This window comes from Pangasianodon hypophthalmus, chromosome 8 (genome assembly GCF_027358585.1).
Source record: "Pangasianodon hypophthalmus isolate fPanHyp1 chromosome 8, fPanHyp1.pri, whole genome shotgun sequence".
NCBI lineage: Eukaryota > Metazoa > Chordata > Actinopteri > Siluriformes > Pangasiidae > Pangasianodon > Pangasianodon hypophthalmus.
In genome coordinates this window covers 7,173,826-7,462,183 of record NC_069717.1, presented here as the reverse complement: position 1 = coordinate 7,462,183, position 288,358 = coordinate 7,173,826, and the positions used below count along the sequence as shown (strand labels likewise).

At 38.5% G+C, this 288,358-nt stretch overlaps 13 protein-coding genes across 37 annotated transcripts in view; 10 read left to right on the top strand and 3 right to left on the bottom strand.

Annotated features, from left to right (window-relative positions):
* cbwd (COBW domain containing) overlaps positions 1-7,436 on the top strand; it is a 16,673-nt gene extending 9,237 nt beyond the window's left edge. For both annotated transcript variants that reach the window (XM_053236154.1, XM_053236153.1), the window contains exons 10-16: positions 110-154; positions 483-539; positions 2,766-2,817; positions 4,680-4,748; positions 4,831-4,896; positions 5,890-6,019; positions 6,263-7,436. In XM_053236154.1, the coding sequence (XP_053092129.1) occupies positions 110-154; positions 483-539; positions 2,766-2,817; positions 4,680-4,748; positions 4,831-4,896; positions 5,890-6,019; positions 6,263-6,330 (487 nt within the window). In that variant the 3' untranslated portion in view covers positions 6,331-7,436. The remainder of the gene's footprint in view (positions 1-109; positions 155-482; positions 540-2,765; positions 2,818-4,679; positions 4,749-4,830; positions 4,897-5,889; positions 6,020-6,262) is intronic.
* A 1,439-nt stretch (positions 7,437-8,875) lies between these two features.
* Positions 8,876-10,280, top strand: foxd5 (forkhead box D5). The gene has a single exon (XM_026928447.3). It carries the CDS (start codon positions 9,075-9,077, stop codon positions 10,032-10,034), a length of 960 nt encoding a protein of 319 aa, XP_026784248.1. The 5' UTR covers positions 8,876-9,074; the 3' UTR covers positions 10,035-10,280.
* Positions 10,281-11,535: 1,255 nt separating this feature from the next.
* On the top strand, positions 11,536-35,910 carry pgm5 (phosphoglucomutase 5). Its single transcript, XM_026928170.3, has 11 exons — positions 11,536-12,392; positions 14,600-14,762; positions 15,417-15,563; positions 15,682-15,807; positions 16,081-16,271; positions 17,349-17,503; positions 24,772-24,887; positions 26,981-27,116; positions 27,801-27,984; positions 31,764-31,901; positions 34,537-35,910. The coding sequence occupies exons 1-11, from the start codon at positions 12,135-12,137 to the stop codon at positions 34,624-34,626; spliced, it is 1,704 nt and encodes a 567-aa protein (XP_026783971.3). The 5' UTR covers positions 11,536-12,134; the 3' UTR covers positions 34,627-35,910.
* Positions 35,911-38,150: 2,240 nt separating this feature from the next.
* Positions 38,151-40,683, bottom strand: LOC113535261 (transmembrane protein 252). Its single transcript, XM_026928502.3, has 2 exons — positions 40,373-40,683; positions 38,151-39,462 (listed from the first exon to the last, which is right to left on the bottom strand). The coding sequence occupies exons 1-2, from the start codon at positions 40,645-40,647 to the stop codon at positions 39,201-39,203; spliced, it is 537 nt and encodes a 178-aa protein (XP_026784303.1). The 5' UTR covers positions 40,648-40,683; the 3' UTR covers positions 38,151-39,200.
* Positions 40,684-44,043: 3,360 nt separating this feature from the next.
* Positions 44,044-46,574, top strand: smim15 (small integral membrane protein 15). 3 transcript variants are annotated; one of them, XM_034306975.2, is made up of 2 exons: positions 44,044-44,168; positions 46,275-46,574. In XM_034306975.2, exon 2 carries the CDS (start codon positions 46,309-46,311, stop codon positions 46,531-46,533), a length of 225 nt encoding a protein of 74 aa, XP_034162866.1. In that variant the 5' UTR covers positions 44,044-44,168; positions 46,275-46,308; the 3' UTR covers positions 46,534-46,574. The 3 variants fall into 3 exon arrangements, with proteins under 3 accessions (XP_034162866.1, XP_053092444.1, XP_053092445.1); XM_053236469.1 differs by lacking the exon at positions 44,044-44,168 and adding an exon at positions 44,203-44,342; XM_053236470.1 differs by lacking the exon at positions 44,044-44,168 and adding an exon at positions 44,766-46,076.
* Positions 46,575-46,707: 133 nt separating this feature from the next.
* ndufaf2 (NADH:ubiquinone oxidoreductase complex assembly factor 2) lies at positions 46,708-50,506 on the bottom strand. The gene is made up of 4 exons (XM_026928361.3): positions 50,286-50,506; positions 49,268-49,357; positions 48,791-48,831; positions 46,708-48,640 (listed from the first exon to the last, which is right to left on the bottom strand). Exons 1-4 carry the CDS (start codon positions 50,398-50,400, stop codon positions 48,401-48,403), a joined length of 486 nt encoding a protein of 161 aa, XP_026784162.2. The 5' UTR covers positions 50,401-50,506; the 3' UTR covers positions 46,708-48,400.
* Positions 50,507-50,961: 455 nt separating this feature from the next.
* Positions 50,962-61,269, top strand: ercc8 (excision repair cross-complementation group 8). The gene is made up of 12 exons (XM_026927887.3): positions 50,962-51,331; positions 51,460-51,555; positions 52,254-52,355; positions 52,591-52,714; positions 54,094-54,175; positions 55,426-55,494; positions 56,412-56,478; positions 57,050-57,153; positions 57,584-57,708; positions 59,172-59,369; positions 59,685-59,771; positions 59,946-61,269. Exons 1-12 carry the CDS (start codon positions 51,255-51,257, stop codon positions 60,006-60,008), a joined length of 1,194 nt encoding a protein of 397 aa, XP_026783688.2. The 5' UTR covers positions 50,962-51,254; the 3' UTR covers positions 60,009-61,269.
* A 554-nt stretch (positions 61,270-61,823) lies between these two features.
* elovl7a (ELOVL fatty acid elongase 7a) lies at positions 61,824-72,697 on the top strand. Of its 4 annotated transcripts, none has more exons than XM_026928301.3 (8): positions 61,824-61,963; positions 65,488-65,553; positions 66,057-66,247; positions 68,200-68,280; positions 68,566-68,622; positions 68,739-68,844; positions 70,972-71,108; positions 71,220-72,697. In XM_026928301.3, the coding sequence occupies exons 2-8, from the start codon at positions 65,490-65,492 to the stop codon at positions 71,451-71,453; spliced, it is 870 nt and encodes a 289-aa protein (XP_026784102.1). In that variant the 5' UTR covers positions 61,824-61,963; positions 65,488-65,489; the 3' UTR covers positions 71,454-72,697. The 4 variants fall into 4 exon arrangements, with proteins under 4 accessions (XP_026784102.1, XP_026784103.1, XP_053092253.1 ...); XM_026928302.3 differs by having other exon boundaries at positions 61,854-61,963; positions 65,484-65,553; XM_053236278.1 differs by lacking the exon at positions 61,824-61,963 and adding an exon at positions 61,970-62,520.
* Positions 72,698-78,969: 6,272 nt separating this feature from the next.
* LOC128318724 (cAMP-specific 3',5'-cyclic phosphodiesterase 4D) lies at positions 78,970-101,676 on the top strand. Its single transcript, XM_053236491.1, has 3 exons — positions 78,970-79,887; positions 88,256-88,349; positions 100,116-101,676. The coding sequence occupies exons 2-3, from the start codon at positions 88,308-88,310 to the stop codon at positions 100,389-100,391; spliced, it is 318 nt and encodes a 105-aa protein (XP_053092466.1). The 5' UTR covers positions 78,970-79,887; positions 88,256-88,307; the 3' UTR covers positions 100,392-101,676.
* Positions 101,677-103,963: 2,287 nt separating this feature from the next.
* On the top strand, positions 103,964-243,074 carry pde4d (phosphodiesterase 4D, cAMP-specific). 5 transcript variants are annotated; one of them, XM_053236478.1, is made up of 15 exons: positions 103,964-105,481; positions 215,342-215,533; positions 215,999-216,035; positions 216,327-216,403; positions 216,812-216,861; positions 222,209-222,321; positions 231,895-231,988; positions 232,520-232,695; positions 233,035-233,133; positions 233,275-233,439; positions 234,607-234,706; positions 235,682-235,836; positions 235,934-236,056; positions 236,953-237,135; positions 237,831-243,074. In XM_053236478.1, exons 1-15 carry the CDS (start codon positions 105,153-105,155, stop codon positions 238,323-238,325), a joined length of 2,388 nt encoding a protein of 795 aa, XP_053092453.1. In that variant the 5' UTR covers positions 103,964-105,152; the 3' UTR covers positions 238,326-243,074. The 5 variants fall into 5 exon arrangements, with proteins under 5 accessions (XP_053092453.1, XP_026784066.3, XP_026784068.3 ...); XM_026928265.3 differs by lacking the exon at positions 103,964-105,481 and adding an exon at positions 139,232-139,692; XM_026928267.3 differs by lacking the exon at positions 103,964-105,481 and adding an exon at positions 168,999-171,086 and having other exon boundaries at positions 237,831-243,073.
* Positions 243,075-243,090: 16 nt separating this feature from the next.
* rab3c (RAB3C, member RAS oncogene family) lies at positions 243,091-251,995 on the bottom strand. 4 transcript variants are annotated; one of them, XM_026928231.3, is made up of 5 exons: positions 251,881-251,995; positions 248,220-248,441; positions 246,860-246,978; positions 245,736-245,860; positions 243,091-243,899 (listed from the first exon to the last, which is right to left on the bottom strand). In XM_026928231.3, the coding sequence occupies exons 2-5, from the start codon at positions 248,439-248,441 to the stop codon at positions 243,709-243,711; spliced, it is 657 nt and encodes a 218-aa protein (XP_026784032.1). In that variant the 5' UTR covers positions 251,881-251,995; the 3' UTR covers positions 243,091-243,708. The 4 variants fall into 4 exon arrangements, with proteins under 4 accessions (XP_026784032.1, XP_026784031.1, XP_026784030.1 ...); XM_026928230.3 differs by lacking the exon at positions 251,881-251,995 and adding an exon at positions 251,216-251,425; XM_026928229.3 differs by lacking the exon at positions 251,881-251,995 and adding an exon at positions 249,617-249,865.
* On the top strand, positions 249,233-256,407 carry si:dkey-190g11.3 (uncharacterized protein LOC567059 homolog). Of its 12 annotated transcripts, none has more exons than XM_053236487.1 (10): positions 249,233-249,361; positions 252,284-252,381; positions 253,013-253,096; positions 253,179-253,247; positions 253,384-253,572; positions 254,144-254,248; positions 254,450-254,521; positions 254,893-255,033; positions 255,851-255,901; positions 256,106-256,407. In XM_053236487.1, exons 5-10 carry the CDS (start codon positions 253,405-253,407, stop codon positions 256,268-256,270), a joined length of 702 nt encoding a protein of 233 aa, XP_053092462.1. In that variant the 5' UTR covers positions 249,233-249,361; positions 252,284-252,381; positions 253,013-253,096; positions 253,179-253,247; positions 253,384-253,404; the 3' UTR covers positions 256,271-256,407. The 12 variants fall into 12 exon arrangements, with proteins under 12 accessions (XP_053092462.1, XP_053092458.1, XP_053092461.1 ...); XM_053236483.1 differs by having other exon boundaries at positions 253,169-253,247; XM_053236486.1 differs by lacking the exon at positions 253,013-253,096 and having other exon boundaries at positions 253,169-253,247.
* A 6,276-nt stretch (positions 256,408-262,683) lies between these two features.
* plk2b (polo-like kinase 2b (Drosophila)) lies at positions 262,684-268,810 on the top strand. The gene is made up of 14 exons (XM_026927848.3): positions 262,684-262,919; positions 263,023-263,130; positions 263,224-263,340; positions 263,596-263,725; positions 263,836-264,019; positions 264,256-264,454; positions 264,541-264,688; positions 264,776-264,870; positions 264,987-265,116; positions 265,248-265,328; positions 265,432-265,591; positions 266,976-267,105; positions 267,543-267,653; positions 268,091-268,810. The coding sequence occupies exons 1-14, from the start codon at positions 262,734-262,736 to the stop codon at positions 268,289-268,291; spliced, it is 1,980 nt and encodes a 659-aa protein (XP_026783649.1). The 5' UTR covers positions 262,684-262,733; the 3' UTR covers positions 268,292-268,810.
* The last annotated feature ends 19,548 nt before the right edge of the window (positions 268,811-288,358 follow it).

Sequence of the window (288,358 nt, the reverse complement as noted above, 5' to 3'; positions counted from 1 at the left end):
GTGCATTGCACCATTTTTCTCTCTACTTACCATTCACTATCAATGTTATAATGTTGAAACTTCTTTATGAAGCCATTTTCACATTGCTCTGTTGCTCTCTGCATTGCAGGTCTATTAACGGCCTCGTCAGGATCCTGGAAACACAAAGGTCCAGGTGAGTTTGTGCAAAAAAGTGAACCACTGACATTTTTTTTTCTTTTCAGTTCAAAAAGTGTGCGAGTACTCTCACGCACATTTTGAAGGAGCAAGATTAGAACTTTCTCTGGTCATAAAATGACACACTCACAAAATCTGTCCAGTCCTGAAGTGGTAACAAAAATGAAGCATATCAAGCATGACAGTACACAAGCACCTTTAGCTATTAGTATTTGTTGCTTCTGTCTGCACAGGCAATTTCAGCACTATCTCAGCCTGGAATGGGGTTTACTGAAGTTGACCTTTTTAAATTGTTCTCACATTTATGATGACATTTCTCCTTGTAGGGTCGACTTGTCTCAGGTGTTAGATCTGCATTCTTTTGATACCAAAGATAGTGTAAGGTAAGATGGTTGTTCAATACAGCTAAGGTGACGTTTCATTGATGAAAACATGAATGAAATGTTACTCCAGTGCTTTTGTTCTTCCAAAGGAAATGTTCTGTACATGGTTCTATTGGCATAAAATTATATTCTGGACATATTTGACTTTTGTGACACTGTATGTCGCATGCAGCTGGTTTCATTAGATATAGGAGCATATAGCAAGTGCTACCAAGGCAGTGCAGAAGCAGTGCAGGATGGTTTAAATAATCTTGAATCATCGGAGTAGATATAAGCCCCCCAGCTGCTACCCTGTTTATATTAATTAGAAATTTGTTTTCACTTTTTATTTTTAAGCAGAGCGTTTCTTCTGAGGGCTTAAATAACTCTGAAATATTAATACAAACTATTAATAAACAATTTACTGAAATGAGACAAGAAAATAATGATAAATAATACTAATCCAGTCAAAATTAAATGCATAAATAAAATTGTGCAAATAGGAATTACCTATGGAATAAAAGCTACAGACAATCATAAAATGGCAATAATGAAATAAAATTATTAAAACAAGATTAAATTTAACCTACAAAATGAGATATGAGAGATCATGATTTAAAAAAAAAAAGTCAAGATGCCAAATACACAGAATTACAGTTCCTGTGAAATCAAATCAGTTAAAATGCTTAACTGGTTCCACGCTGTACAGTTTTTAAAATTTTTTAAAAATTTCATTTCAGTTTCAAATTTCAAACTTCTTTCAGTTCTGTTTACTGGCAACTGTAGTGATATCCAATTACTGGAACATTAGTAATAATAATTCATTGTGGATGTGTATATATAGACCTTTTACAATTAAATATTTTACACAAAAACAAGGGTCTGTGGATACTGAAGGCCAACCCATATTTTTTATTTTTTTTTTTGCAAAGATCATAGTAATGCATATTCTTTATGTTTGCTCTTAATAAAATAGAGTACTATGAAATACTTAGTCTAGCTAGGTTTTAGTGTGGTAGATTGGACCTATTCCTGTAATTTAAAATGGGTCAGTATGTTCCTTGAATAACAGGTTTCCTGTTACTAAAAGAAGAAAACAAAATTTGTTTCTATGTAAAAAAAAAAAATAATTTCATTAACTTGATCACATAAATCTTAAATGAAAGTTTCTTATCTAACCATAGGCCCAAAAAGTTATATGTGAAACCCCCTTAGAACATTTGATGAACATTTGATAACCATTACTTAATAGCATATTTTATAAATGAAAATTTATATTGACTTTTCTTTCTAGTGATCTTTCTGTCTTCTAAAAATCTTTTGTTTCCCCATAGTGAAAACAAAATGCATTAATAGTAAAAAATTCTTTCTTAATGAGATCAATTCATTTAACAAAAATGTTAAATGAGAACATTTAAGTCATAAGGATTTTCTTCCACTTTAATCTCTGCTTTAACCCAAGCATCATATTAAGACTGTAATACAAGGATTCAGCTGCTGAATAGACTTTAAAGTCTATGAAAATTACTGTTTACCAACGCTCTTAGTCATAGATCATAAATTGCATAGACTGTTACAAAAGCCACAGAGGGATTGATCAGACAGTAAAAGATGATCAGGCCAGCTCAAACATTGACATGCAGATAAAGTAGATTAGCTCAAATTATCGAAAACAGTGATGAACATTGGGAGCAAAAGACAGATTACTCATTTATCCCTACAAAGTGCGCCTTTAATTAGATGACCTGAGTTACAACACAAGACAGTTACTAAGCGGTGAGCAGAGTGAAACAGTGTTAATGTGAATGGGAGAGGCCAGCTGCAGAGGATTAAAGCCTCCACCACATAGAACCTCTACCGACGCGTGTCCATACAGCCACCCTTTCAGCCTTTTAGCGCGCCCCATTTGCCCCCTGTGCTGGGGCGACCCCCCTCTGTTCCGCCTGTGTGGTACTCCCAGCGGAGAGAGTAATCCAGAGGGTAACGTTTACCCTCCCTTAGGGGTCATGGACTCCTCTCCATCGTTCTTAGTCTCTCACATTCTGCCCACAAAAACTCCTTTTCTCTCACCAGCATGTAGATTCCATTTAAGACGGGCACCTAAATCCAGCTCTTTGTAGGGATTTTGCTGAGACTGTACATCTGTAAGAAGCACTTTGATGTTTAAGGCCTTAAAAAGAATCTGTGGAGTTGTTTTATATTCAAATGACACTGTCATCATTGATCATTGTATTGTATGTCTTTCAGGCTGGTGGAGAAACTACAGCTAATGAAAACAACGCACGCACATCTAGACAAGGTGATCATTAGTTGTACATAACGAAGTAATGACCTGTGAAAACTGTGATTTAGAATGCAGATGGTCTTCAGCACATAAGCATTTCAGCATTAAGATACAAGTACTCAAACCTGTACTATATTTGGGCATTTCAGTGCCAAAAAATGCTATATTTAGACCCATTCAGCACCAAAAATGTTATATTTGGGCCCATTCACTGCCAAAATTATTACATCTGGGCCCATTCAGTGCCAAAAAATGCTACATTTGCATTCATTCAGTGCAAAAAATACTACATATGGCCCCATTCTGTGCCATAAATACTACACGTAGACCAATTCAGTGCCATAATTACTTCGTATGGGCCCATTCTGCAATACTACATTTGGGTCAGTTTAGTACAAAAATGCTACATTTGGATCCATTCAGTGCTACAAATACGAGATATGGGCCCATTCAGTGGCAAATCAATGCCACAATATATCAGGTCAAGTGGGTTTTTATTGTCGTTCCTCTATATGGCTTGTGTACACTGGAACGAAATGTTTTTCTCCAGGACCGTGATGCAACACTTATACCAATTACACACAAAATACACAGAGCACTGCACATTAACTAGACAGGACAAGAGAACAATATTATGCTCTGTATTGTGTGTACGCTATTGTGTAGTGTAGTGGAGCAATGTTGGGTGAAAAGTAGCAGCAAAAAAGACTCATAACAGTAAAAGTGTCCAATAGCAGCATTATAATGTGGGCCTGTTTAGTGCCAAAAATATTACATTTGGGCCCATTCTGTGTTTTCTCTAACCTTAAAGTTTCTTACATATTTTTGATGAAATTCCCAGCTCACACCCACAAAAAATGACTGTTTCAGCAGTTTGTCACGTGATTACACCAGTGCGTAATCTCTCCACACCTTAATGTATTTCAGTGAATATATTAACCTTTTGGGAAGTGTTTTTTTTTTTTTTTTTTTTTTCAGTTATTGATCTTAATGTATATTTTTAGTAACTACAGTGAATTATTTAATAAATTTTAATAGTAAAGGTGTGTAGTTAGAAGAAAGTAAATCTTTTAAGCACATACCTTTGAATCTTGAATTCTGAACCACCAACTGGTTCTGGGAATTAAAGTGGTTAATATAACATTCATCACATTACTACAAATTACAAATTACTGCAAGAATACCCAACCCCCTTTACTTCAAAGCCACTGACATAAAATATCTGAACCTTCGAGACTTCTGCTCTTTATATCTCCAATTAGGTCTTAACTCTGGATCCTTTTGCTCAAAGGATTTTCTCAAGGTTTAAAGGCCTCAATTTGCTTATATTTCCTTCCCATATTCATTGTTTAGGAGTGTAAGAGCTGGTGTATGTGGTTTGGGGGGAGATTGGTTTAGTTTTAGTATTGGCCTTCGATCTTTTCCCGCATGTGTCCCCCCACCCCCCACCCCTCCTCTCACCGAGACGAGCCCCATTGCTCTTTTCATGCAAACGAGAGCCCTGTTTTCTGTTGTTATTCCAGAGGAAAAAAGGAAGTGTGTTACCTCGACACTGTCAAACAATGGTTTAAATATCTGCGAAGTGGTCTTGTAATGCCCCAGGGAAGTTCACGAGTTTGGGGGGTGAAGAAAGACGAGTTGACCAAGACTGTGTGCAAAAACTGATACTGGCCTCTTGAGGAAATTAACCTCTTTAACACATTTGGTGATAAGACATTAACTGTGTTTGTGGTGCCATACAGAAATCCTATTAATACTACTTCTGCCAATGCTTTGTTATTGTTCTTCACACATTTGGTATTTTTTTTTAACAGTTGAAATATTTAGCTACAGATTTGTTGTAAACTTATTATTTTATTTGTTCCTGTAATTTACAGGATATATTAACAGTTACATTTGAAGTACCTGGAAGCGTCTCCGAGGACCATTTAAATGTGTTTATTCAGGTACGAATAACCGCTAATAAAATACATCCGTTAGTGACATGTAACAGCAACTTATATAGTGTTTGTATTTTTTGTGTTGTAGGACCTTTTATGGGAAAAAACGTTTAAGAACAAAGCAGGACTGCCTATGAATGTCATTCGCTTAAAGGTGAGATTAAAATATTCTCATAGATCATCTATCCTGTAGAAGAAGATTTCTAGGGATGCGAAGAGCAGCAGTTTGAAGTTACTTCAGTAAAAGTGAAGTAAAAGCTCCTACTCTTCTACAAAGTACAGTGCTGCTAACTAAAAGCTGAATGAACTTAAAATCCTCAAGTATGGGTATTGTATGTTGAGCTTTTCCTTTCTGCTTTGCTTCTTCTTCTTTTTTTTTTTTTTTTTAAAGACAATTCTGTCTGTGTTATGTTTACCTTCTGGACTTGTAGCTATGGGAAAGTGTGAAATATGCAATAAAATGAGCAGCTGTAAACCCACTGGGCTTAAACAAACTCTTCAAGAATTACTATTTATTTAACTGCACAACTGGTTATGTGAGCTGTACTTGTAGAAAGTAATATTTCACCGGAGTATAACATTTAGCTTCACTGACTGACGAATTCTACGGTACATTTTAAGAAAGGGGAATTAAAATGATGGGGTTTCAGACAGACTCAAGTGAAAGTAAAATTCTTGTTCTTTGAACACAAAAATAAACCTGAAAAAAAAAATCCCGTGTAATGACTATTGTACTACTGTAAATTGACTTATTACATTATCTTCAAATCATGTTCTTTGTCATCCTAAAGGTACACTAATACAATGTTATTACACTAATAGGTTTATTAGAATAAATTCATACTTAAAATGTATATTACAATTACAATGTGTAATTAGTATCGTAATTATCAACGATGGCAATGATGTTTAACATGGATGGGGGAAAAAAACTTCAGTTAAAATGCTATGCGGAACTATTGATAGACATATAATCAATAGTCAGTATGCTTTATTATTTACCTGTGAAAGTAAAAAAAAAATTAATAAAGTCATGTTGACGCCATGTTGTTGTTTTTTTTTTTTTTTTTTCCCCACACTGAAATTATATGAACACAAGACCTGCTTAAACCAGATTAATCACTGATGTGTGTGTTGTGTTGCACAGGGCATCTTGTCTTTGCATGGTAAAGAGAAGAAGGCAATGCTGCAGGGCGTTCATGAGCTTTACGAGCTGGAAGAAACACCCGAGGCCTGGACAGATGGAGAGCCCAGGATCAATCGACTGGTCTTCATCGGTGAGAAGTCCACCTTTTCCTGCATGTTTGTTCATGCTGTTCATTAGTCTAAGCTGTGTTATCTAGAAATACTTCCTGCTTTTTGGGCTAGGTATTTCTGGATTAAGCTTAGTCCTGGCCCACATTTTTAATCTTAACCAATATAGAAAATATAGACTCACAATGTCACTTTTCAAGTTGTAGTATAATGTATAATTGGTGTTGATTTAAGCAGTCATAACACACATATTCTATTGATTTCAGGTCGCCATCTGGATGGAGACCTTTTAAAGAAAGAGTTCCTCTCTTTAGTCTCTACTGGAGAGGACTGATAGAATAGAGGCATCATAAAGGAGGAGTGTGGATCGAGGACTGGTTTTTGCCATATTACATATGATTATAGACAAAGTAAAGCTGACCGCTGACCAGTGGTACTATTCTGAGATGCTTTTATACAAGCAGACTGTAATTTCAAATATGTTTACAGTCATAGTTTATGGTGCCATACACAGAAGTTTGCACTCCATTTGTGGTGCTCATGACTATGACTGTGATATTTAGGTACTCATGTCAGAAAGGACCTTGTATTAGTGAGCTCTTGTGTGGTTACAAGAGTGTCTGTAGTCTGTAAAGTTTTATTTTTTTAAGATACTTGGTTTTTGATGTCAAAGAAAAGCTACACTCAACACTACATGACACGTCCTTTTAGAAAAATGGTCTTTCAAGGATACTTAGGGTAGTTAAAGGTTCTTAGCTTGCTAAAAATCTTCCAAGAACCCTCTCTTATGGAGAACCTTTAAGAGTTCTATATTCAGCCTTTTCTCTGAGAGAGTACTTGAATAACTGCTGTCAAACATGCAGCCATCAACTTTCACCAAGTTGCAGCAGTGGACTGATACCTGTACACACATCTGCTGTTTTTTGTTTTTTTTTTTTTTTTTTAAATTGTTAGGTTGTTTGACACTTGTGTTAATGAGCAAATTTAATTATTGCAAACGATTATAAACAGTGATTAAATAAATAATGTTTTATATTAAACTGATTCTATTCATCAGAGTAATTCAAGCCCCCTATCATGCATAAATTTTAATAACAATATTATTATTATTGTTATTATTATTATTATTATTATTATTATTGCTATTTTGTGCTTAAAAACAAGTAAGTTTAAGTCCTTTTTTGGTGAAATTAATTAGCCAAACTGCAATGTAGAAAAAAGAAATCAATCACAGGAGAAACTTAAAGTTGATAGTTTTGTGATTTGTTAATGAGACAGATTTTGTTTTGTATGCTGCTACGTGTGAGATTCTCGATTACTTGAAGCACCCGTTTAACACCCAGGATTTTAATGCTGTAAAGTGACAAAGTCTCACTATTCCACGAAAATCTTGTAAGTGTGAATAAATGAATATGAATATAAAAATGCATTTGAATATAAGGAACTGGCTCCGCCCACATGGTCTTTCTCTGCACATTGTTACAGTGTGACGTGCTGGATTTGAATCTGTTTAGTAGGTAACACCATATCCCATTTTGATTAAGATGTGATGTTATATATTTGGCATTTCATGTTTCGTGATGGGAGTAGATGATGATGTGTTTTGTTTACCTATTTAATTTGACTAGGATGGTAAATGTGGGCAGGTCTCAGAGGACTAACACCCCCCCCCCCCCCCCTTCCCCACTGTGAGGAAGTGGATGGGCTGTGGTCCATCCCTCTTTCAGCTGCACGTGAGATCAGTGCTAACTGCTTTAAGCCAACACGTTTGCTTTGAGGATGGTTCAGGTCATTCATGTGGCCGTAATAAAACACCGCCGTGTTCCCCTGCAGGCTGTAACACAGCTGCGCCGTTTCCTACTGCATTCTCATGCTAAAGAGCCGTTTAGCGGCGTCTAAGCGCCCATCCTCACGCAGGCCAGGGAGGCGCTCCACGGTCATTCTCATGGTCGCACCGCCCGCCGCGAGCTTCAGGTGGCAAACTAAACCAAACCCAGGGGGTCCTGCGGGAAAAGCATCCGCGGTTTAATCCTCACTTTACAGGCGTGGGGTGAAAAAAACACTCCCAAGTCTCACCTCAGCTCCCACTGAGCTCCTGCTTCAGAAGAGGCAGGCAAATCTGCAAGTATCATACACGACCTTATAGATATACACCTCCAGATGAAAGGGTACAGAGCATGAGCTTTTAGAGTACATAAATCTAAAGGTATATAAATCTAAAAGTATATAAATCAGAGGTACAGTTTAGTACCCTTTCTTTGAGTGTGCTGTTTATTTCTGCACAAATTCTGCACCAATTTCCAAGAATAACGTTTCACCCATTTTCACATATTTCATATTATTTATTATTTGTTTATTAATGAGAATTTATAGGCTACAAAACGTGAATAATGTGAATTATGTGCAAACCCTCACACATCTATGCAAATCCAAAAACCACGTGTGTAATTCAGCAAGTAGCAAATATTAATACAAAAGTCTTTTAAAATATCTGCTCATAATATCTTTCCAATGAATTACAGTTTCTTTTTAATATTCTGTGTTGGGGTGATCAGTTTTAACTGAATGAAACACAGGATATTAGATTCAGTGAAGTCATTCAAGTACAAATAAACAGAATTTAACAAATATGCTTCATTAATAAATAATTTGATTAAATAAATAACAGGTTTATAAAAATCAGGAACAATTTATAGATGTATTAAAAGTGAGCTTGTTTTAACTTAAAAAAAAAGTAAAAATGTAAAAGTTGCAATTCCAAAAGACAGTCAAATGTATGCTATTTAAATTGGGTTTATTGGAATGGCATTGAGATGGAAATCACTTGTCAGGAGGCTGCAGCAGGTCAGAGGTGCCCCGCACCTGCGCAGGTCCTGCGGCGCATCTGCGCTCCTATTGGTCTGACCATCAGTGGCCTGAAACAGACTGCGAGGGTCCTCATAAATAGGCCATCAGTCCAGCTGGACCAGCAAACAAGAAGCTCACTGCAGACCACACACACACACACACACGCACACACGCATAAGAGACTTTGCTTGCGCATTTTCTTAAAGCTGCGTCCCTTGTTGTGGACTCATCATGATCCTCTCCATGGATGAAGCGCCTCAGCACGCAGCCACCTCCTCTGAAGAAGAAATAGACATTGTCGGGGGTGATGGAGGAGAGTTTTTCCTGCCTTGTCGGGACACAGATGACTCCCCGGCGGAGTCCAGCGCGGAGGCGGACACTTCAGGAGCTGACTCTTCCGGGGAAAGCGAGGTCACGACCCCGAGCCGCCCGGCGAGCGGCTCTGTTAAACCTCCATACTCCTACATCGCCCTCATCACCATGGCCATCCTGCAGAGCCCCATGAAGAAACTCACTCTCAGCGGCATCTGCGACTTCATCAGCAACAAGTTCCCCTACTACAAGGCAAAGTTTCCGGCGTGGCAGAACTCCATCCGGCACAACCTGTCGCTCAATGACTGCTTCGTCAAGATCCCCAGGGAGCCTGGGAACCCGGGCAAGGGCAACTACTGGTCTCTGGACCCTGCCTCGGAGGACATGTTTGACAACGGCAGCTTCCTGAGGAGGAGAAAGAGGTTCAAGAGGAGTCGTCCTGAATACTGTAAAGAAGGACTTGTGCTTTATCCCGGCGTTAGTGCTCGATCCTACGGGAGGCCTTACTGCGTGTCAGGACGTCCTCTAACGCAGCCTCTCGGATACACACCGTGTCCGTATTTCCCGTGTCAGAGTGTGGCTGATGTTAAGGGCCTCCAAGCTGGAGAGTTTGGGCCTCAGGCGCGCCTCACTTTCCCCGAGCAGGGGCCCGAGCGCCAGACGCAGAAGTGCTCGTTTACTATCGACAGCATCATGGCAAAATCAGACAGTCCCACACGCAAAACCCCTGTCCTCCAACTTCCAGTCGATTATGGACATGTCTTCTCGCGGTCAGCCTCGTGTGTGCTTCCCGGCTTTCTGCCAGTGACACGGACTCCTTTTGCTTTGGCCACAGTGCCCTTTACAGAAAACTTACCAATGCTCTATCCTAACTGCTGAACATGCTATAGACTGTCACAACTGAACCAGTTTATAGCAATCATGTTATTGTTAAAGCACACAAGTGTCTTTTATTTGCACATACAGTGAATCCCAGCTGCCTTATGCGTTCCAACAAGCCGTTTTTACACAGCTTTAATGTAAATATATAATGTTAATATATGTGTGTATTTTTGTGTGTAGCGCGGAAATACGGAAAACTGTGTCGTTTTGTGTTTAATCAAAAAATAAAATGTGATTATTATATTTAAAAAAATGACAAGCGTGTTTTGTATAAGAAACATTTATGGTTCATTATTATTTTTTATCCATTTAGTGTACGCTTTTATTTTAAAAGATGACACGCACAAACATGAAGGTGCCAGTCCTTTACACTGATGCAATAACAGAATTATTTGGCTTCCTTAAGAATCTAGTAGGCCTAGTACCTTAAATATTAATAAAAACATAGTAAACCTTCTACATAATGTTCACACTTATGTTGCAAAGCCATTCATCAGTTTTTCACTTTATGGATAAATGGATAATGTATAACATAAATCATTTTTTTGCCCCTTTATCTGTAAGAGTAATTTTGTAGACAGTGCAAGGCAGAGCACCTAAACATACACTGTGGCTTGGAGTGAGTGTATGACAGGTTTTTACGTTTCACTAAACCTATATATCTAAAGTCTGCTAATTGCATACACACAAACACACAAGTAAATAAATCAGTGCTTTTAGTGATTAGGAAACTGCTGAATTTCGTTGCATCGTGTGCTCTCATCTTCTGCAGACCTGCTGCTATTGAGAGTGTTATGTCCAGGCTGGCTGTTCAAATCCCAGTGCAATATATAAGCATTAATGTTATATGACATAAATTATATCTGTTCAGCTCCCAGATATACAGTGGATATTGAAATTTTCCACTTTTCCATTAGATTAATAATTTCCTGAAATGACATTTTGGTACTTGCATAGCCATCGTAGCTTGTACATTTCTTTATTTTCTGAAAGTTACAATGAAAATGTCCAGCTTTGGATTGGAGTCTGATCCAGGATGTGTTCCTGCCTCAGTATTCCTGGGATAGACTCCGGATTCACCGTGTCCCTGACCAGGATAAAGCACTTCCTGAAGAGGAATGAAAACAGTCTAAGTAAGAACAGAGGATTAGGACAGAAATATGAAAGCTGGTCTCTGCATGCGTGTTGTGTTTCCTCTGCAACTTATTTATTGGATTGTCCACAAGAGGGCGCGTGAGCACGTGGAATACAGTGAGCACGCGCGGAATGTGGGTTAAGGCAGTATAGGACATTGTGATTTATTGCTTTGGTGTAGAATAAAGGAATATCTGCCTTATGGTTTGAACCTGAAAGCCTAGTGATCGTTCCCTTTTTTCCACGCATGTCTAATGTCTGTTTACAGACAGATAACAGTAGGGATGTACAGACTATTAGACATGTTTATGAGATTTGATGGTACAGCATATAGATTTTTGGATCATGCTAAAAAATCAAATAAGGGATAGAAGAAGAAAAATGAATGATACCGTCTCCTAGTTCACCTGGGGTTCATTTTTTCCCCCAGTTGCTTCTTGAATCATGTCTTTCTGAGGGCACCAGGTGTCCGCGGATCTCCAGCCTGATGATCCCGCAGAGCGCAGCGGGCAGCAGCGGCGTCCGGTTTCAAACTTGCGCTCCTGCGTTATTTCTCGACGCGCGCGCGCGCCCGCACGCACGCACACACACATACAGAGTGCAAGAGATATTTCTATTTCTGTCTTGGGTCGACCCCGACTGAATGAGTTTTGTAGCTCTCTTTGATTTCTCTTTCGGCACACTATAGGGCTTCCAGATTAACTCCAGGTTTTGTTGGACTTTCCATAATATTCACTTAATCTGAGGTTTAAGATATTGTTATGTTGCTACTGTAGACTTTTATTGTAGTATTTTGGTGAAAGAAAAAAAAAAAGTAAGGAACGTTTCCCAGTCAGCTGTCACTGGAGGCAACTGAACTCTGAAAGCGCGCAGGAGTTTTAGAGGTGCTGAGGAGCTCCAGCCTTCATTTACGCACAGCTCTCATCAGGGACAGGAGCGGACTCCTGAAACCTTCTGAACATCATGGAAACCAACCCTATACCGGTCCTAACCATTCAAACAACTCCATTTGACGACCAGAGACCCGGGACTAATGGTTTGCGCAAGAAGACCACTGTGTTTGAGAGCAGAAAGAACTATCTGCAGAATTATATTCAGAGTGTCCTGTCCTCCATCGACCTGAGGGACCGTCAAGGATGTACCATGGTGGTGGGCAGCGATGGGAGATACTTCAGCCGAGCAGCAATCGAGGTTATTGTACAGATGTCTGCTGCCAATGGGGTAAGACAGGTTCCACAGAGGATTATAAACATAATGTGACTATGAACCCAGAGTAGTTAAAACCTTCCTGGTGGTCTTGAGGCTGTTCTTTGGGCAACTCTCATCTCTTAACCAGTCACAGTAATGCAATCCCTGTCTAATGTCTGTCTTAAAGTTTTGGCAACCCCTACAGAATTTTGGAGTATTTAGGCTAGGAACTATTCCCTTGTTACATTAACTGATCCAGTCTGAGCAATTTGTTGCTCTTATCTTATTACTACTCTTCAAAAACACTGATTTGCTTATCCACAGTGTAAATATGACAAGTCTCTTTGGGCTGTAAATCATTTGTTCTTTTTTTATTTACCAGTAGATGTTTACTCTGGATTCACATGGCATGTAAAAGCAATAACATTTCTCATTACATGTCATAAGAAACAACAGCTTCTTATTTAAGGGTTCCTTAAAGGTTCTTTGGCTGGTTAACCTTAATCTTAAGGCTTTTTTTTTCTTTGCGTGCAGATCTACTTAGCAACCATTAATATGCGATATTAATGTGTATCTGCTGAACTGATGCTAATGAAAGTACTGACAGCATGACTTCATACTTTCCTCATTCTTTTCTGTACCAGGATCTGTTTATTTTCAGCAGAATTTTTTTAGGTATCATATGATCACTGTACACTGGGACCTACACTGAGATGTGCATACATTTATTCATGGCCATGTAAAAGGAGTTTGATAAAGAGCAGCGAAGGGTTTTTTCGCTTGCCTATATTTGGTATTTTTAGGCCATTTGTGAAAATAACAGCTCACAAAATCTTAATCTTCCATCTGGCAGCAGACCTGCCATCATTAACAATAATCCCATCATAGGAAACAGTTTGGACAGAGTACATGTTTTTTTTCTGCTGGTCCAGCTAAGAGCATCATGATGTGCTTATCTGCTGTGCCGTCCCTCCTCCAGCCCCTTCCTGCCCACGCTCTGCTTCCCGCTGGAGAACTTCCAGCTCACAGCAGGGGCATGGGGGAAACCCAAAGTGAGATGGACCAGAGCCAGGCCACTTTTACCCTTTAACATGGCTGGCCATGATGATTTTGTCCTATTTAGCTTGATCATACCAGTGCAAGTACAGTATAATATCTCTTGTCAATCACAAATATCTATGCATAGTATGTTTAGCACTCGTGTGTGATACCCAACCACACTCACACTTTGGAATCTTTCTCTGTATCTCACTAACGGTCTCCCTCACACATGTATAAACTCAGTAAGTCTTTATGGAATGTTGCATTCAGGCTGTGATTTCCTCAGTAGTGTGTGTATACAAAACTACCACCTTATATGGATACACTTCTTAGAGGGTTTGGTGGAATACAGTTCACACTCCCAATGTCTCAATCTAGCCAGCCCAGGCAGTAAGTCGAAAACATCAAGCTAAGCATTTAGCCTAATGAATGACAGGTTAGCTTAGCATAACATCAATAGCAGACATGTTAGAGTGACAGTGTGCTTTGTCATCATTAAAAACGCCTGGGTATATTCTTCACTATAAATAGAAAGTGTCTGATCGTGTAAAGCTTAACAGGTCAGTGAATAGCCGTGACGTCCAGCTTGCTGCATATGGAAATGGGGTAATAAGCAGTCCTGTTGAATGATTCATACCTAGAAATGATCAATGAACAGACCTTTGACTAAAATAGGTTCTTGGAGAATGTGTCGAAGCAGCTGACCTGAGGTCAGATCTCTCTGGTTACAGCCACAAGCATCGTCACTCTGTTCTATGTAAAATGCTTTCCTCGTGTCAGTTTAATGCCAGACCCTGAGTGGCTGTGCGTTTTAGGAGGGATGTGGTGGTCACTCTGGAATGCAACAGTAGCTGTGCCTGGCGCCAATGAAGGTTACAGGTTTTAAAGCCTACCTCAGAGCCAGTTATGTCTGCTATGATAACCTCTGCATGCCAGGCCAAGAGCTTGTTCCTCACAGCTGTAGCCTCCTTAAAGCCAACCACTCCATTCCACGGTCTCTCAGCTATCTAGAGATATATTACAAACATGAGAATGACCAGACTAGAAAGGATCTTGAAGGACACACCCACCAAAATATGAAACCCAAATATATGCTAGATATATTGATACATTGCTTGGTCCAATCTTATTATAAATATAATAATTACGTTACTGGTTTCCAGCTACAGCCGTAACAACCCATGACGTTTGTTTCACAGATAGGGCGCTTGGTGATTGGGCACAATGGCATCCTGTCCACACCGGCTGTCTCCTGCATCATCAGGAAGATAAAAGCTATCGGTGGGATCATTCTCACTGCCAGTCATAACCCAGGAGGGCCGGCTGGAGACTTCGGCGTCAAATTCAATGTAGCTAACGGAGGTGAGAAGAAAGCATGTGTGAGGTCAATTATTCCTTGCCTAAAGTACTTCACATCCAAATATCAAACTTTAGGGGCTGATCTTAAAATAAAAGCAGTACCATCATCACCATGGGTTTCAGCTTATGTGATATCTGCCCTCAAAGTTGTGACAGTTCCCGGATCAAAGTGCCTGTCATATCAGCTTATGATGAATTCTCCATACCAAAAACAACACAGAGCATAATAATACTTTTGAACACGCAATCATGAAGAAATATTGCTGGAGGATGTGAGTACAATAAAGGCCAAGGTATGGGCATGCTATGCTTCCTGTTCAACACTTGACCATGAATCTCTTTAGGAAGTGGCAAAACATAAAGCTATTATTTATGGCGCACTTAATTAAAGTACATTCCATCAACTAGGGCTGACCATGACTAGGGATTTATATGGCCTGATTTTGGACCAAAAGTTAACCAATTCTCAACCACAACAGGCTAATAGATAGATAGATAGATAGATAGACTGACTTCAGGATGCAAGTTTCCTTGCATTTTAAATGAAAGATTTTATTGTGCTATTTATGGTAGTATAATTTTTTTTACAGTCAGCTGAAATATGTACATCTATATGTGACCTTTTTATGGCAACATTTTATTTTTTTTTTTTTGCAGGCCCTTCTCCAGACACAGTTATGGAGCGGATCTACCAGGTGAGCCGCACCCTAGAAGAGTTCGCCATCTGCCCCGACCTACGCATCGACCTGTCACGCCTGGGACGCCAGGACTTCGATCTAGAGAACAAGTTCAAGCCTTTTCGAGGTTTGCTTTCAGATTTACTCCACTTGTATTCAGACATACTTAAAGATATAAGAATATTTCATCTTTGTCATGTATTGAAAGTGAAGTGTAAAGCAAGTATAATCTTTTTTTTTTGCAGTTGAGATAGTGGATTCTGTTGAAATCTACTTGAATATGCTACGTGGGATCTTTGATTTCGGTGCTATTAAGAGTCTACTGACTGGTCCAGAGCAGCTGAAGATCCGAATAGATGCAATGAACGGAGGTAGAAACTTTCTGTCAACTTTTTTCCTAGAAGCATTTATGAATGTGAACCCCTTCTTCGGGTGTCTCTCTGGAGGAATCTTTAAAAATTTTATGTAGAACCCTAAAGCAGAGTGTTTATGTATTCAATGAACCTTTAAAGAGCCCTTGAACCCTAAGAGCATATTTATTTATGAGATTCTGTGAGACTATACCTGTAAGATTCATTGCAATATCCAAAGTGAACACCATAATGCTTGAAAACTGACATGAATCCCACTGGTGTGTGTTTCAGTGATGGGACCTTATGTCAGGAGAATCTTGTGTGATGAACTTGGTGCTCCTGCAAACTCTGCAGTTAACTGTGTTCCTCTGGAGGACTTTGGGGGTCAGCACCCCAATCCCAACCCTTCATTTGCTGTATCCTTGATGGAGTCCATGAAGGGCGGAGAGTTTGGTTTTGGTGCGGCATTTGATGCAGATGGGGTGAGAATTGTTCAGACCTTCATGATTTCAACAATTCGACTTCCATGGGACTCTGAGTGGCACAACAGAAAAGTGTTCATACTCTCTCTCCCCTATCAATCACAGCGAAAACTAGTGAATCATGGGCATCCATAAGCTCATGCATGCAGAAATGGATGGATAGCACTTTCCTCCCAGGGTGTTACGCCACCCTCTGACATTGCATGAGCAGTAGTTTGAAAACAAGTGGTCGGCTGGCCTCACATGCCTCTGAGGAAGCATTTGATAGCCTTCACCTTCCCGGGTTGGTAGCTGTAGTGTGATAGGGGAGAGCTGCCTGATGGATGGGAATTGGCCGTGACTAAATTAGGGAGAAAATCAGGGGAAAAAAAGATTTTCATACTTATTGAACAACATATTTATAAGGCACTTTTGCGTGTTTTTCTTTTATCACTATTCTTTTATCACTAACAGCACAAGCCAGGACCAATAAAACTAAATTAATGCTTGATCATTACCATCCTTTTTGCGATTTCCAGCCTTTTAAATGAAATGACTGCTTTTTTATGGTGGAAAGTCTTTTTATGGTGGAATTTTTTTTTGTTGAATTTTAAATATATGGCTAATGGAGATAAGAAAATCAGTAGACACAGTTTGATCATATGACCGTCTAAGTCACATGAATTATACTTTTCTTTCTTGTCTCCTAACAGTATTTTCTGTCATGACCTCTGAATACAGGAAAAGTTTGTATCCCCCAGAATTTTTAGGTAAAACAAGGATAACTTGAATGGCAACAAGACAGCTATCCAAAATATTTGGGCAAAATGAACATTATTGATTGTTAATATCTTAACATACATTATTAGACCATTTTTGGTGCTTGTGACATTCAAGGAACAACTGTGAACTCGAACGCACAAAGTGTCTTTTTGTTAAAATAACTTTTCTTACATTCTTCATTTTTTTTGTAAGGGTATGCAATTTTTTTCAGTGAACTGGAGAATGAGTGATCTTCTTAAAAAAAAATTAATTGATGTTTTCGTACTTCCAACAGCAGGATAAAAAATAATTAGTTGTTTCTTTATATGTGTGCAGGATCGCTGTATGATCATTGGTCAGAATGGTTTCTTTGTAAACCCTTCAGACTCAGTGGCAGTGATGGCTGCCAATTTGTCCTGCATTCCCTACTTCAGGCAGGTGGGCATCCGTGGCTTCGCTCGCAGCATGCCCACCAGCACAGCTCTGGACAGGTGAGAGAAACACTCACATCGTCATTAACACACATTACATAATTTACTAAGCACTAAACCGTCAACTTGAATCTCTTCTAACATGAATGAAAACAACCTGAACAACACTGAGGTTAACCACAACATCAGCCAAGAGCCTGTAATGTTACTGATGAGAGATGTGATAGATTGTTTCCTCGCAAGCCGTATGTCAAGAGTATGAACGTTTGCCAAGCACAACTGGCTATAATTCATGATTGCGAGTAAGTAGATGTACAAATGTGATTACTCTCACACCTCCCTAGAAAGAACAGCTGTTCAGTTACATTAAGTTTGAGCTCCTCTGAGCATCCTGTTTTCAACACACCCAGGTGAAAAAAGTGCTGGTTGAAAACTATTAACCCTGGTCACTGAGTGTTACAGCGCAAAGTTCCTAGTGGTTGGTAGAAAAAAACTGGAAAAGGAATCATAATAGTCACTCTATATTGTATATTTTCACTTATTGTATTGTCTATGAAATCTTTATGGGTATATAAATGTGTTTTTAAGTAGTACTTTGACAGTACAGTAGTACAAGTGCATGATCATGGAATCTGACACTGTTAATCAGAATTACATTTTACATTGTTTTTCATTTATCTGATTAAAGTTTTTAATCAGCCAAGTGAAGTAAAAGTGTAGATCTACCCACTGGGGTGGATCAAGGAGCTGGTTCACGTAGTGCCAGAGGCCAGTAATTAAAGAGGCACTCTGATCTGTCACACTTACAGAAATAGCTGATGTGTTGAGAGATTAGGGAGGAAACCATCCCTTAGGACTTTTTTCATAGTGGACGGTTTCTAAGAAACCACCCCTGACCTCAGTGAGCAGACTTATTCTGAGAATGATAGGATCGGTCCGAGGGCAAAAGAAGTAGTTGGAGTGATAGAAACTGAAATTATGGGTGAGGGGTTGGGAGTGAGGATTGAACAGAATTAGCTCATCCTTACACTTCTCCACACATCGCTCACCAGCCTAAAAATAACTCTGAGCTCCATCACTCTAAACTCTGGCTTATGTAATGTTACCGTAATGTTACCCAACCCTATTATAAAGGAAATGATGTGATTGTAAGCATATAATCATATTATTGACTGTAGTTTGTTAAAAACTGGATGTCAGGCCAGAAAACAAGCATTTGGCAAGTTCTTAGATCTGACAGGAAAGTGTCTATAATAGAGGAATGTGACAGCTTTATTTACAACAGGAAGATATCCTTTTCCAAGTTGCTCTTTCTTGTCATGTAGTGGAGAACTTCCTAGCATGGAACACATCTCACTTATTCCTAATGACTCATCATTTGGCTCATTGTGTTATTTCAGTGTTGCATACATGTGCCCAAACTTTTCAAAATTTTCTCAGCATCTTCTCACTCCATTTCTGGCAACCAGTCGATGAGAAAGTATGACGTATACTTTTTAAAGGTGCCTTTGGTGCATCAGGTACACCACAAAGCATTGGAGTGGTTTGTTTACTTCTTGCCCCAACCTCCTGTCCATGTCCATGTACACAAAAGCCCTGCCTCCTAGAATCTACGATGGCCAGCATGTTTGCTCAGAGTTTGCTAGCTAACTTTCCATCATCTTATTGTACTTGGCCAGTTATGACAAATTTAGCTATAAACTTGTGAAATACTGACACGCCAAATAACTTATTGATTTGTTGATTTAATAATGGTTTGGAATGAAAAGAGCAAGTTTAGAAATTTGGATTGTAGAGTGCCTGTCTCTTTCTAATTGAATAGTTATGGGAAAGCTGTGAACACACTGACAGACCAAAAACATACCGATTTGTTATGATTGTTTTGGCTGTGAAGGGTGGCACAGGGGTGCAGCGAGTAGCATTGCCACCTCACAGCTCCAGGGTCTCTGGTTGGGTCCTGAGCTCGGGTTACTGTCTGTTCGGAGTCCTGTGTCCACATGAGTTTTCTGGTTTCCTCCATCCTCCCAAAAGCAGTGGCAGGTGGATTGGTGACTCCAAATAGCCCCTAGGTGTGAGTGTGTGTGCACAGTGCCCTGCAACTGACTATCATCTGTCCAGGGTGCCCAATATTCCCGGGATAGGCTGAGAATCCCACTGCAACTCTGACCAGGATAAAGCAGTTCTGACTGTCCAGGAGAACTATAGCTCATTTGGCCAACAGGTCTTGGAAAATCAGCTCCCTTGTTTTATTTTTTTTGGCATCATCACACTTTTTGAAGCATATTTTTCCCCACAACAATAGTATCTGTTATCACTGCCCTTGCTAATTTTGTACATGTTTGCATTTCAGAGCAGTAAAAATGCAGGTGTTTGGGGGTGTTTTTATAAGATGACTGACAGGAGGAATTTAAACACAGCCGAGGTCCTGCACATGCATTAAGCTGCAACATAGCCTAAAGCACAACTAAAGATGCCACTCTGAAAATGATCTTGATTCTCTATTAATTTTGGGAATAACAGATGTAGAAAGCTATCAGGAATAGAAAGTGAAGCGATCCTCAAGCTGTGGTATCTTATGTATAATAATAGCTGCACAACCCCTTGTGCTTTTCTTTACTGAAGATGACAGAGGGCAAATGGCTGCTAGATTCATTAGGGGATATTTTTTCATTGTGCGCAAAAGGTATTTGGTTTCCAAGCTGACGTCAAATTTTCCATCAGGAGTCAGGCTTCTTCACATCAGCCTTAGCTCTCAGTGTGAAGTTAATCCAGCAGTTTATTCCAATCATTAATGGAGCCTCAGTGGGTCAGAGCTCCCCAACAGGAACTGGAGTGTGTGTGGTATGAGACAGTTCCTGTTTCTAATCCCAGGCTAAATGTACCACATTTCTGCTGTGCCCTTGAGGAAGGCACTTAAAACTGAGGTAACCTGCTGGGTGGTGGAAAAAACAGTGTCTGCTCAATGGTATTATTAATACTGGCACCACCAAAGCTTTGGGTCTTGCGATTATTTAGAAATCTTATTACATGTAAAAGCCAGAATTTTTCTACATTTCTTTGTACTTGTTTTCAAATTCACAAGCAAAACTGGAGTGATCTAGAGCCTATCCTGGGAACACTGCATGTGAGGCAGGAATACACTCACAACGTGCACGCAGAACCTGGAGGAAACTGTGTCGGACACAGGGAGAACACATGAAACTCCACACAGACAGTATCCCGAGCTCAAGATTGAAGTGGGGATGCTGAAGCTGTGAGGTGGCAACGCTACCTAGTGCACCATCCTGCTCCCCATTTTTAAGTATTTTATAAATGTTAAAATATTCATTTATGGCCATGTACCTTTCCTTTACTCATGTCTGAAACTTTACATGTAGAAAACAATACAATATAATAATTTTCTTTTAGAATATGCAAATGAGATTGTATATTAAAAATATACGTTTACTGCAAAAATATATAAAATATACAGTATTTACTACAAAAATATATCCGATGTCAAAGCCTGGCTTTAAAACCGATGAAGCAGTGTGTGAAATTATGTGGATGTCCATCCTTCAAAGGTTGAGAAATGACTTGGCTCATGGTGAAACAAGTCATTTCAAGAAAACTAAACATAACATCAGTAAATAACAAAATCCCAGGAGATAGTTAGGGTTTCAGCATGAATCAGTCTGTTATTTAAAGAAATGTTTACACAGAGACTACGTAATATTATGTTTTAGGAAATAGGCTTTATAGCATTATATAATTCAATAAAGAGAGATTAATATAAAAAACTTCTATCTAAAATACACACACACACACACAACGTTTGTTATGTGTAGTATTTCGATAACGATTACGGTACATCTGAAATGAAACATCTGAAAATCTGAAATTTGACTTGATTGAAAAGTCACCATTTTGCCTTAATGCTTGGCCTTACAAAATTTATATTCTCCCCTGGATTTTTTAAATGTAACATATGCTTTTTAGATTGAAATTCAAAACATTTACAATAAAATTACAATAAAATTACAGTAAAATTACAATAAAATAAATATTAAGAATTCAAATTCTTGTCTCTTTTTAATAATTCCTTATGACCACAATATATACCTTGATTCCACAGAGCTGTCAGTGATAATTGTGGATATCATACTAACTCTATGTTTTGCATAGCAGCACTTTGCAGTGAAGAAATCTTTGAGCATCAGTTTCATGATCATTAAAATATGTACAGTATATAGCACGGAGTCATGCGTATATATATATATATATACACACATATGTATATATATATATATATATACATATATATATATATATATATATGTATGTATGTAGACACAAACTAAGATTCATTTGAGATTAAAACAAATTTCCGGTGAAGGGTAATTTTTCCAAGATTTAATTTGTATTCACAAAGCCATCTCCAAGGATTAATTCTTGGTTTCTGAGCTGGAGCTGAGCTTGTATTGAGGAAACACTAGGTGAGTTTGTCTGTGGAGATTCATGTTGTGTTGGATTATGGGCTCTCTGCTGCTGGAAGCCTTTTTAGGCACTGAACAGTCGCAAGTGTATCTGGGTGTTTAAATGCTCACCCACTTAGCAGTTTTGTTTAAGCAGTGCTTCAGCACCAGTGATAAGTGTGTGTGTCTGTATAAGAAGATATGCATGTATGTGCTTGACTATGTGTCTAAGTGTGCTTGTGTCCACACATTATATGGGATTAAGGCCCAGCATTTGGTAAGTTATACTTGGCGTGTACACATATGTGTGTATGTGTGAGTGTGTGTGTGTTATGAAAGGTGACTATGGAGAGAGGAAACATCTGCCTGTTTGCTCTCCATTCCGGAGGGGCGAAAGGCTGAAACTGCGTCACCAGTCAGTGATAAGTTCACTTTTCTTTCAGTTGAGTTTTATTGGGCATCCTGTGTATGCACCATAATATGCATGTGCAACATATAGTTACAAACATGAAGCATAACAATGCAGATGCATCATATTCACAGAAAAAGTATAGAAATTATAGAGGCAATGTGCCACAATGTTAAAATGAACACATGGGCACTTTGCCAAGGTTGCAGTGAAGCAAAATTCAGTGACTAACAAGTTTCTGTTTTGCACAAAACTAAAGAAGTTGGAATGGTTTGATGTAAGATTCTGCTAGGATTTTTCGCCTCCAGGCAACCTTTTGCAGGGCCGTGGTTGCACTCTCCCGCATCTGTGTTTATTTGTGTGTTTACTCATTTATCCGTAGCAGCACATTCAGCAGGGATTAGTGGGGAAGGCCATGCTGGAAATCGCATCCTCATTTTTAAGATGTTTCATTGCACTTGGGAGCATTTTGATCTAACAAACCTTTCACAAACACAAATGACAGCCATCTTAGGGCACTGGAGAAGGAGGAGGACATTTCCTTCAGAATGATCGCACAGCACTGTTACAGAGCTTATCTGCCTGTCTGTCAGTTCAGCCGAAGCTGTTGTGGGCCGCGGATCAAACTCTGTTGCCAGAAGAAGGTCAGAGCCAACTGCTGTGAGCACTAAACTCCACAAAGTCATGTCTTATTCCAAATGGTGTGGTCTTAGAAACACACAACATTGTTTTTTAGGCAACAACAAAAAAAACTACTGAGAATATTCTTTCTTGCTGTCTTTCTCTATATGTCTTACAGGCTCACAGGCTCTTTTGCACATCTACTCACTCTCTTGCAATCTGAAAACACAAAATATGCTGGCATCCTAGTGAGCATGGTTGGACGTGCTGCTTGTGTTGGCCTGAGACGTGAGAATAAGTCATCAACAAGTCGAAGAGTCAGAAATCCAGTGTCCTCATGCCAGGATGTCTATTCCAGGCCCCCGTCCCCAAGCAAATAACTCTACTTTACTCTTATTTAGTAAGTCCACCCTAGAGTAAACAGCTGTGGCCCAGCTCTGTTCCGTTCCTGCCCCCCGTCTCACTCTTAACGCCAAATTACCGTGTCTGAAAATAGTTATCTATGTAGACGGGTATCCAAGAACAACAAACAGTAGAGGAGATGGGTAAGTAGAAATAGGTGGACCCAAATAAACTTAGATACAATTAACTACTTGTCTGTTTATTCATTTGTTTGACGCTTTTGTCCAAAGTAGTCTCAGCCTCAGACACTCTGTCCACAGGCTACAAAGCATGTGATGTCTTTTGTACACCTTTCTGGTCATATGATTCAGAATCAATCAACCTACCTATCTAATACGCAGAAGAGTAAGTGTGTTTATGACTTCAGAAGTGTGTTTGTGACTTCAGAAGATGCAATTCATGCTAGAATAATTTTCCAAGAATTCATTGGTATCACCATTGTGCTTGATTGTGCCCTTTTTGTGAAAAGCAATCAGTAGTAAAAATTGGACAGCGTTGTTTTCCTTTCTGCATAGTCTGCATTGCCTCCTAGTCTTTCATCTCTTTCACCATCTCCTTACTGTATTCCCTTCAGGCATGGATCTAACACTGGCCTCGGCTCAAACAAAACATTAGGTAAAAGGTTAGCCTGCTTTGTTCCAGTTCCATTTGCCTTATTAAACTAGCACATCTGTAACCGGTATTTTCATATTATCCCAACTCAAAAGGTCAAAATCTGCTACATGACCAAGAGGGTTATGTAAAACAGAGATGGTCTGTACTGGAAAAAGAGGGTGTATCTTTATCCTTCACTTACATGCATAATCACAAGGGCTGGCAATGTACATGTAGTTCAAAGTCTTTCTCCTATCGGATGGCCTCCTTCATATCTATTCTCATGATTATCCTCATGCTCCTCGTCATCAATGTCTTCTCCTTTTCTTTATGTTATAAATTTTGAATGTCTAACACAGGTTCTTTTCTTGTTCATTGTTCAATGCATTTTGTGGTTGTGAGCATAAATGTATAAATGTCTGTATAAGCACAGGACTTTTTCAAAAATACTGATGGCTTAGTCATAGATGGCTTCTCCATGGCTTCTTGCCATCTCTTGCCATCTCACATATCTCAGAATCAGTGGGTTAATATTGTAAGACAATTACACACTTCCTTATTGGCTCAAGCCATGAGTGAAGTTAGGTACCAATACAGTTATCATCTCATTCATTCATATTTAATATCCAGAGCCTATACCAGGAACACTGGGCGAAAGGGGGGATACCACCAGAACATGTGAAGTTCAGGTTAAACTGAGGTCCCTGGAGCTGTGATACTGAAACTCTACCGAATGCACCACCATGCCACCCTGTCATCACCTCAGACAATAGCAAATATTACAACACATTCCTAAAAGACAGGCTGGTTTGTGCTTGGTGATGTTCATGTTTGCTGTTTGTTTACAGGGTGGCCAAGGCAATGAAGGTGGCTATGTACGAAACCCCCGCAGGCTGGAGGTTTTTCGGGAACCTGATGGACTCGGGCAGGTGCTCTTTCTGTGGAGAGGAAAGCTTTGGAACAGGTGAATGCTTTTTCCTAGCTGACAGTTTTAAGTTAGCAGAACATTCTGAATATTACGGTTCTAGGAACTTTGTGTTCCAAGAACACTGAATCTGTCAAGTTTTCTGAGAACATAATCTTTACAAATATTCATAGTACAACACCATTTTAGTTACAGTAACACTAGCATTGCCATGACGATAGTGTTTATCTAACTGCGAACCCTGTGTGAGCAATGTTCTAATAACCTTGTGAAGCAAACCATTATTACAGCAGATTCTTTCAGATGTTAATTCTGGAACATTACAGTCTACATGTCGAATAGTCACTGAACATTATAATAACGTCCTCTGCTAGCTGGGTCCCTAGATACTGCTAAAGTTTCACTGTTCATTGAGTGGTACATCTCTGGAGACAGACATCGCACACCACATCGCCTGCTAAATGTCTGCTGAAGGCCTTCCATGGTGTCTACAAAGCCCACCAGTAGCTGTGACTTCGGTCTTGTCCAAACATTGACTGTTACAGCGTCATAGACCCGGTGATCATGAGCAGCAGCACCTCAGACAGGCCTCGCTGTTACATTTATAATATGTGTTAGACTTCAGCCACAGTGTGATCCTCCTCCATTCTTCTGCTATAAAAGGAAGACAGGGCAGTGAATCATTTAACCTCAGAGAGAAAGAGTGCTCTCTGCTGGCAAACACTTCTAGTCTCAGAAAAGGTCCTTTGCTGATGAGTCATGAGAAAGATAGAGAGAGTGAGGAGGTAGAGAGAAGGAAAGAGAGAGCACGGAAGAGAAGGAGATGGGAGTCATTGTTTAGAGACGGCTGGAGATTGTGCTCTCCTAGACCCATATATGGGCATTACACCAAGGGAAATAACACACGCTCAATCAGTTCTTGGGGCCTAACCATTATTTCTGTTTAGAAAGTTTGGAAGTTTAATGTCATCAGTCATAGCCCTGTTACTGATGTCTGGTGAATTATGTAAGCATTAAGAAAACACATTGGCCACTTTATTGTGTACACCTACCATATGTCACTTTGTACGTGTACAGTTATTAACTGTAGCTGTTGCTATGCACAATATATCAGCCCCCTTATACCTTTTATCTGTGGAAAAGCACCACTGTAGGAGCTGACAGCTATTATTTGGGTGGTGGACAATTCTCAGCACAGAGTTGAGAAACAGTCCACCAACCAAAACTATCCAGAGAGCAGCAGTGCTGTGGTCAGAAACTGACACTGATGAAGAGCTAGAGGAAAAGTAACACAAATGAGCTATAGTCTCTAACTGTACACTGGATTAAAAAGGTAGGTGTGGGTTTTAAAAGCAAGCAACCCTGCTCCACCTGACAAACTCGTAACAGCACAACACAAAGAATGCTCCATCATCTAAAACTGATCTGGTCAGCACTAGTGGTGCTCCTATTTAGGTCCCTTTTGATTAAACTACAAATTGTTCTGGCAACAGATGAGCTACAGTCAGTAACTGCATGTATACAGCTGTAGGTTTTACCTGGTAAAATCTCCAGTGAGTGTCGATAAGTGGTGGGGGTAACCAATAAACAATAAATGTGTCTGCCATCCTTCACATAGTGAAATGAAAGTAGTTCTGCTTTCATTCTGAGGCTAAAGGAGCTTCATGGACTTTTTAACAGCTGGGTATCTGATTAGAAATTGAATTGATTAGGCTTATGTCCATTTCTCTGGGGCACATAGCTATCCAAAGCCTGTTTTCACTGTGTGAGGAAATCACATTTAGCTAGCAAGGATTTAGACATCTTTAGGCAGACTGTTTTTTACTATTGCATTTGTTAAACTAGCTCCTTACCCAACATGATCTGTGTATGAATCACAGGCAAGATTTAAAAGTAAATAAAAACATTTCCATGTCATTTTGGTGTAATCTATTTATGGTTTTCAACAGAAAAAGCCTATTCTGGCCAAAAATTTTTTTTTTTTTTTTTTTTTTTTGTTGGCTGTTTGACAGAATTCAGTCACAGCAGTTGTCCAATGGGTTTTCCTAGGCTGCCACACATATTTTAAATTAGTGATACTGCAGGAAATAGCTGAATAGTAACTCTACCACTGTGCACCTTTATGGTCACAGGTTCGGACCACATCCGGGAGAAGGACGGTCTGTGGTCAGTGCTGGTGTGGTTGTCCATTATGGCCGTGCGGAAGCAGGGGGTGGAAGAAATAGTGAGGGACCACTGGGCTAAACTAGGCCGCAACTACTACTGCAGGTAAGGTTCGAGTCCCATCAGATAATTAAGATGTGACTATATTTGTGTACATGGTACACGTACTTTATGTATGTGGACTGTTTTTTCCTTTTCATATTTTCAGGTAACACAATCCATTTACAGTTTAAATGGTTCCCACCACATCCAGTCTGAAAGCAGCAGACTAGCATTGTATTTGGAAGTAAAAAGTACATTTAAAACAAGTCAGGCCAGATATCACTCATTCGAATAAATTCAGATTTTTTCTTTGACTCTGCCTTGGCTCCAGAACAACTCAAGGTTTCTACTTGGAACTTTAACAGAAACTTCCTTTCTCACTGCATGCTCTGTTCTGGCATTGACTGGTTATTATTTAACTTACTCTCCCCATGAGAGATAGGTCACAGAGCCAAGACTCTTCAGATAGCACTGCCTATTCCTTCTTCTCAATATTCCCATACAAATTTCCCACAAAACCATTGAGGCAACAGCTAGTGCCCAGTTTACATACCACAGCCAGTTTCTCTCTCTGCCTACTCTGATAAAATCAGATTTTCTAAATTAGGGTATATCATTGATGATTTGGGGTCTGCAGAGGTTTTTAAGGTATTTTAAGCATGTTTAAACAATCTGGTTTTACAAGATGACCTTTATATAGCATAAGTGGTAGTGCCATGTTTTGTGACACTGTTGTGTTCATGTTAGGTTTGATTACGAGGGTGTAGATCCCAGAGCTGCGTTTTACCTCATGAGAGATCTGGAGGCCATGATCACTGATAAAGCCTTCACCAGTCAGAAGTTTGCTGTGGGAAACAATGTCTACAGTGTGGAGAAAACCGACAACTTTGAGTACATTGACCCTGTGGATGGCAGTGTATCACGAAACCAGGTTAGCGTCAGCTCTTAGTTTTTACTAATTGAAATGTCCTTATTCAGGCAAATTTTTTATTTACTTGTATAAATGCCAAATCGGTTGGATAAAGAGCTGTCCGGTGTTTGCTGAACATTACTGATATTCACAATTTGTAAGTACAAGAGGTGTGCATGCAGGACTGGGATCTCACTGGACCCAACAAAAATGTCATGTTAACATGGGTATGTATTCTTATGCAGGCGGGAGTGGCCAATCAGATGTGAAGTTTGCGTGAAAAACATAGACCACATTCATTAACATGGGAGCATATTAGGTGTTAACTGTGTTTGGTGTAAATAGAGCTTTTCTCATTCATTTCCATTAGACTATTAATTTTCCTTAGGCTTTATCTTGGTCAGGAGTCTTGTGGTTTAAACTTATTTTTCAGAAATGGAGCAAGCTAAGGTCATTAGAAAATATTGCAGGTGGGTACAAACAAAAACTAACTGGAGCAGGCGGGTTTAGTCAAGAGTGTGATCAGTGGGAGCAGGTGTGAGTGGGGTGTAAACGTTTCAGACCACCCAGTAGAGAAAGGCTGTTGGATTGTATGTGGTTTTTGGCCTACCAGAGCTCAGTTTTAGTGAGTTGTAATAAATTATATTTGGATGATGAATCGCAGGTTCAGAGTTATCTTTATTATTTTAACCGAACTTAACTGAGTTGAAAATGATAAAAGAGGGTGCAGAGCATGAATCATATTTATTAATATTAATCAGTTTAAAAAACACAGGTTGAAATTAAGTTTTTTTTTCTATTTATTATAGAACATGCTTTAGAGTGTTTGTAAGTAAATCAAATTGGATACATCAACTTGGCATTTGATTAACAGTTATAAGGTTCTGTGGATTTTTTAGAGTTATTTGAAGGGAAAGAAGGCAGGGTTCCTAAAGCATCTTAGTTTTCAGATAGTTCTCCCACTTCTTGAGTGAGTCACTGTGTGAACTGTGCTGAGTGTCCTTTAAGTCAAAATAGCCAGATCAGTACATTTTATTCACCTTTATACAAACAAAACATGGGTTGAACTTTGGGACAGACAGCTCAACAACTCAAGCAACCTATCATGTGTAATTTAAGTAACTTAGATATACACAGCAATTCTATCTATCTTTAAAAAGTGGATAAATATTTTTGTTCTAAACGCATGCGTGCATGTGTGTGTGTGTGTGTGTGTGTGTGTGTTATTGTGGAGGCCTTGTCCTTGTCAAGGCCGAGAAAGGGGGGCGTGTATATATTTTTTTATCCACATTTATTCTTGTTTTGATCACAACCTTCAGTCACATCCTGTATTTGAACATCCTGCCTTCCTATATGTTTTGAACATGTTTTGGCAGCAACTAATTTCAGTTTGGATTAAGTAAATTAGATAATAAGGATATGAAACTGCTGTCTAAACAAATGTGAAAACCAGGCATAATGTATACATGAACATATAATGTAACCTCTATTTTCTATTTCATCATTTAACCCACATAATGAGAGTTGATTTTCCACAAATTTATAAACCTTCCATTTTAGAACAACTATAAGCTGATCTTTTTTTTAAAAAAAAAGTGCTTTAAAGTGAGGGGCACACACAAACAAACACAGTTTCACCCCGTTCCACCCCGTGTTTGAGCGCACCCAGCTGACTCCTTCCGTTCTATCCCGGAATGCATGGAAACCCCCAACCCCACCCTTATGTGTCACAACTGACAGCTCTCTCTCCCACACAGTCACACTAGTTCACTAGTTCACTCCCTCATTACCTCTCTGTGTCACCACATACAATTCAGTAACTGTGACACTTCAGCTGCACTTTAAATTTACCAGGTGCTCACCTTCTGACCCCTGACCCCTGACCCCACTACATCCCTTATAGTGCCTTTTGTAAGAGGGATATTTTTCTATAGTGATGCATTTCATTCTGGACGACATTGTGGAAACACACACACACACACACAGCCTGTGGAGTCGTCTAGCCCAAATATGCAGGCGGTGTCTCAGCACCCTGGCTCATATTATTCCAACAGACATTCCTCTCTCTTCCAGATTGTGTCAGCTGTCCCAGTCCTGCCGTGTTAGTGGGGGCCGGCATAGCGACACTCAGCTGTTAGAATGTGCCACACACGCACACACACGTACACACAGTGTCAGGAGACGGCTGATGAGACTGTGATGATTTGGAATGGAAAGAGTAGGCTTTGCTGATCCATTCTTCACTATGTTTCTGAACCCACATATGATACTCTGGCTTTTAATCTCTCTTCTGACTCAAAAAAAATTCAATAATTATTAACTTAAGTACTCACAAGAACATGCTTATTATTATTAAGTCTCCATATAACTTTCTTTCAGCTTTTAGTGACATCTAGTGGAGAATACCCAAGCAACCCAAGTGCACACTGTCTTTGGACAGGAGGATAGGAAGCATTTTTATTAATCACTTGTTCAAAGAACTACTTAGATTAAACTCAGGTGTACTGATTAATTTTGATGCCTATGACACCAAGATGTCATAAACCTAAATTGTATATTTATGTATATTTCAAATACAGACAATATGTTTATTCAGAAAAAAAACATTAAAACATTTTCAACATTAAAAACATGAAAATTAAAGCAGACATATTAAAAATGGTTAGAAAGCCGTGTGTAGCCTGCCATATTGTAGCATGATTAATATCAATGACAAGATTCATATCAATTAGTTTAACAAAACTATTATATAGAGCCCTACCTTAAATTTAAAGATTATTAAATATGCAAATATCACTCAAATCATTAAACAGCAATCATTTGGTCCTGAGCACTGAGATTCTTTACTTGAGGTAACATGACATTCTTAGCATTTTTAAAAAGAAATGGAAGAGTAAGATATTCATTCACTCTTTTATTCATCTTCAGTAACCGCTTTATCCTGGTCATGGTTGCTGTGGATCCAGAGCCAATCCCCTTAACACTGGGTGCACAACAGGAAACCTGGATATGGAACGCCAGCAGGGTGTAGCAGGGCACCATGCACACACATTCACACCTAAGGGCAAGCTAGCATAGCCAGTCTGCTTACCTGCATGTTTCTGGACAGTGGGAGGAAACCAGAGAAGGTGGATAAAACCCACATGGACATGGGGAGAACATGTTCAACTCTTCATAGACAGCAGACAGCACAGACTCTGACTCTCTCTCTCTCTCTGTCTCCTTGTTTTCCACTCTGTTATCCTTCCAGTTGTCAGCTTGTGTAAGAAGCATCATTGCTGGTGTATAGTGGGAAGTCTTGTGCAATGATCACAGGGTATATGAGGACAAAACACAGTGTACTTGCTTGGACTAGTGAAAAGTTGATTTAATTTCGTTTGTCTTTTTTTTTTTTTTTGCTGTTGTGTTTTTGTCTTTAGCTTTATTTAGCTTTCATTTCATATACTGTACATTGTTTAATGTGTTATGTTAAGTACATAGGCTACAAAAATGTAGTCATTTGAGAATAAATTTAGCAAGGTGCTCTAGATGTGGCTAAACATTCTAGATACGCATAAGGGATGAAGCGAATGTACACACAGATGACTAAATACAGCTACAAAAAATATCAGCATGTGTGAATATTAAAAATGGGGGAATTAAAAAGTATTATATAAATAAAATGTATTCTTATGTAACATTTCTTGATGCCCCATCCAGCGTTCAAACCAGTACCTTGTCTTTACTGATTACATATCAAGAATATATATTTCAAATATCATTGTTATTGATGGCTGATATGTTTGCTTTCCGACCTCCAGGGACTGAGGATCATTTTCACAGACTCGTCCCGCATTGTATTTCGGCTCAGCGGCTCCGGGGCAGGTGTGGGAGCCACCATACGCATCTATGCTGAGAGCTATGAGAGAGACCCAGAGAGACATAGCAGGGAGACGCAGGTAAATACCTCTCCTATAAACACACAAATACACACACAGACACACAAACACAAGCATATAAAAAATAAGGAATGTGAAATTATGCAAATATACAGACCTAAAAAGAAAAACTACTTAAGTATAAACATACAGATCTGGGACAAATTAAAGGAAAACCTGGTGGCTCTGTTATGCTTTGAGAGCCATGGGGTGGATTTCGTCCACTTGTCTCCTTAGATAAAATATACAACTGCACATTTTAGTACATTTGTACGTTTCTGGCATTTGCTGAATTTGATGGCAACAAATGGAACATCCTAACAGCTGAATAGTGTTCATTTTGCAGAAGTAAATGTAGATATTTACTGTGGTTGCCATGGTAGTGCACTGGTTCCAGAGACACCTTTTATCAGCAGCACTGATCGATCTTTATCAGATCTCTCTTTATCACTAACAGAGCATCATAAATCTCATGGTTTGATAGTGTGTGAAAGACATCTATCTGATATATTTCAAAGAGCTGATGAGCCATTAGTAAGCTTTATTACATGCCTATTAAAATATTTGCATACATGACGTTTGACTTATGATATTATTTGGAACATAGGAACTTATAGTATGTGTATCTACTATATACTATATCTTAGAAAATGTACTATATATCTACTATACTATACTAATTTCTAAATATACTGTATGTCTACTATATACTATCTTAGAAAGAAAAAAAATCCTATATTAGGATGCTCTTTTCCACACTACCTCTATGATCCAAGATTTCATCTTATCCGTGAATAAATAAAATCCATTTAGCATTTTCCCCTTGTTTGGTATGCTATACCGCAATCTGGCAATATTATTCCTACATGACTAAGCAATCAAAGGGCAGCCAAACACATGGAACCATATTATGTTATTGGCGCAGTCGGGTGCATGTTAACTACCTTTATCCCTGTTAAACTGATGATACCTGCGTGAGCGACAGTGATAAAAAGATAATACTGAATCTGGTTTTCCTGGCAGACTGCCAGCCGCTGTTTTGATGATCTACAGCAAGTCACTGGCCGCAGTCCATTCTGAACTGATCATGTCTTTGCCCAGATGTGGACAAAGTTCTGAGAAATTACACATAAGTGAAAGTATAGATGATGATTTACTCAATTAAAAGTGGAAATTTCTAGCCAAAAATGCACTCAGGTGAAAGTAAAAAAAAAAAAAAGTTGCAACATTTAAATGTCCCCAAGTATTAAAATGTAAATGTTTTTAACTTATGAAATTAAATTAATGTCATGTTTCATGTGTAAAGTAACATTTATGACTTATCTGTTTGAATAGCTACCTAGCCAATTATGTTCGCTACTGGAATCGATGCTAGTCTAACCTGGCATTAGCAGAGAAAATGGGCTAACTTAACATAAAAAAGTGTGTTTTTGTGTGCCAATTTGAAGTGTCAAATCTGATACTTTACAAATTATGTAATGGCAGGGGCATTAATGTAATGTAATGTCAGAGCATAATACTGTGAAATTATACTCAAGTGAAAGTAAAGATTATGTGTTATAATTGTACTTGTACTTCCAGCCAAAAAAACATATGCAAGTAAAAGTTTACAATTTGCTCATTTTAAATGTACTCAGGTAATAAAAAGTAAAAAGTAAATGTTTTTAAATGTAAATATTTATAAAAAAATTTTTTTGCAGTATTTACCTTCAGCTGAAATATGACTTGCTTCTTAGCCAATTACTTTAGCTACTGGAATTGACCTGGCATTAGCAGAGAAAAGGCTATCTTAAATAGCATTAGTGAGAGTTAGGGAAATGTACCTCAACATGTTCAACATCTAGAGAGGCAAAGAAGATACCTCATTTTATATGAGTCTTTTCTTACTCCAGGTAGGGCCAGGGACACTCCTCCTCAAGTTCCACACTCAGTCTTGTGGCTTATCCATATTCAGAAACCTACAGATAGCCATAGCCCTAATTACACTGTGTAGCATGAGAAGATCACAGCCCATGATCAGTCGTTGGCTGGATGAGAGAAAAAGAGACCATTGTAATTTGTAGTGAGTATTTTGAAGGTCTAAATAAAAATGTAAGGAGTAAAAAAGTATGTTTCTTTTTCTGAAATGTAATTAAGTAAGAATACAAGTATTCAGTTTCAATAATAGTAAAGGACTTGAAATTCTTAAAAAAATTAGAAACCACAAATGCATTCACCTATATGCCTTTAAGTGTGTGTGTGTGTGTGTGTGTGTGTGTGTGTGTGTGTGTGTGATTTGCTCCACATCATCTAATTAGACTTTGTGATATGATACATTGCTCAACCCTTTTAGATTTATTGTTGGGTTATTAAATATTAGAGTTTAACTGTCCCATCTAACATCATGAGCAGTCAGTCACTGACCAGAAGTAATGATAAAAAAAAACACCTATATCAGAGAGCTTACACGCCACAACACTATTTTGGTCTGCTTTATTAAATTTTGTTAGAATTTACTATTAGAAAATGAAACTTGCTAGTTTTGTGTCTTTTTAAAAGCAAAGGATCTTTGATTTAAATGATTTTCATCCCTTCAGTTTGTGCCCTATTCGCATCAGAATAGACCTCAGTGACAGTAAGTTCATGTTTATGTTCACTCGTGTTTTGTGTGTTTCAGGTTGTCCTGGGCCCTCTGATCGCCATTGCTCTGAAGATCTCAAGCATCCATGAGCGAACAGGACGCAGAGGCCCCACCGTGATCACCTGATTGGAACACCGAGATGCATGACAGGGGCCAAACCATGAGACGGCCTTCTTCTAGGATCCGCTCTCCATGTCTTCCTCACGGTCTTTCACAGCCTTGCTATCACTTTTCCCCTTCTGAAGCCATGACTGCCTGTTGTTAGTCTGCACAAAGTCTCACTATTTACACCATGTATGTTTTTTGCTGCTGTTTCACAGACTAAACAAAGTTTCTCTCTCTCTCTCTCTCTCTCTCTCTCTCTCTCTCTCTCTCGCTCTCTCTCTTTCTCTGTCCACCTGTCACTGTCTCAAATGCAAAGAGAAAGAGTAGCTATTCCTTATTATGATGCCCCTTTACACATGTGAATCATTAAAATGTCCCTTTCACACTGCATTTCTGCCACAGTTTTATTCTTCATGTATAAACCAGTGCAATGTTTTGGTTCTTCTGGTTTGTTCCAGAGTTCAACTGAGGAAACTGACCATTTTTATGGTCAGTCTTGTTATACATGAATTTAAACATGTAGCACTGTTCCATCCAGACATTTACTGCTGTGGTAGCTACAAAACATGCTTGTGGTGTCCTTAAAGCTGGAGGTCTGTCTATGAATTTAAACTCAACATGTAGCCAGAGCTTTATAGCAAATGAAAGAGGAATACCACTTTGTTGTTCCAAAAAAAGACAGAATGAAGCTTTAATTTCGAAGTGCCGGTTTGTATGAATATCACAGACATTATGGTGTGTAGTGTAGCGTGAACATTTTTTATGAGTGGTGTAATTTGTAGTGTGAATGAGGCATTAAATAATCATGAGTAGAACTGCAACCTAAAGAATGGATTGGTTTCTTTCCTTTATGGGTCAAAACTGTATTCAGTTCAATGAGTCATATGTATGAGGGAGCAATTACACTTAATCACTCCATCAATTTTAGGCGCATATTTTAGGAATGTAATATGAAACCTTGCAAAATCTAAAATGAAGGTCCAAAATGCAAAGCATTGCCTTGGGAAGCATGTTTTTGTGAATTTTTCATTATAGCTTGTGGCCTTCTATCACTGGGCTTGTGACCTGCTATCACTGGTTTTTGTTTTCTTTTGGAAGGCTGCCACTATACCACTTTGTGAATGTGAATTTTTGATCAGTGCTCCAAATGATGGAAAACTCCAAAGAACTGTAACTTTTGAACTAGTTCAACAGTTATAAGTTTAAAAATAATAGGAAAAAAACATAGCAAGGTAAAGCAATGCTAATGCTATTGTATTTAATTTTGTATTTACTGAAATAAACTGTCTTTTGTGTGTATTGGAATATCGTGCATATATTTTTTTTTATTTCATCTACCCCTCTCTGGACTGATTAGCGACCTGACAACATGGGTTTCTCAAAAAAAAAAAAAAAAAAAAGTCAACGACAAAAACAGAATGAATAGATGGGGAACTATGTGTTTATTGTCCTTTTTGAGTTCAAAAAGATGTTTCATCTGTTCAGGTTATGGACAGGTTAGGACACTCTGGTGGGAGGGAAGGGAAGGTGGTGAATACTTTTACTTTTATTGCTTTTTGCTCCTGGATCTTGAAATCATTTATAAATATTAGTGATGTTATCCTAGGTAGCTTCAAAGTATGTGTTGAGGTTATAGAGTACTTTCAAGTGAAGATCATGACTTGACAGTATATGTTTAGTGATTTAAAAGAAACTCAAATTAGATAGGTAAAGTTCACCTTGACTTTGATGTTGGGTTGACAAAGTCTGAAAGTTTTAATCTGTTTCATAAACTTGAAGATAGTATGAAGTTGAAAGAAAGAAAGAAAAAAAGAAAGAAAGAGTGACAGACAGACAGACAGTTACTGGTAGAAAGATAGATGACAAATAGAATGATACAAGTAGAAAGTCAGATGGAGAGAGAGTGTTATTGAACATTCTGTCAATGTAAGTCTATGGGAGTTTTGGGATTTTTGATTGTCCACTATGGGAAAACTGTAAGTCCAATTATTTAGAAAAAATACAGCATGATAATTCAGAAGAGCCTGAAGGGCTTTGCTGAGTTTGGTGGAAGTAGCCTGAAATGTTTAGGTGTTATAACAGTCCAGAATTTTCGATGGATGTCAATGGGAATTTTTGTCAATTTAAGCTTAGCAAATAAGTCATAGCACACTAAGTCAGAACAGGATGAAGGTCTGTGGTGAGTTTGGAGTCTCCAAATAATAATAATAATAATAATAATAATAATAATAATTATTATTATTATTATTATTATTATTATTATTATTATTATTATTATTATTATTATTATTATTATTATTATTAAAGCTGCTGGAAGCAGCATGTTCTGTGCATGTCCAACCACCCAGACCCAGTGAGCCACACATTCACAGACTCGCTACAATTGTTGCCTAAGCAATCACAGAAAAGCAGAGCCATAACTTTAGGCAAAGGGATTCAAGAGCGATTTGTAGTTTCACTCATGATGTATATGTTTTGACCACAGACAGTGGTGGAATTCTCTGACTGTAGAAGGAAAGGTCTAGATGAACAAATGGGCAGCAGGGTGGCCTTGCTGCAGCATTGTTTAGACAGGTGTCAAGACAATGTGAGCCGAAAGCGGTGAAGATTGGACAAAATTTGGAGGAGGAGTAGTAAAAATGGCAGTTAGATGTAAGCATTTTTGTCATGTTATTGTAATTTTTGACCAGTAGGTGGCGTTCTCATGAAATTTGTTGCATAGCCTCAGGTCATGGTCCTGAAGATGCCAACCACGTTTTGTGTCAATGTGCAAAGTTGTTGCTGAGATACAGCCTCAACTCCTGTTTGGCGGCTTCGCCATCAGATTTGTTGGCCCTTTAGGGGCAAACCATTTGGACTATTCAAAATTCTTTTGAGAACTTTTGTGAGGCTTACTCTGAAGATGATATATGCCAAATTTGGTGATGATTGGACAAAACTTTTGTAGGAGGAGAGGCAAAAAAGCTGTTTTTGACAAAATCCAAGAGAAAAATCTCATTATGACGTCATAGGGTGCATTGAACTCATCTCGACTCAAGGAATCCTTTAAACCCGAGGACTTTTAAATTTTGGACACATGGTTCAAACGTTATGACCATAAATTTACTTCCAAATTAGGCCCAAATTTGACCCAATGGTGGCACTAGAACGTTGGCAACACTTGGCCCAAATTTGGTCAGAATGTACCTTAGGCCCTCCCCAATCAGTGTGCCAAATTTCACGACTTTTTACCAGACAGTTACCAGACACCCTAGCCAGAAGAAGAAGAAGAAGAAGAATAAAACATAAAATAACAATAGGGTGCCTATGCACCTTTGGTGATTGGCCCCATAATCATAATCATAATAATAAACTTAAACAGCAGAACAGAATGTTGGCTTTGTCAAGACAACATAATTACAAACCAGGCAGTTCTGCAAGAGTGAGAAGCCACAACATTTTTCCAAATGCTGCTCCTGTCAGTTCCTACACCTGAATGCTTAGATTGACATCGGAGAGAAGAAAGCCACCTGAACACAGGCTAAACACCTTCCCATTCTGCAGCTCACGATTCAAGTTTTGAATATTATGTTATATTGAATATAATATTTTTTTGTTTATTGGTTAGTTTCATTAGTCAAGTCACCTTTATTTATATATTACAGTTTTTATTGACATAATACATCATAAAGCATATTGTATCCTGGATTAAAACCTGCTTACATAAAAAAAATAATAATAGTTACTTGGCACCTAGTATACCAGAAGTAAGCTAAATATACTCAACACTTAGTGTGCTTCTCTTCATGTATACATTAGTATGTTTGTAGTAAACTTACTAATGATGTATTTCTAGTATACTTGAATAAATGTTTTTTTTTTTCTCAATGGCATACAAAGACAGTCTACAGAGATAACAACCCTTTCATATTTTAGTGCACAATACATTGCACAACTGGGACGAGGAGCTCAACATTATTGTTTATTAATGCAAACATAAAAATACAATGGATTTGACAGGCATACTTGCTTCTTGACCTATCGACACTAAAGAGACCTTAACAATAATACAACTTTAAAAATGAGCCACTCAGAGCAGAACTTATCCAAAAGATTTTGTATGTAGCTTGAGTACACATTGCACACTTCTATGTGCACATTAGCCTTATCCTAACACAAAACCCTAATGTTTTTTTAAATAATTTTTGACCAGTTCTGTCTAGGAAACCTTTTTTTTTTTTTTTTTTTTTTTAACAAATTGCTCTGTGCTTTTGGATTACATAGACTAGACTTTTTGTCAGGTTTGTGTTTCCTTTTTACTAACAACATGTTATTTCTGAGTGATCATGATCATCACAACGTCTACTTCTTCTGTAGTATTTTCTCTTGGGTTCTTAAAGGATTCCATCGAAGCATTTCAAATTTATTCTTTGAGAAACTCTTCAGTCCTGATCCTAGTTTAGAGCAAGGCTCACAGTATAATTACTCCCAGTGATACTAAAGTCAGGGGCAATTAACAGCCTCAAAAACTCCAGATCTTTCCAGATCCTTGAAGAATACTGAACCTTCTAAATTTTTTTCACGTGAACATCTCTCTCGGATCCAAAAGAAGCTGTTCAGACCGGCTCTACAGAACTGTTTGTGGGTAGATAGGCAGCTTGTGAATCATCCTGGCTCTGAAGAACTGCCTGTTGATACGTAGGTGGTTCCTCATGGCTGAAGTCCTCAACTGAGATCTCATAGCAGGTCTGCGTGTAAAGTGGAGGAGCTCGGCCGGCCCATTGCATGCCTGTAGGAATGGGAATAATGGTGGGGGCAACCTCGAAGGCATTGTTTCTGACCTGAGATTCCTCATATGATGGTGGATAGAAGTTGGACCTGATGAGCATAAAGCAAAGTTTATACACTGTTAGCCAGTTTTTGATTTTTAATTTCCTAGATTTGACAAAAGTAAAACTGTCTGCTAATAGGCTGGAATAATTTCACTTTATACCACAGGGTTAATCATTACTATCAATCGTCGAAGGGAATATCATTATCATTACTAAACAGGGACTTGCATGAAAGAGGCTCCACATAAACGAATTACAAAACATGTAATTGTTGATATGGTGATGTATTCTGTGATGAGATATTTATTTATCATTTATGAAAGGAGTCTCCACTGCTAGTTGTCTGTGGTTTTCTGGCTTTGTGGTTTCTCAGTAACATCACAAGCTGCAATTTTTGTGTTTTTAAATTAATGAGAGAGGAAACAAGAGTTTGGTTAGGAAAAGAATGTAGCTGTTAAACTGATCAAAATTATGACATGTCATTAATTAATAATAAAAATTGTAATCATTGTTCTGGTATAAAATTAATGAAACACACTGTTTTGCATTGGACTGCATCACACCAGTGCTTCGTTATTTATTTTCCTATAACAGCACATCTTAGTCATGTTTCATTCCATACTTATTATAAGGCCATTAATATTTGTACACAAAAATGCAGATGCTCTGTGCTTAGGATCACTCCTGTCCCATTTTACAAAGTCCATTGAGACAAAACTAATACCAGATAGTGGTATCTGTGTTAACAGTAGTTACACTGATAATGTTGGATTTGTCTTTATGGTTTATTATTTCTCAGCGTATTGTGACATTGCTTCAGTAATGATAATTTCTTGCACAGGCATCATTTTTTTAATATGGTTACTGCAAAAGGTAGCCACTTCTTTCTAAAGATATTATCATGTCTCATCCAATGACTGCAAATCCAATCATTTATTATGGCAAAGCAAGCCTACCTGTCCACAATAAAAACCTGGATATTAGCGTCTCTAGACCTCCTTACTGAGCGTTTCAGCAGCACATTCTTCATTCCGTGACCGAGAGACCACAACACTCCAGCAAAAAGCAGGATGAAGCCCAGGATGATAAATAAGTAAGTGGAGATATCTCTAAGAATCTGCAGTTGTTCACTTTGGATAGATTTGATGTAAGCGCCTGCACAGATGAGGCTCAAGCCAATGGTGGGCAACAAAAGCCGTGCTGCAGACAGCAAGTGTTTCCTTGTATTCATGGTATCACTACAGCTGAGGCGAAGCTTCTAGTGGCACGGCTACTCCCATCTCAATTTGCAGTACTCTGCATTATGGTTTATTAGGAATGGTCTGAAGTTTGACCTGCCTGACGTGTTTGTATGGGAAAAAAGTGAATTAGTGAATTAAGCAACAAGAGGCCACAGCAGCACTGTTCTAGTAGTATTGTTGTGATAAGGCTTGTGTAATCGTCTGCGATAAGGCTTGTGTAAAAACAAGGCTGTGCCTACTTTCGGTAAACTCCAAATTATCTTTGACTCCATGTCAGCAGTGCCTTAATTAAATGGTGGCAAACTGAGTCTGCGAGGTTTGATCACTGATATTTTACTCATGGAAAAACACCACAGATTCAAATCAATTCTGATACAGAACATGTCTAATTTTATGTTGTTTGTATTAATTTTTAATTTTTTAATTTTTAAATGATTTTCTTCTTTTTATTTTTTCCTTTATTTCCTTTATTTTTTCTTGTTTATTTTCCTTTATTTATTCTTCTCTTTCTCTCTTAGGAGTAGCTTTAACAGGGCAAATAAAATGTAACTTTATGTATTGCTAACAACTTCCTTATTGTCCTCCAAAGAGAGGTTAAAAAAAGAAACAAATATTACATTTACAGGCTATTGCAATATTTAGCAGTGTAGTATTTTGTTGTTAATTTACTTGCTGCGTTAGTAAGGTGGGGGGACACCCTGGACGGGGTGCCAACCCATTGCAGGGCACAATCGCACACACACACACACACACACACACACACACACACACACACACCTATTCACTCACTACAGACAATTTAGAGATGCTAATGAGCCTACAACACATGTTTATGGAATGGGGGAGGAAACCGGAGTACCAGGAGAACATGCAAACTCCACGCACAGGGTGGAGGCGGGAAGCGAACCCCCCACCCTGGAGGTGCAAGGCAAACTTGTACTTGTGAAATTTCTAATTTTCTAATTCTAACATTTCTAATTTATGTCTTATACTTTTTCTCAAGTTTATCACGGGTATTTAGTAAATATATAAAGAGGATTTCAAAGAAATGCAGACACAAAACTACAAAACGTCATTATCCATGCTGGCTAAAATACATTTTGTGGATTATTCACTCCAGTATGATACATACAGAAACTTTAAGATGTTCCTGCAAAGTTTGTCTGTGTCCCAGCAGGAAGCAGGGAGCTTTCTCCAGACTAAACACATTGCAAAACATAAATTGGCCCTATATTTTTGAATGAGGTGGTAATCTTGTGAATGAACATGGCCATAAGTTTATGAATGATTTATGAATGATTACAGTTTCTACGTCATTCAGTTGACACTTTGCTTTGGAATGAAGGAGTTGGATGATTTGGAAATTTTATTGTATAAAAGCTGAGCTAGTGATAAGGTTTATAACTTGTATCAAGATGTTGTTATCGGCAAATGGCTGACCCTTTGTTTTATCTTCAGGAGTACAAAGTTGTTTAAGTTCAAAATAAAGACGTGCAAACTAAGTTTTATTAAAATATAACCAACATGAAAAATGACACTTTGTTTGTGGTATATTAGGAATACTGAAAATATGAAATATTGAAATCTAAATAATTGTGGTTTCTCCAAACCACCACAATCAAAGGGCACCATAAGGACAACAGATTCTGTTATGGAAATACTTATAAGATAAGATGTACAGTATATACTGTATGTCAGTAAATCAATACTGAAACTCTTGTTTATGTCAGTTACATTATTATTGGATTATTACAGTGTCTGCATCCACTATAAGTTCACTGTGGAAAAACAACATTGTGGATATGTGCTAAATGTGATACATTTGGACTCATGTCCATGCAACTCTTTAATTCACTATAAACAAATGTGTGATTTGTATTACAATGCTTCTTTGTGTCCAGTTGCCTGTAGATGAAGACTAACTTCAGCTGACAACTGTAGATTAACCTTCACTGAACTTGCATTCTTACAGTAAGGGGTCATGTGCGTACGTCATGTGCAGATTGCATTCAAAGTTAGATTCTTCTGCTCCTGGACCCTGGCACTCATCATCTCAGCAAGTATCAGCGATGAAGAGTGGGTCAAGGCCAAGACGGTAGTGGTGAGGAAACTCTACATTTGTATTATGATAATGTATACTCTTTATTGTTTTCTTTTCAGTTTTATTTGTAAAGCAGCAGCTGTAGAAAAATCTGGATGCAGATGTAGATGCATAATGAACATCCATAGGTAGAAAAACTGAAAAAAAAGGGTATCAAGTCAGTTAGATCTTTATTGTCAGCACAGCCATATACAGTGTGCAGTATAGATTGAGATGAAATAGCGTTTTTCCTGGACCCAAGGTGCAAGATACATGTAGGACATACACAGTGCTGACAGGACATAAATAAAGTGCAACAGGAATAAGAAGCATGTATGGGAAACAGTGGGGGTGAGTACACAGATGGGCAGTAAAGCATAATCACAAAAAAAAATCATTTAACACAACACTAAAACATTACAGTAAACACAGTTTACTGCAACTAGAATAACTTTAGTAAAAAGTGTCAGTGCAGTAATGCTTATAAAAGAAACCTGAGTTGAATGACATTTAAAGTGACAATGCAGTGCTGTAATGAGTCTGTACAATCAAAGTGTCTTAAAAACAGTACATTACAGTGCAGTAAATGGACAAAGTGCAGCGCATCATTATTGATTTAAAGTGTCTGTGCAGTAAGGTGGAGGGTGTTACATGGATCCCAGAGTGGTGTGTGTAGAGAGGGGCAGCACAGTATTCAGGAGTCTGACAGCCTGGAGGTAGCAGCTGTTACCCCGTCTGGCAGTCCACATGAGATTATCCACTGATACACGAGATCTTACTGATTATTCATTCACATTCATTCATCTTCAGATTTAGCCCAGTCAGGGTCATGGTGGATCTGGAGCCTTTCCTGGGAACACTGTGTGTCAATCTGAAATACAACATGGATGGGACACCAGTCAATTGCAGGGCATCATGCACATACACATTCACACACTCATTCACACCTGTGGGGCAATTTAGTTTAGCCAAACCACCTACAAATGTATTTTATGGGAGGGACAGTCACAGAAACATGCACATGCACAGAAACTCCACCCAAGCTCAGTATTATTGTATACTGCATAGTGTATATTATTATTATAGAATTTCAATAAAGTAATTGGAAAATGCCACCTGGAAACCTAGGGAAACCTCACAGGATGACTTCAGTGGACTTATTATGTCTTTCATACATGACTACAAAAGAGCAAAACTCCCAAAATAGTCTACTCCTTTGGGTTATGTATGATCATCACGGTGTTATCCTGCAGTTTAGTGGAAAGCCTGTAGGCGGCAGTAAAGACGTTGTCCTTAAAATAAAGACGAAGAAGAAGAAGAAGACATCAACGCGTATTCGCGCGACGCCGCCGGGTCACTTCCGCTTTCATTGAAACTGTAGCGACTAATCAGTTACAAGCTGTTATTTATTTATTTTTTTATTTTCATCAGGTGGGTTTGTATCTCTTCTCAAATCTGCGGTTTATTATCTTGTATATTAGTGTCAGTTTGTAAATATACAGCGAGTCAGGAAATCGTTATAACCTCCCCCACATTTCTCTCAGGATATGCTAACTGAATTAGCATCATAGCTAACGTTAGCTAGACTCAAGAAACTCAACAGAGGTAAAGTTATAGTTTTAAACAGAGCTGTAGAGGTTAAATAGTTCACCAAAGTTTTAATAAAATAGCGTTTTCATGACACAGTGAGTAATTAAACAGGTTTGTGGTCTAACTTCTGAGGAGACTGATTTTCCGGTAGCACTGCGGTCCAGCTGCCACATCGAGGCATGACACAGAGGCAGTTTTAACCCTTTCATGCTCAGAGTATAAAAAAAAAAAAAAAAAATGGTTGTTTTTATTACTTAAAATCGAATGACATGAATTTTGACTAAACATCACCAATATTAAAAAGCAAATGGATTAACATGAGTAAAAAAAAGGATAAAACATTATATTTTAAATATGATTATATTTCAGTGTTTATAACCTTTTTTTTTTCATAAAATATCATTTTTGAAATGTAGCAATATTCTTGACATGTACAAAATTTCAAAATTGGATGTTCTGTAAAGTGAACACTAAAGTGTTCAGTAGTGTCTGGAACATATCTTTCTATCTATCTATCTATTTAGAAACTTAATATTGAATTTTGTGTAAAAAGTTTGAAACAGTCTAGTGAGCAACCAAAATCACGATAATCTGATTTGCATGTTATGCAAAAAAATTCCAGTAAGTATGGCTGCACAATATATCGAAATTATCGAAATATCACAAATGTAAATATTGCGATTATGCATATCGTAAGGGCTTGCGATAACTAAAAGATTTTAATACTTCAGAAAGTTATGAAAAGTTGCAGATAGCAGAGAATGCTTTCTTTTCCTCAAAAGAACATGAAACCTGTATGTTGGTTATGTCATTTTCAGTTTTTAAATATGTCTGTAAATGTAATTTAAATTGATTTTACACACTTATAGCATTATTTAAAAAGTTATTGCACACTGCATTTTTCTTCAGTATTGTGCAGCTCTACCAGTAGTCAATTATTTGTGTGAATTAATCGACAAATAATTAACTAATTGACTGAGATGTAGCTTGTAAATGACAAAAGCTGTAACATATCATTGGGCTTTGGCTATGAGGAATGTAACATTTTAATATTTCTCCTCTAGGACTAATCTATTGATCATTTCCTGATACAGTAACTAACACTAAACTGTACTAGATCACATAGATTTCTTCATTAATCTTAATTAAACAAACCAAATTTAACAGGTCTAAACTTAACCGGCCTCACTGAGCAATGAATTTGTAGACTCCTACATTGAAAAATATCAAGCCCCTTCCATGAAATGCATTATCAGCCATTTAACATATTCCCCTTTGGCTGTTTTTGTTTTTAATATGTGCATCATCAGTGTGTAGCTAATCTGCACATACTGCTTTGTGCTATGCTTTTAGTTTCTTGAATGAAACTCTTTAGGTTTTGCTCTTTCGACTCCTTTGTTGCTGCTGCCATCGTTTAAAGTTCTGCGATACGTGACGTTTTTCTTCCAGGGTGTTGCAGATGTGTAAGGAAAAAAGAGAGTATGATATTCCCTTGTGTTTTCTATCACTCGCACCTTTAAGGGTCACAAATTTCACATGTACATGGCCTGAAATGACACCTTTTTCTGCATTCAGCTTCTTGGTATTTAAGCACGTTGCAAGTGAAATTAGTCAGTCTGTCTTGTTGTGTGTTCTTTAAACCTTTAAACAGTGTTTGGCCTGAAAACAGTTTTGCGCAAGGTGCCGTGTGGTGCTTTTGTAGCAGAGCTGCAGCTTCACTAGTGTATTACATTCTAGCCAGAAATAGAGGTCTGTTTGCTCTTATATTATTACACATTTCATTAAAAATCCATATTGATAATTTTTTTTAATAGTCGGCACAATCGATTATCTGGACTAATAGTCTACACTTTTAATTCATCTAACAAGTGATTTCCAGGAAAAAAAAGGTTTTTATGAACAGCTTTGTAACTGATGTATGTTTTTTTGGTTTGTTCTCTTCCTTAGTGCATTTTGATTGGAGGTGAACGCTCATCAGAAGATGATTGACGTTAAAGCTTGGGCGGAGTACGTGGTGGAGTGGGCTGCCAAAGACCCCTACGGCTTCCTCACAACCGTCATCCTGGCCTTGACCCCGCTTTTCATCGCCAGCGCTCTGCTTTCTTGGAAACTTGCAAAGATGATCGAGGCCAGGGATCGCGAGCAGAAGAGGAAGCAGAAGCGTCAGGAGAACATAGCGAAAGCCAAGAGAGCCAAAAAGGACTGAACTGAAACAGCTAAGGGATGCAGAGGGATCAATGCATATGTTCCTGTGTGTAAAAAAAACAAACAAACAAAAAAACAAGCCCCACGCTCAGCTGTGCAGAACCCAGAGCAGCTCCTGCAGGGGCTGTGGGTGAAACAGGGCTTCGAGACGGCCTTATCACTACGAGAGTGCACGTCAAGGGGCTGATTAATTGAAATCACTTTTGCAGAACTGCAGTGTTTTTTTTTTTTTTTCTCCTGGAAAATTCATTGCTGTAACATAATTGCACCACTCAGCATTCCAATACTTTTTAATGATGACCTTTTCCAACACAAATCCACTGAAGTTTTTATTATTATTATTGTTATTAAAAAAGCTCTTAACAGCCTGAACTGTCTTAACGTTTGTCCAATCAATGTGGCTCTGCTTTAAGAATTGTGATAGTAGTTTACTGATATTGTGTGAAAATTCACTATGACCATCTGGAATTTGGGCAAGTAACACAACTGCAAATTACACACCACCATTTATTTGTCTAAATTAGGTGCAAATACTTTAGACATATGGAAAAACGTTTAAGGGGACAGTGTTAAAGGAACCCTCCACTCTGAAACATATTAAATACGTTCATATTGAACTATTTGTGATGTGTTTCTTGGTGTTACTTTGTTGGTTGGTGCTGTGTTATTGTTCTTCCCATGAGAAGTTACAACTTTTGTGTTGTGCTGATGTCACAGGTTTCGCTTAGGTTTCACTATTTGCTCCTAAAAACAAAAGAGCTTCTTTTCTCACTCACCATTTTCTAGCAGTGTTCAATATTACATTAATGAGAAGTGTACGACGTAGTAGAGACAGGAAACACTGGACTTTCTGGAGTTCCAGAAAGCTTTGCAGCTATATGACACAGATGTGCCGAGTTACAGGAGAAACGAGATAGTGACCAACAAGGTGACGAGCATGACGGCATTGATGGTGGTATTAGCCTGAACGTTGAATCTGATCTGTTTGAGCAGAGTGTACAGATGAGGAGATGAGACAGCTGGACAGACTAAAGCGCTGCTGCATCACTCTCTTTAGGAAGAGACAAATTCCCTCTTGCACCACTAAGCAGTCAAACGGCATTGTGGGTAATGTAGCAAACTGACAGCCAAAGTGAAAATACACCAAAACATCAATAAAAAAAAAGTTTAAACCAAAAAAGCGAATTACAAAATAAACACTGGATGCACGTTATTATGTTACGTTTATAATTACATTAATTATAAAGATTAATAGAGGCTTTCAGGGTTTTTTTTCTCTCTGCGTTCAGTTAGGAAAGGGGTCAAATGCATCTTGGAGACAAATCTGATGACTTTCAGAGGTGGTCAGAGACACACCTGGCTATGTGACATGTAACATGAATGATATGAATGATAATGTGCCACCAAAACCAGGATAAATAAAGTGTTTAAATTGAATCGGGCCTCATTTGTACAGTGCTTTGTGTATAAACACCTGCCTAAAGAATAACTGTAAATCTAAAATGTTCCTTAACCCTGACATACTAAGATAGCCAAGACAAGGTTTACGATCTCTCTCTCTCAGAAAACACACAAAAGAAAATTACCTGAGCAAAATAATTCATAATTCTTATTGAAATAAATAAAACAGAGTCCAATGAATGTAACAAAATATTAGAGAAATTTGTGCACAGAGGATGTAACTTAAGTTACAGTTTCCAATCTACTAGTAAAGGAATACATTTTGCACTACATTTATTTAGATCTTCATAAAAGCTGGAAAGATCCACTGAAAACACAGCAACATTTTTACCCATTCAGTGAAGCTCTAAACTTGTCCATTGAAAGTCCGGGACTCGAATGACAATAACAAAAAATATGTGACAGTGTTATTTTTTTGGAGGAGCCCAGGATCCAGGCTGGAACGTGTTCGCACTGCTCACAGGATCCTCACTGATTTCTGACTGCCCAAACTGTGTGGCAGCAGCGTGACCTTTGACCTGAGTCTGCACCGGCCGTGCAACTAGTCCCTCTGCATACTCTCTGGCTTGCAGTTCTCTGTCCTTCTCTTCAGCCTCCTGAGCTTTGATTTTGATTTGTTCTCTGTAAACTTCATTCTTTAGCAACTCCTAGGTAGAAGAAATAAATTGAATCAAATATGATGGTTTAGTACAAGTTAGCAGTGTATACAGATTTATACCAGTTTTTAAAAAGGTGGGAAAGGGGTTTTGTAAAAGGGGAAAGCGAGGTTTTGAATGGATCAGATTTGAACTGAATACCTCGATAGTAGGAGGATCCTTGCGTCGTCCTCTAATCCAAGCTGCATGAAACAAACAAACAAAAAATCTCTATACATCTGATATAAAAAAAACATATTCAAAACCTGATATTTAATATTTTAATGCCTCATTTATTTCAGACTACTACACTGGTGAAAACAACGTGTCTCTCCACGGAAGAATTATAAATATGGTTACATTTTTTGTCAGAGCATTACCACTAAGCTAAGAGAATAATTTACCTTCATTCTGTCCTAGATGAGATATATAATTTTATATAAGGGTAAGTCAAATGAAAACTTTTATTTATTATTATTTTTTTTTATTTTGCATTGTTTACTGCAAATAGGTGTCTCAAAAGTGTATCATTTTTTGACATAATCTCCATTTCATTCAGTGCAAGTGTTCCAGCACTTAATGACTGTCCAGATTCCCCCGGAAAAAAAAATCAATTCTACAGTAATAAATTCACATTACCTTCCCATTCAGAGGGAATGCTTCCTTCGAGGTACTCAAACTCTGTGGGATTGGACGCCTCAACAAACCGCCGAGCCCGAACAACCCGGCCTTAAATTGACCAAGAGAAACAGAACACACATGATTAATTAGAGTACGGAAAAATAACTCAATGCCCTACACGACATTACTCCTGAATTGTGTTCTGGCACCTATATTCATTGGCTGTTTAATCAGGTACTACTATACCTAGTGTATAGCTCACATTCTCCTGTTGTTGTGGATGGTTCCACATGGACACTCTAAAGATATTCCCCAAAAACTAAACATTTATGCCCAAATTTCACCCTTTCTCCATTTCATTGCATTTCACCTGGATCCTGTAGATCTGTTCGCAAGAACTGCTGCTGTAATCATGAAGACAGTCCTGTGCTCATCACAGGACTCTAATCACAATATTCTCATACTGAACATCCTTTCAACAGACTTAGAAATGGAAGAGTAATGATTTATAAACCCAGAACCCAGGACGGGTTCTCTGAGTCCAGTTTCTCCCTCTTGTTGTCTCAGAGAGTTGCTCATTATTAATCTAAATCCACATCCGGATTTCTGTAAAGCTGCTTTGTGGCCAATGTTTGTAGGTGTACCTAATAAACTGACAACTGGGGTGTATGCAACCTTCATTATGCTATCATTCTCCATCAAAACCAGATGTTATACATGTATACTATATATATTATTGCAGTTATTGCAGTGATGCAGAATAATACACAGAACATATAGAGAAAATGAAGAGCATGTATTTCCCTGAAGTACACATGCTGACTAGTTCTACATCAAACCATGCTAATGATTCAGTCAAATGTCAAGGACAACAAACTATTCCAGTTAGACTATCACATGCAGTTTCTCACATGAAGCTTTAATAACAATACCTATAAACAGACTGTACATCTTTAATCCTGTTAGCACACATCTGGAGGATTGGAGAAGCTAGGTCAAAGTTTCCAGAAATGGAGCTGGAGTGACTTTAGCTTACCTGTCCATGTCTTCTGCTCGGGTATGTAGTAGTATTTATTTCCTAAATGATCTGTTCCGACATGTTCTTTCATTACACCAAAAGTCCTCCTTAGCAGAGACGCAAAACGACTCATTATAACAAATATTATAAGCGCTAATGTGGTAATACTGAACTCTCACACACAAGCACAGCCGCTATCATGGAGGCTCTGGAGTCGATTCCCAAAAGAGTCGATTCACCGATTGCAGAGTCGATTCCAAAGCTTTGTGATTTTTACTTTTCCACGCAAACTGGATAAAACCAATGTCGCAAAAAAAAAAAAAAAAAAAGAAAAGAAAAAAAAAAAGAAGAGTTTCATATACAGGTTTAAGCCGCGTTAGCCAGCCAGCTTAACTTCAAGGTAGCATTAGCTTTCTAATTTACATGTTTTAATGATAAATATTCAAATGGCAGGACATGAAGAATGTGTCAAGATCAACCATAATAATGCTTTATGTGCTTCATTAATATTGCACTGTATATTTTAATGATTTATTTTATATATTATTCATTTTATTTAACGTTTTACCTGTACCGTTTCACTTTGGAATCGAGAAAACTCTAGAATCGACTCAGAATCGACTCCATGAACACAAGATAAACCGTGGTCACGTGATTGGTGCGTTGACTCGCATTAACCAATCATCGTTCGTTTTCTCTCTCCGTTGTTGACTTGCGTAACAACATGGTGGCTTTTACTCACAAGCGTCAGGTTGCGACAATGGAAACACTTTATTATTCTTTAGATCGGTGATGTTTGAGTTATTACAATTTCAAGGAGTATGTCACAGATGTTTGACAGACTAGAAAAAGGCTTGAATAGCAATAACTTTGGTTAGCAATCAGGAATCTTTGAGAGGAAGATTAGTCAGTTAGCTAGTTCTTAATCATAACAGGGCTGTAGCTTGTAAACATAAATGCTGATCCCGCATGTAGAGATCTGTGAAAATGCTGAGCTTTCTTACAGCCAGACAAACAGGTGTGGACGATCCTGTGCGTTTGAGACGAGCAGAATCAACACGAAGGTATGAGGAATCTGATTAACCCAAACTGGTATTATTGTCAGCTTACATAACTAGTGCTGAGCAGTTCCACATTGTGCTGAGCTGACATTACTGTGATGATGCTAATCTAAGCCATGTTGTGTTTGCAGGGTGCTGAGTTTGGAGCTGAATCATGACAGAGATGTGGAAAGAATTCATGGGAATGGAGTGAACTGTATTGATATTGAAGTGATTGAAGGCAGATAGTAAGTCATGTTTTCTTATTTAAAAGAGACTTGTATGTTCATACAGATTGCAGGTTGATCCAAAAACCACTCATTTGAACAGTCAGGGCTGACAGCCGCCACCCTGTGCCATCACTGTGGCCACAAAATCCCTAGAAAGCACAGAAATTTGCAGTGCACAAGTGATACAAGGAGCAGAACTGGGAAATACAGAAATAATTTGATTGTAACCTATGACAATAACCAAGGCCTTGTTGTACATAGGTTGGATATTGTTCATACCTTCATGCTGGTGCTTAATGTATTGTGTAAATATCTTTTTCCCCTGAAAGAACCCTTAAAATAAGCATGTAAATGCTTTCAGTATGCCATTTGAATGATGAAAATGCCAATATGACATTTGCATCCTAGAACTAAGCAATCTGAACATATCTGTTGTCCCAAACAAAGCTCTTGATGATATTAAAGCCATATACATACACTGCAATAATGAATAAATATGGCATTATATCATGATACACAGTCCTATGGTGTATTAGTGTCCCATTCTCAGTGTATTCCTGCTTTGCACCCTGTGTCTGAGGGATAAACTCCTTATCCACTGTAACCCTGAACAGGATAAAGTGGTTCCTGAACATGAACCAGTGAATAATGATGTACAGATCTTCATGTATATTATTTGCTTGAGCTACATGTAATATATTTGTTTTGTTTTGCAGTATGTTATCAGGGGGTTCAGATGGCGTAATTGTGATCTACGACCTGGAAAACAGCAGCAAGAAGTCACATTACACTTGTAAAGCAATTTGCACTGTAGGCAGGTAAGTCTTATGACTGTCTTATGACTCACTGACCACTAGGTGGCAGTGTCCTTCTAAATCACACAGTTTCATGAAGGCTACAGTCAACCTGAATAAATTGAAGTTAACAAATAACAGGAAAAATCTGCAAAACATGTTCAGTCATGGGCTAAAGGCCAGCTCCTAGATTAGTGTGAAATATTTTAATAAGAAGATCTTTAATTGCATCATTAATGTTCTAAATGTTTCTATTCAGGTCGAATCGTCATGTGCACAAGTTCAGCGTGGAGACGGTTCAGTGGTATCCTTATGACACTGGCATATTTGTATCCAGCTCATTTGACAAAAGCATGAAAGTTTGGGACACAGAAACACTCAAGGTGTGTTTTCTCTTTTTATGTCTGACGGTCTGTCATCTGAAACAGCTTTTCAGGCGAAATATTCTGCCTTATTGATATGACGTACAGTACTGTGCAAAAGTGTTAGGCACATGCAAAGAAATGCTGTAGAGCAAGATGCCTTCAAAAATAATGAAATTAAATGTTTCTACATTTAAAAAAATACTATAAAGAGCAGTAAACAGTAATAAATAAATCAAAGTCAATATTTGGTGTGACAGTCCTTCGCTTTTTAAAAAAATAGTAGTCTCAGGTACAATGTGTGCAGTTTTATAAGGAAATGAGCTGTAAGTGTTACTGAGCATCTTGCAGAAGCAGCCACAGTTCTTCTGGAGACTTTGACTGTCACACTTGCTTCTTATTTTTGCAGCAAAACCCAGCAGCCTTCATTATGTTTTTTTTGTCTGAAAAGTGGTCTCATGTAATCTGCTGCTTTCTTTACTGACATACAAACATTTTTCTATAACATTTAATTTTGTGCTGGAAAACTAATGTTTGGAAATCTTAAATGTTTTTGTACTGAATCAATAATGTAGAAGTCATGAAATAAAAATCTATAACAAAGTTTGTACTAAAAAAATATGGTGCCTATGACTTTTGCACAGAACTGTATATCACTGCCATATAAACTATGTCACTTATCAAATGTTGCTTATCAAAAGCTTGTGCATAAAGAAGCTAGTAGGGTTTGGTTTGCATTAAAACTGACAAAAAAACAAAAAACAGAGACATATTCACGCCTTTGTTTTTTTTTTTTTCCCTGACGCTCTTGTTTCCAAAACTAGTATCATTTATCCTAATTTTTTTTTGAAAAGCCTATAGTAGGGATGCATTAATCAAATACAGATTATTACTATCGTACGGGTGTTTTCAAACTCGGTGTTTGCGTTGTGACTGATAAACAGTGAATGTAAATAATCTTATCCCAAAGTGCTGTTGAATTGTGAATACTGATGGGTCTAAAGGTGTTCGGTTTCAGCAGTGCCGGTTTCAATTCAAATCACAGGTTTATGTCATTGACCGTCATTCTGTGCTATATGAGATTTCGATTTTGATAGCTGCACATGCTGTTATTGGAAAGTAACCACACTTTTGGGCTGCATTGCACAACCATGTCATTACTATTATCGGCATGCCCTGTAATGTTTTATTCCTGGATAAAACATTTTATTCCTAGCTTGAAGTTAAATCACAGCATCATCGGAGTGGTGTGTCAGCTGTGTTACTGTGAGCTCAGATCAGTTTTGGGGATCAGATGATAATCAGAGCTCTGATAGAAGTATTGGAGTATCACTAATGTGGTTGTGTTTCCTAAAGCAAGATATTACAGCTTGTATTTTATGTTTTTTTTTTTTTTTTAGCCAGCTGATGTGTTCCAGTTTGATGGGAATGTCTACTGCCACCACATGTCTCCTATTGCCAGGAAACATAGTCTCATAGCAGGTGTGTTAATTCAGTAGTTTACTAGCCACCTTCTGTGTCTGAAAGATGAACAGCTAAATGTTGAGGAACTCACGATCAGGCGTCCCTCCTAAAGCTGATAAACAAGTCAGAAACTCCAGCATACCTGTCACTCATTCTATCACTGTTTGGATCTCAGTGTCTTTTTATCTCTACATCTCTCTACACTCTTCTCACAACTGCCACATTGTGCACTCACTCGCAACCACACATTTCTCACCTTTTCACCCTTCATACTTTCTGTAATGTAGAAATCGTGAGAACTATGAACACAAAGAAAATTCCCTGTGCTCAAACTTATATTTAACATTAATCATCTGCACATATTTCTGGTAGCTCCTCAGTAAACAGGTTTAGTCGAGGAATTAAATACATCTTCTTGTTCTTGTGGGTGGATTGTTGCAAGGTTAAAGTTGCAAATGCAGAATGTATAGTCTATTTCATAAATATTGGCACCCTTTTAAGAATGGATTGGATACAATAAACGTTGCACATGATGATGACTAGCATCTATCTTTTATATTTTTCATATTTATATTTTTCTTTTTCTATTTTTCTGTCAGTCTGTTCTGTCTCTGTCTCTTCACATCATACTGTGTAAGGTTGTGTGTGTGACCAGTAAAATTTGATTTGAACTGTTGACTGAAACAGTTGGAGGAACTATTTACTATTTTTATATTAATTTAACATTAATTTACTAATGGTTCTTTCAAATGTATGGCTAAATATTCTCTTACCTTGATATTTAAAATAAATGCAAATGAATTGTCATCTTTGAAACCTTTCTTATTAAGGTGAAGGTGCCAGTAATTTTGAAACCAATGTTTTACAGAAAAAAAACAGTGTCTTTATGCTCTTTATACTTTATATATTATATATACTACTTTATATATTCTTTATTGCTTACTTTCATGAAAAGGTTCCAGTAATTGTGGAATTAAATGTTTCTTTACTTATGCTTATCTGTTTTAAATATTTTAATATTTCAATATTTTAATTAAATGTCAGTTTAGTATGCTTATACTGTTATGATTTAACTCCGGAGTATAAGATCGAACAGAGTCACCATAATGAACTTTTTTTAAAAATTGTGCATGAGCACAGGGAGTCCATCAATATAGGATGTGACTATAACTTTACCAGTCCCTGATTTGGATTTTCAAGCATTTTTCAGCCTTCTTTCTATTAGTATTGCTTTGTTTAAAAAGTCTCCATTGTGCTTTGTGTCTCAGTTGGTACCAAAGACCCGAAAGTTCAGCTGTGTGATATGAAGTCTGGTTCTCGCATCCACTTCCTGCAGGGTGAGTACTGCACTCTGTGACCCTGACCAGCTTAGAGCAGTTACTGAAGATTAGTAAATACATGAAGACAATTTCTCAACGACAGGAATGTGTCATGAGGGCCAACAAAATATTTTTTAAAAGGCCACATTATCTAATCACATTATCACATTATCTAATTAATCTAATGTTTCAAATTATCTGTAATTATATAGCTACATATTAACAAGGAAAAACAAGAAATATTATATTATATTATATTTTATTATATTATATTATATTTCAGCATGTTCTCCACATGTCCATGTTCTTTTCTTCTGGGTTCTCTGGTTTCCTCCTACCTTCCAAAAACATGCTGGCTTGGTGGCTTGGCTACTCTAAATTGCCCCTAGGTGTGAATATGTGTGTGAAAGTGTGTGTGCATGGTGCACTGCGTTCAACATCCCATCCAGGATATATTCCCGGGATAGGCTCCGTATCCACTGCAACCTTGACCAGGATAAAACGCTTAATGAAGAGGAATGAAATGAATGAATATATTATATTATTATAATTCATATTATAATTGATATTAATTTAATATCCAACAATGTTATATTAATATACTGCTGATACAAGTGATCCAGAGTAGTAATATCCAGAGAGTAATACTGTTGTCATTTGCCAATTCCTAATGGAAGAGTTAATTGTCTCAAAGATTAAACAATCAGGGAACAGAGCTTACTTTCAACCATCTACAGTTTTCTCTTTCAGAAAAATATAATGATTATTCATTTTTGTCTAGCACACAAGGGATGAATTAATTGCTGGACTGAATTTTTCAAAAGAAGCAGTCACCAAGCACCATGTTGTAAAAGGATGAAGAAACACATACTGTAGATCTGTGCTTGAGTTGAAGATTTGAGTTGTGTTTGAGTTGAAGATTTATATGTGCTCAGGTCACAGAGGAGAGATTCTCTCTGTCCGATGGTCCCCGCGCTACGAGCACATACTGGCCACTGCTAGGTAAAGTCACTTACGCAAACTGTCACTCAAAACACACACGTCTGATTTCTGTAAGACCCTGTTGCTGGTCGTATGCATAGACAGAGCTCTTAGCATGAGAACCAACAGTCACTAGCACAAATAAAAAAATCTCAGTATCCATTCATATTATTAGTGATTAATGTCAAAATTTGTACTATTATGCCTTTCTATAGATATGAAATATCTTTACAAATTTGTGATTGTGGCTAAAAGGTCAATTGAAGCTTTATTGATGCTAAACTCTGACTTTAGGGCACCTCGAGAGTGTGTGGTGCTTAAGGAGCTCACCTGCTTTCTAGCTAATAAGAAAAGCTAATTAGTCCTTTGGGATCATGGCAACATCTCACTTGCTTGAAAAACAGTTTAGCAATTAATCTGTGTCACTGTGGGACTGAAGGAGCTTCTGGTTTAGCTTTTACATAATAAAAAAAGGGGGGGGGGGGGGGGGTGGCGCAAATTGTTATATCACATTCATATCATGTTCTGGATATTGATAATAAAATCATTTGAAATAATTGATTCGTGTTGAATATTGTTTGTGTGGTCTCAGCACTGATGGCAGGGTGTGTATGTGGGACGTGCGGCGAGCAGCTGGAAGCCTCTTTACTTTAGATCAGTTCAATGGGGACAAGTCTAAAGCGTCGACTGAAGCAGGTAGGTTCAGCCAGTACATCTTTAGTTCACTGTATATCCTGTGCTATGTGTTATGATTAGCATAGTTAAAGGTGCAAGAATTAAGATTTTTCGAGGCTATAATTTTTGCCGACATTAAGCGGTTACTGAAGATGAAGATGAGGAGTGATGGTATGGCTATAGGTTTGTCACAAGGACCGTGACATTAATCCTAGGATCATATGCATGTACTATGACGTCTATGCAGTAATGTGAATAAAAATTTCATTGTGGAGTTTTATTCCTTCTGATGATAACCCTAATGAAATAAAAGCAGATGATGAGTCCTTCTCTTAAGTATTCTCTTAAGTGTTATCTTGCTATGATAAAAGAAAGGCAATGTAATATGAATATGAATAAAACAGATCATATACTGTACAATGTCCTGGCCTTAAAACTGTTCTCTCCTCAGTGAACACAGCCCATAATGGACGCGTGAACGGCTTGTGCTTCACTGATGATGGCCTTTACCTTCTGACCACAGGCACGGACGACCGCATGCGCTTGTGGAACAGTGCCACAGGCCACAACACACTGGTAAGGAGCAAAACTGTAGGCAAAAGAATGCTTTCTTGAAAGAACCATTCTACTCAGAACCTCAGGCAGAATTTTTATTTCATTTAGACTGGCATATTTCAGAGTTCACACAAGGAAGTAAGGTGTCGCACCTTCATTCCTCACGCACAAGGCATCTAAGGCATCAAAGAGTTTGTCATTCTGACATAGCATATATTTTCTGTGACAGAAATAGATGAAGGATCACATTCAGCATTGTATCCTGACTATGAAACATTAAGTATATATACAGTAACATCAAGGTTTAGTCTAGTCAGGAATGGACAGTATTACTGATACATGTGCTTAAAATCTATATTTAAATCTTAGTGTTGTGTAGTTCATTGTGTAAATAGTAGGATATCATTTGTATACTGACACTCATGCAATTCTGGAAGATTTTAGAATAGACACTTGCACACCAGAGCTGATTTTTTTTTTTTTTTTACAGCACTGAAGGTTTATTAAGGGCTGCACCTTCACAGCCTGGTTTACAAATGATTTATTTATTTATTTTTTTCAATTTTAGATCAGATTAACCGATAAAAGGTGAATTGTGTTGCTCAAACTGTCATGTAGCAATGATCTTTGTGCTGTGATGCTTTTGGGAAACTCAACCTCATTCATGAACAGTTTGTAAACACCTTAAGACTAATTTAGCAAAGTGTGCGTAAAACCAGTTCTACGTGCACCAGCATGCGCTAGAAGATTGGTGTATGCACAGCTGTACAAAATGTGTGTACACACAGCTGGACACAATGGACTTTAATAAATCCCACACATTCTATATTGCTCTGCTCGTGCATGGCCACAAACGTTTACATAAAGAAACGCCCCTAAATTGCAATATGTGGCAAACGCCTTCTCTTGAAGAGGCTGATTTTACGACTGTATATGAGCAATCTATTGCCCCAATTACATTTAGAAAACCTGAGACGATGTGAAAATCCCTCATTACTGATTTGTATTTGGAAATGCAATACATTGCAGTGGGAGTGATATGAATTCACATAAGATGTGTCATTACTCGGGGCATAGTTGTTGAGAAATGCCAGACCTTGAAATGTGCCTGTGGCTAGAAGCATAGAAAGCAGTAGAAAGAACAAACAGGGTGAATTGCTCATAGAGATCAAATAAAATGGCATGGGGCAAACAAAATCGACTTATGAGGGAGAAAATGGAGACATAGATGTATGCTCACCGACTCTTTCTATCGACCGTGTTGAAAAAAATCATTACTTTTACTGGATACATGTGAAACTGATTTCACATAATCACCCATGTCCTTCATTACTGTCACACACTGAACCTAGTAAAATGGACACTAGTATTCATTGCTACAGCGTTTGCATGACTTTTGTTATTCCCATACAAGCAGCAAATCTTTTTTATCTGCAGCTGTAACTCGAGAAACCCCAAGCATTCTTCTATTTTTTTTTTCCCAGGTAAACTATGGGAAGGTGGTTAATGAGAGCCGGAAAGGTGTGAAGTTCACTGTGTCGAGAGGCTGCAGCCCGGAGTTTGTGTTCGTGCCATGTGGCAGCTCGGTTGCAGTGTACGGCCTTTACACAGGAGAGCTAGTGACGACATTAAGGGGGCATTACAATAACGTAGACTGCTGTGAGTTCCACCCAGACTATCAGGTAATGTGAGCTACTGTCAGGCATGAAGGACCTTTTGTGTGCTGATTAAGACACATGAGAAATGTGGTGTGCTGCAAGTAGTGGATTGATCTCACATTCACCGCCCTTGTTCGGTCTATTGAATGCCAAGCCATTGAGTTTAACTGCACCTCTTAGACCAGTGTCCCTCTTTTCCCATGGAATCCAGACTGATCTAGGAACAGTTACAGTCACAGGCTGTCTCCAGGCATTACAACTAAATTCAGACCAGGAAGAGAAGAGAATAAAATGTTTGTAAATTGTTTCATTAATCCTCCATGCCTGTTGTGTCCTCAGGAGCTCTACAGTGGTGGAAAGGACTGTAACATCTTGGCATGGGTTCCTGTGCTGCGTCAACCTGATGTTGAGGATGAGGGGAAAAAGGTAGGGTGGCTTACAGAGGAAAGGCCAAACCCATTTTTTCGGCAAGGGATTCCTTAGGGCTTCTCAAATGTTTTCACCCAGCTCTACCTGTTCTGCTTAAACTGGAATGGTTACATACTGTTTAACTTTTGTACATAACGAATGTAATGCTCAACTAATGCAAAACCTTCACAGGGTGGAGCCCAAGCTGCAGTTAATCCTGCTTTTGAAGACGCCTGGAGCAGTGATGAAGATTGATTGATCCAATAACAGTTTAATTACAGTAAAACTCATACAGCATTACAAGGTGAACGTGCCTCAGAGGTCTTCTTACATTATCAAGTCAACAGTTTTGAACTGCAGTGCCAACTTCCACATACCAGCTTAAAAGACAAATTCCAGACCTCTGCACTCTAACACACTATGGGTTTAACTTGAATATAACAAACCTGGATTTAGAGGTGTGCATGGGACTGTTTTTTAAATCCTGTTCCCACCCACTTCTGAAGGAACTCTGACTAATCCCGGCAGCTTCCACAGAAAGTTTGACGAATCCTGCCAGCTCTTGCAAAAATTTTCATCAATCTTGCCCACTTCCATAGAACATCTGACCAATCCTGCCCACTCCTACAGAAGGTTTGAAAACTCCCACCTATTCCCACATAAAGTTTGACTAAACCCACCCACTCCTGCAGACAACTTTTACTACTCTCTCCCGGCTCCTACAGAATGTTTGACTATTCCTGCCCATTCTCACAGAAACTTTTGATTAAACCCACTTGCTCCCACTAAACATTTGATTAATCCCACTTCAGACCGAGTTCCCACAGGATATCAGTCTCCATTCAGAAGTCTACCTGGATTTAATACTCGCTACTTAGGAAGCAAGTAGACAAGTCATAGATACGTAGGGATCAGATGTATTAACCTTGATCTGGAGCTAAACAACCTGCTTGGCAGTCAGTTTCTCAGAGCAAGTTTGGCCAGCTCTCCTTTACGTGAATATTCCAGCAGAGGTTTTCAGCAAGTGTGATCAAAAAGTTTATCTTCACCTACTGCCTTCATTTGCATGGTGTGGCCTGATACAACAAACTACTGGAACTGTTCTATGAGAAGCCTTTGACCTACATGTGGACTGCACGTTTCATCATTTAAATTCAACTTAAAGACTTAAAATGTTTTCTATTTATTTTATGTACATACATTTCTATTTTAATTGCCAGTAAATGGAATTATTTGTAACAGTAGTGAAGAAAAATGATTGATGCAGGTGTAATGTTCTTTTTTTAGTCTGTATGCCTTACTAGTGCTTACTGAATGCTAACAGTGATCAAACTGTCACTGTTCTAAGTGACAAGTTTATGATAAGTTTCTTGGTAAATGTCTTTTGTGTTTTAGCTATAGACAGTTCTATGCAAGTCTCAAGTTTGTCACGGGAAAAATAAAGTTGTGAGCACTGGAAAAATTTTTTTTATATTTTATATTGTTCAATTAAATCTTCTGTCTTTAATCCATCAAATAGGAGGAGTGCTTTCACACAAAACGGAACATTTCACCCAGTTATAGGGTACTGATTTAAGGGAGCGATACAAGAAAAAACGTCCATCCATGCGTGCTGTGTGTGTGTGTGTGTGTGTGCCCTGTGATGGGCACACTTCCAGCCCAGTGTTCATAAGATAGTCTCCAGATCCAAGTAGTTACTAAAGATGAAGTCATTAGACTGATCACTTTAACTGAATGGGTTTATTCCATATTTCAATAACTGAAAAACAAGCTGCCTATAAATATTTGGACCTAATGTGCTCTGATGGTGGAAAGATAAAGAATAGGAAGCTTCATGGCTTTAATAAATAGACCAAATTTTACATAATGTTTATGAAATTAGTCTATTTTACAGTTAAATTATTTTACAGGGTCCCTGGCTACAAAAAAGTTAGAGAACCCCTGGTCTACATGATAAACAGTTGGTTTAAAAAAAAAAAAAAAAAAAAAAAAAAAAAAAAAGATTTTGCAGCTTATTTGTGAAGTGCTGCTAGTTCCAAATTCTAGATGCTAAGCTATGATTGGTCAGTCTCTGTTTAAGGGCGGGGTTTGGCGACGGAAAGGCGAGTCACAGCGCTGATGTTGTGCTTTCGTCACTGAGTGAAGAGTGAGGAGAGAGAGAGAGAGAGAGAGGTATACAGGAGCCAGTCAACCTGAGAAGAGTGGAACAGGTGCGTGTCACAGCAAATACTGCTATTAAATTCTACTAATTCATTGCGTTAGCGTATGTAGTGTCTTGTATTGTATTTCCTACAGCAGAAAAGCGTTGTTCATGTCTTCCCTTGCTTGCCCTGTAATGGTGGTGCTGTTTATTTCAGAGTAGTTTGGAGGTTTAGTTTGTGCTGCTGTATCATTTCTGCTGCTGCGGCTTCTCATGATGCTGCTGTAGCTAGTCAGGTAGAGGCGCTTCTCTTGTCAAATTGCCTTTTAATTATTATTTTTTAAATAAAACTGAGTTTTTTTGATAATTCAATGACTTTGGTAACATTTCTGAAGTGGTCCCGGATGTAACAGGTTAGAAAGGTGGTGTTAAAACCTGTGTAACTGAAGGTGTGCCTACTGTAAGGCTACTTCCTTTACCTGTTTGGCTCATGGGACATTACACGACTTGTCTCAACTTGTAGCTGGGTATAGATTTCACTCTAATTATTACTACTACAGTATCCAGACAAGCATGTTCCAGTCTGAGCTTTATCTGAGCACTACATGGCCATGAAGAACATGTTGAGTGAGTATTAAGTGCACTCTGATTTCCTTTCTCCTGTAGGTATCAGGTGTGAAGCATAATAAAAGAAGTTGCTTTGAGTACACTTTGAGTTTAGTCAAGAATTCTTTGAACAATTAACAGTTCTAGCTTTTATTTATTAATTTACTTATTATTAAGGAACATCCTTTTTTTCTTATAGTATTCTAGAAATTTCCATCTCCCAGAGGTACAGATTTATTTTATCAGCACCCTCCATTTTGTGTAGACATTATGCTCATTATATAAATGTGTACAGTTTGTTTTTGGCTATTTTTTTTAGCCAAAGAGCTTGTTATTTTTGAACTTTGCCCCGACAGGACATATTAGGTCCAAATTAACACACATACCTTTAAAGAAAAAGATATAAAATACAATAATCTAAAATAAATGTAAATAACAATGATAATAATGTTATGTCTGTCGTTTTATGAATGTTGCAGTGTTGAATTTATTCTCTGTTCAGTCGTCCTGTCCCACTACCAGAAGTGTGCTGGGACGGTCCATTGCGCAAGAGGAAGATCGCAGCGCATCTCAGTTCTCGCAAAGATGTGTTCTGTGTTTTCCTGTTTTTCTGGGTTCATTCTTCCAAAGTAGTCCAGCAAGACCGGTCTTCACAAGAACGCACGTCCGTTCTTTGCGTTCTTAGAATTGAGAAACAGCTATTATTTATAAGCCTACTTGTTTTTGAGTTATTGAGGTTTGGATTATTCTATGGAAGATATTAGTTGAATCAGGTGTATTAGATCAAGGAAGACAACAAAATGTACAATTCTGGGTGAGACAGGATTAGGGTTGAAGGAGTCTATGGAGTGCCAATATTTAATAATTAATAGCTCACTGTACTTCAAGGGAAGTTGTTTTAATTGGTTGGAAGTTATGATTCATTTTTCTGGATTATTTTTCTGATATCACATATCTTGATCTGATACTGACATGCTGATGATAATGCAAACCTCTTTTGCAACATTATCCATCATGTTTAATCTGTCAGTCAATGTTCCTTGTCTACAATACATGACTGAATCATATCAAATCAAATCCAATTTGATTCGATGCATTTAAGGCTAGTATCTTCCCTAACATACAGAACCCCTGTACCAGATTGGTTTAGCCCTAGCTGAAAGGAATTTACATTGAGCCGATTCACGAAATACTATATTTTCTAGAGTAGAGATTAAGATCAGGGTACAGATTTGCTGCTACTGATATTTTTTAAATCTTTCAGTTTGCATTTGTAGGTGCCTAAACAAAATGCTATACTTTCAGCAGTTTTTCAGTACTGATTCAAAATTCTTATGTGATGGCTGCAGCAATCTGTTGACCTTTTCGTATTTCCGTTGGCATTTGTTCTGCATCCATAAATACTCCTCAAATATCCCCTGTAGTTTAGCTCTGCCAGCTACTGCAAGTGAGCTGGTACCAGACCTGAGTAGTCCAGTCCTCATTCCAAGAAGCCATGAATGGAGTAGGATAGCCCTGATGTCCAGAATCATGTGACTACTGCGGGGGACTTTGTGGATGTGTGAGCTTCTTTGACACACAAATGTACAAATCTTCTAAATAATCAGAGAGATTAAGTGATTAGGTGTGAATAGTGTCTCTTTTGTTTGTTCTTCACTTAACCTGGAAAAGCCAAGTAATCAAATATTTATGCATTTACATATTGGATCAGAGTAATAATATATGTAATATATGCGGTACATCCATTAAGGAAATATATGTAGGTTAACATTGGCTACTGAGGACCGTTTATGTGCTGTCCTGAGCAGTGCAAGCTTATCGCAAACTGACTGCTCATTGTGTCCCAACACTTGGCCCCTTGTTCAAGGAGTTCGCTAGGGAAAATGGACAATAGCAGGATCACATTGTTTAGTTGAAACAATGCAGCTTTTTACTCCCATCGCCCTTGCTGTGCGATATCACAACTGACCACCAGAACCTGCCGATTGTTATTATAAGATTAAAATTTGCCTATTGTTAAACATATTTACAGAACTCATATCACGCTGTTTGCATGATTTGTTTTTTTTATGGCTTTCATCTGAAACAGGAATTGTGATGAAGGAATCGTAACGCTGGATACATTACACAATGCATAACATTGGAAATATAACGCAGGAAATATAGTGCAGGAAATATAATGCTGGAATGGTGACGCAGGAAATGTAACGCAGGAATTGTAACGCAGGAAACATAAAACAGGAATTGTAATGCAGGAATCATGACCTCAGAATCGTACTGTAGGAATCGTAACTCATGAATTGTGATGCAGGAATCGTGACAGGAAATGTAATGCAAGAAATGTAATGCAGGCGACATAACTCAGGAATCTTAATGCAGAAATAGTAACGCAGCAATCACAATGCAGGAATCATAACACATGGATTGTAATGCAGGAATCATAGTGCTGGAATTGTCATGCAGGAATCGTAACACAAATTTAATGTAGAAACATGCAAAAATCAGAAGACATTTATCAGCACAAAAACGTCTTTGCATCTTGCACATGGACATTTTTGGAAAAACAGGAATTTTGAGATTAAAAAAAAACCTTTTTATCTCTAAATTGATACTGATAATGATACTGATAAATTGTACACATGATCAGGGACATGAGCTAACACAGTAAAAACGTTCAGTTTTCATCTTTGGCTGTCTTTGAGTCACAGTACTTTTCAAAAAAAGTATGAAATGTGTTCACGGGTTTTGCTTTCGTCTGTCAACACTAAAAATGAACAAAGTGCATTACCACAACAAACGACTATTTGTTGAATGAATGCAAAGTTTCCTAGTGAATGTAACATGCACTGCATAAACTGACTGATTTATTTAACGCTATCTCATACTCAGTGTGTGTGTGTGTGTGTGTGTGTGTGTGTGTGTGTGTGTGTGTGTGTGTGTGTGTGTGTGTGGACTCTTATTAACCATTTCTCATGCTCTCTAAGGCAGAGATGGCATTTAATCAGCTAACCTCCACCGCTGTGCAGCTATATGACGAGTGGATCAAGGATGCAGGTAAAATGACCAACAAAACTGTTTTAGCTGCAAACAAATAATAAGATAAAATATACTGTATATTTGCCATATAAATGATATTCTGCTATTTATGTAACAGTACAAATTATAGAAGCTTTGTCATATTAAACACTTATTGAGCCACACATTACAAAAACTGTTCACAATTAATTATTTCTTGTTATTTTGTCAGTTACATTTTTTGGAATTTTGTTATGAGTAAATTCTCTGGTTATGTGGAAATGTTCAGAGCACACTAACCAGCTGCGACTATGTACAAAAGTTTGAGTAATACAGATATAGGCAAATGCTAATATTAATAGCCCACTGGGCAAGTAAACACTCTACAGTGCTGCTCAGTCCCATGCTTTGGTAGCCCAGAAACCCAACTAAATGAAACGCTAATATCACAGACACAGAATCTGCTTGTCCCAATCGCTTGAGCTAATGATTTGTCCACCCTTGGTGCTGTATTGCGATCTAATTATATTTGTATGATGTAGACCCCAGGACTGAAGACTGGCTGCTCATGTCCTCTCCGCTGCCTCAGACCATCATCATTTGTGCCTATATCTATTTTGTGATGTCACTGGGGCCCAGGCTGATGGAAAACAGGAAACCATTCGATCTGAAGAAGGTCCTCGTGATCTACAACTTCAGCGTAGTGGCTCTGTCTCTCTATATGTGTTATGAGGTCAGTGGTCTGCAGGTCATATACAAATTTCAGCAAAAATGCTGATGGTTTTCCACTGAGCTAGGAGTTATGTCAAACATGACACTCTTGTTCCATTCTTGAGGCTTAGCTCGCAAATACAACTTTTTCCACTTACATGATAAAATAATTATCTGAATGGAGAACTATTAAAATAAAGAATTAAGAAGTTGATGGGGTTACCAATACCATTTCAGATTGCACAGTAAGACATGTAAAGGCTGACCTTAATAGCTGACAGACATCATTAGTAAACATGTTGCTCTAGATTCCATTCCATTTTAACATCACCCTTAGCAACAGTTTATGCAAATCAGGTTTGACTGATTTCACACCTAAAAATAACACATGTTAAAGGTGTTATTGCACACCACACCTAGTGTTGTACTTTTTTGTGGAAGCATTTGTGCGCTGAAGGTTAAGATTTTTATCACATGGTTTCTGTTTTTGTTGCATTTCGGTAAAACTACATGCTTCCGGGTGAAGTAAAAGAAAAGGGTGTTCCCAAAATATCTATTTTTCTCTCGCTTAATTCACTGAACTGCATTTAGACGATTCTCATAGGCATCAATACAAAATTATTTTCCATTACAATTTTCTTAATTTATGATCATTGGGTATATTATTAAAGGCATGCAATAGATCTTGAACTGTGCACTAATTTGCATACTACAAAAAAGAATTCATTTAATTCAGAATGATTTTTGTTTTATTCTGATGTCACCCAATGCATGGACTTTCTCATAATATCAAAATATTGTTATTTCATGGAATTATTCAAAAATCGAAACTACTCGATATTAAGAAAAAAATTTAATTTGGTCTTTCCTCCGTCAAATGCTGAACAAATGACTGAGAAAATGTTTTACCAACATAACATCAGTAACCAACAGAATCTCAGGTTCGGTTTTCAACATGAAACATCGTCATCTAAGGAGATTTGTGTATATATACGGGCTACATAACATTATGTTTGCTGAAATGAGCTTTACAAGGATGTGTAATTTAATACAGAAATTTAAAAATGCTTGCTGAACTTCTTAAAGAAAAATTGTGTAGTTATGTGTACACAAGTTGGAAAAAGTATAAGTATTAGAGTGCTTTAACATAGGCAGGGTTTCGTTTATTTGAATAAAATCCTGGTGTGTTTTCCCCCTAAGTGTGGTTCAGCAGGTGAGAGGTGAACTCTAGGTTTTATCGTAATGAGAAAGTGATGCCACCCTGAATTGACCCAGCTGGAGAAAGTGATCCAAACGTGCCATGTGTTTTGGCCTGCCAAATTTTTTTTTTTTTTTTTTGTAGCTGTGAGCTGATGAAATGGCCTGTGAGGTGCAAGGACTGAGCTGTAGCACCTCAGAGACGCCATGTGTTCTGGACTGATGACCAAAAATAGAAAATAACTGCTGGATGTTTTCAGGTCATTATCTGTATAATTATCTGATCATTGAGCGCCGGCTCTGTGTTTTATGTGCTGGGGTGATTTTTGTGATTCCTACGCACATTTGGCAAAGATTTGTTTGCATTTTTTTCATCGCTGTATTTAAAACCAATGAACGAAAGGGTTTTACGAGTACCTTTTCAGTCATACACGCCCCTCCACCACTTTTTTTTGCTTTGTGGTTTGTTTAATTGTGTGCAGTGCGAAACCAAACCAAATACAAACAAACCAAAAGTATCACTTTCACTGGACACAGCAAACAGAGTAATGGTGTGAAAGCTTATTTATTTATTTAACATATTATGGAAGTATGAAAGTTAAAGATGGGAGATATCAAAAATCTGAAAATTGACAGCTGAAAGCAAAATCACCTGTGGTGTTTTTTTTTTTCTAAACAGACAAACATAGGTAGATGGAAGAGTGGAAGCAGGAGAAATCTTTGTGCTGTATCTAATGTGTGTGTCTGGTGTGTGTGTGTGTGTGTGTGTGTGTGTAGTTTGTGATGTCTGGCTGGGGCACAGGCTACTCGTTTGGCTGTGATCTGGTGGATTACTCCCACTCGCCACAGGCTATGAGGGTACGTACACCTGCCACAGAGGAACTGAAAGACACTTTATTATTTATTAAAGTTATTATTTATTAACTTTATTATTATTATTACTTCCCATGGATCATTAGTGTGAACTGAAAGTGAAAACATTCAATTGGGTGTGTGCAGTTTGCTATGATGGTTATCTGTTCAATGGTTTCATCTAAAACTAGACTAACATCTCTTCTTAAGCATGTGTATCTTAAGCACTTGAATCTGCTGGATAAATTCATGTCATTACAAATACCTAACACTGCTGTCTTTGCTCACTAGATGGCACACACATGCTGGCTGTACTACTTTTCCAAATTTATTGAAATGCTGGACACAGTAAGTAAGCCACAAAATGTACACTGATATTCCAGAGTGGCACATTCAGTGGAGTAATGTTGCTGCAGCCCGTCTGCTTCCTTTAGTAATGGATTAATCATGTCCTTCTTGGCCAGGTGTTCTTTGTGCTGAGGAAAAAGAATAACCAGATCAGTTTCCTGCATGTCTTCCATCACTCCATAATGCCATTCACATGGTGGTTCGGTGTCAAGTTTGCTCCAGGTACACTCTCTTCTTCTGTATTACTGAACATGAACCTGAGGATTTACACTGCTGTGCTTTTGTCAGTCTATACAATCTGCAGCCCTATTTTCTCCTTAAAGAAGGGCAGTCACTATGCGTATTATGCCACCATTTTTGTGTTTTTGTAACGTAATGACGCCTCTTTCTCCTATTACAGAAATAGACTATTTCTGTACTAACTAATTCTGTAATAGGTGAAAGTGCTGTGTCACTGAGTTAAAAAACACCCTCAAAAGTCAGCATGACTTGCATTGTGTATTATCTACTTTAAATCATAGTTGTGCCACCCTTACGTCTTGTTTGACAGTGTTGCTGAGCAATGAGAGAACTTATCCTACCTTAGTAGCTTTTGCCCTTACATACAGTTAAATCTGTGAGCGTAGACAAATTCTCCGTCGGTTTCCTTGTTCCTCTTTGGTGTGTCTGTAAGATCAAGCTCACGTCTGCTTACAGTGAGTGTAAATATCAGCTTGATTTGCAGTTAAGCAATCAAAATACATGTCATTATCATCAGTAACTACGAGCTAACATTGATAATCACATTTGCGCACGCAGAAACCTTGAACTAATTTAGAGGTAATGGGATTTAGTGTCAATATGTAATAGGTAAACATGAATCGGAGGCACAGACGTGGATCTTTATCAGCTTGGAGGCGCATTTACATACAAGAGGCACTATAAAGCTCTGCTCTGGATGTGGAATTTAGGAAAGACGAAACTCAGGCCAGGGCTGCTCAAAGACACTTTAATGGCATTGCACATTTTTTAGGTTATAATTATAAGTTCAGTTCAACACTAAAACATTTCAAATGCAGTTTCATTCATTTTTGGTCATCTACTGTTTTGCATGCTTTTCAGATTTATTTCTTTCAGCATTTTGTTAAGAGGAAATAAGGATTTGTATATTTGTTCAAGATAAATCCGATCTATTCCAGGTTTAAAATGAATAAAAACCCAGCCATAAATATAGTTCACATAACTACCTGCTGTTGTGATTAGAAAACTTATTATTATGCCCTTAAACGGCTTTCTAGAAGATAGAGCACACTTCCATAACTGTCTTTATTGCAGCAACCTTCACTTGACTGAGATTTATTTCCCCGCTCTCCGTTTACTTTCTTTAGCTCTTCTACAGATCTTTATAGCCTTATGAATATTGGCTCACTGTCTCAACACCTCCATAAATTAGGGTGTGTTTCATGTAAATTAGATGTATATGAGAGTAAATTGTGGCATTTTGTATGCATATGACATGTAAATCAGGGAGTCAGCAGGAAGCTGATTCATCATACGCACTCCAATCACCACTCGTTTTGACGTCTAACAGCACTTTCATGAAACGGACACAGATTTGTTCATGCGTCATTCCGTATGCTCAAATCCACTCCGGTATCTACTTCACATTGATGAGTGTTTCTGTAAATAGTACTGACACAGAACTCCACAAAAAAAAAAGATTTCAAGGGCCATGTAATAGATTTGGCACCTGGAAGTTTAAACTAGAAATTATTCCCGGAAATTTTTGGTTTAAATTTGTTTTGAACACATGGAAATCTTGTTCAAGACATGTGGTGATCTGCTTCTTATGCTTTGTAAAGTCTTCAACACCACAAGTCACCATATTAACACAGAAAAAAGACTGGTCTTAGTTTCACAGAAACTTAATCAGAGAAAAGGTGTGAAATAATGTTACACTGGACTTCACTGGGTTGTGAAAAATGACATATATTATTGTGTGTATAAATATATTTTTCCAGCCATGTATGCATGGTTATATAGTAAAAAAAAAAAATCATAAAAAAATAGAGGTGGGCATAAATAAATAATAACATAAAAATAACCATATAAAAAACAAAAATATATAAAACAAAAATAAACATTTGTTTAGTGCTCTATACAGTTTTGCTCGGGAACCAAGAAAGCAAAATCGTCCATGTTCTCTGGGTGGGAGGGATTGCATAGTCCGTCTCACCTGTCAATCAGAGCAACAGCCAATCACGGGCAAAAATTTGTTCCATGTTATTTTTAAGGAATTGATTATTATGAACCATTGTATTTAAGAAGCCGTAATCCTGCCTTGCTCAGAAACCTAATCTTGTCGTCCAGGTGGCCTGGGAACGTTCCACGCCCTTCTGAACTGTATAGTCCATGTCATAATGTACACGTACTACGGATTGTCAGCACTGGGACCTGCTTACGAGAAGTTTCTCTGGTGGAAGAAGCACCTGACGTCTATACAGCTAGTAAGTGTTGCGTTTAAAACACTGGTTGATGGTTAATGTGTTGATGTATTAAAAACGAGGAAACACTTTCGCTCTTAAATTCTCTAAAACCTGATTTCACTGTGTGTACAGACGCAGTTTGTGATCGTCACCACTCACATTGGTCAGTACTTCTTCATGAAGGATTGCCCCTATCAGTACCCCATCTTCATTTACATCATCGGCCTCTACGGCTTGGTCTTTCTCCTCCTATTCCTCAACTTCTGGTATCATGCATATACCAAGGGCAAGAGGCTTCCCAAAGTTCTCCGGAGTGCAGACAAGGTCCAGAACAACAACAGCATCCCCCACAGCAAACAGGATTAACCACATTTAGGGACTAAATGTGAAAATGACAATCTGACTCGCGTGGACTACTTGAGCGCTGCTGTTTACTGGCCTACTGTACTTTTTATATTAGGAATATTTATATTTGTAAGAAATAATGTATGGCACACTACACGTCTAAAATTGGTTTTAAAAAAAAGTCAGAAGAATATAACTTCAGATTTACCTGAGAGGAATAATTAAGTTAAATCTCTACCCCATTATTGTATTGCTGTTTCCTGTCAAGTATCACTAATACTGAGCACTTTGTGAACTCTCGCGTCAGAGAGTTTCGCGTTAGAAAGTCTCGCGTCATCTGAACACACATCAGAAAACACATCGGTTGAATTTTCCTGCCAAAACTGTGGATTCCTGAAGCCTCAGCTTTTGACTGGCAAATCTCACCTTTCCTTATTTCCTTTTTAGAATAAACATTTTGATACTTTGTGTAGTTACTTATATATTGGATACAAAGCCAAATTATCCCAGCTCTAGAGTCCCAGCTTTGCATTTAGCTATTCATCTTAAAACATATTGTTCCATAACTGTTAGGAATGAGCAAATAGGAAAGGTCAGTAGTTACAAGAGTGAGAAATTTAAGTCTGGACCCGTCAGCAGGTCCTGGGAGTTAAAGGGGTTAAATTACTAATTCATAATACATTTCCCTAGCCAGGCATTAAAGAACCCCCCCAGTGCCTTAACTATTTTATCTCCTACATTCCCTGGCTTTTCTCTGAGCTCTGGAAAACATGCTGATATACACAGTCTGTTTTGCCTTTAAAAATCTACAATATTTTTGCACTTAACTTCAGTCTTAGAGAAGTACAGGACAATATGAATGTCCCTGAAGGAGCCAGTGCACTTATCTGGACCGCTGAGTGAGTACTGATCTTGGATCGGATCCTGTCTGACCACTTGATATGTGGATAGGAAGGCGGAAGACTTATCCAGGACCAGAACTCTTATTCTGAGAAGTGTAATACATGCAAATAGGCGTTCAGATAAAACTGCACCATTGGTGATTTGGGACAGGACCAACAAGACATCAGCCTGTCTCCTAATACAGATGATGAGGAAGGCAGCATTATGCAGATTAAATGCTCATTTTATTTTAGTACTGTCATGATTGTCCTTGTGTAGGACCTGAGTCCACATTCCGATTTTTATACATGTGAAATCGAATATGTGAACTGTATGTTTTAAAATGTATATTTATAAAGAAATAAATACTTTTCACTGGTAAATTGGTGATGTTTGAGTAGTTTTGTTTTTCAGTACTGAATTTTCATATAATCATAGAGCGCCCCCATGTGGAGTGCTGATTTGTTGCAAGTGTAAATAATTTACTGGCAATGAAAGGAGCTGGTTTGTGGTTTTACATGGAAATATGATGAACCAGGCAAGTGGTTTTTAGCTGTTTCAGTGACACGTATACCAGCAGACTGAGGCACTAGTTATTGGAAAAGATAATTAGCTTGATATTTCTGATACATAAAGGTCAACTGCATTTTTCTTGTCACTTTGCTATGACCCTTATTTCATTATTTCAAACCCATGCCAAAGTTGACACTCTGAATTATATAATAGTGATGTTAGTAGTGAGAAAATACTGTTATATGAGTCTCACAGCATGCTGAATGCAAAAACATTGACTGTGTTTTCATCCAAAAAATCCTTCAGGAAAGTGCACTCACTGGTCACTTTAACAGGAACACCTGTACACCTGCTCATTTATGCAGTTATCCAATCAGCCAATCATGTGGCAGCAGCACAGTATATAAAGTCATGCAGTTACAAGAGACTTGTGTGTGAAAATCCCAGGAAAACAGCAATTTCTGAAATACTCAATCCACTTCCAAGCCACGATCAAAGTCACAGCGATCACACGTTTTCTTCATTCTGATGTTTGATGTGAACATTAACAGAAGCTCGACCTGCATATGCATGAGTTTTGCATTGCACTGCTACCACATGATTGGCTGATTAGATAACTGCATGTATATACAACAATGATCAAATCAATAAAAAAAAAATCTAAATTCTACATATATATACATATATACATACACACTAGAAGTAAAAATGCAAATATACATGATGGTTTCATTTCAGAATACCACAGAAAATAAGGTTTATAGAGTTGAAGATATACTTATGTGCACTAAATTTTGTAAAAGAAATTGATCTAATTTGCAACGCTTAAAACCCACTAGGTTTTTTCCCCAGTTTAAGTGGCATTTTCCCCAGAATTCACCACAAAGCCATCATTTTAATGATTAGATGCATTAAAACTGTTTCAAATGGTACAAAAATATGCATCAGCATAATCATGTTCTAAAGGTTTCAGGAAACCACTATTTAATCTTGACAGAAAATGCAGACCTGCTCACAATTAAGGGGGAAAAGATCAGTAAATTATTTTAAATGAGTATCTATATTCAGAATCTGAAAAATGCTTTTGTGCTTTTGAAGAATTTTGAGATGAGATGCTGTGCTACTGTAGTGTACAGGAATAGTGTTAGTGTCCATCCTGTGTTTAAGATGGTTTCTGAATACTATCTTACATAGTCATTTTGAAGGCTTTCACTGTGTATACTTGAGCACCGCTAAAGCTGTTCAAACAGTCAGGTTACTCTGGCGGTCTCTAGAAATATTCAGAGGCATGGCTTGGTCTTTACGTGATGTGGTGTAACCTTATTCTCCTCACAGCACTTTTCTGTTGTTTTTATGAGCAAATGTGGTCTAACTGAAACTGGGTCATGGCACATGGTACATAATGTGTGAAGCAGCAGGTCACAACAAATCTGTATTAAAAAGAAATGCTTAAGGGTACTTTCTCAATTATGTTTTTTTTTTTCCAGAAAAAAAGCACTGAAAATAGTGCTTAATAGGCTAAATGGTTCACGCGAGACGCACGTTGTGACCATAACAACCCTTACCTGTCTAACTAGCTAGCCCATCTTGCAATCAAGATTAGAGTTAGTAGTAGTAGTAGTATCATTCATAACCGCTTTATCCTGGTCAGGGTTGTGGTAGATCTGGAGCCTATCATGGGAACACGAGGCATGAGCCACCACACCTATTAATTGTAGTATTAAAGATGAAATAAAGATTGGTTTAACTCTGTGATGAGGAGGTTGTTTTACCTTTGCTGTAACTTAGGAGGTGGAAAATCAAGATAAGAAGAGCTGCTTGTGCAACTTGACTGTATGCAGCTACAGTTAAACTGAAACGTCCCAACATTATTTTTAGTTGCATATTTTAGAACATGGGAATATTGGCAATGAAATATTTTCAATTCATAAATCTCCTTATATTCTCTCAATAACAAGACTTTTTCACCAGCAGTTTGTCCTCCATGTCTGTTTTTCTTACTTGCCCCTCAACTTCCCACCTGATTGGTAATGGGATGTAAAAAAAATAAAATAAAATAAAAAATCACAGTGCATCACTTGGAGCTTTCCTGAAAAACTTTGTTCAACTTTGTAGGTTCCACTTTGACCAAAAATTACTGGGCCACCTCCCATAGGATTACATGTAAAAATTTCAACGGTGAAAGTACATTTATCAGTCTGAGATGGGGCTTGGTAACCACATTAATATGTGTGCAAAGTGAAAACTCTCATAAATCAAACACTGGTTTGCCAAAAAAGGAAAAAAAAAACTTGGTTGCTGGAGGACAGATTAGACGCTCTAGTGCACATATTAAATGTGGTTGAGAGGAAACAGAAAAAGCTTGTGCTTGTGTTGCAATTGAAACCATTAGCCTGGTGTCATCGAGATTTTGTGACCAAAGGTTATTGCAAACAGATGGGCTGTAGCATTTGTGGACATTTTATGCCAGAACTTGGCCCTACAGCTTGGCAGGAGGTGAACCATAGCAACACATTTGGGTGCTGATGATGATAGACGATACAAGTACATTGTTAAAAAACAGAGTCATTGCTAGAGTTTAAATAAAGCTGTGGATTCAAAATGACTGTGAAAGTGTAAAAGGTAGAAAAGGGATTTGGACAAGCATCTGGACAGACACTATCTCTCTCTCTCTCTCTCTCTCTCTCTCTCTCTCTCTCTGAATATGTAAATGTACACATTATGCTAATATACTGCAAGCATAACATGACATAAGGTGCACATAATGGAAATAATCCTGATAGACCATTTTATATTTCTTCACTTTGTCTACTTTCATGAGCTACAATATTGCCGAATCCTTATCTTTTTATGTTTCTTTTACATTCCCAAAGCATATTATCAAAGCATATTATCCTGTAGCTACACAGAAAACCCACAGTAAATAATTAAGCTAATATTGCATTATAAAAGTGAGTGTGAGTGAGGAACCATCCCAAGGAGGCTTAACGAGGGTAAGCATCACTAAGTGGGATTATGTCTCTTCAGTTGTAAAACCAGCAAGTTAATGTGAAAGATTATGATGATTAAGATTAAGAAATCGGATTGGATTAATAGTAACACTACTAAAGAAACAGCTTTGTACTCGTGGTTTGTGATCAAATTAAAGCTCATCACAAAAATGCCGAATGTAAAAGAATGTAAAATGTAATGTGAAAGATGATCCTATATTCAGTGGTTGTTCCATGTTCGTGCCTTGGCATAATTATTAAAAAAAAAAAAAAAACAACAGCGTATTTTTAAAGTTGATGCTCACTGCACAAACTTGGAAATGATTTAGACACGTGCAGCGGAAAGTAAATAAATTTCATTACAACTCGAGACAGCCTAAGGACAGTGTGGTTTTGATTATAATAGTTGTAAACTCTCTTCAGCGTATGTGTCATCTATGAACCCGGTGACTTCTCTCTTAAAAAGCAAACTATAGACAGTACAGTTCAGCTTGTTGAAAGGGTTTAGCTTAGGTCAATATAGTGCTAAATGGTTTAAATGGACTCAAATGAGCACAGGTTGGAACATCAGTTTTTATTGTCTATACACATTTCTGAATGAATCATAACCTGCATAATGCTGTGGTTCAACAGAGGTTATTTTTATGCGCGTAGCACATTCATGAGTGCATTCGGTGGAAATCCTGTCCCAGATTGTGCATAGGTCTTAATTTGTTCTTAATCTGTCAGACCCACAACTGAGACTGGACACAGTCCATGCATACAGCTTAGGAGTTAAGGTTAAGGAGCTTAAGGAGACGGACGGCTGGTGTAAATGAGCTAACAGGGCTAAACCCCTACTGGCTTTTAAATATAAAAAGACCTCAATATAATGTTTTATTTTTGGCATCAGATTATTTGCTGTAAACAAGGTGGGTTATTTTGGACAGAATTACAAAAGGTTATAAGGAATATACACAGAATTGTATGAATAGGTAAGACTGGGGCTGATTTCTTTCTAGCCCAGACTGTAGATTCATGCAGCCTAAAGGCAGGTGATTACACAGAGTGAATGAAACACACCATAAAATTCATCTCCATTTGAGCTGAAAACACAGATAAAGTCACGGGTGTAAGGAACGTAAACAAGGGGTATTATTTACACTATCATCCTTTTCTCCCCCAAAAAAAGCCACATCACTTTTTACTGCATACCATGATTGGTATTCAGAGGAAATGCAACATTTATTTTTTTTAAAAATGACTAATTAAAATTAATCAATTAATTAAATCACAATATGTGTCATGATACACCATATGACCAAAAGTTTGTGGACACCTGACCATCATGCCCATATGTGGTTCTTGCCCAAAATGTTGCCACAAAGTTGAAAGCACGCAATTGTTTAGAATGTCTTTGTATGCTGTAGCATTAAGATTTCCCTTCAGTGGAATTAAGAGGCCCAAACATGTTCCAGCATGACAATGCCCCTGTGCATAAAGCAAGGACCATTAAGATTTGGTTTGCCAAGTTTTTGGAGTGGAAGAACTCGAGTGTCCTGCACAGAGCCCTGACCTCAACCCTGCTCAACACCTTTGGGATGAACTGAAACACTGACTGGACCCCAGACCTCCTCACCCAACATCAGTGCCTCACCTCACTAATGCTCTTGTGGCTGAATGAACACAAATCCCCACAACCACGCTCCAAAGTCTAGTGGAAAGCCTTCCCAGAAGTGTGGAGATTATTATAACAGCAAAGTGGGGACTAAATCTGGAATGGGATGCTCAAAAAGCACATATGAGTGTTATAGTAAGGTGTCCACATACTTTTGGCCATATAATGTAGTTATGTACCTATAATATAGGTTTGCTAACAAAACCAACAAAACCAGCAGAAGAGTTTTACAAACCTGTGAAATTCTGAGTTTAATGATACATATATCCAACGTGTACAAACACAGAGTGGAAAAAAAAAGGAAAAATAAAATTCTTTACAGAACTCTAACGTTTTCACAATTTTGCTGCTTCCTACCCGAGGCTGACAATACCTGCAATATGTCAGAAAATGATATCATGAGATCATGATATTTTGTCATATTTTGGAAGACTTTACCAAATATTACATATCCCGTTAGGTTCTTAGAGGCCTTAAAGGTTCTTTGGCTTGTCCATCTCGGGCAGGGATGTCAAACTCATTTTAGGCAACGAGCCACATTAAATTTAGTCCAGTGTCAAGTGGGCCAGACCAAACATATCAACAAAGTTATTTATAAATAAAAAAACTATTGTTGATTGCATGAGTATTCACCCATTTTTGTGGCCTAAGTTAGGTCTTTTGAAAAGAGACGTGTCAAAATTTTAGCTTAAGAATTACATATCATTAGCACATTTATTAGTTGCTGATTTTATGGCCCTGAAAAAAAGGAATAATAGTGACTAGCTGTTTTTTTTTTTCCCCAAAACTTCAAGACTGTTACAATTCAGAAGACAGATTCATCAATGCCCCTGGGCTACTGGAAACCTTATCAATTTTGTACTGAACCAACAGTTTGTTTGCACTAGTAATGTCGACTTAATAGCAAAGGACTGCAGGTTGTAAATTCTCTGCCCTTCTTTTGATCATTGCTGATCTGCCCTTGAGCAAGGCATAAATCCACAATCTGCTCCAGTGGTGCTACAACCTAGATAAAAAACCCCCAAAAGGTCGCATCAACACTGCTGCAACATCATAACTCTGTCTCTGCTATTTCTCATGTCAACATTATAGAACCAAATGGATTAAATGCTCTCAGAGACAATGCTATAAGGCTGCTATAGGGTACTTCCTGCTACACCTTTCTCCATCCTGCTGCTACTTGGACAGCTTTTATATTTAAATTGCATGATAGTGTAGAGTCTAGAGTTTAAAACATACTGTTCAGTTGTACTCTCCTGTGTTATATTTGCATCACATGCTGTCATGTAATTTTATGGTGCTACTGTATTGTATGTTGCACCATGGTACTGAAGAAATACATTTCGTTCCAATGTGTACATGATATACTGAGAAATGACAATAAAATCCACTTGACTAAAAGCTTTTGACCCTTCACATATGAGATTCCTGTTTCTTATTAAACTGAATAATGACTAAGATGAAAATGACTAACTTGACATGACATACAGTAAAACAGATTTTTTTTGTGTATGTATGTTTGTGTATGCTTCCATCTTATTTCTGATTAGGTTCATCTTATCTAATAACAGAACTCTTGGATGAGTTTAATGATTCCTTTCATTCCTTCAGGCAAGCAAAGCTAGATAAAATATTTAACTGAGACTGTAAAAAAACGAACTTTTCCTAAATGTATTATTTAGTAGTACAACAATCTCAAGTTCAACAAATTACCCAGAGCAAATATTTCAGCCCTGAGGCTCTCATTAGTGTTTGGGCTGTTTGACGCCACTGTCAGTGAGGCTTATGAGGCAGACTGTGGGAAAGAGAACACTGAGATATAATCAGTGATCTCTAAGGTTAACCGAGTGATGTAAAATAACCTGAAGCTTGCTGTCACAGGCATTGGATTTGAGGATTAAGTTACAAAAGCAAATATTCAGCTCTTTGAACAGAGCTGTTTAAACAGAGCCCTCACACTGCATGAGAGCACAGAGATAGACTCCTCGAATAGGACAATGACGTAAAATTTCCCCCTGTGCAGAAATGATGAATGATGTGTTCATCAACTACTCATCCCACTAATCATCAGCGGAGCTTGTGAGTCGTGGCTGGGGCTCGGTCTGTGCTGGTGTCCTGCTGTGATGCTGCGGTAGCCTTTGCTCTGGCTCCAGCCTCAGCCTGAGGAACTCTGGGGGAGGGGGAGGGGCTTGGAGAGCAGTGGAGCGGCGTGATTGGTCGAGACACTGGGAACTCTGTTGTTGTTCCATCCTTAAACCACAGAGCAGTGAATCTCCCTAGCACAGGAAGCATTGGGGGACACTTTCCCTGCCTCTTCAGGGTGGACTGTATCGCAGTGACAACACAGCTGAATCCCTAAGGGAGGGGGCTGAACTCTTCTGTCACATTCTGCCTTCCATTCTGAGGAAAAACGGTAAGTTCTTTAATCATCTTGTCTTCTTTTGTCCTGACATCAGTGCAGAGGATGGGACAGTGGACAGAAGTCGATATTTTTAGGATGACTTTATATGTGAAGTGTCCTGTTTCTGTATTTGTGTATGCAATACGGTGTATCAGTATGTGTGTAGAGGTGTGTGTGTGGGGGTGGATGTGTAAATCTGTCGGATGTTAATAGTCCTGAACAGCATGAGGCAGGTGCAAGGTGACTTTTAGGAGCCCAACCTCCTCGGAAAACTTGCGACTGCATTGCAAAAAAACAAAAAAACCAAAACAAGTGACACTTTCTTGTTTAGCACGTTCTTTTTCGTACTATAAATAGATAACTCCTGTACAGGCTGCAGCAGCACTGAGATGCGAAGCCCTACTCTATCACACAGTAGAAGAAAAGCATTGGGGTTTACTTGTGGCTGGTTTTTTTGGGAGGGTACATTCTATTCATAGTGATGGAGAATGGCTGTGGGAAATGCACATATCTTATTTGATAATGTTCTCTCATGTAAATGAAGCTACGTGTAAAACGTCCTGAAGCCTGACGTACTGGAAAGCACTCACACTAAATGTGGGACTGCATGTTTACTTTAATGCATACTTGTATTTATGATCAGATTAAGTTGACTGAAGTGCTATTGTTGCGCTTATGGTTTGTGGGCGGTGAACAGAATTTGTGTACAAACATGCCATTTTATGGTTTACAGTGCATGGCTTGGAAAATGTAATTTAAAATCACAGCTATTGCATTCAGCAGTTGCTATTTAACTCATGCACTCGTGAGGCAAAGGCTATAAATGTCTTTAAAAGCTCATAGATATAGTTAATGTTTGAGTAATTTAAATGCCCAAGAAAGACTTACTCTGTTTTCAGAAAAGTTTTGATTAGTCTGTACGTTCCTTTCTGATTTACAGTGATTCTGGAGAACTTGAATGTTTCAGAAGGACATGTGATCAGGCTGTATTTATAGTGTCATTTTAGCCATCTAAAGATGTCATTCATGACAGCAGAACTTCTGCATTTCAGTCCATAACATTTGTTTCATTGCTTGAGTGCAACATTCCTGATCTGGCACAGTGCTTAAACCTACTAACAACATGCTAAAGACTCAACAAATGTACACTCAAACCTAAAGGTAAGATCTGTTATTCTCAGTCACTATAACCTGCTTTCACGCAATGTGTAAATTAACCTTTGAAATTTTTGTTGGTAGTGAAGTGGGGGCTCTAGTTTGGGTTTAAGTGCCCACCTTTCACCATGCTTTCAGCCATCTATTGTTCTTCAGAACAGAGAAACTCTTGTGTCATGTTAACCTCTGAGATGCAAATGACGCTTTGTGGTTTGCTTAAATGACGGCTAACTATTGAGGAAGGGACACAGTCGCCTTTGTTTCCATTGCTTATAGCAACAGATCCATAAAGTCCTTGCTCCATCTGTTTCCCTTCATTTTCCTCAGTCTCAGCTGACACTGTGCACAGTTAATCAAACACAATCAAAATGGAGAAGTGAGCCAGAGAGCTGACAGATATGTCTAGCAGTCCCTGGGTAATGTGTTAATGTTCCTCAGGCAAGGGCAAAGATGAGGAATTGTTGAACTTTTGCAGTCACTGTGATGCAATCCACTTTGTCACACAGTGATGATAAGGTGTGAGGTTTTTAGGACCAATGCGAACATTAGTTAATCCTTTTTTGACTCCATATCTGCCGTTAAAGCACAGGTCCAATATGGAACTGCTGAAACAATACCACAAACATCCCACGGGTTTTGCTCAGACTCCATTTCATGTGTTATCCTGTTTGCACATTTGCCCTGTTGTTGGAGGATTACAAGTTCAAATCCCATCCATGACCAGAGGACCATAAGAGCATAACAGATCTTGCTCATTGGTTGGTCAGGATGGTCTTGTTACTCTCACTCTCTGTTGTTTACTGTGATGCTAGCAGTCTATAAGCATGCACTTGTTCCCAAAAATGCTCTACCAGATGCTCTACTTTACTGTACATTCAGCTGCTCTGTGGCATTACATGAACAGAAGGTTATGAAGAAATGATGGTGGACAGCTTCACATCACAGAAGATGCATATATTAGCTTTCTTTCGCCCCAGTAGGTGGAAATTGACTAAATTGGGCAATGACTAAAACTGGTTTAAAAAATAGTCCATTGTTTTTGGGGTTTTTAAGGTAACCAATAGTTAAAGTCATTGTAATTGATGTTGGCCATCTTTGGAATAGATTTGGCCACTGAAAGAGTCCACCCTTGACATTCACACCCTCCATCCAACATTCCCTCCCCAAAGATAAACACACTCTCGTTTCAGTAATGTCATGATCTAGCTTCAGAATCTAGAACGGAACAGTTGTAGTTACATATGTGTACTTGTACACACCAATTTAAAATAGCTATATTGATTTGAATTTGTAGAATTAGCTAGGTGTGAAGCTGCATGGCTGGACTCAAGGTCTGCACCACAATGGCTTTAAATGTTCATAAACAGTTGATTACAGCAGCTTTAAATCCAAAGTATTATCTTAGGTCAATCCTAAAGCTAGCATGTTAAAGAGAATTGAGGTTAGTGCATCTCTTCACTTGCTCTGAGATCACTATTATATATTTAACAGTAACTGCTGTAAATCCTGATTGGACATTGAAAAAGAAAGGAGAGTTATGCAGAATAAATTCCTTTGCAGAATAGGACACTTTTTTTAATAAACAGGGCATCGTAGACACTTACCATCATGATGACTTGCAGCATTTCCTGCCTTTGTGGTTGTTTAACGAACCATGGTCATAAAAGTTGCATCACTTATCTTTTGCTGAATTATGCTGAAAGACAGAAAGGCGGTTGTGCAACTGAAACTGAATGGGATCTAAAAATCATACACCACTAAACCCAGCTAAAGAACATGAAAGATGTTAGTTAGCGTACTGATCAGTATCACACATGTCTGTTATTACAGAAGGGTGGGAGCTCTTTTCTGGTCTCTTGGCCTGGGGCGGGGTGTGGGTCAACATCCACAGAGACAGCCAAAGTATTTACTGCAATCCTGAGCACAGCACCCACACTCCAGTCTGAAATTAAACTGACTTTAGCTCTATATTACCATGCAAACAATCTTAAAAGCAGTGGCAGTCAAATGTATAATCCTGAGGCCTGAGGCCTGGGTGTGGGCATCACTCTTCCTATCTGCTCTTTTGTTTGATGATTGTATATGGCCATTTTCTCTCTCTCTTTTGCATGCATTTGACTAAAGCACATGCATGTTCATTCCTGATCTAGCATTAATAGACATAAAAGGATTTGTAGCTCATTGTTAAAGTTGATCTTTGTCCTAATACTCATAAATGCAACATATTTTATGAGCAAAATACAAAAAGTGAAACACATTCTACTCACAGTATAAAGATCCAGGATTTTTTCCAGGACTGACTCCAAAACAGACAGACTGGAGGCCTTTTGCAAACTCTCTCATGACACATAATGACTTAGCCAGAGTGGACAAGCACACAGCACAGCTGGTAACATGTCAGGGGATACATATTACACCACACGAGAATCTGTAGGTTCTACTTTATCTAGTCAATTGTTTATCAGTGTGTTTGTTTGTAAAACTTGAGTTTTATGTGGAATATCAACAATGTTGAATGCTCGATTCTGATTGGTCAGAAGGTGTTGATTAATTTTCTATAACAGTAGCTCTGACAATATCTTGCCAGGTTTATATTAATGTGCTCATTCTACAACATTCTTTCTATGGTAACAGCTCATACTCGGACGCTGTATCATGGATGCTCTAAATAAACTGGTTAAAACCATTGTTTGATATTTCAAACATTTCTGTAAGGAGATATTTCTTCTTTTTTGAAAGGAGTTTCCACTGTCGGTGTTTTATAAAGCTGTAACTTTCAGTTTCCAGACATGGGAACGTATTCAGGACAGAGGTTTTTTCCACTTTTTGCAGTTTCTCTGTAACTTAAATGCAGCTTGTCTTACTAGCTTCAAGAGAGAGAAGCTGTGAGGAAACAACTGTTTATAGTTGTATTAGCGCAAGTGATAATAAGAACTTGTTTCATTAAACATTAGTCATGACTATAAAATGTACAATGTTCCATTCTTTAATTAATAAAGTTTGTAATCTTTGGCAAACTGCTGTGGTAGTATAAGAGGAAAAAAAACACTTGGGGGCATACTGTTATTGAAAAATAATCAACTTCTGGGTGGTAACAGTAACTCTGCTTCATATCAGGCCACATCACACCATGCTGTCATTGATTATTTTCAGATAAATGCACACCCTTTTTTATTCCTTACTTAATGAAGCAAACTATAAAAAATAATGGGTAGTGGTGGCTCAATGGTTTAGGCTCTGGATTACTGATCAGAAGGTCAGGGGATTCAAGCCTCTTCACCTTCAAGTTGCCACTTTTGGGACCTTGAGCAAGGCCCTTAACCCTATCTGCTCCAGGGGCACCGTATCATGGCTGGCTCTGTGACCCCAACTTTCTAACAAGCTGGGATATGGGAAGAAAAGAATTTCACTGTGCTCTAATGTATATGTGACAAATAAAGGCTTCTTCTAAATAAGCAAGTAAATAAACAAATGCCTGGTCTATACATTCCTGAAGTTATTTTGGTTTCATTTATAAACTACATGGTTCATAACATGGTGAGTTTCCCATGGAAAACTTTCCGTCAACAGTTATTAACTTTTTCTATGTTTAGCCTGTGATCCTTATGGTCAATTTTACAAGGAAATGGTTCATCTCTGGTTAAAAAAAAAAGAGCAGGAGTGTTGTTTCCTATGTAACATAATGAGTGAATGTTGAGTCATGGCTCAAGTCTGTTTGTTCCTTTTTTCACTGTCTTCACAAGACATGGTATGAGAAGTATCTCTGAAATACTTTCTGATTAGTGTGAAATGAGTCTTTACCCAAGTGACTAAGGCCTTCAAATTAAATCCTATACTAAGGCTTTCACAAGCTCAAACTAGGGAATAGTGGATTAACTACAGTATTACATAAAAATATGAATTGAATACAGTACACGTATTTAATATAAAAGTAAACTATAGATCTTATAATAAATATCCATACAGAAATGTAAACCGAACAATACACAAATAAATTAACTTTTCACTTCTACTTAGTTCCGTTATATATAGACATATTAATAACAGAGATCTCCGTCAGATGAAAATGTCCTGTTGGGTGGTCAAATGATTTTGTTTTGTCCTTTAAATCCAGCTAAAAGAGTAGATGGACATTCCCTGACTCACCACATGAAGGAGCCAGAAACCTTCTGAATTTACTAGTGCTGCTCATGAAAACCTGGAAAAACAGCCGGTCCATTTCAGCTCGTTCCCCATTTATACTGCGAGAAAAACACACTAAGGCAAGAGTGTGCCTGAAGCCAAAACAATGTCACACACAGCATGCAATAATAATGTGACAAATGCTAATCTAAAACATGGAGGAGAGTGCAAGTGTACCTGAAATAGGGTGATCTCAAAATTACTGAGGTACAAGGACAAAGGAGTATTTATTAAAAAGCAGAAAAATTACTAAATAAGAACAACAGGGTTTCAAAAGTCCAAAATGATACTATTAGGAAAAAAGAAACGATATTCAAGATTCAGGTGCAGAAGATTTTACACAAATGTGTAATTGCACACACACACACACTGTCATTCTTTGGCATTACTCTCTGGTAAACTCTCATATGGAAATCTGTAGTATTTAATAATTTAAATTATGTTACAGACCACAAGCAAAACATTAAGTCAAAGTGTGATGTGTGCCTTGAAAAAAAAGTGACAAAATTTCTAAAGGACAAATATCCTAGTTGAAAAATATTATTTCACTGTTTTGATCTGATACTAAAAGTAATTACTTCAAGATAACATTGATCCTCCCAACAATCACTAATAAGTTCCACTAACACAGGATGTGGTAGAGGTTTGTGTTTTTCCCCTTCGAACACACCACATTCAGCCCTGCTGAAGGCTGAAGGCACTGGTAATTGGCTGATTAGGTGCTTTTGGCAGTGTTATGGCCCTCCAGGAAGTAGAGTCTGACACCCTGCCCTAATCAAATTAAATATTTGCACTGTTGCCGCAGTGTTATATGTCATGGTGGTATTCTGGCTCAAAAGAGCAATTTATAGTTGAGAGTTTATAATGAATGCGTTTGAAGATAATAGCCATTGCTCTGTGTAGTTCTTACTTTCACTGTCAAAAGGCTGAAACGTTGTTCATGACATGTAATAGAAAATCCATGAAAAGCCATGATGTAAACAAATAACATTTCAAATTAGTAATACTATGTACTGTATATACCCAGTGACTGAGATGTTAAGAAGGCTTGTTTGTTAATTCTAGCTCACAAGTTGTTACCTTGTGTGTGATGTACTTGATGTCCCACTCTTCACCTTGGCTTCTGTGTAACTGAAGGTGTTAATCAAGTGTAGAGTACACAAGTACTCCAAGCCCAATCAGAAAAATTAAGATGTTTCTCTTTAAATAAATAAATAAATAAATAAAGGGGGGGGGTCAATACTAATTAGTTGTTTTCAAAATCATTTCTTTGTAGACTAGATATCAAATTGTTGAGTCCTAATCACAAACAATTTTAGTTTTGCTGCAACTAATCAAATCTCAAATGACATCTGTGGGTTTGATTCAGTGTAAGCAATGTAGTGTGTGTGTGTGTGTGTGTGTGTGTGTGCGTGTGTTATCTCAAGTGCAAGTGGAGTACAGAGATAACCATTAAAACAGTTGTGACGTATGTATGTATGTATGTATGTATGGCTCATAAGCAACTGGTCTATGATTGAAAATTCCACTTCTTTACTCTTTCGACATCTGTTTATGTATATTACAATGTTTAGCCCATCGTACGTTTTGTGCCTTTGGGCCTAGTGATTTGGGCCAAGTGATTTGGGCCAAGTTTCGTGTGGTTTATTTAAAAAGGCGCAAGAGCTAATCATAGATAATTACATTTGCGTTCATGAATATGGCAGATGAATACATCATGACATGCTGTACACATTTCATATTTCAGCAGGGTTGTTCATACCCCATTTGCCCATTGATTAGTTTCAACTGGAAGTGATCTGAAATAAATCACACCAACAAGAAACAGCGTATGGGGAACTGGATAGCTTGTAACTTTTTTGTCAGCCAAATAGAGTTTCTGTTTCATTTCCAAGATATGGAATATGCCAGGCTCTCTCATGAGATAATGTGCTCACAGCTTCTATCTTCAGTCAATACTCTTGTGTTTCCTTGACAGCTTGATATTTTTAGATTTTGTCACTAAGAAAGTAAGCAAAAAAGAACTTAAAAGAAGTTTTGAAAGACATTGTTGGTGGCTACAACCAAACAAGCTCAGGAAAGCTTTAATTCCCTTGATGGGCATGGTGCTGGACACTTCTAAAACAAAAATGGAGCACCCAACAGGGAAGAAGCCTTTGATATGATGTCTTCTACAACTAGGACACGATCAGGGCTTTCCACAGAAGCTCACGCAGGGAATCCAAATCTCTGGCCCTCAGCAGACTTGACATCAAGGTCTTTTATTGTTTTTCTCATTTTAACTTCAATCCATCCCTGTTTTAAAGTTTGTGGTATTCTATATGTCTTGTTTTCCTTTTTCCTGTATATTTACTTTGTGAAAACTTTTAGGCAAGGGAAGCAGAGAACAAAAATATAGATGACACACTGTCTCCAAGCCCAAATAATACCTTCAAAAGCCAAACATACAGAGTCTGGCCAATTCTATCTCAAGTGAGTTCAATCAAACATGTTCAGCCAGTAATCTGGTTTCCTACTGTAACAGGGAAAGCCACTTGTCATAGACAGGAAATAGCATTAAAACTCACTGATTAGAGTTTCCTGAATGGCATTCACCATTGACAGTGATTTGGGCAAGATTAGCACAGCTTTTAGTGAGATATTTGAGTATGTTCATACTTTGAAGCACTTATTACGAGTACTTGCTGAATTTGGCAGTAGAACACGTCCAATGTACATGGACCATGGTGTATGATAATGATATTATAAAGTTTTATATGGATGCCTTGGTATCACAGGGATCATCCTGAGGTATTCATTTCCATTGGCAGGGATTTTAGAGGATTTTCAGGACTAAATCAACACATTTTGCATGCTCAAATCCTTCATTTTTTTCTGTCCCATCTAATACTCACCTTTTTTTCCAAGAGCATAGCACAAACACTTGAGAACATCAAATTCAAGTCATGCTGCTGCCATTGTCTGCTTTGTACACAAACATTATTCACATTTTTTAAATATTTCAGTGGGGGTCTGATTCCTTCTTTTATCTGATCTCTTGCAGAAAGCTTTTCTCCCAGCGTCAGGGCCGCTCTATTTGAGCCGAGGGCCCCACGATGCAGGAAAATACCTGTAGCGGAGAAAGCCAGATGGAAAGCGTGAGTGCACTGATGCATTTTGCACTATTACAACCATACACATGCTATAATATAATGTATTATGCAGAGCAACTTGGGTTTATCTCATCTACCATGACTAATGAGTTAAATGACCAACAAATTAAGTGCCTTTCCCGTGAAGATAAGAGAGAAAATAGAACCCATTACAGCTGAAGAATGTATTTTTTTCCGGGATCTAAACTGTAGATCAAAGGACTGAGCTTGATTGTTCGGCAGACCAGTTAGATTTGACCTTGGGAAACTTTGCACAGATGGTCCAAGTTCATTACCATTCGCCTGTCCTTTGCAGCATTTCCTATTGTTTCTCTTTATAATAGGGCAACTCAAGAATGATCACAGGAGGTCAAAAGCTATTCAGGATAGTTAACAACATCCCATTTCCGGAGAGAAAAAGAGGATAAGTGAATAGGTCAGTTGAATTACGTATATCTCAGAAATAATAAAATTTTGCTTCTGTATTTGGCCAGATGTTCAGGACCATAGGAGTCTGATTTGAGGGTCTAGCTCAAGGGCATAAGATCATCACTTAGAGAGATGTTAGATGCTATGTTCCTGCACAAGTCCGGTACAAACTCCAGCATCTGTTTCCCATAGTCCCCGCCCCAGATCCATCTCATACTATTAACACATTCATCGGCCCTGTGAGCCACCTTCAGAGCATAACTCATAGTAACTTAAGTCATGTGCAAATTTATAATCTTGTCTAAGTTTCAATTTCTGTTCAAACTATTCCAGCGTGTTTTACAGTAAATTCCGACTCTGTTACAGCTCTTCTTGCCATACTCAAGGCAGCAAAGAAAACTATCCTTTTGGCTTGGCTTAACCATTCTTATTATCTATTTAAGACCTGGATTTCTGACGATCTGTACATAGCCATAAAAGAGAGCTCCTGTGTCAGATTATATTGAGTGACCCTTAATACTGTTTGGTCAATTATTGTGTACATCTTTTACTAATTGTAATGTAATATGACACTTATGACACTACCTACTTTTCAGTGGCGTGTCAATATGAATTGATTTCCGTACATTTTAATGTAGAAGTGTGACATAATGAAAATACAAACAAAATAACACCGCATGTAAAAAGGACCTTAATTTTGAAGTGATTAAATCAAAATGACAAACACAGATGCATAAGGTTGATTGTCATCCAGCAGCATGTATCAGCTAGCAATGGTGATTCTAAACCATTTGAACAGGGGGTGGGGGTGCTTCCAGCCTGGGATCAGTCATACTGTACACTATACACCATTTCTCAATTCATATTCTCCAAATATTAAGCCCACTGCACTGAACAATGTTACACAAATGCGATATTTTAAATAACATTACATGACTGTATAACTCTCCTGAAGAACTGAAGAATACCGCAGTGTTCTTTCCCTTGTCGGTTGCAAAGTCACCATAGAAGCTATAGCTATTAGCAAGAAGCCAATTATGGAAATAAGTTGACAGAGGCTGTATTGTAAGTGAAACAGGATCAAAAGTTATGGCAGCATGAATGTCAAGAGGAACAGTGGTAACAAGTCAGAACTCACTGACAGGGATAGATTTACGTATGAGCACCACTATGACGCAGTCTCAAAAAAAATGTATGTTGTCTATGCATAGCTCAGTGTAAGGTGCACATAACCTGGATCCCTAAGCAGTGGAACAAAGTAATGCAGTCTAATGAATCAACTTTCACCATATTTCCAACTATATTTGGAGAAAGCAAAATCACAAAGTTTGCCAGGGACCTATAATGGTTTAAGCATCTCATTACGTCCAATAATTGCTTCTCATGATCAACAAATATGAGGCAATTCTATGTGATTTTGTTGAGCGCAGAATGTGTATTAAATATCCACTCACTCATCTCTCAAACACGTGGAAGATTTTCTTCTTGAAGAATGGTCCAACTTCTGAATACATAATCCATTCAGGTCTTGCATGACAACATCTCAAGAAGGTTTAAAGCAGTTCTGAAGGTAACAGGTGGTCCTGCTTCTTATTCCCTCCTTGATATTAATATATTCTTCCAGTTTTTTTGTATTTTGTCTTGCTTTGTATATTCATGGAGTCAGACATAATGATAGATAAAAACTCTTATTTGATATTGATTTTCATTTCTATCTTAAGAAGAAGAAACAGCATCCCACTTTTAGTTTTTAATGCATAGATCATCAAAATTGAATAATTATGCAAAATGAGTTTAAATATACATTAATTTCTCATTATACTCCACCTTCGTTTCATATAGCAAATTAAATGTGTCAAGGTTGACAGTGCCAATATCAAGCATGTTCCACTTTATTTATATTTAATAGTCTGCAACAGCTGCAGCTGAATTAATTAAAATGTTTGCATCCTCAACACATCTGTGAAAACACTATTAATTATATCTAACGTTTGCTTATTTACTCGTATTGACTGATATGCTTGCACATTCCACACAGGTAGTAATTAGGCTGTTTGTGAAAAACAGAAAGCTTATGGGAGGTTAATATTTTTCCCATGAGCCGTTCCCAGATGTTGTTCTTGGCCCTGTGTAATCCTTCAGTTCAGACAGGTTATATGTTTGTTGCTCTTGAAGAGACATTGCCTCCTGTTTAGGTGTCAGATTTTGCAGGTTTGACTCATTTTGCAGTAGACTTTGTTGTTTGAATAAAAAAGAGAACTATGGAATAACAGCACTGGGTATTAGGTGACAATTTTCAGTAGTGCCTTTCAGAAACAAAGCACTGTCTCTATGGCATCAGTCTCCTGCTTTTATGAACAACAGTAATGCAGACCTGCGAACTCTGAAGAGGAATAACGCGTAGTCCCGCTAAAGGGGGAAGGGAGATGGGTAAAAACGTACCATTTCAATATAGTGCTTTCACAGATCACTTCTCTAAGGTAAAAACTGGAGTTTTACAGCAACCATCAGACACTAGTGGGGAAAAAAAGCTGCCGCTCATCTGGTTTAGTCAAAAAATGTCGACATTAGAAAGGTCTACATGCACACCTTCTTATTCGTAGTTGTATGTAACATTTTTTCCTAGATTAGGAAGACAGAAAGTGTGCATGTAAGCTTTTCAAAAACAGAAGAGTGGCAGCTTTCCCCTCTAGTGCCTGGTGGTTACCATAAAACCCTGTATATACACACACTCCAGTTTCTACTGCAACATGCTTGACGGCTTGCACTGACCAGTTGAGGAAAGCAAACAGCATTTTTAATCACTTTAATTACTAATTATCATTAGTGGTAGATTTGTCACTTCATTCCTATAGCCATATATATTCCTATAGCCATATATTTTTGGTCAAATTGTTCAGCCTGTTTTCTCTTTTGACCAAAAAAGCACAGTTTTTGACCATTTTCAGCAGAAGATTTTCTGTTACATCCAGTGGTGTAGCTAGGGGGATGGGATTTCAGATTTGGAAATATTCTCAGTCTCAGACCCCAGTTATTTTATATATATATTGTATAAAACTAGACTCTGTTCATAGCGATATCGAGATCACAGCCTGTGATGTTCATATTTCAATTGGCTCATGAGCTGTTTTTATTGGGAAGAAAAAAGAAGATTCCTTTGCAGTATTTTTGAATGACAACTCATAGCCATGTACTCCTACACTAAATGCATAAAGGATAGAAGTTTGGTAAAGTAGTAATGCAGTTGATTCAAATGCAAGAGATGAGTGCTTGTAACACTGCATATAGCAATGACTATCATTGTTGTACTTGGCAAATGCCTTGACTTGTTTGTTTTCATGGGAGGAACATGTTGCTGCTTAAGGTCAGGCCAGGTGACAGAATATATTTTCAACTTTTTTGCTCAGCGGTGGCATACTGTTTGGCTCCCATTATTACCTAATCAAAGTCAAACAGTCATTAATTATGAATGAGATGACAACTTTTATGTGATGAGTCGAAAAACACCTCAGGTGAATAAGCTCAAAAGAAACACATGCATTCACGACGGAAATATTTTGAAAGGCAGACTCATCTGAGAAAGCTCACTTGAGTGCTTTGAACAGAACCTTAGGTAATTCAGTTCTAAGGTAACATAAAATACCTTATCTAATACAAATCCAATGATTTAAGAAACAGCTAATGGCAACCCTAAATCATGTTTTCAGTGTCAGCATGATAAACTACCTCTTGGATGATTGGTTGAAGCATGTTGAGGAAGCTCAGTGAGCACTTCCACATGCCGTGGGCCTGTTCGGAGAAAATAGATCTTGGTGATCAATACAGGCATGTGTCCACAGGGCTGAAAGGCTTATAATCTGCGGAGCTCGGTGTCAACAGAAAGCAGAATTGACAATCATGACAGGAATGAAGAGGGATTTCAGAAAACCCACATATGTCATACTAGTGGTCCTGCCTCACACTTAAGAAGTAATATGTGTAACACAGAAGCTTCTGGCTGGTTGTGCCTGGTATCAGGAAGAGAGTGAGGGATAAAATGTGAGTGAGAGAAGAGGAAAAAGATGGGTGGGGGGGGGATAAATTAAGATGGAAATTCTGTATTAATACTATTCCCTCATGTGCTGCTGTTTGTGACTTAAAATATTTAGATGATTAGCCATGCACAGCTGTTACTGATCTGCCAAAGAATGATTGACACAACAAATTAAAAAAAGAAAAAACAAACAAATATAAAAACACTTATGTTTCTGCAATGATGCAACAAAATCTCTTCCCAGGATATGAGCTCCCCTGATCATCACTGTCTGATCTGTGGCTTATGCAGGTCTGCTAGCCACCTTCTTTTATTCAGCCATAAAGAGGAAATGTTTATGATTCTTGGAAGATATGAATATGGCTTGGAAGATGTGCACTATTAATGCATACCTACAGACGGGTTGCAAATTACAGCTGAATAAATGAGTGGAGAAACATAACAGGTGCAGATGTTTTCAGACAGGTGTACTGCATAATATATAATCAAGCAGTGAACATCCTACCATGGACTATGTATAAAAATGCAGAGCAGGTCCAGTTATCATCGATTTTGGATCAGGATGGCAAAAGGAAAAAATAGATCTGAGAGATAATCCCCTGTCCACAAGGCATAAGGGCTCACTGAATGGTTTCATCATATGCTAGGGCCTTGACACTCAGCAGATCTCCACCCTGTTGAATACCCATGGGAGAGTTTAGAGTGGTGTGTTAGACAGCACCATCACCAATACACCAGTTGAGAGGTAATCTTTTTGAAGAAGGGTCCCTCTAGGACAGTTCCTGAGACTTGTAGAATCTATGCCAATGTACATTGAAGCTGTACTGGTGACACATGATGGCTCAACATGTTTTTTTTTTCCATTTGTGTATATTGATTTCAGTCAGCAATCCGTGTAACTACCAAGTATTTTGAATGGGCAAATGCTTAAATGTATTGTTGGGCAGTACATAAAGGCACTACATAATCTTGGTTAAATAACTATTAAATATAAGCCTATAAAACACCTTTCATATTTTTCATTTCATTTGAGTGCTTGTTAATGAGGAACAAAGAGTGAGCCTCTGACCAAGCTAAATTAGCTATATATACTTCAACCACATGTGTGTGTCAAGTGGTTGCTTTCATTGGGTACTTTTCTTAATTTTCTAACCCTTTGGGTTGATTAATATTTTCTAACCCTTCTATAACCCCTTCAGATTAGTACTTGGTAGAACCACCTTTTGCTGTAATAACAGCTTTAAGTCTGTTGCGGTAAGTTCCCACCAGCTTTGCACTCCTTTTGTGAGTGATTTTGGACCATTTTTCCTGGCAGACTTGTTCCAGGTTCTTCTGGTTGGTTGGCTGTTGTTTATTGATTTATTGATTTATTGATCTTAACCACTCCTGCATTGCTTTAGCCTTGTGTTTGGGACCACTATCCTGCTGAAAGGTGACCTGTATTTTGCTCTATCCATTCTGTCTTCAATCTTGACAAGAAGACCAGGTTCTAAGGAGAAAAGCATCCCCAGAGCAAAATGCTGACACCACCAGATTTCACTGTAGGGATGGTGTTAATTGAGGTATGTCCTGCATTTTGTTTGTGCCACACATAGCACTCTGCAACTTGCCACTTGCCACTTTGCAACTTGCCCAAATACAGTGTCTTGAACTTGGTTTTATCACACCAAAAAAAACCCCACATCTTACAAAAGACATGGATACAACCATGAGAGTGATCTATGCTTTTGTATGGCTCTTCTTGAGTTCTTCTTGGTTGTCTGGTGCACCTTCACTCCACTCTCAGCCACTGTATTATGTAACTTCTTCAGAGTAACTGTTGGTCTCACTGTGGCTTCCCTCATCAGTCTCTGTCTTGTTTTTGAGGAAGGGCCTTTTCTCTGTAGTGCTTGGTTGGTGTGATGCAGCTTAAACTTCCTCACTGTTGATGCAACAGTGTTACAAAATTCTATTACCTCATGCTTAACTTCCTTAGAATACTCCTTATTCTTCATTTTCACTCCATTCCTTCAGTACAAGCGAGGTGGAAGTCAAAGCTGGACGCTGGGAGGGTTGAATACTTATGCAAGCAACATTTTTCAGTTTTTGATTTTCTTTGAAATACTTGCTGACTCATAATTGATTTTGACTTTGAAAATTCACTGTAAGAGAACATGAGTTCAATAAAAATACTGACAGGGAGAATATAGGGGGGTCAATACTTTTGTAAGCCACTTAATGTGGACTGGAGTTATTTTGCACCTGAAAGCTGAAATTCCCTCCTTAAAATTTGAAGAAGAAGAAAAAAGAATACATGAATCAGAGAGAACAGAGGAAATGGTTAATGCATAACTCCATTATTTAAAAAAAGGTGCTGTATAAAGAACTCAAACAGCCATATTTGACTTGAACACTCTCAACCCATGAGAAAACTACATTAGTAGATGTTTTAAAGATTTTAGTTGAAATTACCTGCTTTGTAATGATAAATCATGCCAGTCTTGTTGATAATTATAAAACATTCATCCAGACTGTTCGTAGCTCCACCTCTATAGCGTATCACTGATTCAACTCTGCGAAAGACATAGATGATGTGTCATGGCATTCATGGCATCTAGACCTCCTCATAACAGTTTCTTCCACAACTGTTAGAGTTTAGATTGCTACTGCTCCTAGAAAGGTAATAGATTATGAATGATTTATTACAATAAATGTGCCATACTTATGCAACAATAATTGTTTGAACAAATAGGATGGGAAGAGTGTCTGTCTATTTTCATACAGTGGAATCTTATATGACAGCTCTGGCTAGCCTGAGAGACTTGTCTGCAACAGATGTTTTCCCTTGGCCACAAGTTTGTACAACAACCAAAAGCACAAATATGGGGTAAGAGCAGAGTGAAATTTTTTGTGAGGTTGAATTCATGCTGCTGTGAATGTTGTTGTTCCTCTTTTGGCTGTTCCTGTTAGGAGTCACCACAGCGGATCGTTGGTCCGCGTATTTGATTTGGCAAAGTTTTTACACTGAATGCCTTTCCTGGCTGGGAATCGAACCTGGGCTGAGGTAGTGAGAGTGCCAAGGCCCAGCCACTAACCCTTCTGGGACTCCGTGCTGCTATGAATACTAATGAATTATAAATCAGTACAAGAATATTTTGATAGTGTTCATGGTAATGTTAATAGTGCTATAGCTATAGATACCGCTGTTAGACTGCTAATAAGTATAAAGATGTAGCTATGTATACTATTTCCCTATCAACATTTAGTCTGAAGGGAACTTATGACTGTAACTACATAGACTGTGTCAATATTATTATTATTACTATTATTATTATTATTATTATTATATAAATGAACTAACAATTATTCAAAACAAATTCCAAGCAACAAAAGAGGGAAAACACAGAACTAATTAAGGGGGACTAATCAAGGGAAACACAAGACAGGTGTGCACAGGAAATCAGTGAAACAACCAAGGAAGACATTCGAACTATGAGGGAGGTTGACTTGTGGTGAGCTGGAGAGGAATTGTCCATTGTGGACTTGACCGTATGACAATGAGGAAGCTACAAACCCAAACAACTGACTCAAATGATTCCTTGAACCAATCATGTAGTGCGTGTGATCCGAATATGTCTTCAGTTCCCCACTCACAACCGTAGTTCCAATTTAATGTAGAAGAAAAGCTTATAACCATATTTTATGCCGTCCTGTCAAATCCAACCTCTCATTACATGTGTACAGGGACATTGTGAAGAAAAATAAAGCTTGGAAGGAAGTAGCAGAGATCATTGTTGATACTAATGAGTGTAAGCAGTTAGTGCAGTTAACTTGGTTTCTGCCAACGAAGCCTAGCACGCAACATGTAAAAATTAATTACATTTAAACAAAAGTGATGTATATAAAATGTATAGTGACCTGTTTCACTGAACAGTACACACACAAGTGACAACAGTAGCATTCTCTACACACTACCAAGTGTCAAACTGATCATCGTTCCCTCTCGCCCACCTCATTAGCATGTCACACACTGTGCCCCGCCTTCACACACACTTACAGCCCTCCCCCTAAAGTGCATTTTTCAATTCTGCAGAGAGAGCACTGACTAACAAAAATCAATTGCTCTTTATGCCAGAGCACTCTTGAGCTGTCAATTCTGATTCGTGATTCTAATTCAAATGGTCGGATTATACTAATGCACTCATTCTAACAAGTTATCGTTTCTATAGTAACAACTCTTTCACAGAGACTTGTATGGTGGATCTGGATAATCTAAGGCTAACAATAAACGGATTAAAAATATGCTGTTATTTAACAATGTTAAATAGGTTTTCTGTAAAGAGATGTTGATTTAACATTTATGGAAGGAGTCTCCATTCAGCTTCGGGGTTGTAACAACCCTCCAGCTGTGGTGTGTTGTGGTGTGTGTGGTGTGATATATGTACTAAAGTCTCAGAAGTACTTGGCTATCAAATATATTATATATGCATTATATATGCAAGCTTTCTTGCAAACTGTGAATATAATTTCTTTGTGCCAAACTTGTCTAATACAACTAGTAATGGTAATAAAACTATTAACAATAAGGAACAAAAAAATATGATTTCTTTAATATACCTTTGAAACTGAAGTCCGTTTTTATTTATAGGCAACTCCATGTCAAATGTCAAATAATGTGTATATTTCACTGTATTTCACTTCTCTTGTCGAATTAAAGAGAAAATTGCATTGTTCATCAAAAAATATGAGGAGTGAACCACACAAAAACAACATTTTTCAGCCAGCCATATTACACTGTTTCAAAAAAGGGATCAACAGACCTCTGTTTTTTCACTTAATGTTATGACTAGCCATTTTCTAGAATGAAAAGGGAATGACAGAAATATGTGTACCCTTACTTTGTATGGAGCCTCACATTTGCAAGTCACGGCATTCCACAACTGAGATCACATCCATAAAGTTTTATAGGAAAGGTTGCATAATATCACAAATACAGGGTGAATGTCAGAAAATACACACTATATGGCCAAAAGTATGTGGACACCTGACTATCACACATGGGTCTTTGACACATACAGCTGTTGCCACAGACTGGAGAACACACAGTTGTCTTGTTTGCTGTAGCTTTAAGTTTTTCCTTCAGTGGAATTAAGGGGCCCAAACCTGTTCCAGGATGACAATGTGGATGTGCGCAAGATTTGCCAAGTTTGGAGTGGAGTAACTTAAGTGGCCTGCACAGACCCCTGACCTCAACCCCACTGAACACCTTTGGGATGAACTGGAACACTGACTGCACCCCAGGCCTCCTCACACGGCATCAGTGCCTGACCTCAGTGATGCTCTTGTGGCTGAATGGGCAACAGTTCCCATAACCATATACCAACATCTAGTGGAAAGCCTTCCCAGAAGAGTGGAAGCTGTTATAGCCGCAAAGAGGGGACCAACTTTGGAATGCGATTTTCAACAAGCACAAATGAGCATGATGGTCAGGTGTCCATAAACTTTTGGCCATATAGTGTATTTGAAACATGTAAATCAATACATGTGTTTTTTAAGATTTGTCTGCATTCTCCTCAAGAGTTTATGTGTGTCACTAGTGTAGACTGAAGTGGATGCAATTGCAGTTTAATGTTTTATTAAAGGAGCTGGCAGACCATTCCAAAGCGTGACTCTAAGTCATGAACAGTAAACAAGCAGAGGTCAGGTGATCAGCACACAACATTGTGATAATCCAAAATACACAAAACCAGGAGGTAGAGTGAGATCAAGCATCAGAAGATAGCAACACAGAACAAACAGCTCAGTAAAGTCAGGTAGATAAACAGTGAGTGTTACTTCGCCCGAACAAAGGAACACGAGGGTTTAAATACACAAACTAGTTAAAGGGCAAACTGACAACAGGTGAGAGTCATTAAGACCTTACCTCCCTTGACAAGAAAAGGGAGGAGACGAGACATGAGCCAAAACAAAACACACGTGGCAACGTAAACAAACACATGACAACACGGAAGTATGAGAGCATATGCAAACTGATTCACTGATCCTAAGCTTGTCTCCTCTGTGAGACATTTTGTTAACGAGTGCAAATGTCACATCCATAATGCTGGAATTGTCCATATCATTGTGCTGAATTATTTTCACCGCACCAACTTGATAAAAATTTCTTAGATTATATTTAAAGGCATAAAATGCATGCAGTTGATTTCCATACAGTAAATATATAAATAAATACTGAATTTCCTGCACTGGTGGATGTCTGTGTAAAGCTTCCAACACTGCAAGCTGTTTAGCTAGCTAGTTACCTTGGGCTTCAGGTAGAGTGTCTGTCAGCCAGCTTTGTGTTTGGATAACTGGCTTAAATTTATCTATAAAAATATAGATATATAGTCAAATAATTTCCTTGTTTATATAGAATAATTAATGTTACTATTATTTCAGAAAAGTTGACAGAGCTTTACAGACTAAAATGAATAACATAGTAACTAATTAATTTATTACCACAGTCGGCTTCAGTTTATTTCTGATGAGTAGGGTCGGAGTTTCATACCAAAAAAAGTCGATTCTCAGAATCAAGTGATTAGGAATCACGAGTTGAGAATAAACAGCTCTACTAACGTGGTGCATTGATGGACGAGTCTCTTACAGAAATTAAGAGCTGTTTTGGTGTTTGGTAATGTTTGAAATCTTTGGAAATGGGTCTGCAGGAAATGGTAACGACAGTTTCCGGGCCAAATTTGTCAGAGTGAAAATACTTTTGAAAATGTAAAGAAGTAAAAGTAAAAAAAATGTATATGCCAGAATAGTAGAAATCCCAAGACCTACTTAAGTAATGCAAAGAAGTATTTCTAATTCATTACTTGAGTTTTAAACAGTGGTAAAGACTGTAGTTTCTATACTTATTTAATCTAACACATTTTTGTTGAAAATTTATTGGTCATAAAGAAGGACTAGCAGTTTGTGAATTATTCCCACTGATAAAGACAGTATAATTAAATGAGAAAGATGTATTTGCTACATGTTAAAGAGTGAAAGCTCTTAATATGTTTTTTAGGATATAAAAAGATAGCATGGTTTTATTTTAAGATTTGTGAAAAAAGGATGTGTATTTAGAACCTAAAATAAACCACTAGTATCTTTTCATGGGCTCCTTTAAGTCAAACCAAAATCAACATTTCTGGTCTGTCAGTGCTTAGAATGAGAATGAAACCTGGTCATGACTTTCAAACAAATATCTACACAAACAAAAGTCTCTAGAAACCAAAAACAAAATCTCAACAGTAAAGAACCTTGAAGAACATCTCCCAGTCTGACTCTTACTCTTTCTTGCTTAGGTGTCGGACTCCTCCTTGTCTCCTGACGGATGTCCGCTCACCTGCTTAGAGCCCTTCACAGTGCGAAGGCTCTCGTGTCGCAGTGTGCAGCTGCCGCCGCTGGCCTTCCGCCAGGCTGAGCAGTACTACTGCGAGAGAAGGCCAGAGACAGAGACAGCACAGCCGCGACCCACCAGCCTCCCCCTGAGAGCTCCACCGCTCATCGCCATCACCTCTGCAGAGAACAGCAGGTATGCAGCCGAATCTTTATTTACCAACCCTTTGTTCAGGATATAGTTTCTGACAGGTATCTTTTACCTATTTGAGGAACTAAAGCAACATCTGAGATGTTTGTTTCAGTTTAAGGAACCATATTAATGCAGAAATGTACTCCACTGGTTAAAGCTGATAAATTTACTGTGTGCTTGCATTGGATTCTCCTACCTTGTAGGTTTCTTTGCCATCCTATACATTTCATTCCAAACAATGGTGTATATAAAATAATTGTCAGTGCCGATTTAGTTACGAAAAATGAGAAAACGTGTGCATTATAACAATGTTGGGTGAATAGTGTGGAGTTTTTTTTTTTTTTTTTTTTACAGTAACTAATTTGAGTTATGCAAATAATTTCATGCTAACCTGGCGTCTGTTACCATTCGTCTATTGTGGGCTACATTTGCATTTGTTTGAGCTAGCATGCTTTTATTTAACCTTCATCTACTTTGCTGTAGTGTAGTACCTTTGAGGATGTTCTCTAGGACACCTTAATCTGACATCTTACCATGGATGAACCGTTGCTTAGCTCTTCTAGAGATAATTGCAGAGTTTAGCTTGAATTTTTATTGTACTTTTAGTGGTGTTACACCTTGTAATTAAAAGTGATTAAAACTTTAAACTACAGTTAAAACATTAAGACCACCGTGATGGTCAAACAGCAGCAATGGTACTGTTGAGTTGATATAGATTGTTTCTATCTAATCTATCTAATATAGTGTCCATGTTACAATTTTAATATGTATGCTTTTTTATGTATTTTTTTATATTTATATATGAGTGTAATGGAGCAACAGGATTGATGTTAATATAAGTTTACTGTAAAACTAAAAACCAGGTTAAACAATGCCTTAAATTCAGTCCTGATTATTTTTAAACAAGTGAATATTTTCTGCAACTGTGGAATTAGAGATAAACTGTGGTTTAGTTCAGGTTAAGTCATATCCTTCGTTGGTGGAACCCAGTTTATGTAAAGTTAGTGTGTGACGTTATAGGTGAAAACAGCTTAAACTCTAAACTAAAAACAGATTCATGTTTGAAAGCTTCGAGAGGTAAGTTTATTATTCTAAATTAGTCACCAAGCACACACTTTGTCTCTTCATGAGAAAAATTGGAATGTTTGAACTGTTTCTTTTTCGAATGAATGTTTCTTTGTCTGGTTGCTGCAAACATCAGCTTTGAACTTGTGCTTGCATTTGGATTTGCCGTGTAAAATTAATCTCAGAAATGAGCAATGCTAAGCTCAGAACCATGATTACACCATTACACCATTAATAATGAGTTCTGTATTTGTAATTTGGGTCATGATGTGAATACCGTAGCAGCTCTGCAAAGCTGAGTTTCAGTAGTCCATGGCGTTAGCTCAATCGAAAGTGTCCGCTGTCAAATAAGATGTGAAGGTTAGAAGGAAGAGGCATTCCTGTCAAAACAACAATTTGTTATTGTTGGTGTCCGTGTCAGATAAATGAGATAAGTGACATGCGCTCCATCAAGAGACTGAGGGCTGTCAATCAGATGCTAAGCTATGTGCAACAGCAGTTTGCCTCTTTGGCATATGGTCTGAAATACACCAGAGAGATTTGCTTTTCCATCTGCTTACAACAGAGCACTTTAGCACATGCTATGCAGTGTTTTAACCTGGGAGAATTCAGTACAAACGTTTTATAGTAGGGGATATACTGAATGCTAAGCCTCCCAAAAACAGAACTACACACCTTTGGCAAAGGAGAAATATTCATTTATTAAAGAAAACCTAAACCCTGGAACACATTAAATATGTTTATATTTAAAGTATCTGTGATATGTTTAACAATTCTGGTGCTAATTTGTCAGTTAGTACTGCATTTCTGCCATTTCTGTGAGACATCATCTGCTGTGCTGGTGTCCTCTTGGCTAGTTAGCGATCTATGAGATGATGCGTGTTATGGCGTTGATGGTGGTATTAGCATGAAAGTTGAAACTATGGATGCTGACCTGTTTGAGCAAAGTGCACACACGAGGAGTGAGAGAGCTGGGCAGACTGGAGTACTAAAGCGCTGCTTCATCGCTCTCTTTATGTAAAGATGATGCAAAGGCTAAAACCCACTGGCACCACTATCAGCAGGCAGTCGAACAGCATTGTGGGTAATGTAGCAAACTTAACCAAAGTGAAAATAGACCAATATCAGTGAAAGTTTAAAAGAAAAATATTCTACTCATTACAAGTCAATTTCACTACAAAATAAATATCACAGGTATGATTATAAAGATTAATATGCAAGTCATTCATGGTTTCTTTTAAAATGTTGGCCGAAATAATGTATCTCTAATACATGTTATGTGCACTCTCATTAAATGCAAATTTATTACTTCATTAGGGGGAATAATGCACCTTTACCGAGGATTGGTCTTCTATATGTGAGCGTACCCATTTCCAACATACCCTCAAGGCAGGACTGCAATAAGCTTTTATTTGATCATTTAAATTGACCCTGAATAAATGATGGATTTTCTATATGTGGATAATTGCTGTGACTGACCTAAAACACCACACTAGGCAATCTGGTTACTTTGTCCTTTAAAGTTAATAATGGATAGTACATTAGTATGCAAATCATAAATGAGCTTATATTTAAATTTGCTTAAATTTAAATTTTTTTAAATATAAGATTCAAGATTTATTGACCGTTAATTGTCCATGAAAACTTGCCTTTGCACCCCACCAACCTACTTTGGTCATGACTTTAATCTCCAAATTTGATACATACTTCTTTTTTTTTATTCAATACATGAGAATATGATCTCTGTGAACTTTCATAAAGGTAAATAAAATCCATAAAAGAGGGTTAGGAGCAGGGGTTTTAATATAGAAATATAATATAAATGTTGAGCTTGCTCAACTTTATTGCAAGCATATATTGGATTGGTTTCAGATGTTGGAAAGTCAGTCTCACAGTTGTTAGGTTTCATGCTATGCTTGAACAGAGGAAGTAAAAGATAACGATGTCTGACTGAAAATCTGATATGGAGAAAGGAAGACCAATGAACAGATTTATCATCAAATGCAATTTCATGGTCAGGGTGACAAAATTTTGTGCTTCAGCACTTTCTGTCAGATTACGGTTTGGATTTTACACCTACAAGAAGGCATCAGCACCTGTCACCTGCATTGAAGGGGAACTCTAACTTGATGGATTGCACCAATAAATGAACTGACATGGCAACCTAGGTTAGTTACAAATAATTTGTACACTGACAATAATTTATGGCTGCACCCTAATGATCTTAAATTTAGCTTTACCCAGTAACCATAGCAGCAGTGACAATAGTTTATGGCTACACTTCATTTATTCATTTATCTTCTGTAGATGGGTAGTGCTGCAGGTAGCGGCGCTACCTCACTGCTTCAGGGTTCCCGGTTCAATCCTGAGCTTGCCTGTGTGGACTCATACCTCCCAACAACATCCTGGTAGGTGGATTGGCTATAATAAATTGCTCCCAAGTAGGTATTAACTTGTGAATGGTGCGTCCCATCCAGGGCTGTAATCCTGCCTCAGGCCCATTGTTCCCAGGATAAACTCTGGCTCCACCGTGACCCTGAACATGAATGAAGAAATTAATCTTATATAACTGCCTTATCCTGATCAGCGTCATGGTGGATCCAGTGGATCTCAGGAACACTGGTCACACACATTCACACCAAGTAGCTCATCCACTTGCATGTTTTTGGGGAGGTGTAAGGAAACCCATGCACACATGGGGAGAACATGCGATGTTCCACACAGACAGCTGAACTGAGGATTGTACCATGGATTCTGGAGCTGTGAGGCAGCGACGCTACCCCATCGTGCCATCCTGTCTGCACTTAAAATCATCCATGTACCTCTGTACCACTGCTTGCACTCTATCTATCATACTACATAATCAGCACTATTCCTAACAAGTGCACCAGTCTGAAACTTGTGCAGTACCTTCCCCACATACAGTATGTGCAACTGTCTTCTCATGTTGCTGTGTTGTATGTTATCTGTTAACTGGAGGAGCATGTTACTATAACACAGGAATTGAATTGTTTTTGTATACTCTGTATCCTGAAGACATTTAACAATAAAGCTGATCTTAAAATTACCTAATAACCAACTAAACCAGACTGAACTCTGTACCTCCCTCACTGGCATGTGGAAGGAATTTTTTTGCTTTGCTGAGTGTGCCACACCAGTCCCTTGAGACAATAGCATGAATGGTGTGTGGAATGGAAGCTCACCTAGTGGGCGGAACCTCGGCTTTTTTTTCCTGGGAATTGAGCTGCCAGCGGGCGGAGATTTATTAAGGTGGGCGTGGCCAGTGGTACGCCTGGGAAGGTTTATAGGCAAGCGCGCGCGCCTATTCACTAGTACAAGCTCTAAACGCTGGGTGATTATATGGACTTCAAAAACCTTAAAAAAAAAAAAAAAAAGGAGAGAGAGAGAGAGAGACAGTATTTCAGTAGGCAGTAGGATTAAAATATTAAAATATGAATTTGAAGCGAACGAATAGACATTTGTCTAGGCGCCTGAGGAGAAAATTAAACGCGGTGAAGAATAGCCTAGTGTTATTTTTAAGCAGCCATGTTTTACTGTAAAGTGGCTTAGTTTAGATTTTTGCCCATATATGGACATTCGGAGTCTAACTTTGTGGAACTGACAGCTGTAAGTTACTTTAGGAATACTCGGATAAGTTGTCTCTCTCTGTTTGTGCGTGTGTTGTTGTTTTTCCTTCTTTTTTTCTTCTTTTTTTGGATATATATCTATATATAAGAGCGTGAGTATGGATGCCGGTGGCGGGGTAACGGCTCCGTGCCTCGCTCCCAGCAGCGGGGAAAATATTCAAGCTCCCAAACATCTGTGGAGACAACAGGACCAAGTGGCTCTTCAGCCTCAATCTCAGGCTCAGGTTCACGTTCAGGTTCAGCTCCAGTCTCAGCAGTGCCACGGAGCGCGGAAGAGCCACCGGGTGAGACAGCGCGGCTTCTCGGATAACGAAAAATACCTCAGCCCGAGGACGATGGAGCGCACGTACGCTGTGGACACCGGCGGTCGCCCCGGTCTCAAGAAATCCAGGATGTCATGGCCATCGTCCTTTCAAGGACTCAGACGGTGAGACGCGGACTTCCGCTCCTTTTCTTCTTCTTCTTCTTCATCCTCATGTCGCTTCTTCTCTCTGACACGCGTTAAGACTGAGGAATAAAGAGCATTAAATTAGAACTGAACGAGACGCGAACTTTCTACAGCCACATTTGCAAAAAACAAACAAAAACAATCAAGAAAGCGCTCTTCGCGAGCCGCTTTTAGTCACGTGACCTTCCTTAATTGCTAGCCTACGGGTTTCATTTCTCATGTCGCCTACATTACACATCTTGCAGTTACCTTTGCTTTGCTGCTAGATATGTGCACTATTGCAAGATACTTATGGCTTTAGTTTAGTACCACAGTACCTCAATCCAGCATAGTTTACTCCCAAACCCTGGTCCAGCACTTGTGATTGTTTTTCCTGCTCCCAACACACCTGCTTCAGCTATTTAAAAGTGCTTCCTGAGTGAAAGTGGGTGTGTTAGAGCAGGAAAACACTATAATGTGCAGGACAGAGGGTACTCTGGGACCAGGGCTGGGAATCTGTGCATTATAATGTGCAGGACAGAGGGTACTCTGGGACCAGGGCTGGGAATCTGTGCATTATAATGTGCAGGACAGAGGGTACTCTAGGACCAGGGTTGGGAATCTGTGTATTTTAATGTGCAGGACAGAGGGTACTCTGGGACCAGGGATGGGAATCTGTGCATTATAATGTGCAGGACAGAGGGTACTCTGGGACCAGGGTTGGGAATCTGTGTATTATAATGTGCAGGACAGAGAGTACTTTAGGACCAGGGTTGGGAATCTGTGTATTATAATGTGCAGGACAGAGGGTACTCTAGGACCAGGGCTGGGATCCTGTGCATTATAATGTGCAGGACAGAGGGTACTCTAGGACCAGGGCTGGGAATCTGTGTATTATAATGTGCAGGACAGAGGGTACTCTAGGACCAGGGCTGGGAATCTGTGTATTATAATGTGCAGGACAGAGGGTACTCTAGGACCAGGGTTGGGAACCCGTGCATTAGAATGTAAGGGCATGTGGTTCTCTGTGACCAGGGCTGGGAGCCAGTGCACTAAAATGTGCAGGATAGGGGTTAATCCAGGACCATGTTTGGTAACCTGTAGTTTAGTAGTTTCCATGAATTATCTCGTGCTGATTTAACTTATCTGTTATATTATTAAGTCTGAATTTTGTTGAACTAGTTGTGTTACAGTAGGGACAATACTACAGGTTGCAGGGCAGTTTGATATATTTGATGTAGTATTGTGTGGCACACCAGCATGATCCTCGCCAGGACATTAAAACCATTAATACTAAAAATTTTAATTTTAATACAACTAAAAACCATTAATACTAAAATCCAAATACATCTGGCAGATGGTACTGCAGTATTGGGGCATGCACAAACAGATTTAGAGGTAGACTCTTCCCACAGCCTTAAGACATTTGCCAGACATTTGCTGCATGTTGCTCATTATCTTTGTACTATAGTGTACAAACATATGCTAATATTAACATATAACATTACTGTTATCTTCTGTGTCACAGCTCAACTGCTATTACCATACTGCACAATTCAGTGTATAGTTTGCTACTTGTTACTTTTTATTAGGCACACAATTTACTTTATACTTCTGTATTTTATTTAGAAATTTTTGTAATTTACCTTTGTGTTTAATTTTCCCCTTACCTCTACGTATTCTGTTCCTGAAGTCCACTTGAATTTGCATATTGGTGCTTTTCCTGTTCAGTGCTCTAAGATGTGTGACTTAGACTAAAATGGGTGTGGTAGAGCAAGAAAATGTACCAAAATGTACAGTAGGCCTCCAGGAGCATGACTGGGAAACACTGGTCTAAATTGTGCTTAAGAATATAAACATATACAGAACCCCCTCCTGAGAAGTTATTTCAGTCGTGACCTCCTTTATGCTGGAAATGGGAATGAAGGCAATCATAGACGAGCCTAGAGGCCAGTTCATGGGCAAATGAGTCCTCTACTTCTGTTTGCCTATTTTTTTGTATGCAGACAGCACTAACTCTGGCATGGAGGCTCGGTTTGATAGGTACTGTCAACTGAGGGAGGGTTTTATAGGCAAAAATACATCTTCAATATCACCTGTTGGCTCTGTTTCATACTGTGTCTAAGACCCTGCTCTGCTTTAATAAGCAAACACATTAAGGTTATATTGAGCACAAACTGAAAAGTTCTGTCACGCTGTCCGTCTTTATGCCAGTAATTGCTTTTTAAGTCAATTCACAATCCATTTACTCATTACAAGAGATGATTTTTAGAGAGAATGAACCTGACACTCATTTTAGACACATTAGATTCCCTGACTCATCCATGAGTAATATAGTACACTAAGATTTTCTAAGCTTTTAGGATTTTTTTTTAAAGCTGAATCCCTGAATATATGAATGTCCTACAGAACGATTAGAAGATTTTTTTTTGTTTGAGATTAGAGCATTATGGCTCAGCTTTCAAGACAAAAGATTTACACTATCAAATAAAGTTTCAACAGTAGAATAACCTTTGTCTAAATAAGACTGGGATTTGATTCAATCCATGCTTTTATGATAAAGATTATTTCTTAATAAGCAATTTTGTGAAAGAAGCCTCTTTGGAAAGCTAGAGAAAGACATTGTGTTCAAACACAGAAGAAGAAATGGAAACTATGTACTGAATTTACAGTAAAATTTATTGACTGGTTATACTCACAAAGATTAACCCCTTAAATCCCACGACCATTTGACGGGTCCAGACTTAGATTTCTAATTGTGCTATTAGTTACTTTTTTTTTTTTTTTTTTTACAGAATAATATGCAGTATTTTAAGATAAAACATATGAGATAAAACAAAATGGCACTATTAACTAACAAAATGAAAACAAATCACAATAATGCTTTCAGTAAAAGCCACATGGGTCAGAGGAGAACTCACTGTAGCTTTTGTCTTTTCCACTGCCAATTACAACTCCATTATACAAATACCTGAATAATTTACATCTCACTGTTGAATAAAATATTAATGAAAACTTTTAATTTCTTCAATTTAATTTCTTTAGTTTAATCAACATTAGAAAACAGCATGAATATAGTTTTATACACCAAGGAATTTTTTTTTTCGAGTGAGGAATATGAGGCTGTACCTCCTGGCGGTTTCTTAGAGTCGATTTCAACATTATATTTAATAATTTATAGAGGCAGTTTGTAGATCCAATATGTTTTACTTTATCAACCCTAGCAAATCATCATTGTGCAGTCTGTGCAGAAGAAAGAGTTGCTCAGCTTTTATCCAGCTTCATTAATATAAAGTGTGAACAGAATAATCTGTGATATGTACCCTGGAGCGACACACTGACTTATTTTGCAAAAGAAAAAACAATGAAAGACCTACATTGTTGACAACATTGCATGTTGATCTGTTGAGGCGATTATGTAATTGCTTACACTCGCCAGTGTTATTACCACACAATGTTTTATCATAGAAATGCCAGTTCAAGCTTTTGCTTTAATGATTTACATTTCACCACTACATCACTAATATCCACTCATCTCTAATCCTCATTAACTGCCATAGATCCTCACGTCATTGTGGAACGTTTGCTGAAAAGTAGAAAAGGGACTGGCAGCAGCGAACGCAGAAGTGTGGACGATGACGTGCATCGCCTTCTGCTATTCTTGTCAAAGCTAAAGCTTTTTGATGTGTTTGAGAAGCCTGAGGAGATGGTTATTACTGAGCCTTGTTTCTCACAGTGCCTGCTGTGTGTGTATGTGTGTAGTGACCGAGAGAGCTGATGCAAGCTTCAAAGTATGACTGACTCTCTCTAAATATCCGCCCTGCATCTCAAGTGCATGTTAACAGGCATGCTGGTTAGTGATCTTCAAAAATAAATGTTTATATTCGTATATTAGTTCAGAATATACAGATATCAATATTTTTTGTGCAATTCTTTATGGTTGCTTTTCCTCTGCAAGTAATTGATTTTTAATTGGGGATTGCAGATGGATGGTCGTGCCCCTGTATAATTAAAATCTACCTCTGTTTACATTGGGTCTCTCAGGCGATGACTGAGGTCTTGTGAAGGTGACTCTGACTTCAGTGGCAGGCTTTCATAGAAAGAGAGAGTGGTTTTTTTAGTCTCTCAATGCCATCTTTAAGGTGAACATTCCATATCTGTCAGAATTTATTGTCTGAATGGTCAGTGTTACTGTAGACCAGGACACATGTCTATATACACAGATCAGCCATAACATTAAAACCACCTGCCTAATATTGTGTAGGTCCCCCTTGTGCTGCCAGAACAGCTCTGACCTGTCGAGGCATGGAGTCCACAAGACCTCTGAAGTGCTGTGGTATCTGGCACCAAGACGTTAGCAGCAGATCCTTTAAGTCCTGTAAGTTGCAAGGTGGATCGGACTTGTTTGTCCAGCACGTCCCACAGATGCTCGATTGGATTGAGATTTGGGGAATTTGGAGGCCAAGAGAGCAAGTTGCTCAGATCCTTATGCTTGCCCATTTTTCCTGCTTTCAACACATCAACTTCAAGAACTGACTGTTCAGTTGCTGCCTAATATATCTCACCCCTTGACAGGTGCCATTGTAACAAGATAATCAATGTAATTCACTTCACCTGTCGGTGGTTTTAATGTTATTGCTGTTCTGTGTAAAAGTTTAGGCACATGCAAAGAAATGCTGTAGAGCAAAGATGCCTTAAAAAATAATGAAATTAAATGTTTCTACATTTAAAAAAATACTATAAAGAGCAGTAAACAGTAATAAATGAAACAAAGTCAATATTTGGTGTGACAATCCTTTGCTTTAAAAAAAAATAGTAGTCTCAGGTACAATGTGTGCAGTTTTATAAGGAAATGAGCTGTAAGTGTTACTGAGCATCTTGCAGAAGCAGCCACAGTTCTTCTGGAGACTTTGACTGTCACACTTGCTTCTTATTTTTGCAGCAAAACCCAGCAGCCTTCATTATGTTTTTTGTCTGAAAAGTGTCTCTTATGTAATCTGCTGCTTTCTTTGCTGACATACAAACATTTTTCTATAACATTTAATTTTGTGCTGGAAAACTAATGTTTGGAAATCTAAAATGTTTTTGCACTGAATCAATAATGTAGAAGTCATGAAATAAAAATCTATAACAAAGTTTATACTAAAATAATGGGGTGCCTAAGACTATGGCACAGTACTGTACATGTCAACATTATTTCCAGTGCTGTATCTCAGAAACGGCCAGAAAAAGGTCTAATGGAATGAATGCAGATGCTTCCCGAATGCAAGTAATGGAGCATAGATGGCAGGAGCTTCAGTTAGGAAGACTGCTCAACTAGCTGTGTTTCAATAGCGACAGTGACTAAAGGGAAAGCTATATTCAGATCTTTGGGAAAAACATCAGTAAAAATGGTTGGAAATTGTGGTTGAGCGTGCACATCCAGGCTGTATTCAGAGCTGACCACTTAAGTGAGTGACTTAAATCCAAAATGCATGTCAATATTTACATGGAGAAAGTTACTCATATTCAGTGTTTTTCTTATGCCAGCACTTAAGTTGATTGTCTTGCTGCACAATTCTGAAAATGCAGCCTAAGAAGGAAATAGACTTTGGACTTTGCTGCCAAATGTAATACAGTGTAACATAAAAGCAGAGAACAATTTTAAAAATAAAAACAATAATCTGATGACATATGAATGAGAAGATGGCAAGCATTGAAATAAACATCTAATAGGAGTCTAGTATATTGCAAGTGTATTGCTGCATGACTAGACCTAGTTGTAATTGTCACATTAATCACTGCAAATTTGTTAATAGAACAAAGTATGCCAGCCTCATTATTCATAAGCTTATAAAATGTTACTTGATCCAACACACATCCATGTGCATCAGCTATTTTATCACAATTTACTTTTGAATTGTTGCATATAATTATGCCAAAGTTTTTGTTAATTCAGTATGCTCTCCTGTATAGAAAATGTACCCTTGGTAAGAAGGATAAGCTGACCAAGCATTCATCCACTATGCTACATTTCACTTTGTGTACTTCAGAATTTTATCTATAAATTAGACAATATTAAAATATATATTTTAAAAAAATTATATTAAAATATTCAGTCCAAGTTACAATAAACTAGTTGCATAAGTGTTCTCACCCCTAAACTAATAATTTGTTGAAGCACCTTTTGATTTTATTACACCACTCAGTCTTTTTGGCTAAGAGTCTATCAGCATGGCACATCTTGTCTTGGCAATATTTTCCCACTCTTTCTTGCAAAAAAACATTGTAGATCCATCAAATTGTAAGGGCATCTCCTGTGCACAGCTCGCTTCAGGTTAGCCCACAGATTTTTAGTTGGATTCAGGTCTGGGCACTGGCTAGGTCATTCAAAAACGTTGATCTTCATTTGGTTAAGGCATTCCTTTGTTGAATTGTGTGTATGCTTTGGGTCACTGTCATGCTGAAAGGTGAAATTCCTTTTCATCTTCAGCTTACTAGCACACACCTGAAGGTTTTGCAATAAAATTGACTGGTATTTGTAGCTATTCATGATTCCCTCCACCTTGATAAAAGCCCCAGTTCTGGCTGAAGAAAAGCAGCCCTAAAGCATGATGCTGCCACCACCATGCTGCACCGTGGTTATGGTGTTCTTTTGGTGATGTGCTTTTTTTTGCACCAAACATACCTTTTGGGATTATGGAATTATTATACCTTTTGTAATTGTTTTCATCAGACAATAACACATTTTGCCACATGGTTTGGGGTGATTTAGTTGAGCTTGGATGTTTTTTGTGAGGAAGGGCTTCCGTCTAGCCTCCCCATCCCATAGCCCAGACGTGAAAAATATGAGAGATAGTTTTCACATGCAGAGAGTAATCAGTACTTGTCAGATATTACTGCGTCTCCTTTAATGTAGCCGTATGTCAGTTGGAAGCCTCACCTTAATTTTTTTCTGAAATATTTCTGGGGTTTTTTTTCACTTAATTTTTATAAGTTGTAATTTCACATTGAGGGTGGAAAATATAAGATATCATAGTAAGGAATTCCCAATGAAGGGAATATCTTTTGGAAAATTGGTGGCCCAACACATTATGTTGATTCTTTCTTTAAGTTGTTCCCTGACTGCTGTTTTCAAAAATAATTAAATAAATAACACAAACAGGGATACTGCTGTTGCAGTATTTCTCCTCAGAATCTATTGTGCAGTCTGTACAGACATCAACTTCTGGGATTTGATTCAGCAGAGAATACTGCTCTTTTGATTATCCATCTCTAAAACTGTTGCCTGCTGGGACTGTACATTTTTTTCTCTTGGCCGTCAGATTCTCAGCTTCCACCATGCCGTCATGTCTATTGATTCCATTGTAGTTTCTCTGCCCTGCTGAGTTTACCCCAGCCAAGCCCAGCTGAGGGACTGTCACACTGATTTGTTATTGTCTGAGCACAGTACAGAGCAGTCTGAACGGTGTTCTTACACACTGAAAAAAACCTTTATTTAAGCATACTATCTGAACGAATCAATTGGGCTGTGTTTGTGCGTCAATCCTGTCTTGCTCTGCATGTCTCTAAATACAGACCAAGTGCCATTCCTCACCACCTGCATAGCTGATATAGGGAGAGCTTACACAGATCCTGCTTATGATGGGTAGGTATCAATGTCAGTTAGTGTGACCCATCACAAAAGTACGTTGGCAAAAAAAAGGCAGCTGAACCACAGCCAGACGTAGCATGTGCAGAAATTTAAAAATGCTTTCAGTAATGAGTGGCTTTAGCATGTCTCAGTGGGCTTTCCTTTTATTCTGGTATTCTGATGCCATCTGGTAGAGATGACTCGCAGAATCCGCTCTTGATTTCATGCACTAACAGATGTGTTTAATTTGAGAGGAAGTTATTAATTAGACAGGCTGCCCCTGAACACGTGTCTTTATTTTCTATGCGAGCTGCTGGAGGAAAACTTAAAGGATGACTTTAGCTGAGCTTGAGGAAAATTCTCAGAGGGTCCTAGTTTGAACCTTGAGCTCTGTGTACTGTCTGTTAACCTCGTGTCAACATGGGTTTCCTTAGGGTTCCTGTTTCCTTCTACCTTCCAAAAATATTCCAGTTGGTGGATTGTGGATTGCTACTCTAAATTACCTCTAGGTGTGTATTCCAGCCTTATGCCCAGAGTTCCTGGGATTTGGCATGCATGAAGGAATGAAAAAGTCTTGGTAAAGTGCTTCTCATATTCTGGCAGATGTAAATAAAATATCTGCTCAGAGAACAAACGCCAGTCCCAGGTTCCATGAATGGGAAAAAAAACAGTGTGCACCACCAAGATCTAACCAATCAACAAGGAGGTGCCAGTAATACTTAACTCTCAGTGATGTTGCCTGCCAGTTCAGAAAGATCTCCCTCATGCGACAAGCATTCAGGTGTTTTGGAAGGAGCACTTATGTAGAAGTCTGTATTTATTTAGCTATGTCTGACTTATGCAAAAAAAAAAAAAAAAAGGAAAAAAAAAGCGACAATAAATTTAATAATGATGTTTTCATTTTTAACCAAAAAAATCACACACTGTTGCTTCAAAAACAAGAGGGCAGAGGTTCATTTCCTAAACCTGATCAATGCAGAAGGAATGAAAACCAGACGGATTCACTCTACTCTATTCAATTTTGGTTCGGTTTACTTTGTTTCCAGTTAGTCCTCTTGATGGCTGGGATAGAGAGAAGAAAATAGGTTACCGAGTTGTAAAGGACATTCTGCTCTACTATATAGTCCTTCAAGACAAGAATAATGAGGTTAGCCACAGAGAGGCAGAGTGAGGGAGCCTCAGTTACTGTGCCATGTGGAGCAGAATGTGCAATCAGAGAAGATGGGAGAGATGGAGCTCAGGGGATCGAGTACTGCTCCACTTCCTCAGACTCACCCCATCCCCACATCTTGCCCCGAACTCACCCAATCTATGTGGATCCCCACTATTTTCCTCAAAAAAGTGAAAAGTTAAACATTGCATATGGTTCTGTAATGCTATACTATGAATGGAAAATAAGGTTTAACTCCAGTTAGTAATTTAGTATTTTAGGTTGCTGTAGAGTTTGCATTAGTTGCTGAGCATGTCCATTTTACACATTTACCCTCCCTTTAGAGTGCATATGACTGTCCTCCAGCAACAACTCTATAATTAATATGATATATTTTCTTTCCAGTATATATTCTTCAAGCTCAGTGTCGGTGATCCTTAGTTGAAAATCCTTGATTTTGTGTAGCTGGTGCTACATGACACGGTGGGGGACTGCGCCAGCTCTACTGAACCCTGTGGACAGACTCCTGAGGTTCTGCTGCATTCTGCCTCTGTGTGTGTGTGTGTGTGTGTGTGCGTGTACATGATGCATCACCACATCCTGTGATGTTACAAAACACCAGTCAACGTGATGCTTGCCTCAATTTTTTTTCTTCGATGGATTACAGTGGCATAGCCCAAGTAGTCTGGTGATTCACTTTGGACTTAATGGTGGGAACAGCACAAACTGAAGAAACTGCATTTTCACTGATGTCATTTTAAAACTGAATTTACAGTCTCATTTTTTTTTTGCATCACTGTAAAGTAGCATAAATGTTGCCATAATGGAGGACAAAGTGAAAGAGGAACAATATTTTTCTTCTAAATTTTCTGTCAGTTTTTCCCATTTCACACGTTTTTAGTATTATACTGTACATGTGATGGCCTGGTACCAAAACCATCAACCAAAAATCATGTAAAAAACTAAACAATTTGGTGACACTGGTTTAATAAATAACGGTTCGCTCCTTTCTAGAATTGTGCACAGTTTCTGGCTTCACTTGGCTGGAAAGTCTGGAAAGCCTTCGTACTTATGCTAGAAAGTAATTAATGTAGTCTAGCTATGGCTGCATGACTGTGATTGGAATAATGATTTACTGTACAAAAAAAAAAAAGCTACAGTGCAGGTACATGTTTGTACGCCAGGAGACCAAAAATGTAAAGTGCCAGAGTGGCCTTTAGGGTCCAATTACTTGTCGTAAATGAGTTTTAAAGGTTCAATACATTAACTTTCCCAGGTTACTAAACTACAAAAACCCCAGTGTTTATACCCTGAAGGAAAGAACATGGTACATATTTGCCTGAGAGTGATGGAGCCCAGTGGCTTTTTTTTATATAGACATGATTTTTTAATTAACATTAGTTAGTTTTATTAGTCAACATTAAAGAAACCCTAAACTTTAATATTAATAAACCATAATGTTAGCAAAGCCAAAAACACGTGATTTAATTGTTGTTTGTTTAAATATTAATCAGATAACCTGCATGAACTGTTTATTCTGTCCATGAAAGGATTTGAATTTGAATTTGACTAAAATAACATCAATGAACATATAAATCTTTGTTAAATTACTAATTGAACTGTAAATGTTATAAATGTTTCTAGTCAACTTAGAAACATTGCCAGTAAAACACTGCAAACATAATTATTAAATCATTAGTTCATATTAGTCATTGTGAACCTTTTTAATTCATTGATGGAATAAAATGAGCGTGGGTAAAAACCAGGAAGTCAATGCATAAACATGAATGAGGAAAACAAAAAGGAAAACAGGGCATGAATTAAGGCTTAGAAACACATATTAACATGGACAAGACTTTGCACTGAAAAAATGAAACACAAGGGCTTAAATAGACAAACTAATCTAGAACAAATACAAAACATGTGAGAGCAACCATGACACACTAGGAAGCTAAACCGATGACGAGACGGCGCGGAGACAAGGCCGGAACCAGAAAAAAGTGTACATGTCTATATAAACAAAAACCACGAAAGCAGTGCTGTTTGTGCATCATGCGTTGAACACTGTCACTTATGCTGAGAGGGGGAGTTCATGACAGAAACTCCCTGTTAAGGTGCAGCTCCTGAAGCAGGGGACCTGGGGCCCCGCTGCGATGAGCGATGTCCTCAGCGGAGTAGGGAGGCGGAGTGACGTCCTCTGTGGAGCAGGGGGGTGGAGCAATGTCCTTAAGAGAGCGGGGAGGTGGAGCAATGTCCTTAAGAGAGCGGGGAGGTGGAGCAATGTCCTTAAGAGAGCGGGGAGGTGGAGCAATGTCCTTAGTGAAGTGGGGAAGCACAACATCCCTCTTTGCAAAAAAAGGGAGGTGGGCACATGACAGCCATGTCGAATGAATCTGGAAACCAGCCCACCAGCTGATTAGGACTGAAGTCCAGGTGCTCGAGGAATCAGCATGCCGGCTTGTCTAGACAGGGGTCAGTTGACTCAAGGATTATAGCCGACTGGTTAGTAGCAGAGTCAGGTGGCAGAACAACGACGTCATCAGCGAATTCATCAGGTGGCGGGACAATGACGTCTGCTGGTAGCGTAGCGATGACATCATCCATGAAGTCAGAAAGTGGAGTGCTGCTGTCATCTGCAAAGTCAGGAGGTGGTGCGATGACATCATCCATAAAGTCAGGAGGTGGCACAACGACGTCCTCACCAGAGTCAGGAAATGGACTGGACTGGATGTGAGAGGCCATCTCATCTGTCCTGTGCTAAGGCGTGGCTTGAAACTTTATTCTGTCTCCAGTCGTCTTCTCTGTGCAGTAGCTTGTGTTTGGCCGACTGTGTTTGGCGGACACGCAGATTATAGCCCTCTCCCAAAAAATTTCTAGGGGCTCGTACCTGGGCAGCGGAAACAACTTCTCAGAAGGCTGGGAAACTCTGCTATGTTGTCCAGGCTTGGGTGTCCTCGGGCAACCCGGGGTTCAGCCCATTGACGTGCTCTGCCGGTAAGCCGTGATAATATGAACCTCACTCTCTCTCTCTCATCAGGCTTAGGATCCGCCAAGTGCAACCAGTACAGTTCGCACTGTAAGATTAAGATGTACGGTGGAAACTTGATGCCATCATATTCGCTCAGAGCAACCCAGAGAACTGAGAGCAGGAAATGCACCAAGTCTTATGCTGGCATAGAAAGAGAAAGAGGGCAAGAGCTCTCTTGCTACACAAAACCCTAACACTAATTCACTATGTCCTTCTTGAGCAAAGTCTGCTGTAACATTTGCTGGTGAGGTGCAGAAGCAGCAGGACACAAGTGTGTAAGATGAATAGGTGGTTTATTTGGCCAAATCCAGCAATCATCATTAAAGTCCATAACACAGGCAGGCAGCATTAAACAAGTATAATCTGTAATCAGAAATGTGAGCACAGGCATGGGTCAAAACCAGGAAGTCAAGACATAAACACAAACGAAGCAAACAGCAAGGAAAACAGGGCAGGAAACATTCACGCTGGAAGCCATGATGTGCTGAAAGGGGAAATTCATGGCAGAAAACTTATTGGTAAGAAGGTGTTGATTAATTTTCTTTAACAGCAGCTGGGGGGAATTCATGGCAGAAAACTTATTGGTAAGAAGGTGTTGATTAATTTTCTTTAACAGCAGCTCTGACCATAGTCACAGGTTTATATTAATGCTCTCATTCTAATACATTATCATTTCTATATTAACATCTTACACAGGTATGAATAGTGGATGCTTAAAAATGAGTGTAATAACTGATGTGGTGAAATTTTCTGTGAAGAGACATTTATTTAGCATTTGTGGAAGGAGTCTCCAGTGTCAGTACTTTGTAACAGTCAGAGGTATATATGTATATATATGTAGAACATGATGAAGAATAATTGTTTAAGCCATGGCCTCAGCACAAGTTTATTAAGCGGCTGAGAAAACCCACTTGGAAAGCTAACTTCCGTCCGGATTGCTTGTTTGTGTTTGGATGGGCCTCCTATCAGTCATTTTCTAGATGCTCTAGATCCTGGGGGTGGAGCTCCCTGAACATGGGCAGTAATGGGAGGTGGACTCAAGTAGTTAAAAAAAAAAATCATTCAAATGTTGAACCCACCTACGTAACTGTTAGAGACACCTAATCTTGAAAAAAAAAAATCTTACCGAAAGTACCTTTAACTTATGCAGTAAAATAATGTTAGTTTTGGGAATTTTTTTAATGTAATGTGCTAGCTTAATAACTAACTACAATTTTATATTTGTCACCTGCTACCTAAAAACTCACATTGTTATGGTACCCTTACACTGAGAATAATCAAGGGCTGAAGGTTCTCCTCTTCTCCTCTCCTCTCGTGGTCTGTTGCATATAACACGTGCTGCTTTCATCACCACTTCATAGTATTGAAATGCTTATCTAAAAATAGGTCTCCGAGTTCTTTCTCACGTTTCAGATTGCTTCCCTTCCGTAACAAGATAATAATGTAAAATAATATCCAGCATATTCAGTATATTTGATTGTGTGTGTTTCAGACAGGGACAGTAATGTCATCCCTCCCTTTCCACCAAATGCCACTTTAAGGGGAGCATTATTACCCGTGGAGAAATAAAGGCATGTTTGCCAAACCAATGAAATGAGAAAATGAGTAAGTGCTGGAACCCCTTCCCCCTGCCAGCAAATGCAAATTTACAGTTCACTTTTAGACCTGTGATTATATGTATTCACTGTTCATACAGAAGGTTAGCTGGGATACGGTTCTGTGTCATTTTCCACTGACTTTTTTTTTTAATATATAATTATTCAAGCAAGTAAGGTTAAAGACAACATGAAAAAGAAATCATAATATTTGTTTTTTCATAATGTGACATATTTCTGAGTGAAACAGGATATTTGGTCATGAAGTAATGCGATGTCATTTATAACCCTTTGCTGCTTAATTCTCGAGTCTGACTGGTCAGAAGGTAGTGATTAATTTCTTTATACCATAGACAAATGGCAGGTTTTTGTTAATGTGCTTGTTATATAATGTTACTGTTTCTATAGTACCAGCTTACATGGGGACTTGTATGGTGGACCTCCACATAAAAGTTTTCTGAGGAGATGTTTATTTAGCGTATTTAGAAGGAGTCTCAAGTGTCAGTCCCTTTGTTAGTGTCGTAATTTTAAGTTTTCACACACAAGAAAGTATTCAGGACCGAGGGCTTTGCTCTTTCTTGGTAATCTGCTTTTTTTGTCTTCTTAACTTGAGGTGGAAGAAAAAAGAGAGGCTGTTGAGAGAATGACTGTTATGTAACTGTTAGTGATAACAGGAACCTGTTTAGTGGATGTTCCGTAATATTAAATGTAGCTTTAAATGGATAAAAATGTGTTCTTTAATAAATAAGAAATTGTAATTGTTGGCAGATTGCTGTGATATAAGAATTAAACAGTGGCGTTGTGATACTACACAGTATGACTAGGAACATGAACTACAATGTAAGAAAGGTCAAGTTACTGTCAGTCTAGGTACTGAATATAGTCTTGGTCTTAATATTCTGTGTTGATCTCCGTCTCTATCTCACTGTCTCCTCCTCGATGTCAGTAATGATTCTCCACAGTATCGAAAGCCTCAATTAGGGCAGCACCCAGCTAAAGTGATTTTATTTGTCTCACCCGGGAGGCGTTGTGCAGAATTCTATTCAATTATGCGCTATGTAGATTAGATGCAAAGTCACTGTATAGGCATCAGTGGTTTGAGACCATAAATATTTATGAGAGATCAATTTTTCCAAAGTGGAATTAATCTTCTGGGATGAGAATGATATTTAAAAAAAAAAAAAAACTTGTCCATCTTTATTATGCTTCTTTTTTTTTTTTTTTTTACTGTATTTATCACTGAACTTACCTCCTTAGTCAGCAACATTATGATGCAAATAAAAGCAAATCAAAGGCAGAAATGGTTTGCACCAGAACTTTTGACTTTGCTCTGAACTGAAGGATGAGGCATAGTGATGCATAGTAAATAATGTTTTAATATGCAGTGCTTTTATTTTTTGCTCTGATTTCGATACTGTGAGTGTTATTGTGCTGTAAGTCATGGGGATAGATATGTTTGAGTGACAGTCTCTTTCTGTCTGTCTTTCTCTCTCATCATGCCCTTTACTGTGGAATTTCTCCGGTCCGTCCCTGATACCCAATTACATCTCTAAGGTAAGAGTGCCTGGGCTTCTGCTATTGACTGAAAGCTACTGAAATAGCTTTGGTTGTCTTTCCTATTGTGTCCTGGTTTCCAATGTGAGTGCAGCTGTTTAAAAGCCCTAGAACAGATGTGTGTGCATTACAGTATAATATAATTCTCATTACAGAGGCTGTCAAGGTAGAAAAGGAAAAAAAAGAAAAGAGAGTTCTTTCCTATTCAAGAAAGGGCATGTTGTTTTGTGATGGTGCATCTGGCTGTCAGGAAGTTCTCTGCTTTAATGAAAGGCCGTTGTTTGGACATAGGAGACCCGGTGTATTTTAAATGCCGCTGACATCCGCATTTATCTGCAGCAGCAGAGCCTGGGCATGCAGCATACATTATTCAGAGGGGGAAATCATCATGTCGAAATGAAATGTGTTTTAGTCCAGTTTTCCTCAACTTTAATGAAATCATTAACACAAGCTTCATTTTTATCCGTGTTGCCGGCCTGGCTGATAGGCTCTGACTGTAGCTCCTGGCAATCGGCACGATGAAGTCTGTCTCATCGACACGTGGGTGTGGGAGAGATTAATAGCTGGGCATGGAATTCAATATTTGCAACTTGCCAGGGAGTATGAAAAAGAGACGCTGTTTAAAAAGAAAAAAGTTAAATATTTAGTTATGCACTGCCTCCATATTGATGCCGTAAATCAGGATTTGTTTTATTTTATATTGCTCCATCATTTCGAATTGTTGATGAACTCTGTGCGACCCATGGAGCATTTTTGCATTGGTTGTGGCTGAAATGCAGTGTCCAGCATGTTCAAGTGTGTGCAAGGCCACAGCTGGTGTGTGTTTACTGCTGTTTTCAAGGATCCAGGGTTGGGTCAGTCTTTCTGCCAGCATTCTCAGTTTTGCATCATCCTTGAAGTGTCAAAGGCTCTGTAGGGGAGCAGATCGGTTTAGTGAAGAGAGAGATGAAAAAAAAAAATGTAAGGACGTGAGTGCATCACACACACACACAAGTACACTAGCATTTGTAATAAAGGTTGAGGATTTGATATATATCTCCCTATCAGTTACCAGTATAGGAAATTGTAACAAGAGCCTTTCCTTTCAGGTGTGTGTGTTTTTTTTTGGACCAATCTAACTGAAACAGGCTCATACCATTAGTTACTGACAGAGTAGTGTTTGAATCATGATTTAACAAAACACTTGGACGACAACAGCAGACGGTCAAAAATCCGTAGGTGTAAGCAAGAGTATGTTTATTTTGCTTCAGCTTTACCAACTGCAGTTTGTACTCTTCAGATTTATTCAGTGGAGACTTTTTAAAACTTCTGGTTTGTTCTGTGGTTGAAAAAATATCTCTCAATTAATAAATCATAACCAGTATTTAATTCTTGGTGTGTCCTCAAGGCCAGAGCTGAAGCTGTGTGAGGACACTGTGTTGAATGTGAAGGCCCTTCTGTTTCTGATTTGTGAGTTACATCTGCCCTCATCAGATACTAGGGGTGGGTCATGTGAGATAAATAAAATACGTCTTTTGTTTTCATTGCATTCGAATCCCTCGTTGTCAGTGACTGATAGTGGCTACTTGTCAAGAAAACCATACTGGGCAAGAGCTGCTCTTTTCACTCACCTAGCTGTTATTCCTGGGAAGGCTTTCCACTAGATTTTGGCATGTGGCTGTGGGGATTTGCCCATTCAGCCACTAGCTCATTAGTGAGGTCTGGCACTGATATCAAGCAAGCAGGCCTGGGGTGCAGTTGGCATTCCAGTTCATCCCAATGGTATTCACTGGGGTTGAGGTCAGGGTTTTGTGCAGGTCACAGCCAACCAAGTCTTCATGGACCTTGCTTTGTGCACAGGGGCATTGTCATGCTGGAACAGTTTTGGGCTGCTTAGTTCCAGTGAAGGAAACTCTTAATGCTACAGCATACAAAGACATCCTTTCCAGTTGCGTGCTTCCAACCTTTTTGGAAACAGAAGAACCACATGGGTTTGATGGTCAGGCGGCCATAAACTTTTGACCTTATTGTGTATTTTTCAGAGCACAGTTTGCAGTCTGCTTCGCTTTGATTGCCATCATTAATCGTCAAACATGCCCAGACCGCAGTTTCCTTTTGACTGTTCATTAGCGTGGCAACATACACTAGGATTGTATTTCAGGGTGTCGGTTGGTATCGGGCCTCCTTTCAGAACCATTGGACACAATCTGTGACCAACATACTGTACCAATAACCCAACAGAGATAAATGCTTCGTTTTATTTTATTGACTATTTTTTATATATTTATTTATTTGAATAGAGGCGAGAAATTTGGCACAATGCAGAGATACCTTTAAGAGTAACAGCTTAAAAGCTGCGATAATAACTCACATTTCCACAAATCGATTATCCTCGATTATGATCTCTGATGGTATTTGCAGGTAATTGTATTTGGTCCTTTCCAGCTGTGATAAGAGGAAGAGCATATAACTGAGGGAAAGGCAAAAGCTCTGTGTAAATTACAATGAAAAAAATGTGAGTACTGTATTCGAAAGCCAGGGCTTCTCAGTCGTCCTGTTTGGACATGTTTGTGATTCATATACAGCAGCTCTGTATGAACCAGACTGTAGTCTATCTATTGTCTCGTGTCAAAAGCCTGATGTGGCTGGTTTAGTTGCGGTTGAAAGGTCAGAGCCGGATCTGCTGCCTGGGTGGAAAACCTTGGCACGATGCAGTGCTGCTGCATCTGCACTCCTGACATTTCTGGGCCATTCTATCAAGCGAGGCCATGAGGAGACCCGAAACCCAGATTAGTTTTGAAGCTGGGTTGAGTGATAGTACTATTAGATTTCTTATTTCTTCCAGCTCGATCTATTTCATATGGTTTTTGTGTGTGCCTCCGAGTGTGTGTGTGTATTGGAAGAAGCTGCGAGCCAATAAGTTTCCTCTGGCTCAGGTAACACGGAAAGCACGTAGCCACTCCAATCCCACGAAGAAGAATGTAAACATTTGTGTTTTTGAGGGTGGAAATTCTCACTGTGAAAGTGGATTTATGCTTATGTTTTGCTCAGTGGTGCAAGAGCAGATTTGGTTTTTGCATCAATGCTGCATGAGACAGTGATGTCGTTTCAGCTCATCTTTGTGACTGTTTTACATGACATCTCCAGCTGTGAACAATACATTCTTTCCTGTCAGACCTAAGCAGACCTAAGACCTGTCATTTCACAGCACCGAGTGATTACAAAAGTATTTTCGTATACGAGGAAACCAGTGGAGATTGGCTTTCAACTGCACTGTAATTTTGCTCTCGATGACTCACCCTCAAGTCAACAAGCACATAAATCTCATAAATATCAGAAGAAAATGCACAAACTTATTTTCTATATTTGTCAGGGTATAGTTTGCTGAAAAACATGAAGCCTAAAACATGAAGCGTTAAATACAGCACACTTTAAAGCTAGATGAACAGATGGCGTGGTCCCCGAATCCCACACTAACTGCAGCTTAGGTTTAGTGGTTTGGTTATAATTATCTACAAGGATAGCCAATCGAAGTAAAATGAATCTTGGGAGCACTGAGTTTCAGATCCTTATGTTAATAAATATCACAGTTTAAATCTCAATACACAGAGCACAAGCGTATGGATACAGTAGAGTGCTGCCATCTTGTGGTGAAAAACAATTAGTAAGACAGGATTTTTCATATTTAGATATGATAGGTTCTGTTGTAAGGTTCTACATAAAACCTTTAAGGGTTTTATAAACCAAAGCTAATTTAAATTAAAGGCCTGCCAGAAATAAAGGCCACATATAATAATAAACACTAATAAACAAAATGCATATTTAGATTAAAAGGTAAAAAGCAGGCTATATTGCTCAGTTGCTTTGATAAGCAAGTTCTTATATATTACCTTGTTGCTAGCGATGTACCTGTCTGGTGTCAAGGTTGATGCTGTTCGGTATTGTTCTAGTTCAGTATTGGTTTGAATTTGGTGTATTTACAGATTTGATCAACTGACATATATAATATCTTGAACATGTGTGATGATAAGTGACACAGCATAAATCACACCATCATCCTGATGTTTTGTGTAACCAACCAAAGCTTTCAGAGTTGGCCTGCTTACTAAGAGGAAGTCTATAAATGAGTAACATTAATGATGGGCCTGTGTCCATTCGGGTTTCCTCTGGGTTCTCCAGTTTCCTCCCACCTCCAAATAGTACTGGTAGGTGGATTGACTACACTAAATTGCTTTGAATGTGCCAGTGTGTGTGCATGGTGGCCTGAGATGGACTGGCATCCCTTCCAGGATGTTTTCCTGCCTCACATACAGTGTTCCCTGAATAGGCCCCGGATACACCCTGACTAGGATAAAGCAGTTACTCAAGATTGATGAATGAATGAATTAACTTCACTCCTGTTACGTTTGAGATCCATCTTACATAAATGTGAATTCTACCCAGTGCCTTAGAGACACTTGGTTGGTCAGCTGAGGAATGAATAATGGACAGGATTTCAGGGCTTTCAACTTTTAACAAGATCCTGTCTAGTGAAAACAGCAGAAAAAAAAAATTAAACATCTTCTACAAATTGTAAAACAGTACAAACTGCAGATTCAAATTCTCTTGGTACAAATGCTGAAAAGATGTCTGCATTGTATTAGTGAATAAATCACTTCCTGTCCATCACTAAGTGTTTACTGTAACTATTAATAATGTAATAAATGAGCGACCCAGCAGTGAATGCATTTCATGAAGCACTCATTAATTCAATGAGCTAATAAACTACTGCATGTGTATTGGGAGTAAAAATAAAAGTATCGGTTGCCCGGAAACCTAACTGGCTAGGCAAGATAGTGTTAGCTAACATGATGTAATAACGTATAGCTAGCTTGTTAAGTGTTTTAGTCCCGGCTAAGGGAAGTGCGAGGGAGTATATGATCTTATAGCACATCAGGGTTGTGCCCTCGACAAAAAGTCGACATGTCATTGGACAAAGCTTTGGTTGTGAGCTCTAGTGTTCTGTCCTTGTATTGCACAGAAAAAATATTATTCAAGTCTGGCCCAAATCTTTATTTACTTATAGCAGGAGAGTTATATGAGATTTTCCCCCCATTTTCTGCGAATTCCCTCCCACCAGCCAGCTCTCCCTTATCATACAACAGCTGCAAACCAGTGGGGTGAAGGCTAACATGTGCTTCCTCTGAGACCTGTGAAACCAGCCAGACACATTTTTTTTCCAACTGCTGCATCAGAAAGGAGCATATCGCACACATAGGAAAGCGGTATCTGCTCTCTTCTGTATACATGAACTCACAAGCGCCCACAATTGTCTGATATCACAGTGATTGACAGAGGAGAGAGAGTAATGCCAACCCTCCCACCCTGAGATCACGGCCAATTTTGCTTCACTGGCTCCTGGCCATGGAGGCAATCTGCTACTGATTTATCCACCCCTGATCAGTATCACTTTCATTCTCTAGTACATCTTATAAATAGGAAATGTTCTAGCTTGCTGTGATTGTATTCACCTCAGAGTGGCTCCATTTATTAATTAGTTGGGGTTAAAAAAATGTAAGGTTTTAAGCTTAATATAGCTTAATACCATGGCCCAACATAGTGTAACTTTATTCCAGAATTTTCTGTTTTGGCTTAATGTTATATCATGGACATATTATGGACTTAAATGTGGTCTTGTTGCAGAAAGCATTTCCGTGTAAGTGTATGTCTGGACATACAGTACAGCTTGCAGCAGAGCTTGCTCCGTCATCTTATCTAAGGTAAGAGTAGCATGCAGCCCACAGCCAATTATTCATGTGTTCATCTCAGCGTGACCTTTGGAGAAATTCAAGATTTGTGCCAGTGTGCTTTTTCTGCTGTCTCAGTCTCAGGAAAGACAGGTGCACATTTTTCTTGCACACTTTAGATGGCTCATTACTGTAAAGAAGAAGTCTGGAGCTGCTGAATCTGCAGCACAGGCAGCTTCTGATGAGCTTGAGCTTTAGCAACAGAGGACCTGTCAGTCTGGTGTAGCGTTAGAGGCTTGTACCAGCCTTCTGCAATGACTTCTAACCAAAACTATGACATCTGGGAATTTTGATTATCCACAACTAAGGCAGTGAAGGCTTAATGTAATAGTCAGTGATTTCAGTGGACATTAGCTGGAGCTAGCTGTTCTCAAACTCAAATTTCAAACTAATACAGACCCTTATTTCAGTGTTTATATTTAAAGCCATCAGAAATACTGCCTAGTCTAGAAGGCTTGAATGCATTATGGATTGACAGTTAAGTAGAGACTCTTCCTTGTCCTATCTGGTTGGATGCGAGTGGTCCATGTCATTTGTGTAGTCTGTTGTTTGCAGAACCTAGGACATGACGGAGATTGGAGTTTTTCAGAGAACAGATGTTTTACTGACAGCTGCCAGAATGTAAAAGTTGCTCAATAACGTAAAAGAATAAAAAAAATCACTGAGAATTTCTTTAAGGTGTCTAATGTATTTATTCACTTTTTCTTAAATAACATATAGTAATTGCATGTGCAGATTCATTTGTCAAGCTTATTCGCCTTTTTGTTGGTATATTTTTTAAAGGAACTAAAAAAAAAAATTAGGTGCAGTAGGTGATCATCATAACCATCCATCGTAACCCACATGATGCAAAACTGCCAGATGTCTAATGAAAATCCTCTTTTTCTGTTTGGATGGAATTCAGTTGTTTGTGGGATCAGAAGTACTTCTTTACTCCCAAAAAAGAACTGATATTGGTGCATCATCTCCTAGTCCATGAGAGGGCGCCTTGTGTACTGCAGTTCTTTTTTCCTGGTTATGTTTCAGAGCTCCTCAGGAGGGCGCCAGTGTTGTAGACAGGTATTCTGCATACACAGCACTCTGCTGAGGCACTGAGAGGCTCAGAGGAATGGATGCTCATACACTGAAACACTGCTGCCGCTGCACTTGGTCGTTTTGAGGTGTCTTAGGACATTGGGTTGTTGTGTTTCTATTATACATAACAGCCTAAAAAGCAGAATTCGTAGCTGGTTCACCACAAGGGGAATGTTTCCTATTGTTCTTGTGAAACACTGGATGGATTCACAGTTCATTACAGCCATACAGAGTCGACTATAAAAGTATAAAACTCTTATACCACAACAGGACTGCACTTTTATTTTTTTTTTATAGTGCAGCCTTGGCAGTTCTTAGGAAAAGTGTTGTGCTGATAAAACTAGGTGTAATACTGCATAAGCTTTTATCTTAAGTTTGATGTGTGATAATAGTTTTATTGTCTGTGGCTGGCAGCGAGAGAGGATTTTAAATTGTTTGTGTAAAGCTTTACAGTTATGACTTGAAGCAGCTATGCTGGCACTAGAACATTCAGAGTTCTCTGTGATCAAACGAGAAACGATAGCTGCGCAGTGGGGAAACTCCAGCAGAACAGCCAAGCACATACAGACATAGTAAATACGCAGCGTGTGTGTGGAGTGGAGGAGTATGTGCGAGTCTGTGGGAGTCGCCATACATGTTTTGTGTATGTGTGTGTAGGTTTGTGTTGGTGTTTGTGTGTGTACATTCTAGTAGCTTTGGTTGGAATGCATTCTGAAGATTTGCCTCCTCTCATTCCTCTGGAGTGTGTAGTTCTGTGGTTCTTGCCACACACACACACACACACACACACACTTGTCTCTCCCCCTTCATGTTGCCAAGGGTAACAGAAGCGAAACACAAGGAGACGTCACACAGGGAGACGAACGGGTTGTGGGGAAGGGGTGTGTGTGTGTTTGTGTGTGTGTGTGTGTGTGTGTGTGTGTGTGTGTACATGCATGATGCAGTGCTCTAATCATAAAGGTTTGCTGCAGATTTTTTGAAGCTGAAGAGGCTGTAACAAGCCAAGATTAAGATGTTTAAGGTGTGAGATGTTGAAGCATGTCTCATTACCCCTGGAGGAATTGAAATGGCCTTGGTGGCTCAGGTAATCTAGAGAAGCAGAGGTGGCAAGTGTGTGTGTGCGCATGTGTGTACATGTGTGTATGTGTGTGTGGCGATTTTGCTTGTAAGGCTCAGGCTCTTTCAGAGCTGTATTAGTAGGAGGATGATTGACAGCTATGGGCCAGTGATGGTGGGGCACTGTTCCCTCCGTCCTTCAACTAATGATTCACATAGGCAGAGACGGCCTTCTGACAGGGTACGCCGAGGCCACTTAGTCACTGGCATGGAACACACGCACACACACGCTCAAGAATCATTGCTATATTGTACCACTTTGAACCTTTTACTAAATTAGCAGATATTTTATTGCTATGTAAGCTTTTTGTTTCAAGAATTAGTTCGTTTGAAATATGTAAAAATGTTAAATATATGGTCTAAATATTATATATTTTTTCCTGATGTTATGTAGTGGTGGCAATATAATAAAAATATCATATTATGATACATGAACATCCTTTTATGACATATATGTATCACAATATTTCAGTTAACTAACAAATTGACAGCAGAACAGTAGTGCTGCAATTAAAATAAAAGGTGATATTCTGTATTTTGTCTACAAAAATGAAGAGAAGGCAAGCTCAAAAATCATTATTTTTTTTAAAAAAAAAATTGTAAACATGTATGGAAGAACATACTTCGGACCATACTGTTATATGAAAATTATTCACACTGAGGTATTCAAATAACAGCACTGTCTGGAGTGTGTATTCCCCATATACCTCAGCGACTGGCCAGTGATTACAGTGTTTAATTTATTCATGAAGACACATTGCATTTTTTAATGGTTTGTAGTTACATTTAATGTTGTGGAACATCTGCCAGACAAGTCAGTTCCTGTTATCGCTTATGTTATAGCAATGATAAACAGGTATACCCTCACCAGCATCTCGTTTTCTCTCTCTCTTTAAGAAATGCAGCTTGTCATTTTACTGAGAAACCAGAAAGCATAAAATTTGTCCTAAAGATTTTCCCATGTGAGACGTTACAAAGCACCATGACTGTTACAAAGCACTGACACTCGAGACTCCTCATAAATGTCTCCTAACAAAAAAGTTTGTTTCCCATCATTCACCACATGAATAATATTTTTCTTTGTGAAACAAAATGTTTTTTTAATCCATTTATTATCAGGCTTAGATTATGCAAAGCATCCACCGTACAAGTCCCCGTATATGAGCTGTTACTATAGAAACAATAAGATATTAGAACAAACAGGTTTAATATAAACCAGTTGTTCATGTTACAGCTGAAGCTACTGTCAGAGCCATACTGTTACATAAAATGAAGGCATACCTTCTCACCAATCAGAATCAAGAACATATATATATATACCATGGTCTGTCTGAACTCGAATCTGATTGGCTGGAAGGTGTGCAATCAAACCGTTGAAAGCACAGGTAATTCCAGTCAGTTTAATCACTGTTCTAAATTAAAGCACTGCCTTTAAACAACTGTAACCATAGTAACATACAGTCACAGTTGCATAGAGTAGTTAAACTCACATCTTCATTATTAGTAGCGACGCATCACAGATGCAGGTAATTCACACATGCACAATCTCTCTCTCTCTCTCTCTCTCTCTCTCTCTCTCTAATAACTATTTATTATAATTCATTCAAATAAATGTAATCTTATTGCACTACTTTATCTCTGTGTATTATTTAGAGTGGGCAGAATTCTAGATCTAATGACCCATATGTAAAATAACTAACGAAAATTAACCATTGTTTTTATCCTTTTTCGATGTTTACACTGCAAACATCAATAACAGTTTTAAGTTGTCAATGCTGGCATGTTTTAATGCACTCCGCTTCGCATCAGGTGGTTCTTGTATTGTGTAATGCACACCTAGCCATGGATTATCCCTTACATATGTGCATATATATGTGTGTGTATATATATATATATAGATATAGATAGATATAGATATACATAGGTAGATAGATAGATATAGATATATATAGATAGATAGATAGATATAGATATATATAGATATAGATATATAGAGAGAGAGAGAGGCTGATGCTGATACTGACATCCTCACAGTACAAATGTCACCCAGAACCTGATCACAAGTAGCAATTAGCTTGAATTTAATTATAGTTAAGGTCAAATGTTAAAGGTTCTGCATTATTTGGTATTTATAGATAGTGTTGAATATGTCTTGGGCTTGCTTTCTGGATTCAGGATTACACAAACACGCACACTCAGATAACTTCAGAGGTATTTGCTTACACATGCGGTATGGTACACGGAACAAAAGATGTTTGAGGCGAGGTGGATCAAGAGAAATCTTCAAATGGCATGTTTCCTCATTCTTTCACAGCTCCATCTACCTCATCCACTCATGTAAACTCATGTGCTACATATAAATAGTGCATACAGAGTAAACAGTGTATAGTGTATTATAAGCTAATAAAATGGATAAAAAGACATGAAAGCTAATTTTGGTAGTCTAATAGCGAATCTTTATAAATAGACTAATACAATTGCTCAGCTAAATAGTCTGGCAACTTTATTGTAGATCCTATTGTTGAATTTAATTTTGCAAAGAAAAAATAATTTAAAAATGCCAAGTAGTATGGATAATCTGTATAGATTGGATGTGTTTAGATTGGAAAGCGTGTCACAATGTTTTCCCATTGATCAATCCAACATTTCAGGTCAATATCGACCTCCATATATGGGTTATGGGTTATAACCCAATAGGACAGATTTTTATGAATTTTTTTCAAATATTCACTTACTTGGTGAGGGGAAACTAGAATATTTTTGAAACAGCTGTGTATAGTGGGTCGCGCTTAGCCTTCAGTAGTTCATCAAAATTCTGTTTTCTGAGATTTTCTCCTGGTATGTTTGCTCTTTAAAAAGGAAGCCCCAATCATAGTAGGGAGCAAGGAATTCTCTGATATAATGACATATTTGTAATATTATTATTCATACTGGTAAAGCAGTATGACTATTTCAGATTTCCTTGTCATGTTATACCATCACAGCACTATGCAAGAAAGCTTTCCATACAAAAAATATCATTATTCACTGACTTGCACATTGGACACATACTGTGGTCAAAATGGATTCCAGCTGGAGCCACTTCTACCTGCTATGAAATTGTCTTGAGGCAAAGAGCATGCTTTTTCAGTGATACAGAGCATTTTATTCCTTTGAATGAGCAAAAGTGGAATCTGACTCTGGTCGATTTAGGTGCATTTTGGTCAAGCTGAGTGCTTGTGCTTCAAACATTAATAAACAGCTGACAGCATCAGACACCTGCTTTAACCATGGTTGGAAATATTTATTATTGATGTGTTTGAAAGCTTCAATTCAAAGTACTAGGCTATTTCTGACCTGGGTGTTGACATTAAATCCACTTCCCAGATACACATACAGTGTTCACCCAGCCTCAGCTGGACTAGTAAACGTCATTCTCTAATGGTAGCTCTAGTTTGTGTTGTCTTTCCATGAAAATCTCAGCTTTTATGAAAACTGTTTTAAAACTTACTCCACCACCTCTTTAAGGAATAAGCCAATGTTAAAGCTATATATATATATATATATATATATATATATATATATATATATATATATAAGCATGTATAACACCACATCTCAAACTTATACCACAGCAATTTGCAGACGATTGCAATTGTTAATTATTTAATGAACAATTCACAATATGCTTTTTTAAATACATTTATAGTTATATTTATAGTTATACATTTATAGTTATATTTAATGTTCGACAAACCAGAAAGCGCAAAGTCCTCTATTCTGAAGACTCTCCCGTGGGGGGAAACCTACAGACTGTTACAAAGCATAGATGTTAAATAAATCTCTCCTTCACCATATCAATGATTATACCTTTTTTGGTTAACTAACAGCACGTTTATTATTAGTCTGAGAATACGAGCAGCATCCTGTATCTAATTCCCTTCGAATTAGCTGTTACTATGAAAACACTACTGTATTAGAATGAGAGCATTAATTTAAACCTTTTCATCTGAATTACAGCTGGAAAGATTGTCAGAGCCGCTGTTATAGAAAATGAATCAACACCTTCTGACCAACCACAACTCAACAGAGCTGGGGTATAAAAAGGATTTAATTCTACTTAATGATCTTACATAATTTCGGTTCAAGAAGTGGGTGTGTAAAACTGTAAACATGAACAAAAATTAAGCATATCATATCATCTCTGTAACCTCTGTAGTTACAGAACCAACCTTTGCATTTTCTTTTCGCTTTTACTTGCATCTTAACAAACTATGATGTACCTCAGAGGATGATATGAACTGACTCTAAAGCACTAGGCAATGCTTTTGACATAGGGCATCATTCCATGTTTTGAGCTGTTGGCATTGAGGGAGGGATGTCGGTAGCTGGTTTTTAATGACACCCCTGTCTTCAGAATCTGTTGCACTTTGTTTGTATAGTCCACTGTAGACAATGCAGGTGACTGTTATCAACCAGTCTATCAGACAATATGTCAATATAGACTATAAACTTATCCCTAGTCATATCACATTTTCTGATTCATTGTGAATTTTATTGCTACATTTTATGACATTGTTGATGGATAGATAAACATAATTGTTACATATTGTTGTGAAACAGTTAACAGGTGTTTTATAGCGTATTGCAGACTATCCAAACAAAGTCTTACCCATTTTTCAAATGAAATTCTCCCGACCATTCCGTTTGAAGCAAGTCCAATAAAATGCAGACGGTGGTAATGGTTACATCCAGTACTTCATTTTTTCCCGGATCCTGCTGAAACAGGATCCAGCACCTCTCAGAATTGAAGCGCCTGTATTCACGTACCTCTGCAACTTTTTTTTCTTTTAATAAAAAAAAAAAAATTTTAATGAATAATCATTTTTTATGTGTCACCTCCCTTCCAAAAAATGATTCATTTCCACTCACATACTCACGTTATCAGTCACATGTGCTCAGGCATGATGGACATGGTGAAAAAAGACAGCTGACTTACTGTCATTTCTTAAAGAAGTAAACAAAGGTGATGAAGAACAATATGCTAAAATACAAGGGAAGCGTTCTTTCTGTTACTTGTGGCCCATTGCATACAAAATTCAACCCTGTGCTGTATGTGCATTTTGGGATTTGTATACTGCCACAGTCGAGCAGAGCAAATCGCAACATTGTGAAGAGACTGTAAGCTATATGGCTGCGTTATGGAGTAAACTGGATGATTAGGCAAGCTTTTTTTAATTGATATTATTATTGGTGTTATATTCATGTTATGTTGTTTTGATCCAGTGCCCTGAGCAAAATATTTGTTATGAGGTCGAGCACATATTATGAAGCCTTTTGTTCACAGGGCAAAATTGGGTAATTTTTTTTTTAAACAGTTTTAATTTAAGTCTTATTGTCCCAAAATTTAGGCACTGCACACCAATGACTACTCGCTTACCTGAAAGGACAGACATGTACCGAAGTAGATCATGGTTTAAAATGTTTCATTTTACAAAATAAATGAAATAATTGTTGTTTCTAATTCTCAGCTGTATTTTATTTTTACCTTGTTGGAATAAGATTTTTTGATGGTAAAAGTGTTTGGTTTGTGACATCCCAAATACTTGGCCATGTTACGTCTGGAGTTCCGGCAGGCTGTAACAAGTCCGGAGATGACACATCTGTTCACTTATTGAGTGCTCCACACAGTGAGACAGAGAAAGCTCACATTTCGTATCTGGATAGATAACTTATTACTTTGAATGTTGACATGCAGCTTTTGTTGATATCTTTCCTATTTTCTTTATACAAAAGCTATTTTTGCACACAGGAAACATGTAGCTGACTCCTACAGTCCTCACGTGGCATCACTGAAATGTTATGTTTGAAATCCCTCCTTGTAGGGACATCATACCTATGCTATTAAGCCTATATGATGGCACTCAACACTGCTGTATTATGTGAGGCGTTTGGAGCACTGTTCTGTCCAGAGAGTTGTTCTGGTACCTCATGTTTTACAAAGGAAGCACTGCTTACCTCTCTGTAAATTGCTAAGCACAAAAAAGCCTCTTCAGATCATTGGGAGTCAGAAAAAAAGATTGCAGGACATCCCACTATCATTTCCATTTGGGAACACAATATTTTACCTTTACGGCTTTCTTGCTTTTTCACATACATTCAGTCAAGCACATTAGCAGTTTAAAGCTGTTCTGTTTTTTCATCAGGCCTCAAAATAATATGGGATTAATGGCCCTTGGTGAATATTACATTAGTTTAATATTACATTAGTTTCTAAAAAGGTTTTTGCAATCTTGAAATATCAGTGGAACTGAATAATATGCTGTAACTCTAAGGTTTTGATATTGTATTTCTTTAATAAAAGGCCCTTTATTGAAGGAAGAAAACTGGCAACCTGACCGGAGGTAGAGAACAAATGTTTTGCGTAATCGGTACTTCCCTCATCTCAGAAGGCTATGTTCCTCATGTGACCCCAGCGTCCCATTTATATTGCTCTATCAGCGACATTTGTGTTGTTTGATCTCTATACACTGTACAGATGAAGAAGTCAATATGGGTGAGGTGCTGTGAGGTCAGTAAGCCCTCGTGATGCTCCATCCTCCTGAGTTTAATGGGCTTTTTTCCCACGGTAAAAGTGCAGATAACAACTGCAGCCCACATAGTAGAACACAGGAACTCAGCTCTGACTCTGACCCCATTATTGACTAAAAGCAGTGTTGCTTTTGAGGCCCAATTACTTTTCTCCGTGCACTGCTCGAGAAAAGGTCTCCGCTCTTCAAAAAGCAACTGGGGGTGGAGCAAGAGGGAGAGAGCAAAGAGGGTGGATGATATTGCAAACACACCGGTGTCTGTAGATGCTGTCTTTTCATGTGCTCTTTGCAGTGTTTCAGAATATGTTGAGTTGAAAACGTTACGAAAAAATAGTGCTATGTGCATTATGTGATCAGTGTTTTATTGTCAGTAATGGAATAATGTGAAAAGTGTGTAGTTTTATTTGTAAAAGTGATAGTTTCTGTTCTAAAATCTGATTGGCTAAGCTATATTGGAAGCCATTGTAAAATCCTCTATACACACACACACACACGTGTGACTGCTTCTCAGTAAGTGACTTCTGAATTAATGTGCCAGGTTTTAAACTAGTAAAACTGTTATACTACAGCCATTCTCCTGTCCATAGAATACCCTAATCTTTGTCCTTAGCTACCAAGTTGTGTCTTGCAATATCTGAAAAGTAAGCATAGGTTTATGAATATATTAATATTATTGAATATATATTGAATATATATATTATTTCATAAGAAATACTATATAGTGTGAGTATTGTATCATGACGTTTTATAAAAACTGTTTGTATTATTGTATTATTACACGTCTTCAGTCTGTATTATTCAAAGTGAAAATTGCACAAATTTCTATGATGGAATGTAAAAAAAAAGATTAAACTGGATTATACAATGACCATATGTATTAATTCCACATTCACATATTGCAATGCATTGTTATTTTTTTATTTGTAGTCATCTCATCTGAAATTGTTTTACATAATGGTTTTTCTGTTTTCTACAAAACTCAGTGGAATGACACAAAATAAACGGTGTCAAGCAGCCGTTTTATTGAAATGGCTGGAAGTTACGTAATACCTCTATTGAGGACTTGCAGTGTAATTCAATATATGTGGGAGATGATCAGAGAAAAGAACAGCTCTCTGTTCACTGTATCTTTGTAAGAAGCTGCACTGTATATCACGGTAAAATCTGATTATGCTGCAAAATTCATATCATACTGTGGAAATTAAGATATAAAGTTAACAAATTTCTTTTTGTAATAATGCCATGTTGTTTTGGCACTGAGCCAAAAGTACACCAGTAGCCTGTGCTTTGTTAGCCTGTTGAGGGTCTGTAATTTGCCAAAGCACTTACAGAACACTCATCAGCAGCAGTTCTCTTCCGAAGTAATGAGGACTCGCTGTGCTGCATTGTGCTTTCTCTAACACCTGATGCAGCTCGTCAGGGGCTTGGTAATTAGCTGATAAATGTAATGAGGTGTTTAGAGCAGAAGAAAAATTGCCATAAAGTAGATCACCAGCAGTGGGGTTAAGAACAGCTCTTCTATGGGAACATTATTTGGCAGGTAAAATGGTGAGATGGTTATTGTCTAATAAAACCCATAATAAATGTTATTAATTTGTTGAATAATACTGTTAATGAGTTAAACTTCATCTTTACTCTTCATCAGACATGGAATTCCATCAGCTGTATTACACTAATTGTTTATTGCAAAATGAAATTAAATAGCCTTCATACTAAACAATGATACTTACCCTAGTGTTGTGGTACAGACACACTGAAGGCAAATTTGCCATCTGAAATTTTTCACCCATTCATTTCGATATTGTTCTTCTTTGGGCTGCTCCAGTTAAAGGTCGCCACAGCGACTCATTGGTCCACATGTTTGATTTAGCACAGTTTTTACGCCAGATGCCCTTCCTGACGCAGTCCTCTCCAATTTTATCCAGGCTTGGGAGTGGCACTGGGAGCACACTAGAGTTGGTTCCCTGGCCAGAAATTGAACCCAGGGCATGGCGGTGAGGGCACCGAGGTCTAACCACTAGTCCTCCAGGGACCCCATTCATTTCAATATGTAGCCATAAAAATATGAGTCAGGAACTGTGGGATTGTGAGAAGCATGATGAAGTTCATATGTTTTTAACTTTAATTAGAAGTGGCAGTCATGTACCACTGACCAGTCATGACTTGGGAGGAAAAATGCTGTTGCCATAGTTTCGTATGTCATGTGATCATGTATAAAAAGTTATTTATAGTAGCATCTGGCTTCTCTGTAATGTATAACAACAATATGAGCAATTATGAAGACAAAAAATAAAAGAAATGCCATCTGGCAGAAGATTTCCCACACTGTCAGGGTTCTTGGTGAGTTAAAAGCAAGTAAAAATCTGAACTGCATAATAAAAGATTAAAATAATATGTTGGCTGTTTAACTCTTCAACTGAACAGAAATAAAACCAATATATCATTGAAACAGTTACAACAGTTAGTTCCATTCCACTAATTTGATTGTTCGTGCGGCGTTCCAAGACTGCTTATATTCCCTATAACTGCAGTGGGACGTTTCACTGAGTCTATCACTCTGCTTTTGCCTGTGTTTGCCATGTAAAATTCGAAATTTAGTTCGAAATTGTTACTACAGTAGTGTTAGTGACATCATCATGTCAAACAAAACTTTTCAGGAATATAAATTATGACTTAAAATATGATGGTTGTCAGAAGATAAAAGGAAGATTTTACCAGAAGCACCTTTAACGGGAATGTACAAATCATTGTCTGCTAGCTAGCAAGCTAGCTGACGTGCTATAAAATGAGTGTGGCTTCTTCAGGCTCTATATCCGCTAGTGAAGAAAAAATAAACAGAACAGCTGAATCACTGCACTATATTATCCCATGTGCAGTGTGTATGTATCCCCTGGAGTTGGAAGTGTTGATTTATGCATAAATGTGAATTTATCAGTGGTATGGTGGTGAAGTGGGTTGCGTTGCTACCTCCAGGGTCCCTGATTCAATCCTGAGCTCGGGTTACTGTCTGTGCAGAGTTTCGCATTTTCTGCCTGTGTCTGTGTGGGTTTCCTCCAGGTTCTCCAGTTTTCTCCCACCTCCCAAAAACATGATAGGAGGTGGATACGGCTACACTAAAGCCCATTGCATGATTTTAGCCCCCATTATTTAGTCACGGACTAATTTTGGGTCACTTTAACGACCACACCCTACCGGTTCTGCAACTACTTTATGCACACTTCCGTGGTGACTGCTCTTGTAATATGAACGGTTCAGTGACACAATTTTCTCAGTCTGAGAGTGATCACGGAGGCTCTAATGTTTTCACGCATGTTTGATATCCTCTTGAATTGTGTAGTGTGAACCCCTCTGCAACTAGTTACAAGTACAGTGATGAGAAACAGCCACTGAGAATCTTAGAGGAAATCAAATTCTCTCATGCGCAGCAGATCCCTGAACCCAGTTTATCTATTTGTGTGGGACAACAAAATGTAAGCACAATAATATTGCTTCTATAAGAAATGATTTGAGAGAAATGATTACCCAAATGGTTGTTAGGAACAGCAAAAATAAAAACAATCATTCCTGTCAGAGCACATTATAAAAATAGCTATGTTTCTTTTCACTATACACTGTCTGCATCTCTCCAATCGATACTTCCTCCACATTTTCTCTGATTTCTCCTTTTTTCTGATTTCTGTACAAAATAGTTACAAAGGCGGCTCTTGCACTTATAGGCTCCTGATCCGTCAAAATCCTGATCATAATAAAGTGGCTACTGAAGAAGAATAAATGTGAAATTAATCCACCATGACCCTGAGCAGGATAAAGCGGTTAATGAAGATAAATAAACTAATAAACATGTGATTTTTATACCACAAGTATGAAGCATTACCACAAGTATGAAGCATCTTTGTATTATGTTCATTTCTTATAGCTCTTACATGCTTTAGAAATGCCTGGGTAGTAATACTTTAGTAGATATGAGTTGAGGTTGAGGTTTTTTTTTAAGATGTGTGGGTCTAGAGATATTTAATAAAACAGCTCTGTTTATTAGAAAAGCTGCCAAGTAATCTGAGATGAAGTTTTCTTATCTCTTCGGTCAGATACATAACAAGATGCACACATCCACACACTACACATACACACTGAAACATTCAATAGTCGTTCACACATCTTTATCGAAGCATCAGCTTGCAGTCAAGGCACAGCGTGAAGCTGCAGACAGCTCTCTCCCCTCCCTCTTTCTCACTCTCTCCCTCACTCACTCACTCACTCTCTCCCTCCCTCCCTCCCTCCCTGCGCGTCTTGCTCTCCCACTCTGAGCACTACACCACACCACTCTGCAGCCGTCCTGACAGGAGCTCACTATTCCAACACCGGCTCGCTCTGCTCTTCACCGAGCCCTTCCTCCTTTCTGAGGTGGCTGAGAAACGGAGTTGCCGAGTTGCCCTGCTCCCCCGTTGGCGCGGGCTGGGAGCTGGTGGACGGGATTAACAGCCGCAGGGAGTGAGCCGGAAGGATTGCAGGATGGCACAGCAGGACACTCTGGCTGTGCCGCCCATGCCCAAGCATGTGGGGTTGAACGAGGACCTGGTGAAGATCCTGAGGGAGAACCTTCTGCAGCAGGAGCGCCCTCGCGGGCACCGCCGCTCACCCGCAGCCATCTCGCCCCGTCTGTCACCCCGCAACTCACCACGCCTGCTGCGTCGCATGCTGCTCAACAACAACATCCACAAACAGAGGCGCTTCACCGTGGCACACACATGGTAGGAGCGCAAAACCTCTGTCGGCTGTGTGTATAGTAGAGGGGCCACACGTTTAGATGGGTTTCTTATTGTGACTTTTTAAAGGCAATAATAAAATAGGCCCTTATCATACAGGGGCATGTTTGTGTTTGCAGAGGTTGAATTATTCAGTTTCGAGTCTTGTGCTCCGAGGAAAGGTGTTTGTATTTCTCCGCATGCAAAGCAGAATGTTAATGTGAAAGCACATTTTAATGCACATTTCCGCCTTTTGATATCGCTGCCCTATTCAGAACACCTGGCGGCTTGTGCTGCTGAATAAATCACGCTCGTGCCAGGCCTGTACCTGTGGACCTTCCTGAAAGGAATTTCATTTACTTTTATCTCTCTCTTTTCTTCATCTTTCCATTGCATTGTCTTCTGCTCCACACTAATGGAAGTGATGGAACTAATTGTTTCCTTTCAGTGGATCGTGCCAAGATTCTTGGGTGTATTTCTCACCGTCCTTCACTATGTTGTCTGTTTTAGTTTCAAAGACTTGACCGGCACCACTGCCTTTTTCCTGGAAGCAGCTGGATTTGTGCCATAAGCCGCCTTTCAAACACCTGGTGTAAATTTCACTAGTGCCTTCCATCTTATTACCAATTTGATTGTCATGTTTGTGTTTTATTGACATGGCTTTCTTGTAAAGATTTTCCTTAGCTAGAGCACAAACCCAGCTCATGCTGCTCATCTTATTCATTATGGTGTGACTGCTGTGGAACCATCGCAGTGCTGTGCGGTATAAAATAAGAGCCGGAATGGCACACCACGTTTCCAAAAAATCCATTTAAGGCCATTCTGAAGCCAGTGCGTCAAATCTGAGCTTATTATCCAATGTACATTCTCATGCTGCGTGCAGGCATGTAATCAAGAAGCCACAGCTTGTGCTCATTATGGATATAGAGGTTAGCATTGCTGCTACTGTTCTTGTTGCTATGTACTTTCCAGCAGTGTGGAGATGTGTCCAAAGGAAATGTGCATTATCTATCCAAATGTGTGCAATTACTGACCTGCAGCACTCAGCGCCATTAACTGTGCATGTTATGAAATTGTCTTCCAAGGAGTGCCCCTCTCAGGTGAAGACTTTCAAGTAGTGACTGGCTTTAATATCATGTCTGCTTGAGTTTCTGCTCTTATGAAGCAAATGTGACAATCTACCTAAGTTACTCAGGGATTTTTCTGGGCACTATTGAAAGAAAATTGATCCTTGCCCCAAACCTCTTTAATTCCATATTACGGGTTGCATAAATTAAATATATTCAGAAGTCCTGTTCAAATTCTTGTTGGCGCTTCTCCTCTAGGACCTCTAGAATTTTCACCAGCCTTTACCCCACTAGAGACTGCCCTGCTGATAGTTTTCGCTTACCTGTGTAAGGATTGAGATGGACTGCCACATGCAGCCCATTTCGGCTCGACAGAATAGCACCATCAATCACGTAAGATTTGAACATGGGACAAGATCTCAAGGATGGTGCTTGACAGAAATGAAAATCTCAGTAGCCGGTGTCACATTATGTCTGATTGCCAGACATGTTAGCAGTATTCTGGCTCCATTCATTCCTTTTCTACATTTGGTCATTTGTGAATGAAAATAGAAGCCATTTTTTATGATGAGGTTTAGAAGTGTAATCGTGTGCGCAAATATTTGTTAGCATCATCACGCATTCATATTTACCCATATCTAGGCCTGTCACAATGATTACACAAACACTTGATCACAATTATTTAAGATCAGGATTATTGTAGGTAATTGCAATTGCAGTCAAACCAGCGAGGCAACTTGTTAAGGGCGAAGCAATGTGCATATTGTAATTGTATGTTTTCTTATTATTATACTTCTACATTGGGAGTCTGTGGCATGCTTCATACCTTTTTTTATGAAATTTTGACAGTCTCAGCTGCATACAGTACACATCAGTTTTGGTGTATGCCCCTCAAGCACTCTAGCACCATCAACTGGGCAAATCTGGATATACATTTGCAATAATAACTCTTCCATGCAACATCCCACTTTCCTCTGATTCTTTGGGTCATGCTGAATTCAAACAATTCCATGCTGGTAATTTTGTCCATATTGGATTTTCAAGGATATTGGATTGTGAAACCAACCCAAACAAAACTTGTTTCTTGGATTTTTGATATGCTGTGTGGTTCTTCCATAACATACAAAGAAAGTGACATATTCAGATCAAATTTTTTAAGTGAGTTAAGGACCAGAGCGTAGGGGACTCCAAGAAGCTTTGTCCAAATTCACCTCTAGAGGTTGCTATAAATCACAAATTATTTAAACTGCTCATAACTTTTGAACCACTTAACATCAAATCATGATTCTTCTTTCTGGTGATTCCCTGGTGAGGCAAAGCTTTTACACACCAAACCTGGCACATATGTCTAGCAACATGACATGATGGACAAATAAGCTTCGAGTTCATTTGCAGCTTGGGAGGGCTACTGAAAACAGGACGTTAGGCAATATCTCAGCAATGGCTGAAACACATCCAACACATCAAGCCGAGTGCCGATGGTCCCACTGGCTTATGGTTGTCCTCCGTTTCTAAGGGATGGGGCCAGAAAGTGCTTGGCTTTTTAATTGCTGCTTTTTTTTTTTTTTTTTAAATCATTATTCTTAGTCAAAGTATTTAGTTTCGGCACGGTCATTATTTTGTTGTATAATATGTAATATGTATAGTGACTTAACATGTGGAGACTTTGACATTTTCTACTATATATAGTTATTAAAACTACAGGCTTTTGTATGTATCTCAACTTTGCATATATCTCAACTCAAAAGTCATTTTAAAGCAATTTAAAAACTGGTTACATCTAAAAGGGGAAAATTGCATTTAAAGATTCCATTCCAGCTGTGGTGAAGGTACATTGTGGACAATTTGACATCTGGTATCTGATTACAGCCTGAATTTTAAGAAGAAAAAGCCTTTATTTGTCACATATACATTATATATATATATATATATATATATATATATATATATATATATATATATATACACACACACACAGTCAGGTCCAGAAGTATTTGGACAATGACAGAGTTTCTGTGATTTTGCCTTTATACACCTCCACAATGGATTTGAAATAAAACCATCAAGATGTGATTGAACTGTAGACTTTAAGATGTTTCACAAAAATATGGCATTTACCATTTAGGAATTAAAGCCATTTTAAGCAAAGTACTTCCATTTTCAGGGGCTCAAAGGTATTTGGACAATTGACTGACAAGAAGTTAACTGACCAGGTGCGGTCCATTCCCTCATTACTTCAAGACAAATGAAGCAGATAAAAGGTCTGGAGTTGATAACAGGTATTGAGTTGGCATTTGGCAGCTGTTCGGCTGGAGCTACCAATATGAAATCCAAGATGATCTTAGTGCAAGTGAAGGAGGCCATCATTAGACTGAAAGAACAACATAAATCTATAAGAGAGATAGCAAAAACCTTAGGTGTGACCAAATCAACAGTTGGGTACGTTCTTAAAAAGAAAGAAAGCATTGGTGAGCTCAACAACATCGAAAGGCCTGGAAGACCACGGAAGACAACTGAAGTGGATGATCGTAGAATCCTTTCCTTGGTGAAGAAAAATCCATTCACAGCATCAACAGAAGTCAAGAATTCTCTGGAGAAGGTAGGCGTATCATTGTCAAAATCTACAATCAAGAGACACCTTCATGAATGTAAATACAGAGGGTTTACAACAAGGTGCAAACCACTGGTAACATTCAAGAACAGGAAAGCCAGATTAGACTTTGCCAGAAAACATCTAAAAAAGCCTCCCATGTTCTGGAATAAGATTCTTTGGCCTGATGATTAACTTGTACCAGAATGATGGGAAGAGAAAAGTATGGCGAAAGAAAGGAACAGCTCATGATCCAAAGTATACCACATCATGTGTCAAACATGGTGGAGGCAGTGTTATGGCATGGGCATGTATGGCTGCCAATCGAACGGGCTCACTGATGTTTATTGATGATGTGACTGCTGACAGAAGTAGCAAGATGAATTCTGAGGTGTATAGGGCTATACTCTCTGCTCACATTCAGCCAAATGCTACAGAACTGATAGGACGCCGCTTCACAGTGCAGGTGGATAATGACCTAAACATACTGCAAAAGCAACTCAAGACTTTTTTTAGGCAAAGAAATGGAATATTTTTCAATGGCCAAGTCAGTCGCCTGATCTCAACCCAATAGAGCATGCTTTTCACTTACTGAAGACAAGACTGAAGGCAGAAAGACCCACAAACAAGCAGCAACTGAAGGTGGCTGCAGTGAAGGCCTGGCAAAGCATCTCCAGGGAGGAAACTCAGAATCTGAGTTTTGAGAGTCATTCAGGCAGTCATTGACTGCAAAGGATTTGCATCAAAGTATAAAAATTATGGTTATATTTACAATTATGTCACTTTGTCCAAATACCTTTGAGCCCCTGAAAATGGAGGTACTTTGTTGAAAATGGCTGTAATTCCTAAATGGTAAATGCCATATTTTTGTGGAACCTCTTAAAATAAAGCTGAAAGTCTACACTTCGATCACATGTTGATTGTTTTATTTCAAATCCATTGTGGTGGTTTATAAGGGCAAAATCACAAAAACTCTGTCACTGTCCAAATACTTCCGGACCTGGCTGCGTATGTGTATATATATATATATATATATATATATATATATATATATATATATATATATATATATATATATACCAGTTGTTAGGAAGATGGGGTCAAAGTGCCATGTTACAGTGCCAGTGGAGCAGATAGGGTTAATGAATAAATAATTTTATAAATAATAAATTTCTGTATATGTTACAGACAGAAAAACCCAATTTTGGCCAAATCTGATTTTTGCCTCTTTTATTTTTTGGCTGCTATTTTTTGACAAGATTTAGTACAAGTAAATAAGCAAATAAGAACATTATTTGTTTACATAATACATTGCTCGCTGTCCAGTAAACTATTTGGATATTTTTTAAATATGCTTTATTATTAATAATTATCTAATATCTTACATGATTTTGGATTTTTTACAGTGTAAAAAGCAAATGTACATTATATATGATCAACAGTGATAAATGGCTGTGTATAGGCATTATTATATTGTTGGTATGTCTTTATTATAAAAATAGCATAAGGCAACATAAGAGACAGATAAATTGTTAATTGCAATCATGTTTATGACAATGAATTATCAGACTGAATTTCAAAATCATGACAGGCCTAACCCCAAACACAAATATACTCTTAAAAAGAGGGTTTCTCAAGGGTTTCTCAAGGGTTCATTACTTTTGTAACTACAGAGTTTTCCTATTAGTTTTAATGTATTTACTAAATAATTCATAAGAATTACTGAATAACATTCTTTAGGGCTAAAAGGTTCTAGGGCAAACTAAAATCCCTTTAGCTTGATAGATTGTAGTGTACTGTTTTATGAGAATGCCATTATTTTCCAACCTGTTTATAACCAAAGTCTCACATCTGGTGTGATGTTTATCCTTGAAAAAAATGATAATGTGACCGTGAAATATTTTCACTATAGTAATAAATTGAATTAGAATGATTTTGCGCAGTATTGCATGCAAGCTGTTCTCTCCCTCTTCGTCTCTTTCACACTCTCCCACACACACGCTCAAACAGTCACGATTCCATTCTTTTAATTTTTCCAAGCGATATGAAGCTTCGGTATTAAGCTGCTGTACAAATGCCTGGGACAAATGTCCCACAGAGGTTCCTGATATTTACCAAGGACTTGAACTGAAGTGTGTGTGTGTGTGTGTGTGTGTGCGTGTGAGCCTGAGGCCTGAAGTGATGCATGCCTGGAGCGGGTGAGTGGGAGGCCAACCTTAACCTTCCCATCCCACCTCCGAGTGGTCAGAAATCAGCTTTAGCTATGAACATGAGTTATTAAAGTTCTTGATACAGGGCTGAGTGCAACTCTGGCAGCCTCTGTAGAAGCTGATTTTACTTTGTACATCATCAGCACGCTGTTCTGTGCCAAGCTCACTACAAACCAGCAGTGGATTTGCAGGGCTTTAGCCGTACTAACAGAAAGCAGTAACCTTGATCAAAGATTATTTTCTCAGGCAGAGGATTTGGAACAGCTGCCACTTGGAGACAGCAGAAGGTCATCTTTATGAAAGGTCTCCTATGTCTCCATAGACTACAATTGACGTCAGCAGAATAAGTGGGAATTTTTGTTAGGCTGTTCTTGTACCACAGGCAAAACAAGATAGAAGGCAGAGAAGACAGAATAATGTTCATTAAAAAAGCCCTGAGTATGTGTACAGTTCTGGACAAAGGGAATGTAAATGATTTAGACCAGTGTTGAAAACTTTAGCAGTGGCTACGAACTGAAATGTTTCTGTTAGGGATGCACTGATTCTATATTTTTTGGCTTTTTGCTATACTGATACTGACATTAATAACCTATTTAATATTAAGCAACCAGGGGCATAATGGAACATTTTATTTAGCTCTGTTTATGGTGGTTGCTCCCATGTTCTGCTACAACTGAACTCTTTGTGCGGATTTTTATGTTATGGTATAACCAGTATCTTTAATAGAGGGTGCAAGGACGGCTGACCTGAGCACAGAACAGTATCAGTGTATGTGGTCATTAAAAATGCACAGGAAGTGTGCATGTCTCAGTGCTCAGTGCTCACAGAACTGAAGTGCTCTCACAAGCAGCAGTTTTTTGCATGCTTGTTTCACTGCTCCACACTTGTGAACAGCTTTGTTTGCATGCAATTGACATCACTGTCCGCTTGCTCTCTATATTAAAGATACTGTTTAAATGGCATAAGATGTTTTATCAGGTTACTGATGCTATCACATAGTATAACAATGTATCCGAGCATTTTTGTGAGTACAAGTAAATGATCACAGTATCAGACTTGTACCAGTATCAGTATCGATGCATGCCTAGTTTCTGTGTGCTCTTAAGTAGAATATCACACATACCATGTGGTTAACATTACAACGTCCTCATTTGCACATGAAAGGAAATGTTGCTATGTGCTTTATGAATGTCTACGCATTGAATGGGGTGAAACGTTTCCTGGGACACCTGATATGGCTGAAACATTTCCTTTGCGTGTTAAATCATTTTTTTAATTGCAGTGATTGCTTAATTCACTGAAATTATTGGGCGCGCTAATGGTAAGTGTGCTACTCACATCCAGTGTCTGTTCCATATTTATTCAGGGCAGGTATGGAAATGACTTGTGTATATCGCTCTCCCAACACACTTTCTCCTCTATGTAATGTTTCCAGTAATGAACAGTAAATGAGAAAAGGATTTGTACAGTTAAAACTAAATTAATTGTTGCCAATTCTGAACTGTTAGGCCAATCAACTGAGAGAGAATGGTGATTTGAGCCTAAAATGTCAGTAAAAGCATTCTGACATTAAGTGCCACTCATATTTTGCAGCATCCTATTGTGATTCAGATGTTCTGGGATATCATTTCCACCTTATTTTTAAATGGAAAAGTGAGTTAGTAGGTTGTATTTCCTGTTGTTGTGAATGAATGGTAAAGACAGTGTGGGGTACTATAGAATGAATGAGACTAGTCAGGTTAAATCAGGTTAACTAGTAGCCAGAGTTAGCAATGATGATTGAACATTCATGAATAAAAACAAAAAATTCATCTTCTGTCAGGTTAGCTCTAGCTATTAGCTAGTTTTAGCAGTGAAGATTTTGAACGTCCATGAGTAAAAATTAAAGATTGTCTCAGAAATTCTGTCAGTTTAGCTCTAGCACGACATAAAAATCCCATCATAACTCCTGTCAGGTTAGCTCTAGCTTGCAGCAAGCATTAGAAGTAAAGATAATGAACATTCATGACTAAAAATTTTTTTAAATAATCTCCAAGATGATTAGTTAGTGGTAACGGTGAAGATAGTAAACATTCAAGAATGAAAATTAAATGTTGTCTCAGAAATCCTGTCATGTTAGCTCTATATTTTTGAATATGTTGAAAATGATGAAGTCATGAATATGACAAAAATTCTGAAGTCCTGAAGTCAGAAGTCCATCGGCTAATAAAATCTGTGAAAATAAACATGTATCTACAAATACTAATGAAAAAACTAATTTGAACATGTCGATAGGTACAGTGCTCTTTTGCACTGTTTTTGTTCAAAATTTTTTTGTGTACTAGTTATAGCAACTGCAAATTCCTAAATTACCAGTATACCGTGTCACTTGCTACTGATTAAAAAAAACTGCTAAAATAAACAAAAGTGGCTGTAGACAGATAGATAGATAGCAATTTGTTTAATCTCTTACAGCTTCGTGGAATGTTAGTAGCTCTACAACTTAACAGATGGCATGGCATAAAAACAAAATGACAAAAATTGGCACAAATGTGTCATTCAGTCTGCTCCTTATGTCCTAATTGGCAGTTTACTAATTATACATGTTCCATATGTGCTCACGGTGAAACGATCAGCAATAAAACACACCATTGTGAACTTACCACCAATTATCAGCCTATTAACATCAAAGGTTCTGGTTGTGGTGTGTCTTAGCCTCCTGTATAATACTGAACAGAGATAGTGATCTTTTATCAGGCTTCTAACTTGATGAGCATCTTGATGAATGTGAGCCCAAAGCTGCCACATGAAAAGAGTTGTGTAATGAAAGTTAGAAGTGCGAGGGGAAGGGTACCTTTTGCCCAGATGCTCTGCACCTCTTTCAACATGCTTTCAGAAGAGTGATTAAGCAGAAGCCTAATGAGGCAAGATGTCCCTCTGCTGCCATCGCTTTTGTTCCCACTATTCATCGCAGGAACTGAAAAGCTCAGGCTTTGATAGAGACCAATCCATGTTCTGTACCCGTACCAAGGGAGCCTCTCCTGATTTATTCACATGTGCAGAGAGCTGCTGAAAATCAAAGAACAATTTTGTTTGAGATGGAAATTAACTTCAAAAATCCTGGAGTTTTTGGTCGCAGTCCTGATTTGTCCCCTAACACAGCGAGGTCTATTGGGCGATGGAGCCTAGCATTTGGCTCGCTACAATTAGTTATAATCAAGGTCTCTAACTGCTAGTAATTACTATGGAGAAAACACGAGATGTCTCGGCCTGGTTGCCAGGAGTGACTGTAGTGCTCATCAGTACTCCTTCAGGTTTTGGCAGTCAGCAGGACTCAACAGGAGAAATATGTCAAGTTTGATTTCCTTAGTGATCCTGATTATTTTGGACACTATTAAATACTTGACTGTCCCAATTATCTAGCCAATTTAGGCACAAAACTGGTTTATCATTTTAAATCAACAACAAAAAACAGCCATTTTATGTTCCTTTAAATGTATAATTATAAATGTGATTAGACACAAATAGATTAGACACAAACAGACATTCCACCACAGTGTGCAGTAGTAGCTGTGTATGCACACTGTTTGCATTATGATTGATCATTCAATAAATATATATACACTCTAAGGAAAAATGAGTTCCTAATGGGTTCTTTGAACGCTTAACCCATTAAAGACCTAGGACTCACCAGCAGGTCCACATTCATCACTCTTGTAACTGCAGAGCGTCCCTATAAGGCTTTTATTAATTTTAGTGTTTTTTCTGGATTTTCTTTTCCCACATTTATTCTCAATTTGGTCATTTGCCAGTTCCCAGCCAATGGCTCATGCTACACACGCTACACCTCACAGGGCAGCTGAACACACTCATGTGCTAACTACCCTCTTCCGCATACATGAGCTCACAGATGCCCATGATTGGTTAGTGTCACTCTGATTGACAAGAGAGAGAGTATCACCATCCCTCCCACCTGGAGAGCTTCGAACCTGCGATGCTTTTCTGATGTCTCCTTTTTAAAGAAGTTCTACTTGAAATGTTTTATTAAAGGGTTCTGCAAAGAAGGGTAAACTTTTTTGTTTTCTAAGAGTGTATGAATGGGGAACTTAACGTTAACTAACATCAGCTTGGTGCTCTGGTATTGTAGGCAATTATGTTTAATTGGTTACAATGTGATCATGACTAAAGTAAGATTTTTTTAAGCAATCTATGATTATTACTATCCTGTTTTAAACTTCCCACCTACAGTCTCAGCCTACAGAGTTGAAGATCCTTTTGGCCATGGGTCAAAACAAAATAGAGAGTCATCACTTCTGGGCTATTTGTAGCTCAGTGTTCTAGGCTGTGTTGGCATATGTGACTCACTGTACCTGTGAGATCCTCATACTATACATACTCTAATTTAGGGATGGACAAATCCAGTTCTGGGCCACACACAGTTGCAATTTATATTGCTATGCCCTTCTTACTGTGTAACAGCGTTACTAATAAGTATTGAGTCATAATTATAGTGCAGTGAACATTATAAATAGACCTATCAGAGGTAGAAGTATATGAATTTCTGCTCTGATGCATTCAGAGCACCATTCATTACACCACAAAAAACACTTAGTCATCAATTAGGTTAATACAAATTATGGTACATTAACTATGAGTGAGCTGTAATCAATTATTATTAAAGGAAAACTCAAGCCTTTTTCAAGCTAGTCTTTATCCATCGCATAGTATAGTATATGTACAATGACCGCATTTTTACATTTGCTTGCCCTGTGAAAAGAGCAGAAAACATGTTTGATTGACACTGCCTTATAACTGAAGTCTGTGAGGTAGTTTTGAAGGTCAAAAAATGTTAATGGGAAACATGCATTATTCATGAATTCTTCAATCAAAGGGATTTGTAAACTCATTTTATAACCCCTGTCAATATATTTTCATAATTATCTTCTTACTATTAGCTATAGCTTCTGTGCTGAATTTACCAAAAAAAAGCACAATGGGCCAGATTTACAAGTTTCACACTGATTTTCTTCATATTCACACACTGACTAACTACCAAGCATGTTCATGGCACAGCTGTTTTGCGTTTAGTGATGAAAAACTTTGTATAATAAAATCTCAAAACAAACTTAATCTGATCTTGCTAAGCTTCGCCAGCAAAACTCATGACCATAAATGGTTAATAAGCTGTTCGCAACTACCTCATAATAGGCAGTTAAATGATAAGCCATTAAAGCTAATTGTAATTCATTTTATTAAATCAGATATAATATAGCATGCTGCTTCTGCACATTGCAGTGCCATGCTCTGCTGTGTAGCTTTTCACACTAACTGACACAATCTTACTTTATTTTACTGTTTCCTGCAAGCATCCTGGCGCTAAACATATGAAAAATACACCAACACCTACACATTTTTCTAGCATCATCACTGTTTCTGAGTTGTTTAGGAGACACTGGTTTCAATCAGGATTAAATCTGAAATGCCTACACAGTTGGAAAAAATAGAATTGCTGTTTACCTTATTGTGTTTGTTGGATAAATTTACATAAGAACAGCTTTGGTATGACATTCTCTCCTGTCTTTGTAATCCTAACACATTTACTGTTAGAGATAAATGGTTGTAGTTTTGAATTTTTGCTAGATAGAGTAATATTTATTATCAAAATTCAATAACTGCTCTTAGACTTATTATATAAGTGAGTTTCAGGCAAAAAGATTGTCCATTCTTTTCTCAGTACACAGAAATGTGTTGAAATTTGAAATGCTGAAATGTGTTGAAATTTGAAATGCTGAAATGTGTTGAAATTCTTGTTTATAATAATTGTACATAGACTACAGATGCTGTGGATGGAGATTAGGCTCAAAATGCTAATGTTCCTTTAAAGCAGAGTTTCATTCTCGGTATATTCCTTTCCCTTGCCAGGGTGGCCAAAGCACTAGCAGGGCTTCTGGGACAAGCAGATTTCTTGTATTTTTATTCATTGCTCTCTGGGTGGACAAGTAGTTAAAACAACCAGAAAATGAAAATAAAAACCCTACTCCTTTGTTGACCTTTGCTAACCGAGTAATACAGCAGTGGCGCATTAAAAAAATACCCCGCTCCATACTTTATTTCATATAAAATAATAATAATAATAATAAAATAATAAATACATTTATTATTATTATTATTATTTTATTTATAAAAGTAACTAAAATATTTAACACAGAAAGAAGAAAAGTTCTGTAAAAAAATCTGTAAAAGAATTACAAAAATTTAACATTTTACAATTTTAAAGATTACATAAAATTTTTTATCAAATCAGCTGATTCCAGTCAGTTCGTAATTATAAAAAAATTTTTTTAAAGGGAATTAATAAAAATTTGACATAAGTAATTTATCACAGTATTGTTTTTAAGATCGTCCTATTGCCCAGTACTACTTTTCAGAATCAGAAACAAGCATATACATGGAAACACTGATGAAACTAATAATAAAATAATAATATACTTTTTGTCCGATGTGAGGAGAGAACATCGCACCAAAACGTTGGCCAGTGACTTGCTGATTCCTTAATGGCACAAACATCACGTGGTTCTTTGTCAGAAGATGATAATAATCTTAAACCCATTTGTTTCCCTTCTGTATAAATTAGCTAACTGGCTGGCCATATTTTATTACATTACATTAGCTACCACCTTTTATCCTAGTCAGTTAGGTTTCCAGGCAACTAAAGCACGAGGGCAGCACACTGGAGCTTTAACTTGGCAGGTCGGCTAGCTAATAAATTTATGATTTGTCCACCCTACTTATCGTGTGTAAGTCAGAAATGCAACATGCTGGGTTAAGTAAAGCTGGACCAGGGTTAAGTAGTGCTGGTGGGATTAAAGCAGATGGACTGTGTCTAGCACCAGAAGTGATCAGGATGGGGGAGAAAACCCTCGCAGTTCAGTAATGAGACCTCAGCCGTCTGCTTTTCTTCATGCTATGTCATAAATTATACCCCATCTCTATCTCTCACCACCTTACAGTGCAGTGGATGACATTTCTGCGATGATCAGATCCTCCACCAGTCAGGATGATGGTATTACGGGCACGTTCGTTTAAAACAACACTTTCTCCTTTGGTTATAACAATCTCCTTCACGCTTAAACGATGTAGCCAGGGCCAGAATGGAAACTTGTAGAGAGATGATGTGTTTAATGTTGCTGAACAGCAGTTTAAGAAAAGAGATGGGCTTTTTCAGTGCTACCGAAAGGAAAAGTGTCACTGAATAGCATTTCCATGATTGTCCACATTCTGTATAGTGATTGCATTTTCACAATAGTTATTAATATTAGGCAGAGGGACTGCTAGAAGAACCCTTTTGGCCACAGGTCAATGCACATCAGAGAACAATGAGACAGATTTGATTGTATGGGCTTTAGAGGGTCACTCTTTATTTAATCATCTGTTCATTTGAAGGAAGAGATGACAGCACACCATGTCTTATTACACGAGCTCTCTAAATACGCAGGAGTGCTCAAACTTTGCCAAGGTTTGCTCTGTCAACATCTCCATTCAATCTCCTTCCACTGATGCATCCAATATTCCTACGTCCATGTGTGTATGTGTGTGCGTGCTTCAGGTTTCTGAATGTGTGTTTCATGCTTATGTAATTCTGATGAGCTGATTTATGTGTGTGTGAATCACTTACAGGGGTGCTAATTAATGTCTAGCTGTGGTAGAGCGTGGAGAAGGTTAGATGTCTGTCTAATTGCCTGTTTAAAATATGAGGCAGCTGCTGTTCTGTTCTGTACTGATTGACAGCCCAGTGACCTGAGAAGGTTGTTTGTCACTTGCTGTACACAATTCGTACATCACATCTTTGTAGACAGACACCAAAGCTTCACCCCCTGTGGTTATTTTCAGCTTGAGATGACCTGTAATGAAGATATCTTCATACTGGGGAAGTTGTGTTGCATAATCATGTATCAGGTGTTTGTAGTCCTTGAAAGACACATGTAATGCATATTAGAGGCCATTTGGCCACTTTTTGATATATATATATCAAAAAAAAAAAAAAAAAAAAAAAAAAAAAAAATTTATATATATATATATATATATATGGTTGTCTTGTTGCTTTCTTGTAACCTTTTGTTTTGTCTTTAATGGCCAGTAAAATGTCTTTTGTATCTGCCTCTGTTCCTGTAAAAGATTGAGAATGTCATCTGATCTGGCTGTTCTGTTCCGCAGATAAACAATCTTACTTTAGGTTTAGATCATTATTTTGACTAAAAAAGCATTTTAAGCATTCTACACAATGTTATGTAGTGGCACCAGTGACACACTGGTGACCTGTTTTTGTAATCATATAATCAACGCAAGTACAAAAATAAAATTTGTAATGGCCAAGCTACATAGAATTCCTTGCTCACATAGATCCAGATAAGCACCTAACATGACTGAATGGCAACAACACGTACAGAACATTGTAATGCTTAACCGTTAAGGATTAATTTATGGCTGTAAATAAGGCCATTTGCCGTGGTTATGTTTTGCTTCACACTGCGCTTCATGTTACCACTTTTGACTAGCGCCATGGACAAATGAACACACCTCTGTTCATACATATTTAAACATTCTGTTTTAATTGCTGACGTTTTTAACAAACCATGTAGTCAGTTTGCTAAATAAAATGAAAAATTTGAAAACTTTCTGAGCTAATGACTAGCCCTGTAGCTAGTCTCTGCTACAGTCAGCTGCATTCAGCTAAATACTTTACATAAACAGATGTTATTGGAGTGCAACAAAGGTGCTACAATAGCTGAGCTGGTTTGCTGGGAGTCGCTGAAGTACGGACAGATTTTTTTCATACGTTGATCGACTCTGACACAGTATTTTTTGAAGTACTTGGTTCAGTCCACTGAAATACTTGATGGGTATACATACAGACTGTCTCCCATCATGGTATTGGCAAATATATGTATTTCAAAAATAATTTAGGTTTTCTTATAACCGTTGGTGCAGGTTGTAACCTGGTAAAGAGTGGTGTAATTTTAAAAAACAGTTGAGGTTAAAATGAGGAAGTGTGGTTAGGTGAAATACTAAAAGATGATATCCAATCAACTTATCACCTCTCATACACTTTAAAAGCCAAGTGTGCCTATGTGGACACTTAATTACATTTCCATTATAGATTGCATGTCTATTTTAGTGGTACAAAAACCATATTTGGGCGATACGGTTGGCGCAGCAGGTAGCATCATTCCTCGTAGCTCCAGGGTTCTCAAGTAGTTTTGCCTGTTCTCGCAGTGTCCAAGTGGGATTCCTCTGGGTTCTCTGATTTCCTCCCACCTCTCAAAAATATGTAAGATTAATGAATGAATGAAGGAAGGAAAGAAGGAATGAAGGAAATGAGTTGTATGAAATGAGACAGGACTTTTATGCCTTTGCTTGAAATCATGAAAAGGCTATATTATCTGTTTGTCTTGAGAGGAGATAATGTTGGTGCCATTATGAACCAAAGTGAATTTACATTATTTCTGTCCATAAAGACTTAAAATTGTTCGATGACCTTCCACATGAACAATTTGCACAAAAATTGAGCCCACTATTCCTAAATCAGATCATCAATCATCATTATCAGAGCTTGGCTAAAGCTCAGATTCAAAGAGTTAAATCAGTTTTTATGTTCACTTAGTGCTCTGTTTGTCTCTAACGTAGGCTAGTGCTGTGAAGTTTATTGTGCTAAAACTATTGTCCAAAGTGTTCAATATCCCTGAGAGAGAAGTCTTTTTTTGGCTCCAGACTCAATAAAGGCAATAAGTGTCAGGTGTTGTTTGGCTCCTTGCACAAACTCAAGCCTGGGTCCTTGATAAAGATGGCAGGGACTTTCTTAGCCCTTTGTTGATTGACAGGCCAATTGAGAGCCAATAGAGAAGCACATTGGTAATGTTAGCCTGCCTGTTACCTCACATACCTGAGAGACGGGTATAATTTGCTGTGTGTGTATGCGTATGCGTGTGTGTGTGTGTAACGCAGCTTTCCACACAATCTAATAAATAACTTTCAAACTGTTATTGTCATGTGTCATGATTGTCATGTATAAAGAGGGTCTGCACTGTAATGTCTTGATTATAAGCCGACATTCACTTTAGTTAGTGACAAAGCAACAGGCCACCAATCATTGTGGTGAACATGAACAACACAGAGCCATGATTTCAGCGACAGAGGCAAGTGACAAAGCACCAGTGTGGAGGTGGGTGATTTTCTCAATTCTATGCATATTAGATATGACATGGTCATGCGACAAATCCAAACAATTGGCTTGAGTGATTACTTGAACCAGTCATGGCAGATGTTGTCCAACATTTCTTTAGTTCCCCACTCACAAATGTAGTTCCTACCTGCATTTAAGCAGCCTCTACACAACCACGAAAGAAAAACTACAAGAGACAATATGTCACATGTCATGTATGTCATATGAGCAATATGTCAAAAATACCATATCATGATTATTACAACATCCAGGTTTGCCAAAAGAGTCTCACACTGTGGTGTAGCAGGTGGCATTGCTGCCTCACAGCTCCATGGTCCTCAATCCCGAGTTTGAGTTACTGTCTATACAGTTTTTTACATGTTCTCCCCCTTTCCATGTAGATTTCCTCCAGGTACCTTGGTTTCACCTCCCAAAACATGCCAGTTGATGGACTCTAAATTGCCCCTAGGTGTGAATGAGCATGTCTGATGCCCGTGATCAGGATAAAGCAGCTACTGATGATGAATACACTTGTGACTTTATGCTCCCATTTGCTTACCCTAAAGATTTTCCCTTCCCAAAAACAGTATATTTCCAAGTCTCACCTTTTCTTCATTGGATAATTTCACCTGGATACAGTACACTTTGATCTAAGAACTGCTGCAATCATAAAGACTGTCCTGTGCTCATCCCAGAACTCTTATTTACAGTATTCTCATACTGAACACTTCTTCTTCATGTTGTCTCAGGGAATCTGTCCTCGCCACTCTCTATTCTGGCTTGCTCATTAGGGAACTAAATCTACATCCGTGTTTCTGTAAAGCTGCTTTGTGAATGTCCACTGTTAAAAGTGCTATACAATTAAACTTCATTTGATTCTGAAAAGAGGGGAAATCAAAACAGAAATATGTATTTGACTTCTGATCTGCTACTTGTCAATCATTCCTGATTTCTCAGGAAAGCAATTTTTAATGTTATATAGACGTATAGCCCACCTTTATCCTCTAGTATGTTTTTGTATTGCTCAGAAAATCAACTGAAACACTTTAGGGAAAGTCTGAAAATCCTCCAGCAGCACACATGCCTAGAAATATTGACACACAAGAAGCACAAGATCTCCTCTTCTCCCCAGCTCTATTTATAGAAGTTCATTTAGCTTTTGCAGTGGGCTGCCCATCACCAGGTAGAGAATGGACATTACCTGGCTTAATCCCTCTCCCTCCCTCCCTCCCTCCCTCCGCCCCCAGCCCAAGGGGTTACAGATAGCACCCGTGTATCTCTCCCCATCAGTCTGCTGCTGTAATGGGAACAGCAGCTGTCACTGAGGCTGGAGCAGTCGCCTTATTCACACTTGATATACGCTAGTTTCCATGGTGAGCTGTAACAGATTTCATAATCCCCGGACTCTCCGTTTAATTGCAGATTGAATCATAATAAAGTTAGGATGCACAGAAATGGGCGATGAAATGTGCCAGAGTTATTTTTAACCATCTTTGGTGGCTGGAGTCTGGAAGAAGGGAGGGTTTTATTTATTTATTAATGTATGAGTTCGTCTTTGTGTAGAGATTCAATTGAAGGATCAAATAATAAATTTGCCAACCGCAGAGACAGTGCAATAACCGCATGTATAAATGTTTTTGTAGGTAAATTGAATGGGAAAGATAGAGACTATAAGGAAGCAATAAAGAGCCACACACACACACACACACACAGACATCCAGAAATAGGATTCAAATGATGAAATCTAATTCATATCTCTAGCTGATTCTGCTATAAAGGTGGTGTCGATAATACACATGCAGGAGAAGTGCTTCAGGACTGAACTAAGAAACTGGCACAGAAAAATGCATAGAATAACAAATTTCAGCTGGTAACAGTAAATAATCAGCTAAATCCTTGCAAAAAATAATTAGCAAGAAACATATTGCAGTGATAGGCTGACAGATACCTGCTGACACATAGACAGTGACCATGGAACCATCTGTCATCATTTTATCAAAGCTTTGCAGGAAATCAGGGAAATGTATATAAATGAAAAGACCTTGGATAAGCGCATTTAACTGTGTCAATTTGTGCCTGTGTGTGTGTGTGTGTGTGTGTGTGTGTCTGTGTGTGTGTGTGTGTGTGTCTTTCCGACTCCTCAAGTGCTTAATTGGCTCTGGTGGGGTTGGTTAGGACTGTTTCATTACAGTGTTTAGCGTCATAGAGACAGACTAGGGTCCCAAGTGTGCCGTTTGCTTATATGAAGGGCGTTTGTCATTATGAAGAGCGTCTGGCCTGCAAGTGAGAACTCCTCAGGGGCGTGAGACAGAAAGAGGTAGACAGAGAGGGATGGTCTATGGTTGGGGGGGGCGCAGAAAGAAAGAAAATGTGTAGTGTTGTGAACGGCTGTTAATAATATTGGAATACACGACTGACTCTGTCTATGTATTATGCATAAGCTTTATGAAAAGCATATAGTCAATTCCAAGTGGAGAAAAATACACTTTATTTTGCACTTGAAATAATTATAACCACTGTTAATGCAGCTGTGGGTGGTTCTCTGAACAGGCACAAAGCTTGACGCTGAACTAAATGCCATTATTGAAAGAGATTTTCTACAGAGACTAACCAGCATTTATGTTTAGTCTGCATACACTCTCAGAGCAAATAGTACTATTTACCTTTCCTTGTCACTTGGGTGGTACCCTTAAGGTACATTTTTTTAAGTTAGGTACTTTAATATGTATCATTCACCTGAAATGTAACCATTTAAAGTACCTAAATGGACCATAATGGTTTTAAAGGCATTTTTAGAGTAAAGGTTTAAAGGTACGCTTTAGGTAAAGATACAAAAGGTGTGCCCTTGAGGGTACCACCCAAGACAAGTACAGCTTAATGCCCTTTTTTTCCTGAGTGTATTGGAAAAATCTAATGATGCTACAGCTAGCCATGTTCTTTTAATTAGACCCTGATCTTCTTTATGCAGGAGATCATATGAGCATGAATGTGCTGTACCTTCCTGGAGAATTTGCCCAGCAAACAAAAATACCAGCTCTTGACATTTCCTTTTCCCCCCAGTGACTGTTTTTCCACAAAATGTCACTCATTTGAATATTTTGCTCTTTACATCCAGCAGCCCAGAGGCCTTCACTCTCTGTCAAAAGATCTGCCACAGAGTGTAAACAGTCCTCACTGAATTATTTCCATCAAGAAAGATCTATTTTTACATCCCAGTGTGTAGATATGATGAATTATGTATTTCCATTTAGGCTTCAAAGGTTATAATATTTATGATGCTATGTATCACATTAATTACTTATTACGTAAGTGTGATTCAACAGTGCACTGCACTTTTTACTTTAACTCAGATAAAAATAGGATTTAAGTGATGGGGGTGGAGAAAGATAACAGCTAGCATTATTAAGCAAGGAATAATACATGATGGGGAGCGTTGTTATAGGAAAAAAATCATCGGGGTAGTGTGATGCAGTGTGATGTATATTATACAATAATTATAAGCCTATTATGATTTTTGTTAAAAATAAACGTTATTTAATAAAATTTAGCACAACATTATCATAAATAGGATTAGATGCTACAAGATTGTGTTTAACTTTACAGATAAATTTAAGATTACAGTTTATTTTAATATTGGTCTCTTGCTATCTGACTATCGGATCTTTGAGAATAGTGTAATTTTTCTTCTTGCCTTGCTGTCCATTTTACCTTGTTATCATTTTATTTTTTTAGTGAATGATAAAACACAGTAGTATATATAGATACAGGCAACAGAATGGTGGCTAATGGGATATGAATCTGGTTGAGTTTATTATTTGAATTCCTGTAGATTTGCCTGGTTTTGCCCAATTTATTTCTAGATGCATCATTTCCAGGCGCTGGTCCAAATGCCATTTACCAGTGAAATTATGCATGGAGTGTACAATAGATGCCACATTCTAGGCCACAGCACCTCTAGTCACCAAGGCAGTTTTCTCAGCAGTGTTTCAATTCCAGCACCCACTTAGAGTTCCAGTACCATTGACATTTGCGGGATAAATGTTGTGTTGTTGATGGCAGTCCAGCAAAATGAGGCTTGTCCTGTCTTGTTTAATGTGCATTTGTACTTGTTAGTGGTGGGTATTTTTTTGGCAGGGATGCTTTATTCTGACTGCCGCAGGGTGGCATATGGAGCATTATTGGATTGGAAGGAGTAAATATTTTGCAGGGTATGTAGTGTATAAATGTTACTGCAGACACAGGTCAAGTCAGATCACCTTTATTTATACGGTTTATTTAAAGTCAGTAAGTATCAGCCAAAGTGCACAGTGACACCAAGTTATTTTTTGTTTGCAGTCAAATAAAATAAAATGTGAATCTGAATTAGAGTCAGAAATCTATAAATAAAACAACAAAAGAGATATTATCTACAATATCTATTGTAATTGTAATCTATTGTAATTAAATTAAATAAATTAGAATAAAATGATCTAAAATCTATTGTGGGGGATAAGGTCTGTAAAGAAGGCTTTTGATACACTTAGGCTTGCTTTCTCAGTATTATTAAGCAAGTCTTTAACTAAAATGACACTAGAATAACATAATTTAACGTTTTGTTCAAGGGCTAGATGGATGGTTCCATAACCGTACTCTGTCAGATTGTTGTCTCGAGACATTACACACTCATTAAAAATCCCCCTGAGAGGATGATTCATTCATGCATACTGGCCATTGAGGGACAGTAGATCAATACACACCCGGGCAACAGATCGATATTCAGCAGTGCTTCAAATTCCCTTTTGACATTTTTGTCTTCTCCATGTGGATCAAGGGATTCTTATCTGCTGCTTCAGCATTGCCTTCTGAAAGCCCTGTGGGAGTTCAGTATCAGGCTAGCCTGCTGTGCCTGTGCCTTTTCCCCTTATTTAGCCTAGTGGGGGGAAATGCCTAGTAAACCTTATAGTGAGCAAAATCTATATGATTTTTAACAAGGAGTTTGTAATAATAGCTGTAATAAACCCACTGGTACAAACCCCACCTCTCACTAACCATTCATAAGTTCATATACGAGTTGGTATACAAACAATAGCTTTCGGGCAATTCTTGGATTCAAACCATTTTTTCAGACTCAGTATTTTAAAACTCAAAATTTTCCAATCATTAGCTCAGATGCTCACCCACTCAGCCAACACTGCCTCCCCTACTTTTCTTAAGCTTATTATAAGAACTTAAACTGTCAAATATGTGTGATCTGAATAATTTTGGATCACATTCATCTGTTTAAATGGCCTGAAATTAAGAGAGATTATGTCATGTTTCTCTTTATTCGGGTACTGTTGAATGGTGGCTTGATGTGGGTTCAGAAAATCATGTGATCTCATTTATCATGCGTATTGTATTTAATTTAAGAACCCACAAATTGCTCTATTAGACCACATCTAAAGCAGGCGGGCTCTCAATCAGGTACGCTTTGTCTTACTACTCTCTCTTTTTTTTTTCTTTTTCTTTTTTAATTTAAAAAGGGATTTACATAAACCCACTCAAGGTCGGCTGATGATGTTTGGTATTATTTGTACTGCTGTGGTTATTGTTTGTCAGAGAATAAGCTCGTATATTACTGAATAATTTTTTTAAGTTGTATTATTATTGTATTATGGTTTCTAAGTTTATGTTTTAAATACCAATGTTAAAACACTAATGGTTTATCAAGTGATTTTAAAAAAAAAGCCTTGCCACATTGCAGTATTGAAAAAGAGCTGAACCTTCGATTTGTACATGTATAGTTAGTACATGAGTTAAATAAGCCTTGATCCCCGTTCGTCCTGGTCCATGATCATCACCTCATATGTCTTTATTTCACAATTGTTATTTAATCAAGTCTCTTTCAGCTCCACTGGGTCGTAGTTCTCTGCTAGTGTTCATAATGTGGTTTTTAATCTAATTTTTGCTGCCCTTGATTCTGCTGATATGCCCTGTGCGAAGGCCAGATAAAAAAAAAAGTAGAGAGAAGAAAGTGGCCTTTCAGTAGAAGGGAAAGGATGTGATTAATGGCTACTGAGTGAAAGGAAGGGAGCAAATGAAAATAGCCACCTCTCGTCCTCATCATGTGCTTGTAGTATCAGATTCATTAGATCCGGCACTTATCAGAACAGCAGAGAGCACTAAGAGGAACCTGCTCCCTCAGGAGCTCTCTCCTGGGTTTTGGAGCAGGTGTCAGAATTGTGAGAAGACTGCAGATGTGACTATGCATTTATTATTCTCTGTAGTCATATTATTACAAATATGTGGCACTGTATTGCCTACCAGAATCTGGTCCAAAGCAGAAAAGATAAATATTAAAAAAATGAAATGTGGATACCTTTGAATTCTTTCACAGTGTCATTTTGGTGCAGAGCATCATAAAACCGTATTCCCACCAGCAACAAAGGATGGGTTCTCTGGTGTCCTCCCACCTCCTGAAAACATCTCATTAGACGGATTGGGTACTCTAAATTGCCCCTAGGTGTGAATGAGGTTCCGGGTGTGTGTGTGTGTGAGTGAGCGCGCGTGCAAAGTCCTGGATGTGTGTGCAAAGTCCTGGCATCATATACAGTGTGTATTTCTGTCTTGCACCCAGTGTTCCCGGGATTGGCTCCAGATTCACCAGGATAAAGCGCTTTGGTTTTCATGCGCACCCGAGTACTGGTAGAGTGTTTGTGTCTGCCAAATTGAGCCAAACTAAAGACAAAATTTGATTGGTCTTCACCAAGGTTAGTATGACCGCACTCTCAGGGTGCTTTCACACCTGTTAGTGAGTTTGTGCCTATCAGAGCATACTTTTAGGTGCTGCTATTTGACACGAAACCTTTTTTTTGGAGGGTGGATGGTTCTTCCATTTTCTGTCTAATTTGCCCTTGGCTGATTCCCACCCATCAGTTAGTTCCTACCTATCCGCCCTCTTCCACATACATGAGCTCACAGACGCCCACAATTGGCTAGTGTTGCTCCGATTGCCGAGGAGAGAGAGCAGGCCATCTCTCCCATCCAGAGACCACAGCCAGTTTTGTTTTGTTTCTTGGGCTGTGTCATATTCCGGATTCGAACTTGTGATTTCTGGATGATATGGCAAAAGCTTATCCGTCGTCCTCACTAAACATAAACAAGCCCAAAAAAACATGATCGCTCAAAATGTATTCATAAAACTTGTTCCTTTTAAAGTCAGAAATACGGCAATAGAATAAGACAAACAGACTTTGGCCAAATGTGCATCACAAAATCACAAAAATCACAAGCACAGAGAACACAGGGGCAGCAATTATATGATTAGGTGATTACATAAATAACTAGTTTAAATCATTTCGTGTGTCACATCTACGCATTTATATTTCTCTTGTTGTTCAATAGTCTAATCATTGTCTTATAATTAGTCACTATAGTAATTTCAACATAACAGCCAAACATGGAGCAGAATAGAACTCTGATCGTCTGCCAGCGGAAGACTGTTTCAGTGGCATTTCTGGCAAGGTGACACTGCACACTCTGAGAGAAGATTCCATGTTGTTCTCTTCTGCAAATAACACACAAAAATACCTCAACTCTGTTGACTACAGCAGAGAGAGAGAGAAAGAGAGAATCGAGCGAGCAAGCGAGCGAGAGCGCACATAAGAGCTGTGTGGAGGAGGAAGAGCAAGCGGGTGGCTTTTGCCCTGTTCTCTCTCTTACCTCAGATCCAGCAGGCAGCGCTTCACTGATGTTATAGCAACCCCGCTCTCTACCTGCATCCAAACCTCCAAACCTTCTCTTCTGTTCTTCTACATTACACAACACTTCTATTTTTACTGCCTCAACAAAATCTCTGCTTTGTTTCCTTCACTAAGGGAGAATGGTGCTCAGTCTCATAAAAAGGGAGAAATAAGGACTGATGGACTTACACACACGTTAAAAGAATTGATTGTGTATGTGGTCTGAGTGCCTGTTTAATTATTGCTTTGACCTAATAATTCAAGAAAAAATGGCACGGTTGATAAGATGTATTATTCTCCTGTTTTCATTCGTGTAGGTCCAATCGTGAGGTGGATTGTGGGTGGATTATATATGACTTTCTTGAATATTTATCTCTAGTGTCTTCCTCACTTTCTCCCTTTTTTGTTTGTTTCCATGTTCTGGTTTTGTGCACGTAGTAAGTTTTATACAAAAAGCTTCACTGCCCTTTGCTCTAAATTAGTGGCCAAGTTTCAGTTTGCACCATTACCCTCACACTAGTGTTCACACTACAAGCAACAACATGAAAAGTGACGATTCATTTTCTATGGACGTGCGTAACACAGTGCCCTGATTTCAGCAACACTGGCAAGCAACAAACTGACAGCAAAACAAGCCACATTTGAATAGAGATTTTCTCAATTCACAAAGCATTAACAAATGTTTCTCAGTTCAATAGTGTCGTTGAAGCTCTCAATATTGAATTGTGATTGAAATACAGATATATCACTGATAAAGTTTACAGACTACATTCCGCTGATATTGAAAAGGAAACATAAGTTTGTATAAAATAATACTGTTGATATTTTGTTGCAACAAAGCGCGAGGACAACTGACCTGAGCGCCGAGTAGTATCAGCGAGCATGGTGCATGATTCCATAAACTGTACCTTCACTCTCAGGCAAAGTGTAGACCCTGGTGAGTGTATGTGTTTCAGTGCTCGCTGAACTGAAGTGCGCACTCTCTCTCTCTCTCTCTCTCTCTCTCACATGCGACAGTTTCTCTGCATGCCCACATTACTGCTCCACACTTGTGCAAAATACTCGGCTGCTCTTGCACTCTCTATTAAAGATACTATTTAAACATCTTAAAGATTTTTTTATCAGACTACTTGTATTGAAGCAAGATGCTGTAGTTCATCCTTTTGCTATCTTTGCACAGTACAGTTTGCAGTCTGCTTTGCTTTGATTGCCATTGTGAAAATTGTCTGTTCATTAGCACAACAACATACACTAGGCTTACAGCACATAGTATCACATGGTATTGGATACTGGAATCCGACCGATACCAGTATCTGTATTGATGTATTCCTAGAACCCATACTGAGAATTGTAGTATTGTTGCATTTGGTACCACAGTACAGGACAGCGTGTGCTCAGGACTAGAGCTGAAGAACTAGCATGATTACCTCTGACCCTGGCAAGAAGACAACACTAAGATTCATGATCTAAAGTAAAAGCCAAGGAGGAACCGAATGTCCTTTGCTTTCTCATTTGCTCATTTGAGATACGGTTACAAATCTTCTATATTCAATATTACGTCATAAATATAACTCCCTTTGGATTGCATTTTAAAACAGAGTTTAAATAGACATTTGAAAGTCTTAAAAGAAATAGACATTGACATTGACAAGACTTTGCCAGGTTTGTTCATCACGTTGTTGTAATTATTAATACAGGTTGCGTCAGGCTATTTTGTAAATCATTTCCCACAGTTCACAGCCTCGCAATTTAAGTGGCACTTAAGCTCCTCTGACGACTTCTTGCTCTAGCCTGTAGCAGCAGACCCCATTGCTCTAACCGCCAGTTAATCCATCAAACAGAGGAGAAGGGTTGATTGCTTTGTGACACTAATTGCGCCTTCTCGTGAACATGTCACAGCTGGGTTTCTCAGAGTACTGATACCTGAGGTGTGACAGAGTTTGTTTTGGTCACTCTTGGGCCCTCTGCTAATAGGATTTATTGCTTAACATTGTTCTATTTGCTGCAATTTGTCTTGCTGTTTCTTAGCGTATTAATAATGTTTAAGATTTGCCAACAAAAAAAACAACAAAGCTGTAATTGATTAATGCCTTTAGGGAGAAAATCTAATGACATCCAACACATCAGTTAATCATTACAACTTGCAGTGTTCCATAAGGAAGATATTTAGATATAATTTAGCCTCACACTGCGAGAGCACAGCTACTGATTTGATGCCCTAGTTGCTTGGATTTGCTTGCCTGGAGCACTTGATGAATGTGTTGTTCCTCTTCAGAGCTTATTTTCCCAAATGCATTTAAACTACATTGAGCGAGCGTTTAAAGTGAAATTTGCTGTATAATTTCAAAATGATTTTTGCCCTGCACTGAAGCTTTTCTGTCCACGTTTAGTTGTTTTGTAAGAGCTGTTGAGCCTGAGCACTAGACACAAACGAAAACAGAAAACGCACCAAATCTTACATGATTTTGAGAGACCGTTTAATGGTCAAGTGCTTATTCTTTTTAGCACTCTCTATTATCCAATAGAAAGGCAAATGGCCAGAAACTGAGAGCCTGTTCTGAGCACTTTAGAATAAATTTAAAGTGTGCCCTAATTAGTCCTTTACTAGTTTCCAAATTATTTTATATTGGACCTTTATGTTATGTAGAAAACTTTGCAGGACGGATAAAACAGACTATTAGAATGGACTCTTGGATTTATTGCAATTCTTGTGATCCTGGACAGTGTTGCAGGGGATCCAGAACCTTTCCCGGGAACACTGGGAGTGAGGTGGGAATACCTTTTTCTTAGATGTTGTATCAATCCAGATGCCTGTTTTTGTTCTCTGTATTTTTATGCCTCTGCCACTGAATGGCTAGCTAAGATTTTTGCATTGGGTCTGTCCATGTGTCTGTCCAAGTTTCTAGATTCTCATTAGCAGGATATGTCAAGAACAGTGGTTGAATGTTTGTAGGATTTATATGGAATTATTTGTAACCAGCAAATGAACTGATTAGATTTTGGAATTGATCCAAACAGGGTCAAGGTCACAGCAAGGTCAAATGTCTGAAAAAGGTTTTCTCCTTCAATAGCTTCCTTTCTGTTTGAAGTGTATATTAAGTAGATATATTAAGGGTACTTATATATTGTATAGATTTATTAAGGGTATTTCTGGCATATAAATTAGTAACAAGAAGGACTAAACTTGCTGGTGGCAAAGGCATCCCTATCAATACATCAGCGTCAAGTTGTTCTTTTAGCCGCTCCCACTAGGGGTCACCACAGCAGATGATTGGTCCGCATGTTTGATTTGGCACAGGTTTTATCCTGGATGCCCTTCCTGATGCAGCCCTCCCATTTCTGGCACTGAGAGTACACTTCCAGTGGCTGGGTTGGTTCTCTGCCCGGGAATTGAACCCGGGCCGCGGAATGACGGCGCGGGATCCTTAGCCACTAGACCTCAGACATCAGCGTCAAGTACAACTTGTTAAAACTGGACTATTGAGCATCCACTCAGCTTTTTCAGCAGATGATCACATGACTTAGTGTGTCCAAACGTACTCATGGAGTAAAAGTGGTAACACTATAAGGTCTACAAATAAGCAATATATGAATACTTATCTTAAGCTCTCATAATGATGAATTAAACATGCACTAATCTTTAGTTCATCAGGAAGTAATGAAGCATATACACTAAGAGCCTCTGAATCTTATATGAATAACTATTAATAATAATAGATAAGTATTAATATCTTGTTATTTAACTCTGGTAATTAATATCCTGTCTTGTGCAGTATTAATAAACATTTACATTCTCTTTTTTGTACACAATGTAGGTTAACCACAACCTTAGGGCTATTTAAGTAACTACACTGTAAGTAACTTCATTTTGTCCTGATTTTACCACAAAAACAAATGCGAAATAGAAAATATTGTTAAAACATATGGCCCTACAGTCACTGCTAAGCCTCTGAAGATAAGCAGCTCTGGCAGCTGCTTGTTCACTCATTCATCATTTGCCATTCCTCCACAAATAAACCCTCTTTAGCTTCCACTGTCGCTTTCTGAGCTCGTAAACGATGTGCAGTAGAAGGCGAATGCCACAACAGATACACATTCTATTACACACAGCTGGAGTTATAGCGCTCTGTAGAGCCATTGTGCTAAAGTTGTCCATTATGGACAGCATTTGTTTGCTACTCAGGCTCTACCTAAAATACTCCAGCTCACTGGTCCTGTTTCATGACAATGCCACCTGTGAGACCATTATTATAAGGAAAGGAAATGCAACCTGTGCCATTAAATGAAAGAAGTGCCAGCGTCAGGGAAAACATAATAAACACTGGAGACAGATAAGGAACGCTGGTGCAATGCAGAAAGTCTATTTCAGGAAGCCGGGAGACTGGCTGGTGGGTGAGATAGAAACCCAGTGGGATGCTCATTCTGAACTTCTCCACTCACATGTGTGAGCCTCCCTGCTGATTCCTCATGAATTCCTGTCTCCATATCAGAGGTTTGCAGTTATGTCATGACGGACTAGAGTTAATGCCTGTCCTCATCGGTAGAGTACATGATTGTAACAGCTGCCTTTTTTGTCTAATTAAAAGAGATTGTAAAAAAGAGGGGCTGGTGAGGGAATGACGTTTATAGCTTCTATAACGTAAATGATAACTGGAATTAACTTGTCACGCATATTCCACGACATTAAATGGCCCTATCGCCAGAAGATCGCCAATTCAGATCCTGTTGATGCCACAGCCATCTGTAGCCGGGAGCCAAGACAGTAAATTTGGCTGTGCTCTCTGGGTGGGAGGGATGGCCTACTCACTCTCCCTTGTCAATCATGGCAACATTAGCCAATCAGGGGCATCTGTGAGCTCACGTATGCAGAAGAGAGTGTTACACTGCCTTGGGATGCAGCATGAGCAGCAGTTGGAAAAGATGCGATTAGCTGGCTTCACATGTCTCAGAGGAATCACGTGTTAGACTTCACCCTCCCCTGCTGGTGGCTATTGGATAATAGGGGAGAGCTGGCTGGTGGGTGGAAATTGGCAAGTGACCAAATTGAGGAGAGCTCCAGAGTGCTATACAAATAAACTGAATTGAATTGCATGGAAATATGAGATTCCAGACAAGGCAACTAGATGATGACAGCAGTGAGAAATTAGAAATTAGCAAGCAGAAATTTATATATATTGACCAGTTCTGTATCTACACATGAAAATCACTAAAATGAGGAGCTCTATAAAATGTTCTGGAAACATTACTGAGATTCTGGAATAGTGCAAAGTCAGGCCATTAAACCCCTGAGCTCCTTTCTTCTCAGCTGAGATCCAAACACACACACACACACACACACACACACACACTAAGTTATCTACATTCTATCACCAATTCGAGTCAGTCTACCTAAATGCATTTATTTTGCCATTATTTGAGAATATTCTTTGACACTGGAATTCTTGGGTATCAAAACATTATTACAGTATTTACATAAAATATTTAATATTTGCTTTATTTATTTATTTATTTATTTAAATATTCTATAGTTGACTTTATTATCATTGTTCTGAGTCTAATGTTATTGCTCTGAGACCTTCTGTGAGCAACACATCAGGTTGCATCAGGTAAGTCATGAAGATGTCCTGGAAAATTTTTTATTATTAAAACAAATGAAAAAAAAAATATCGTAAAGAATGTTTTGTATTTTTTGACTCAGACATACTGCTCTTTAACTCTGGTATCTAAAAAGGGTCAAGTTTTTCCACACCGTTATAAGGCTGCTCTTCTGCTCAACAGCACACATCCGTTTGCCCATCCAGGCATGCTGCAGCGTGAGCCGCTCTCCACCCGGCCATGCTTGCTTTGGCTCGTGCTCTAGCAAATTAATGAGCGAAGCAGCGCGCGCCGAGGGCTGACCGAAATCGCCTGCAGTTGCGGATCATTGATATTTTAAATCTCCATCTGCTGTGTTCTACTGTGGGGAAACGCCATTATGTGGAGGAGGATTTGGATAATGCAATAGGCTCTGCTGTTATACGCCAACGAAATTATCCTTTTTGCCAAATCTGTTCGCAGCAGATGAATGGGTAATGCTCCTGAGTCAAAATCACTACATATCTGACTTGCAGGGATCATCTGATAGTATGTCGTAAATGGAATGTCTAATTACCGTTAATGAAAATGGCTGCCAAGTTCTGTAACTCTGGCACAGGTGATGATTTTTTTATTTATATATTATGGTGTCCCTGACAAAATACAGTCCTTTCAAAAAGTTGTTTGGTTGAGTGAGACGCCAGGTCACAGTTCTCTTATACACTCAATGATGGAAATCACAATAATCAATCAATCAAATGTTGCTCAAACTAATTTACCATGCAGTTAGTATGATCAACACGGTTATTAAATCCTACACTTAGGATTTTACCATGCTGGCAGTTCTGTAGACTTGCACCATGTAGCTCCTTCAGAAATGTGATTTCTGATGAAGAACATCCTTCTTACTAACTGCAGGTCAATGCTGCCCCTGAAACAAATCATTGTCATTTCAGAAATAGCAGCATGTGATATTACAGCTTTTGTTCCAGTGTTATTTAATGGAATGCATAAGGGGTGTAAGAGCATGCATTAATATTTATTGCTCATATCGGTCTACACGAACCAGAGGCACAGGTGGTGTTAAAGAGAGTGGAAATGAAAAGATGGATGATTGGATGAAATGAAAGACAAAGGTCTGTGAAGAGACCAGGGGATGTTTCTGTCTGCTAGATTTCGGAGAGCTACACGAATAGAGAATGGGCAATAAGAGGCCGGGGGAAAGAGCAACAACACTGGGAAAGAGGGATTAAACATGTCCCACATGTACCTTCCAGGCTCCACAAGATGTCTCTGCTGAGGTAAGAGCAGAGTCCTGAGAGGATCAGCAATCCGAAAGAGCCAGAGGTCAGCATTCAGTCTCATTAGTGGGTCAATAGGTTGACCGCATGACGCCAGGAAAAGTGAAGTGAGCTCTTTTTCCTCTTTTTTGGCCTCGCAAAGCTCTGCAGTTTGTTTACCTCGCACGTAAAGGCGCGCACACACACACACATACACATACACACATTAGCAGGCAGGGGAAGAGGAGGCCGAGTGGAGGAAGTGCTTCGTCATGGCCCTGGTGAACTCGTGTGTCTGCTCTCGGGGCTGCAAGGGGAAAAAATGACTGGCGACAGGAAAAAACAAAGCGGTGATATCGTCACTGGGACATGCAGCAGGAATTCGCTCGGGTCTCTGCCAGAGCAACAGCGTAGAAACTGTGTTATGGGGACCGCTATTTTACGTCATATGATAGCGTAGTTCCAGTCAGGGGTTTGGTATTTCTCATTGTGGTTTATGGGAGGAGGAAAGGGATAATTTTATAAAGATTTGCAGTGGATTGCCTTTTTAAGTAAACCAGCTCAAGTTTTATGAGTTTTTCATTGTGTGGATGTGTGGTGTTGAGCTGCACACTACAGCATGATTTCAGAGCAGGGTATCTGACAGAAGGAGGCATTTTACTCAGGTCACACAGATATAGAGCACCTGTGACCTCATGAAGCGTGGCAGTCCTTACAGGGTGAGAGAGAGGAGGATGATCCACTTGAGTGATTTTCCATTCAGAAGACATTCCTGGATTTGGTGAGAGAGAGAGAGAGAGTGTGTGTGTGTGTGTGTGTGTGTGTGTATAGAATTTTTCAGTGCGGTCATGCATGATGACCAGCAATTTTCTGAAGTATTAAAATATTTCACTGCATTTGTGGTTTGTATGGGGGGGAGAGAGAGAGAGAGAGAGAGAGAGCTTCACAGAGAGTGAGAGAGAGAAAGTGTCTGAGAGAGTCACACAGACAGTGTCACTCTGTGTGTGTGTGTGTGTGTGTGTGTGTGTGTGTTTGGGGGGGGGTGTCACCATTGGTGGGATCCAAATGCCAAACAAGTATAGTAATTCTGACCGTTTTGACCTTGTAGGGACATTTGGCTGGTCCCCACAAAGAAAACCGTTTTTAAAATGAAAAAATAAAAGAGCCAAAAGTTTTCATTTTGGTTACTGAGGTTAAGTAGATTTAGGTGTAGCATACCATTAATTAGATGCATTATTAGGCAGTGGAATATGTCATTGGAAGGCCCTCATAAGGATAGTAAAACAAATAGCATGTGTGTGTGTGTGTGTGCGCGCGCTCTGTCTGTCCAATGCTTGATGTTTGCCATTCAGCGTAAATTTGCTGTTTAATGGTGGAGTGATTTCCTGCCATTCGCTGCAGAATTAAACACCCAAGTGACTTTTGCAGCCAGAGTGTAAATCAAACACAGATTAGAGAGGCTGATTAGCATTTCATCAGTGCACAGCTTCTTACAGCACCTCTGTGACTTGCTCTGTGTAAGCCTGCGTAGGTAATCTGGTCCATCCCGGCACAGCTTTTAACATCTGTGTTTTATGAACGTTTCATTCAAATGATTGATATTCTGTATTCGGTATTATAGCTGTGATAAATGCGTATCATCACCTGTATCATCCAGAGTTATTAAAATGAGCAAAAACTAATATATAAAAAATAAGCTATACAATAAATGATATTGTGACCTAAAACATACTGGGACATCATGTTTTTCTTCAGACAGAAGTTTTAGTACTGCATTTTTTTTCTACAAAACACAGGTTTTAAAATGATCAGCACCCTTACAACTGATATTCTGGGACCTACCCTGGAGAGAATAACATCACTGAGTCTTTCCTGGAATGTCTAATGACGTGTGAGACACTGAGAGCATTTTCACACTTGGTCCAAATACTCAACGTTTAGGACCGATTCTGTGTTTGTTTGGGGGCGGGGCTCATAATCTCAGGTTTGCGTTCACAAAGAAGAATTCCACGTGAATTGTAAATCGATTAGGCAATACCATAACATCACTTTTGTACATACAGGTTCATCTGTTTGCTGTTTGTTTGTTTTTTCCTGTGGTACCAACAGTCATGGTGAAAAACAGCACTTTTTAGCTGCATGACATGTCACAAAGAGCTGATCTTGTATAAGATAAGTATAAGATTATTTTTAGCCATCCAGGCCTGCATGAGATGTGCATTTCTTGCTACACCAACCGTCGCAAAACAAAGGTTAAATACAGTGCTCCAGTGCTATGAAAGTCTGGTTTTATATATCACCCACATATAAATAACAGCCAGGTCACTGGCAACATGAAAGCACAAACAGTAAGTAACATGACAAATTGAACTAATTTCATTACTTAGCATATAGTGCAGAGAGCAGATAGCGTCCGCATGTGATGCAGGCAGTTTATAGAAGACGGGAGATCAGCTCTCCTGGGCTTGAAAACAGCATTCACACTTCACTAATCGAACCGGGAAAAATGCGAACATGAATATGACTTCAGAGTAGAACTTGGTCCTCTCCTCCATTTTAAGCTCCTTCATATTGTTAGGTTTGGTGGACTTCTGTTTTTAATCCAGACGTCAGGTTTATCAGTTGGATTCAAATCCAGAGACTGAGATTGTCTTTGCTCGACGTTGATTTTGTTTCTTTAACAATTCCCATGTTGATTTGGAAGTATGTTTGGCTGATCCTCTTGTTGAAAGCTTTATTTATTACCAAGGCTGAACCTCCAGCCAGAGGCGACCAGGTTTTGGTCTGAAATATCCTGATACTTAGTGGAATTTGTGATGCCATCCGTCTTCACATGAACCCCTGAAGCACCAGCCACAAAACAGCCCCAAAGCATCACTGATCCTCCACCATATTATACGCTGTGGTATCAGGTGCTTTTCCTTGTCTGCAGTCCTCTTTTGTCACCAACCATGTTGATGGTGTGTATATGACCAAAAATTTAGACGTGGGTCTCATCTTACCACAACCCACGATGCAGACTGTAGTTGTATTGATGCATGGAGATGTTCATGGCATGCATTTTGTAAAATGCTCTCAGGAAAGACTTCTTTCTTGCAACATTTTGAAAAAACTTGTTGTTATGAAAGTGGTGTTTAAGAGTTGATTTTGAAACTTGGCAACCACTAGAATCAATAAAACTGTGATGTTAGGGCTCCTTTTCCCTCCTTCACCATCCTGAGTCATCTTCATAAGGTCATCTGTACCTTGTTTTTCGTGTGATGTGTTTTTAGTATCTTTGATGCAACAGCAGGTTAGAGTCTCAGATTTTACAGTGCTTGTTAAACTGTGAGTTCTACGTGTGATGCACAATTGTGACCAGTTGTAACATAAAGGTTTGTGTACTAGTGACAGGTGAAGATGTTATATAGATACTTTTATATAATAACATCACGATTCTTTTTCTGATTATCATTATTGTTATTGTTTAAACCGTTTTGTTACACACTGTATCGTGTAATTGATTTTTTAATTAAAAATTGTTTCAAATTTTTATTCAATATTTTTGTAAAATATTAAATATTTTTCTGTCTCTTGCTCGTTCTTCAGTTTATGGTTATAGATTATCCCTTCCTGACTTTGCCTGCCTGTGTTTTGTGTGATGCTAATAATTATGACTACATTTGCTAGATTACCCTCAATAAACAAGCCGCTGAGTATGCGCCCTTGTGTCCTGCCTCACATTCGCACTTATTACAGTAATAAAATATGTGCTGTCATGTTGCTGACCTGTGAAAAATGTTCAATTAAAAATTAATGAGTGCTGTAGCAGTGTCTGAGGCATCATTTTAACTGGAAATAGAGTTCCAAAGTCGGCTGAAATGCCAGAGTTCTGCGACCTCTTTTTTGGGTGCGGGGCTGGTGTCATTCGAAAGCTACTGAAGAGCTCTTTTTTTAGCTGTTATAAGGTGGTTGTGTAACCATATAATGTATAATGCACGTCGATCATGGTGATCCGGAGCTTTCAGTGGGCGCGCACTGTATATATTTTAACTCTATGGGTTGCACAGATTGGGAACTCTGGTGCTCAAACAGTGCAATTGCATTAGATGCATAATTAACAGAATACTTAGTCCAACAATGTGAATCGCACATTCCCACAATGCACTGTCAACTTTTTGCACCCCTACTAACCCAGCTACCATTACCCACCACCTCTTTTGTGTTTTGGCAAGAGCTTAATACAGCTACAAGATATGGAATTTGGAACTGAATATGAATGTATAGCATTCACATCATAGCACCGATTATAACACATTCTAGCATACACATGTATAATATAGATCAACAGTATGGCATGATTTTCAGTGCGGGGTGTAACACGGTATCTCACTCAGCCTTTTCCTGGCATTGGGAAGCTGCTGCATTTTTCATGAACTGATCACAAACAGAAGGATCTGATTCTTTGGTGCTGGCAGAGAATTTCTAGCTGTGGAAAAGGAGTGCTGTGTACATGTATCAGAAATGCTGTACATTTCTGTCTACATCATCTCTCCCTGCCCTTTTCACTGTTTCTTTGGAATGTGTAAAATTGACTGCTGGTTAAGTCCCTTGGGTCGCTTCTGTTCTACTGCTAATGAGTGCATGGACCTCTAACCTACTCATTAATAGTGCTGTTCAGCAACACTGCTTCTGCTTTTAGGATCAGCTCAATTTTAGGCAATTTCTGTGACTTACTATGATAATCAGACTTGATTTGAAAAACAACAATTCAAAGCTAAATGAATAAGTAGTTCCACATTTTGCTATTTGGAAATATCTCAACTAATTTGAAGATGAAATATTGCTTATCTATTCTTATAATTCTGGAATGGGATTTACACTTCTGTCGAACTCACTCGAACTAAATTCGTATGACAGTTTTATAGAATTCCTCTAATCTCTCCAAAAAGCAGCAGCCACTTTTTTTTTTACCCCCTGTAATGCACTTAAGGCACAGTATGTAATCCCTTGGCTGAGGATTTGCAGAAGTGCTGATTTCATTGAAAATATTGGAACGTAGCGCTGCCAAGCCTGCTGCTTCTCTCTCTTCACGGAGATAGGAGGCTCGACTGCCGATTGATGCTTTATTGAATCTGCCGCTTGCCTCCTCGACAGCAGGGTGGGCAGATGGAGTGGGTGTAGTGTGTTAGCTCCGCTCACAAAAGGAACACAGTGTCAGCACAAATCTGCAGCCAACAATCACTCCTGTCCAGTGCTGCCATGCTTTAGAAAGATGGAGCGAGTTGCAGACTGGAGCAGCCACCACTTGCCCCTGAAAGGTTTCACCATTAAGATTAAGACATCATTAAAATTTCATCTCATCCTGTGGCGTTTTAATGCGTGCAGTGTCAGTAGTGGCTGGTGCAGAGGTTGCCGTCCTGTTACTAGAGATAACAACAGCACGAGCGACTGCTGACAGGTTGGCAGTGGAGCTCCTCTGGAGAGTGGAGAGTGTGAGTAATTAAACCAGATTAGATGCTGCTCCAGTCAGTGCAGGCGTCGGCGTGTGATGGAATTAGTATTCCCCGTCTTCTCTCTGCCCTTTCTCTGCGGTTGTGTAAAGCTCCATATCTCACTAAATCACTCCAAACACACAGGAGCATTTCTAATTTGTAGGCACACGGGACTCATTCTTGCACACACCCATCACAGAGACAGCAGAGGAATCTTTGTCAAAACGCTGTCATTTTGTTGTTCACCCACTAGTGTGTTGTATGAATTTGAATGCATTTTTTTTATCAGCTCCTGTGTATTGAACTTGTTAATGGAAGCTTTAATGACTCACATGTCTCAGTGAGAAAGCTCCGCCGGACTGGATTAGTCAGGAGCCTGCGTGACCTTTTCAGGATAATAGCCCAGGTACTGCTACACTCTCTGGGCAAAAGAAAAATGCTAAGAACTAGTATGGTTTGTATGGTAAACTGTATGGTTTGTGTGGAGAGTAAAAGCAGCCTGTTATAAGGCACTAGTATACGACATTAGTCACATCCACTAGTAACAGCTCTTTACTGTACAATATCAATAGGTTAAACAGCTTGATGAATGGAACATGGTCAGTTGTTGGCCAGACTCCAAGGTTGTCTTTTGTGTCCAAGCAGTTTATGTCCAAGCAGAGAGTAACAATGACACTCCCATATTCCAGGATGACAAGGGACAAATCTATGTTACTTATTCAATAAGTATGCTTGTGTGGGTCTTTGGGACACTTTGACTGATGCAAAATCATCTCAATCTCAGCTTGTAAAGGTCCAGCTACATGAAATTCCCTGCTTACAAATATTCGGATAAGTAACTAACATGACCTTTTAGTGATGAACCATTAATGACTAGTTCATGGCTATAAATAACACAATTCAAAGGGGTTATGTTTTTTTTTTTTCGCACTGGTGCTTCACAGTATCTCTTTGGACTAGACAGGCATTATTGTTTTGAATTTTGCAACCAGAATTAACATATACTTTTCTGCCCAATGGTCTTTAAACACTCTGTTTGCGTTATCAGCTTTTATTTAAACAAGCCATGTTGTCAGTTCACTAATCAGACCATAGAGTGTAAACAAAACTCTCACTTTTCTGAGCTAATGTCTTTTAGCCCTGTAGCTAGTCTCTGGTCTGATGAGCTGCCTTCAGCTAAATAATTTGCATAAATGCATGCGATTGGTTAAGCCTCAATAGAGGATCTGCTACAGAAGCCATAATGGTTCAAAAAGTAAGGTCACTGAACTACGTCTAGTTTTCCTTCATACATTTATTGGCTCTGCTTTTTTTCCAATTACTTGGTTCGATGCACAGAAATACTGTGCTGGATCTGCATCTGCATGGCCTGTCAGTTAACAACTCCAGCTAGAGAAACGTGTGGGATTATTTGGAACAGCAGGTGAAGCACTCACGAACTCTGTGTACTCAGTTGGCAGAAGAGTGAGTTAGAATTGACAGGAACAAGACATTAGTGGTGTCTTTGATTGACACTGTAATTTAGGTGAGGGGGAGGAGTAACCTAGTATTAGGAGAGACATGACATATGTGAATGAGCAGCTCCTGTCATCTGTGATGGAAATAATGCTACAAGTTATTCAAGAGCAGGGTGGTGAGTTTCTTTCCCCCAACTGCCTTACTAAGCAACTAGCACATAAAATAATCTGCAGAAGAATACACATCTCCAGTCCCCAGTTTATTTGAAGCACCCCTTGCGCCAAATACCTTTGCAGAGATTGAGTGGCTATTGTAATTGAGCTTTAGGTCGAGCGTGGGAGAGGTGCCGGGGCTCAGCGGGATATAGGAAGGCAGGTTGATTGCTCAGGGTTCTCAGACTAGCAGAAGTCCACTGTACTTATGAAATGGACTGTTACCTCATGTGTGACGCACAGCACTGCACTTTAGCCATGTCCTGCTGGGTGAGCTGAACTCACTTCACTAAACAACCGCGCTCCAGTTCACTGAGGGTTAAACTTGAACCTGTAAGGAATGTTTCATAAGACAAAGAATGAATGTTCTCTGAATGTGTATGTACACGTCCCTTTTGCTGTCATAGTCTAAATGACCAAGCCATAAAAAAAATACTGCTATTTGAATAGAAGTACACTAGAGCTCAAATTAGAATACTTTTTTTTTTATTACTGACGCGATAAAACTCATGGAAAATGAGCAATAAAAAATATCCCACATTTAGCGTACTGGATAAGTTTACTTACAAAGGAAAATCTTCTAAAATTAAACAGTATTGTGTACAGTTTAGTGGAAAAGTCAGAAAATATCAAATGTCCTTTGCATACTTAGGGACATTCTGAGTGGCACAACAGAAAACCACTTGGCCTATCTGTCATGATGCCACTGCCATCCATGGCCGGGAGCCGATGGAGCAAAATTGCCCGTGCGTTTGCAGTGGGAGGGATATCATACACTCTCTCCCCTGTCAGTCACAGCTAGCCAGTTGTGGGCACCTGTGAGCTTATGTATGTGGAAGAGGGTAGATATCACTTTTCTCCATGTGTGTTACTCTGCCCTGTGCAGCATGAGCAGCAGTTTGAAAAGATGCAGTTGGCTGGCTTCACGTGTCTCGGAGGAAGCATGTGCCGTAGCTGTTGTGTAATGGAGAGAGCTGGCTGGTGGGTAGGGAATTGGCAGGTGAGCCAAAAAAGAGAAGAAACTGAGTTATGCAGCTTTACTTTATGAATATAACATGATGAATTACAAGGGTTTCCCAAAATAAAGGTGTGAAACAGTGAGCTTTTTACGATGAGCAGTTTAGAAATTCTTCCAGCATTTGCGCTTACTTTTTCCCAGTTCTTCCAGTAAATTTCACCTCTTTACTCAGCTCAGTTTATTAAATTTGCTAGGAACTTATTATGGCATTGTTTGTTTGTACTGTAATTAAATAAAAATAATGTTAGAAAAAAACTGAAGATTGAATGACTGTGGCGATAACCAGAGTGGAGAACAGGAGGCTAGACAGAGCAGAAGACGCTAACTTGAAGGCCAGATATGCCAGGTAGGCCAGCCTAATGCCTAGAGACTATGATCTCCTCCAGAAAATTTCTTTGACTCTGGCCAAGATTAAAAACAAGCAGCTCCCTTCTGCGCAGATGGAGAAGTCAGAAATCGCCAGAGATTATTTTCCCACACCTCAGAATCTGCCCGATAGGAAAATTTCACTGGTGACTGAATTTCCACGAATGGCTCACTCTCTTCCTGCTTGTTTACTGTAACACACCATGTTCCTTGATGCTTCTTCATGCTCATTTACCTCCAATAGAAAATAGAAGCACGCAGGTGGCTGCTGCTGCTGGTGTTGAATTATGGGTAGTAGAGATATACAGTCTTTATGTGATGAAGGAGTAGTAGATGGAAAAGACAAGGCAGTGGAAGCAGTAGAGAGAGCCAGTAGATTTGAGAAAGGTTTTATGTTCTAATTGCACCTTTCCTGGTGATTAGTAATTACCAGTGTAGTGCGCTTGAGTGATTAATCATTGAGTATGACCTCTGATAATGTACTTGAGATGTTCGTCTACCGCATAGTAAGTTTTCAGCTTTCAACACCTGAACAGATCACACTGTGTTTGTTAGTCATGATAGCCTTTGACCCAGAAACAGCCTTAATCATGTAAAGCAGCAACTGTGAACCTGAAGGTTAAACAAGCACTTCATAAGCTGAAACATTACAACCTCTGGGTATGTAGGTATGGGTATGGTAACTGGCATCACCTATTCACCATTCAATTTATAAATAAATGTTTTTTGGGTAAAAACATACATCGCTGTTATATTAGGAATATTAGGAACACCAGCCCTCAAGCTGTTTTTAAATCCAGATGAAAAACATGCTTAATTAACTTGGCTTATTCTTGCTCTTGGGACTTATCTTGTTAAATCTTTCATGATTTGTGGTAATTCTCATAGATGTACACTCGCCAGACACCTTAACATGAACACTTGTACTCTTAGACATTCATGCAATTATCCAGTCAGCCAGTCATGTGGCAGCAGTGCAATGCATAAAACTGTACAGATGCCGGTCACAAGCTTCAGCTAATATTCACATATTGATGCAAAACAGTCTATGGAGCTTACACAGAATGGTGCAAAAACAAAAAGCACCCAGTTAGCAGCAGTTCTGGGCAGAATTGCCTAGTTGATGAGAGAGGTCAGAGGAGAATAGCCAGACTGAGATGTATTCTGAGATGCTTTTCTGCGTTCCACAGTTGTAAAGAGTGTTTATTTGAGTTACTGGAGCCTTTGTATCCGTTTAAACCAGTCTTGGCCATTATCTCCTAATAAACAAGCCATTTCTGCCTGCAGAAGTGTGGCTAATTGGAAGTTTTTTGTTTTTCGTACCATTCTGTGTAAACTCTAGAGTGTTGTGTGTGAAAATCCCAGGAGATCAGCAGTTTCTGAAATACTCAAACCAGCCCTTCTGGCACCAGCAGCCATGCCATGGTCAAAGTCACTGTGATCTTTTTTTTATTATTCTGATGTTTGGCATGAATATTAACTGAAGCTCTTGACCTGTAATCTTAATGATTTTATGCATTGCACTGATGCCACATGATTGGCTGATTGCATAATTGCATGAATGAATGGACAAGCGTATATGGCCAGTTTATTTACTTGTTTGTTTATTTGTTTGTTTGTTTTTTCAAAATAAAATGGTGCTTTGTAGTCTGAGTGTAGTCTAGTCTTCAAGGCTCCTGAGACCGTAATGCCTTTAGAATGAAAAAGTGTCGCACTACACAATTTATAAAGCTGAATATGTTAAATTCACCATTCAGGCATTTTAGGGACAAAAGAACAAATGGTTGAAGCAGCTGAATTTATCTTACAGAGAGGCAAAGGAGATAAATGTGCTTTAGATCAATTCTAATATTGTAAGATGCCAGGTTTCACGTGTATTTTTCTTTACACTGTCATTTTCTTTAAAGGCCATGAAACCAATCCATCATACCAGACATTTGGCAAAATTACATTTTGTTTCCTTATGATCCAGTCCATTTATTTAGCTAGGCACTACTGACATATCAGCTGCCATTTGAGGTGCCATCCAGTGTTTCATGCAGTTGTTGTATTTCTCAAACCTTTTACATTTAGTCCTGTTTATTACCAAACAGCACTTTGTTATAAAAGTGTTGTGACCTTGTGATGATTTTTTTAATTAAAGACTTCAATAAATTAAATTTTATTTAAAGTCTTAGGCAAATGTAAAGATCTTCTGTAAAGCTATTGTTTTAAAAATTATATATATACATATATATATATATATATATATATATATATATATATATATTTACTAACTCTATATTTCAGCATGATCACACTTTGTTGTACCTGACTGTCAAAAGAGATCAAAACCTGTATTTTGTTATCTTAATGCAACATGCTATTGTTTTGCTTTTTGGCGAACTCACTTGCAGTATATGCGTCACACTTACTCCAAAACAGTGGCTTATCAGATCACATCACACCACTCCCTTCCTGTTTTAGAAAGACCCAGTCTAAGAAAAACACACATCGTAAAGATCATATTGGGTAAATTATGCACTAATTCATTCATTCATTTCACCTTTTATTATAGTTAACATGTGATTGTATTCATTCAATGTACCTCTTTTTTTTTACAAGAACTGTGAAACAAACATGAACCACGTTGCTTCGTTTTATCCATGTGAGACGTAAGCACTGGTCAGTTGTACACTCAAGTGTACGCTCATTCTGCTTAACATTACTGTTCTGAAAAAGGAAGGCTGTTCGTTTGAATCCCGATGCCACCCAGCAGTCGCTGTTGGGCTCAGCTCAACTGCTCAGCTCAGTTGTAAGTCACTTTGGATAAAAGGGTCTGCTAAATGATTACATGTAAATGTGATGAAAAAGAGGCACATTGTAAGAAGAGCTCAGTGTTCTTAACATAACTAAAGTGACTTCTTTATGCTTATTCCTTGATCACATGACCGTCTGGCAGCATACATTTTTCTAGCATACACCAGTGAGGGAGTGATCTGGTGTCACTGGCACATAGATGTTCCCTCTCAGTGTGATACCTCCTTCCCTTACATGTTGCTCTGGAGCTCCTGGTATGTTGACTTTATGGGTCCATCTCCGAATGGGTGTGTTTCAATCTCACATGCCTGTGTCAGAGGTGATATCTTTGTGTTGCACCCTTTAGCTGTCAGTGCCAAAGCACTCAGTAACCTACTGCCTATTACTGCATATATTACAGAAGCTCCATTATCATGGTGACGATGATAACAATGACTATACGTATGGGTAGGCAGTATGGAAAAAATATTGTTTCATGGACATTTTTCCTGATTTACCAAGATCCCAAATAAATGGGCAATTTGCATTTTAGTTAGTTGACATGATGCAGGTCATTTACGAAGAATAATTGAATATGATGTCAAATGCAAAGTAGGGGATCATAATATTTAAATGAGGTCTTTGTAAGTGATTATTGTTTTTCAGCAAGTATAATATCACTTACAAACATGCATTATGTAGCAATGCAATGAAACCAACTTTACTGTAATATGAAGCCATAATTTAGAGAAACTGTTATTATAAGATAATAAGACATGCGTTTGAGAATTTTAACAAAATTGTCATTTGTCTTCATCTGGTAGAATTGGGCTTCAACAAATATAATACTTGCCTTTTGGTTGTACTTTAAAATGATTTTAAGGTTTAGTAAATCATACACTGAGTGCTATATTAATATATTTGCATAGATAGCCCCTCCATTTTGCACTTTTAGGAAGAAACACCCCAAACTGCATATTCATTAAGGCAAACACACATGTTGTTTTTCTCACATGAAAGATGCACTTTGCAAAGTCCCTATTAGTAAATCAGCTTGCACAGTTCTTTTGTGGGTGGTTTTTTGAACAGTTTTTCCACACTCAGATCTTTAGTCTTGAATCAGTGTCAGTGTTTATTAGTATATTTAGACCAGCAAAAAGAAAGTGCCACATTTTTAAAAAGCATATAAGAAACTATTGTCCCAGGCACATTCATATTTAAAGGTAGAATAGTCATTTTTATTTCTTACTTGTACAAATAACTGGGAAAATATTTAGAAAAAGATAAGTGATTGTTTGAGCCACAGCCTTAGCACATGTGTATTATGTGGCTCAGAAAACCCATTTGGAAAATCGCATTATGGTCTGGAGTATTTATTTTTGGCTTCTTGTCAGTCATTTTGTTGACTCTCCCCAACGTCCCTTCACTCCGCCCCATCTCAGTCTGAAAAAAAAACATGCTGTGTTTAGAAAAACATTTAACAGCACTAATAAAAAAATAAAAAAATGAAGCTAGAGTAAATGCTGGCATTACTTTTCCATGATGGAGTATTTATTACTGGTGACAGGGATGAAAGCTTTGAACTGTTTGAATGGCCTGCTTTATGTAATGAATCAGGTAGATTTTTTTCATTACAAAGACACTGAGGGCACCCGTGACCATCCTCAGTATAAGAAAATGTTGTGTGTTTGTAGTGTTATAACTTGGCTTTGAAGCAGTTGTCTGAGTGCACATAAAAGCGATGTTACTCTGGTTGAACCAACATAGGTTCTGGAGGTGGAGCCTTATGTACATGGGAGGGAATGGGGCAGGCTCAAGGAGTAAAAAAATCATTCAAAACTTACTTAAACTCCACATGCTTAACCTAATCTTGACAAATTTTGAGAAATCTTGACTAATGCTCCTTTAAAGTCTACAAAAATGAAATATTTTACTTTTACCTGCTGAGGTCTATGCATATTGCGCCATAATTTACAATAATTTACTTGCTTTAAATTGTCTCTTTTCACCAAGAGCTGATTGCAAATCCTTTTTTGTTATTTTGTCTGCATTATAAACAAGCACCCTACAGGTATTTTGTATTTTTTTTTGTACGATATTTGATTTTCAATACTAAAGTTAGTTGTACTATAAATAGCAGGATATCTTTTGAATTTCTATTGGTCTGGCATTTTACTCAATCACCTGTCACACATAAAATTTCAGTAGTCACACAGTGCTGAAAAAAGACCACATATCTATTTGAAATAGGGACATTTTTATTGGCTGTTAAACCTAGGTGTCATAAAGCAGCAAAAGTAAGAATAGACCTCTTAGAGTTAACATTCAATGTATTTTATCACATGCACACAAGCTTATCCAAGAAACTAATAATATGGCTATAGCTGCAGTAAGTCTTACCTGATAGTATTGGACATAGCAGGATAGAGCTGGAAGCTCACTCTAATTTACTCCAAGGTATTCCTCCTCCCTTCTCTCTTTATCATTCTCTCTTTGTTTTGTAGGCCTTAGCTTTTCATCCTTTCTCATGCCGCAGATTTACGCCCCAATCATAAAAACTTGAGTAGCCTTGGCAACGAATGAACAGCATTTGACTGTGTTTGTCGCTTGGATTCTTCTTTTTGAAAAGATTACAGAATAAGCCTTGCTACAGACATGAAAAACATTTGCTTCTGAATTCATTCCCGTGGCAGCCATGGACACCATTTGGCTATTATGCGACTGGAGAGTAAGAAAAAAACAGCATTTGCCAATTATGTGTCTGGATGATAAGAAAAAAATAACATGACTTTACATTCGAAGAACACAGTGGGAACATTCTGTTTGCTTTCAGTTCATGACTTTTGGCGTCATGCTTTTTGACTGGAACGGATCAAGACGAGTGATTTGAGACTTTTTTTTTCTTACATCTTGCGTATCATTGCTTTGTCAAAAAAAACAGATTGTACTTGGGGATTTTTGGTTCAGATGAGAAATACCTTGTTTTTAAAGAAGTAGGACAAAATGGGATCTGAAAAACTTCATTCATTCATTGAATTCATTTGCCTTACATTATGCATGAATTTGCAAACACTAGTGGCTAATTTAAAAAAAAAAACCAAAGGATTATCACATTCTATTTACAGTTATTCATGCAAACAAGGCTTCATCTAATTAAACGTGCATACATTTGCATACTTAATCCAAAAAAACTACTCTTTTGATGTTATTAGAATTAAAATAGTTATTTCATTGTGAAGATGCTCTCATTAGAAAGCATACTGGAAAATGTATTTCTTTATGGTTTAATTAAGAAAATACTCTGCATCATTTTGAGTGTTATTCATTCATTCATTCAACAATAATCACCATGTTGAAAAATTCCTCTGCAATATCCTTCTAATTAAGGATAGGTTTGAACTTGTAAAAGTTCATGAAAGCAGGTCTAAATATGGAAAAAAAAAATTTAGAAAAACTGAGACAAATTGATATGTACATTATAATCACACATAAATTGACATATATAGTAGGAAACAAGCTTTTCAGGGATATATGACAGGATTGTGTAAAGTGGGAGGAGCTTAAAGTCTTCTTCAGAGTTTGAGGTAATGTGCTGTAAGTGTCAGATAATGTGGTAGTCAGTGGACAAAAATGGTGAAATAAACATTTTTCTCTCGAGTTTTGAAATTTCCATTACTATAATTTGAGAAGACATTTTATAGATTGTTCTTCCAAAAATCTGCAAACATGATGTTTTAACTAGTGAAGATATCTTGCATATATAACTAATATAACTAATATATCTCTTTATTAGAGTGATTTAAAAAAAATATAGAATTATTAAGCCTATTTCTCTCTTTTTTTTTTTTTTTAACTAATTTTAAGGTTGAACTTGTTTTATTCTATTGGCAGACAATTTTGCTTATTTCAACATTTATTTCTTGCAAGACACAAAATTATCTTCCAATAGAGAAGGATCATTTTAAGCTTGAAATTTGTTCAAGTGTTTAGAAATAGGCTTAATGGTCTTATATGTGTTATATAATAATCTCCTGAAGAGAAATATTAAATAACATTTCCCTTAATCAAGATATCTTCACTTGCAATGTATCTTAGGTGTCTTGCCTTAATTTAAAAATATCATTTCCAATTTAATAGTACTTCAACTGGACCATAAAAAGTTTGTTATTGCCTATTTTAAGTTGATCCTGGCCTGTCTTGATCTGGTCCCGAAATATACAAGTGACAAATTAGTGGAAGAACCAGTGGCTCTGCCATGTTCACTGTAAATCAATGCAGAGTTCTTCTGACTCATCATCTTTATCCTATGGCGAAACATTTCTCTCCTGATGGGAGTGGTCTCTTCCAGGATGACTCCGCCCCCATCCACAGGGCACAGCAGCCCACCGAATGGTTTTAATGAGAATGGAAATAATGTGAATTGTATGCTAGGGCCTTCAAGTCACCAGATCTCAACCCAACTGAACACCTATGGGAGGTTTTGGAGTGACATGTTATACAGTGCTCTACCACCATCAAAACACCAACTGAGCAAATATTTTTTGGAACGATGGTGTTCATTCCTCTAGCACAGAGGAGAGACTTTGCCAATCTTTGCCAAGGCACATTAAGCTGTTCTGGTGGCTCGTGGTGACCCAACACCTTACTAAGACACTTTATGCTGTTTTTTCTTTTAATCTGTTACCTGTCTGTATGTGTATTTTTTCATTTTTTATTAAATCTGGCAACTTGTATAGGCCCTGTTCCTATTAACATCTGGCAGAGATGTATTTTTCATGTCTTTGTGCTTATTGTGAGACTTCCTAAATCAGACAAGGAGATTTTGCAAGAGTGGCTGGTGCTGCTCTAGTGAACCCTGGATAATCAGTCTGCCAGCCAGTATAATTAAGTCACGTTGGTCTATTCAAATCTTTTTTTCCCCCTTCTCAGAATGAATACTGCTTCTTGTCTGATCAGGTCTTGCTTTTCTATTGCATCAGGAAAGGAAAATCAAGTGAAACATTTTCCTCAGTCTTATTTGAATAATCATGCTGTTGCTGTGATGAATGATGTGCCCTTTAGGGCATCCCAGAAGCTCCCAATCTTACGTCCTTTCAACAGACAGAAGCTGAAAGTCGTAAACTCTGCTTATCGGATGCATTAGAATTCTTTCTCAGTGTTAATGCTCAAGTGGCTAGCGCAATTATACATGCAAGGCAGCAGGCTACCTTACTTTGATCTTCTTGAGCTCAGGATAGAAGGTGGGAAGATACCATTTTAAATATATCTTCGTAATTTACAAGCCTCTAAAATAAATTCATCATGGCTATTATTATTCTCTGTCTTTCTGTCTTAAAATGCACATTTTGAATATGACATAAATATCCATAGATCTAATAATGCTGTATAGAATGCAAATGTCAATGACACTATTTTGTAATGATTATTTAGTTATTTGTTTTATAGTGATTAAATAGTTATTTAGTTTAGTTAATGGTTATTTATAAAAGATATTATTTATTATGAATGTATTTCATTTTGCTTCACTCAAGGACATAATAGAAGGGGGAGGGTGTTATCACTCAATGCATGACCTATGACCTGTTGGTTTGGAGAAGTTGTTTAGATGGCTCTTGGTTATGAGTAATAATGGCTAGTAAGCTCACCTCCAGGCTAGCATGAGCTAGATGTGGGAAATGGAAAGATCTTGGTTTAATAAGTAGAAATGTAGCACAGAGCACTTCAGTAACACTCTCTTTTACAATACTCTGTGTGTGGTAGAAGCTCCAAAGTATTGGGTGATTATGTTTGGTAAATAGATGGTAAGTAGCAAGAGAATGAACAAGGACTTTTCAGCTGTATATTACAATGATTTCAGTGATTTTACTGCCTTTGTTGTAACTTACAAAATGCATAATAGTTCTGCAGTTACCACACAAAAAAGGTATAAGCATCAAATAATAGTAAGGCTTAAGTAATGTTGATATAATACCGTTGTATTTGCAGTCTATTGAAACCTACCAGAGAGCTTCCTTGCTTAGAGTACAATTTTAACTTTTCAAATTATGTTCATTTTCAAAGTATGTAATATGTAAATAATGCGTAAACATGTGGTATAACAGTGAAACTTCGGTGTAATGTGTTCACGTGTCTTAAGCCTAAGCGTGAACTTGTACAACATTTTAGTCCAATTTTCCCTGCCATGCCTTACTTACCATCTAAAATAATTACCCAGTACTTTAAAATTTGGAACTAGGGATGCATCAGTATCAATAAGCCCTAGTGTACGTTGCTGTGCTAATAAACAGACCAGAGTGCAAGGGCAGCAGACATGAACACGCAAACCAGTATCAGTAATTGTGTGTCATGAAATGTGTGCACACAATGGTATTCAGTAACGTGGAGCAATGAAGTGAGCACTTGGAGAAACACGTGAGAGAGAGCACTTCTATTCAGAGAGCACTGAGCACTCTGACACTTGCTCTTTACTAAATATATTGTTTAAATGTCATTAAAAACTCAGCATGAGAAATTTACCAGCAGCATTTACCAGCAGGACCAACATGAACAGAGCCAAATAAAGTGTTCCATGATGCACTTGATTAATACTAAGTAGGTTACTCATAACAATATGAGTATCAAAAAACACGCACTTTCCTATTTGGAACAAACATGTACCTCCTTAACAGTAAGAACACAGTACTTGTAGTTTCGTAACCCAGATTTAATCTGGTTCATTTCATCAATAAATATAGCCATAAACTGACAACATATGAGATGATCTTGTTTTCTTCACTAACTACTTCAAACAAAGCTCTTTAATAAGTTTTAACGACTGAACTTTTATTTCAGTACAGTACCAAGTGTATTGTGGTGTTCACAAGATTGTTTTCCCACTGAACACTGGTGCACAGAAGATTGCATTCTTCAGCTCTCATGTTTGATGTGCATGTGGTCTTAAAAGTGTACAAAAGATATCATATGCTCTGTAGCTGTGGTTGAGACTTTAAAAGAGAGCGTTACCACATCTTACCTCCTAGTTAAGACTAAAGTGTGCTTTATACACACTGGAGCAGTGAGGTTACTGTACATATCTGACAGTGGATTTTGTTATACTAATTGGATCCTAACCACTGCTGTCCAGGGAACTGTTTTGCTCTGTGTGACATGCTTTAGTCCAGCAGAGAATTAGTCAGACACACTCTCTCTCTCTCTCTCTCTCTCTCTCTCTCACACACACACACTCTCTCACACACACACAGAAGGGAGTAATTAGATCCAGATGAATCCTTGGCTAAGGACCAGCATGGTGGCCACGTCATCAGCCCATCAGGTGCATGGCACACGCTCTCCTCCAGGCTAATTAGGCATCCCTTCTGCCTCGGCAGGCCTGCACATAGCAGCCTCATGCAAACCTCACAGAAGTCAAGTGTAAACATGTTTCAACTCAGGCAAGGTGTCAGATGTATGTTAAACACGCCAGACATCATCCTCAGGAGTGTGTAATTGAGGAGTCCTAAAAAAAAATTGTTTGTTATGACTGAGTAATTAATGCCTGAAGGTGCGAGTGAAGACCCTTTGACGTTATGCCAGTTGGCTGTTCTTGAAAATATGCACACCTGATGCCGAGCCCTGGGGTTTGGACTTTAAGGCTTTTAAAATAACCAAATTAATCATGCTGCATTATTAATGCAGTTTTTAACCTTTATCTGTCAGGATGCTGCATGCATGTGTGTGTGTGTGTGTGTGTGTGTGTGTGTGTGTGTACGTGTGTGGCCGTTAGAGGCGACTGATGCTGATGGAGATGGCGGGCTTTCTAGCCAAAATAGTCAAAGAAGCAGGCCTAAGGATAGATCTTATTTATGACCTGACTAAAGGGCTCCTTTAGGGCATCTTGCTTTGAGAGTGAGAGGAGTATTGTGTAAGGCAGATAAGCCACCCAACGTCTCATCCCTGGCTGGAGCTGTGAGATTGCCTGTCGCTTTTCCTCCAGCTGCTCCTGATCGGTGACGGATGAATTCAACAGTTCTCACACCATACGCTTTATCTTCAAGGAAAAGTATTTTAGAGCAGGATACAGCAGATCAAGTGCTCTCACACTGAGCCACACTGAGTGAGCTACAGTTAATTCTGGTGGTTCCTTGGCATATTTTCTGGTCAGAGCATTATATCATGAAGTTTATTCCACAGTACTCTTCTTGATTCTGATGGTCAGAAGGTTAATATTAATGCTCACATTCATATATGTTATCGCTTCAATATTGTACAGCGGATGCTTCATATAATTTACATCTAATAGCAAAAAAAAAAGTTATTTGAGAAAACATAATTTTTGATGTGGTGAAGTTTTGTGTAAGGAGATTATTTAGCATTTTTGGAAAGCCACCGTGGGAAAGTCTGAGGACGTAACAAGTTTCTTTGTCTTTGTCACATTATCTTCAAAAATGTGAAGGAGCAACATACAGGATAACAGGAACTAAGTTGTTTTATGGACATTCTGCAACATTAAATGTAACTATAAATGGATAAAAAGCATGGCGCATTGTAAAAATTGCTATGGTGTAAAAGGAATAAAACGGGACATGCTGTTGTAGGAAAATAACTTCAAGGAGGTAACAGTAACTCTGATTATTCTTCTATAACTGCACTTGCTGTTGTATAAGGAATAACACATGACAGACCAGTCATTCCCACACCAGCTTCGCTTTTTCTGTCTCTTGAAGTTGATGACAACTGACACTTACACTGGAGACTCCTTCCATTAACAGAAAACTTAACTATATCAATGATTATATATTTTTGTTTGTTAATAGCACATTGTTTTATTAGCTGTATATTATTAGTCTTAGATTATGTGGAGTGTCCACCCTGAGAATGAGCTGTTACTGTAGAAACAATAACGTATTAGAATGAGTGCATTAATATAATGCAACATTTATGTTACAGCAAGACCTACTGTCAGAGTTGTGCTGTTATAGAAAATTAATCAACACCTTCTGATTTGAGAATTCAACATTCAACAACATTCAACAATTCTACCTACTGCCACACAGGAATCTCAGAAAAATTTTCTGAACCTGGAAAAATAAGCCATTGTTTTGTTTTTGCATTTCTGAGCATGCATTCACTTATGCTGGAGTTATTAGAATTGATCATATTTTTGCCAATCTTCAAGGACACCCACAGAGAAACTCCCTCAGCTGGTGACAGATTGCTCTCTAGTGGTGATAAAAAAAAAGTGGCTGTATATAATGTTGTATAAAACACTGCCCATAATGCCTTGTGCTGGAAGCATTGATAGCATCACTTATCTCTGCAGGGGGTCAGTTTCTACTCCAGCTTGCATAGTAGATATCGGATTTCATACTACTATTCAGACTGTGTACAGAGTAGAGCAGATTTGATTGCATTGCCGTGTTTATGTGTTGGAAAAAGCAGCTTTTTCAATCTTGCTATTTTGCTAAAACATACAGTGCAAGTGATTATTACTTGGATAATATATGGCATAGCCGTGTTTAATTAATTTAGCATGAAGAGTCTTGATAGTGTTGAGTCATTTCCCTGTGAAATGTCATTAGTGTCATTTCCCTGTGAAAATGTGTCACCAATTGTACTAATGTAGATTTGCTTTTTGTGCTTTTGAAAATTGAACAGCGTTAATTAAAAGCATTCATTAATTCAGAAACTACATGGTAATGAAATTATTATTGAAAAAGCCAAATTTCAGTAGGAATTCACAACACCAAGCTGACAATAAATAAAGTACACCACCTACCTTCAGATGGTGTATCAAACTTGCAGTGAAAGTCCTTTGGGTCACTTTTTCACTCAATCTTTTGTTCTTTCAGCCAAAAAACAATAAGTGTCATTTTTGGTCATTTTCAGTGGCCAGAATTTCTGTGCATTTATATTATATTGTACTACTGAGTAGTTCAGGGATAAATTCAACCTAACAATAGCTAACAGGAATAAAAACTAGACATGCCAGCTGGGCAGACATTTAATAAACTCATTAATTAAGAGATTCTGTTTCTTTTAAGCATGTTATTGATTGAAGGTGTAGCTTTTTATTGCTGTGATGCCTGATGAAGAGGAATCAGGTGGATTAGAGCTAAAACAGGTCCTGTATGGAAAACTGATGTGATCACTTACTGAACAATAGGGTCCTGGAGGTCCACTGCTGATGTTATCCAAGTAATGAGCTAAATATCAAGCATTGTTATTTTTGTATGTAATTACAATGACATACTTATTGATACAAGAATGTAAACCTGAAGATTATTGCACTAAAGGGAAATGACAGGTCGCTGCATCATTGGCCTGTATCACCTTACAGTATTAGCCTGCACCACAACAGCCTCCACAGGAACCAAAAAAAACCCTTTTTGCTCCTAATTTGCATCCACACTGCCTGAGAAAACTTTTCACATAGTGAAGTTTTGACATTTTCTACTGTACATATCGTTCTGAAAACTATAGACTTTGCTGAATCAGTTATTTCAACCAGTTATTGCATTTTAAAATCTGGCAACCCCAGAAGTGAAAAGGGAGAAAAATAGCATTTAAAGATTCCAGTTCCTCTGTGGGACATTTTCACATTTTTATTTCAAGCTGAACTGATTAGGCTTTTGTCCTTATTGTCATTACTATCCCTTATATATCATTGCTGTTATTATTTACTACATATCACAGTTGTACCACTATGTTTAATGCACTCTGAACTGCATTCAGCTGTTATGTCTACCTCCAGTGTAATATAAATTACACCTGAGTCTACCACTTTCTACTTAAGGTGCAATATTTGGATGTTAGCATGCTGTAGGATGTTGTGTGTTGTGTCGAATTTATCGTGTTGTGACCAACCACCAAGAAATATTCCTAATACATGTAAATGTATATGGTGAATAAAATGATGCTGATTCTGATTTCATTATGGCATACAACAGCGTAGTCGAAGTGTATCAGTCTCTGTGTGAGGAGAGCACACTTAGCTAGCAAGGTTTTATGGATCTTTTGGTCCTGACTGTTTTTACCATAGTGTTTGATAAACTCGCTCTTTATCCTACATGATCTTTGCAGAAAGAAAGGCTAGGCAAGGTTAGTATATTTTGGTGGAATATATTTACGGTTTCTTAAAGTCGAGGTGTCAAAGTATGTTATTAGACAGGAAAAATCCAATTTTCCTGACTGATGAACCTGATGGTTTTTTTTTTTTTTGGCTGTTTGCCAGAATTCAGCCACAGCGACATCTAATGTGTTTTCTTAAACCACTACACATTTTTGTTTTAGTACATAATTGAGGTATTTAAAGTGCAAGGTATTTAAAGTGCTGTCACAAAAAGGTATCAGGTTTAAGGTCAAAGTAGAAGGGACTATTGAGAACAATGGACCAGTAGTACATTTTTACTTTTGCATCTACACATTTATGCACTGTTTCTCTAATTTATGTCACAATTTTAAGGTTTCCATTTGACTCACACTCCTGATAGTGTACTATACCTTGTTGAGTTATCCAGTGTAAACATATTCCTCGCATTACACCTATGATCTACACCATTTGAGATGCCATACAAATGTGAAGTTGTATCCTGGAACTGCTCTGCTCTGAATTCAGAATTAGTTTGAAATGTAAAATGACATGATCCAGCTAAAAGTGGCCCCACCATCTCAGACTGACCCCCTGCAGAGGTAATTAAGGCTGTCTGAGCCTCAGGCACAGAGCATGATGGACACTCCCATTAAAGAGTCTCCACTAGAAAGCTGTCTGTCACTAGCTGAGAGTGTTTCTCCGTGGGTGTCCTTAACGATTGCAACAACCTGACTGCAGTATAAGAGAATGCATTTAAGAAGCAAAAACAAAACAGTGGCCTGTTTTCCATTTACAGCTTTGAGCAATTTTTTTTTATTTTTCTGTCTATCGGAGTTTTGATTATAGAACCTGTCACTGCTGTAAACTGTGATGTAGATGATGCTCTGGAAATGTAGTTTCCTTCAGTCTGCTGTGTGAGCCGTCGTTGTGCACTGCTCTACTGCTCTCTTGTGGTAATGAAGAGATGCGCATCTACTGTCCAGGTGACGTGCATATGACGGTCAAATCGAGGTTGAGAGGTTTATTCTCAAGAGTGCCTGAGAAGCTCAGCTGGACGGTGCCCCATTACACTCAACTGCTTAGACTGGATTCTGCCTCAGTTGTACGTTGCTTTAGATAAAATGGTTTTAAGGCTCTGAAAATGAGCTCAAGATTCTGTTGGATTTTCAAGATATTGTTTGTTAACAGTGTATTGATTCTACAGACTTTTCATTGTTTTAAAGATTAGGCTGACTCAGAAATATGCGCATCTTGCAAAAGCATGACCTTGTGCTCAACAGTGTCTTTATTAACTTGGCATCTCGGATATTGTATAGAGAATGCTGACTGCGTGCCTAAACCCTGTGCCTTATATTAACAAAAAGAGCTGGAGATTGGTAGCAATGAATGTGATGGCTTTAGCAGTTATTATTGCCAAAAGAGCTGGCACACAAGTGAGGAATTTAGTGAAAGGGAGTGTTGTTAGGTGAGGAGATATTAAACCAATGCAAGTGACAGAAACACAATGAAATCAATTTGGTTTAAGCTCAGACTTAGACTCATATAAGTTCCTATGAGTTCTCAGATAGACTTTTTGATTGCCTGCAGTGGTGGACTGACAAAAACCCCCAAAAATGTAAGCTAGTATTTATAACCACTTCAGAAAAAAAACTTATTTGAGTGTAGGTGCATAATACAAACTCCTATATTCCACAGAACTCTGATATAATGCAGTCAGATGCACACTAAGGGGAAAAATCAAATGTGTTGTTAGTTAACAGTGAAAAATCACTGAAGTTTTCTGTAAGGACATGTTTAACATTTTTTGAAGGAGTCTCCAGTGTCAGTGCTTTGTAAGAGTCAGATGTAAAGCTGTTCCTTTAGTTTTCCAGCATGGAAAAGTCCTCAAGATGAAAGGCTTTGTACTTCTTTATAACACGCTGCTTTTTTTCTGTCTTATTAACTTCAGGAGAAAGTAAGGGCTAAAGTATCCATTGCTCGAAGTATCCAAGGCTGAATACTCAATACACTCTCTCTAATGTAGTCAATAATGTATTCAGTTACAAGAATAAAGGGTCATTTATTGTGCTTAATTTTAGAATACTTTTAGAATATATATTTTAAAGGCAGAATTGGGAGTATTATGATGTGTGTTAGGTAATCTTTGGCTTACTTTGCTGTGATCAGTGTTTTGGGTGGTAGCTTGTTAGAAATAGTGAGTATGTTAATTATTTGTTCATTGTATACAGAAGGCAACAAATATTGATTGACAACACCTGACAATCCCTTCACATTCACACACATTGAGTAAGTATTGTATAATACATTTAGACACCTTGGATTGGTTAAAAATATCTATAGAAATAATCTGCATATGTTCCAGCTGTGCTGGAAGATGCATGAACAATGAAGTGTCCATTTTAAAAGTGAGTCTGAGCTATTAGCCACATCATTCTATGTCAGGGCTGGTCCATGTCAACAAGTTCAGCTGGAAGTTCATCGAAGTTTCATGTACTCAGAGTAAACAACTGATAAATCACTCAAAGTGAATGGCTCAAAGCAAAGCAGTGTAGACAAGTTATGCACACTTACACTTGATTTTAAATGATTTAGTTCTATTGTAGACTAACGGTAATCACATAGGCCTACTCAGTACACACGCACACACACGCCACACACATACTGAAAGAAATAGCTTAAAAACCACTAACTGCACAATAGTCTTATAATCCCATGTCTTACCTGGAATTACAAACTCTCCAAACTTTTTCTACACTGTCTAATCTGAAAGTTTCTTCTGCTGCTTATTCACCATTTTTCCTTGCCAAATGTGTGGGCGGTATTTCGGCTTTAGAGGTTTTAGCCCAAGCGTCCTTGCTTGACCATTGTGCAATTCTCAGACAACTGCGTTTTATAAATAGCGAAGAGAATTTTCTGTCATTCTTTTATCTCTGCCTTTTTGTGGTCATTAAGAGATATATATTCTAAAACTATTCTAACAAAATTTTATAAAGCAATTTGAATATACTAGATGTTTCAAAATGTACCGAGGACTGAATACTGTTCTAGTTTTAGATTCTGAATATGTAACGCCATTACTTGTATACTGTTACAACCCAACCCTGGCTATAATATAAGGGATAACAGAAACTAACGCTTTTTTCATTGACATTCCCTCAACATTAAATGTGACTATAAATGCATAAAAGGTATGATGTGTGTTTCTTCAATTAATAAACAGTTTCAATTGTTGGCAAATTGCAGTGGTATTAAAGGAATAAAACACTACACGTTTTTAAAATAAAATAACCAATGTTGTGTTTTATTCCTAACTTATATCACTGTTTTTATTTGCTTCTTATTTATCAGTGGCATTTATCACTTGCCAGCGTTTGTTTTTTTAGCTTTTTGGGGGTGGGTTGGATCTTTGCTGGGTTTTTTTTTTTTTTTTTGAATGGTTAATGGCTCTAGCTTTCTGTAGAGTAAAGTTTTCTTAAGGAAAACCCTCTGTTGTGATGTTCTACATAGAACCTTCAAGGGTTTCCTCAAAGGGACAATTATAGTGCAGGATGACACTGTTCTTTCTTAAAGTGTAATTATCGGATAATCACTCAAATACTGTCAGATTATATTTAGGAGAAACAGACGGACTGGTACTGCCACAGGAACCGAAGGCAACCAACTATCTATAGTGCTGAGCTGAGCCATGTTCGCGTCTGAACCGCCCAGGGGCCATATAAGTTCGAGTTGTAATACACGCTAGCACTGGTGCATTCTGAGGGCAAAAGAGTATCAATTCAGGTCCTGCCTTGGGCTCTATCCGCGCAGGTGTCTAGATAATGCACGCATAAAACATGAGCCTATAGAGCTAATAGAAGTCATAAGACTCACTGTGGTGTTCATTAAGAGCTCTACCCTGCCCAGATTAAAACCCACTTCTGATGCATCCTCGTTATTCAAGACGTGATGAATTCATGTACAGCTGAAAGCAGCACAATCCATCATGATCCAGCATGTATAATTCAATGTTTTCGATGCCAAAAAGGCACTGGACTGCTTTTTGCACACTAAATTGACTCTAAGCAGAAATGAAGTGGCAGCAGGATCGGCTTGCTGGATTGATAATGTTCTCCTTGTACGTCACTCTCGCCTCTCTTATTAGGCTCAAGGACTTGGGATATAAAAGCCTTTAACAAATGGCTGTAAATCAAGTAGAGTTCCAAGAAAATGGAGTAGTGCTGCACACACACCTAGATGCGCATGCAGGGCCACACACACCCTTAAACTGGCTCCCATCTCTTCATTAAGTCCCTAATTGTTATTACTGCTCTAAAACTTGGCAATCTACACTCTCTTATAGACTCTCTTAGTGCTGCTCTCTCTCTCTCACACACACACGTACACACATACACACACACACAAACACACACACACATCCCCTCCCTCCACCCGCTTGCATTTTCTCCTGCTCTTTCTCCCACCCCCAGTCTGACTGGAAGAGACAGAGCCTTTGTCGCCTGCGAGTCTGTATCCGTCTGGTCTTTCATCACTCAGTCCTCTCGTCAGCCAGCGATGAGTCTGCCGGTGAGCTCGGAGCTCTGTTCCCTGGAGAGGGTCGCCCGCTACCGCAGCGCCTGCATCAATGGCTCTCCATATGCCATTAACAAGCCCATTGACATCAAGGGCCGAAGAAGATGGTAAAGATGACTTCTGCAAAGTAGAGTGGCACTGAGTGTCTTCAGCGCTAAATTACAGCTCACTGCTTTACTCAGGGCTTTTAGTAGCATGCAGTATATAACTGAGGGTTCATTTGCATCCTGTAGAACTTAATGTGGACTTTTGGATTTTCCAAATGTCCTGTTGTCTTGTATCATTGCTGTGTGAGCTTTGGCTGGCGTTCTGGTGTTTTCTCCTCAAGGTGGATTTATTGGACCGCTCAGCTGGAAGCTCGACTTCCTGGTCTGCTGGTTGAAGACCCACTTTGATCTGCTATAGACGGCACATTAATTTAAACAGAATGTGAAATGAACGAAGCGCGATATCAGTTTTCCTCACATGCCACGGAATTGTCAATAATTGTTCTCAGATCCCAGTTTAAATAAAGTGGTTGTGGTGGTATTGATTTCCAGGAGCCCTTTTTTTTTAGCCCTGACTCATGCTCAACATTGCCTTATCTCTGTGTCTGCTGCCCAAGAGGGGCTGAATAGCATCTCATCAGTGGTAATAATCACTTTTGCTCTGCTAATATTGGACCTTATTATAAAGGAGTTATAAATGTGGGTCATGAGTTTGGTGCCATAGTGGTGTTATAATAGCGCTGTCTCAAAAGCTGTTCTGTTGTTTGCATGAGAAAAAAGGCATGGGTCAATATCGGAGGTGCACGCTGAAAGACGTAAGGTGTGTGTGTGTGTGTGTGTGTGTGTATGTGTGCGCTCAAGCAGTGGCCAACTGAATGCTGGGCAACAGTGCAGCTATCAGATATCTATCCAGTGCTACTGTTATTAAAACACACACATTGGCAGTCCAGTTATCGGGTTATTTTTCAGTGGATTAATTTGAATCTGGTAGCTTTATTATTTGTTTGAATTTTGACAGACGACTGAGTAGGTGCGTAATTCTGACCATGCATTACATGTGGAATCATATGGCGCACATGGTGGACATTTTTCTCATCACATATATTCAGTGTAGCTCCTGTTGGTTCTGTAATCAATAATAGGAAGCAGGGAGCTATTAGCCTGTAAGGAAAGCGAGTGTGTATTGCGCTGTCACACAGATATGAGCTGAACATATATGCAGTATGGAGATAAGCCATACATTACTAATGTACACCATCTGTTCTTTGTAATGTAAAGTCAGGGATGACTAGGTGTTACTTTACTTAAGTGATTAGAACACACATTTTTGGTGTGTTGGATTATTAATAATGATATGCACATGCATTTTCGTTTTTTGCACTGAAAAAAAATATATAATGTTTTTGTGCTTTATCACTGAAGGTGTTAGGAAATAGACATGACACAGCACTGGAATAATCTAGTACTAGAGCTACGGTTAATTATGATACAGGCCTGATTACAAAATTTCCATCCTTGATGCATGAGTGTGATTTTAAGCTTAGCTCACCGTAGCCATGTTTTTATTAATTAGCCCTGCACAATATACCATATGTTCATGGTTATTAAAAATCCTCCACCGTAACACAATAGCCAGTATAATGCATTTCATTTAGGAGTCCACATGAATGTGAATGAGTTATTTCCAGGTCGACGCTGGGATGAGCTAACACCGTAGGTGATGTGAGAGTGTGTGTGTGTGTTTTTTTTTTAAATGTCAGAGGTAAGGCAGGTGAGATATCACTAGAAGTGGGGCTGATCTAGGGACAGTGTGTAGGCAGGTCTGCGGGAATAAGTCAAAGAGGTGACTGTGTGTCAGCGTGCACTTTTTATTCTTTCACTCAGCTTCTGTTGGTTATGCAGTGGCTTTGTAGCACTGATGGTAATTCCTGATCTGACACAGTTATGCCTTATTATTCATTCTGAGCCATGCTGAGTTCTGGCCACTTGTTTGCCCACTGTACTGACTAGAGCTGGAGCTAGAGAACCTCTATTCACAATTCTGAATTGGGGAAAATACCAGGGTGGGGATTGCAACAGGCAAACTGACAACAGGAAGTGCAGTCTGACAATGCAAGGAATTACCAGGTGTTCAAACTGGCACCCTTGAATAACATATGCTGCATACTGCAACAGTACATGTATATGTATTTTAAAAAATATATATTTAAAAGCCTGTATGAGTAATAATCTGTGTTCCATTGCACCCCCACCCCACAATTTGAATACCACTGTATACTACATTATTTCTCCCAATAATATGCAGTGCAGGATGCAGTGTGTGAAATTTTTATTAAGCTGACTACAGTCATATAATCTTCTGTCAGTCAAATATGTTTGTGGGCGCAGTTACCTCAGTGTTACATTATATCTCCTACTGCTTCGTTTTTATGTTGAATATTTTCACAATTACCCAAATGTGACTCAAATTGTGCCGGTTTTTAATAGTTAAGGTCGAAATGCTTTAATTTTGAAACAGGATTGTATAAATACAACAGTGGCACAAAAGCTCATTTTCTGTTTTGTATCAAATGTAAGTGATCCCAGGATTGTGGGTTTGAGCCCCACGCTGGGTGTCAACCCCAGCCACTGGGGGTGCACAGGCTAGTGCAGTCTCAGTGCCGGTCCCAAGACTGGATAAATGGGGAGGGTTGCATAAGGAAAGGCATCCGGTGTAAAACCTGTGCCAAATCAATATGCAGACAATAGACGTTGATCCGCTGTGGTGACGCCTAACAGGAGCAGCCAAAAGAAGAAGAAGAACAACAAGTGTTTTAATTTACTAGTTAATAATTAGTTATCAGTATGAGGAAGCATATCTCATTATGTAGTAGTGCATGTTCTCCATTTGCTACTTCAGGCCTTCCTGTTCTATACAGACACACTATTTTTGGGGGGAAGAAAGATGAATGAAAATGATGAGCTGCACATCTATTTGATTATGGAAGAGAATCACTCCTAGGTGGAAAAAAAAATCTAGGAAGATGAAGTGCTAGAAATAGCTCATGGCTCTTTTTAACTGGCTTTAAGTGAGGGCTTTTTTCCCCCTAAGTGAGGAGAAAATCCATGAGTCAAATCCCTAGGAGGAACATACCAGTATTCTGCTGGAGAGATGGTGAGGTGGCTTCAGTTTTCTTCTCCTGGGGTCATATGAGTGCTGTTCAGTGCTGTACTCTATGTACTGTATTTGCGCTAATCCCAGTTTAATGGCTTGTTTCAGGCTCACACAGGTTCAGCAGGTACCTTCTAGAGGTGAACACGGTGTTCTGATCAACCAGGTCCCTGTCTAACCTTTACGCTAAAGTCCTGAAAAGGATCAAGTGATTGAAGCGCCTCTCTTTCACTTCTCAGCTCAGGCTCCTCTTTCATATTCTAATCCACCAGGAACATTAGGTCAGGCAGCAAGTCATTTGCCTGGTGCCTGGTTCTGGATGATGAGCTCCTCAGGTAAAGTACTGATAGCAACAGGGATGCAGTCAGAGTGGCAGTCAGTTTTTGGTTCTATTGCCATGCTCTGGCCTTCTCTCCCTTGTACCAGTCATACATTGCACGTGTATTGTTCTAAATGACCAATGTTGTGTTCATGGGGCCTTGTAAGAGGTAATTTGCAAGTGATGATGTAATTTCCCACCTCAGCATGTTCTATGTGAGAAGTATGTCTTTCAGTTTGCTCTGTCAGAGCATGTAACGCTAAAAAAAAAAAAGTTACTTTAGCTGCACTTTTGTTATTGAAACATGTTCTCATAGTATAAAGTATCATAACTGATCAGGGCGTCAATATATTGTGACATAGTTCATCACAACATAAATATTTTTATGCCCTGATCAGTTATGATACTTTATACTTTATTCATTTATGATACTTCATACGTTTTACTTTAAATCAGCTAATTTAAAGTAGCTGATTAATTGTTAAAAGTTTGTACTGAACATTTGAAGTTGTAAAATGTTAAAGCTGCATTAGGTAAGATTTCAACTAGAAGTCAAACAGTGTTAGCATGCTAACTAGCGTTATCATTAGCAAGGACGGTCATGACTTCAGTTTCAAGCGCACTTGGACATTCACCTGCCTGAAAGCCAAGTTACAACTCTATAAACATGCAACTTCTCCTCATAATGATTTATGAGGATATGAAGGGGCATTGGGGGCGTGTCTACAAAATAACTGACAGGAGGCCAATCCAAATATAAACAAACATTCCGGATCGGAAGGCAGGTTTTCCTAACATTTTTTTTTTTCATCTACGTATATTGTTCTGAGACAATGGTTTAAACTATAATTTTTTTAAATCATTTTTAGCTACTTTTCCCTGTTATCTGTATTAGTAAGAAATTAAAAATATTGACTATTGCACCTTTAAACCTTCATGGAATTTTTCAGTAGCTTTAATTTTGTAGGTGTTAAATAAAAACATCACTCTGCAAAGTTTAGCAAACCTATATATCATGATACAATTGTGTATTATAGAAATGTCTTCAAATATTGTTATATGATACTTTTGTCATTTCACCCACCCTTAGTTTTAAACACTAAACCTCTTGTTTCATTCATTCATCTTCAGTAATCACTTTATCCTGGTCTGAGTCGCTCTGGATCAATATCTCTACCTTTAAGTATGTTACACTAGTGTTCATCATTTTACATCATGATGTTCATTGTATTGCTTTGTATTAGTCTAGAGCTCCTTTTTTTCCCCAGACACAAATAAAATCATCTGTATATTGTAAAGGATTTTTCAATAGAGAATAATGTTCAACTAGTTCTGAGTAAAGAAGTCCACACTTAATCTGCTCTCAGAGGGATTCTACTGTATACACTTTTAATTCTGATGTATTTTCAAGCATTATACAATTTAACAAACTGTTAATGATGTGTGTACTTGAGATCATAGATCGATGCAGTGTACTTTGCAGCAGAAGTAAGTGGAGTCAGGATAGTGACTGTCTGCTTTTCCTGCTGCTGGTTTATGCTGTGGTTGATGCGTGTAAGAGTTGAGATGGGAAAGCCCACCCTGTTCTTAGACCATGCTAGACCAAATAAGGACACTGGGATTTGATGGGATTATAGTGAGAGGTCGGGGATAGTGACGTGCATGGCTCTGTCACACAAGCATGGAGTTAGGTCAGAGTATTTCAGTGCAGCACAGGTACAGCATCTCAGGCAGTCTGTCTCTGCTAGCCTGATGGCAAAAAGCTCTAAATATGAGCTCTCCTAAAGGCAAGAAGAGGAAACGCTACTTTAAGTCTCACAGGTACGCACACCTACATCACCCATTTACATGCTGCACTATAGATGTTTGTGTGTCTGTGTCTCAAACAGGTATTTGAGTTGAATTCTCTGTGATGAGATTTGTGCATGGAATTTGAAAGTACAAAAAAATGAGATACAAAAAAGGCTTCATGTTTGCACATGTCTTTGAAGGAGTAACTTTCTGTAGGATTCTTCATCAAACCTTTGAGAATTTCCCTAAAGGGTTTGAAGTTTGGAGGGTTTTTTCATTCCTTTTCCTTTATAATGTGATATTTTATTGCTGTTGAGCTATTTCTTCTTTTAAACACAAGAGGGCAATGTCACATGGCAGCCGTCAGATCGTTGCTTCCTAAAAGCTTAGGTTGTTCATTTCACAGTGTTTTACAGATTCCGATTGGCAATGTGGGAATTTTATGGGTCATACAGACCATTTAATAACGTAGAGTGGTGTGCAGTCTTATCTGAGCAGGGTCAGTATGGCTGCAGGTTTTCACACCAGCCTGATAGAAGTGTCCATTTAGCTGCATATTACAGTTCTACAGTAGCACCCTTATTTTCAGAATCAAGCGGAAGTGTTAGATTTGGATGTCTATGGAGTGTATGCTTCATCTTCAAATGCAGCAGGACAGATGGGCTTGAGTTTTTATGCACATTAGAAATAAAACCCAGCATGAAACTGGGTCGTAAGAAATGAGACATGAAGTCAGAGCAAATTTTGAATATCACTCCGCATTTAGAGCTGTTCCACCCACATCACTGTGAGTCCAGGCACGTTTAATGCGGACCATAATAGAAGTAATAGTCAACTAAAGACCAGGATTAGTGTTCCCAGGATACACTCCGGATCCACCACGATCATGACCAGGATAAAGCTCTTACTAAAAATGAATGAATGATCGATTGATTAAACAAGGTGTGACTGCTGCTTGGGTGGAATAAAACCTGCAGCCACGCTGACCATCTGTGAAGAAGATTGGACCTGATGTAGTTTGTAGAAATGATTTCTGTTCATAAAGTAATTTTCTAGTCTGGAATTCAAACAGAAAAAAATTTTTAGAGATTGATGTGAAGGCACACAAAAATAATACCTTTGCAATAGTAATTCACAGTGTATTTTTATTGTATTTTATCATAACTTGACACACAAGGTTTACTGAAAATTTCTGTTCATGAAAACTAAAGTATTGGCACCCTTGGCATGGCTTTAGGGTGTTTGCTGGCATGTTTTTTGTTTGTTTGTTTTTTAACTTGTGTCAATACAAAGAAAATAAGTGGCCAACTACAGGTTTATTAACATGGTTTAAATGGAAGAGGTACAGGACAACTGCTGTAGCACTTGCCTGATGAACAGACTTCAGTGTGGTTATCTAAGCTCTAATAGATTTCTATTAATCTTATAGCGCAGGTTTTAGAGAACCCACAAAATTTTGTTTCCGATGTCTCTTTCATCTGCCGCTTATTTCGCCAAACTCAGTGTTATATGCGTCAAACAGCACTGTAAACACCACCACATGCTTGTCAGCCATTGACTGACGCAGGTTGCTAGCAGATGAGAGTTTTTCTAATGGCTCTGCGTCACCATGAAAGACTCTTACTGGTTTCTGAGGCTTAGTCGGGGTGACAGGTGGAGGAGATGTTGAAGAACGTAACAAGGTCACGCAAGGGCGAGTAGATTTAAAGCTCAGAAAGCTTTATGGCTCTGCATGGCAGTGTAAAAATGGCATTTTACTGTAGATCGTAGCCTTGCTTTAGAGCTTATTCATTATACTGAAAAGTTTGTCTTTGTGTTGATTTTATGACTGCAAATGCAATTCAGTGTAAAAACGCTGACAGGGGAGGTGACTGTAGATCTGTGAGTTTCCACAAGCACAAATCCATACAACACGCTCATCTGGAGTGCTTCTCTCCTCTACCGTTTACCTTCTTCTGTTCGTTAACTTAACACGTGTGCAAACACACGTCCATCCTCACCCTAACACGCACACACACGCACACACACACTCAGACTTTTTTTGTCTCTGTGGTGTATCTGTGTGGTAACTTTATAAGCTGTATCCGCTTTACACACCGCATTGCGTAATTCAAATTTTCAGGGTTTTTTTTGTCCTTGATCCTGTGTTGTGTTTGTATCTGTCATTAGCATGAAGAGTCTTATAGCCTGAAAGGATCCAGATGTCCACAAATATCACATACTCGATGTAATATATATTTAAATCAATAACCTTGTTAACTTTAAAGTTGCTACAGTCGACATGCTGCTAACACCGGATAATGAAAATCTTTATTTATACAGCACAGGGTTAATCTGAAAAAATCAGATCTGTGTCATTTTTAGATAAGAGATTAAATATGTACCCCTTCAATTTTAGGCTTTGTTTACACAACAGGGCAAATCTGAATTAGTTCTTAAATGCCATTATACCACAGCACTGTTGAATTTTCTATAACAGCAGCTCTGATAATAGTTCCCACTGCAAGGTTTACATGAATGCACTCGTTCTAATATGTTGTTGTTTCTGTAGTAACAACTCACACAGTGACTTGTATGGCAGGTGCTCCAAATAACCTGTGCAATTGTTTATGGAGATCTTTATTTAACATTTATGGAAGAAGTCCCCAGTGTCAGTTTGAACAGTTTTCCATCAAGGGCTTTGTGGTTTCTCAGTAACATGACATCTGTGGTTTTTTGTTTTGTTTTTTTTTTTTGTTTGTTTGTTTGTTTGTTTTTGGTTTTTCTTTGTCTCATTAACTTCATCAGAGAGGGAAAAAGGGAGGCTGGGAGAGGGAACAATTTTTTATAGCTGTTATAATATAAGTGTTCTACTGTTCCACAACAGTAAATGTAGCTATAATTTTAATAAATAAAGTACTGAAATCATTGTCAAATTGCTGTGGTGTAAGAGGAATAAAACATGTTGGGATTGATGTTATTGGAAAATAATCAAGTTCACGGTGGTAACAGTAACTCAGCTTTGCATGAGGCAGCATTACACCACCAATTATTGATTATTTTCTTATAACAGCACTTTTATTACTTACTTTTTACAGCGTAAATGACTAGTGATTAAATATGATTTGTTTGTTTGGACTGTAATCACATTTGCTTACATATTTACACTGGTTGTCATAGTAATAAAGATGCTGGATGGTGCTGAGCTAAAGTTAGCTAAATACCAGCTAGAGGTTTCACAATGGACTATGACTTACATTGCGCAGTTCTAAAGGCAACAGCTACAAAAGCGGAAGAGATAAGTTTTTTTGCCATTGTCTCATCCTGCCTTAATGCTGGTTTATGCCCATACTGTTTTTGTCAGAAATATTGGACGTAAATAAATATTAAAAAAATGTATGAAAATACACCAAATCTGATTTGACTAGAATGTCCAGAAATCAACATACAAATATGATTTGAATTGATTGGAAATATTTTTTTCTGTATATTTTTAATTCACACTGCTCAAATCGAATTTTGCAAAAATTCATATTTGAGCTGCATTTCTGAACATGCTTTAGCTGCAGCTCTGTGAGCTATTATACTGGCCTTTCTTCTATTTCTGTCACCCGAGAGGAGCTCAGGGGTCCTGCTGCACACGTGCCCTGCTCGTGTTACTACAATGCTTTACTACAACTACGGAACTACAGTCTACACTGCAGTCCTCTGGGAGACTGCGAGAGAAAGACAAAAGGAAGGGCAGGAGTGAGCAAGAGAGACCGGAGATGGGAGAGAGACAGACAGAAGGAAGGGTGGGAGAGAGAGATAAGAGGTGGGAGAGAGACAGACAGAAGGATGGGTGGGAGAGAGAGAGACCGGAGATGGGAGAGACAGACAGAAGGATGGGCGGGAGAGAGTGAGAGAGACTTGAGGTGGGAGAGAGACAGACAGAAGGATGGGTGGGAGAGAGTGAGAGACCGTTGGTGGGAGAGAGACAGAAAGAGGGATGGGTGAGAGAGAGTGAAAGAGACCTGAGGTAGGAGAGAGACAGACAGAAGGAAGGGCGAGAGAGAGTGAGAGAGACCTGAGGTAGGGGAAAGAGAGTTGGATTGGACGGGGTGGGGGGGGCAGATTGGACTGGTTCTCACACACCGTAGTAACACTGGGCGGAGAGAAAACACTGTACTTCAATGAGGAAGGGGAGGTAGGTAGGAGTGTGTGTGAACAGAGGAGCGAGTGGGAGTGCAGCGAGTTGGAAACACGTGAAGGCGGCCCCACACGCTGCGTTTGCTTTGGAGACGTTCGAGCGGAGACGGTCAGCCACCATGAGTATTGTTATGAAGCCTCGCTCGCGCTCCACCAGCTCACTGAAGTGCACGGAAGGGTAAACTTTTTGCTTGACATTGTGTGCTTTTTTGCCTTGCTAATGGATTATTACTCTGTCTCAGCATGCTGCCTCTTGCCCTTTTCTTATCTCCTCCTAGCTGTCAGAATTTCCTTGTGTTGTAACTGCCTGCTTCCTCTGGTTTCGTTTCCTGTACTTAAACATATACCTTTTTCCTGGGATTTATCCTCACATTCCTGGCATTGTCAGGCCCCTCCTCGCTCTGTCTCACTATCACAGTCTCTCACACACAGACACATACTGCCTTTTGGCTGCTTACTGAGTGTCGAGGGTTATATTTGCTAGTTTTATAGGCAAACTGTGGAATTAACAGTCAATTCACTCTTCAGTTAATTAACTCTGTGCCATGCGGTTAATTGCAGTGAAGTGCTCGGCTGCTCCTGATGTTTTATGTGTGTTGTGGGTTCAGACGTGGTCTACGCTGTGTTTTTGACATCACTCCCGGGTGTGAGATGTTTCTGTGTTAGCACACTGGGACTGCTGAGTGCTGTTTACATGCTGGAGGGCAGATAGCTCGGCCTCTTTTCTCCTGCACCATCTTGTTCCTTATCTTCTTGTGCTTATTATAGACTCGGACGGCGTGCTTGTTGGCATAGCGGAGTTTATCTTTTGTGATTACTGTCGTGTCTGAATGAATTGTTATTCACTTAGGCTTGTGATAACAGGCATATGAAGGTATTGTGCTGCTATGGAAAAGCATTGTTATGCTGTTTTTGTTATGGACCGCCAAGTATGTGTTTTTATTAGATATTTGCCGATGGGTGGGTGTTACGTCTGCGTGGATGTGTTTATGTGTAAGGACGATACGTGTGGAATAGGGCATACTGCTTCTGGAATGCAGCATGTCATCACTATTAATGAAGTCTTTCAGCTATGTAAACTTTGGGTAGGATGCATTTGCAGTGTGTTTGGGGAAGCGTGTATATGTGTTTGTGTGTGTGTGTGTGTGTGTGTGTGTTATTCAAGCATGTGAAAAGGTCAGAAGGTTATGAGGGAGGGGTGACTGCCTCTACTACTTTGGCAAATAAATTTTAGACTTCTGCTTTGTTAAATTCTTTTGTCTTATATTGTCGGTGTAAGTTGCACTCTTGGCAATAATGTCTGAAGTTGTGGCATGCTAACAACAAAAAATAACAAAAATAAAAAAAAGAGTGAATAGAGATTACATTAGTACATTAATGCTTAAAATATTGAACTATAATTTTAGTAATTTAATGTTTACACTGCACTTGAGATGTATTTGTGTCAATATTATTCTGAAAGTTCTGAGGAAACTCATGGAGAAATTTGTAGGTAGTACCACTGAATCAAGTTTTATCAGCCATTCCATTGCTGCTTGCAGTGAGTATATGCTACAGTGGCTACTATGTCAGTCAAAAACTCTATACTTGCACAGAAGTTGTACCTAATTAAATGCCAACTCTGTCTTTTTATTGTCTCGTTCTGTCTTTGTGTTGGGGCCGTATTCAGAGTAGGTGAATTAAGACCAAAAGTTACATCAATATTTACTTTTGGAAAGTCACGCATATTCAGAGTTGGTTTGCGCACACACTTAATAGATCTTCTGGGCTCCCCAATCAGATTATGTAAATCACCTGCATGTAGTTCACGCCTCTGTGGTTGCCAGGTGTTTCTTGAGTAGAAGACACGTTTTTGTTTTCGCGTTTGTCCTGCCTCGTGACTTGGCAGGTTAATTTCCTGATTGTTTTCACCTGTTCTCTGTTTAGGTCTTGATTAGTTTCTCTTTTTATGCCCTCATGTTCCTGTGTCGAGTTGCGAAGACTTGTTCATTGTTTGTGCATTTTATGTGTGTTGTTTCCCTGTTTGTGATTTCCGGTTTTCCGACTCTTGGCTGTGTTCTGTATCAACAAAGATTATTGGTTTGCCACAAATAAAGAAGGCACTGAATCTATGCACTTGTGCCCTGCCTCTAATCATTGCATGTTACAGTTTGGGTAAAGATATGAGTGCGGTAAGTGAAATGCTCAGTACTGAGCTGAATGCAGAACAGCTATCAGCCACTTGCTTTATTACTACAATGAAGAAGGATAAAGGTGTTGAGTCAGGTGCTAGAGCAGGGAAAATGCAAAAACATGGTGTATCTTCATATATATTTAATTATTCTTAAGGGCAATATATGACTAGAAAGCTGATTAGTGCCTTGCTTCTATTTTACACAGAAAGTAGACAGTAGGTTTGCATAAGTAAATAGCTGCTGCTGAAAGAGTTTAGCCGTTGGCGCATTTGATCTGTCATGCTGATTGGGTTTTTCCTGACAGGATGTGACCGGCCCATTGCCTCCTGGAAGATATTAAGTTACTAGACTCTAAGAAAATTGCTCTGAGATTCGTATCAGAAAAATAGGAGATTTTTTTTGTTAAACAGGATCAGATTATGAATCGTGAATACGAAGCTGTCCAGGCTTTTAATAAGTAAGTAATAATAAATGGAAAAACTTTCAGATAATGTGTTGCAGTTTCTGAGATCTGATAACATATTAAAAAAATTAGCTTTAACAGTCTTGAATTTTCTGTGACTTTGCTGCCAGAACCTGCAAGCTAAAACCCACTGAATTCCTTTCCATGTTTAGGCTGATTTATTGTTTATTTCAGCGTCATCCGTGACGTTAATGAGGGAAATGGTGATGGCCAGTAGTTAACACATGCTTGACACATCTCTATAAATTGCTATCTGACACCATGTGTGTCATATGTGCTTCATTTCATATTTATCATTTGTAGAAGGGAGAGTTTTTCACAGTGTTACAAAGAAAAGAATAGAGTAGAAAAGAATACAGTAGAAATCTGTTTCTGGACATTGTATGTATTGTACAGTTCAGTATAAAAGTTTTCACCCCATGGGTTATGGGTAAATGTATATCTATTTAATCTGTTTTACATCCAAAAAAAATTACAAGAAGTTAAAAACAAAATGTGGATGGATCCTGGAACAAGACAACAACAAAATATAAGGCAAATTCAGCATGAAAAAATGGTTAAACTAAAGGTTTGGTCATGATCCAGTTGGAATTAAAAAAGGCAATGACACAGCATATGACATTGAGCAAGCTTCTAACAGCGCTGTCAGTCATGTATAATGTGGAGTAAATATTACAACCAAAGAGGATATGAGAGATGTTGGAGTTATTACAATTATTAGAGAATAGTTATATCACATTCCGAAAGGGAAATACAAACTTTTGATAGTCTTTTTTTTGTTTTGTTTTTTTAAACTTGTCAGTATAAATGTAATTTCATCTTTATTTTTTCCTAAGGGTGTGCAAACTTTTGCACTCCACAGAATACATGTTTGTATTGTACATAAGTAAGCAGTTTGCATTTGATACTAGAGTTTCATGGCTGGTAAATATAAACTTAAATCATAACCCAGAGAAGTATGTGGGCGGGGGCAAAGAATAGGGATCAGTGATTGGTCATTGCTGGGGACGGTGGTCATTCAGCATCTGTTAGCTGTAAAGCTGTAATGTGTGCATAAAGATACTTAATGTATGCTCAGTGTTGTCTCTAGATTCTAGCCTCTATTCAATTTCTAAAGAATTTTGCAATATCCAGTAGTGACATTACTGATTTTGCAACCATGGGCTTGTCTTGACAATTTTACTGAGACAGGTTATGGCAGTGCTTTAACAGTGAAATAACTAAAGCCTATTCAGAAAGGAAACTTAGAAGAAGTTTGGTTACAGCCAAATACAAGGTTGCATTCCTGGGCAAAATGACCTCTTTTATAACAGTCTGATTTATTTTAACTGGCATGGCGTGTTAACTCTAATGCAACAACTTGAACCCCATTACAAATGTGCGAGGCTTACAGAGCCATTGTTCTCAGTGTGGGGTCCCAGGAGCCACAGGGGTCTATGAAGACAAGCCAAGAGTTCTGTGGTTTAGTTGTGGAACAGTGGTGGAACCCATTATGTCAATAAATAATGTCAACTGGAATCTAATGACAATTTTGATTAAAAAAAAATTGGTTGTATGGGTGGAAAGTTCAGCAATTAACAAAACTCTGGCTCCGATAAATAGCAAGAAATTATTGTACACATTTAAATAATGTGCATAATATTTTGAATAGTTTCTTTCTGTATTAAAGGGGTTTGTGAATTATTTTACAGCTAAGGGTCCCTGACTGTAAAAACTTTAAGAACCTCTGTCTGCTATAGTCTCCCTGGCATTGTTTTACATTTATCACACACAGAATACTGTATTAATAATAATGGGGAATGTGCTTATACCTGCATCAAGGCCATTCCAGCCAATCAAAGTGATTTTGCTGTTAATTCTAATCCAGCTCTGTTAGACGGTAGGTCAGGGTCAGGCTGCACTGTAATCAAATAGAGAAGACATTTTACTCGGTGTGCACTCCTATCAGGGTACAGAGGTCTCAAGGTGAAGACACTGAAAGAACAAACAGTGCTGTGTTTTAAGCCAGTCAGATTGTTTATGTGCGTGAATGTGTAACATAACCCAGACTGAAGCATGCAGTAATCCTTGTTTGAGGGACACAGGGAGGCCATCACTTCGTACTCACTTGCCAGTGATGAAGTGCATTAAAATGGAGAGAAGGAAAAGGAGACGGAGATAGAGAGAAGGAACGGCACGTTACTTTCTCCTCATGCGCATTTTGTTCATGTCAAAGTTTCAGTTATTAGTTTTAAAGGTGTGGTGTTTTCTGTGGAAAAGCTGCAGCTTCTCTGAGATCATTCTGGGTTCAGTGATGCTCCTGAGAAACCGTTGCTTGATTTGTGTTTTAGTGAAGGCATGAACATTTTGGACTGATGCTACGTCGATGTTTCAGTTTAGATTGATTATAGGTGATCAGTAAGGAATAAAACATGACAGGCTGTGCTGTTGTTGGAAAATAACCAACAACAGGGTGGTGTGCTGCACTTCAACCCCAGAGTTGATAATGTTCTAACATCAGCATGACCTGAAGTGTTTTGTTCCTCTTATATCACAGCAATTTGTGAAGGATTACCAATTTTTCTTTATTAAAGAACGATGCATCATACTTGTTTGTCCATTTATAGTTGCATATAATGTTGTGAAACATCAGCAAAATAAGTTAGTTCCTGTTATCAATTGCATATACAAGCTATAAACAGTTGTTCCCTCACCAGCCTTAGTTTTTTTCTCTCTGTTGAAGTTAATAAGACAAAAAAATGCAGCTTGCCTTGATACCAGATAAACTGGAAAGTTCAAAGTCCTCTGTCATGAAGATTTTTCCATGTTGGAAAACTTATTGACTGCTACAAAGCACTGACACTCAAGACTTCTTCCATTAACTGTAAATAAATGTTTAAGATGATGAGAAGTTTATGAGGTCCACCATACAAGTCCCTGTGAATTATCTGTTCCTGTAGGAATTTTAACATGTTAATACAAGTACATTAATACAATCTTGTGATTTGTCCTGCAGCCATAACTACTGTCAGAGCTGCTTTTATAGAATTTAAAATCAATACCTTCTGACCAGTCAGGTTTGAGAGTTCAAGAGCTCTGTGTTATAACAGAGTATATAAACTATTTTCCCTGCAGAAGTGATGAAAGAAGCAGAATAATGAAAGTATTCTCATCTGAACAAAATCACAGGTGAATTCTCTGGTTATATCAGCACAGATTTGGTGATTTTAAGCATTCATTTGTGATATAGACATTGTTTTATGCCTGTCTATAATATCAAATTTGTCTTCATCATATGCTCTTGTACATATTTAAATATGAATAGAAGTGTGTGGTATCACAACACTGACATATGCTCTATATGTCTTTAACTGTACTGCTGACTGAGAGAGGTTCTTCGGTTTGTTTTCTCGTAAGATTGTAAGTAGAGGTAAACTCATTTATTAGGTTTAAAAGCTCATCTTAAGGGAAACACCAAAGCCAAAAATGAAATTTTAACAATTTGCCAAAATTGCTGCTCTAGTGCTGAACTGGAGCTGTAAAACTAAGGACAACACAATCTCTTTTTGAATCACTTTGCACCAACTGAAGCCCAACAATAAAATTTAACTCAGAAATGTAACTATAAATAAATATATATATATATATATATATATATATATATATATATATATATATATATATATATATATGTGTGTGTGTGTGTGTGTGTGTGTGTGTGTGTGTGTTTGTGTGTAAATTTGTGTGTATATATAAGCCTTTTAGCTGCAGTGTGGAAGCAAAATTAAGGCACCAAAAACGTCTTGCCTGAACATGTACGGTTCGTTTTGTTGCTAAACTACGCCATTAATGTTGCTCATTGAAGAAAAACGACAAAAGCCGGCTCAGGCAAAATGCAGGTGGTTGTGTAAGACGATAAGGCTTTGCAATATGGCTCATAGTAGATAAGTTTAAAACGCTTAAATGTTTTTAGCAAAAGTTTTCATTGAACTCAGACTTAACACTAGTTAAGCCTGCCGTCATCCCCATAGTAATGACGTCCATGGAGGACCCCTGCACGTGGACACATTTCATTTTCTCAGCACTGCCTTGCATTGTTTAGCTTTGTCTTAACACATCAAGGTGAGTGGATTAGTCAGTATTAGCCAATAGTGGACTGAGCTGCACCCGTCTATGTAATCACAGTGACTAGAAGCCTGAGGTCTGCCAGTGAGGTAAGTGAGAGACGGAGAGACGTAATGCCACGTCACGCTCTACGTCAAGCCAGAGGGAATCCCAGGAGCTTTGGGATTGTACTAATGCTCTCTGGGTGTTCTGGGTCAGCCCAGGTAGCTGCGCTACGGTCGATCACCAAGGAGACGCACACCAGTTGCGAGGAAGTGCGTCTTAGGAAGATAAGCACAACTATTAAAAGGCAGTAAACTTCACAGCGCTGACATCTCCTGCAGTGTTTGATTACACAGGAACTTCACTGCAGCAGTAATAACCCTTTTAATTATCACTGAGAGTGTCAATAGTGTTCTTCTTCCCCAAGTCTGCAGCATATGACATGTTTTGAATTTAAAAAGAAAAGTGACTGCATTTGAGAAGGTGAATGCAGTTTTTTATTGTTTTTTTTTATATTGTTTTAAAAAATCCCATGCCTATATAAACCAATTTATTTATTAATACAATTAATAAAAATTATTAATACAATAATAATACTATTAATACAGTAATACTATTAATAATTTACCTGATTTGAATGCCATATCTGTCACACATGTATGGACATCACTGGTGTCCTAATTTATCAAAATCATGATGAATCATTTTGATTCATGTTCTATCAAATAGTGTAGAACAGGTTTGCACTATCCTGAGTATTTATCACAATTATTCAAAAAGTTTAGTAGCAAAAGATTTCTAATAGTTTTATATTATTTTAGCATTTTATCAAATTAACTAAACAGGATACAGCCTCTATTTCTTCAGATGTTTAAATCCTGATTAAAAATAAGCTCCTTAGTCACACTGCTGCTTAGTAGATTTAATCTTAAGCTTAAATATATATAATTAATTATACATCTACTGTGTATTTTCCTTTTTGACTGTCTAGCCTCTAGATTTACAGATGAGCTATTTTGTATGACAGTAGTGAAATGTGATGCAGGATATTGTTTTGTAGTGCAAGTTGCTGAGTGGATGCTGGTTAAAACAGGAATGACTATTTTTCAAAAGCACCAGTGGTATAAGTTCCCTAAACAAAATATTTGTTGCATCCACTAATTATTATTATATCTGTGTATTGTACAATGTCAATAGGACACCTGGACGTATGGAAAACAGGGTCATCAGTTGTTAGCCAGGCTCTGAGGTTGCCTTTTGTGTTTCATATCCAAACACAGCACTGACACTCCCACATTCGTGGATTACAAATGGGCCTGCAAAGTCATCAGACCTCAATCCCATAGAAAACTTGTGGGTTTATTTGGAACATTAAGTATGAGGAAAGAAGAGCATGTGATTTTTTTTTTCCCACATGACACACGTGTTTTTTTTTTTCCAAGAGCTTATGTAAGGAATAAAACACAACAGGACATGCTGTTACTGTTACATGCTGTTCGCTAGTTTCTGTTATCACTTATGTTATTGCAGCTATGAGTAGTCATTCCCTCACCAGCCTTTCTTTTTTCTCTCTCTCTGTCTCTCTTAAAGCTCATAAGACAAAAATGCATCTTGGAAAAACTTAAAGTTTTACTTCTGACTGTTTCAAAGCGCTGACACCAGAGATTGTGTGTTAAATAAACATCTCCTTACAGAGTGTCCACTATACAAGTCTAAGTATGACTTGTTACTATAGAAACGATAATGGAACTACTGTCAGAGCTGTTGTTATAGAAAATCAGTCACTGCAGTATAATATATTTTGTTTCCTTTTTTGCTTAGAAATGTTTATGGAATATAAAATGATGCAGTTTTTTTAGGTTTATATTCTATCCTGAATATATCCGTGTACCAAAAAGTACAAAATATCCATCTTTATTCAAAGTGTTAAGTCTATTGCTGATGTGTTTTCGCAGTTTCGATGTGGATAATGGCACGTCATCAGGACGCAGCCCGTTGGACCCGATGGCCAGCCCTGGGTCAGGTCTCATCCTGCAGGCCAACTTCGTCCATAGCCAGCGGAGGGAGTCGTTCCTGTACCGCTCTGACAGTGACTATGACCTCTCACCAAAGTCTATGTCAAGAAACTCCTCCATCGCCAGTGACATGTGAGCAGAAGCACTAAAGAACAGCACTTTTTGATATAGCGTGTACCTCATAGCAGTGGTTCTCAGATTATCGAGTTCTTATAGTTATTTGTCTTGAATGGAATGCGTCTAAGCCAAACCTCGATAACTCAAAAACAAGTAGCCTATAAATAACATAATGTGGATGCCTCAGGAATAAATAGCTCTATGGTTCCAGAATATTATTGTACACATGTAAATAATGAGCCTAATATTTGAATAGTTGGATTATGGTAATAAAGTATATCCCTGGCTACAAAAAGTTTGAGAACCTGTGCTTTATATTGTGTAGCATTAATTTGATTCAATCATTATTTCAGTGTGATGTCTAGATTTTCCATTTAAAACTATAACATTGGATCATCCAGTACATAGCAGTTATTGGTAAACGTGAATGTTTGCTGATATCGACTGTACTCATTAAAACTTGTTTTTTCCACTCTGTAGACATGGAGATGACATGATTGTTACCCCTTTTGCACAGGTAAGTCAATGCCGTAGGTTTCCACAAGTCAAAGCCATAGGTTTCCCGTACTGTAAAGCACCGCTGCATTAAGGTTTTAGGGATTTCCCTCCTTTTTTTGTCTTTTGTCTCAAGTCAGAATTTAGCTCAGAAGTTTGCTTCTGAACATCATTAATTACTGAATATTATTAATTTTGCAAACCGTGTTGGCTGAATAGTGAATTCGTTACCAAATAGCATTTATCTTTTAGTGTTACAGTATGCATGTATCTTGAAGTCTTGTATCATGTTTTGTTATGTTCTACCCTTCAGGTCCTGGCTAGCTTAAGAACAGTACGGAATAATTTTTCAGCACTGACAAATGTACAGCAAGAAAGAGCCTCCAACAAGTAAGCGAATCAATCAACTGATAGACTTATTAAATACACCCTGATCCTGGAATAACAGGACCTGCTGCTTTTTTGGTGCTAGGATAAATATAATCATGGTTCCACTTGAACTTTTGATAATGACTCAATAAATAAATGGGGAAGGAGAAATATTTATACGATAGTTGCGGCTCTGGAGCCAGTTCCTCATTGTTAGTGCATAACTCTGATACACAAAGCTTCAAGAACCTAGTTCTATTTTTTTTAGCACTGTTTCCAAGTGAACCGACATTTTTACATATTCATAGTGTCCAGTGCAAATGAGCAGCAGCTTAGAGTTTTCCTGTTCTTTGGAATTTAAAGTTTAATGGTGCAAAGTTTTTTGTATTACATTTTACATATTTTACATACTTTAATTCTTTTCATCAGGAGATCACCCATGTGTAATCCTCCCCCCATCACAAAGACCACATACACAGGTGCGGTATCTTCAGCCATTCTTTTAACATGTTGTCATGTTTCCTGCGTGCATGTGTGTGTCTGTGTGTGTGTGTATATATATAAGAAATTTGCCTGAAACAAATCTGGTCCATTTGTTGCCATGATGAATAGCATGCATGGTTTCCTGGCCAGATGTGTAGTCTGAAACTTTAAAACAGGAGGAAGTGTGAGAGCACCAGGTTTTCAGTATGAATACAGCAGGGCCACCCAAAGTTTATCACACCTGCATACTCTCCTTATCACAGCGCTTCATGCCACATGCTGCTACAGCATTTCCCACTTTTCTTCTCTCAGTCCCACTCCAACTTTCTTCAGTCATCACTGGAAAAACTGAGTGCAGTCCTGCTGCTGGAAAAGCACTTTAATAACACAGTAGCAGGGTTATTACAGTTTAAAAATGCAGTCTAAAACTATGGGGGGAAAAAACATCTTTCCATTACGTTAATGAATAAAACATGAAGGGCGTTTTCCTATTACAGGAAATTAACCAATGACAGGGTGGTGTTTTTTGTTATGCTACAGCAATTTTTCTTTTTTTTAAAGAACAATATATTGTATTTTTTTTATCAATTTACAGTTAGGTTTCATGTTTCATGGAATATCCACAAACTAAGCTGGTCCCTGCTTTCTTACATTATTACACCTATAAATTGTCGTTCTCTCAAAGGTGATAAGACAAAAAAACTGCAGCTTGCCAAGTTACCAAGAATCTATAAACCATTTGACAGTTAATGCACTGACACTGGCGTCTAGGTGCGTTATTGGCCTTACTTGGTTTATTTAAACCATTATCAACTACTACAAGTGTTTATTACTTTGTTAACAGAACCTTTAGGAATAGTTAATTTTAAAGTTCATGGTTTGTAAGCTGGAGGGGCATGGTGGCTTAGTGGTTAGCACTGTTGCCCTGCACCCCTGTGCTTCTAGACTTTCTTGTCTAGAAATAAATAACTAAAATTGAAACTAAAATATATAGATCTGTATGAAAAAATAATAAGTAAAGACACAGTAAAAGCTAACTAAAACTATACTGAATTTCAGATGAAAATGAAAAATAATTAAAATCAAAATTAATTTTTAAAAGAGTCTAAATATTGTGGAGTAATTGTGAGGATTTGTGAGAAGAGAAACAGTGATTAAAAGTCTAAAGCAAAGAGGCAGTTTGTGTATTTTGTATAAGATTCACTCAGCTAGGTGTTCCTATAGACGGAAAGGGTCACGCCATCAATACGCCTGAAGTAGGATAAATGTCACAACGGTATAGAAGCGAGTGTTGAGACAGGTATTACTCATGATATCTGGCAATATTTGATCAACAACTTTCTTTAAAAGCAATAAAAGTGTTTATTTTAAAGCTTGTTACCCATGAATGCCTAAAATAACTGCTGTAAAATCTCTCTGACACCAGAAGCCAGACAGAGGCTGTGATAAGAAACGGCTCTCCACTGACTGATGGACTCATCGATTTATGACACACCTGTCATTGTATTGATTAGCTTATGTTCCTCAGGCTATTTATAGCACAGTTAAAATAGGATCCTGGAGTAGAAATGAGGGCTGTGATGTGGATGAATATGCATCAGGCAACTCAGGGGAACAGCAACAATCTCATGTCAGCATTCTCTGCTTATATGAGCACAAGGATTAGGTCAGGGGTGTCACACTTCAGGTCCAGCAGTGTCCAGCTGCAGCCCTGCTGAACAACAGTATAAAATGCTGGACTGGGCTGAAAAAGTCCCTGCACGGCCTTAAGAAAATTGCTCTTTTAAAAGAAAAATATGACTAATATCAGCTTGCTAATACATGCCAAAAGACTTAGCCATATATATATGTTATTTATGACAGCATTAAAAATGTCGATCAGTTTATTTTCACCAATAAACTTCCACGTAATGTTGACATTACCTACCTCATAAATACTAGCTAATGTTAACTAACTAAAACTTTGTGTTTTGGTTAATGTTGGTTAGCTAGCTAACTTAGCCATCATCACCCAGTTAACTAACATTAGCTGAAGCACTAACCTATAGCTAACACTAACTGTATATTAAGTAAATCATTCTTAGTGGTTACAGTAAATTTTTTTATGCTACAGATAAGATTATATTTGGGAGTATTATACTAGAAGTACAGGCAGTATATAGTACAGACACAGTTTGTGATTTCCAAGCAGTCCTACCAGTTTAGTTTGTATATGCTAATATCAGCTTGCTAACAACCATTGAAAGCCTTAGCTATCTTTATGGTGTTTAAAATATAATTATGAAATGGCAGCATTATAAATGCATGTTTTTTTCACTAACATGCTTTCACTTAACATTGACATTTTCTACTTCACCAACACTTGGTATAGTTGCTAACTTAGCTAACATTAGGTGTTTTTGTTAATGTTAGTTTCCTAGGTAACTAAACATCCTTAGCCAGCTAGTTAACATTAGCTGAAGCACCAACTTGTAGTTAACACTAACTGTATATTACATTTTAAAAAAATTTATGCCACAGCTAATGTTATATTGAGGAACATTGAACTAGAGATACCGGCAGTCTACAGGACAGTACAGTCACAGTTTGCAATTTCTCAACAGCCCTGCTGGTTTACTTTGTATAACTAAGCTAACATGAGCTTGCTAACACACAGAAATACTCATTTTAAGTTAGCCAACTTTGTGTAATTTGAAACATAATTATATAACTACAGCATAACTTATACATTAAAAGTCTGTCTATTTTCATAAACAAGCCTTCATCCATAAATACTAGATACCTGATCAGCCCTTATAAGTTGGTGTTTTGGTTGATGTTAGTTAACTAGATAACTTTAACCTAACATTAACTAAAGCACTGTGCATTATATATGCACACAGTACACCCATTTCTGTATAGCTCTTTTAGAAAAAAGTGTGTTAGTTAAGTAGTTAGCTAACTTGGCTATTATCAACTAACAAGCTAACATTAAATAAAGCACTAACTTAATAGTATGCAAAAATACAGTATATATTGTAAATGTATATTTTTGTAAAGATCCGTTAGAAAGAAGTGTTTTAGTTTAAAACATATTATTACTCCATCTAGACAAAATTCTTAAAGAAATAGTTTAGCCAGTAATTACCACAATTTTCCTCTTATCCTAAAGTCACGCAAATAATCAGGAAAGGTTTGGTTCTGGCATTTGCTCCTTTAGTTTTGCACTACAGCTACAAGGGTCATTTTTCTAAGAGGTAATAAAAGTCTGTATCACCTAAACTCTAGCTCCAGTGCATACGCAAAACTTCAGGCACCAAACATGTCTCAGCTAATCATTTTCAGTTAAGGGGAAATTTGTTTGGATGAACTGTTCCTACAAATTGTGTTCTAAGCAGGTGTATCACTAAGAGTTTAATGCTACAGAGTTTAATGTAATGCTACAGGTAATGTTATATTGATGAACACTGAGCCAGTAGTATATTCAGAGTCCCCAATCCGGATTGTTGTGATCCAGTCCGGAATATCTTAGCAGCCCTGCTGTCCACGGAGCCAGTGGCCTCGCTCGTGCTGGTGTCTGGTGTCGCACTAAGCATGAGAAGAATGCCATTGACGTCAGTGCAGTCCCTTTCAGAGAGTGGCACCCCAGTCCTGCGTAGCAGAGAGAGAGAAGCAGAGTGAGAGAGACAAAGAGAAAGAGGAAGGAAGGAGGAAGGAAAGTGACAGGGATAATCCGAGCTTTGTTAGATGAGTGACCATGTGCTTCTTGTGCTTCATGTCTCAGACTTGCACCTTACACATGCTTACGTGCACTACCGTTCACTAGCACTCTTACCAAACCTGAGTCAGGGATCATTTTAGTACAAGTTCACTATGGCACATAGATATACTGTATAAATGGTGAGGATAAGTGATTTTTAGAGAACAGAGAAGTATCCCACAGTTTCATTTGAATTGATCAAGCAGAACTTGTCACGACTTGAATTTCGAATGTATTTAGAAATGTATTTAAAAGAGTTATAATAGTCTTCAGAATAAGTGAAGGGTTGATGGCCTAATACCCTGCACATTTATACATTGTATATTACATTACATGTATATGATGCATCACTGTGCTCCCCAAGGAGGTTATTTAATTAAAGGAGGAAAATATCTCCCTATACTTAGTTTAATTTAAATTCTGATTTAATTTTTTTTTTTTTTTTTTTTCCAAAAAAAAAAAAAATGGAGTGTCTAGTCAATCATATGTACTATGATCCTTTGCAGAATTGCCCCCTACCATAGTCCATAGTCCAGAGACGGGAACACCATGGCTCCATTTAGGTGCTGTTTATCTTACTTACTGAATTATATTTGGTGAAGTTGGATTCAGTTTTGATCATTTGAACATAATTATAGGACCATATCCTGTGCATTGTATGCAGCAAATTCTTCCTCTTGTTTCCTCCTCATTGAATCCTGTATACTCCAAGCCATGGTTTGGTTGCAGCTTGCTCTATCCTTCCACGGCGCAGCACTGGCAGCCTTCAGGCTCCTGTTTTAGAGGGAAGCTCTGCTCACGTTCGGCTAGCGACGCGCCACGGCCGCCCCCCGCACACACAGGGCATCCGCCGCACTAGCACACACACACAGCTGACAGTCTTTTCTTTTTTTTCCTCTCTGGCTCTTTATCCCTTATTACTGCTGGAAGACTAGAGACAGAGAAGAGACCGGTCATCTGTTGGCGTCAGCCTTTCATACACTGTGTGTGCATGTGTGTGTATGTCTGTGTTGCTCAGACATCATGCCTTTAGCCGTTGTTCTGGGCTGGTCTGTATGGATGTAAAGCTTGTGGATGTAAAGCAGGAGCTGCTGGGCAGAGATGGGCCTGCTCACGAGCAGCAAGCAACTCCAGCACTGGGACACTCGCTCTGCGCTTAACAGCACATTGGACCTTAGATCACTGGATACATCGCTCTGTGTATGTGTGTGAGTGTGTGTGAGTAAGTGAGTGTGTTTGTGTGTCTGTGTGTATGTCTGTTTTGTCATATGTACGTGTGTGGCCCCTTTACGTGTGTGTTTTCTTTAGGGATATACTGTTCCCATGAGGTTCGACTGCGGCCTGTGGCTTCACTTTGCCACTTGAGGATTACCATTCTGACTGAGGTTCTGTATATTTTTACTGGGGAGGGTTTTTTTTGGCTCAATTTGGGAGCCTTGACGTTCACCGTGGAGGGTCTGAGCACAGCATGAAGAACCACCCATGCATCCAGCCAGGACACCCCAACATGGCGCTGTATGGCCGTTTGGGCCCTCTACTGGGAGCCTCAGCTAGTCCACTGAAGGGCCTCAGAACTGACCCCTCACTCCCCTCTCTCCCCGCAGAAGAGGCCTACCAGAAGCTGGCCACTGAGACGCTGGAGGAGCTTGACTGGTGCCTAGACCAGCTGGAGACCCTGCAGACCCGGCACTCGGTCAGCGAGATGGCCTCTAACAAGGTAAGACTGACACCTTTTTGCTTTACTTCAGCTGGGGGTTGATTGGCTCTGGTCATGGTTGTAATGCCACAGAGTGGTCCAGGTGTCATAGAATGGTTCTTGTGAGGTTCGTGAGTTACCCTGAGCTATCTTTCAGTGTTTGTTTTCATGTCTCTGCTTCTGAGTCCCCTGTTTACTCATCAGTTTCTCACAGGCCTCTTTGTTTCCTACTCCTGGGAATGTTTTATTAAGCCATTAACAGGTTCAGTGTAAACCTTCATTCAGTCACATTATCTTTCATGTTTAGATCGACTGGTTTGTGACCTTCCTAATGCACTGTCCCTGGTGACACATTTTTGGAGCAGCAGCATTACCTGTCAATAACCTCACAGCACATTGTGTCTGTTCAAGGCCTGGTTGCTCTGTGTGTGTGTGTGTGTGTGTGTGTGTGTGAGTGTGTGTGTTTGTTTGTTTGCGCCATTCCGCACTGCATAGTGAAGCTCTCGGTTCTGTAAGCCCAAGCCTTGCTCTGAGTGTTTACAATGATGGAAGAGAAAATCGCTTGTCTGCTGCACTGAGCATGCTCACACTCTCCATCAGGGTCTTAGCACACATGCAGCATGCTAATCAGCCCCAGCCAGTCAGCTGCGCCACAACACCGCCGCCGCTCAAAATCCCAACGCTTACAGCACGCCACTGATGCTGCACATACACGGCCGAGGATCTTACAGAAGTGGTCACCTATTAGTGTAAGGGCACCTAGCATTCACGTCTTGTTGTTTCCACTTCGACTGCCTGTTCCTTTCCCCATCACGTATCCATGGTAACACACAAGGCCTGTCAGATTGCTTTGTTGCTCAAGCCCACCAGCAGCAGCAGCACCACAACACAAATCCAGTATACGGTGTCAGTTTCAGTGTCGCTTTTTATTGGTGCTTTATTTTTCATAATTAAATACTTTAACTGTTTATGAAGAGACAAACTGCATGAGCATTTTCCAATGATATGTGTGTAAGTTATATATACCTATAGGTTGTTTTAAAAGGGCCCCATAATATGTAATTGAGTAATGATGGAGGGATGAAGTGTATGCACTAGACTGAGAGTGTTTCTAGAATTTGGTTCTGAGCAATGGACAGTAGAAGAATGTAGAATACAAAAGGGTGGATTTGTTGAGTTACTGTAAAAAGATTATCATTCATTCATTCATTCATTCATCTTCAGTATCAACTTTATCCCAGTCGGGGTTGCGGTGAATCCGGAGCTTATCCCAGGAACACAAAGCTTGAGGCAGGAATACACCCCAGATGGGATACCAGGCCATTGCACGGCACCACGGACACACACATTCACTCCTAGCGGCAATTTAGCATAGCTTATTGACCTACTGACATGTTTTTGGGAGGTGGGAGGAAACTGGAGGACCCAGGGAGACACAGTGAGAACATGTGAAACTCCACCCAGACAGTAACTACAGCAGAGGATTGAACTCAGGACACTGAAGTTATAAATTACACAACATTTTAGTATGCCATCCTTTCACTATGCCAGCCTTTCAGTATGCCAGCCTTTCAGTATTTTAAATTTTATCCATCACTGTGGACAGTAGTGCCATTTTTGGAAAAAAAAAACTGTCCTGAACTATTTAGTTGCTTCTATGTATTTAGGAGATTACCTCAGAAGTTCAGCTTTGGTACTCAAAAAGTGTTTTTACAGTCGAGATTTTGGAGCAATGTGTTACACAACGCTCTCCACCACCATCAGCAAAACACCAACTCAGGGAATATCTTTGTTTTTGCTAAACCCTGAAGACATTTGGGTTTGAGATCAAAAGATGAATATGAGGCGATATATCAGAATTTCAGCTTTCATGTCCTTATACGTACATCTAGATGTGTCAAGCATGGTGGAGGTGGAGGAAACATGGCTTAGGCTTGCATGACTGCTTCTGGAACGGGCTCACTAATCTTTGTTGATGATGTAACTCATGATGGTAGCAGCAGAATGAATTCAGAAGTCTACAGAAACATTCTGTCTGCCAATTTACAGTGAAATGCATCCAGTCTAATTAGGAGGAACTTCATCATGCAGCAAGACAATGACCCAAAACACACTGCCAACACAACAAAGGACGTCATGAGTGAAAACTGGAAGGTTTTAGAGTGGCCAAGTAAATCACCAGACCTTAACCCAATGCATGCATTTCACCTCCTGAAGAGGAGACTGAAGAGAGAAACCCCCAAAACAAACAAGCCTGGAAAAGCATCACAAAAGCAACCAAATATTAAGTATTTTTTACTTTAATTTACTATCTTTTCCAGTACTTTTTCTCACATAAAATTGGGTGGTCTGCCACCAAAGGTGACATGTTCTAAGTTGTTTAACACATCTACTGTACATGTAAATATCAGGAAATGAAAGAAGTATCAGGAAATTCTGATCTGTTGTCTCATATTCATCTTTTGATTCAAAACCCAAATGTTTTCAGTGTATAGCATATACAAAAGAATTGGCCTTGCTGTTCTAATACTTTCTGAGAGAACTGTATGTATATATGGGTGACATTTTGGGCTTACACATATGGGAACTCTGTAACATAGTATGTTACCTTCCACAAAGAAAACTGGTTTCCATATTACTGGCATTCCCACAAATAATATTTGATGAAACCTTAACCCTGTAGAGAATAACAGCACTGAGTCTCCTCCTATAGTGTCTAACAAGGTTGGTTTACCAACGATCAAGGATCTTGGTTCATGGTTTTGGTCTTCCTTCATGGAGAACAATTTCAACGTTCTTTATATTTCTAAGTTTTTGCATGTGGATGCCGTCTTTGATTCAGACAATAGGTTTTGACTATGGTTCATATCTGGAGACAGAGATGGCTGTGATAAAACACTGATTTGTGGTTTGGGTTTATTATGTTGTTGAATGTATCAAGTCTTAACCTTACGTCCACAACCACCACCCACAAAAATACAGTATATATAGTACCTTTCACAGACCCAAGATATAAATTTAAAAAATGGTTTAATAGTTTTTCCTTATTTGCCGCCAACTTTTTCCCTGTTCTTTCACCAAATATAAAGTGACACAAGTTTTTTTTAAACATTTCTAAATAAATCTAAATGGCATCTAATATTTCTCTTTGGATCTTGACAACTCCAAGAATCAGCTAAATGGCAATTCTGTGAGATTTGGTCTCTTCATAGGTCCAATTTTGGTTAAATAGTCTACTGTTCCATATGTTGGAATATTGCAATGGCAGGTGTTTGAAAAAGCTAATTTGTTTGCAACCTCGTATTTATACTCCATGGAAATAGATAATGACCAGTGAGAGAACTCCTGGAGACTGAGAGCAAATTTAAAAGAATGACAATTTGCTTGCAGTTATTTTAAATATTCCTTAAGGGTGTCAGTAATTTTGCCACATATTAGAGAAACCTGTAAAAAATTTGTGTGTTTTTTGTTAAGAAGAGAAGTTGAAAACTCATTGTGAATAATGCTTATTAACTTTGCTCATGAAGGGTGTCAGTAATTGTGGGGCTGACTGTAGTGTGTGTGTGTGTGTATGTGTGTGTGTGTGTGCGGGTGTGCGTGCGCGTGTATGTATTAGCTATAAAAGTCAAGCTTTTAGATGCTGACATTAATAATAAACAGATTCCATACACATTTTCTCTCAGTGGAAAGTGTTTTGTTATGAAAATAATATTTCATTGACATTATTACATAAAATCTGTATCTATGGACTTTCAGTTCTTTGTGCGGTCTATTTTTAAATTGATGCCACACATTCAAAATAGAGTTGCTATTTAGATCTCTGTCTACAGGAAAAAGACATTTACAGAGAAATCACAGCTAAAAATTGGCTCACATCTTGGTATTTTTTTTTCCGTTCGCCACCAAGAGTGAGTGTTTTAACACCTTGCAGACAAATCGACAATAGAAACAACACACGCGCGTGTCCGCATGAGCCCACACTGCCCGATTATGACTGGCTCATCTGCTCCAGGAAAGCTGTAAATGAGGCAGCGTTCTGCCGCCGTCTCCGAGGGAGCAGAAGTGTGAAACAATCCCACGTCACCCTTTCGGCTCAGCCTCTTCCTCTACTGTCCACACTATTGGAAGGATCTATTCTGGGACTATTGAAAGACCATAGCTGATTATCACAGGATTTACATTCATGGTCATTGCCTTAATTAATAATCATATCCCACGCATGGTGTGCTAATGATAGTTGAGGGTTAGGTGTCATATCCAAATATGGGCTTTCAATGTATCCTACATTCCTCCATCATCCAGAACCAAATTCCAGAAACAACCTCAGCCCAGTGTATATACTTCATCCACATCAAATTTCATTAGTCATTATTCAATTGCTTATTATTATATTTATAACAAGATGTATGTATAATTTACACACACACACTTCATACTGATACTGCTCACCACGGTTGTAAAGAGTGATTATATGAGTTGCAATATCCTTCCTGGCAGCTCAAACCAATCTGGCCATTTACCTCTGGCCTCTCTTATCAAGAAGGAATTTCCACACAGAGAACTGTCACTCACTCAATGTTATTTTTTTTGCACCATTCTCTGTAAACTCTAGTCTGTTGTGTTTGAAAATACCTGGAGATCAGCAGTTTCTGAAATATTCAAACCAGCCTATCTGGCACCAACAACCATGCCACGGTTAAAGTCACAAAGATCACATGTTTTTCCCATTCTGATGTTTGATGTGAACATTAACTGAAGCTCTTGACCTCTATCTGGCTGATTAGATAATTGCATAAATATGTATATACTGTATATATTCGGACAGTGACACAATTAATTTTTGTAATTTTGCCTCTGTACACCACCACAATGGATTTGAAATGTTGAAATGAAGCAATCAAGATGTTTAATTCAACGGTTTTAACAAAAATATTGCATTAACTGTTTAGGAATTACAGCCATTTTTGCAGATAACATAATCATAAATATTAGGATTATTTTTAATACTTGGATGTAAATCCTTTGCAGTCAATGACTGCCTGAAATCTGGAACCCATGCTGAGTTTCCTTCCTTGGGATGCTCTGCCAGGCCTTTACTGCTGCCGCCTTCTGTTGCTGCTTGTTTGTGGGTCTTTCTGCCTTCGGGTTTGTCTTCAGTAAGTGAAAAGCATGCTCAATTGGGTTGAGGTCATTGAACATTTAAGAACATTAAATTTCTTTGCCTTGGCTTGCTTTTGCAGTATGTTTTGGGTCACTGTCCGTCTGTACTGTGAAGTGCCATCCTGTCAGTTTTGCACCATTTGACCGAATCTGAGCAGAAAGTATAGCTCTATACACTTCAGAATTCATCCTGCCACATCTATCAGCAGTCACATCATCAATAAACACCAGTGACCCAGTTCCACTGGCAGCCATACATGCCCATGCCATAACACTGCCTCCACCAGATGATGTGGTATGTGTTGGATCATGAGCCCTTCCTTTCCTTCTCCATATTCTTCTCTTCCCATCATTCTGGTACAAGTTAATATTGTTAAAGGCTTTTTTTTAGAGGTTTTTAGCAAGTCTAATCTGGCCTTTCCGTTCTTGAGTGTTACCAGTGGTTTGCATCTTGAGGTAAACTGTCTGTATTTACATTCATGAAGGCATCTCTTGATTGTAGACTTTGACAATGATACACCTACCTCCTCAAGACTGTTCTTGACTAGTTGTTGTGAAGGGGCTTTTCTTCACCAAGGAAAGAATTTTGCATTCATCCACTTTAGCTGTTTTCCATGGTCTTCAGGCCTTTTGGTGTTGTTGAGTTCACCAGTGCAATCCTTTTTTTTAAGAATGTACCAAATTGTTGATTTGGCCACTCATTAAGTTTCTGCTGTCTCTCTGATAGGTCTGTTTTGATTTTTCAGCCTAATGAAGGCCTTCTTGCAATGACACCTCTTGGGACGACATATTGAGAGTTCCCATGAACAGCTACCAAATGCAAATTCAACTCCATGAAATAAGGAGGAAACAGGCTACACCTGGCCATGAAACTGCTTATCAGTCAGTTGTCCAATTACTTTTGAGCCTGTGAAAATGGAGGGACTATGTAAAAAATGGCTGTAAACAGTTAATGCAATATTTTTGTTAAACCCCTTGAATTAAAGCTGGAAGTCTACATTTCAATCACATCTTGATTGCTTCATTTCAAATCCATTGTGGTGGTGTACAGAGGCAAAATTACGAAAATCGTGTCACTGTCCAAATACTTACGGATTTGTGTGTTATGGCGCTCAATTACATCTTTTGAGCATGTAATTACCTGGTTTTGGATTACATATGAAAAAGTAAGTCTCCTTGAGCAACATCATTATAATAGCTTCTCACATATGCTCTCTGACTCTCCACATGAGCGAGACTTGTGAATCTTCCTCCTCTCGCTGAATATTTTATACCCCAGGATGAGACAGTACCTACGTTTCAGTCATGTCGTGCTGATTACCTCACTCTGACACACACACCCCCACACACACCCACACACAAACACACACAAACACAGAGAGCAGCATCACACGATTTGCACAGTCCCCCACATACAGTACTCCATGTTCATTTGCTTATGAGCAGGTATCATGGGGATTGCTCCAAGCGTTTCACTTTGAGCTCCACAGCTCTGGAGAAGGGGGACAGTGCTGGAGAGACAGATCCCACCTCTCAGATTTGCATAGACCTCAGTCTGACCAATAAGCTCAAGCAATATACTCAGCCTGATACTCGGAGAGTGAGCGGGGGCTGCAGTCTGAGCTGCTCTCACCTGAATGATGATGGTGTGAAACAGAGCCTTATTTGGAAGCTGTTGATGGAGGGTTTTCTGCCTCTCGGGCATGAGCATCTCTGAGTTCGCTGCGTGCTTAGAAAGATGCTATCGGCTCGCTCATTTGTCTATTTTACTTGGAATATGGTCCAGCTGTATACATGATAAATGCAGGTTACATTGAGGAATGATGTTTTGGATCGTTTGGAGAAATGTCTGGACTGTGCTGGTGTTCTAGATTATTGTGGACGTATGATGAGGAATATTTCAGTCATAATGCGTTGATCATATTTTTGTATTATTATAATTTTCATCTCTCCAGCTAAGCTGTGCTATTTTTATCTGTTATACGGACAAGCTTGCTTCTCAAAATGCCTGAGGCAAATTACTTGCTTACCGTTTCTTGGGGATACATAAAGGTAAGCTGGTTATTGACATATGGTTTCATAATAAGGGGTGCCTCCATTTTTATTATCTAATTATCTAATTATAATCATCTGATTATATAGGGTTGTTATTTGAATACTTGATGATCTTTTTTCTTCTTCTTTGTATTTACACTATTTTTAAGCAGTAGCTGCCCTTTACATTTCATAACAAATGGACCAATAGAAATGAATGACAGTAAAATCTTGTAAGTTCATTGGCTATCAGACCTTCAGTCTTTAAGGTCGTGACTTAAACATGTACATTTTTTCACTGATGCACAGAGCAATCCATTGTTTTGCTTTAGGATTCAGTAGAGTACAGATGAAAACTCGATATTCACACTGACATAAATAATGAGTATGAAACGAGTATTTTAAAAAAATAATCAGTATAAAAGACAGACACCCCAGATTGCAAAATTGCTGACACATGACCTGGATAAATTTCCCAAGAATCATTGCATCTCCATTTAAAATTGTATAATAGTGTATTAATAATTCATTTATAGGTTATATATTATATTAGATGTGTAAATGAACTGATTTATTGATGGAGGAATTTAGTGAGCTGGTTGTTACATATGTAGGGATGTGGATGTTTGACCTCTTTTTAAGCGTATTATTCAGTAACTTTTCAAAATTATTCAGGAAAGGTATGCACTAGTTATAAGAGTAAGGAATGTGAGTCTTATGTGAGTCTATAATTATACTCTGAGAGTTTAAGAGGTTTAGAGTGAGATTTTTTTTCCCCTATCCTATAAATTACCACAGAGAAACAGATGCACTGTCGGAACCATATGGTCAGATACATACATAGACTGAGAAAGATAGAAAGAGTGACATGGATGGATGTGTAAATGAGCTAATTTGTTGATTGAAGAATTTAATGAGCCAGTTGTTGTAAATGTGGCGATGTAGATGTATGACCTGCTGCAAAAGAATATTATTCAATAACTACTCAAAATTATTCAGTGAAACTAATAGGAAAAGTTAAGTAAGTCTAGTCTTATCAAAAGTAAGTCTAGACTTATCATTAGACTCTGAGAGTTTAAGGGGTTAATAATGAAGGGTTTTATTTTCCTTTCCTTTAAATTACCACATTAGAAATGGAAGGTTTTCTTACAACACTGAGAAACAGATGTACTGTCAGAATATGTAGCTTCAACATAAACAAAGAAAGAGAGAGGGATTCACGGATGTGTAAATTAACTGGTTCACTGATGAATTTAGAGAGGACTCTTGATCTATCAGGCCCTTTTCCTATAAATTAGTACCTCTGAGATACAAGGTTTTCTTATGACACAGAAACAGATATACTCTCAGAACCATATGGTCAGATACATACATAGATAGAGAGAAAGATGCATGGATGTGTAAATGAACTGAGTTATTGATTGATGAATTTAGTGAAGAGTCTTGACCCACCATTAGGCCCTGAGAGTTTAAAGGGTAAAGAATGAAGGTTTTTGTGAAGGTTTTTTTCTATAAATTAGCACTTTGCAAGGTTGTCTTATGACAATGACAAAATACTATGTAGGAACAGCTATGCACTCCAAGAGAGAGAGAGAGAGAGAGAGAGAGAGAGAGAGAAAGAAAGAGAGAGGAGAGAGATGCATGGATGTGTAAATGAGCTGATTTATTGATTGATGGAGTTATTGAGCTGGCAGTTATGTATGTAGGGTTGTGAATGTCTGACCTCTTTTTATTGCTTCTCTTGCAACTGCTGTTATTTCTTAGATAATGACTCTAAATGTACAGCCAAATGTTGTTGTTTATCTTGCTAGTGTCTAGCTGATTCCTCACTGCTGCCATCTCCATGTCTCACTTCCCACACAGTTTTTCTGTCATGTAAATCTTTTGTAATGATTCTCATTCCTCTGTGCCTAAAAATGATTTGACATTGTCCTTCATCCTGCATAGTGTCAGGTTCTTGGCTTTCTGTATTGCTGCCCATGTAGTCTTGCATTGCTGCCCGTGTTTTCGAGGCCTCCTACCCCGTGACTGAGTGTGTCACTGTGACCTCGTTTTTCTAAGTGTGAGATAGTGAGGATTCTGTCTTCATGTGTTATGGCTCGTCTGAGAAACTTGGCCTTGAGTTTTCAGACCATCTGGAGCCAAACAGACTGAAAATAAGTACAGGATGAGATTATCTAGAATTTTGTTTTGGTCTTTATCTTGTTTTGGGTGGACAGGGAGTACAGATACCTGTACATGAGATTTTTTAAGATGTCAGTTTTATTTATATCAATTTACATGTGACATTTCAACAGCAATTTAAATATTTTCTGATTATTTAGGTAGTTCATGTTGGAAATGATACAGAAAAATTCTGTATGTGGCAATGTTTAACTCTGCATATATGTGCCTTTGCAGTTCAAGAGGATGCTGAACCGAGAGCTGACCCACCTGTCTGAAATGAGCCGCTCTGGAAACCAGGTGTCTGAGTTCATCTCCAGTACTTTTTTAGGTAAGTGGTAACAAGAATCATAAACATGTTTCATAACCTTGTCATAATGGCAGGAACCATGGATGTAGTTTAAATTGTGGGTATGGGGTCCCCAGAGATTTGGTTTAGATGAACAGCAAGCAGAGATGAGATAATGTTGTTAGAAATTGTAGAATAGCATACAGTTTCATACTGCTTTATAGAGAATTACTTTTATTTTAAAAAATCATTCCTTTTTAGCTAGCTGACTGCTGCATACCTACATTTTATCATTAAAGTAAATTCTTGATTTTACTAGTGTAAATGCTTTATTATGTGTCCTAGCCAGAAAATAATCAAGAGATATTTTTCATTTTCATGCCAAAACTGGCAAACAAGGGACTGAAATCTGAACATAGTGATTATTAAACCCATAATTACAAGTCTGATTAGTTGACCCATTAATATAAAAAAATTTACATGGAATATAATATTACATGAATGCAGTCTATTTTTTTTGTGTGTGTGTGTGTGTGTGTGTGTGTGTGTGTGTGTGTTTGCGTGCCTTGGCAGACAAGCAGCATGAAGTGGAAATGCCGTCTCCACAATCACAGAAGGACAAGGAGAAGAAGAAGCGGCCGATGTCCCAGATCAGCGGCGTGAAGAAGCTCACTCACAGTTCCAGCCTCACCAATTCCAACATCCCTCGCTTCGGAGTCAAGACGGACACAGAGGAAGCACTGGCCAAGGTGTGTGTATGTCACTGGACAAAGAAATGATGAATGCAGTGGCACATGTTGAAATGATCTCATACTTTGTACTGTTCATTTTCTCATTTATGAAAAAAAGTGCTCACTTTTTTTTTTTTTAACAAAAACATCAGCAACAGATTCAGATAGCTTTATTTAAGTTTTTGTTTTGTTTGTTTTGTTCTTATGCTATTGAATCTGTTTGGGAAATGATGGATAATCCTGGTTGTCTTGTGCACTGCAGGGATTTGAGGAAATGTAATTTATCGTCAAGAGAACAGCAGATACTCTCACAGTTTATTTCATAAAACATCACATTTGTTTTTTTTTCCATTTCAGGAGCTTGAAGATGTGAACAAATGGGGCCTTAATGTTTTCAAAGTCACAGAGTTCTCTGGCAACAGACCTTTAACAGTTATGATGTACACAATATTCCAGGTGTGGACCTTTTCTTTTGTTCCATTTGTATGACTTTCCCAGTTGGCATTAGTGTTCCAGTTTCTGTTGGATTTTTAGTGCGTCTTCATGTCTATTTTTAGTGCGTCTTCATGTCGATTTTTTTAATCTGTTACCTTACAGGAGAGAGACTTATTAAAAACATTTAAAATTCCACTCGACACTTTTATAACGTATCTGATGACGTTAGAAGACCATTACCATAGCGATGTTGCCTACCACAACAACATCCACGCTGCCGATGTGACTCAATCCACTCATGTGCTGCTCTCCAGCCCTGCTCTCGAGGTACCACACAACACTCTCCAGTTTTAGGATCTGCCCTGCTTCATTTCATTTGATTTATCACACCAGCTATGAAAAACTTAAATTCAGTCAAGAGTTTGGAAGTTGAGGTTCACTCACTGTGTGTCCAGCAGCATTTACCCACTAGGTTCTTAAAATCATGAGAATAAATTTAATTTGAATAAATCTATATTTTCTCTGGAATTTAGCTCAGTAATTGGGTTATTTAGCATATGTATATCGCTAATCTGTATCTTTTGTTTTTCTACCTAATTGCATGTGTGCAAATATTATCAGATGATTCCAGGAAAAAGCTTGTCTCTGTGAAAACAGTGACCTCTCTCAAAGGATAACATTATGTGTAATTTGCAATTATAAAAACTTCCAAATCTTTCCATATAAAGTGACATGAGAGCGACTCATTAACATCCAGTAACCTCCAGTCCAAACAACCAACAAGAAATATAAATAATAATGGTTTAAAATTATGTGAAACAGTGTAGCATTTATTACCATTATCATGCTACTCAGTCAATAAAATAGTTGCAGTAAGTAGCTGCTGTAATCATAAACACTATCCTGCGCTCATCCCAGGACTCGTATTCACAATATGAATCCTTTCAACACACTTAGTACTGTTTGACTTTATAGTGTACACTTGTAGAATAGTAATGATTTATAATTGCATTATCCAGTGTCACCAAGAAGAGGATGGAATCTTTTATATATAAATCCAGATTTCTGTAAAGCTGCTTTGTCATAATTCTATTTTTAAAAGCACTATACAAATTGAATTGAATTAAACTACAGGGAAATGCAGTTATACTAATAGATTGGCTACTTGTAGTAACACTATAAAAAGAAAGCAGACTCGTGTGAAAACCCCCAAGTGAGTTTCTTATTATTAGATTACTTAAGTGCATGTAAATGTGTTGTTCAAATTTATTGCCAGATACGTTTCTTTGCAGGTATCAGATATTTCTGTGCATGTAAACACACTGAGGATTTGGTTGAATAACTTCATTATAATAACACAGTATTGCACTGATTATCTGCTGACTGCATTTCTGTCTTTTAGACTTCTAAACCAGATTGTGTTGTGTTCCTTGTATTTCTGTTATTTTAGCCAAGTAAACAAATGCTTTTTTTCTCCTCTGTTTCGTTCAATAGGCTGTTTTCACAGATTTAGAGATTCTTGCTGCCATATTTGCCAGCGCGATACATGATGTCGATCATCCTGGCGTCTCCAACCAGTTCCTCATTAACACTAGTAAGTTGTGTGCTCTCCCCTGCCAGCAGCGCAGCACATCAAGCTGACAGAGTGAGAACAGGCTTATCAGTCAAGATATTGTCACCATGACCCATTATCTATTTGTGTTTCTGCCTCTGTCCTCTATAAATAAATCTAGTATGGACTCCAAGCTGCCACTCTTAGAATAACTGCTCTAAAATTGCACTTTGTGAAATGTTCTGTACTTTTTTTGGCCTTCAAATAACACAAATAGATTGTGTGAAGTATTATAGAACTTAAGGCAGTGTAGAGTCAAGTTTGTTTCACGTGCCCAAGCTGTGCGGAACAGCTATCAGTGCATGTGACAGAAGATGCTGTTGAGAATGAGCCAGGCTCGCGTGTCATGCCATTACAGCAGGCACTTTGCTCTGGGCCGAGCACAGTGGACTCAGTATAGGGGCTTTCATTATGTAAGAAAGGAAACTGTTGTGTCATCATTAAAGATAGCATCAAATACATAAATGCACCCATACAAATGGGTGACGAAGTAAAGGAAAAAACACCATTTTTGTTTTTTGAGCCACCAGAAAGCTTCCGTATGATTAAACTTAGATTCTACACCTCTATGGACCTGTTCTGAAAGGATGAATAGTGTTCTTCAAAAAGAAATTCCTTCGGTTGGTGTTTTGATGACGGTGGTACAGAACACAGAGATCTAGTGAGTGTGATGGCCATATCATATGATTCACATAAATTTCATACTCTGTAAGCCATTCAGTGAGCCCTCTTGTACTCTGGATGGGGGGCGGAGTCACCCTGGAAGAGACCACTCCCATCAGGATAGAAATGCAGCAAAACCATTGCAGCAAAAATACACAGCATAACAGAGCCACCAGGATTTTCCTTCAGTTTGTCACCCCTCTGTACATACATATACATATACATGTCTAATAAGATTAATGTATATGAAATCTGTTATATACGTGAGTAAACGATTTATATTTTTCTCCTCAGACTCTGAGCTGGCTCTTATGTATAATGACTCGTCTGTGTTGGAGAACCATCACCTGGCTGTGGGCTTTAAGCTTCTGCAGGAGGAGAACTGTGACATCTTCCAGAACCTCACCAAGAAACAGAGACAGTCGCTGCGCAAGATGGTCATCGACATTGTGAGTTACACACTATTTATCTGCACTTTATCTCATTATTAGTGCTGTCATTACAGTTAAAGGGCTTTTTAATGAGTGTGTTTTGGGTCATGTGCAGGTTCTGGCGACAGACATGTCGAAACACATGAATTTACTGGCGGATCTGAAAACCATGGTGGAGACAAAAAAAGTGACCAGCTCTGGAGTTCTGCTGCTGGATAATTATTCAGACAGGATACAGGTTAATTATCCACATAACACTGGCAGTGTTGTATACATGACATGAGTGTGATGGATTACATTTACAATAACTCCTTCAACTCGCAGGAGCCATGAGCAAGGCCAGACTTTCATGCATTTCTCACTCCCATAGCTACAGACCTTTCCTATTAGCTTTACTGTAGTTAATAAATTATTTATAGTAGTTACTGAGTAATATGCTTTAAGATGAACAAATGAGAAATACATACAGAGTTTAAGTGGTTAGATCCTTACTTTAAACATACTATAGTAGTAAGTCTTTTTGAAATCTGCAGTATATTACAATCATTTCACTTTTTCTTAAGATATACGATATAACAATCAATTCCAAAAATGCCTTCACCATTGCAATTTGATAACATGCAAAGCTCAGACAGAGAAGAGTTAGTGTTACCACCTTGAAGTTGATTATTTTCCAGTAACACACATCCGGAAGTTTTTTTTATTCCTCTCATACCACATCAATTTGCAAACGCTAACTATTACTTAAAGAATGACGCCATATATTTTATCCATTTATAGTTACTTTTAATGTTATCCATCCATACATCCATGAAGCACATTAGTTCTTGTTATCACATTATAATAGCTATAGACAGTCATTCTCTCACCAGCCTCTTTTTTTTCTCTTTCTTGAAGTTAGTGAGACAAAAGAACACAGCTTGTCATGTCAAAAAGAAAACATAAAGTTCTGTGTCTCGAAGACTTTCCTATGTCAGAAAAACTGTTACAAAGCTCTGACACAGGAATCTTGCTCCAGAAATTGTTAAATAATCACTTCCTTACCAATCAGAATAGAGAATTCAACAGCACTGAAAAACTTTAGGAGAGTAAGGAAGCATCATTTGAGTGATTTTTTGGCTGCTTGTGTCTCAGGTGCTACAGAACATGGTGCACTGTGCAGACCTCAGTAACCCCACCAAGCCACTGCAGCTGTACCGCCAGTGGACAGACCGCATCATGGAGGAGTTCTTCAGCCAGGGAGACCGTGAGAGGGAACGAGGCATGGAGATCAGCCCCATGTGTGACAAACACAACGCTTCGGTTGAGAAATCCCAGGTAAGAGACTGATGACCTGTGAAATTTTATACTCCATTTTTACCACTAGGTGATGGAGGCATTACGTTTTTGGGCCGTCCATCCATCTGTCCAAGTTTCTTGTTAGTGTGATATCTCAAGAACGAGTGGTTGAAATGGAATTATCATTGTTACCAGCAGATGAACTGATTAGATTTTGAAAACAAGGTCAAATGTCTGACCTGTCTGGACTTGTTGGTGGTGGAGGCATATATTCGGTTATATTCGGTCTTGCATTTTTTAGTCATTGCCACTTCCCTGTCAGCTGATGTTGATACCTGATAGAAGCCCATGATTGGCTAGTGATGGTTTGATCGACAGAGGAGAGACTAAAGCTATTGCTCCCATCCAGAGAGAACGGCCAGTTTTGCTTTCTTGGACTCTCAGCCACAGATCGCTGTGGCATCATCAAGACTGATGATCTCCTGACAGCACTGTTCTCTTGCGACTCTTGGGAGTACCAAGTATCGCCTGTAAATACTTTCACCTTTTATAATAACTTGGCCCAAACTGTACAAAGTCCATAGTGGAATGTTATTTCCTATGTAAAAATTAGGTTCTATTAAGCAAAGTAAACTATTTTTTGGTTTTTGCTTTTTTTGCTGTTGCTTTTAAGGCTTTAGATAATGGATATTATGACTTTAGGACAATCCCACTGAATTGCCTCCATTCTCCAGGTGGGCTTCATCGACTACATCGTGCACCCGCTGTGGGAAACGTGGGCAGACCTGGTGCACCCCGACGCCCAGGACATCTTGGACACCCTGGAGGACAACAGGGAGTGGTATCAGAGCACTATCCCGCAGAGCCCGTCCCCCGCACTGGACACAAATTCAGAGGGACGCCGCACCACCACCCATGACAAGTTCCAGTTCGAGCTCACACTGGAGGAGGACGGGGAATCGGACACAGAGAAGGACAGCGGCAGCCCTCCAGATGAGGAGGAGGAGGAAGAGGAAGAGGATGAGAACAGCTGCAGTGACTCTAAAACCCTTTGCACACAGGACTCGGAGTGTACCGAGATCCCCCTGGATGAACAGGTGACTGAAGGGGAGGAGGTAGGAGAGGAGCAGAGAGAGGAGGAGGGTGAGATATCAGAACCCTGTGTTTTAGTGGAACGGGAGGAGGAGGAGGAGGAGGAGGAGGAAGAGCAGGACACTGCCAATACGTAACACAGTATGAGATAGCATCTGGACTTCTTTTATACTAGACATGAGAGCCACTTATTTATGGATAAGCTGTAGGGTTTTTCATATTTTTATGTTTTTTGTGTGTATGTGTGTACTGTACATCTTTATCCAAAAATGTATATTCATTTCCCTATCACCATCACTGGCATCATCCATATGGTCCTTGTTTTTATTTTATTTTTTTAACTTTTATCCATGACTAGTGCCGTTTTGCCCATTTTTGTACTCAGGAAAGTCTTTTCCACGCACACACATTTGAAACAAACGTTTGTCTTTTTTGTAATTTGTCAATATTTCTGTTTTTAACTAAGGTGGAATTTAAAAAAGAGATTCATTTAGTTTTCAGTTTCATTTGCCAAAAACACCCATCAAACCATCTGGGGTTTTTTTTCCAACTTGTGGTTTGATGGGAGCTTCATTGCATGGAGACACATGTGGCTGGTAGACATTCACTACACAATTTGAATGTTATTTCTTCCTCAAAGTCTAGATCTACTTTATTTGCAGTGCTTAGTGTAGATAGACTCATTACCAAAGCTAATAGAAATGACTCATGGCACAAGGAAATCAAACTGAAAAAAATTTACAATCGGCAACTGCCAAAGAGTGTTTTTTTTCTGTTGTTGTCGTTGTTGTTGTTTTTTTTTTTTTTTTAGTGTTATGTGTCGTCTTTATGAAATAACATATTTGTTTATTATTTAATGGAAAGAGTGCTCCGTTTGGTGCAGGCCATCAGTTACATAGTAACTGACACTAATCATTGACTTGTTTTTTATTTTCTCGGTCTTACTTAGACAAGCCTTAAGATTTTGTTGCCTGTCAAAAAATGGACTAAACCAGAAGCTTCCTGCTTCTTCATTCCTAAAGGTGATGTAAAGTTTGAACTAAAGATTCATAAACAGGCCAAAATAGAGACAGCAAATCGAATGATAAGTTGTTTCACTCTTTTCTCAGGCTTCATTATTTGTATGGCAGTTTTCTGTTTAGAAGTCACTGGTGTCAAGACGTATGCTGACTCCTAAATGGCTCTCTACTGCTTACTTTTATATACACTCACTGACCACTTTATTAGGAACACCTGCTTAATCATGCAAGTATCCCATCAGGCAATCATGCAGCAGCAGCAAATCCTGCAGACACAGATCAAGCACTTCAGTTAATGTTCACATCAAACATCAGAATGGGGAAAAAGTGTGATCTCAGTGACTTTAACCGTGGCATGGTTGTTGGTGCCTGATGGGTTGGTTTGAGTAGTTCAGAAACTGCTGATCTCCTGGAATTTTCAGACAAAACAGTCTCTAGAGATTACACAGAATGGTGTGAAAAACAAAAAACATCCAGTAAGTGTTCTTTGTTTTTTGCAACATTCTGTGTAAACTCTAGATGATAAGAATGTTAACTGAAGCTCTTGACAAGCATTTGCATAATTTTATGCATTGTTCTGCTGCCACTTGATTGCCTGATTGCATCAGTGATCAGGTGTAGTGGTGTTCCGAATAAAGCAGATGGTGAGTGTAGATACTACGACTACCATGTAGTCATTAGCACATATTGATACTAATGACTACATGTGGTATGAAGCAATATCCAACTTTTGTCAACAAACAGTACTTTTCCTTGTCACTGGGATGGTACCATCAAGAGGACATCTTTTGTACCTTTAGTATGTATCTTATACTTGGGAATTATGTGGTGTATCTTTAAATAGCTGTCCGAGTAAAGTTTCAAAGGTACATCAGTGGTCCTTAAAGTCCAATTACATACTTTCAATTATTTTTAAAGGTAAAAGATACATACTAAAGGTACAAAGATAACCCCTTGATGGCACCACCCTGGTGACAAGGAAAAAGCTCAGTTTGGTACCTTCATTTTTGAGAGTGGAAGAGATTCATTTGGGATTCAGCTATACTGTGTGTATGTAGTGGGATCCAAAAGTCTGAGACCACATTGAAAGCAAAGTATTAATTACTAAGAAGTTCTGAAATTCTTGTAAAGATTTCTTGCTGATTATTGCTGATAATATAATTTGTAGTTAACTCTTTTGAAAAGAATGCAAATTAGAAGTATTTTCACTAGTAGTCTTAGACTTTTGGACCCCACTGTATACAAGCAAAATCCTTCTAGCTCTAACTCCTAAAGCTTCGCTTCAGATGACCATGGGGGAACGGGTCAGATCAGAAGCACCAATACTAGGCATCACGAGTGTTTTTGCTCAGTGTGTGTTGTAAACATCTATAAGCCAGAGATTCAGCGTGAAACTGCACAGCAGCATGCTTAAATGTATATAGCTGGTTAAGATGAGCCTAAGGCTGAAGGCCAGTAAGTCTTCTTCTTCTTCTTCATTCCTCATTCTGGTTTGATCACAGGGCAGTCAGCGCTAATGTGACTTTCCGCTGAAACTTGCACTCATTCGCTGCACCAGTACACCTGTTCAGTTTGTGTTTACCATTATGAGCCTCCTTCTAATTTATTTCCGTTTTTCCATTTCTGCGCTTGTAGCATGGTGAAATCAAATCCAACTGTAGCAGCAGAAGGGTGGTGAGAGAGCAAGTGTGAGCATATTTTGATTAGAAGACAGTAACTGTAATGTTAATCAAATGTTAAAAAAAGAAAACTATATGTATAAAGACCCCGCCTTTAGAAACGGCCCGTCCTTGGATTTTTTTTTTTTTATTATATTTTTTGTCTCATTGCCAAATGATTTCTCTCCATCAGTTAATCCTCAGCCAGTTTCCTTGCTTTCAGTGGTTTCTCATTTCTGTCTGTTTACATGTATTTATTGTGCTGTACAGTACATACTGTTGTTCTTACCATGTTGTAAATGATTCTATCATCCCTAATGGTGATGGTGTTGCTGTATTACAGAACTCTTATTGAGAGAATGTTTTATTCTTATTCATTATATTAAGGACCCATCTATAAACATCTCCTACGAGATTGTTTTGTGTGGAGGAGTGAAGAAATCCAATTTTTTGTGTGTTTTCTTTCTTTAGAGAAACAGCAGTCCCTTGGCCAGAGGGTTGTGCCTTAATAAACTTTTTTATTTAAGTTTCTTATCTTCTTGCTGCACTAAAGAAAAAAACGTACTGGCTGGAAATTGACCTTAATGTATTTTATTATTGTTATTTTCCTCATTTTTAAGTGTAAGAGATGAATATTTCTTGATTGAGATGAGTGATTTCTTCAGCTGATGAAAAAGGCCAGTATGGAAGATTGTTTTGTGTCTAAAAGTAAATCACTACATTTGGCAGCACACTGTAATGCTGTTTTTTTTTTTCTTTCTTTTTTTTTTTTTTTTTTTGTAACCAGATCAGATTGATGTGTTTTTATAAGCTGTCAACATATGATTATGTGCTAAACTATGGTAATATGTGATATATACAGTCCCCTCAGAAAAGCAAGGCCAATTCTTTTCTTTTTGCTATACACTGAAGACACTGACGATGAGTATAACACATCTAGATGTATATGATATTTACATCTAGATGTGTTAAACAACTTAGAACATGGCACCTTAGGTGGCAGAACACCTAATTTTTAGGTGAGCAAAAGTATTAGAATGGATAGTCTTAAAGTAAATTAAAGTAAAGAACACTTAATATTTGGTTGCATATCCCTTGCGTGCAATAACTGCATCAAACCGGTGACCCAGCTTTCTGGTCTTCATGTTGGTTTATCCTTTTTAACACACGCAAAACCCAGGGCTCAAACCAAGAGTGGTTATTCAGACCTATTAATTGTTTAAATAATCAAACTAACAGGGCACACCTGACCAACAAGAAACACCTGTCAGTCACATGTTCCAGTATTTTTGATCACTTGAAAAAAATGGGTGGAGTCAAAGAAAAGTGCCATGTTTTAAGTTATTTAACACATGTAGATGTAAATATCAGGAAATGAAAGCTGAGATTCTGATCTATTGTCTAATATTAATCTTTTGATCTCAAACCCAAATGTCTTCAATGTCTAGCAAAAAGAATAGAATTAGCCTTGCTGTTCCAATACTTTCGGAGGGGACTGTATGAATGTGTGCCAAAGCAGAATTGAAAAGCTCTAGATCTGTGTAAATTTTTTTTTTTTTTTTTAGACTTACTGGATTTTCAGTCAATGTTAATAATTAATTTGACTGAAACAAAAGATTCATGCTAGATCATTAAAGTTTTTTACTGACATCTGTGTAACATGCAATATGAAAAAAAAAAAACACTTTGCATTTCCATTGGGGACGTTAGGCTTTTTCATTTTGGATAAAGGATGGAATGTCTTTATAAACTCCAATCCTTGAGTGGAGACTAATTTTGACACATATACTGTAGATTCCTAATTGCCCTAAATGGATAGAATCAGTGGCTCCTTTCCTTTTTTTGTCTCATGCCATCTTTTTACATCATCAGAAAAAAAAAAAAAAACGATTTAGGGATAACTATTTTTTGTTATGTGACTTGAATGCCAACTTACCTGGAGGTTTCACAAGACAATGTAGTTGTTTAATGGATTCCTTATTTATGACAGTCTATTGGATAGAACTGTAGAAGTTAAACTTGTAAAAAAAAAAAAAAAAAAAAGTTAAAATTGAATAAAAATGTTTTATATGCACCAGAATAAATGAAAGCATGGGTTGACTGCATACATCTGTGCCGTGTCTTTTTATCTGAACTCATAATCAGATGTGTAGTGTAATGTGGAATATGACTCCTCAAACGCAGTCAAACCTCAGAAAGTGGGATTGAATGATTTATCTTTAAGCTTTACAGGTTTTAAGGCCACATTTATTCATCTATAATGGCAGCTTTTCAATACATATTGTAATAGACTTCAATCAACAAAACACTCGTTAGTTAGGATATAACAAAAGCTTACCAATTATATATGTACATTAGGTAGAAAGAAAGCAATACACACATAAGTAATTCCCCTGAGGCGAGTGGGAATAAGCACAGCTGCTATTTCAGTTCATGGCTTTTTTTTTTCTTCATATTAAATGACACAAACAGCATATTGCACAGTTTAGGAGATCTACTGTGATTATCTAAACCTCAATGCATAAGATAAGGCCTTTACAGTGATGTAATCACACAGGGGACCTCTGACACTGTGATATTTTGGCACAACATCATATCCTTGAGTTTTTTCAACAATAGTAATCTAAGCTGAGAGTTCCGCATTGATAACTGTAGTCTAGAGTTATAGATAAGACTGGAAAATGGTTCCTATTTTTTCCCACAATTTTGCAAAGCTTCTAGCCAGCCTACAGTTTGGCCTTGGGGTTTGGTGATGTATTTTTGTCTTTGAAAGATTGGCAACAGCACAGAAATCACACACATATACACACACACACACACACACACAGCCTGTGTAGGTATCACTAGCAGCTGCACTCAGACTGCTGGGGCGGTACAGCGTTGTCGCTCAGTTTGGTTGTGGGTGTTCCTGTGGTTTCAGCAGGGTTGCTCTCAAGGCTGTCAGCCATTTTATCGCAGATAACGTCCACCAGGCACTCAAACGTCTGCTTGACGTTAATATTGTCCTTCGCACTTGTCTCAAAGAACTCGAAACCTTTCGAGAGAAGGAAAGAAGGTGTTCAGGGAATACAACACACTTTTTCAACCTAAACTAACCACCCCCTCCCCCCTGTGGCATCGTAGGATTCTGACTTGTGATCTCCGGGATGACAGGGCGAACACTATTCTGTTTCTGCTTATTCAAAACTCACATCTAATGTAAGTCTAGGGGCAGTCATTTGGGGCATCAGTAAATATTAATGTGAAACACACGAGTGCTTTCATGAATTCTTCACTCAAAGGTGTTTGTAAATGAACCTCTAAGGGTTGAGTTGGCGACTTAATTTAAAAAGGACTGTTTATATTTACGAGAAGAAAGTTTCATTATTTAGAGTCATGATACACAGGTGCTTAATTTTGATTTCCTGAGTGGACCATCCTGATTATTAAAATGTCACTCACATCACAGAAGTGGCCAGATTTCTCTTATGTAGAAAGGCAAGAGGTTTTCTCTAACGTCTAGACTAGTGGTAAAGTGGGGTTCAAGGACTATCAGGCAAGGATCTGGGAAGCGGGGCTGCTGAGGATGCTGCAACACCTCCGACTTTCCGGATTCCTTTAAATGCAAATGCTGAAATAATAATAATTGGGCCGTGGGAAGGTGTTTTATACTGTGGGTGCTATACACATCACATGTGTGCTGCTTAGATTTCCAGCACCAACAGTGTAAAACACCTTCCCATGTCCCTGCCTTCAGGTGTCCATGAAGCATAGTCAGGGCTTTGTGAATAATCACATCATTATCACACTTATTATATTTACTATTGAGTTCTTATAGTTATCAGCCTGTTTGACTGGTCATTTGGGTTTAATGTAAACATTAAGAACTCAAAATCAAATAGTAAATAATGTCAACTTGAATCTAATAACCATGTTAATAAAAAAATGTGTTCTGTAGATGAGCAACAGAAATAGAAATAGAAAGCTGTATGTCCACAACAAAAAGTAAAACTACTATATATTTATGTGTAATATAAAATACTATGCTCACGAAATAAAGCTGTACTGCAGGGGAATTTATTTTACAGTTAAAGTCCCTGGCTGCAAAAAGTTTGAGAATCTCTGGTCTGGTTAAGTGTAGAGTTTCTTTTGTGGATACTCCAGTAATGACTGATACGAATATTTATTTTATAAATATAATATTCGTATATTTCATATTGCTGTCAAATGGCATTCCATAGTGTTTTGTGTGTGCTACATCCCAAAAAGTGAATTTCAGGTTGCAGTAGTGTGGTTACAAGTTGTCAGACAGTGGTGATGGACAGTGGTGCTTCCTGAATCGATTTTGCATGCAACTGAGACACGCCTCTGTTTTGGACAAACTGTGCCCAGTGCATGAAAATAGCATGTAACTGATCATGCAGCGCTTAAGTCTGTAGTCTAAAGCTCATTCTAAGTTCTTTATTGCTAGCATGTAGTTCCATATTTAAATGTTTATCGAAAGAATTCAGCAACTTCCCTTAGAGTTTCTATTATTCAAGTGAATATGTTTTCCCATTTTTTCTCCATAGAGAGAAAACTGAGAAATTCTTGCCTGTGGTGATGACAGATATGCTAGAGATGTGCTGGATAGACATTAAGATGAATAAAAAAGAATAGAATATTCTCAGATTTACCTCACATTGTAACTGTAAACGTGATATTTATCAAACATCTCTGTTTTTTCTGTCCTATTCTTATGCATATGGAGAAGATAATCTATTTCTAGACCTGCTAGTAGTGTTTAAATATCTTTCCTTTCTCCAGCTTTCACATCCTATTTTTGCTGCTTCAGAGCTCCTTTTGCCCCAGTTACCTTACATAGCACAGTGATCAGGACTGTTTCTCTCACCCAGCTGTTCTGCCAGGAGTCTTCCACTGTCCACAGACACTATTCTCTCCTCCTCCATGTCACATTTGTTTCCAACTAGGATCACCTGGGCATTGTCCCATGAGTAAGTCTTAATCTGAGTTGACCTGAAAGCGCACAGCAGACAGTAATGCATCATTAATAGCCTGTTTATGTCCCAACATCAGAGGATTAGGATCCACAGTAGATCAACAGCTGTGCTTTGCTTAATTTCCTTTGTGCCAGTGACACTCACAAGCTAACAAACTGGCAAATTTCTACTGCTGCAAAGTAATATAAATAATTTGATCAACATAGTTCTTCTATGCTAAAAATAAACTTTTGATAAATTGATGATAAATTAACTTCTTGATAAATCTGAGATATTGTAATGATTTCTTAAATGAAAAAAAAAACAATTACATTTACATCACAAAATGGTTTTTGTGTGCTGTGAGAATTATCTCAGAACCTCTGTGATGATTGTGATGAAGCACAGCATTTAGATGCCCCAATTAATTCTGGGTAAAAATATAGAACATAGCAACTTATCCACATAATGCAGACCTACTGAAAAATGTGCTGTATACATAACCACTAAAGCTTGGATGGATGGATAAATTGACAAATGGATATGTGAATGGATGGATGGATGGATGGATGGGAAAATAGATGGAAGGTGGAAAAAATATATGGATGAAGGGCTGAATGAATGGATGAATAGATTGATAGACAGATGAATAAATGGATAGGTGAATGGATGGATGGATGGATAAATTGACAAATGGGTAGGTGAATGGATTGGTGGATGAATGAATGGCCTTGGATGGATGAATGAGTGGCCACGGATGGATGGATGGATTGGTGGGTGGATGGGTGGGCGGGTGGAAAAATAAATGGATGAATGGCTGAATGAATGGATGAATGAATTGATAGATGAATAAATGGATAGGTGAATGGATGGATGGATGGATGGATGAATTGATAGATGAATAAATGGATAGGTGAATGGCTGGATGGATGGTGAGTGGGTGGACAGATGGGATGGTAGGTCTGGGGTGAACGGATGGATAGATGGATGGATAGATGAACTGAACCATTCTTGACTCTTCATATTTTTAACTCACCAGTCTTGCACAGCAGCGAAGGACTCCTCGTTAGTGATATCATACATGAGGATGAATCCCATGGCTCCACGATAGTAAGCTGTAGTGATGGTCCTGTAGCGCTCCTGGCCTGCTGTGTCCTGCACAAAAAATATTCAAGAGCCTCCGTTAGACTTTCTTCATTTCTCCTTGTACAAATAACCTCAATATTATATACAATGTTTGTTTTAGCATTGCTCCCCCTTAAACCCAGGAGCTACTGTAGGCTAGTAAACCTGCAGAGCTACGTTATTATGTTTCTTGGACACATAAAAAGCCTAGCCCTTGGATATTCAAGTGATATTCAAGCATAAATATATACTGTGGATATAAGAAGTCTACACACTCCTGTTAAAATAGCAGGTTTTTGTGATGTAAAAAAAAAAAAATGAAACCAAGATAAATCATGTCAGAACTTTTTGCACACTCAATGTGAAAATACAACATATAAAAATTAAGTGAAAAACAATCAGAAACATTTTAGGGATAAATAGATAATAAATCTGCAGAAGTCAGTTGAAACCAAGTAGATGAGAAGAAAATCCTACAGAAACAGCTGATCTTTATTTGGGGTTAATCAGAATGATTTCATTGAAGACTGTTGTATGATAATTACTTTTGAACATGAGATTGAATGTGATTGGTTCGTTCTGAGCACAGAATGAAGGGTGTGTACACTTATGCAACCAGGTTATTGTAAGTTTCTGATTGTTTTTCACTTAATTTTTATACGTTGTAATTTCACATTGAGGGTGGACATTCTGACATGATTTATCTTGGTTTCATTTTTTGAAGCCATTAAAGTGGCACTTGCCTGTCTTTGGCAGTGAAAGGGCTAAAAAGAAGACAACCTGCTGTGATCTGCCACACCAAGCTCTTTGCATACAGTGTGGTTGATAACAAGATGTGGGGCCAGGATATGGCCATCTGCAGTAGATGCTTATCTCTCTTTTCATAGGCCATGCTTCCCTTGACATAGCCCAGACGGCCCCTGTAGTTCTTTTTATTTTTAATATGTTCCTTACTTATAAATTAGAAATTGTTCTTCTATTCAGCTTATTTTCATAAGTAATTGTAATACTGCACTTTTATGAGCATGTGTTATAGCCTATAAATAAATTTTAATTGATGAATGGATGGACAGACTTTGGTGGCTAAGTTTGGATAAAAAGACCAACACAGCCAACCTTGTTTACAGTGGCAAGTCTAATCAGGCTTAGAGTAAGTATTAACTAACCCTAGATGTGTTTCCTGTGAAGTTTTCAACCTGTAGCATCTACAAAATGCTTCACAGTTGAGATACAGGTTCATAAGGTTAAGAGATGTAAGCCTTGTACTTTACCCAGATCTGCAACTTGATGCTCTTGTCGTTCCTGTACACGGTTTTGACCCTGAAGTCGATCCCCACAGTGCTGACGAAAGCTGATGTAAAAGAGTCATCGGCGTAGCGGAACAGGAATGATGTTTTACCAACACTGCTGTTCCCGATGATTAACAGTTTGAACATGTAGTCAAAGTTTTGATCTGAGTTATCTTTCTGTTTACCATCTTGAGTGGCAGCCATCTTTAAAAACACAGGGGAACAGAGGAAAGGTGACGCATGACAAGAGACATACAAGAAAGACACTGGTAATGGGGAACCTGGAGCTGTGTAGCTGCACCGAATTGCTCCCAAGACCCTTTATGCAATCTTCCAAAAAAAAATATATATATATATATATATATATATATATATATATATATATATATATATATATATATATATATAAATTTATTAACAAAAAAAAAGACTTTATAAGTTGGATAACAGTTCTAGCTTTCTAAATGCTTACTATTTTGTGCTATAACAACCATAGCCTTCCAGTAGTTTTTCCTAACAGTTGGTTGATTTATTCATCATAATACAGTTTATGAATTTGTGTTAATCTCCTGTTCAAATATATTTTAATGTTACAATAAATGGACATACTTCTTAAAAGACGTGACTCCACACATGGTTCCATAAGGTTTAGCTGCAGTTTAGCTAGAGGTTGTTAGTGATGTGTTGTTCGTTCCAAAATATCGCGATATTACACGGTATCGCACACCGACCAAACCGGAAACGCATGAACGATTCTCCCCATTTATTGACTTAGTGTCGTATTTCAAACCCACTTGAAAATATTAACAACTCGATGAAATTATTCATGATATCTGCCTACATGGTTTACTAAACAATAGTTATTGGTGTGGCGATCACTTCCTTTCAGGAGAATGAGGAAGTGGAGTTAGTAAGCGCCGCTAACAGCTAACTGTATTCTCAGCACCAGGAGCTGTCCGCTTTATCACAGCAGCATCTGCAGAAATGATTCGGTGTAAAACGGCAACAGATGAAAATCCGAGACTTTATTCAGCAGAGCAGATTTCTGTACTCCAGTCCTCAGGCAGTGTTTCACGCTGGGGTTTTACAGACCCGCACTGTTCTAAAGGCAACATTAATGACAGGTAAATCCTTTGTATTTCTACTGAGCACTTTCTTCTCTCAGATTAGGATCCAAATTTGGATCATAAATTTTTAACGCTTTCAAATACATATCATTATACCTATCATATTACTGAGTTAAATGAATAGGTGTATAGTCTTTCTTTATATAATTACATACATAAATCACTGTGTTTATTCTCCTTTCTAAAAAGCTACCGCCTCTGTTTCGACAAAAAAAAAAAAAAAAGAAAAAACTTCATCTTTCTCCGCCTTACCTTCCCATATAAATCCATCTCCAGATTTAGACAGACGCTTAAAAACAGATGTGTCTGTTCAGGACGGCGTTTTTGGAGCAGGTGGAGTCGCTTTGTGGAATAAATCTTAAACGCAGACTGATGCTCGCCTCGGACGTCACTAGCTCTCACTCTCCACCCAGATCCATTCAGCCCGTGTTTCACAGGAGGAAATGGGAGCTGTCACAAGCCCGAGCGGCGCGCGCCTGCACTGCGCATGCGCACCCATTTCCCATCGAATAGACTCCCTGATTCGGAGGGAATCGGAACCGAACAGGAATCGTGCTTTATCGGCCATCTACACTAGGTGTACAAGGAATTATGGTCTTGTTGTGCTTACAGACATTACACATTACAGTAAGATAACACAAGGACACAGATACTGCTGGCAATCAACTATGCTTTGAACAAAACAGTCAGGATGAATGAATAAATTAATGAAGTGCTATGAACAAAACTGGATACTATACTGTATACAACTATTGCACTAAAAAATATTGCACAAAGGAGAAAACTTCACAGGTAAATAGCCTGCTGCGCAGAATAGTTATTGCATCTTGAACGTAAAAACAGTCATGTTTGTGAGGCGCATGTGAGCACTGCGCATGCGCACTGGTATATTTTATTTTTTTCCCCATAGACTAGACAAGAGCTCATTTTCTCTGAAAACTGGGTGGCAACTCTCACTGTAGGCGGCATATATTTGTATTTTACAGTTCTCTGTTTATATAGCCATTGGCAACCGCCTAGGGTGTAGGGTGTATACCGGGATTTTTTTAATGCTTGCTTGCATATTGTTGTGCAGTCTAGCACACGTTTCTCAATAACCAAAGCTCACCTCTAATTTCCCCCAGTGCCACTGGGACTGTGTTCCACATCCAAACACATTCAAGAACACGAAAACATACTGCAAACCAGTGAAAAATAAAAAACCCACTGATCTCACCAGGACAGTAACTACACCTGCCACCCTGAGACTATAAACTTCCAAACAAACTGAGCAACACACAGGAATTAAAAAAAACTGGAATGAGAGCCTGTGTACAGTGGAGCTTGGATGAAGCACAGGGTAAGAGAAGAGAGACTAGAGACTGAGCTACATATAGAGATCGAGTAGGAGGAGGAGGAAGAGGAGGAGGAGGAGGAAGAGGAGAGCTTTCTCTCTGAACGAGACAAACAGTAGCAAAAGAAATTCAAGTTACACTAGCTGACCATTTCACCAGCCATGACTGAGAGAGGAAGATTTTTCCAACATTGTTATAAAACATTACATTAACTATATATTTGTTTACATGTCACACAAGTACTTTCAGTAATTCACTTTTTCATTCATTCATTCACAGTAAAGGTTGGTTTATATTTTGTGATCACTTACAGGTTTTTAATTGCACGCACTAAAAGTACAAACTAAAAAAGTAAAGAATTCACTTAATTTCTTTGCATATGTCTAGCTAACATACACAGCATAACATACACCAACAGATCTGCAAAATGTGTGTATACTTTTGAGAAACATTGTTTCCAGAAAGCAATTGAGAAAAATGTCAAAGATTTTTGTCATATAGACTGTAGGCTGCTTACCCTAAGTCTGTCCAGAGAAAACACTGTTTCGATCCAAATATGCTTGAGTTTAGGCCTTTACAGTACAAGAAAAAGACAATCACATGCTTCTGTAGTTACAAACACAATCTGAACCTCATATATTAAAACCCTGTTTTTTGTTTTTTGTTTTTTTAAACTCCGAATTTCGCAATTTTCTGGCAGGGATTGCATACAGGAGTAAATGTCGTCTTTCGCACCACAGCGACCTCTGGTGGTCACACAGCGCTAAATTCCAAACTTCATCTGATTCAACATACCTGTTTGTTCAAGGCACTAGATCAAGCAAATACATTTCACAAATATTACAAGTACCGAAATTAATAAATGCATGAGTAGATAAATGCAGAAATAAATCCATCGAGTAGTAGATACATACACAAATAATACGATAAATAAAAAATATAACACAATAATAATAAGTAGAAATCTAAATATACATTTCTAAATAATTTTGTGGATTTTGTATTGTATTTATTAAGTCTTTTTGTTTGTTTGTTTCAGGTCATTCCCTTGTATAAACCATGCACTAAAATATCAGTGCGTTTGAGCATGTCTGCTTTTTTGTTGTTATTTCTGGTTAAAGCTTTTTAAAGATATGGAAGGTCAGGTGATCAGGTAGCCCACAATAAGATGGTGTGTTGTACCTTAGAATTAGTTCAAAATATTCTGATCCCAGATAATCAGCTTGTAGTCTCAAGGAGGAAAGCAGTAAGAATGTCTGAGGTGTTTGAAAACAGGCCCACTGACGTCATCGAGCTGGGCTCAGGGCAGTCACGTGACTTCTCTTTCTGCACCGCAGGCTTCAGATCAATGAATCAAATGAATCGAAACAGGAGGTACTTGTTTTTGTTTTTGTGGGTTTTTTTTCTCAAATATAGCTCTGAGGAATTGGAGACTGAATAGTCCAGTCTGATCTTGGACATGGTTGTCATTTGTATTGGTACTGATGAGCGCATTTAATAGTAGCAGTGAACGTCTGGCACAACAACTGAATTTTATTTCATTTTTGCTTTATTTTATTTCATTTGATTTTGCATTATTTTACAGAATTTCACACTTCCCTTTGCCTTTCTCGCTCTGGCGTGTGAGGTCACGCTGCAGCCCCGCCCACTTGGCACGAGGCTCATGGGAAACGTTGTTCTCAGGTAGGTCACCGAGCTGCGCAGTTTGTTAAGCTACTTTTGGTTTGTGTTGTGGATTAAACTGTCTACCGTGCTCGCTTTATAATCTGCATTTTCTGTCTTTTTAACCTAAATAATGTCGCATGTGTGCTGTCCAGATCAGCTCAGCAGGAGTGGTGTATGTAAGCAGTGCCCTGCAGCTGTAATAAACCATTAGACATTAGCGAGTAGTTACTTTAGTTTGTTTATTTGTTTGCTTCATGCATAGTTTATATAACATACTCAGTGAATTCACTTTATACATGCGTGCTTCAGATTTGCAGTCATCTGGACTTTGTTCTGTCGTCAAAACTTTTTGTAGACTTTTTGTAGAATATGGAGTCATGGCGCCCTCCCCTGGATTAAACCTGATATTTACATCACATCCCTCAGACACGAGCACTGCACTGTTCTGACATGTTCACAACAAATATTCAAGTGTTTAAGACTTTTCTGTTTGTTTGTTTTGACTGAAATTATAATTGTGTAAGATTCATACACAAAACCAGTTGGGCTTGGGTACTGAAACAAACTTTTAATAAAATTAAATGTTACTTTATATTAATAAATAAATACTTTTTCTTGTAATCCCACTAAATGTATGCCTATTTTGCAGTCATATCTCTTATTCGAACTTTCCATGATTTTTAACTTCCACCTGCTTCTAAGAGAGATGATTCACATGCCCCCACACTGAGAGGTAAAGATAGCATTCGCATCTTATGTTTTATGGTATGATGTAGTTTGATCAATTTTTTGATGAAAACAAAAGGTGTTCATAGAATGGTGCCAGAGAAAGTTTGCAGATTTGACAGCATGGCTCACTGAGTTCCTCCCACGTCAATGGTCCAGTAAGTAGAGCTTTATTTTCTATGCACGAGGCATTTGGGTACATTATCATTTATTCACCAGAGAACTGTGAAGTTGAGATAAAGAGTGCAGAAATGCTAATATAACACCTGTGCTGTCTGATCAACTCTGTTTCAGCATTTCAGTCATTTCAAGAAGATGATCATGGAAGACTCTGTTGATGTCATCCTTCAGGAGAAAACGTTACATCATGCTCAGGAAAGGCCGCTTGTCATGGCTGCCTCAGGAGCTATGCTCATGGCCTCTTACGCGCTTTGGACAGTTTTTGCACTGCCTGGCTTTCGGAAAGTGCCAACAAGCCTAAAGGTAACATGTCAATCAAATATTTGGGAACACAGACTTATGTAAGGCTTTTCTTTATGTTCACTGTTTTCCACATTTTTTGGAATTATATTATCTTATAGATTAGATAAGACACCCTTGTGGTCAATAGCTGATAAGATATTAGCTGATCTTCAAGCAAACAAACTAGACTTTCACTGATGATGAAGACTTCTGCTGCTAACTCATTCTCACTAGAGCAATAATGGATTGTCTTACAAATATGATGTTGTTGTTCATGACATGTGGATGTTGATGTTACTGATTTTGAAAATGAGTTTGAAACAGATATGAGCAAAAAAGCTGCACAGAATAATAAGCTGTGTAATGTGAAGGTATCCTATGTTCATTAAAAACAGCTATTTCCTCAACTGTATCCAAACATTTGACTGGTATTGTATATAATGGTAAAGGCTCTGTTCTTCATGCAGACATTATCTATCTAACCCACCCCCATGACTTGAAAGTGCATTTATGAAATTCTGTCCTGTCCGCCCTCCTGAATTCGCTCTTAGAGGTCCCAGGCAGAGACAAAAGTCTTGTCTCTATTGTGCAGGTGCCGTACTTGCCCTCGAGTGGGGTGCAGACGCAGAACGTTATGCGGCTCCTGCAGGGCAGAAGAGGCTGTCTGGCAGATCTGGGCTCTGGAGATGGAAGACTTGTGAGTGCTTAGTACAGAGTAACAGAGTATGTCAAAGATTTAACACAAGTTCAAGTTGCATGTGCAATTTCCGCAACATGACCAGTGAGAAGCAGGGAAATGCGCTGTATTTATGATTTACAGCTGTAATAATAATACTAATACTACTACTACTACTACTACTAATAGTGAGCAGGTAGCTTTGCTGCCTCAAAGCTCCAGGGTCCCTGGTTCAGTCCTGGACGGGTTTCTTCTGGGTTCTCCGATTTCTTCCCACCTCCCGAGAACATGCCAGTAGGTTTATTAGCTATGCTAAATTATCCCTAGGTGTGAATGAGTGTGAGTGTGTGTGTGTGTGTGTGTGTGTGTGTGTGTGTGGTGCCCTGCAGTGGACTGGCTACCCATCCGTGTTGTATTCTTTCCTCATGCCTAGTGTTCTCTGGATAACAGTAATTGCTATTCTTTGTTTCTGCAACTGTATTTCTTTCATGCATTTATTTAAGTACAGCTCAAAGTGTTTTACAGGGAGAGCCAGAAAAGTGTGTGTAATATAAATAAATTCTAAAGAGTTGCATTAGTATCTCTAGTCTCAGTATAGTATAAATCAGACTTAGATAGACTCTGATCATGTGCTCTCATTCAGTGTCCCTTTTTTTCCCCCCCAGGTGTTTGCTGTCTCGTCATTGGGCTTCCAGTGTACTGGCTTTGAAATAAACTCCATTCTGATAGGCTATGCCAGAGCCAGAGCAAGGTGGATGGGAATTCCAACTGCTTCAGCAAGATTTGTGAATGAGGACTTCTGGAAGGTATTTTATACATGTTGGTATCTCTGTGTGTTTGTCTCTTGCTGCAATTGTATATAATTGTATAGCATCACAATATCTATCCTTTTATCTCCTTTTGGCTCAAATGTTGGGGAAAAAAACAACTATGCAAGTGAAGTGCAGAATTTCTGGTTTAAAGTGAGTGTATTTATAAACTGTATGGCCAAAAGTATGTGGACACCTGACCATCGTATGCATATGCGCTTGTTGAACATTCCATTCCAGTGTTGGTTTTTCCCTTTGCTGTTATAATAATCTCCACTCTTCTGGGAAGGCTTTCCACTAGCTTTTGGACTGTGGCTGTGGGGATTTGCCCATTCAGCCTTACAAGAGCATTTGTGAGCTAGGACACTGATGTCAGGCAAGAAGGCCAAAGGTGTTCAGTGGGGTTGAGGTTAGGGCTCTGTGCAGGCCACTGAAGTTCTTCCACACCAGCCTTGGCAACCCTTGTCTTTATGGAGCTCACATTGTGCTCAGGGGCATTGTCATGCTGGAACAGGTTTTGGCCCTATAATTAAAGTGAAGGGAAATCTTAATTCTACAGCATACAGAGACATTCTATACAATTGTGCACTTCCACCTTTGTGGTAATATTTGCCATATGGGGAAGACCCTCATATGGGTGTAATGATCAGGTGTCCACATACTTTTGGCCATATAGTGTATCTCAAGTGGGTAAACCACAAATGGGAGGAATATGTATATGTATACGTCCATACCATATGGTGATTCCTATATGGTTTACAACAAAAAATACTTACAGACTACAGTGTATGCCTAATTTTTTGATATTTCACAGACTGACTTGTCCCGTTATAAGAACGTGACAGTCTTCTTGGCGCCTGGAGTGGTATGTATAAGTAGATGGGTTGCCACTTTGTGCTTACTAAACATATGCCTGGAATTCAAAGAAAATCATTAGGGATAAAGTCAAGCAATAGCAAAAAATCTGCTGATCATTAAACTAACCCTCAGTAATAACATCTGGAGCATGAGTCACAAATGCGTACACGTATTGTTGTTTTGTATTTTTCCCATATCGGGTTCTCCTCAGATGGAAGTGCTAGGCAGGAAGCTGGAGCAGGAGTTGGCTCATGATGCCAGGGTGATCGCCTGTCGTTTCCCGTTCCCTCACTGGCATGCTTCAGCATCAGAGGGACAAGGACTGGACAAGGCCTGGGCCTACGACATGGCTACAGTTCGCAGACTCCTAACATGAGCTCCAACAAATCACTGCAAGCCTTTTTCACTACTGCCAAATGGATATGTACAAACCCACAGCACTTATTGAATTTAATTGAATTGTTATATTAAACTTGCTGACTCTGATTTACAACATTAAAGCAGTGAACCGAACATTTTTTTTTTTTGATTGAGTGGAATTGAGAATATTTTAAGTTGCCTAATCTAAGTCACAATGTTTTATGTTAAATATATGAGGTGCTTTGAGAAAACTTGTTGGATGTCTCTGTGGCTGAATTCTGGAAAATAGACAAAAAATTATGAAAAATTGGGGTTTCAGCAGATTGATTTTTTCTGCCAGTAATATACTTTGATATCTCCACTTTAAGAAAACATAAATATATTTTTATAGTTGTTATAGTTATAGTCTTGATTGAGATCATGACACTGCAAATCAGTACTCAGTTATTGAAATTGTAACAAATGCAAGCTAGTTTAATTTGGCTAGCTCACTAAATTAGCTAACATTATTAATGAAAACAGTTTTGTATTGGTCAAGCTAGTTTAGTTTTAATGCTAGTCACGTGTTCAGGGATACTTTAGCCCCATAAGATCTTGGCTTTTTGTTCACTTTAAAGTATATTATTCTATTAACTACTGTGACTACTACTCATTAACATTATGGTTATTACTCATGTCACTCATAACTCGTAGTCATTAACACATAACTACTATACAGGAAAACTACAGAAAAATAGAAAATATTAAAATTAATAGTAAAAATATGTCGGGGGGGGGGGGGGGGGCGGTAAATCTACATCTGTTGATGGGTCATAGGTGTTTAGGAGCTTAAAATATAAAATGCAAAAGTGTTGAGAGGAACTCACAAGCTACAATTAGTTTTGCTCTTACTGAGAGATGGGAGACATCACACTGACACAGCTCACCCTCTTTTGTCCATCTGCTGTCTCCAAACCCTCATGCACACACACATTTATGAATAAAATGGGTAATAATTAAGAGATGGAACGTTTAAACGAATCTTAGAGCACTGCCTGTATTTTGATGGGTTTGACACAACACAAAAAGGAGCTGAAGATTGTGACTGTGATGCTCCATATGTGATGTGATGATGCTGTGATGCTCACCTTTTTCTGATTCTGTCTTCAGAAATAGGGTTAAATAACTATGTCACCTAAATAACCTACTTCAATCTTACTATTAAAATAATTTGGTCCATCAGCTCAGCTCAGTATCCTCTAACATAAAGACTGCATGGATAAATACTGTCTCTCCCATAGAGGTGTGTGAAAACCTGAAATACACTCAATCATAATGAACATAAATGGCTCGAGATTAAATGACATTAGCATCTTGATAACACTGATCTACCAGAGCAGACTAATGAATAAGAAACATGCCTGAGACTCCATTAATGCCTGAGGAGCTTGGCATTGCATTTAGTCGTATGCCTAAAAATAAAGCTTGAGAACTTGATGGCTTTCTTTTGGACTACAAACTTGAATTTATTTCTAATATTTAAAAAAAAAAACTGTTTAATGTATTAAATAGATTTCAGAACAAGGCTCCCAAGTGGTGCAACAGAAAAGCACTATCCTCAGGAGATGTGAATCAGAATCCCAATGATGCCACAGCGATCCATGGCCAAGAGTCCAAGAGAGCAAATTTGGCCATGCTCTCTGGAATGGCTTTACTCTCTCCCCTCATAGTGACTAACACTAACAAATCTGTGAACTTATGTACAGTGTGTAGAAGAGGGCATTTAGCCTTTTCCTTTGAATGTGTTTATTTGCCCTGTGAACAGCCCTGTGGTGGCTGGCTTCACGTGTCTCAGAGAAAGCACGTGTTAGCACTTACTCTCCTCGGTTGGTGGCTGTCATGTGATATGGGAGTGCTAGCTAGTGTGTGGGAACTGGCAAATAAACAAATTGGGAGAAAATAGGGTTAAAAAATCATACAGAACAACATCCTGGTAACATGTGCTCACTTAGTACAGACTTACAGCATTATGAACTATTATTGTCCTAAAAGCATCAACACAACTGGACATAATTTAGAATCCTCTCCAAGTGGTGTGGCTCACGTGCGTGACCCAGGGCAGGAGGCAGCTTCGCTCTATCAGAGACTTCATGGCAGATACAGATCAGCATGTCTGTTTTCTCCTCTCTCCATGGGCCATCTGCTGCCTCCATCCCCTCATGAACAATGGTTTATAATTATCATGCTTATTCTGATGAAGTTTAAACTGACACTAGATCACTGTGGGTGCAGTGACACCAAAAAGTTTTATAGACAAAACTACTCCAAAAAAGTTTTATAGACAAAGTGCAGATGGAGGACCAGCTGTCATGATTCACAGAAAAAGGGATGCAAGTGTAAGCAAACAAAAGAAGCAAAAGGCCAGGGAAAACCAGCATGTACAGAGAAAAACCCAAATGAACAAAATAATAAACAAAGCTAGGGTCAAAGGTAGAGAAAAACAGGAAAACAAACGACAGTTCAGTTATGTCACAGGTGCAAATGCTGAAGCAAGACTTTGCAGTAACAGTCCAGTGTATATGAATGGTGTGTGATTGGTGAGTTAGATTGGAATTCTGGCGACTGTGAACAGGACTTGGTTGCTTGTGATTCTTCTGACTGATCATGGGTTTTTGAGTTGTCTGCTGACTTGGTGCTTGGTTGAGAACTGTGGGTAATGTAATTTGACTAAGTGAAATTGTGAATGGGCAAGAATGTTGCCACGACAGTAACCACTCACACCTTTCCCAAGAATAGAATTTTCCTTTGGGCCACCTCTGGTCCAAAGAACTGGATGGTCTGGTTGTCATGTGTAGAACTCTTAGATCAGTGTTGTATCAAAGATAGCTTGTGTTGGGACCCAGCGTTGTTCCTCAAGGCATTAAAACTCTCAGTCAGTCAGGTACTAAAGTTTGCCACTGCGACAATGAGGGTCCAGGATGGACCAAATATAATAACTTAATAATAAATATAATTTGATAATGGTGAGTTGTGATTTTGACCATGGTGACACTTTTTAAAATATCTTTTTATCACTCTTTTTATAATCCCCTCTCTCAATCTTTGCAATATATCTTTTAACAGCAATCATAAACACACTGTATGCAATTAACTTTGCCTTTGTTTTTGGAAATGTATGAGATTTAATTCTGATTATTTGCTTTAAAACGAGATCTTGGAGGCTGCGGAGTATTTTAAAACTAGCCCAATTTGGCGATCCTATTATTAGCCAAACCAATGGAACATTGGCTTATATCTGTCAAATAGCAACATTTTCTTTAAATCTTGGGGCAGTCAAAATAGATAATAGATAATTAGTATTTCAAATTTAAAATGTATGGGATTGTGAATAAGGACCTTATGAATATTATACACTGTTTATATAAGCTAGTTTTCCTGTCCTCAGCAATTGTAGCTAGCATTGTGTTTACTTAAATAGCTAAATATTCAACAAGAAGAAAAAATGTTATCTTTCATTATTACTGGATAGCAGTGAAATAAGCTTTAGGCTATATCACTAATGTTGCAGATTGTTGATTCACAGATGATAGCACAAAATTTAGAATAATCCTATTTATTAACCCTAGTATAAATATATTTCCTATTGAAAGTAAATATGAAAGTTCTCAAGATCTGTGTGCGTGTGTGTGGGCGTGTTGTGTGTGTGTGTAGGCGTGTTGTGTGTGTGCTTGTGTGTGTGTGGTCTTTCAACATCTAGTGAAGGTAGTGGTGTTCAGCTTGAGATGCGTCATACAGTTGGCCAGGGACTGTGGGTTTAAGGAGAAAAACAGAAACTTGGTGACTAGCCATACAATTGTAATAATTGCACCTTATAGGGATATATATTCTTTATGTGCTGCACAATCTTGAAAGGGCTAGGGTATCCAGGCATCAGTCTTTACAGGATATCTGTGGGCCTCATCCCAAGTGTCTTCGCTTTTCTAAAATAACCCATACACTGCTAGTGCATCCATGGGCATTGCATTCCATAGAAATACCCTTATTATGGTTGGTATCCAGGTATGCATTGGAAAGGGGTGAAATTTGTGTGAATTCTGTTCAGGAGAGAAACTGTGATTGTTCTTCAGACCGGTCTGCACAGAAAGGTCTATTCATTTCATGATTTGACCAATCCCTTGGTTGGGTCTTTCTAATTGAACATCACCAGAGATGAGTCAAACCAAAACTCCTAATTTCTCCATGAATGATCTCAAGACTTGTGATATGTGTTAGGGATCCCTTTTTACCAAAATTTCAAAACATATGTAAGAACAAGAACTCAGGTGTTTCACAGGGTGTGAGTAGAGCTCTCAGTGGTTTTGAGAAATGGTCAATAACCATGAGGAGGATGTTATACTTGGGCAGGACAGCATGTCTAAAGCAGGCTATACAAGACCATGGGCATTGGGAAACCAGGAGTGCGAATAATTTGCCAGGTGCAAATATTCTAGGAATGTTGGCTTGAGCAAAGGAGGAGCATGACCTTACATAGCATTGAAAATCACATAAGATGAGTCTGCATGCTTTAGGATAAGAAGTTTCTAATAAAGTGTTGATAGAAGTTGTAGAAACCTAGAAATCTATGGAGATCCTTTATACAGTATGTAATGAAATGGGCCTTTTTTAGGTGGCCCTACATCACATTAACCACAAGGTGATGCTCTGTTGCTTCAGTTTAGTTCAGATTTGAGCAGAGCATTATGGGAGGACATAACTGAGAAGGACTGATATATGTGACAAGAAATACACTCAAGTTCAAAATTATTGTCACCCTTCAAGAATTTTGAACTTGAGTGTATTTCTTGTCAGATATATCAAATAAACTTAAAAAAAAGTAAAAAATTGGAAATACTTTTATACCTCTTCTCTAACATTACATGGCCTATCCAGGGTATATTTCCACCTCATGCCAGATACACCGCGACCGTGGACAGGATAAAGTGGCTACTGAAGATTAATGAATGAATGAATTGCACAACTTCAGGATATTGCATGTAAAAATGTGCTATACATCGCTATACAAAACTAGATTAGCCCCTTCTTTGACCACTTTTAAGTCTCTCCTAAAAACGTATCTGTTTTTCTTGGCTTATAAATAATCTTCTATTATGGTATTTGCCTGTTATTTTGTCTTCAAAATGTATATACTCTGCTCCTCTTGTCTTATTAATATATTTTCTTAGTCATTGTATTATTGGGGCTAGACCCTGTCTTAATTGTGTTTAGTGGTGCTGATTTCTTCATTTTATTTTACTCTGAACCTCTGTACAGCACTTTGGTCAGTCGTGTGGCTGTTTTTATATGTGCTATATAAATAAACTGAACTTGAACTTGAACAAAACATCATGCCCATGTGTTTGAACTTAAAATAACATTTATTGCATTTTAGTCATCAGGAAGAGGCAGCCATCTCTATCCATTCTATCCTTTCTATCCAGCTGTATGACTTGTTTTCAATCTCTGCGTTCTCTCTGTTGGCTCTTAGTTGCTGCCTAATGCTTGCCCGAAGCCTAGCCGAAGGCACTTTTCACACCCTGCTCTTGAGCGTGCTCTCTTCGAGTCTCGAGCATGACTTGACTGCACCCACCATCCCTCAAGGTACCAGGAAGACATGCGTCAAGACTGTTCGCTACACAGGCACCTAGGTGGTGGAATGAACTTTCCCTGGCTGTCTGAACAGCTGAGTCACTGGATGTCTTCGAACAAAAAACTGAACCATACCTCTTCCCCAGGCACTTATTCGAGTTGCATGAGGATCTGTTTTTTGATAGAGAATACAAAACACTTCTGTACGTTGCTACGGATAAGGGTGAATGCTACATAATGTAAATGTCATTTAAATTCATTTAATGTACTTGTTTTTTGGGGGCACTGTGGCTTCGTGGTGAGTACGTTTGCCTCGCAGTGGTTGGGGGTTCGATTCCTGCCTTCGCCCTCTGAGTGTGGAGTTTGCATGCTCTCCCTATGCTTCGGGGGTTTCCTCCAGTTTCTTCCCTAGTCCAAAGACATGCGCTGTAGGCTGACTGGCATCTCTAAAGTGTGTGTGCAGTTGTGCCCTGTGATGGGCTGGCACCCTGTCCAGGGTGTCCCCTGCCTTGTGCCCCAAGTCCCCTGGGATAGGCTCCAGGTTCCCGGTGACCCCGTGTAGGATAAGCGGTACAGAGAATGGATGGATACTTATTTTTGTTCATTTCCAATGAAGGGTCAGAATAATTCTGTTGAATAAAAAACTTTTTTTAAGAAAACGCATTTAAACGGGTTTATTGAAAACAGAAAAGTAGTAACACTTCAGAGAGTTCTGAACTGCTGTATAAAAAGCGCATGCGCGATGATGTCTTTGGTTATGACGTTAAATTAGTGTTTGCGTTGGGAGTCTAGACAGGAGGCGGAGTTCTGAGTATAAAACCGAGCGGCAAGAAGAGAGCCAGAGCCAGAGACAGACTCGGGGTCGTAGAAGAGTCATGGAGAGCCCGAGGAGCGTTTCTAACCAGCAGCCGACTAATAACGACAGGATGTGCGAGCATAACAAAGCGGGTGAGCAGCGGCGGAGGAAAGAGGAGCAGAGTGCCAACACTGCGGAGTTCTCCCGCATCATCACGGATCCCGCCACTGGGAAGTGTTACTGCCGCGGGAAAGTTCTGGGAAAGGTGCGGATTTACATCGCAGACAAGTCGCTCGCGTGACCTTTGGTGAAATGTTTGTTTTTGGTTTTGCTTTGCATTGTGTTTATTCATGCTGTGTGTGTCACAGGGAGGGTTTGCGAAATGCTACGAGCTGACTGACCTGTCCGCCGGAAAGGTGTTCGCGGCCAAAATCATCCCGCACGCGCGCGTCGCCAAACCGCACCAGCGCGAGAAGGTGAGCGAAGGCGCGCGCCCGTAGCTAGCTGTCAATCACCTGTGCTTCATGTCAAACCTCTGATCTAATGCACAGTGTTATGCTGTTTTGCAGATTAACAGGGAGATCGAGTTGCACAGAGGACTGAGCCACAAGCACATCGTGCATTTCTATCACCATTTTGAGGATAAAGATAACATCTATATCTTACTGGAGTACTGCAGCAGAAGAGTGAGTCATCCCCCCTCATCATGCCTGCTCTTAAAGATTACACCACATGCATATGTCTCCTTGGCACAGAAAAACAAGCAAACAAACAAACAAACAAACAAACAAACAAAACATCAGTGCCACATTCCTATTGAGAAATTTTAAGAAATGTTGGTTGGTGAGCAAGAATTTTTTTTTTAATGAAAGCAGTGGTAGCTGGATTGGCATGTGAATGTTTTACTAATGCATCTTTCTGTCAATTCTGTCTTTGTTCAGTCACTGGCACACATCCTGAAGGCACGCAAAGTGCTAACGGAGCCGGAAGTGAGGTACTACCTCAAGCAGACAGTGTCTGCTCTGAAATATCTGCACGATCAAGAGATCCTACATCGAGACCTCAAACTAGGTGCACAGCTCAATTCTGTAATAAATAATGAAAAATAACAGGCTTCTCACTGAAATCCTTGTAGATGCCATTCTGAAACTGGTGGTCAATTTTGTTTGTTTACTCCTTAGGGAACCTGTTTGTGAGTGACTCAATGGAGCTGAAGGTTGGAGATTTTGGGCTGGCTGCCAAACTGGAGCCAGTGACCAACAGGCGTAAGACGATCTGCGGCACACCGAATTACCTTTCTCCAGAGGTGCTGAATAAACAGGGTCATGGCTGGGAGTCAGACGTCTGGGCTCTGGGCTGTGTTATGTAAGTCCTCTATTGCTTTTACTCTACAACAAGCCAATGCACAATGGGAGCATTGTCCTGCAGGGCAGATTGAATCTAGTGCAGACCAGAATTGAGTTGCACATATTCCATTACATAACTGTGATTCACCAATAATGCATGAGCCAAAAAAAATGGTCTGATGATTGACGAAGCTGATGATAAATGAGTAATTGCACTTGAGTTTATCTGACCGATATTCACCCTTTTTCCTGCAGGTACACTCTGCTCCAGGGCAAACCTCCGTTTGAGACCAATAACCTAAAGGAGACATATCGCTGTATAAAAGAGGCTCGCTACTCTTTGCCTTCCTCCCTGTCGCTCCCAGCCAGGCAGCTCATTGCCAGCATGCTCTCCCGTGACCCAGCAGATCGCCCGCGGCTCGACGAGATTGCACAGCATGAGTTTCTCTTGCAGGTCAGTTGTTGTTTTGTGGAGTTTGTATCTACAATGCCGGATGGTTTTAGCAGTGAGATCTTAACTGGTGATTTCTGTCCACTCAGGGCTTCATGCCAGAGACACTGCCTGCCAGCTGCTGTCTCTCTGCTCCGGACTTCCACATCTCCAGCCCCGCCAAGAGCTTTTTCAGGAAGGCTGCCGCTGCCCTGTTTGGTGGGAAAAGAGACAAAGCCAAGTACTATGAGAATCTCAGTAAGTACTAGACTCATTTTTGCTAAGTATATGCAAATGTAACATAACATAGTAGCTCTTTAATTAAGACAGCCCTTCCACTTATAGATAAGACAGCCAAAGAAGATGACGACATCTACAAGCTCTGCCATGACCTCAAGACAACCTCTATTAATAAGCAGCCTGCCACACCATCCACAGAGGTGAGCAGGGGTTTCTCACTGTTCATTGAGAACACAGTGTATAGCAGAGGAGAACAGAGTGAATGACAATGATTTGCAGTCCTCACATTCCCTCTCTCTTCCTTTTGCCTTTTTAGGAAAGAGGGACTCCGTCACTACCGGCCGGAAAGCCTGTTTCCCAGGCAACAGTCACACAGCCTGAAGCCCGAGGCACCATCCTCATGATCGTCAGAGGCAGCCTCGGGAGCTACAGCAGCAGCAGTGAATGTAAGTGTGTGTGTGTGTGTGCGTGTGTGTGTGTGCGTGTGTGTCATCCATCAGTCAGACAACTGTCAGTAATTTTCCTGTCTCACAGCACTTCATTAGCAATGCTGATAGCATTCCCTTTTGATTTGTAGGTCTGGAGGACAATACAACAGGCTCTGTGGCAGAAGCCATTGCCAGTGTTTTACGAGGCTGCCTCGAGCACATGCCCACAGGTAGTTCAAACGCACACACTGTATACACAAATTCATAAAATCCATTCATAGTGGAAGGCAATTTAAATTCACATGTATATAACGATCCACTCTTCATCCACAGCTGAGAAATTACCCAAGGCTAGCGGATGTGGCAGCATGCAGTGGGTGACAAAGTGGGTGGATTATTCCAACAAATACGGCTTTGGTTATCAGCTGGCCGACAACACTGTGGGCGTCCTCTTCAACAGCGGAACGCACATGAGTCTCCTAGCTGACAAAACGTAGGTGCTAGGGCTTGTTCAGTCGCCAACTCAAATCAATTGATGTAATAAGTGCTGTTGTCAAGTGCTGAATGTCATTTGTGATTGTCACACAAGACATGACAATTACACAACAGACATGTTTTGAGGGATTTTGGTGGTAGACACACACTTGTTAGTTTCTGTTAGATAAATCTAGTGTAAGTATAAATGGCCTGAATGAATGGACATGTTGTGAAAACAATATCTTATATAGAAAATTACAGTGGTTTTAATAAGGACAAGGACTTGGGGTAAAGAACAACATTAAATTTCTGTATTAAAATCAAGTATGACAGATAGTTTGTTAGATAGGCAGGTAGTACGTAGGGTAGATGGGTAGTTAGGACGTTATGTGGATCAGTATGTATATAATTTGCTACATATTTAGGTGCTGTATATGCCATATGTAGGTAGGTAGGTATGTAATTAGGTTAGTTACATAGTTATATAGGTGCATAGATAGAGATTTAGTTTATGTAGGTGCATAGATAGGTAGATGTAGTAAGCTAATAAGGTTCTTAGGTAGGAAGATTCTCAAATAGCTAGACAGTTAGTAATTGGGTAGGTAGGTACTTGGATTGGTAGTTGGGTAGTTAGTAAGGTAAGGTAGGTAGTAAGTTATATTCTTAGGTATTTTGTAGGTAGTTATGTTCTTGAGTAAGTAGGTAGTAGGTACTCAAAGATTCTTAGGTACATAGACAACCCTAAATATTGTAGATAGTTTTGTAATTAGGCCAGTTACATACTTGAGTAGGTAAGTGTGTAGGTATTGTAAGTAGTTACATAATTAAGTAGTTAGATAGATAACTATCCATACTGATAGTTAGTTACATAGTTGGGTAAGTTGGTACATAGACAGGTAGTTAGTAAGCTAGGTTCCTAGGTAGTTAGCTAGGTAGGTGGGTATGTAGTTATACTCATATTGTAGGTAGTTATACTCAAGTATGTAGGTAGATAGGTAGTTACTAGGTAACTACTTAATTAATTATGTAGAGAGGTAGGGAGGTCAGTTGGAACTTTATTGATCTTGAGGGAAGTTGCATTGTTATAGCAACAGAAAAATATAAATATGTGAGGCACATGAGTACTCAGAAATAGGCAAAGTAGGTATCATCATCAAGTAATAGTACAAAATAATCCTTATTTAGATACATAGAAAGTGAAAACAACAGTGCAATGTAACAGTACAAGGCAAATGGTAAGGAACTGGTACCTTACTGCTACAAACAAGAAAGATCTTTTTAAGATCACATAGATACATAAATAACCTTGTCCTATCACTCAAATGATGCTATGTTCTTTAGGAGCCTGGTTTAATGTTCTCTCTGTGTGTTTCTTTCTATTATTTATCTTTCTTGAACAGGACTGTATTGCAGCATGCTGAGATGGGTCAGTGTGCTGTGATGTATACAACAGATGTTCCTGAGAACTGTGTGGGCCAGGTCACTATTCTCAAGTACTTCGCTCACTATATGGAAGAAAACCTCATGGATGTGAGTGGAAGTTAACCTACATTTACACTCTTTAAAATGTAAAAACCCTTAAACATGGAATCCTGATAGAATCAGGGACCACATAGAAATACTTGGTCTTCCAATTTCCAAAGGTTTTTTTTTTTTTTTTTTTTTTGCTTTAGTCTGAGGCATCATCCTTTGTTTCTGGTAGCTTGGACTGGTGATACTGAATGGTTCTAAAATTGAAGATGACTAACTATTTTAACCCAGGGCCTCAGAGAACTTTTGGCAGCAACCATTATTTCTGCATCTGTGTATAATTCTTCATTTATAATGTAAATATGTTTGGAAGGCTATTAATGAACTCTACTTAAAAATGTATACAGTAAAGTACTTTGGACAGCTGTAAGGGTGCTCTACTGAACTAAATGCATTTTGCTTGTTGTATTAACATTAACATTTCCTCTTGTCATTAGGGAGGTGATATGGTGATTGACACAGATGCTGAAAAGCCCAGACTCTATCTGCTGCAGTGGCTGAAGTCAGACCGGGCCCTGATGATGCTCTTCAATGATGGCACATTCCAGGTAATCAAAGAAACATTTTCAGACACATTCATACAGTGGTATCCAGGAAGCAACTCATTCCTATGGGTTTGTTGATTGCAAAGTTTGTAGCAGTAGTAACAACCTTTTCTTACAAATCTATTTATTGAATCACACTTCCTGATAATAAGTCCTTCAGATTTTTTATTTCTCCAACAGTTACTCTCTTCAGCATTTCACCTTCATTCAACATACAGTTCTACATGTAAAATTACCGCCTAGTCTCTTACTGTGTATTTTTCCTTCTACAAATACTGTGTACTGTTCTTGCCTTAAATAGTTGATCCGGTGAGCTTATTTTAAGATCAAGAAGAAACCTACGCACACAGTGGTATCACAGTGACTCACCACTGGCGTAACAATGCTCCACATCCTGTTTTAATTCCAGGATGACAAACTGTCTCTATTTCTCAAAACAGGTAAACTTCTACCATGACCACACCAAACTCATCCTGTGCACCCAGCAGGACGACTACCTCCTGACGTACATCAACGAGGAGCGAACATCCGCCACTTTCAAAATGAGTGCACTCCTGAGGGCCGGCTGCACATCGGAGCTGCGTAGCCGTATGGAATATGCACTCAACATGCTCCAGCAGAGATGCAAAAGAGAGCCATGAGACTCTGTGTGTCTCGCTGTGTGTGTGTGCGTGTGTGTGTGTTTGTGTGTGTGCGCAAGCACAAGAAAAATCTGTGAACTGAACACTGGCTAAAGCACAGAAGCAAACTGGAACTGTTAATTAGCGTGGAAGTGGTAATTAATGCTGAAAGACTGTTAGAGAATGTTTAATTGGGTAGAAATAGGTGCTGTGAAATGAAGATAGTGGAGGTTGTGGGGGAAGGAGAAATGAATGTAGCATTACGTTTTTAGAAAATGACCTACGAATAGAGAGACTGGGCTGGAACCAGGAGCTAGAGGAAGGTACCCAGGTTTGGAGAAACTCAGAGATGAAAAAGCATGGATTTAAAGCAAAAAAAAAAAGGTCTGTTGATGAGACTATTGTTTTTTGCATGTCAGTATGTGTATATGTGAGACCACTTCATTTGTTAGATATTAGCAAATATTTATGTAAATATTTATTTATTTATTTTTTATTAAATAAAAAAAATTGTTGCAGTGTAACTAAATGTTTCTTGGTTTCTACAGTATATAGTGTATAATGTAATGTACATAAAGCATCAGTCTTTATTTGACAACTTTTTTCCTGTAAAATTCAACACATAAGAGACTGACTGAACCCCAAACTGACTGAACTCCAAACAAGCTAAAGGAAAAAGGATGCTGTTCAAAAGTCATGTTTGAACTGTCTCATGGTCAAAAGCCTGTTAGCAACCATCATTATAACCATGACAACACAATGCAGTGTAAGAGAAAAAAATAAGCTGAATAACTGTCTAATTAAATAAATGTGACTCATTTTTAATTTAGATGCCTATCAAACTACAGTCATGTTTAGTAACGGTCATTGAGTTAATCATGTGACCTTTTATGGAAGTGATGTACTTAAATTGAGAAAATACTTTATCCTTATGCATGCAGGAAGAGGAGGATTAAAGCTTTAGCCTTCAGGATGATAATATATCATATATGCATATAATATTGGTTATGTAATCTACAATCTGTTATCTATATCTAATGGACTGGACTCTAGAGCAATAATTACTGCCACATTCATATTAACATAAGGTATCTTGTATACATGCTTTCAATAACTCTTTCAACTCATTTATTTAATTACTTAAGATCAGACAAAGCCAAGAAGCCACGGCAAAGGCATAAACTTTTACATTATTCGACCAGGAAAATGAGTAACAGCTCCACCTAATCTCACAATGTTGGCTTAGAGGCCCTGTAGCAAACAGCCAGACACATCTATCAGTCATTTCATGACATCAGGCATACGCAATTCCCTAAATATGCTCCAGTTGCTGATGAGTAAGATAATCATCATGGTTGATTCGAAATCCAGTGAAGTATTCCTTTACATTTCACTGAGGCTGCTTTCTACCATCGGCACCTCCTCATATACTCTAATAAATATTGTGATAATTCTCTTTGCCAACTTGCCAAGTGTTCTTTCTGATTAGGATTCCTCACTTCTTCTGTGTTTACGTATGACAGTTGTCCCACTTTCTGTCTTGCTGAGCCTTCAAACGGAAGAGATTGTCAGATGGTCTACAGGCCCACACACCATCAGTATGGATGGTTCAGTGAGATTCAGTGGCCTCGGAAAAATCTTTTCAACTCTGTTGAAGCCTGCCAACAGTTGTGTGGGTGTGTGTGTGTGAGAGAGCTACAGAAACAGAGGTAGAAGCATGGCCCATGTATATAACTGTGTGGGCTTCACCTTGCTCATCACATCAAGGACAGAAGAGGTCATGCAGTTTTTTCTCGATTTGCAAATACATGTGAAGACTGTGTTCATCCCAGCAGAGGAAAAAAATGAGGTAATGGGGGGTGTGGTGTAACCTCAAATGTTCATTCATCTACAGCCACTACTTTGGTAAATCCAGAGCCTATTCCTGGAAGACAAGGTGTAAGGTAGGAATACACTCTCGATCATAGAGGATCACATACTAATTCACACCTAGAGGAAATTTAGAGTAGCCACTGCTCCTACTGGCACATTACTGAAAAGTGAGAGGAAACCAAAGTACCTGAAAAACACCCACGCAGACACTCAGAGAATGTGAAACTCCATGCAGAGTTACGGACTGAGCCGTGAACACTAGTGCCGTGAGGTGGCAAATCCACCATATGAAAATGAAATGTTTCATATGTTAAAAACTACAGTATTCATTCATATTTGAAACCTTGCCAAACAACAGTTCATTTCAAAGCTGGAAAGCTGCATGAAGCCAAGGAAGTATGACTAGTCAGAAGGACGAAAAAGTCTTTGTTCTGGATTTGTTCAAAGAGGGAACATGCTTGTCTGCATATATGTTTTTTTTTTTTTTTTTTGCTCAAGCCCAAACTGACTCCATTGGCTATGAATAACTGTTTGATAGCTCTGAAAATGCTGCCCCCCCTACACACACAACGCCTCTTCGATAAGGTAGCAAACTGAGTTGACGTCAGCAGCAGTGGTTTCCTAAGCGACTCAGCAAGCAAACTGCTTTCACAGTTCTTTATGCGCACAGAGCAAAATCGTCATAATCATTAAGCTTTTCAGTTAACTGATTATTCAATAAAATGCCGTAATATTCCACAAGCAACAAGAGACCATGTGACTGTGTTATTTTTTCACATAGTTACAGAAACACACTCATCCAATACCAAGTATGGCTCTTCCTGAAATACTGGACTGGTATTGGATCAGATTTGAAATTTCATGATCTGATCCACTGATGTGCTTTATGCTGTTGACATACATGATGTGACACAGAAGCTTGCAGAAGACTGAGATTACTAAAAGGATGTCAGCATTAGATCTGCCCATTGGAGCAGAGTTATATTTCTCTTACACTTTTCTTTAAACAAACTAAAATAAATGCATTATATTTTTAATAGAAGTACTGTAACTTATAATGGACCGCCCTTTCTCATTTCCTGAGCAGCAGAATACGCTACTATAAAAGAGGAGGTTGAGAGTGTACTTTATGTTCTTCAGGCCCTCTGAGTTCCGACAGCTTTTCAAGAGTGCAAAAATCACGGAAGACATGTATTACCCACTACTGAAAAGGCCCTTCAGAAAGTACTATTTAATGACAATTTGATCAACATTTGAACACTCCTGCTACTTACACTGACTGACTCTACACTATCAGAACAAAAGATAATGTACAAGTATATATTTTATTCTCCAAAACCACAACAGTGTAATTGTACACGCAAAGGTAAAACAGTGGCTATAAGGTCTGATAATGTAACTTATACCACAACATTGAATTCTCGATTTTGAGCAGTCAAAAGGTGTTGATTAATTTTCTATAACAACTGCTCTGAGGGTAGTTCTGGCAGCAAGGCAAATCACAGGTTTATATGAATTAGCTCATTCTGTTTGTGTGGTAACAGCTAATTCATAGAGACTTGTATGGTGGACACGCTGCATAATCTAAGACTAATAATAATCAGATTAAAACACTGTTATTTAAGAAAGAAAAACATATTGTTATTTTAACTTTAAGGAAGGAGTCTCCAGAGTCAGTAGTTTCTTTAAATTTTCTGGCCAGGAAAGTCTTCATGACAGAGGACATTGCAGTCTGCAGTTTCTCAGTAACTTGAAAAGCTGCGTTTTTGTCTTTAAAAAGAATAGACAAAAAAACAGAAAAAACAGAGAGGCTGACGAGGGAATGACTGTTTATATCTGCTGTAAGTGATAACACGTATTTGATAACTTGATAACTCCTCATAACATTAGATGTAACTATAGACAAATGAACGACATGATTATTTTTAATAAATAAAAATTATAATCACTGGTAAATTGCTGTCAAAAACTCCAGATCCTTGGAGATAACAGGATAACAGGGTCAGCATTACGATATATAGTTAGCCATTACACATGATGAATTCTTATTGAATTTTCTTATAGCTCCCATTACAGGGTGGACATGTTATTGCTGATCTGCCAGAATAAAATGAGGAAAATTAGACATTAAATGTGGAGATAAAGTCATTGGAGGAACAGGATAGACAGGCTAAAAAACAGTTTTATTCTATACTCATTCTATGAGTTTTTTAACTAAACTGTATTATGTTTAACATGCGAGCTTTAATTGTTTGAGCTCATCGTGTATTGTTATTATAAATACCATGAGATGCACTCATTCAAAATATACAGCATCAGAGATACACTATATGGCCAAAAGTATGTGGACACCTGACTATCACACCCATATGTGGTTCTTCCCCAAACTTTTGCCACAAGGTTGGAAGCACACAATTGTCTAGAATGTCTTTGTATGCTGTAGCATTAAGATTTCCCTTCACTGGAACTAAGAGGCCCAAACCTGGAAAACATGGTTTTCTGACTGGAGTGGGAGAACTCAAGTGACCTGCACAGAGCCCTGATCTCAACCCCACTGAACACCTTTGGGATGAACTGGAACACTGACTGCACCCCTAGACCTGACCTCACAAATCCCCACAGCCACAATCCAAAATCTAGTGGAAAGTCTTCCCAGAAGAGTGGAGGTTATTATGACAGCAAAGGGGGACTACATCTGGAATAGGATGTTCAAAAACACATATGATTGTGATGGTCATGTGTCCACAAACCATGGGCCATATAGATCATTTAGATATAAACCAAGCCATTAAAAGCATCTGAGAAAGGGTCAGGATAATTCAGAAAACACCGGTCTTTTTATAAATCTGTTTCTCTAAATCTAGCTACACTCAAAGCAAGCAGGGTCCTGTTCAGGTTCCTCAAATATGGTGAAAGGCAATCAGAAGAACGAGTCAGTGTTTACATCATGAAGTTGTTGGCGCATATCCAAGTGGATATCCCTTGTTTTGTCAGTTGAATGGAAGAACAATAGTGTGAAAAGGAAGTCTGGTAACAGTGAGGCTTGACATAAAAAAGTGAACATTTCAACTGTGTGGGTGTGTTTTTGCTCTTGTTTTGACCGTAATCATATGGTAGGGTTAGGAAAAAGGTATTGAACCCATGCTGAAATTTGAAAGGCTACTTTAATTATATTTTTACAAATAAACTCCCAGGGTGGCAATTTGTCCTAATTCTGAATGGCAAAGGGGAATGAAATGTTAAAGAGTGAGAAGACTGAAGTACCTTCTTATGTGAAGCCTCACGTGAGGCTAAATCCACTTTTTATGAACTCAAGACTGATCACATGTCTATGTCCTATTGTTCATCATGCTTCTTTGAGCAGTATGGCTGGTGTGTTGTCTCACGCTTGTGGGCATGTGAGTGATTCATGCCCGGGGTCTGTCTGTCTGTGGGCAGGCTGGTTAGCAGATCTGCTGTTGTTTGCATTTTACAGTGTGAAGAAACTCCAAATCTGCCTATAAGCCAAAGAAGGATGTGTCAGATCAGATCAAGGTGTAGTTCTCTCCCTCTCTCTCTCTCTCTCTCCTTCCCCCTCACTCACTTTGAACATTGGCTCCTGTAAACATGGATGGAGTAATCTTTCATTCAGTCTTGTGTGATTTAGGAGCAGAGAGACCACAGACTTTAACTACAGTGTCCAACATGTGATTCTCCTCTGTGTTCCTGTAAGCATTGCACCCAGGTGGTGGAGAACTCACACCAAATAATGAGCTTCAGGCAAGCAACCAGGCAATGGCCCTTGCACAGATGGTGCCCTGACATGCTGAAAATGAGATTTGGGATCATCTGTCAGCACAACCAAACACATAAAGTACTACTTAGTGGTGGAAATGTTGGCTCAGTGCTTATGGCTTTGGGCAACTTATTGGAAAGTTGTGAGTTCACATCCCAGCACTGCCAAGCTGTTTGGTCGTTGTACAAGACGCTTAAACCTCAGCTATTCAGTTGTGTCCTGCCTCTCTTATAATTCACGTTGTACAACACACAGTCATCCAGCATACAGTCTAGCAGATTGTTTTGAGGAGTTTTAGATGTACTATTTTTCAATTATGTTCGATACTGCAGGTGGGTTTCCCAAAGAGCTGTTATCATTAACCAGGGTTCCCAGGTTTGAGCAAAATTTCCAACCCAACTACATTTCAAAAACCACATAAACAACCTGAAACTAGCCCAAAATATTCATACACTGGAAAAGAGAGACTCTCAGCCTTTGCATGGGAGGAAACAAAGTCATGTTGGTGTACACGAATTTTTGATTTATGGATGTTATACACTCTATACTCCCTACTCCCTTTCCCTCTCCCAAACTTTGCAATATATCTTACAATTGTCTGCACTACACTTTGTCTTTGTTTGCAGAAATTTATTAGATTTAATTCCAATTATTTGCCATTACACAAGATCTTAGGATGGAGGTTGTGGTAATTTTAAACTAGCCCAATTTGGCATACAGTTCATGACACTGGTAACCCTGACATTAACCATTCTGTCTGCTGCTCCTCCACCACTGAAAATATTCATAGAGCGAGCATGGGGGAGAGTGATTCCTGCCCCAATGGGCCTCCATTAGCACTTTTTGCAGTTCTCATTTTTGACCAATAGGTGCAATAATAACTCCATGGAACTAAATGGAGCAGATTATGCAACATCTGGAAAGGTGTAGAAATCAAAGGAACATTAGGCTTGTCTATCAAATAGCAGGTTTTTTTTTTTTTATCATAGGTCACTCAGTAGAGGTAATTATTTAAGTGGAATGCAAAATGTATGGAGTTGTGAATTAAGACTTTATGAAGATTTGTTGACTGGTTATATTTGATATGATAATATGATATATATGTTTGGGCTCAGCCCCTCCTGCCCCTAAAGATGAGCTTATTGATTGATTATACACTTTATTGGCATCTTTACTTTTACTGGCTTTATAAGACATGTTTAATACCTTGTTGGTGTGCTTTCTAGGTGTACAATGATAATCTCTCACTAGCCCTCCATCAGTTCTCATTTTCTGAGCTCAAGACTGCTGTTGACTGGACATTTTGGTTGGTAGACTGTTATTTAACCTACCAATGACATTGATGTAATTATTAACGCTAGTTCTACAAACTTCAGATAAATGTAATGGGCTGGGAGAAACACCTGGGTACCTTCTTGTGTGGGTGCACATGCATGCTGAAACCTTCTGTAAGAAAGAAGTCAGAAAGAGGCATATGATGCAGTATTTGCAATACATATTAGTGCATTACAGCCATCTTTCCCAGAAACCTTTCACCAGGTCAGTGCTGGTTCCAAATGACAAGGAACCCAACATATGTAACTAGAGTTCTACTTCTCTCCTCCTAACTGGCAGAGGCAGTGAGAATCACCTGGATAATGTATGCCACAATGTCATGAGGAACTGACACACCTTAAGACACTGATACCACTGGGAGTATGATGTTAACCTTGGAGGACCTGGAGAAAGTTCATGGTGATGCCCAGCAGTGCAGATTTCCTGAAGTAGCATGCCCGTGAAGAGGAGACACTCCTTGTAGAGTGCCATGTCATGTTAGGGGTCAATAGATAGATAGATAGAGAGATCGATAGATAGATAGATATACTTTATTGATCCCATTCTTGTGTTACAGCAGCATGGTCAGTAGCAAGATATATCATGTACACACACAAAATATAAAATATAAAATACAAGCATCTAACCCCTCTATACTCCATGGTGATGATGTCCAGCAAGTAGTAGGCCAGTCTCTGTTTAGACGAGGGAACTCCTGTGTTCTTCCTCCATGACAGCTGAACAGTTGGTCTGAGGATCAGATGGCCAACATTCAGTCTAAATAGCATTGTAGGACACTTACTGGGCACAACATGGAGTGGTGAACGAGCAGTCAATTGGTTTACAAAATTGGGTGATATGATATTCGGTGAAGGTCACTCCAGTGTCATCTGGCTATCAAGACATGAAAGGCAAGCTTATCACCATAGCATGCAACTGTCCCTTTTTTTTTTTTGCTCAAGTGATTGCTAGCTTTAAGAGACACCCATGATACTTACATGAAATCTTCTTAACTAATGACAATGTCTTATAAGTTGACACCAGGTGCATTTTTCACAAGAACATTTTTTTTAGAACATTTATATCTAGAACTTGATTTATTTTATGCAAGCTTTACATATATATTATTTAGCATAGTGTCTGAATATTTTCCTTATGAATTTCATTTTTTAAAGTCTTTTTTTATGCTTATGAATATAAACTGTTTTGTTCATATTTATAAGTCCATAAATGCCCTGGAAGTATTAAATAACCAGAACAAAAGCATCTGATTACTTAATTGTCCTCACTATATGTTCCTTTAGGTAAAGGTACAAAATGTACCATTAGGTGTAATGACAAGTGCTTGTACCTATCTTCCCTGAGAGTGTGTCTGTGTATACTTTGTAGGTCTACAAAGCGCACATTTATTGAAGGTGTGATAAAGTGGCCAGTGTGGACATCAAAGTAATGATGTTGGAAGTGCCAGTGACATCAGCAGAAGTAGCCAGCTTTAAGAAAATAGAAATATATTAGTGATTCCCATTTAGATGCTGAAGATATTTTTTTTATATTAAGGCCAGGGGCACAACAATCAAGCTGTCTATAAATAAATGAACCTGAGGGAAATTACTCAACAAGAATTCCTTATTTTGAGCTGGCTCATTTGTGTGCAGCAGTAGTGGCTCTCATTCAGTGCGTAAAGCAACACTTTCCCTGCCTGTACAGCTGTGATTGGCTTTTCTCTCCCACTGAAGCTGGTGAGTCAGCAAGCTGTGGAGGAGCCAGCTCCATGTTCACTGCTGTGTGTGTGCTAACGAGAGGACGGCTGTTACGCCGTAGGCGTAGGGGGGTCATACAGAAGCATGGCAGGGGGCAGGAAACAGGTGTCAGAAATGACGCAGAGAGAGTGCCTCAGACAAAAAAAAGCACTATCACACACATATTCACACATTGGCACATGCACTCACACTTTGGCATTTGTCTCCTCAAGCTGTCTAGTACTTTCGGGATAATGATAAGGCACAAACTCACATTAGGCAAACTCTCTCTCTCTCTCTATCGCTCATTCATTCTCTATCACTCTTCTGTCTCTGAAGCACACTCATTCGCATGCACACGTGCTTGGCATCCTCCACTGACATTTTTTTTTATAGCATTGTTGACTTATTAAATCATCATGATTGGGTCCTCCCTCTCCTGTTTTTTTCTGATGTTTTTGTTTTTGTGCTGTGTCTCCTTTTTGCACATGCAGCAGCGAAGCGTCAGCAGTTAATTCTCAAATATGCCTCACTGAAATCATCATAATGCCTTCTGTATGAAACTATAGAACTATAGAAACTATATAAATGCTTTTCAATTATAGGAAGAAGGATGAATTTATAGACATGCTCCAAAAACTTAAAACTTTATGCATGCACAGAAACCCTTGGTAAGGTATCTCAGTAGGTAGGACAATTTGTCCTCAGTCTATCACCATTCACTTCATAATTAGTATTCAGTCTGCAGCTACAAGGATTAAAGCCTAGTATTTGGTACAAAGCAATTGCTACCGTCATGTGTTCTTTTTTGTCCGTGATATTGCATGGACCATGTGTAACCCTGCTGATTGAGCTATTCTTCAGTTTCAGCCAGAAAGCAAAGAACAAGGTGGACTGGGGGAGGATCAACTCTGTATGTGTGTGAGTGTGTGTGTGTGTCAGACAGGAAGATGGGGGTGGTACTGGTACTCAGTCTTCACATGGTGCAGAGAGAGAACACCAATCTTCAGCTCAGAAGAACACAAACATGCATACACTCTTACAATGAAACACATAGGGCTATTAAATGTACTTTACTGCATTGGTACCACTTTGCTTCATCTCTCTCCCTCTCTGTTTAATGAACTAATGAACGCTAATGAATACGGAGCTATTAAAACTATTTTACAACTCTCTCTCTCTCTCTCTCTCTCTCTCTCTCACACACACACACACACATACACACAGGCAGAGGTTCTTTTCCTTTCATTGGGATGTAATTGCCTGTGTGCTCCAGATAACATGAAAACTATCAACAGATTTGTTCTCCAGACCTACAGTCAAACACCTACACACTGAGAACACACCATAGATGTGGCTAATGAAATCTAACACAACAAAAACATTTTTTTGTAAACTGACATAAAGCAATATAGTAAATTAAATTAATACCTACACCTAATAGTAGAATAAGTAGCAGCCTATTGTGTCAGAAACTAAAATTAAATAATAATCAGGCATAAATTAATTTCTGTTACTGAAATGTTGAGTTAGTTAAGAAGTATTCAGTGTATTTAATATATACTCATTTACAATGACATTTACATTTATGGCATTTGGCAGATGCCCTCATCCAGGACAACTTACAGAAGTGCTTTGACATCTTTATCTATAAATACGTCCTCATACTGGTTCACTAGGTCAGGAACTAAGAGTATAATCAGCCTAAAAACCCTGTTGGACAACATTTTTTAAAATAACAAAGTGCTATTTAATTTAAGTACTCAGTGGCCACTTTATTAGGTGAACCTACCATATAGGTTAGTCTACCGTTACTGACTGTACCATCTCTTGCTATGCAGTTTGTCAGCCCTCCTTGACCACATCCATCAATGAAACCACAGACCAAATACAGCGCAAATCCAATGACATGGCAGTGGGAGGTTACTATGTACTGTCTAACCATGCGTTTGCAAACTGTACATGGTGACTAGAATAAGCACTCAAACCACGCATCAGATATGAAAAGATGCCTGGAAATGTAAGAGGAGGTAGCAGGTCCAGACCATTACTCAATTCTATTTAGGAATTTGTTTGGATCTGCACCATCAGTAAGACTAATTTTATTCATGCACTGCTGCTTGGCATCCTTCTGAAGTTTCTGATACACCCCCTTTTTCGCTGATATACTTTTAAAAATAACAAGTCCAACAAAGCCCAATAAATTAGCAATCGCATTAAATGTACTAACCCTTGCAAAATAGTGAAACAATCCCATAATTCAGCTCAATGTGACACTGATTTCCAAGGAAATTGGTTAGTGTTAAAACTCAAAAAACTGCCTAGAATAATACATAGGTTTGATCCATATTTTGTCAATATTGTGCTACACACACAATATTTTCACATTGAAATTGCAGCATTAATGTTTTTGGAAATGCGCAATTGACATATACTACTGTATGTAGTTAAAAGCTATGTCTCAAATAAAGGACTTGTGGAGCCAAAGCATCTTTTTTTTCAAAATGCTGCTCAAGCAACATTAAAGGGCACTTTTCCATATACATGAGCTCTCCACCGTGATTGCCTAACATCACTTTGAATGACAAGAGAAAGAGCAATGTCATCCCTTCCACCCAGAGAGCAGGGAATGTTATGCTCTCTTGAACGTCCAGTCCAACAGACTATGGCATCATGGAAATTGAAACTTCTGGACTTCTAACGATAAGGCTACCGCCTAAGCGGTGGTCACACTAGATTTTATTTGCCAGTGGAGCAAAAAGGAGGCAATTACGAGCTGCGATTTATTAAGGAATTGAGTGGTAGCAGTAGATAGCTGGCTAATTAGATTTTTTTTTTTTTAGATGTGTGCCAAGCATCATTAATAAAGCTACAGTCTTTGTGGACTTCACTTAATAACTGGCATTTCTTTGCAAATTCAACCTGACTGCTTTAGACTACTGAGCCACTTGTGAGCCAACTAAATTTCAATTGACATTGAAAGTAATATAAAAACCATAAAAAACACCGGGGCACACTTAGCACTGCTAATGAACTGCTGACAAGAAAATTGCCTCATCTGATTGTTGGAAGACATGCACAAGGAAACCTTTTATCACTCATAGCTGCTTTGATCACTAGTAGTAAATGATCATTAATTTTTTGCAGTCAGAGGAGATTGATTAAAAGCTTTGTTTCCAAATTCTTCTCCAGGGCATTGATTTGAGCAGCACACTATGCAATATGATGAAAAATATTGCGCAGTGATACAAGGGTGTTGTGATATGATGTTGAATATCCAAACACCAGATTCAAAAGCTTGCACTACAACAATTTCACCTTTCATATGAAGCCTTAAAGGCCAACTGCCCTAAATGAAAGATGTAGATGGAGCTGTGAGGATTGGATTTAGCAGACCTTTTACTCAATGTCCTGTAGGCATACAGAGAGCAGTGTGATCGTAATGAAACATGGCTTTGCTGTCAGCACGCTGGCATCACAAACAGGGCCCTGTCATGCCTGGTTAGTTATTCAGATCTGAATCAAGAATGATCAAAGGAAATGACAGGACAGGATTTGAGAAAAGAAACTGGAGATAAGTGAAGAAGAGAGCAATTAGAGAGTAAGTGGACACAGGTGTAATGATCAGGTGGACTACTCCTGTAAGAAGGGTGTGAAGAGAACAGCTCTCAGAAGGGTATCTTTCATCAACATGGCTCTGCATTCATGCTGATTACATGCTTATTTTCCCCACACTCTAAAACTGTGTTATTTTTACAACTCATCTGCTGGATTTAGCCGGTTACATCAGGTAGTTGGGTCAGCATGACCCAAATTGGGATGATAATAGATAATCCAGCATGCTGGGCTGGGGACATGGACCTGAAATGTTACAGCCCCGTTGCTTCTGGCATTTTGTGCTTGTCACAACAAATCAGCAATGAGCAAAAAATCAGCTGCAACTGCAAGAAATGTCTTTGAGTGTAAGCTTTTGTTTACATTTAACTTTATTTATAATTTGGTTGAAACTTTTTGAAACTATATTTCTGTATACTTTATGTAAGCAACAACTTATTCAACATATAGTTTGGCATATAACCGATGTTAGCCTGCTGACGAAAAGTATGCTAGCTTTACTGTTACTTTTTCTAAGAAATTTTTAAAGATTAGATAAATTCTTACATAATTATACTTACAGTTAACATGTTTTGGGCTGCTACATAACATTATCATTACTTCAAGCTAGTTAAAAAATTACCTTATATTTTCTCTAACATTTTCTTGTTGGGTTAAAAAAACATAAACACAGCAAGCTGTGTCAACATCCTAACCCAACATTGCTGAGTTAAAAACAACACTTCCTGGGTTGGTCCATACTGGACCCAGGGCTGTGTTTCCATACTGACCAAAATTGGTTTATATTATGTTTAGTTTCCCTTTCTCAAATGTCCCCTCCGTCTTGTTATCTACATCCAGTTTAATGAAATGATCCTTTAATTAAGGTGAATTTGAAAGCTTAATAACATAGAGTTCTTATCTCAACCAAAGTGAAGTTATCTTACAGTATTACACACCACTGCAGAGAAGAAAGTGTGTTAGTGAACTTTTTAGATACACTACATGGCCAAAAGTATGTGGACACCTGAGCATCATAGCCATTTGTGGTTCTTCCCCAAACTGTTGGAGGCTGTTATAACAGCAAAGGGGGATCAAACTCTGGAACTGGACGTTCAACAAGCACATATGATTGTGATGGTTAGGTGTCCACATACCTTTGGCCATATTGTGTATGAATTTGGAGGAAGACAATAATGGATGCCCAGTATCGAGGATGAGGAAATCCTGGGGAACTCTGCCTGTTGACCCTCTTCCTGCTGGAAGTTCACCCCTTTTGTCACTTCTGCATAAGCAGTTTTGCAAATGAGCTGCCAAGAATCCTTTTTTATATTCTGCCTTTTTGTAGGGTTTCATAGCATGATCTTTGATATATCATCATTTAACATTATTATCATGATAATTATGTTATCATATGTATGAGAGTAATTTGTCTGAGCTTATGAAAAAAATTTTATCAACGAGACATTTCCATTCACTTTAAAAAAAAAAAAAAAAAGAAAAGAAATTGGAACAAAAGATATTAATACTGACCTTCTGCACACTAAGCTTCATGCCTTTTCATATAACTTGTGTGAACTGCTACATATTTGCAAGCATAAGACCGTTATTTTTTCTCATAATATTAACTGATAGTGAAATGGCATGAAAAATACTCAGAGCACGACTCCTTCAGACTATATCCTTTGTTACATAAGACAAATATCGATATCTGTGTATCTGAAGTATGTGTGTGTGTTTATGAGGGTTGAAGAGGGCAGAATAAAGACCTTCGCAAGCCTGTTTCAAAGTTTCTCATGTCCATGAGGAGCCTTTTGAAGCTTTTGAACAGTGCAGATTTCAAAGTAGTGTTTTCTGCTGAAGTACTTGTTTCTGTTTGCTAGTAATTACTAGAGAGATGGGTGAGACATGATGGTGATAATGTAAAGGGCTTCCACTGATACTGATAAGGTCACAGAGACTTTTAAGATATCTGGAGGACCTAAAAAGGACCTAAACATTGAATTTTGTTTTCAATTTGTTTTTGTTGTCACAAATTTATAAAGGCTTTTATGAAAATCTGTAGACTACATATACCATGGTTCTGTGACTAAGTGGTGGACTGCCAGAGCTGTTCTGTTCCACAACTACATCACATTATCCACTAGCCCTTCTCGACAACATGAGTGACCAAATGGCCTGTCTGTCCACTGCTGAATCAGAGAGCCATGCTATTGTTCTACTCCTTTATGTTCTGGACCACATCAACAATTCACAAGTTAGAATTTATAAACTATTATGAATTATGAATGAATGAATTACCCTACCATCACACTCCTGCATGCCAACATAAACAATAAGCCATGTGTCTCCAAATGCTACCATCACCCAAGGGGCATGAAACACACTTTCCTTAATGGAGAGGATTTATCATAATGTTGTGCAATCCTTTCCAGTGATTTTTGAGCACTCCTTATTTTCCTGAATCTGCTTCTTCAGTTTCCTCAGCAAGACAATAATGGGAAAGAAGACGAGCGTAAAGAAGCAGGGACCTTTTATAGGCTACAAACAAGCGTAGGGTAATTCATTCATAATTCATAGTTACAAAGTGACGACTTTGTAATTAGTACTTAGCTATGAAACTAGCACACAGAAAACCCTTACAGTTCCAGAAGAAAATTGCCCTGATGGTCTGAAATGTCAATTAGTAAAACCCTGTTAAATTTTTAACATGTTATTAATCTATCACTCCTTAATTTCTCTGTTCTGTGCTTGTCCTTTTTTTAGAAGCCTGTGACTTAAGTTTAAAACTGAATGGTTTTAGAACAAAATTCTCCAAGGAACAAATTGGCAGTCAGATATTTGACAGATTGCATTTCATAGTAATATATATTTTTTTTGCCTGGCCAAAAAAAAAGTCGCACAATCTAATATTTTGTTGCACTGCATTTAGTTTTGATTACGGCACGCATTCTTCCTGGCATTGTTTCAACAACCTTATGCAACTTCACAACATTTATTTCCATCCAAAGTTGCAGTAATTTTTGGCTGAGATCTTGCATTGAGGACAGGAGAGTCTAACCACTCCGTAAAGTCTTCTCCAGCACATCCCAAAGACTTTCAATGGGGTTAAAGTCAGGACTCTGTGGTGGCCAATTCATGTGTGAAAATGATTCCTCATGCTCCCTGAACGACTCTTTCACAAGTTAAGCCTGATGAATCTTAGCATTTTCATCCGGGAATATGCCTGTGCCGTCAGGGAAGAAAAAGTCCATTGATGGGATAACCTGGTCATTCAGTACATTCAGGTGCTCAGCTGACTTCATTTTATTGCCAGACAATGAGGCTGAGCCTCGACCTGACGAGTTGATGCAACCCCAGATCATAACACTGCCTCCAGAGGCTTGTACAGTAGGCACTATGCATGACGGGTGAATCACTTCATGCATTTCCCTTCTTACCCTGACACGCAAGAATTGTTGCCAGCTGAAACATATTAATCACTGCAGTAATGATCCAATCATAGGCTCTTAAATATTTGCTTATTTAAACCCAAACAGCGACCTTTTTTTTGGCCAGGCAGTGTACACAGTTCTTACAGCCGCCTTTACACCAACTCCCTATCCCACTAGCTTTTTTCAAGTACGCATTAACACACACCATTATCAGTTTCAGAAGAAAGGCAATGTGAGTATCTTCATTACCAACAAACAATTTACAAATCTCCTTTACAATTCATATCACATGCATGCATATTGAAAGGTAGGTATTCTCAAACAACATGCATGGAAAACAGGAATTAATTAAAAAGAAGAGGAAGGGGACATGATTATTGGATGCCAGCACCACTGTTCATTGGATTTTAACTGTTCCTTGAAAAAATTTCCTTTCACCTTTAAGATGTTTTTAGTATAATAAAGCTGAAGGATATTGGAACAGTTTTTCTATACAGAGGAAGTGAATAAGCACTTTGCTGTGATGTGACAGTTCTGCACGTCTACATTTTTAGGGGCAGGATGTTTTTACTGAAAATATTACCTAAATGTTTTTAGATTTTAATCAATTCAATGATGTGTGGCCCTTTGATGGAGCTTATCCTTCTCAACCTCTGAAATCCATATACACTCACCGTCCACTTTAATAGGAACACCTGTACACTTGCTCATTTGTGTAGTTATGCAATTAGTCAACCATGTGGCTGCAGCACAATGTATAAAATCACACTCTACATACTGTTGAGTGTGAAAATCCCAGGAGATCAGCAGTTTCTGAAATACTCAAACCAGCCCACCTGGCACCAACAACCATGCCATTGTTAAAGTCACAGAGATCTCTTTTTTTCCCATTCTGATGTTTGATGTGAACAATAACTGAAGCTCTTGACCTGAATCTGCATGATTTTATGCATTGTGCTCCTGCCACATGATCAGCTGATTAGATAATTGCATGATTGTGTACTGGAATGCTGTCCCATTTACTGTACTCCTTCCTTGTGTCCAGTGTTCCCAGGATAGGCTCTGGATCTACATTGACCCTCTGAGTTTGGGGGTTCGAATCCTGCCTCGTGTGCACAGAGTATGCATGTTCTCCCCATGCTTTGGGGGTTCCCCCGGGTACTCCGGTTTTCTCCCCCAGTCCAAAGACTGATTGAGTTTGTGAATGTGTGTGCGTTTGTGCCCTATGATGGCACCCGATCGAGGGTGTGCCCGGAGTTCCCTGGGTTAGGCTCCAGGCTCCAGGTATGGAAAATGGATGGATGAGCATACAGAGCACATACAAACTTACTAAACATAGTTCACTGCAGCCTGGCTTCATTAGATTTTTCTTTATTTGGCACGCTGGTAGCAATGCCGTGAGTAAGAGTATTTCAGTGGCACAGTGAAGGTAGAAAGTCTCTAATGCGCTTTTCTCCATGTTGAGGATTACAGCTCAATATGGCTAAAGGCAGAGTTGCCAAGTAAATTTTAAGTACAAAACTCACAAGCTAATTATGGCTGAGATGAGTCATGCGGCAGCCGGCTTTATTTCTAATAGTGGGCTAGATGGACTGTGAAAACCAAATCATTGTGTGAACAGCGCTTCCGGAGCATCTCTGCATTTAGACTGTGTTTAAATAGCATGAAATTGCTCCCAGTGTAAAAAAAGTAACATCTCTCATTTTGCAAAAAATCTGGACATGATGAATGACAAACAGTGAAAAAAGTACAAGTATTGAACTAAGTGTAATAGTGTTATTCATCATACTGTATGTTTTGATATTTCACTATAACATGACCAATGACGTTGCTGTTGTTGTTTTTCCTCCAGCAAAGGCCTCTGACCCTGATTATGAGAAAGTCAACTGAGGCAAAGGGAGTTCCCGGCTCTGGATCCTGTTTTTCCTTTTCCACTTGATTGTTTTGGGAAGCAGCTGGTCATGCCATATTGAGCAGGGTTGCCAGGTCTGTGGATATGTGCTTCTTTTGTCTTGGATTGATTTTTTTTTTTTTTCAGATTACTTCAGATTAATTATATACATGTTTGGTAAACTGAAGGATTTGAACATTAACATGAAAATGCACAGTTTAATACATATGCATGTGGGCTGTGGTTACAATTAAAATGCAGTAAATTAACATCCCTTATGGAAGAAAAACACATGCATTTCAGAAGTGAGCATATGTTCTTTCACATGTGATTATATGACTATTTATGTGATCACATGAAAAACATGTCGAGGTGCATTTCACAATGTTAGTCTATGAAATTGCACAAGTGAGCTCAAGTAAAACATATGACATGAACAATATGTGATCAAGTGTGAAAATGAATTATTCATGTGAGAGATCACATGTGAAAAGTAAAGCCACATGTTCACCCAAATGTTCACCAAAAAATCCACCCGTGTAGAGTTCATGTGTAAAGTTGACTTCTTTGTAAGGGAAATGCAATGGTGGTGTCAGTAACAATAATAATAAAAATATTGGACTACTTTTACTCTATGAAGAGGCTTGCTCTGTGTGAATTGATTTATTCATTTTTGTTGCTGTTCTTTTTTATGTGTATGTGTTGTGTATATATTAATACAGAAAACTGCATAGATTTAATACTGATTTCTTTTTTTTTTTTAAATCATACTGTATTGTGTTGTACCTATTACAATACATCTGAGAAAGCTAGTCATGATCTTGGAGTTTGCTAAATGTTTGGGGAGGGTCAGATTTTGAGGTTAGGAGCTGGCCTGGAATTGGTTTTGAATGGCCATCAGCTGGCTTTCTCTCACAGACTTGGCAACCTTGCCTGACCTTCGCTATTATTCATTCCCAGCATAGAAATACACTTTCAGTAATTTTGGCATGTTGGTATTTCAACTTTGTAAATGTACAGTGTATGTAGTACGTGTGTGCATGGGACAGTAGGTTGGGGGTGGAGCTGGGGGCTATTATATTTTGGTAAGGACCAAATGCCCCCATAAGGATAGCATTATCTGATAGTTTTGACCTTGTAGGGACATTTGGCTGGTCCACACATGGAAAACTATTTTTTTTTTTAACAAACACTGCACCTTTTGTTTAAAAGCTAAAAGAGTCAAATGACTGAGGTTAGGGTTAAATTTAGATGTAGGCCTAGCATTAATTAGTTGCATTAGAAAATTATATCAGTAGATGGTCCTCACAGGGATAGTAAGACAAACATGTGTCTTAAAGACCATTTATTTACTAAGCCTATAATTATAGTCCAGACATGTGGGAATAATGCAAAGATTGACCATCCTACCAGAATTTTCTGCAAATAACAGTCAATCACACATTAAACATCTGACATAATCAGTAATGGGGATGTCACATGTATCATTTTTGCCTGTGTGACAATTTGCACAGATTGCATCTGTGTCCAGCATTACTAATACATTCTGTGACAGATATGTTAGATATTGGACTGATATGTTAATATATGACATGTTGCACGATCTCAAGTATTATAAACACAGCATAAAACAGTGTTGCATATGCTTATGCAAATATGCTTTTACATGCAATTGTCTGTAATATAGAATCACACGTATCTCAGTGATGAACATCCTTTTAGCTGCAAATATCTGTAAGCTGAAATCTGTTTCATCTGCATGCCACTTGAGTTGCTACAGTAAACAGAAATGTTGCACAGCCACAGACATCTGGCATTTCCCTTGTTTGCATTCTCATACATTTTTGTCTTTTAAATGTCTGATTCATCTAAAAGGGGTGATTTCCCTTTACTTTGCTTTAAAGTGGATGGTTGTTGTTGATGATGATGATGATGATGATGATGATGATAAAGTGACCTAAGTTCAACTTCTCTTCTTTTGCCAGGTAACAAAACTTGCACCTACAGATGACATCAGCTTTTTACTGGCTTCCCCATTTGTGATCACAGTGACTAAGCAGTGTCATAGCACATTTTCATTTCAGTCACAGTCAGTCCGTAACGTGTTAGGACATTCCCACGAGCGTGAGTATGCCTCACACACACAGATGGCTGATATTTAGACATCCTTGTAAATGATTTCTCCAAACACAGTGGCGGAGGTCTGAGTTTGAAACAAAGTTTTACCTGAATGAATAATCAAATCAATCACCTACAATATGAGCGATGAAAACAAGAGTTTTAAAAATTGTGTGGGATATATAGATGAAGAAATATTTTTCATTATGAGATTAAGATTAAACAAATATAAGGTTATTAAGTATATTAAGGTTGCTAAGTATTTTACTAATGTCATATAAATACACATCTTTTATTGCAGATAATTTGCTTCTTTTCAAACTCATGCTGCATCACAGGGCAGTGTAACAC

Excerpts from the sequence above, each read along its gene's own strand:
- ercc8 (XM_026927887.3), top strand. The coding sequence starts at position 51,255 with ATGCTGAGCTTTCTTACAGCCAGACAAACAGGTGTGGACGATCCTGTG. Across the intron at positions 57,709-59,171 it reads CCACAGGCCACAACACACTG|GTAAACTATGGGAAGGTGGT; the intron begins GTAAGGAGCAAA and ends TTTTTTTCCCAG. Across the intron at positions 59,772-59,945 it reads TTGAGGATGAGGGGAAAAAG|GGTGGAGCCCAAGCTGCAGT; the intron begins GTAGGGTGGCTT and ends AAACCTTCACAG.
- plk2b (XM_026927848.3), top strand. The coding sequence starts at position 262,734 with ATGGAGAGCCCGAGGAGCGTTTCTAACCAGCAGCCGACTAATAACGAC. Across the intron at positions 263,131-263,223 it reads AACCGCACCAGCGCGAGAAG|ATTAACAGGGAGATCGAGTT; the intron begins GTGAGCGAAGGC and ends GCTGTTTTGCAG. Across the intron at positions 263,341-263,595 it reads TGGAGTACTGCAGCAGAAGA|TCACTGGCACACATCCTGAA; the intron begins GTGAGTCATCCC and ends GTCTTTGTTCAG.
- ndufaf2 (XM_026928361.3), bottom strand. The coding sequence starts at position 50,400 with ATGAGTCGTTTTGCGTCTCTGCTAAGGAGGACTTTTGGTGTAATGAAA. Across the intron at positions 49,358-50,285 it reads CGAGCAGAAGACATGGACAG|GCCGGGTTGTTCGGGCTCGG; the intron begins GTAAGCTAAAGT and ends GGTCAATTTAAG. Across the intron at positions 48,832-49,267 it reads CATTCCCTCTGAATGGGAAG|CTTGGATTAGAGGACGACGC; the intron begins GTAATGTGAATT and ends TGTTTCATGCAG.
- si:dkey-190g11.3 (XM_053236486.1), top strand. The coding sequence starts at position 253,405 with ATGATCATGGAAGACTCTGTTGATGTCATCCTTCAGGAGAAAACGTTA. Across the intron at positions 253,573-254,143 it reads AAGTGCCAACAAGCCTAAAG|GTGCCGTACTTGCCCTCGAG; the intron begins GTAACATGTCAA and ends TCTATTGTGCAG. Across the intron at positions 255,034-255,850 it reads TGAATGAGGACTTCTGGAAG|ACTGACTTGTCCCGTTATAA; the intron begins GTATTTTATACA and ends GATATTTCACAG.
- rab3c (XM_026928229.3), bottom strand. Across the intron at positions 245,861-246,859 it reads TTCGCTGCTGTGCAAGACTG|GTCAACTCAGATTAAGACTT; the intron begins GTGAGTTAAAAA and ends GTGCGCTTTCAG. Across the intron at positions 243,900-245,735 it reads ACTCCTGGCAGAACAGCTGG|GTTTCGAGTTCTTTGAGACA; the intron begins GTGAGAGAAACA and ends TTCTCTCGAAAG.
- pgm5 (XM_026928170.3), top strand. The coding sequence starts at position 12,135 with ATGGAAACCAACCCTATACCGGTCCTAACCATTCAAACAACTCCATTT. Across the intron at positions 15,808-16,080 it reads AATAGATGCAATGAACGGAG|TGATGGGACCTTATGTCAGG; the intron begins GTAGAAACTTTC and ends TGTGTGTTTCAG. Across the intron at positions 27,117-27,800 it reads GGCCGCAACTACTACTGCAG|GTTTGATTACGAGGGTGTAG; the intron begins GTAAGGTTCGAG and ends TGTTCATGTTAG.
- foxd5 (XM_026928447.3), top strand. The coding sequence starts at position 9,075 with ATGATCCTCTCCATGGATGAAGCGCCTCAGCACGCAGCCACCTCCTCT.
- pde4d (XM_053236478.1), top strand. The coding sequence starts at position 105,153 with ATGGATGCCGGTGGCGGGGTAACGGCTCCGTGCCTCGCTCCCAGCAGC. Across the intron at positions 233,440-234,606 it reads TCTCCAGCCCTGCTCTCGAG|GCTGTTTTCACAGATTTAGA; the intron begins GTACCACACAAC and ends TTCGTTCAATAG. Across the intron at positions 236,057-236,952 it reads ATTATTCAGACAGGATACAG|GTGCTACAGAACATGGTGCA; the intron begins GTTAATTATCCA and ends CTTGTGTCTCAG.
- smim15 (XM_034306975.2), top strand. The coding sequence starts at position 46,309 with ATGATTGACGTTAAAGCTTGGGCGGAGTACGTGGTGGAGTGGGCTGCC.
- LOC113535261 (XM_026928502.3), bottom strand. The coding sequence starts at position 40,647 with ATGAATACAAGGAAACACTTGCTGTCTGCAGCACGGCTTTTGTTGCCC. Across the intron at positions 39,463-40,372 it reads CAGGTTTTTATTGTGGACAG|GTCCAACTTCTATCCACCAT; the intron begins GTAGGCTTGCTT and ends TATGCTCATCAG.
- LOC128318724 (XM_053236491.1), top strand. The coding sequence starts at position 88,308 with ATGCAGGAAAATACCTGTAGCGGAGAAAGCCAGATGGAAAGC. Across the intron at positions 88,350-100,115 it reads GAGAAAGCCAGATGGAAAGC|GTGTCGGACTCCTCCTTGTC; the intron begins GTGAGTGCACTG and ends TTTCTTGCTTAG.
- elovl7a (XM_053236278.1), top strand. The coding sequence starts at position 62,499 with ATGGCCATGAAGAACATGTTGA. Across the intron at positions 65,554-66,056 it reads CGAGTGGATCAAGGATGCAG|ACCCCAGGACTGAAGACTGG; the intron begins GTAAAATGACCA and ends TGTATGATGTAG. Across the intron at positions 71,109-71,219 it reads ACCTGACGTCTATACAGCTA|ACGCAGTTTGTGATCGTCAC; the intron begins GTAAGTGTTGCG and ends CTGTGTGTACAG.